Below are 288358 nucleotides of genomic sequence, written 5' to 3'. Positions count from 1 at the left end.
TTATAATATTGCATGGAAAACTGGCTGATACAAATGTCAGATGGCCTTTGTCTTCAGCCCCCACGACCACTTGACAAGATATCAGCTCGGAGATGGTTGTCTGGAGGATGTAGCCAAGCACAAAGACATGGGACCTTAGCATGGCTAAAAGCAGACGTACAGGGGAAATCCTAAATGAAACAAAGCACCGGAAATTGTAGCAACATTTTTTTTTTTTTTTTTACTGCAATTTTTGTTTTCAGAAAATGATGATAATGAACATTTCTATGCAAAAGAAAAAAAAAAAACAAACAACAAATTGAACACTTATTTCTAAATGGAAAAGAAGCATTTTGTTATGCTGGCCACTCTGAGGCCTGGTTCACATCTGCGTCAGTAACCCGTTGGGGACCCCCCGAATGGACTGCTGAACGCATTGGCAAGCGATGAGCAGTGAAAGCACACGGACCCCATAGACTATCATGGGGTCTGTGTGCTTTCCGCTCAGTCTCCGCACAAGCCATGCGGATAGGAAAGTAGATCATGAACTATTTTTCTGTCCGCATGTTCCATGCGGAGACTGCGATGAAAGCACACAGAACCCCTTTATAGTCTATGGGGTCCGTGTGCTTTCACTGCACACCGCTCGCCAGTGTGTATGGTAGTCTGTTCGGGGGCGGTCCCCATGCGGACTCCCCGAACAGATTACCGACGCAGATGAGAAGCAGGCCTAAGGGATTGAAAAGAAGAAGCACTCGGGTGATTTTGACTTTCACTCACTATGTACCTATTCCCCCAAAATAAACTGGTCAATGTTATTGAAGTGAACTAAAAAAAAAAAAAAAAACAACAACAAAACAAAACAAGGTTATATGACCTGATAAAAATACAAGCGCTAAAGCAAAGATCCTTGGCCTCCTGTATGATACACTGTACCACCCATCGGAAACAGAAACCTCTCTCACTACTGATGAGCAGACAGTTCGCGTCACACAGTTATAATGAAGGAGCTCACTCCTCAGCCTCCCTAACTATATATCTATAGTCTGTTAGATTATTTAGGAGAATATAGAAAGAATAACAAACCTCAGCAGGTACATATAGTACAGTCTCTAGCTGTCCACGTGATCATGGGATTGATCGCAGAACAGAGATAAGTATAAAAGCCAAGACTGTCTGATCAGAAACTGATGAGACGCTGGATTGTAGGGATGTGAATACAGTACATAAGAAATAAGCCTTGAGAGTGACTATCAAGTGACGGGTGAAGGGACAGGGAGAAAAAAGAAGTGTTTTGTGGGAGCGCTCCTTGAAAGGGCTGGAAGAAGATTACATAAAACGTTATTTTTTCCACAGAAACAGCGACACTCATCTATCTACTCTTATAAGTAAAAATGCTTCTCTCTCCAGATATTCCAGGAGTAATGTAAGAAATGCTGCCTGCTGTTTATATGAATAGCCATTAATAATAATAATACATTTTATTACTGTGGCCACCACAGTAAATGTACGGAGGTGGACAAACATCCTTAGCCTCTTGGCACCATTGAGTATGCAGCGGGATCCTTGGTGGGGCAAGTTGGCTACGGCTGAGGCATTGCTTCTGATTGTCAGAGAAGATGAGCGAGTGATAAGATGGTGTTACTGTAGCTGCACTTGCTTAGAATTTCCTCTGACAAGCAGAGAAGATGCTACAATTTCAGAGGCAGGCGGCTCACCTTGCCATGTATCCTTCTACATACTTGATGGAGCGGAAGCAAATATAAGCATGTGAACACAGCTAACATTTTCTGGTACAGAAAAATTTCACAAACGTCAAAGGAAACTGAAATTCTTAGCCAGTAGCAATTTCTTAGACTCAGTACTCCAGTCCAGAGGGAAGAACAAGATAGATATATCTGAGATGGGATGTTATAAACTGGGCACCGTCACATTCTGTGGTTCAGTGTGTCCACTACTGCATATTCAGAAGTCCTTTCCTCCTTTTGTTTTTTTTCCAGTTGACTCCACTCAACATTCAGAGCTGCGCTCCTTATAACAGGCTTTACAATCCAGGCTTTCCTAGATTACGCAGTATCACAACCACTTCCTTAACGTCTTTGTTAGGTGCCCGAGTCTTTCAAGTTTTCTCTCCTCCGAGCCCTAGCGCGTTGCAATCATTTGCGGGGCTAATTGTGGAGATTTATCTGCTTTTCTTATGCATAGAACACAGCTATTAAAGCTGAATGGAGATGGTGTGAAGTATAGGTTAAATTGGGTGAAATTAAAGCAAATTACTCTTGGGTGTGGAATTCTGAATATAGAAACCACAAATGATTTGCAATTCTCCTTGAAGATCTGTCTTATCAAGTGCCATGCAAAGGGGGGCCTTGCATGCCCCCAAATAAACTGAATTGCTAGATTCATTGTATACATTGGGGTAAATATAGCGAAATAAATACAGTAGAAAAACATTAATATACCCATAGAAACACATATTTAAGAGATGAAGATCTGATAAAAGGCCATACAGTTTTAATACATTCTTACATTTAAGAATTAGAACATGGCCTAGTATTTATTGTTTTATTTGCATCCACCTAAAAAGAGATGGGTGTAATCTAAAACCATCTCAATGGCATATGGTGCATGCGCAGTGATGTGAGGTATACAGGTCTCGTCCTCGAAACATATATGTAGTGAATGTTGTCAGAACTGGACTGTAAAGAGGTACGCTAACCTGTGGGACATCAGAACTTCATGATCCTCGAGAGTTTGGCACCACCCATATGACTCTCCAAGGATAAGTAACCTGAACAGGCATCTTTAGGACCCATTACCATTGGGTATATCATCATACATGTTCAGGGGTAGATAAGGTAGTGGCATATTCTCTTAGGACCAAGACAAGAGGAAGAATGGAAATGTATCAATTTAACCCTAGACCTGAATATTTGCAGGGGGTTTGTGCCCACTTTCTCGGAAGGAATGAGAAGAGATTCCATGATTCCCACGGGTCCTTTTTCCGGCGCAGACGGTCCCAATTGTTTGCATTCGCAGGTTTATGTGGCAAATGATACTGCGGCTGGATGCTAAATGGCCATGATGCCCTATGAAGATGGTAGATCTAAGATATATGTTCTGGTTTCATGTGAGAGTTGTCATACAAAGGGTGTTTGATGTGGCAACACGGTGGCTCAGTGGTTAGCCCTGCAGCCTTGCAGCACTGAAGTCCTGGATTCGAATCCCAACAGGAACACCATCTGCAAGGAGCTTGTATGTTCTCCCCGTGCTTGTGTGTATTTCCTCCCATTCTACAAAGACATACTGACAGGGGGAAAAAAGTACATTGAGATCCCTATATGGGGCCCACAATCTACCAAAAAAAACAAAACAAAAACAAAACAAAAACAAAAAAACAAAACAAAGGGTGTTTGATTTATTGGATCGTTGGGATCCAAAGATAGGATTCTTAGGTGTGAAATAGGGACTAGGAGGGAGTTCATAGGAGTTATTGGCAGTAGTTCAAGTCCTTTACCAGAGAATAAATGGCCAAGTAATGGCTCCAGGACCCCCCCATCTGAATTGGAGTTGGTTAAGGTGCTAAATGGAACCATATTGGTGGAAAAATGAATTTTTGAAGGAGAGACAATGGGGGACCAAAAGAAATGTAATACAATTTCCTCTGTCCTGATTTGTAGATATGCAATTGAACAATTCCTTTAAAAAAAAAAAAAGAAAAAAAAAGATATATATATATATATATATATATATATATATATATATATATACACATACATGCACACAGGGTACATATGCACCATATCTATCTATCTATCTATCTATCTATCTATCCCATATCTATCTATCTATATGTTTTTCCCCATGGATATTCATTTCCCACGCAGATAAGTGAGGCAGAAATCCATCCTGGTAAACATCATCAAGATGTAAGCGCACAGCTCCATAGCTCACATAATAAAGAGAGAAATCTATGGGGCAGTTGCTTGCCTTGCTCACAAACAATTTCTCGTAATTGTGCAATCTCTTCAGGGTCCAATATGAACCAAAGTGCAACAATTTCCCTGTGCTGATTGTCTAGTGCTATCTTACTGCCGGTAGACCTCAGCTCACCAGATACAAGTGTTCAGCGAGAAATTACGATCAGCCTATACACTGATGACACGGAGGATGAGAGAGGTCTCTTATTTCAGATAACAGCAAAATATATACTGTATATGTCATCAGTGTTGTGGACCCCCAGTTACTACAACCCCCGACAAACCATGAGAAACAGCTAAATGGTGATCGTAGGCCAATCCGTAGATCTATAGATGTATAATCTAGATTCTTGGTAAGGAGAGGTTGATCCAGGGTTTTATACTGATTTCCAGATGGGAATTTTTTTTTTTTTTTACCCTGACATGGGGCAATTGGCATCAACCTTAAGGGGTTTTTGCCTTCCTCTGGATCAACACTGTAGGGTTATAGGTTGGACTTGATGGATCTGGGTCTTCATCCAACCTCATCTACCTTTGTGGTAATCGTTGTGAGTCTGGAAATAAGGGATTGTTAGTACAATGCCTCGTCCACATATAGGTTGCACTTTCCTGGCACCACATCCCAGTATACATGAACCAATACGCTGCCAATGAATAGGAGCCGAGGAAGCACAGTCGCAAAATTGGACAAGAATAGGAAATGTTCATATTTTGCAGTCGGACAGTCGGCCTGCACACACAACCACAGAAATGAAAATCCACAGTGACCTAGCACACGGTGGTCTGCAAGGGGCTTCAGGCTGGGGAAAAGCTGCTCCTTTGGTTGCAAATTTTGCTGCTTGTGACATTGGCTCATAACCCCTGACTTTTCTGCCAAATGTGGCCTCAGTCTAAGGCCTCATAGGTACAAACATATAGACCATATTGTACACAATTACGAGTCCGCAATTGTCTATAATATATACGGGCCCATTCTTTTCTATGGCCTCGTAGACGCAGTCGTAGTTTTCAGGACAAAACATGGAGCAGGCCCTATACCTGTATGTTTTTGTGGCCCAACCTGTGTGCCATCTGTTCCATTTTCACTGACCTGTACACGGCAATGCGTATGGAGCCTAGTTGTGATTGTACATGTCCAACTCAAATAGGGATACAGACTTCGTACCGGTGTTGAAGCTAGGGTCCCACCCCGTATCAATTAGGAAAAAGGAGCTTCACACAAAGATGCGTGCCAACAAATCAGGTGTATTTTACTAGTAGAGCAAACGTTTTCGGTCTGGGCTCGACCTTCCTCAGGCTCTGTTCAGTATAATTGTCAGTCACAGATGTTGGTCAGGTAAATAAGGTAGAAGGTAAATGACCTCTGCCGCTGCTATTCCGAGGCCCGCTCACTCAGTGGAGGAATAATGTTGCGCATGAAGAAGAAGGCATAGCCTGCCAAGGCGCTTCCCTGTGGCAGACTATGCCTTCTTCTTCATGCGCAACATTATTTCTCCACTGAGTGAGCGGGCCTCGGAATAGCAGCGGCAGAGGTCATTTACCTTCTACCTTATTTACCTGACCAACATCTGTGACTGACAATTATACTGAACAGAGCCTGAGGAAGGTCGAGCCCAGACCGAAAACGTTTGCTCTACTAATAAAATACACCTGATTTGTTGGCACGCATCTTTGTGTACATGTCCAACCATACACATGGATCATATAAAATTACCGTAAGTCAGGAAAGGCATACATAGGTACAGTGTAGGGTCTCAGCAGTGTAAGGTTGATGTGTTATGGATCTCAAAAAAAAAAATGCAAATAGGATCTAAAAGTGATCAATAAATACCTGTATACAAATTGATTTAACAGGAAAAAAAATAAAAAATTCTTGGTCACGGAGAACGCAGCATACACTACGTAAAATGGATTTGTATCATCAGGTAGTCGTGTTAATGCAACATTATCAACTATGCACAAAATTTATTTTCGGAATCTGCCGGAGCAAATGATAAAGTGCAGAAGAACCTTGGACTCTCGTCAATCCTCTGAACGGACACAAATGTCAGAGAGAAAATGTGTAGCAGGAAATCTCTGACAAGACAATACAAATGAGAGATTTTCTAGTCCGGGAGCTGAACATGATCAATCCCGCACATTTTACTGGTTGCCGCTGATGCTTCTTAACTTCCACAAGCATGGTAGGTAGATGTCACCGAGATGTCCCTGACTCAGAGGTCTCTTCTGACACCTAGCCAGGAAAATCCCATGTCGTGGTTTGGCCCCACATTTTATAAAGGGTTTCAGACAAAAATTGCCTATAGGCAATAAATAAATAATGCAATACTCATCTAAGACTAGGTTCACACTTGTGACCATAATGATGGAGAGCCCATCCGCTGAGACAGCGACTATAACGGGGTCACTAGGTGTCCGCCATTTTTATACTGAATACAGCAGAGAGAATAAGTCCTCCCATACAGGACTTTTGTTTGTCTCCTACACATATGTGAACCTAGCCTCACCCGTTTCCCAAATGCTTAAAGGGGCTCTATCAGCAAAATCATGCTAATAGAGCCCCACATATGCGTGAATAGCCTTTAAAAAGGCTATTCAGGCACCGTAAATGTTATATTAACCCCCGGTCCCGTTTTTAAATAAAAGGATAAATACATATATGCAAAACTTACCTGAATGTGCACTATGGGCGGGGATAAACGATGCGACGTCAGCTTTGGGCACGCCTGCCTCTTCTGTCTTCTTGGAGCGACGCCCTCTGGTTCCGTGCCTTCCGGCTTCTTCTCTTCAAATCCCGCGCCCACGTAGTAGCGCTTCCCTCCGAAGCGCTACTGCGCAGGCTCACTCGCGAACTGCCATTAAGTAAAATGGCGAGGGTTTTGAAGAGGCACGGGATTTGAAGAGAAGAAGCCGGAAGACACGGAACCAGAGGGCGTTACTCCAAGAAGACAGAAGAGGCAGGCGTGCCCAAAGCTGACGTCGCATCGTTTATCCCCGCCCAGGGTGCACATTCAGGTAAGTTTTGCATATATGTATTTATCCTTTTATTTAAAAACGGGACCGGGGGTTAATATAAGATTTACGGTGCCTGAATAGCCTTTTTAAAAGCTATTCACGCATACGTGGGGCTCTATTAGCATGATTTTGCTGATAGAGTCCCTTTAAGATGCCTCATGGATCCCCAACTTGTTTGTATTTCTTGGTCTTTCTCAACGCACAAGAAATGATCACTCAGCCATTCATTGACTGCAATGGTCGCCAACCTTGGCTAGTGATTGGCTGGGCAGCATGTCCTGTATATCAAGAGGTAGACTGGCTAGTGGCCCATGCAGCATCGGAACAGGATCAGCGAGGTGTGGGTAAAGCCATTTTGGTGGTGCAGCTTATTAACCATATGGGGCCATATGGAGAAACTTACCAAGGAGGGTAGCAGGACTTAAGTGATTGATTTCTGATATAGAAAACTTTCTAAATCTCTCTCCAAAAAAAAAAAAAAAATTCTTGGTGGGTGGGATATATTAAGATTGGAGTTTCCTCCAGCAGTCTTATTCCACCCATTCCATAGGCAATAGACGTGCGAGAACCATTAAGAGGCTCTTGCCCGTTAATTGAGAAGTCCCTTATGACTGAATTAAATCTAAGTGAATCAAGGACTGGCATAGATTTCTGTTATAACTCACACCAATTCCAGTAAATCAGGCGAACCAAGGTGTCCCTGCCTAAGCCCGCCTAGCTTGCTGTCTTAAAAAGTGGCACGCAAGTTGGAGAAGATGACCATGATGCGTCAGAGATGGCCTCGTAGACGCAGTCGTAGTTTTCAGGACAAAACATTTAGCAGGCCATATACCTGTATGTTTTTGTGGCCCAACCCATGTGCCATCTGTTCCATTTTCACCAACTTAGGTGCCGCTTGCAAGCACTTCCGTATCTAGTACGGTTATGTTTTTTAACCCATTGTATGCCCGTTTGGGTTTTCCAGCTGGACAACCCCTTTAACAGCAACTTCGAGAAGAGTAAACCCATCCCTTTCAACCATGTTGGTGTAAAAAATTTGCTGAAAAAGACATCCTTTATAGATGGATTCCATTTTTTTCCATCGTGACGTTGGGTAACGTACTGTGTACACAGATTTTTTTTGTTTAAGTAGCAGACTAAGCAAACCAAGCTGGCGAGGAGACATCTTCGGCACATCGCTGTTGTCCCACATCATTCCGCACAAACCTTTTTAGATCGTTAACTACCACAGGAGTGCTGATTACATAGGCACTAGCAATTTCCTAACCAATGACCACCTGAACAATGATGTGTTCAGCATCTCAGACCCCGAAGCCTTTCAAAGGTGAGTCATTTCACAGTTTGGAACTCCATCTCCATAGCAACATCCCTTTGAGGGTTTTAGAATCACCATCTAGTAATTCTATGATCATCAAGCTCAACCATTCCCAATGGTTCTTTTCACAGCAGATGGAAAAGGAAGCCTTGAAATTTTACAGTCTATTTCAAGCAATTCATCTGGCAGCCTATTAGAATTCAAAATATTTCGACCTTCAATCACAAAGCATGTTATCTGAAGCTGTGGCGATCTCAAGTCAAGACAAGCAGACGTTTTAGTCTAATCATCCATGATGAGAAGAGACTGACAAAAACTCTTAATTCAGCCGCCATCAAAATGCTTATTTTAACGGCATGAAAGTCTTTCAACAAGCAATGAAAACACACCATGTACCATTTTAGCACTAAATTCTTCTCCGGGAACAAAAAAAATATGAAATCCGCATATTGCGATCTCCGGTTTTACCACTCTGCATACATACGCACCAGAAAAAGGAAATCTCTCGGGTTTTTTTTTTTCCTTTCCAAGTCTTGTTTAATGAGAAGTTCTCTTGTTACTATGTTACCAGACTACCAAGCGGGATTAACCTGTTCCAATCTGGTCTGTAGAAACGCTTCCCGGTTTGAGACCTATTCAGGAAACAATCAAAATCTGCCCCCCAAAAAAAAAAAAAAAAAAATACTCTCGTTGACGGAAATGCAGAAGCACCAAAAATGAACAAAAAGGGTATTGAAAAAAAAAAAAAAAGTCATACGTTATATTCTTAACTCATAAGGTTCCACAGATTACTTCCACACAATTTAATTCCCAATGGGACCCGGGGCTTTTGTTACTGAAATTATTCTTTTCTTTGTTTCTTTTCTTTTTCTTTTTTTTTTTAATTCTTCGTACAACTGCGGGATTAATCGCTCTGTTTCATTTTGTTTGAAAGACTCAACTCTGAAATCTATTAAAGCATCAGGCTCCTTTACACTCCATCTTTAAGACAATCTGTCCTTGTTTTGACCTTGATTACACATTTAAAGATTCAATTAATATTGATATAGTAAAATATCACAATTTTCAAAATGGGGGGGGGGGGGGAGTTGTAAGGTTTTGTTTAACAAAGATATCAAAATTAGAGACAGTTACTGTTCACAGATTTTTCTCTCTTTGTGCAAATTGAAAAATTGAGTATTTGCACTTTCCAATTTGGTATACCTGGGTGTAAGCCAGTGGAGAACATCGAAAAGTCAGCCAACCATTGTCAGTCAAAATAGTCAAATCGGCCATTTTGGATGGATGGCTTTGCACAAGTTTTCCAACAATTATATAATAGAAACCAATTAAAGGGGTATTTAGGTTAAAACAAGTTAACCCCTAAAAAAGAACTTCAGGGACCCCAAACGTTCTTGAGAACTGGGGTGTTTTGCACCCCAGTTATGACTAGGGTGCCTAGTCGTACAGCATAAGCCAATCCAGTCATTGGAATGGGGACTTCCAGAGATAGAGTATGAATTCGGCTATTTCCAACAGTCTCCATTCAAAGGTTCAAGGGACAGAACATTTACACACACACACATAAACTGAGGAGCTCTCTATGGGATATTTCAAAAGGATAAGGGGAAGGGATTAAATCTAGACTATCTTGGGCTGGATTTACACCTACGTAGGAGACTCTACCGCATAATCTGCAGATAGAGGAGTCCTGCGAAGAGGACTTCTCTCTCCACTGGTTTCAGTATAAAACTGGTGGAAAGTGAGCAGAAACCCAGCAGACCCCTTTATAGACTATGGGGTCCACAGGTTTCAGTTGCCTGTTAAGTGGATATGGTCTGTCTTTCAGGTCCCCATGTGGAACCAAACGACAGAGACTAGAGATGAGCGAACAGTGTTCTATCGAACACATGTTCGATCGGATATCAGGGTGTTCGCCATGTTTGAATCGAATCGAACACCGCGTGGTAAAGTGCGCCAAAATTCGATTCCCCTCCCACCTTCCTTGGTGCCTTTTTTGCACCAATAACAGCGCAGGGGAGGTGGGACAGGAACTACGACACCGGGGGCATTGAAAAAAATTGGAAAAAGTCATTGGCTGCCGAAATCAGGTGACCTCCATTTTAGACGAATAGTGGATTTCAAATCCGGGTCATATGAGAATGTGAACTTTGTGACTATGAGACAGGGATAGCTGTACAGGCAGGGATAGCTAGGGATAACCTTTATTTAGGGGGGAATGTTATTAAAAATAACTTTTTGGGGCTCTATCGGGTGTGTAATTATGATTTTTGTGAGATAAACTTTTTCCTATAGGGATGCATTGGCCAGCGCTGATTGGCCGAATTCCGTACTCTGGCCAATCAGTGCTGGCCAATGCATTCTATTAGCTTGATGAAGCAGAGTGTGCACAAGGGTTCAAGCGCACCCTCGGCTCTGATGTAGCAGAGCCGAGGCTGCACAAGGGTTCAAGCGCACCCTCGGCTCTGATGTAGGAGAGTCGAGGGTGCACTTGAACCCTTGTGCACCCTCGGCTCTGCTACATCAGAGCCGAGGGTGCGCTTGAACCCTTGTGCACACTCTGCTTCATCAAGCTAATAGAATGCATTGGCCAGCGCTGATTGGCCAGAGTACGGAATTCGGCCAATCAGCGCTGGCTCTGCTGGAGGAGGCGGAGTCTAAGATCGCTCCACACCAGTCTCCATTCAGGTCCGACCTTAGACTCCGCCTCCTCCAGCAGAGCCAGCGCTGATTGGCCGAATTCCGTACTCTGGCCAATCAGCACTGGCTAATGCATTGTATTGGCGTGATGAAGCAGTGCTGAATGTGTGTGCTTAGCACACACATTCAGCTCTACTTCATCGGGCTAATAGAATGCATTGGCCAATCAGCACTGGCCAATGTATTCTATTAGCGTGAACTGAGTTTGCACAGGGGTTCTAGTGCACCCTCGGCTCTGCTACATCAGATTGCTACATCTGATGTAGCAGTGCCGAGTGTGCATCAGATGTGTAGTTGAGCAAAACTGACTCAGCACTGCTAAGTCTCTGCATTCGCATAGGAATGCATTGGCCAGCCTTCGGCCAATCAGCGCTGGCTCTGCCGGAGGAGGCGGAGTCTAAGGTCGGACCTGAATGGAGACTGGTGTGGAGCGATCTTAGACTCCGCCTCCTCCAGAAAGAGCCAGCGCTGATTGGTCGAGTTCCGTACTCTGGCCTATCAGCACTGGCCAATGCATTTCTATGGGGAAAAGTTAGCTTGCGAAAATCGCAAACTGACAGGGATTTCCATGAAATAAAGTGACTTTTATGCCCCCAGACATGCTTCCCCTGCTGTCCCAGTGTCATTCCAGGGTGTTGGTATCATTTCCTGGGGTGTCATAGTGGACTTGGTGACCCTCCAGACACGAATTTGGGTTTCCCCCTTAACGAGTTTATGTTCCCCATAGACTATAATGGGGTTCGAAACCCATTCGAACACTCGAACAGTGAGCGGCTGTTCGAATCGAATTTCGAACCTCGAACATTTTAGTGTTCGCTCATCTCTAACAGAGACCCAAATGGTAGTGTGAACCTGGTGTCGCTCCAATGAAGTTCGGATTAAGACTACAGTATGAAACAATAGTTTTACAAGGGATACGCCATTGAAGAGTTTTTCCTGCTTTCCTCTGCACTTCTTGGTTTCAATGATAAGTTGGTTGAAAGGCTTAGCTTGAGTGATGTACAGCTTGTGTCAAGACTTGCTCTAAACTTCACACCATTATCAGGGCTCGGCACTTTACAGAGCTAATAGAAGGCTCTATTGGCAAATCACAGTGAAGAGAATACAGATGGCCGGGAAAAGGGACTGACACCACCAGCCCAGCCACTGCTGCTAGATAGCAGAGGTGGAGGGAAACCTAGACAATGAGCTGTCATAATTGAAGAGACAGAATACACAGTACATGGAGAACGCTTCAGTTAGGTTAAAGAGGTTTTCCCATGAACTTAACCATATTCAGAGCCTCTTGTTTTGATCAGTTGCCAATGCATACAACCATGCTTGCTATGGGTCTGGTGCTTGTTAGAGACAAGGTCAAGATTTACTTATTGGGGACAGGGTATTAGGCAGGGACAGTTCATGTACAAGAAGATAATCTGGGTACAATAAGGAAATCATAGCTGGATTTTTCGAATATAGAAAGTTCCTGCATTCATGGTCATATCCATTGGCAACTGATCAAAACAAGAAGCTGTCATCACTAACATGGTTAGGAAAAAATATCCTCAAAACTGCAAAATTTTTAATTATTTATAGTTACAAAAACATTTAGCTTTTAACCGTCAACAAATTTCCATATGGTTTTGTTTTTGGGAATATCCCTTTAAGCTACAATTGTAAACATGGAGATCCTGGAGATGGGAATACCCCTTTAACCAAAACTATACTGAGTAAGGCTAGGGTCATATGGAAACTTTGGTCATGACTCCCATCATGTGTCCTGCTGCGACTCCTTCACTGCAGCATACTGTGACTACAACTTCTAGTCTCAAAGAGATCAAGCACTGTTTTTGTAACTAGATGTTGCATTTACAGCACCCTCAGGGTCACAATGCGACTCTATTCGCTTACATTAGTGGAGGAAGCCAAAGGTGACCAAAGTCTGTGTGCAGCTCTAGCTTTAGAGGCACTGAATTCCAAAAAGGGTTCTCACTTCTTAAAGGGGCTCTATCAGCAAAATCCTGCAGATAAAGCCCTACATATGCGTGCATAGCCTTTAAAAAGGCTATTCAGGCACTGTAAAAGTTAAATTAAACTACCCCCCCGTTTTAAAATAATAACTTAAAAAAGAATGTTCTCTACTTACGGAACGTGCACCCTGGGCGGGCATTCAGGGTGTGTCTTCATCTTCTTCCCCGCCTCTTCTTCCTCTGACGTCTTCGGGTTGCCGTCCTCCTCCGGCGCTTGCTTGCGGACACTGATAAAAAAAAATAGCCCGGGCGCATGCGCAGTAGCCGTAGTAGAAGCCGCGTGCTACTGCGCATGCGCCCGGGCTATTTTTTTTTATCAGTGTCCGCGAGCAAGTGCCGGAGGAGGACGGGACCCGAAGACATCGGAGGAAGAAGAGGCGGGGAAGAAGATGAAGACACACCCTGAATGCCCGCCCAGGGTGCACGTTCCGTAAGTAGAGAACATTCTTTTTTAAGTTATTATTTTAAAACGGGGGGGTAGTTTAATTTAACTTTTACAGTGCCTGAATAGCCTTTTTAAAGGCTATGCACGCATATGTAGGGCTCTATCTGCAGGATTTTGCTGATAGAGCCCCTTTAAAAAACGTGGAGCATAGGGTTGAGCCGATCTTGACTTTTCAGGATCGATTTTAAAAATCCAATTTCCGATCATTTTTCATTCGAACCCGATCTCGATCCCAATGCAAGTCAACGGGATTTTTTTATTAATCGGAGATCGGATTTTAAAAGCAATCCTATTCACTATACAGCATGGAATCTAATAATTGAACGCTTTAATTGTTAGAATCCACGCTGTGTAGTGAATCACTAAGTAGCCAGAGGAATTTTTTTTTTTTTTAATCCTCTGGCTACTTAGGCCCCCCTGGTGTCCACTTACCTGCAAAGATGGCTGCTCTAGTCCCTGTGTTCTTCTTCGCCTCGCTGCCGCTCCACGCTGCTCTACTTGCCTCACTGCCCCCACCTCCCAGATTAGGAGAGTGTGGGCGGGTACTGGGAGGGGAGACGTCACATCTCCCCGCCCTGTAACCGCCCACACTCTCATAAGCCACAATCCCCGCCTTCCTAGCTCTTTAAACACTAACCTGGGAGGTGGTGGCAGCGAGGCGAAGAAGAGCAGCAGCGAGGCGAAGAAGGAGGAGAACACTGGGCACCGGAGCAGCCATCTCTGCAGGTAAGTAGCTACTAGAGATGTTAGTTTAGTCTCCCATTAGAATGAATGGAGGCAGCCGGCGCACAGGGGGTTAAGGCTGTGTGCCGGCTGCTTCCATTCATTCCTATGGAACTGCAGCGGAGCCTTCACACTGAGTATACACTCCACTCAGAATGAGCGGATCGTATACTCAATGTGAAGGCTAAGCAAAGCATTGGGGGAAATAGTACTGATCTCGATCCCACCTAAAAAGATCGTGTTCAGAATTCCGATCGCGATCGTGAAATTTTCTCGATCGCCGATCGGAATCCGATCTTTTCTGAAAACAATCGCTCAACCCTAGTGGAGCATCTTTGGCAGTCCATATACCCGAAAAGGAAACACATGCAAGCTGTGAACTTGCAGATTCCTTCCATATTTTACAACAGTTTCTCCCCAGTCTCCACAACTTTTTATTCTTTTTAAAGAAAGTGTTGAGAGTGGGGGCAAATCTAAAAAAGTTGCAAATTTTGTCCAAAAACACCAAAAGCATGCAACTTTTTTTTTCTAATGGATATAAAAATAAAGGATCTAGCCCATGAAACAAAACCAGAAGGACTATTGTTCCAAGGTTAAAGAAATGTAAAGCACAAAAGGCTGATGTGTAATTGTCCGGAGGAATGATCCATTATTACGTGCAGGATTTTTATGTAATGTCCTGGTAAATAACCTGCACATAATGCATTTGCTTCCATGCATGTGGTGGCGAGAACTGACATTTCTATTAACCAATTGTTGCGGCCTCTTCACCTTCGTGCTTTTAAACTGCTTGTCAGGAAGAGTAATGGCGCCCACACCCCTCCATCACGCCCCTGCCAGCAGGACAGCGATAAAGAGGTGTGGCTCTTAAATCAAATACCTGCCTTTTACAAGGGTGGTTAGATAATGTGCTATTATACCGGGCAACAAAAATCCTAAAGAAAACACTATTGATGATTTAGATTGTTCTCCTTTCTCTTATGGGTGAGAGGATTACATTTATCTGTATACGACAAGGGCCACAAGCACCCATTAAGGCCCATAATTTGCATGGGAGCAGAGTGGGGAGTTGATAACAGGTTGTGTTTGATGAATGTGATTTCTGCATACATGGACCAACTATAGATGCCTTATATGAAAAATAGGAAGCAATATTCCTGAGCGCCTAATGCATCCCTCGCAGAGCTATACATAAAACATGTCTATCACTATGGATGACTGAAGAGGACAACTGCACCTTCCAAGAACAGGATGAAGGGGACTTGGTCCTAGACCATTGTCTGCATGACATCCTGGGTGTTTTAAGCTTATTTGCATTACAGCGAGAAATGAGCGAACACTGTTCGGATCAGCCGATCCGAACAGCACGCACCCATAGAAATGAATGGAAGCACCTGTGACGCCGGCAAAGTCAGCGTCACAGGTGCTTTCATTGATTTCTATGGGTGCGTGCTGTTCGGATCGGCTGATCCGAACAGTGTTCGCTCATCTCTAATTATAGCAGATGAGATCTTAACATGTAACCCTAACCTTAAAGGGATTTTCCAGGAGAAACACTGATGATATACCCTTAAAATAGGTCATCAATATCAGATCGGTGAGGAACCGACACCCAGAACCCCCACGATCTATTGGGGGGCAGAGCACCATAAATTATATAATGGCTGGTCTTAGTAGTGCAGGTCGTCCCCATTGATTTAAATAAGACCGAGCTGCAAACAGGCCATGTGAAGGATGAACATGACGCCACTTGTGAGAATCTGCCATTTCAGAAGGCATGTGGGGGATGCTGGGTGTCAGACCCCTGACAATCTGTGGACCAAGTTAAAAGGGGTTATCCACTTTCTAATATCAATGGCCAATCCTTAGAATAGGCTCCTGGCATGTAAACATTACTGGCAACCACGGAGAAGCTGATCTGCGGGGGTCCCAGTTGTCGACCCCTGCAGCTGTAATACTGATGACCTATCCTAAGGATAGGTAATCATTAGAAAATGGGTAATCCCTTTATGTCCCAGAAAACCCCTTTAATTACAATATATTGTATACACAGAAGATATAATGGATTCACAAAAAACAAGATGGACAATTCTTAGACATAAGTTGAAAGGGGTATTCTTACCTTAGTCACAGAATTTCTAACGTGAAATTTGCTCGATTGCCGATCGGGATTCGATCTTTTCCAATCCCTCAACCCTAATTGTATATTATACACTCACCGGCCACTTTATTAGGTACACCATGCTAGTAACGGGTTGGACCCCCTTTTGCATTCAGAACTGCCTCAATTCTTCAAGGCATAGATTCAACAAGGTGCTGGAAGCATTCCTCAGAGATTTTGGTCCATATTGACATGATGGCATCACACAGTTGCCGCAGATTTGTCGGCTGCACATCCATGATGCGAATCTCCCGTTCCACCACATCCCAAAGATGCTCTATTGGATTGAGATCTGGTGACTGTGGAGGCCATTGGAGTACAGTGAACTCATTGTCATGTTCAAGAAACCAGTCTGAGATGATTCCAGCTTTATGACATGGCGCATTATCCTGCTGAAAGTAGCCATCAGATGTTGGGTACATTGTGGTCATAAAGGGATGGACATGGTCAGCAACAATACTCAGGTAGGCTTTGGCGTTGCAACGATGCTTAATTGGTACCAAGGGGCCCAAAGAGTGCCAAGAAAATATTCCCCACACCATGACACCACCACCACCAGCCTGAACCGTTGATACAAGGCAGGATGGATCCATGCTTTCATGTTGTTGACGCCAAATTCTGACCCTACCACCCGAATGTCGCAGCAGAAATCGAGACTCATCAGACCAGGCAACGTTTTTCCAATCTTCAATTGTCCAATTTCGATGAGCTTGTGCAAATTGTAGCTTCAGTTTCCTCCTCTTAGCTGAAAGGAGTGGCACCCGGTGTGGTCTTCTGCTGCTGTAGCCCATCTGCCTCAAAGTTCGACGTACTGTGCGTTCAGAGATGCTCTTCTGGCTACCTTGGTTGTAACGGGTGGCTATTTGAGTCACTGTTGCCTTTCTATCAGCTCGAACCAGTCTGGCCATTCTCCTCTGACCTCTGGCATCAACAACGCATTTCCGCCCACAGAACTGCCGCTCACTGGATGTTTTTTCTTTTTCGGACCATTCTCTGTAAACCCTAGAGATGGTTGTGCGTGAAAATCCCAGTAGATCAGCAGTTTCTGAAATACTCAGACCAGCCCTTCTGGCACCAACAACCATGCCACGTTCAAAGGCACTCAAATCACCTTTCTTCCCCATACTGATGCTCGGTTTGAACTGCAGGAGATTGTCTTGACCATGTCTACATGTCTAAATGCACTGAGTTGCCGCCATGTGATTGGCTGATTAGAAATTAAGTGTTAACGAGCAGTTGGACAGGTGTACCTAATAAAGTGGCCGGTGAGTGTATATACAGTAGGGTTCAGCCGATCTTGAGATTTCAGGATCGATTTTAAAATCCGATTTCCGATCATTTTCCAGCTGATCCCGATCGTGAAATTTGCTCGATCACCAATCGGGATCCGATCACTCAACCCTACCGTTAACTTTATCTGTTTGGAAAACCCCTTTAAATATTAACCTCTCCCGTAACATTTTCTGGAGCCCTGTTTTGCTTTCTCTACCTTTCTGGATTAAATGATATAATTTAGGTACATCCAGTAAAAAGTTGATCTGTAGACTCGGCCTGGATTTCTCTGATCGTAGTAAATGCTGTAACATTCCTCAGTTTCTTGGCACAAGTTAAAGGTTAACGCATGGCGTGTGGAGAAACCCTGAGCGTCAGCAGCCCCTTTTGGAAAACAGCAGTTTACGACCTGAGCAGTTTTTGGATTTTTATATGAAACATACGGGGAGATCTGAAGGGGAGAAAAGTATGTGCTCCTTACCACAACATGTAACCAGAGATTGCACACGCTTAATAGATACAATATAGCGGTCAAATCTGTGAACAGTTCCAGTGAGTCAGTATCAGATGCACAGCACATCGTCCAAGGAGATAAGCGCATAACAAAAAACAAACACTAAATAAAAGCCGCCCTTCACCTCCGCTAGCATGTTATTAGACTCCCAAGACAAAATTTATAACCGTTTTCAGCACACGTAAATTTTGTAGAAGATTAAAAGAGATATGAAACATGTTCTTTATTGCTTATGCCTGTTTAGAGGTTATTGTTCTGGAAGTTTTATGGGCTTACCAATAACCCTTCCAAAAATGTAAATGAGGGGGCCATTAGGAGGGCTGGCGTCTTCAATTGTCTATGAGATGCCACGATAAGATTTGCAGTCAATTTTTTTTTTTCTAATAATTTTCATTTCAGCATTTATTCATAAATTTTAAAGGGTTTTTCTCCTCCGTCCAAAAATGTAATTCTTTGTCATCGGGATCAGGAAGGTCTCTGATCGCTGGGAGGTTCAATGAGGAGAAGTCTGCCGATCAGGAGAACATATGTCATACATGATTTCTAGGGGATTGGAGAACAGAATCAACCATTGGCATGTGATAGGAAAAACGTGTTTGTGAATAAAAAGATCTAAGGCTAGGTTCACACCTGCGCCCGGTCTCTGTGTGGGTATTCTGTTCCTCATTCCACTTTTAGGCTGAGCTCAGACGAGGTTTTTTTGGTCCGGAATTTGACGCACAGGCCGCCTTAGAGACCGGACCAAAAAAAGGGTTGCCGCGACTGGATGCCGATGCAGTGCACTGGCATCCAGTTGCGGCACTCCGCTCCGGACTAGGCCAAAATGAATGGGCCTAGTTCGGAGGGAGTGTCTTCAGGCAGATGTCCGTGGCTGAATTAGCCACGGAATGCGCCTGAAGAAAAGGCATGTTGCTGCTTTTTGGTTTGTTCCAACTCGCAGAAAAAAGTAATGGGAGGCGGGTTTTTTTGGTCAGGATTTTGGCGCAGATTCTGCGTCAAAATCATGACCAAAAAAACCCCTTGTGAACTCAGCCTAAAAACGTGACGAGAAAAGCCATGCAAGCAGCGCTTTTCTTTTTGCATTTTTCACCTTTTTGGGTGGAAACCAGGCGGACTCCATCATAGTCTATGGAGTCCACGGGTTTCCGCAAGTAACTGGTTTTTTTTGTTTGTTTTTTTAAGCAGATAAGGTTTCCCTTAGGTGTGAACCTAGCGTAAGCTTGTTTAAGGTGGTTACTATGGTTTAGCATTTCTAAATAATCGTTTACAAAAAATTTGTCTACAAAATTATGCAGCCAACGGTAGGTTCACGCTAGCGCCCGGAGTCCATTCTGAGCTTTCTGTCTTCTGCATACAGACCGGGTCTGGCCGTGTGCGCCGGTGAGCGTTTTATGCTCTCCGCTGCGAAACTGTTTTTTTTAAAACCGGACACAGAGTACTGCATGTCCGACTCTGTGTCCGATTTAAAAAAAAAAAAACAGTTTGGTGGCAGAGAGCATAAAACGCTCACCGGCGCTCACGGCCGGACATCTTTCAAACCCATTCAAATGAATGGGTATGAAAGAGTCCTGCAGGTTTCCGTCTCCTGCTCAGTTTTGTGCAGGAAACGGAAACCTGCATGAACGGAGACCGGGCGCAGATGTGAACAAGCCCTTACAATGTTCCTATATCTTTTTCTAAATTATGTAAACTCAGATAGTACCACCTCCTGATCTCTGCTCTGTTCAGATCAGGGGTTCTCTTACATCTTTTTAACAGATGCAAAAAAACCGGACTAAAAAACAGATGGCCATCCAGTTACATATACATCAATATTAAAGAAAATCGCATCTGTTGCGGTCCCATTTTTTTGGATGGACACAAAAGTACGGCATACCATGTTTCTGGATAATAGTAACGGATCAATTCTTGTTTTTTTTTTAAAATAACGATGTCTAAGTAAACACTTAGCCAGCCGTTTGCATCTATTTTTTAATTTTATTTTTTTTTCATCCATTTAACGAATGTATATGTAAAAAAGTGATCTTAATAGAGCCTTATGTAGTTACAGGTACTGCTACCCCCTATCTGTATTTTACATTACCTTCAAGGTGGACGGGATTCTAGCTAAAAAAGAAAAGTTGCAATTTTTGGCAGATGACCACGTCAGCCAAAAATTGTGATTTTCTGATGTTCTGCCCTCCACACACCACTTGTGTGTAAAGTGAGCGTGCAGAAGTGTAGCCTCCCACAGATTGAACATAATTTAAGACAGATCTGGCGTAAATTTTGGCTCACTTTTACGCCAGCTAGTTTTTGGCCCATGGAGAGCTGGAGATGCACCCAATTTACTTAATAAATTAGCCAAGGCTCTACTCCAGCGAAAAGAAGCGTAGGAAACATGCGACTTAATAAATCCCCCTTCTGGTGTACAAAGTACTGCTTCTAGGGGAGAATTTCTCTGTACGCACAGAATTTGATGGTGCCTTTACAATGCACAACGTTTCGGATGTGTTTGCATGAGTTTTCTGGAATTCCGAGGAATTTCTGGAAAAATTTCCTTAAAATAAAAATCATTAAAACATTACTATACATGTCTACAATACTGTGAAGAAAGGAAAGACACAAATACTACAAAAGTAGAGCGCCAAGTCAAGTCAGTGCTCCTTCATCCGAGGATCTAAGCGTCCTCCTTGTGCCTCCGAAATGAGTGTCTAGTTTCCTCTTATATTTCATGTCACTCTCTGAATCCCGAGCCCGGATTCTTATTAGTCTGACGCTTCAATCTCACAAGGGGATGACGCTGGGTCTTGTCCTGTAAGTACAGACCACGTAAACAGCAGAGCAGTCTCGTAAATCAGAGAGCGCACGGTTTCAGAGAGTTTAAACCAACTTTCATTATTTCAAACGTTCTGGGATTTTCGTTTCGCCGGGCACCCAAATCTGACTTAATCTTCTGCTCCTCTAATAGGAGACCCTAAATTGCACTTTTAATGATGAAAGGCCATAAATGCTCCAACCTATCTAGCGGAGGCCGACCACAGATTTCATTTTTCAGGAACACACATCTGTGGGTAATTTAATGTCGGAGTACAACACCATGATTGCCTAATGCAAAGTTAATTAACATTCTTTCAGGATTTTCTTTTCCAATAATCAAGGGCATACATGTGAGAGGAAATAGAACGGCACATATAAAATGTGTAAGCGCAGGACGTAACGTTTCTGCATTGCTGATCATTTCCGGAATCGCTATCCAAACTTAGGGTGACGGTCACCGCAGGGGACGCAGCTAATGGCTCTGTCCGTTCCAAATGGCTTCATCGTCGAAAATGATGGCTTTTTTTCCAACAGATTATAAAGAGTTAAACGTGAACATGAAATGCAATGTAAGCGAGCCCCGATGAGAAGATTTCTTACAATAACTACATTGGTTTCATCCAGTTGCGCATTAGCACAAGGTGGTACACCGTAGCTAACGGATCTCTGAAGAGAGAAGGTCAAAGAAGACCTTAAATAATATAAACTTTCTATCAAAATATCTGAAGAGTCCGGTAAAAATTCAGCAATGTAAGAAGGTGAATCCTCATGTGGATAAGTCATCAGTATGAAAAATTCATCTGGGGTAAGAAAACCCCTGTTAAGGTATTCTGAATTAAATTAGAATTCTCATCTCATAAAGTGATAGCATATTACTGGGGTTATGGGGGTTGGTGCATGTCCAACCACTGGATTCACCATCGATCCTGAGAATGGTGTCCCAGGAAGGATGGCGTACCGCGCAAGGCAGCGCTCCTGGCGGTACAGGGGACTGCAGCCGACCTCAGTCACAAGAATGTAGCTGTGCTGCAGTTCACCATACAGCCAATGGCAAAGAACTGCTGTGCAGGAAACGGCTGCAAAGGTGGTGGACCCCATCAAAGTTATGGTATATCCTTTAAAAGGAGTCTACCACCAATGAACCCAAGCTTTAACATACCTATAAGCTGTTCTAAGGCTGCTTAGTGGTATGATAAATCTTGCTGCTGAGAATGTAAACTTTTATCCCATATGGAAATGAACTGTTCGGTGCACCTGCTGGAGCACCATCTTTTATGGTCACTGGTAATTACAGTCTATAGGACATGTCAGTCTTTTTGTTTTGAGAGTGGCGATCACAAAAGAAAATGGGCGCTCCAGCAGGTACGACCTGGTACTGAGTGCAACAAACCAATCATATGCATATGGAATAAAAGCTAAATATCTCAGCAGAAAAATCACACTTTGACACAAGATGTTCACTGTGCCACTAACCGCACCTACAACAAAAGGGGTTTAGAAGCAATTTTGGTCGTGGTAGACTGATAATAAATGTGACTGTGCAATGGTAATTTGTGTAATGCAACGATATTCCCTGTGAAAGTGATAGAAAAGATTGCACCTCATCACTAAAGGTCCTGGAGACATCACTGAGACCCTTCAAAGAAATCAGTCAGCAATAGCTTTAACATCCTGGTCTTGCTACCAGCAAGCCTTGCATTTTTTGCAGGAGCTATCAAGATGGATATTATGCATCATATCCTAAAGACCTACATAATGGTTTTGATAAGGTCAGAGTCGTGTTTATGACTAATTGACCAATAATTCTGGGTAACTGTCGTCATCCTAATTAATTAGTCTGAGTGCCAGACGGTGAAGATGTCACATCACTCTATGTGTTGGTATTCGTTCCTCTCTCAGCTAAGAAATGTGTGCCGATTCCCTTTTTATTAAATACACGGGGGTTAAATAGTAGCAGAGAAAGGAAATGATATAACAACAATGTAAGTTTTCATATTCATTCCTGGTTGGTATGATACATCTCAATCAAACAGAATAAGTTTAAGCAGTTCCATATATAGTCAGCTACTCCCGGTCCTGCGTGGTGACCTTGGGGAGATGTCTTCTAGCAGCAAGCCAAGCATTTGTTTTCCTTGCACCCATCCTGGATGCAGGCGCCATCTTATCATATAACATTATAGCAGTTTCAAGCATAAGCAACTATATCTAGCATTCAGCATTAAGGATAACAATGTTTTTCATATATTACATGATTATCACCTTCACAGTTTTACCAGGCTTCCCACTCTTTACTAGATAGATGGGCACTATTTCGGCCATCAATGAGCTATGACGTATTCGTAAAACCTCACCAATACCAGATACGGCCACCATAAAGAAAATTAACTGCAAACCAAATTTTGCAAAAATATGTTTTGGCGCAGCTAACGATTGTTCTATGTTAACCAGCACTGGAGGGGTGGGTGGGTGGGCAGTGACCTGTACATTTTGTGACAAAGCGGCTATTATCTATACAATCCAAAGTATTCCACCCAAGTTTTCGCACTATAGTAAGCTCCTATTATCTGATAATCAAGATGTGAAAGTTCTCATTAAAAAGCTTTCAGCAACAGGTAAAATAATACCGTACAGTCTGCCTTTCCCCCTTACGTCCTCCTATACGAAGGTTTTCCACTGCTTTGTCGAACAGTAGGTGCGATATTAGCAAAGCTATGGTACTCATCTAATAATGCAAAAACAATCGCTACGCTCCTTTCCTAGGAAATTACTCCCCCTGGACACTCACATTTTCCAAAGCAAGCCACGCAAGGTTACATTTTGACTACCAATTAACCTAATTTCACAACACGGGAGAATAATTGTCTCAGGTGGCAGAAAATGTTGGGCACCGGGGTCAAGACAAAGAAGGGGGGAAAAAGAAAGTTGCAACCCAAGTTTTAAAGGCAGCCCACATACATGGGCCAGGCACAAAACACTGCGGAGCGGACACATTGACAAGACGAGCTTATGGAAATTCACCACTGTTAAGAGAAGCTGGAGCGATGTAGCTAGTGGGTTTTTTTTTTTTTTTTCACTTGCGCTCCATTTTAATTCATGTTTTCAAGTACAGGATCCCTATAGAGTTTTCTGAATAATATACTTTACCGTTGGCGAATTTAATATGCCATGGAAGCGGGGCTGCCTTCTAAAACGTGCTCGATAGTGTACTTCAGCTTTTAGCTATTGTTACATTTTAAGAGCCCAACGGTGATCGTTAAAAAGCTTCTTGGGGGACAGAAATGGGGATATATTTGCATAAAAAAGAACAATTTGGTTCCATTAATACTCTCAATAGCCACGCACGCAGCACTCCCGCTCAAAATGAGGCTAAAATATGGATTATTGTAGTAAAGCGGGTTACGACAATCAGTAATAAATTTACACTAGTTCATGGTTAAAGTTGTGCAGTTAAGTTTCTTTTATATGGACATTCCTTGTTATTAGGCTGAACAAAGAGCACTTCAGCCGGAAAAATAAAAGTGCCACCAGTGCCGAAACCGCTCAGTAGCTTCTATCCTGCTTTGTGGCAAAGCTGGGTGCAATCACAGCAACCATCCATTCCAATCTGTAAGATGCATGTTATAGAGCAGGTGGGGCTGAGCAGACTGATATATGGTTTGGTGGGAAAAGTTTCAGTATAACCTGTGTCATCTATTTAGTTAAAACTCTGCTTATTATGGGCTTAGGAGTCCAGTGGGTGGTCCTATCAGAAACTACAAGCCACCCCAGTACAACCGTGCATGCACAAGAAGCTATCCCATAAGACCGCCCACTGGACTCCTAACTGGTGTGAAATACAGAGGCACTTAATAGTCCCATCTCAAGGATCCTATCTATACTGCTGGCTTATGTAAATTGAAGAGTTTTCCTAAATAAATTGCTTTAGCACTGCTGCTTTGTTTTCCTGTTATGTCAAATTATTCCTCCCATTGATTACACAGAGTTTCCATAGAGCTGGTCCTGTAAGATAAGACAGGACAGATGACATCACTCGCTGCTCTCACTGTTATCTACAGCTCTGCCATTCAGCTAACTGCAGTTGACTGATAAAGCTGGGTCTGTTATGTAAAGACACAGATAACACTCATGAGTCTCAAGAAGCATGTGCGTATTATCTGATCTGCAGTTATATCAGATTTCTAGTAATTGTAATAAGTATTGGGATACTTCCTGTTCAGCAAGCTGGGGGGAGGCGGCTTTGACTGGTTGAAAAGGAATACAGGAAGTGAAGAAGAGACAGCAGGCAAAGTTGCTAAAAATGGGAATTACCTTTTAAGCCTCATTTGCATCTTTCTTAAAACTGCTGGTACATCTATAGGGCTATATAAAGTATGATGGTGCCCAGAATACTCTCCCCCTACAATGCACTGTGGTTAGTTTGATACTGAGTTTCCGTGAAGACAGACTCACTTTAGGGGGTTTGTGCAAGTAGCACAATAAGCCACTAACTAAAATTATTACAGGTGTTTCTTCACATCTCCAGTCTCACATGACCAAGATGGGGTGGGAGACTAGTACATATGAAGTGCCGTGTGCAGTTTTATTCAATGGGAGCCACTGGTGCAGCAGAGTAGACCGTACTTAACAAGATGGTGGTGCAAGCTGGCATCACCACCATTCAGGCATCACCTCTCCTGCTTCATCTAGTCACTTGCCTGGCTGGAAGTACAGAGACGCAGATGACACCTGCAGCCAGTCATTGGCATTAGTGTTCAAATATTAGGGACTAGTGACGTCATTGCTGTTACATGACCAGTACCCAGCATGTGACCACTAAAGCCAGTATTTGGCCGCAGCAATTACATGAGCCTCTGCACTTCCACTATGGGGCCACTACCAGGCACCAGATGGAAAAGAAGGCATGACATTGAGGGAAGGGAAGTATCACTTTTATTCTTTATTTGATACCAATCTCTGCCTGCAGCCAGCAGGGGGCTGGGGTAAACCATTTGCGTTTCAAACCGCAACGTGGATACGCTACGATTTTGAAAATCGGTGCGGTTTTGGAAATCACAGCATGTCAATTATATCTACAGCAGGGGTGCTCACACTTTTTCAGCATGTGAGCTACTTTATTTACTTTTTTTAAGATCTACTACCCACTTCTTGTGGGCGGGGCCTGTGGGCGGTCCAGGGCGGGGCCTGTGGGTGGGACGGAGCGTGAGATCAGGAGACAGCTCTCCGGTGTCTGCTTGTTCACAGCGCAGGCTGAGAATCATCTCTGGACACTGGCAGGCCGGGGCCTTGCACTCGTTCGCAGTCAGGGCTGAGGCAGCCCCGCCTGCCAGTGTCCGGAGATGACTCTCAGCCTCCGCTGTGAACAAGCAGCACTCCGGCTCCCTTCATCCTAAGAGCGGGGAGCGTGTCATCCCCCAGAGCTGCTGCTTCCTGGCCTGCAAGTGTCCGGAGTGTTTGTTCACAGCGCAGGCTGAGAGTCATCTCCGGACACTTGCAGGCAGGGCCTGCAGACACCGGGAAAACCTGGCTGCATTCCGCGATTGACCCATACATCCTTCGTGATCGACCGGTAGATCGCGATCAACGTATTGGGCACCCCTGATCTACAGAAACGCCGGGAGCTTTCCCGTAGATATAATGGTAAAAGAAAACTCTGTGAACTTTCTGTTCGAAGCGCTGCGGGAAGAACCGCGATGCGTTCCTGCTGTGGTTTTTCCCACTGCATATCGTCCCACGGGGCCTTAAATTTAATGTTATGTCAACGATAACCGCCTGTCTTGGATTCCTGCGCCTAGTCTTGCGAAATCTTACACAATATTTAGATTATGTGCTGGAAATGCGCCAGATTATCAGACTTTGTGGATTACCAGATGGTGGGCAAAATATATTTATATTTTTTTATCTCATCCCACAAACGTATGTTTTTAGCGGCATCTTAAAAGAATACGTAAAAAGACACCTGCAGCAGAAAAAAACCCCTGAAAATATATATATATATATATATATATATATATATATATATATATATATATTAAAATGTTAAACAGCAAAAAGTCTCCTACAGTAAACACATTTTTGTCTTAGAAGAACAAAAAAAAAAGCCATCACGACTTAGCGGCTGCAATTTAATTTATTCTAGCGTGTAATACTTTAATTGTATAAAACAAAGCTAGTGTCACCGGCACAAAAGAATTTCTTGTAAAGCAAGTCTGGAAAGTAATTTTAATGCTTCTACTGATGACTGATGAGTGATGAGCATTTTGTTCCAATTTATGTACTCGCGCATCAGGAGCAACAGGTGGCTCGAAGGGAGGGAACGCGAATGAAAACGCTCTTTATTCTGCAATCTTCTTGTGAAATATAATAAGGAGCGAGAAGAAAAGGAAAATTCACCTCATTCTCTGGTGAGAAAATAAACATTTTTTAATAATAAAAAAGAAAAAAAAAAAAAAAAAACTCATAAACACAACCCGGGCTCGATAATTGTGTCGGCTGGAAATGAACACTGATAAGTTGATGAGTTAATTTCTTACCTTGTAAACAAGTCTGGTTCTGTAGACGAGTCATTGATGTAGGCCGGGCCCACACACACACACGCGGTAGTGCGAGGGCTGAGAGTCATAAAACAGTCTCTGTATGAGCATAGCCCTTCATGGGACTGCTGTGTGACACAATGTGAAGTAAGGGTGCCTATACGCAGAACCTTTCACCATCCCAAACCACAGATGTTAGGGATAAAAGATCAGGCCTACTGGATTTCAACATGTCTGATCCTTTGTTCTCACAAGACTCCCTTTTAAAGAACCAATCGATTCAACCAATTCATCTGAATCAAAAGGTGCTTTCCCCATCTGAATCGGTGTCTCCGTTGCTGACATATTGTAGTGTTTGCCATCATACAGCTTAGTTGTTTGGCTTGGCCTCTTTGGAGCAACAACAAGATCCTCATTGCTCCAAAGACCTGATCTGCATATTCACAAAAACAGGGAAATCTCGGCAATGGAGACACCAATTCACGAGAGGGTAACAATGTTACCTCCTGTAAATTGAGAACATATGCACACTTGACCAAGCCTAGCATGAATGTGTGTTGGGAAAGGGGGTGGGAGTATTGTTATCACATAGAGGTTTCCATATGTCATACCATTGTAAAACAATGGAACCTACAGAAGTCGATGTAAGCTGAAAAAATACATTAGTGTATATGGAGGCATGCAAAAACTTCTGTATGGGAACCATTTTTCTCCCTGCTAAGTACAACTGGTTCCAAACGAGGAAATACTTTTGGGCTCATATGGTATCTGTATTGAAGACAACATAAGGTCAGGATGATGACATCACAGGAGCAATGTGCCCATTCGGTTGCTTATATTGCTTTTTGACACCACTATATGCATAGGGCCTAAATCTTACTTTACATACGTTTTGTTTTTATTTTTTTATTTTATTTTTTTTTGGGGGGGGGGTTGTCACACAAAGGGTGCTACACTATCCTGTACATTTTTAAGTGCATTGATGCATATAATTAATAGGTCCAAATCAGAAGTGCCATTATACAATGGGATCTTTTCAGACTATAGACTATAATGAGGCATGCTGGATTTCCATTGTTTTTATATGGAAACCGGCAAAGAAAAAAAGCCCTATGTGCAGAGTCTCCTACGAAGTCTCACATATGTGAACCTAGTATTTGGTGCTTCTTCCTGACGTCAGGGACCACTGAGGCCTGTGATTGGTCCTCACTGGTCATATGGTTTCACGATGGTGGTGTGATGCTGAAGCCCAATAACAGGCCTCAGCAGCCCCTGATGTTGGAGACACAAAGACAACAAGGAGTCGTGCTGGAGCCCAGGAGAGGTGAGTAACATTATTTTTTAAGTTGGATCATTTTCCCTGGGCTTCCACTTATTATACTTTGGGGTGTGAAGAGACTCCACAGTATAATAGCAGTTTTGGGTTCGGCCGTGCTCCATCAGAACAAACTAGCCAGGTGAACCTTTAGAGGGGCTGTGGTTTTAAAGGGTCATGGCCTACATAATTGCCTTCATTAATCCCGATTTTGTTTTAGGTCATAATCGCCCAGCCCTACCTTCAACTTCAAAACAAGATGAAGCAGATATGAAAAAAAAAAATCAAGGAGTGGGAAGGGTATGGACAGAAACAAACGGATTCAAGCTAACAAAATGGCAACAAATACAATACATATCCATAGGTATCAACGTGTGACTAAATCTTAGGCAAAAGAAGAATTATTTAACGGTGCATTAGCTACCTGACACCTGGAATCCTTCAGCCCAGATGTAACCTGCCCCCCATTTATTTTCTGCTCATCAGTCTTTCCTCTTGTAATGGCCGCAAGATTTGCTGTGCACCCTGCAAATGGCCCACATAACAGAGCAATTCCATTTGCTCTGTCCACTGTCTACATAAGCCTTGCGCACCATTTCAAAGCAATTGACTTCGCTCCCTTGCAAAGTAATAAGCTTTGAAAATGTAAAAGGAATAAAAAAATAAAAAGACAAAATAAAAGAAAAAACAAAATTATAGGTTAAAAAAACCCCACAAAAACAAAAAAAAAAAACCCATCACATACACACAAAACATCCCTGGCTACACAAGTGGGGAATAATTCATGAAGGTTTTCAATAAGATTCTGACAAATGCATGTAAAATTGAGAAGATCTTGTTCCTGATATAGACAGAGAAATGACCACAGAGACAGATCTGAAATTATCCGCCGTAAATACATTTTTCATAAACTGCCCTAAAAGGCAAATGGGCCGAGTTATTTCTATTTGGGATGCAACAGAAGCAATTTACATAGGAAAAGAGCGAAAGTTGACAAATCAATTCTGCTCGGAGATGGTTCTCCGGACTTGTCATTCCGCGCGACTCATAAAACATTTCATACAAAAAAAAAAAACGGCTCGCCACTTTCTTGGAGAAAAAAAAAAATGAAAAAAAAACCGCAATGAAAAGAACAGAAGAGCTTCAGATTAATTTATAGTGCCATTACAGAGACTCTCTTCCTTAAAGTGCACTACAAACTTTATAAACCACCATAGTGGTGGATGGCACTCAGACAGCCAGAAGAATTACCCGATGCAAATGATTCACACGGATAAATGAACGGTTGTCTAAACATGGTAATGACTTTGCCTGAGCAGTTTAAAGTGTACAAAGCACTTGACAAAAGCACACATGGGCACGAGGGGGAGGGAGCACTCGCTTTGTCACCCTATGGTGATGAATAGGATGGCACACAAGAGACAGCAGATGAAAAGGCCGGTCTGGTGAAAGGAGATGCTTCTCGTCTGCCAAGTTCGCGACAAATCGAGAAAATATCAAGTAAGGCAGGAAGGGATGGAAGCGCAAGGCACTCGAATTAATAGTTGAGAAGGTGCTGCGATAAAGCAACATGCAAAGTGCGCTACGAGCACCATCAAGAATCCCGCAGGGCAGGCAACAAAACTGCAAAGGTTCCTGCGTTAGGCCTCATTGAGATGGCAGTACGAATACTGAAAGATTATTTATGTGTGTATTCACTTAGGCCTGGTTCACATCTGCGTTCGGTATTCCGTTAGGGGAGGCCGCTTGGGGACCCCCGAACAGAACACAGAACACATTGAGGAGCGGTGAGCTTATGAAAGAACATGGACCCTGTAGACTATAATGGGGTCTGTGTGTTTGCCGTGCGGTGTCCGCATGAGTCATGCAGACACCGGATAGCGTGCGGAAAACACAGGAACCCCATTATGGTCTTTGGGGTCCATGTGCTTTCATAAGCTCACCGCTTGTCAATACATTGGGGGGGGTCTCCAAGTGGACTCCCAGAAAGAAATACCAAACATAGATGTGAACCAGGACTTATATGCCCTTGGAAGAGATAGACCAGGAGGTCGTCCAACTGTAGTAGGAATGTTCCCCACACAGACCGTTGAACCCATTGTGTGAATTGCGGCATGCACTATGGGGGGGGGATCTACTAACCCTTCTACACAAGTTTTCTAATGTAGATGGGAGTAGATGTGGCGAATATCTGGCACACAGGCCCTTTTTACACCAAAGATATGACACTTTTCTCATTCCATACTCGCCCGTCACTTTTTTACAGACAAGGGCTGAACTGCTCCTGTCCATCAAACCTACTGGCACTCATGTCAGAAATCTGACCAGAGTTATACCCGAAATTTAGGCCAGTTGCTGATTTCAGTTCTAGCACGCAGGTTCTCCTGAAGAAGGAGGTCCTGTATTTTTCCACCTAAAAAAAAAACTGATGGTAGAAAAAGTCCTGCCTGGTGGACTGTTCCTGCGCTAGTTTCAGTTTTATGATGACGGATACCCAACAGACTACGTTATAGTCAATGGGGTCCATTTGACTCCATATGTTACCACCAATATAGCAGTCTGTCTCTTCATTGTTCAGGTTCCCTGATAGATCTGAGCAATGGATAGGCAATACTAGTGTGAACCTAGTCTGAGACTGCTGCAAAACAACTGTCGCACGCAAAAAAATATGGCCTTATTGTAACACTAAAATTGTAGATTACAAAGATTTAAGGGGAAAAAAAATCCTTTTTCCAATTCTAATCCTTAAAATGGGTTGCCTTAGATATGTTCCCAAAATAACTGGGGATCGATTAATATATGAAGCACAAATTGTGATTTGTTGGTATACTTGGCGCCCATTCTTTCAAGCTGGTAAGCTTATATACAAGCCAATATGAGTCCAGAAACCCAGACTTGTCAGAAACCCCAACAGGTCATCATTTTGTGACCGGCCTTCCACAGACCTCAATGTTGGAAAAGAAGGATACGATTCTGTCTGTTATGTATTCTTTATTTTTTGAAAGGAGCAAAAGTGCTACAAGTCCAACTCTTGTCTCCGTCCAAAAGAGTGGATACACGGCAAAAATTGTCTAAACGCACACTGGAAGATGGCAGACAACCCCTTCTCATCACATTTTATGATCTTGCGACAGTTTACAGAAACGGAGCAGGTGCGGAGACACCAACGCTGATGTGCGCCCACACTTCGATAATCCAGGCCACTAGCAGTAGAAGAATATGCTGGAGGTTTAGCGTCGTAAAATCTGGCGACAGCCCCTCTTCTAAGAGTAAAGGGTGTAACTCTACAATGTTCAGTTTTCTTTTCCCGTTACTCCTAGTAAACAAAACAAGGGGGATTTACTAAACTTCTCTCCATTCCATATGAGGATGATGACTTGCTACACCACAATGTACCCCCCTTCTTATATGTACACCCTGCTGGGAAAATATAGCTACTCCCATCTGCAAACAGCATGGTGCTGACTTCTTTCATTCTCCCAAAATGATGCCCTTTACAACATACCAATGATGCTGCAATACCCGTCAATCCCAGAAAAAATCCTTTACCCACAAACATTCTTTAGTTGGAAGGAAATTCTCAGAACCTTCCCAGAAGGATCGTGTATACTTCCACCAGCGTCACCGAACATGGTCAATTCGAATGACTACAATGGCCAATATGGACGGCTGCATCTGCAAAGTGATCGTTCACCAGATGATCCTTTCTTTGACAATGGATTACGATAGGCGGAGGCAAAACACCAGCCTTAAATCTGGCTTTGGCTTCAGGCAGGTCTTTGGAAGCAAACATTTCCAATAGGAGCCTCATGCCAGATCTCTCGAAGATCGGTGAATTTAGATAAAGAGTGTCCTAGAACATTTTAGAGAACAACAAGATACATGGGAAAGATTTCCAAGATACGCCACACAAAATGCGTTACTTGCTAACAACCCTATGATGACATTTAAAAAAAAAAAATCGCCGTTAGAAGGGTGACCGTATCTGCTATGTAATGACAGAGACAGAGCGATAAAATGAGGTGAGTTGAGCAAGGATAATTTAAGATCCAATTAGAAAACGAACGCTGAAAAAGGTTCAAAATCTTTCTCAAAAACTTAAATCATCAAATGGAAGAGTAAGTTTTTGTTTTATTTTTTTTTTTTTATTTTGTTGGACTCAATCTAAAAAAGGGCTTAAAACGACTATAGCTGTGATTAAAGCCGAGGAGGGCAAAGATACAATAAGACGGAGACCGTGTAAAATTGACTTTTAGACCAAAAGCAGTTTAAAATAAAAAAAAAATAAAAATCAAATACTCAAGGGACACACGGGCTGCAAAAACTAATAGCAAAAAGCAAACCTCTTCCGAGCCAGCAACGTCCTGTCGCTTTTTAGTGTTTAAACAAAAGCAGAGACACAAAGGAAGTTTTGAGAAAGCGCATCGTCAAGACCACCAAAAAGATCACTTAAACAATAGTGTCAATAGCCAAGAGGAGCGAGAAGATCAATGTAAGGCCAAAGAAATGTGCAAGGTAGCACTTCAAATGACTAAGCATAGCAAGACTCCTGTATTCCCGGTATCAAAGATACACCTAACAGTATAAAAGGTGAAGCAAACAATCGAGGCTCCGAGCGTACAAGCACGTCCTTATGTTTGGGCAGTAACAGAACACGCAAATCATCGCTTTGTTCCATAAAGAATTTGGTTAAATCGTGAATAGTTTCTGCAAATGAAGTCGTATAGGGATCGGTGGAACACAGAATAATACACTAACAAAATAGTAGGCAAAAAGAGAGAAAAAGTATAAAAGGAACACAGATACATCTTCTCTTTTCCCTTCTGCAAGAACTTGATGTGCATGCACGTGAATCCAGTCTTATAAGACACACAAGATCTGCTCCTAACCCTTACAACTCTCCATAAAGGCTCCCCAGATACACATTAGAAAATATTTTGTCACGTAGATTTTAAGTGGTGAAATCAAAAATTTCCATGTTTGATTTATGCCACTTTTACACGGTTTTCAGATCCATGTATAACGGTTTGCTTTTATATTAGGTTTCTACACTTCTCAGATCCCTGCCAATGTCTACTTTTCCGGATCCCTGCTGGTCTCCACTTTACTGGTACTTTAACAACACAACAGAAATGAGTGCTTGGCCAACCACTGACAGATACGGGTCACCGCTGAGGTAGGTGAATGGCTTAGGGTGGGTTCACACCAGCGTCCGACAGGTTTCCGTCGTCTGCCCCGAGAAACTGGACAGGGGACTGAAAACCGGCAGTCAGTTTTCAATCTCATTCACTTGAATGGGTTTGCAAAGTGACCGCCCGTGAGTGTCTTGTGCCTCTCCGTGGTGAACCGTTTTGTTTTTACCGGACATAAAGTCCAGCATGTCCGACTTTGTGTCCAGTTTAAAAAAAAACAGTTTTGCCGTGGAAAGACACAAGAGGCTCACGGGCGGACACTTTGCAAACCCATTCCAGTGAATGAGATTGAAAACTGCCTGCTGCGTTTCCGTCCCCTGTCCAGTTTCTCGGAGCAGAAGACGGAAACCCGCCAGATTGTCTAAAGAGCTGACCGGGCGCTGGTGTGAACCCGCCCTTACTGGTAATTTACTAAGTGAAGAAGAAGTTGCTCAGGTATAACTACAGCAGAACCTAAGCATAGTTAGACATTATTGAGGCCCTTACACATTAGTGTCAGTGGATCTGAAGCAACAATGTAATGTACATGAGGAAGGGTCTCTCCCATCTGTCCCTCAAAGGGCAAATGTTTGGCAAGACAAGGATTGGACTTGTGGGATCTCAATATGTCCAATCCTATTGTTCTGCATGGAGTTCTCACTGAAATTAATATGAACAAGTTTATAATCTAACCTTATGATTTACCTACTCTTTTAGGTATCTACTTCTGCCTGTCAGCAGCCACCTTAAGATGGACGTCAAGATGTCAAGTCTGGCATTTCATTGACCAGTCTTAAACCATTTGCCCACTGGCGTGAGTAAATCTGGTGGTTTAAGGCATTTTCCTGTACTAGGTAAACCACTGGCCAGTGTCGCAGAAAAAGTCAAAACTGGTGTACAAAACGTGATAAATTACCCTTTATGTCTGACACCATGGTCACAGCATTATCTCATATGTCCAGTCCTAAAGATCTCCAGAAACCTTAACATGCATACGTAACTGAGGATGATACTGGCAGCTCTTTAGATTAGATATTGGTTTTAGGTTCAGCGTTGCTTTTTTTTGCCTCTGTACGTCTGACTAGTACATGAATGGCCAGAGCGGTAACACAAGCGACTCCATTGACAAGCAGAATGGCCCGTGAGCTTTTACACATTTAGATACTAAATCATTTACAGGCTCCCATTCTGAGAACGTTTAGGCTCTACCGGTATCCTAATAAATGTCAACTATCCCACCAAGCAGAAATTAGGCAAATGACTGCACTACAGAGCAACGACTGGAGCGGAGGCCATACGTCATCAAGGTTCCCACTTTCAAGATATACAATGTGAGGAGAATAAATGCATAAGGTGTGACAGCACTAGAATAGCCAGATGTGTGTTACAACCTGGAATTGGAGCTATTAAAATACTCATTTTACTACGATATTTCCCAAAAAAATCTACCCCAAGGAACAAGGAGACTAAATAAAAAGGTCTTCTTTCCATCAATATACCAAAAACAAATTAGACCTATACTCAGAAGACTCACAGTCTAATATATGTAAAGCAGCAACAAACTGGAGGCCTTAAAATAGAAGGGTTTTCCAAGGAAATAGAAACATATCTGAAGCTACCAAAATGGGATCCTATTTAGCATAAAAAAGTAATACCTTCCACCAATCCCCACTGGTCTGTACTACTTGGTGCCTTGATCCCTAGAGATGCTAGCTCAGCCAATCAGTGGCCGCAGTGGTCACCCCTCTCCACCAGTGATTGGCTGAGAGAGCATTTCCTGTGTGTCATGAAACAACAGGAAGTAGAAAGTAGTGGAGGATCAGTGAGTATCTAATTTTTATTATATTAGGATAAGTATGTGTACGGGACATATACACTGTGAAATATCCACAGTAGCAAGTTGCAATGTATGTTCTGGGAATCCACAAGGGGGAAAAAACTGGTGTTTAATCAGAGGTGTGGGGTCGGACTAAGAGCCTTGGGGACTCACAGCCAGTTTTGGGTTGAGTCATAAGTGTAGACTGTGGTTTCAAAATAGTGATTATTTTTAACTATATTGTACAATAAATAAATATTTCGTATAGTTTGTTGTATATCTACTTTTAGTGGAATTCAATCACTAGTTTTTTCCGTGAACTAGAGGAGTTTTTCAGCTTCTGTTTGACCATGGGGCTGTGGATTTGCAGATTGCACACTATAGATTACAAAAAGTGAAATTCTCAGTATGAATTGACATTTTGACTTAGAACCTGCTGCAAACACAGACGTTTGATGCAATTTTTTTCACGGTATCTCGATAAGATTTGTTAAAATCTCATCGACTCTGCTGCTCCTGTAATCGCCGTGGATTTTCCACCTGCTGTTCCATGTGGATGTGCCCTAAGGCTGAGTTGAGACGGGTTTTTTGGTCAGGATTTTGACGGGAAATCCACGTTAAAATCCTGACCCAAAAAACACCTCCCATTGAAATCCATGGGAGCTGGTCATTTCTTTTTTTCCTTGAGCGGTTTGTTCCCACTCGCGGAAAAAGAAAGCGACATGCTCTTTCTTCAGGCAGATTCCGCGGCCGGACGTACGCCTAAAGACACCCTAATTTGGAGTGGAATGCCGCGACTGGATTCCAGTACACTGCACTGGCATTCAGTTGCGGCTACCCGTTTTCTGGTCTGGAATCTGAGGCGGCCTCTGCGCCAAATTCCAGACCAAAAACTGTCTGAACTCAGCCTAAAAGTTTTCTCATGACGATAACTGATTTTGTCTGTGAATGTTGGCTGAATATTGTTGGCTGCTGCAGAAGAAGCGGCGTATTATATGCAACCCATTCTAATGAATGACCGACCACAATTACGTGCCGACCATTACAATGAATGACTGCCCAGATAATCCACGGACAACCCATGTGCACCAGCACAACCACCCGTCTTTAATATCTCCATGCTCTGGGTTATAGAGGGGCTATAGAGCAGGAGACCCCCCTCTATGACATCCACATGTCCCTGTACTGCATACAGCCAAGGTTTGTCTTTCCGAGTCAACCACTTTTAATGTTTTTATCCATTGCTTTACAAATACAGTAATGGCCCATACAATAACTCACAGAGGAAATCTGTTTTCTATACATGGATTTAAAAAGCAAAAAAAAAAATCCCCTCCAACAGCTAAGAGTCACGCAATTCTTAATATAAAGGCTTTGATAAAGTAAGACACTATATTATAGTGAAGGAACTCGCACTGCATGGCAGCCCCTAGGGAGAAAATAGGATATAAAGAAAGCAACAATCATTTCATAACTGCCACTACTGTAAATCTCTTCCCGACAAACTAAATAAAGATAGCATTGAAATCATCTGAAAGAGAGGGAGCGCGGCTCGGCGCCTTACAGCAGCACACTAAAACATCGCTGCTACTAAATTGTATCTTCTTCACAGAAAATATCAATGGCTGTGGTTTAGTGCTCATCGCTAACGTGGACATCACTCACCCTAAAATGACTGCAACTATTTATTAATACCAGATGGGCTGTCAATAGGTCTTGTCTGAACAAGAAAAAAAAAAGAAGAAAAATAATTTTTGCCCTTTGAGGTATAGAATAGCGTCTTCAAAAAGAGTCACTTGTCACTATTTTCAGTTTCAATGCACCTAAAACATAAAAAGGTAATTTTGCAAAAAATCTTAACTAAGAAATAGCCTATTATTTTGGTTTATCCAGCTCACAGGTTAAAGTACTGTATGTGTTGCCATGGTCTCAGACTACAAGCAAAGGCTTTGTAGTCAGATCCTGCAGATTTGTGTCAAATTCTGTAGATTATAAAAAAAGAAAATATAGAGAGAATAGGGAAAAGTAAAGGTGGCCATAGATATTAGATGAATGCCAGTGGAACCAATCAATTTCAGCAGGACCAGTCATTCATCTAAGGTATATGAGGATGCCCCAATTCTTCCACTTACTGTATCTCTCGAGTAGCATACCAGCCAGGGACAGAAATAGACTTGACAGGTTGGTTAGAAGGGCCAGCTCTGTCCTGAGGAGACCCCTGGACCCAGTACAGGTGGTGGGTGACAGAAGGATACTGTCCATGGTGAGCTCCATGCGGGAGAAAAAATCCCACCCCATGTATGAGACTGGGACAGCACTGTCAGTGACCGACTGCTTCACCCCAAGTGTAGGAAGGAGCAGTATCGGAAATCCTTCCTCCCAACCACAGTCAGGCTGTATAATCAACATCAGGCCAAGTGAAGATCACTCCGCACAGAGAACTAAATGATCCGGAGTCTTTCTTTTCTCTTCCTAGTTGCTATGACTCCTAGTATCTTTTCTATCTGCTATGAGCTTGTATGTGTTCTTTCTTGAATTATATTACTGTATTATCATGCTGCTGTAATTTTCCTATGGGGGGACTATTAAAGGATTATCTTACTCAGTCCTTTGGAACTGTAATTGGAAATTTGCCCAGGGATCCCATCTTCAAAGGGGCCTCCATTGACAGATGCAAATGAACTCCCACTCATCTATACTGGTAAGGGGAACAAGACTACAGATCTACAGTATAGGAAAAGGTAAAGGTGTATTCACGTAGGGCAAGTCTTTTGCAAAAATTTCTGTGGCTGTCCCATTGATGAGAATTGCAGATCCCAGATGTACGGAATTGATTTTCAGACACAGGAATTTCTGCAAAAATTTGTCATGTATGAATATATCCTTAAGAATATATCCTTAGGGAGCGCCCTCTATTGGGCTGCATGACTGAGGCACTGTCTTCCTAATTACATCATGGAAGACGGATTTGCATATTCTTCCTATATCCTTAAGTGTCTTTTATCCTAAAGAGCCAATGACAATCTTGGCCCAGCATGGAATTCGTAGCATTATTGCATGGGAGGTCTCGCTGGCCTGTCTCCTGTCACCAGGCAGCAGATAAACTTGGCCTCTGACAGCTAAAATCAGAATGTCTCCATATATTTAGTAACTGATTGTTAAGTACCTTGTTCTTTCTAGAAATGACAGATTCATGGATGTCTAAAGACATTTTGCATAATCTGATCTTTAAAAGGTGAACATTAAGTCGTGTTACTCTGCGAGCCATGCCATGACGGCCAATCCATCTAGCTATTAATAGTGCGTATCATGTAACACGAACAGGCGTGTATCCGGAGAGTAGCATGTTCACCAGAGCTGGGACCAGTAGCTCGGATGCCAGCTGGGATCTCCATTCTGAAAAAGCTATGTAATTATTAGGGACAGCCTTAACATAGCGGCTCTATGGTGTAAATCACTTGTCCGGGACAGACCATAGCGATGGGTAGCAAGTAACAAAAGGATTAACATAACACTTGAGGACATGAAAACGGAAAACCCATAAGTGGATAAACACAGCTTACGTGGAAGATGTCGTGCAGATGTGCGCAGAGGTAGCGGCATCAGGCAAAGCTTCACATCGCTACCACAGTGTAAGCTGGCGGCTGGCATTATCGAACGGCGGGACGAAAAGGGTCTGATCGCCAGTTATCAATCCTCAGCCCCCCCCATTATCAAGTACAATATGGACACTATTATAGGGGTTATACACTTTGTACAATCCCATATATTTAGAAAGCTCCTCTGACGTCAAATTTTGAGGGATTTTTTTGTTATGAAGTCTAAGAAAGGGTTAAAAAAAAATTGAAAGCAGCAGTGAGTTGTCACGTCAAGGATTCTGCGTTCCTCCAGTGCTGAAGCTGCCGGGTTCTTCTAGACAAAATGACCGCTTGGCCACTGACTGAAGTGGGCCGATCCTGCGGTCAGTTATTAGCCAAGCAGCATTTTCTGTACGTTCACAGGGAGCGGGAAGTAGAAACCAGCAGGGGACGCAAACAGCACGGAAACAAGAATGGCAGGGGACTGGTGAGGTGAAAATTGCTGATTATTTTAACTCATTATGAGGCTTTGGCACAAAGTTTTACCTGTCAGACACCTTTAAGTTTCACCAAACATTTTGAGTTGTAATGAGAAGTTACTCAAATAATCCAAATATGCCTGGTCCAGAGATCTATAATGCTGGGAGAGTCACTACCTATCCACAGCTCTACTGTCCCATTCCGTATATGGGACAGTAGGCCCAGAGGAGTACGGGTCTCTGGACAGTACAGTGGTTCAGTTTTCCATTGTAGCACTGGTGGGATCATGGTTTAAAATTTGACCAATCATGGCGTTTGTACGCTTCCCTGGTCACTCTGGTTTCCTCCCACATGCCAAAAATATACATATAGGTAAATTGGCTTCCTGTAAACAAAACTGAATCTCCTGGGTGTTGAGGATGAGCACCTGTACGGCAGCCACTAACTCCCCTAACTCCACCACGCGCCCTGCGCCTCCAGTTACCATGAGAAATACTCATTACAAATGTTTGTCACCGAACTGAGTTAGAGTCAAGAAATGTATGGAGCAGCGCCGTACAATGTCAGAACTCTGCTTGGAGTCATTAAAGAGGACCTTTCATCAGATTGGGCATAGGCAGTTCCATATACATATATCGGCTTTCCCGATCTGTGAACCGGGTAAAGAGCTATCGGTCCCGGTACCGTAGCGCTTTACAGTCAGAAGGACGTTTCTGACAGTCAGCAGGAACATCCTTCTCCACAGCAGCGCCTATCGCGCTGTACTGTGTGAGCGGGGAGGAACGCCCCCTCCTTCCTGATAATACTCGTCTATGGTCGAGCACTGTGAGCAGAGGGAGGGGGCGTTCTTCCCTGGGTTTATCTACTACTTCTGCAGACGCTACATCCAAAGCTGGACGGGATTGTTTTGGGACACAACTACCGAATAAAATAATAAAACCACTCAGCACTGCGCCCACAAACAATAAAACTGAACACTTTGTTGATCCACTTAAAAGAATGTCGCGTACAGAAAGTCATTACATGGTAGATTATGTTGTGCGGATAGTGATTCAAATGGATCAATAAAGTCTCCAGTCTTACTGTATATGGACAGCGTCCTGGATTTTTCTATTTTTTTCCTTTGGACTTGTCTATTACTTCATCATACAATGTAGTTTCCCCGTAGTGGTGGCTACAAGTAGCCGATATGTTATCATTTAAAACACGCCTGTTGGCTCAAGTGACTTTTCAGGATAGACATCCATTGCGTTCAATAGACACGTGTTATCTAAGTATATGATCTGCAGTCCATCTCGAGATGGATACAGTAGCAGAAATGTTTAGAGTGAAAGTCAGTTGAGGGGGGGGGGGTGTCAAGAGAAAAGCCAGATGGGAAAAGAGTATTTTTGCTCTAATAAGATATATGACAAAGTTGCTTAGAATCATCTGTATCCTTATGTAGAAAATGTAAATTTTTAAACTTATTTGATGAAATTATTCCAATGAATAACAGATTTTTAAACCTATATCAATTAAAAAAACAAACAAAATGGTGCTAAAGTGTGAACCCAGAGTTAAAGCTGCAGGATTGCCTGGTTTCAGGCCTTTCTTCTTTGGGCATATGCTTCTTAATCAGATGCCAGTTTAGTACAATAGTGATCGGGCCCCTTTGGAGAGCTCTACATCATAACTGCCTATGACACAGTGGATTCCATGTACATGGCCATATTCAATTTGGGAAATAAAGCCCGCATATGGACTGTGTTTCCTGGCCGGAATACGGTCGTGTGGATGAGGCCCAATATATGCTGGTGGTGGGATCTGTATTCCCAAGATGCTACTGTCTTCACTAGCTCTCATGTATCAACACAATTTCATTCCTGGACCAATTTTTCCTTCAAAAACCATAAGGATTTTTTTCTCTATTGTGCTGACACTGATGCTGAGGAGAGTATAATCCTTCCCAAGCCGCAAACTTTGTCATGATTTTCTCCTTCACCTCTATACTGATACACAGCCTGTGTGATAACCTTCTCTCCTTGAAGATTGTGCTGTATCAGCTTTTCTTGCTGACTCCACTCTGATAAAGTACTGCCTGTGCACTACTCCTCCACACTTCTATATCCCCCCTCCTCCAAACTGACCCATGTTATTTGCCTTCCCTCAAAATTTGGATTATTCCTCCATTTCCTCACCATCCCTGCTGCTATCACTAATTTAGAAAAGGATGGCGAAAAGACAGCCCAAAGCAGTGTTCCTCTGGATCTATCCAAGATTTATCAGCACAGCCAGCTAGATGAAGGAGTTGGGCACATGTTGCAGAAGCAAAGTAGTATTTTGTTTTAGATGAAGCCTGATACAATTGTTGTGCTTCAAAAACAATAACAACAAAATGTAACCAATGTAAATGTGTCCACATCCATTATAGTGATACTGGTGCTTAGAATACTCATATCCAGGCTAAAAAAGACGTGTTACTTACGCATAAGATGAAATATTCCATCACAGGCACTGATGTGAGACAGAAACGCATTCCCCAAGCCTTGGCCTGCACTGGCCCCTTTCACAAGGCCGGCGATGTCAACCACATTCAGAAACGCTGGAACTTTGCTTTAGAGTAAACAAAAAGGATTATTATAGAAAGAAGTCAGAGCAAGAAATGTTACATCTTTAGGGTATGTTGATATGGCGGAACATGAAGAGAAATTCATTTTCCGGCGCCGCAGTCTAGCCACGACGAGATGCCAATGCAGTGCAACGGTATTCCATCGCAGCATCCTGGATGAACGGGCCTAATCATCAGAGAAACTCGAGTTGCAGAATCTGCGACAAGGTCGAGCACGGCGCTTCTTTTTTCTGACAATCATCCCTTATAAGGGTCGTTGTAGTACACCCACTTTTAAAGGGTTTGCCATAAAAATATTTCTGAATGTGAAATTGGTAATAACCCCACCAATCTTGAGAACTGGATGTGTTACTGTGCCTGCTTCCAAAACTGGGGTAAAATAACCCCCGTTCTTACGAAAGGTAGGAGGCTTAGTGGTCTAAAATCCTTTCCAGTCAATAATTTCTGCTTTATCTCATAAATAGAGGATAAACTTTTTACAAAGCAAAACCCCTTTAAAGGATTTATCCAGCCACCAAAAAAGTTTCTTTGTTTCTATGGACAGGATTGAAGCATAGATTTTGCATTTTGTATCGTTCCATCCCTGGTACCATGACAGACACTATCCAGTGCTTCCAATAAAGACATGATGTTCTTACAGACAATCTCACAGGCTACTACTGTCTGGGGTGCTCTGTCCCCTCACACGAAACCCTTGGTAGTAATTTCTTCAAGCACAAGCTGAATGTATCACTCGCATGATGACCAAATGGAGTGTGACTATAGGAAGGTTATCCTCGAAGAAGGTCTAGCTCATTCCGTCAGAGAGGGCAGGGCTATGGAATGGTCTAGGTAAGCAACAGAAGGACAAGCAAGGCTCTACAAGAAGTGCAAGACAGTACCCATCACGTGATAGTCGGATGAAGTTGTATAATTGTGCAAAATTTGCTATTTGTGAATTGTTGCAAATTTACCACAGAAATATAAAAACATCTTTTTTCCCCATTTCCAGTAACAGGTTAAAGGGATTCTATCATTAAAATCACATTTTTTTCTCGATCACACGTAGGAATAGTCTTAAGAAAAGCTATTCTTCTCCTACCTTTAGATGTCTTCTCCGCACCGCCGTTGGGAAGAAATCCCAGTTTTCGTCTATATGCAAATGGGATCTCTCACAGCACTGGGGGGCGGTCTCCAGCATTCAAACAGCATTGAGGGCGTCTCCAATGCTGCGAGAGAACTCTCCAGTGACGCCTCTATCTTCTTCAGGAACGGCCTCAATGCGCGTCTTCTTCCGGAGCTGGGTTCAAACTTCTAGGCCTTGGGCAGAGCAGACTTGTAAGCGGCCATTTTCTTGTGGCCTGTGGGCATACGCAGTCAGCTCTGCCCAAGGCCTAGAAGTTTTAACCCAGCTCCGGAAGAAGACGTGCAGAGAGGCCGTTCCTGAAGAAGATGGAGGTGGCGCTGGATAATTTTCTCGCAACATCGGGGACGCCCCAGTGCTGTTTGAGCCTTGGGGACCGCCCTCAGTGCTGCAACAGAACTCATTTGCATACAGACGAAAACTGGGAGAAGAATAGCCTTTCTTAAGGCTATTCCTACGTGTGATCAAGAAAAAAAGTGATTTTAATGATAGATTCCCTTTAAATGTCTGAATCCCTACACCGCAGATTGGAGGATAGTTATTTTTATAGGCAGCTTGATGATCATAATCGCACTTTTACTTTCTAGATTGGTATGCAAAAGGACTGGAAATTATTACTACATGGGCCAAGCATTGAAAGCGCAGATAAATGAATCCTTCAAGTGAAGGTTCCTGCAAACAATCATTGGACGTGTGTATTAGAAAGGAGAAGCTCATACCTTGCTGGCTTGTGATGCAGACACAAAAAGTCAAATCTCTCATCTGGGATGGGCACCCGACTCTCATTTGGGTTAATGGTGCAAAATGGAAAGTTTTCCGCCGCTGCCTGGCTCTTTGTCAACACATTAAAGAAAGTTGATTTCCTGTTAAAGTAAAGAGACGGCGTGAGGAATTCATTTTATGGGCTTTCTGGGAAATCCTGTACAACGTGAACTCATATTAAAATGGATTAACATCAAATAGCAATGAATGTGAAGTCTCTCCCCTACCAAAATTGGTGTAAAATTAAAGAAGTAAAAGTGGGCCATTGGTTCTGTTTATAACGAGTGTTAAAGGTGTCGTTCCACAATGAACTTTTATCAATACAGGATTGGTGATAAACATCTGATCACTGAGGTGTCTGCTGCTGGGACCCCTGCAGATCACTAAAATGGGGCCCTGGAAAAGCTTATTCCTCCTTCTGCAAGACCAAGAAGCTTGAACTCCATTTAGTGTCTATGGGGCTAATGGAAATAGCTGCCTGCTGCACTCCCACCTCCTAGGACTGTGAATGGAACAGCGGGGCACATGCTTAAAAGGGTATTCCCATCTCAAGGATCCTACCTATACTGCTAGCTTATATAAAGAGATTTCTTAAATGCTTTACTTTAGAAAGACCGTCATCTCCAGCAGCGCCCACAGCCCCACAGTAGTCAATGGAGCCCTGGTCATGCAAGCGCACTGGCACTCCTTTCACAAAGGGGCCTTAGGGGTACTCTTGGTCACACAGACTCCTGATCACTGGGGGACACCAGCATTCAGGCCCCCAGCGATCAGAAACGTATCCTCTGTGTCCATAAGAGGACAACCCCTTTAATGGGATCCTATCATTGGATACCCCTTTTTTTTTTGACTAACACGTAGGAATATCCTTGAGAAAGACTAATCTTCTCCTACCTTTAAGTGTCTTTTTGCGCCACCGTTTGATAGAAATCCGGGTTTACTTCGGTATGCAAATGAGTTCTCTTGCAGCACTGAGGGCGGTCCCCAGTGTTCAAACACCACTGGGGCGTCCCCAATGCTGTGAGAGAACTCTCCAGCGACGCCTCCATCTTCTTCTGGAACGGCCTCTTCACGCGTCTTCTTCCATCCTGGGTTTCAATCTTATAGCCATGTGCAGTCAGCTCTGCCATCGGGCCTTGGGCAGAGCCAGTTGCGAATGCCTGCTTACACAGTAAGCTGTTGTAAGTGTCCATTTTCTTGTGGCCACTTACATAGTAAGCTGGTGTAAGTGGCCATTTTTGCTTTGCTTGAGGCCCGACGGCAGACCCAACTGCGCACACCTAAAAGATTGAAACCCAGGATGGAAGACGACGCAGGGAGAGGGCGTTCCAGAAAAATACGGAGACGTCGCTGGAGATTTCTCTTGCACCATTGGGGACGCCCACAGTGCTGCAAGAGAACTAATTTGCATACCGAAGAAAACTGGGATTTCTACCGAACTGCGGCGCAGAGAAGACATCTAAAGGTAGGAGAAGAATAGTCTTTTCTTAAGGCTATTCCTACGTGTTAGTCAGAAAAAAGGGTATCCAATGATAGGATCCCTTTAAAGGGGTTGTCCCATGAAGTAAAGTCAGCAGGACCATTCTCATGCTCCACATTCAACCTATGCGCAACCAGGCTGAATGTAGGCGAGACTGGTGATGGTTTCATTCACTGCTGTAACTTGGCTACCTTTAGCGCTCACATTGAAGTAAATGGGAGCGCCGACCATCACCCTCAGCCTGGCTGCGCCTAGAGAAAGGTCCTGCTGACTTTCCTTCATTCCTCCAATTCCCAGGCCCCTTTCCATTTCTGTTAAATGGATATTGGCTACTCTAAGAAACTCGGGGAATGCTTCGGGCTACCAACACAGTGAGCATAGTGTAGTCTTAGAAGCTGGTTTGCATTTTATAGAAATGAAGAGGGAACGGGGAATCAGAGGAACGATTAAAAAGGAGGGCACCAGCTACTTTAACTATGCATTAAGCAGTTACAGGGAATTTATTCTTGCCAACCTGAGGATCGCTTTAATGACAATACACAACGTTAAATATACCCTCAATGTAAGCTGCTTATATGTCAACACTGGAATCGCCGCTGTGAAAACTATTACCATAATCAGCAGACGTAAGAATAAACTGTTACCAGATTACCAGCACCGCTCCGACTCACCTGAAGCTACGCTCGGTTTAATCGGCATCTGAATTAGAGATACTTCCATTATACAGGCCTTGGACCTACTACTACAATATTACCTCCAATTATGAAACTACAATGTGATGGAAATTCTCCTTGGCACAAGGCCCAGAATATTAATATAGCAGATGTATGAGCAGTAATCATACAAAGTCAAGGCGTAATTCTGCTCTTTACAGCATTTCACAGTGTAAATCTACATTAAAAGCCCAGCGACTCTGTGTGGTAGAGAACCACTCGAAAAAGGTCGCCACAGAGCGGCAAGTCAAAATGTGAGCTAAGAGCCTCATGGGAATTTTCTAAATATTTTCCTTAGGAGCAATAGATCAGTGTAAAAATGTGATGAGCGGACTGCGATTTGTTTTTTCACTAAACTATTGCCAACCCAGGCCCTTACTGAAGGATAGAAAATAAAATCTAGTTCTCCGATGGCCCATTGCTAGGTTAGGCCATCAATGCCTGATGGTGGGGGGCTTTATACATGGGCCCCATCACCAATCAGCCATTCAGGACTGCTGCTAGTCTCAGTACTACACAGTGTATGGAGCCAGAAGTAGGGGTCTCTGTACACTGTATAGTGGTACTGTCATTGCAGCTCTGCCCCCCATAAAGTGAATGGGAACTGAGCTGTAATGCTGTGGCTTCCCCACTATACAATGTACTAAGTCATCTCCTCCCTAGCGACCACTTGGGCCACTGAGTTGTTTCAGTGGTTGCGTAATCATCATGGTTTCTAGCGCTGCGTGTCTCTCCATGCAACAGAAAGGGGACAGGAAGCAGACAACGGAGCACTGTAGACAGGAGAGTCCAAATCCTGGAAAATCCCTTCAATACCCAAGTATAGTAAAGGCAACGCGATGGCTCAGTGGTTAGGACTTAGCCTGGTTTATTATACAGGCCTGTGATTATTTATAGAGGAATTTCACTGTATGTTGGGGGCATCAATGGGACATATTGAGGCCATTAATGGGGTATTATATTGTGTGTGGAGAACTAAAGGGGTATTTCATTGTGTGGGGGCGCCAATGGAGCATTATCCTTTGCGGAGGCTACTAAGGGGTCACTAAGGAGGCTTCATCACTTATTACTTTATGGGGATACAAAGGGACTGGTGGGGCTCAATGGAGACATAGGCAGGACTGGGTGTGTCTTAATATGTGTAACTTATGTAAATGTTCAGCCACTGTTAAGCTCAGACCTTGACCTAATGGTTGACCTTTACTAAAAGTAGTTGAGTACCCCGGCTTTAAAGCAACATCTTTATAGCAAACAGACTAGAAATCTGCACAACGTGGATTTAGAGAGGGGCACGACAACTTTTTATGTGCTACCTACTTGATTTTAACTCTTGAGCTACAGCTGTAATCCAGAGGAATACCTATAGTTGTGTGCAATCTCATGTAGTACAGCTGGCACCGAATAGTTAAAATCAATCTGTAGCCCCTAAACTTCCATCAGTCCACCAGATCTCAGCTGCCATTTGGCAAAGCCCCTTAAACTGCACCAGTCATTAAACAGAAACCAAGAACTAACAAGGTATCGGGGCGACCCCAGCTCCTGAAGTTAACCCTTTCACATTCCCATGAGGTTGCATTCATTTACATACCCTACATTTGGCAGTCCCACTATTCCGATCTTCAAAGAGGTCCCAAATCTTCCGATAATCGGGTGCTGTTTTGGTCCATCGTCCACTTTCTTGGGGGGCATCTAAAGTGTTAAAAAAGGGAAACCTTATCACTCTCTATGGCTATCAGTGATTACCAGCAAATGGAAATAATAAGCATGTACCTTTTTTGGAGCCATTATCGCATTGCTTTAAGAGATAACAAAGAACAGTGTATGGATTAGATACAGGAGTATTTCTTCCACAAATCTTACTTTAAAGTGGGTGAAGGTTTAAAATCCACACCATGCGCTACACAGGCAGACACCCACCAAGCTAATAATAGCAGAGCGGCAGAGGGAGCTGACCACTCACTTTCTAAGCATGACACCTGACGCCATCAATATGGGCAAGCGACAACGTCATCTCCGTCCTGAGCCTGAGAACCGCAGCAATGAATGGGGAATGACATGCCAGCCGAGTCAAAGGAGAAGATACAGCTCACATCTATATGCAAAGACGTTTGCTCCCACGTATGATATAGCATATGAGGAATTTCATAATGGTTTTTTTTTAGTTTGTTCTTAATTAAAATTATTTTTAATCTATCAACTGGACCTGAAAGATTCCGGATAATGAGAATCTTAAGGATTGCAGGATATGCGAAAAAGTGAAATGAAAATCTTTCATTCTGATTTTACTGACTGGTACGGGGGGGTGTCTTCGCAATTGGACCCCACCAATCTGCATGCCATCCCCTATCCTGCAGACAGAATCCTTAAATTGAGGGGTAAACATTGGTGAGCCGATAGAACATTGACTCTCAACAGGGGGGTCTTGAAAATCTGTCAAGGGGTCAAGAAGCTCTGGTTGTGAAGATGACCCCATGTCTTGGCACAATATTATCTGCACTAGAGATGAGCGAGTACTGTTCGGATCAGCCGATCCGAACAGCACGCTCCATAGAAATGAATGGATGCACCTGGTACTACCGCTTTGACGGCGCCCTGCCGCTTATCCCCCTGCGTGACGGCTATGTCCATTCATTTCTATGCGCTAAACTCTGATCTGCACCCTTAGAAAGTTTTTTGTTTTTTGGTAAAAATTATTTCGTAGTGGTACCCCAAAGAATTTTTTTTTTTCTTTTTCTTCAGGGAAGCCCATAGTCTGAAAAGGTTGGGAAATATTGAGCTAGAAATTAGCCAGTAGCGAAGCGGAGAAGATTTAAAGGATTATTCCTTTCCTGGCTGAGGTGGGAATAGCCTCGTCTCCGCCTTCCAGGGGTACTTGTAAGTTATGGAGACAAATATGGCTGTTCTATGGCATTTCCGTAATTTCTATAGAAGTAAATAGGAGATGGGGAAACAGCACAGCGAGGAAGGCTATGGAAGTTATGCAAAGCAAAGGCTGGAAGTTTTAGGTGGGGCCTGCAGCAATTCCCCCCATGAGGTGTTTTTGCCCTGATGGAAATTCTGCAGAGTGTTTGTACAGTGTATCCTAAGCCTCAAAGTAAATTCTCACAGAAAAGATTTTACCCTCAGATTGGCAGCAGATTACAGGACGAGGTAAGTGAGATGCTGATTTACAATTCCATAGTGTTTCTTCTGTTCGAGCAATGTTGTGCCCTGTATTTTCAATGTAGATTTTGGAACTTTCAATGTAACAGAGCTGAAGTTTTCCATATGTTGCAAAAAGAAAAATATCTGAAATAATCCCATTGTACAAGCGTGTGCCAGGTCTAGCGATGTGCCATCCTTCCCCATACTGGTACACAACTTTACAACTTGTCATTCTAGTTCCTGGAAAGGTCTATGACAATCCCTGTGAATGTACCTGGACTTTTAGGACATATCTGTGGGTATACTTTGTTTCACTGTGCATGTACCAGATGTCGCTTGTAACATATTACACAAAATCAGGGCACCCTGTTGATCAGCAGAATTCAGGAGGCCTCTTCAGAACATCTCTGATATTACATGGCCTGCATGCAGCAGAAATGTTCTGACTCAGCTCTCACTGCAAATCTGTATTGGGCTAAAGTCACATAGGGTTGGGTGCACTGTGCGTATCATCCCCAACAGACCCATCTGTGACAAAAATGGCTGTTTTTTTTATTTAGGTTTTACTCCCATGTCTGGGCATCAACATTTGCATTACAAAGTTTGAAAACCACGCCGGCACAGGTTTGGCACAAGGGCCTTTATCCAAGATATGAGCCTCGCCCTGTGGTAATAATTTCCAAAAACTCATGCCAGATTACTAATGTGAGTTAGAATGGAAATCTACGTCAGATCCTACCTGGCACAGATTTCCATTCTGACACTGGGATCTGCAACAGATTTATGAAGAGGCCGCGGCTTCTTCATGAATCTCTCGTTGCCTGCACCAGTCAGGCCAGTCTTAATAAATTTGCATCACTGCGTTGTTGGGTTTTCAGTAGGATGCGGAACGTGCAGGGGATTTAATTCTTATCTACTGCTGTGTACTTTATTTTGCAGCTTAGCCGGCAGCAATTTCACCTGCAACCACATGTGGCCCTCACCTCACATACAGGTCTAGCTGCAGAATGTGCTTCAGAAAAAACTCACGATTTCATTCCCACATTGGTGAAAAAATGCAGCAAAACCACTGCAGAATAAGCATGCTCATTTCTCCACACTGACAGTCTGCAGCATCTGTGCGAGATCCACTTATATTGGATCCTGCTGCAGATCTTATCCAAGCAAATCCTCCATATCTGAATTCACCCTAAGTCCTAGAGTACGAAGCCAGCTCTTTGCAGCAGATCTCCTTAGAGAGTATACAGTATGGACAGGGGATTATATGAGTTTTCCAGGACTTACATATTGATGGCTGATCCTTAGTTACTGCGGCGCTGTCCCATAGACTTCAATGGGACATTCCTTCAGTCATTGCTACAGTTAAGGAAAGTGAGCAGGACAACACGTAAACAATACAGAGAGCCACGCTGCCTTGGTACAGGTGATATGGGAGGTCCTGGGTGTTGGACCCTGCAGATCTAATACTGCACTTGGTTTCCAATACTGGTGACCTATCCTTAGGCCATCAATATTCAAAACCAGGTAGCCCCTTTAGGAATAGGTCATCAATATTAGAAGCTGAAACCCCATTTAGGTTGTTAATATGTGATCAGTATACAATCTGATGCCCAGGACTCCCACTGATCAGATGTTTGAGGACGTAGCTGTGCTCAGTAGCGCTATGGCCTTTTTCCTGTTCCAGTAACGTCACGTTCATTGGTCACATAGCACAACAGCAGCTCAGTCTCATTCAAGTGTATGGGACTGAGCTGCAATATCAAACACACCACCTATATGTACAGCGCTGGACTTGGGGGAGCTCTGCGGCCTCTGCAGTCACTTCAGCTGATCGGATGGGATCCTAGTTGTAGGACTCCCCCATATCCCATACGGTCATCAGTATAGAATCCCCCGAAAACCTCTTTAATAGGATTAATATAAGAAATACAGCAGCTTAAGGTTCCTGTATGCTGATAAAATTGATCACATATTTGTTTATATACAGCGACAAATGGGATCACAACTTCCTATATGGTCACTGAATTTGCAGGGCATACAGGCCTATATATCAAGAGATACTCCCAATGTTTGATACATTATAGGACAATTGTAACAGTCTATAGGAATACTCATTGTATCCATTGGAAGGATTTACCGGAATACTTACTATATATAAATTGGGTTTCGGTTCTATTTGCTACAATGTAACACAATGTATATTGGGGGGCCGCTGGACAGAACGGTTATCCGTTACCGAATGTCCTGGGGGCTGCCCACAATGCCCCATGCCAAGAGGATCTGAACTGGCACCGACCAGCCGTGTGACCAGGATACGCACAATACAATGTGGCTTCATAACCAATGTGTGAACAAGGCCTGAAGGATGTCCATGCAAATCATTCCAGTGATGGGACACATGCAGCACATGGGAGATCTACAGGACTGGCACTGCTAGTTCTCGCAGGTATCAGCCAGATTGACAGCTGACAGTCACTGCTCCAGGCACTATGACTGACACCTCCACTGCTAAGAGGTTCTGCAGCAGCTGGGACTATGTAATGCAATGACAAATAATAACCGCACTGATTATTTATTTCTTATGGCACAGCTGAGGGGTGAGTAAGCTCAATGTGCACGGCACACACGTGTAATGAGTGCTGCAGCCCGGCACTGACATGCTCCATGACGGGACACACAGGCATCCTGCACCGCCACCCGGCAGCTCACCTCCGCTCTACTACACGTGGCTCTCCCGGGAAGCTGTAGCTGAGGAACGGGTGCGGGGCCTCTCGGAAATCCCAGTCACGTTCGGCAGCAGCCGGCGTCCCAGAGACGGAAGGGGCGTGGTGACCGGAGTGACGACACACAACACTGGCTCCCTATTGGGTGCTAGGAAGGGAAAGGCGTCACGTGACCGAACATGCTTTTTCCTGACTTCCACACAGGCGTCGTGTGCTTCTGGCAATGCTAGTGCTGATATTATAGCTAGCATGGGGCAGCCTGTGTGCTCATAGCAGGCCTCATAGTCATGGCCTCATAGTCATAGCCAACTGCTGCTCCTAATAGGTCTCATAGTCATGGCCTCCTGCTGCTCCTTATACTCTGCTCCTAGCAGGCCTCATAGTCATGGCCTCCTAGTCATGGCCTCCTGCTGCTCCTCATATTCTGCTCCTAGCAGGCCTCCTAGTCATGGCCTCATGTTGCTCCTCATATTCTGCTCCTTCACACGTTAACCTCAATGTATCTCAACATGATATTCATTTCAATGCCTCTATTACTCTCTGTTATTAGTCTCAGGGAGAGGCTAGTGTCATTCAGGGGAATTTCTTTATTAGAAGTTATACCATGTTCATATTTTCACCCCTGTGTCTGTTCTTCTGCAATGGACAGACAGACCACTAAAATAATAGACAGCAACGTTGCCGGGCATACCCCATTGACTATATAGGGGTCCGTTCCTTTAAACTCTTCTGACAGTGGGGAGCTATAGGTGCCGAAATTAACGGCACTGATATCTCCAGCCCCGAGGCACATACTGGGATAGCCGACAGTGGACTATATTCAGCTCACTGTAGGCTTCTCAGCTGTATTAAAAACCGCATATTTATGAGGTCCTCTTTAAAATACACTTCCCAGGAAATACAAAGCTTGGGATGTGGCTGGGGAAGGTGAAACATAAAAGAAAATATCTGTTCACATCACTCCAGTGACCCCTGACACTATTCAAGTGACTTTACAGGTCCTTTCCTGTGACCACTGAGGTCAAATAATTCATCTCAGTGGTCATGTCTAGCAAGGACTGCCACCGGAACAATCCCGCGGGCGCTACTAGACCAGTCAGCTACGGGGAATACCGAAACCAGATCTGTATTTCCTGGGTAGCCCCTTTATCTAAATAGTAGCAATGCCCACCAATATCTAAAACAAGTTTCAGGTACCCCCAACCCACTATTTGGAGGTGTTTAAAGGGGCTCTATCAGCAAAATCATGCTGATAGAGCCCCACATATGCGTGAATAGCCTTTAAAAAGGCTATTCACGCACCGTAAATGTTATATTAAACTACCCCCCCCCCCCCCCCCCCGTTTTAAAATAAAACCCTAAAAAAGAATGTGATCTACTTACGGATCGTGCACGCTGGGCGGGCATTCAGGGTGTGTCTTCTTCTTCATCCACGCCTCTTCTTCCTCCGATGTCCTTGGGTCCCGTCTTCCTCCGGTGCTCGCGAACTGACATTGATATAAAAAAAATGGCCTGGGCGCATGCGCAGTAGCCGTAGTAGAAGCAGCATGCTACTGCGCATGCGCCCAGGCCATTTTTTTATATCAATGTCAGTTTGCGAGCGCCGGAGGAGGACGGGACCCGAGTACATCGGAGAAAGAAGAGGCGTGGATGAAGAAGAAGACACACCCTGAATACCCGCCCAGCGTGCACGATGCGTAAGTAGATAATATTCTTTTTTAGGGTTTTATTTTAAAACGGGGGGGGGGGGGAGTTTAATATAACATTTACGGTGCCTGAACAGCCTTTTTAAAGGCTATTCACGCATATATGGGGCTCTATCAGCATGATTTTGCTGATAGAGCCCCTTTAACCCCTGAAAGGCAGCCTGTTTTGGCATTAGGAGTGTTTTTGTGTGTCACCACTTTCAGCGAGCCATTATGTACCTGCATGAAGGCTTGCTGTTTTAGGGATAAGTTGTATTTTTAAAGGCCACTGTGTTGAGGTTACAGAACGTTGGCAGTGGATTGAGCAGCAGATAGCACAAATACTTCCTATATATTTGCCATTCTTTTTGCTGCTATTTTTGTTTTAACAAAATAACAAAGGTGTACATTTTTATTTGCCACTTTCCATAACTTTATTTTTCTACTTTCAGAGTCATACAAGGGCATACGTCGTACAGTACAAATTGTACTTCATAATATCAGCATTTAATACTCTGTATGATGTACTAGGAACCTAGAAAGAAACTCAGAACGCGACGACATTGTTAAAAACACTGTATTTAATATGTGTTCTTTCAAGATTCATTTTTACATTGTAATATCAAATGTATATAATTTTTTTCCTGTTTTAATGCTTTTAAAAAAATAAAAACTTTTTTTAAAAAAAAAACATTTCTTTGTGTCGGCTTGTTGTGACACCCACAACTTTTTAGGTTTCTGTATTATTATTTATTTTTCGAGCACCATTAACTCCATAATGCTGTACACGTGAAAAGGATTGATATACTTAATGCTCAAACAAGTACAATAACTAAGTTATCAACTAGCACAATAGGTGAAAGATCCCTGCCTATGAGGGCGTCCAATCTACAATGGAAGGGGACAGCAAGTGAGAGCAGTCTAAAGAGTGGATACGAGCAGAGTCAAGAAGGAAATCTTGAGAGGAGCTTAGGGGGTAGCATGAGATTAGGTCAGAGATGTGATGATGGGACAGGTTGTGAATGGCCTTCTCTTCTAGTATTAACATTTTGTTTTTGTAAATAACATTTTATTGAATTTTCAAAATGACATCAATGAACATATATCATTGAAAAGAAGAAGCGTGGTGGTACAGACACAGATAAAACATACAAAATTGCTCGTAAATAACCACAAATTAAGCAATGGGAAATGGAACGTGGGGGGGGAGAGGCCTTAAATGCTAGGGATAAGAGTCAAAGAGTCTCAAAGAATATCCTAATTAAGCAGGGGAATCCCACAGGTGTGCCCAGGTAGGGTCCTTTGAGAAGGTATACCATGGCGCCCACATAGAGCTGAACTTCTGGTGAGTGCAAAGTTCAAAATGGGAGAGTTCCACCATATGGGCTACTTGAGAGACTTTCTGTAGAAAGTGAGATACTGTGTGGGAAAAGATTTGGATGCCCAGTATAAGGGGAACAAAGACTTGCCGACAGAAGTTGAAGCCAGAGTTGCTTGGGAGACCTGAGGGGTGGGAGAGATGGACCACAAATTCAAAAATATACCTAACGGGATCCAAGGTTCGGGGATAGTATTAACATTATATTATAAACTCTGTTCACTTGGCACTTAGTTAGCCAGTGAAGGGGTTAACAAAGGGGTGAGGCCGATTAAAAAAAAAGAGAAGAGGTGAATTAACCTGGTAGGAGAATTAAAGGTGGATTAGAGGGAGATCACAGCATTTTCTGGGAGGTCACAGAGAAGGATGTTCCAGTATTAGGTAAGAATTAGGCCATGGTCTGGCTTTTTTCACATCTCGGGAGTCAGGAAAGAATGGATTTTACTAATGTGTTTGCAAATTATGGTGGAAAATAAGTATTTGGTCACCTACAAACAATCAAGATTTCTGTCTCTCACAGACCTGTAACTTCTTCTTTAAGAGTCTCCTCTTTCCTCCACTCATTACCTGTAGTAATGGCACCTGTTTAAACTTGTTATCAGTATAAAAAGACACCTGTGCACACCCTCAAACAGTCAGACTCCAAACTCCACTATGGTGAAGACCAAAGAGCTGTCAAAGGACACCAGAAACAAAATTGTAGCCCTGCACCAGGCTGGGAAGACTGAATCTGCAATAGGCAACCAGCTTGGATTGAAGAAATCAACTGTGGGAGCAATAATTAGAAAATGAAAGACATACAAGACCACTGATAATCTCCCTCGATCTGGGGCTCCACGCAAAATCTCACCCCGTGGGGTCAAAATGATCACAAGAACGGTGAGCAAAAATCTCAGAACCACGCGGGGGGACCTAGTGAATGAACTGCAGAGAGCTGGGACCAATGTAACAAAGCCTACCATCAGTAACACACTACGCCGCCAGGGACTCAGATCCTGCAGTGCCAGACGTGTCCCACTGCTTAAGCCAGTACATGTCCGGGCCCGTCTGAAGTGTGCTAGAGAGCATTTGGATGATCCAGAAGAGTATTGGGAGAATGTCCTATGGTCTGATGAAACCAAACTGGAACTGTTTGGTAGAAACACAACTTTTCGTGTTTGGAGGAAAAAGAATACTGAGTTGTATCCATCAAACACCATACCTACTGTAAAGCATGGGGGTGGAAACATCATGCTTTGGGGCTGTTTCTCTGCAAAGGGGCCAGGACGACTGATCCGGGTACATGAAAGAATGAATGGGGCCATGTATCGTGAGATTTTGAGTGCAAACCTCCTTCCATCAGCAAGGGCATTGAAGATGAAACGTGGCTGGGTCTTTCAACATGACAATGATCCAAAGCACACCGCCAGGGCAACGAAGGAGTGGCTTTGTAAGAAGCATTTCAAGGTCCTGGAGTGGCCTAGCCAGTCTCCAGATCTCAACCCTATAGAAAACCTTTGGAGGGAGTTGAAAGTCCGTGTTGCCAAGCAATAGCCCCAAAACATCACTGCTCTAGAGGAGATCTGCATGGAGGAATGGGCCAACATACCAACAACAGTGTGTGCCAACCTTGTGAAGACTTACAGAAAACGTTTGACTTCTGTCATTGCCAACAAAGGAGATAGAACAAAGTATTGAGATGAAATTTTGTTACTGACCAAATACTTATTTTCCACCATAATTTGCAAATAAATTCTTACAAAATCAGACAATGTGATTTTCTGGATTTGTTTTCTCATTTTGTCTCTCATAGTTGAGGTCTATCTATGATGTAAATTAGACGCCTCTCATCTTTTTAAGTGGTGGAACTTGCACTATTGGTGACTGACTAAATACTTTTTTACCCCACTGTATTTTTGTCTAGTTTTTGTAGAACTGTGTTGTTGCTCATCTGAGGGTATAATTGCCTAATTTTAACACCTTCTAAGGACCAATTTTTTCTGATGTCCTTTTACATAAAACATAGAATTCAAAGAAAGCGTACTTTATTTTTCTCATGACTGCCTGTGTAGTATGGCCAAGATGAAGAACCTGGAAGACCAAGAAAAAGGGGTTTTATGTCACTTCTTCTCAATATCGAAGGTATGTCTGGGCACATCCATGGGTAGGTTTCTAACCGTATAAGAAGATGACAGCCATTGTTATTTATCACAGGAATTAACCCACCAGACAAAACAAGCATCTTCTGCTAAATAAAGGCGTTATGAATTTATTTGTAATTTTATTTGTTACATTTGTACTTTTCCCAGAGAACTCCTTTAACTAGATTTTCTATAGGAAGTTACATGATGTTCCAAAATTAAATTGACCACTTATAATTTTTTTCCCCTTTTTTTTCCTCCTTCACCCTACATAAAAAAAATCTGCGCGGCTAGAATTATCACATTTTAAGAGTTCAGACTCTACCTCCCTTCTGCTTCAGTTCCTTTGTTGGCTTCCCATTAAATTCAGAGCAACCTACATAATTCACCTCCCCTTATTTGGCGTCTTACATCTTTGTCCCTCATTATATCATGCTCTCTTCTGTGTGCTTCCCAAGACTTTCCACCGTCTCTTCTTCTGTGTCCTAGCTGAACCCTTGGAACTTTTATTTCCTTCCTAATCCACCAAGCTTCCCCTAACTGTTCCTTCAAGTCACCTTTGCAGAGAAGGTTTGCCTATCAGTCAAACCTATATATTGGTGGCACAATTTGTATCCAACCACTTACTCTTTGACACTCGTTTTTCAAACGTAGTCTTTTAATCGGGGAAAGCAAAATTGGAAATTTTTATTTTTTTTATTTTTAAAATTTTACATTTTCTTTTTTTTAACATTGACATTGCCTTCTCCCAGTCCGTATTACGAACTGCGCGCCCCCTATGGTAAATCACATGAAGTTAAGATTTCTGTGAATATGTGAAACTTTAGTGCCATGATAAAGTTATATTTATACCAGAATTGGAAGATGAATTCCTTAAGCGTTACATGTAGGAAGTAATTTTTCCTATTATATAATGGAATACAAATGTTTTCCATATGAGCATCGAATAGCAAGAAGAATTATGTAATACCATAAAAATCTAGTAGCAACATACACAATTATTTCAGAAGCTGCTTATTTTAGTTCCAGTCACCAATATATGATAATAACTCCAGTATGGACATAACATTTTCTTTGGCATGTCCCATATTTCTGTTGTAATCTGGCCATAATCTAATTTACTGTTTGTCAATGAAAGATCTTGTCACTTGGTTTACCCAAAAGACAGCAGTACTAGTATAACTACTTCAATAGGCAGATGATGTCATGGTGGATCCAATCGCTTGCCGTAAGATACCAACATCATCCATCATCGGAAATTTGATTGAGATTACGATTTTGGAGCCAGGTAACTATAATGGGGCTAAATATAGTTTATTGTCTGGTCTGTGATCTTATAATAATAATTAGAATTAAGGGGTCTGGTATAAGATATTTCAATTATGGGGACTGATCTGGGATCTTTTATCTTAAGGAGTCTCGTGTGGGATCTAATAATGTAGCGTCGCTGAATTATCAAAGTCCTAAATTTATATTCTCATAGAAGATCCCTTTCCCCCACTGAAAATTTAGGGGCTAGGAATCTGATAATAAAGGGTTCCAGTCTGGGTTTTAAGGCCTGGTTCACATCTGCATTGAGTATTTCATTCGGGGAGTCCGCATGGGGACCCTTCGAATGTAATACCGAACACATTGACAAGCGGTGAGCGCTGAAAGCACACGTACCCCATAGACTATAATGGGGTCCGTGTGCTTTCCACGCTGAGTTCGCACGAGTCATGCGGACATAAAAGTAATTCATGAAGTACTTTTATGCAGACACCGAGCGGAAACCACATGGACCCCCATTATAATATATGGGGTCTGAGTGCTTTTATAAGCTCACCGCTCGTCAGTGCGTTTGGTTTTCCATTTGGAGGGTCTCCATGCGGACTCCCCGAACAGAATACCGAACGCAGATGTGAACCAGGCCTAATAGTTAAGATTTGGGGTCTATTAATTTAGGGGATTGGGGTGTCAGTTGAATTTAAGGGTCTTAACTTTTTTTTAGCTTTAACTTTCAGACTTAGCAGACATATGTTTTGGTTGAGGATTGGGGCATTCAAAACTTTGATATATTACACCACAGAATGTAAAACTTATTCCAGCAGTCAAAATTTTTTAGCCAGAATATAGAATTCTAGAATAATTTACCTACACTATGCTTCTTTGAAACAGAAATACATGTCCTGTGGGGAGAGAGAGCTATAACATCTACCGCAACTCCCTCGCCACTTTCATATTTTTTTAATGAAAGTGGTTTGGGAGGATCAAAAACACCAGACACAAAAATCTGAGGATTGCAATTTTTTTTATACCATATATCTTGTATAAAGTAAATAATAGATGTGCTCCAATTTGTTAACAGAAAATGACCTATTTCTAAAACATGTTTTTATTGTTGCACATATTATTTGTGATTTTTTTTTTGTTTTCTATGTGCATATTTGTAGATATAAAGATATCCTAAAATTCTACAGTTTTAACTCTAACCCCTAAGCATAATTATATTGTAGTCTGACACTTCCTGTTAAGTAGGGAATTTCTTTGCAACAGTCACTTTTATTATCAGTACAGGCAGCGTAACAATTACAGAAATAAGCCACCATATACAATAGGTAATGGATGCAGCATTATATACTCCCCCTCTCTGTACAATGACCTCTGCACAGGTCACAGAGCATGTCTAGAAAACTTTTCCGTAGATCTCAATGAATACCTCCAGACTATTATGTCTATGGTGTATGTAACTGCCATAAAGCACGTTTCTATATGTTGTTAACAACAGCTCAGGCCATATTCACATCTGCGTTTGGGGAGTCTGCTTGGGGATCCCCCGAACGAAAACCTATACGCAAAGCGGTTACCTGGGAAAAAGCGCTTACCTGGGAAACCCATGGACCCCATAGACTATAATGGGGTCTGTGTGGTTTCCGCACGAAACATGCAGAGAGAAAAGTCCTGCAAGCAGCACTTTTCTCTCCGCATGTTTCATGCGGAAACCACACAGACCCCATTATAGTCTATAGGGTCTGCAGGATTCCTAAAGGTAACCGCTTTTTAATGCGTATAGGTCTCCCTTCAGGGGGTCCCCAAGCGGACTCCTTGAACGTAAACCCGAACACAGACGTGAACCGGACCTCTGGCAAGATGGCTGTTTCCGTAAACCTGAAAAGAACATATAACACAAATCTACAGAAAGTAAAAACTGTTTACAAAAAAATGATACATTTTGCTCTATATTATGAATTTGGAAACAAAATATAGATGATAGATCCCTTTAAATCCAACATTTTTCAGCTGCGCAGACTGTTGCGCTTTTTTCCGTTTTCCAATATGGTCATTCACCTTGTAGGTCTAGAAAGATTGCTTTATTACACTGTTCCACCAATGTCCATCACCCCACTACATACGCAGTGAAACCCTTTGCAAAATATTGCAATGAAATGTCATTTTCTAGGGATTGGTCTTCCCAAAGAAGATGGACAATATGGTCAGATTGGATTCGGGAAGGATTTTTTTCCCCTGAAATGGGGCAATTGGCATGAGCCTCATGGGGTTTTTTGCTTTCCACTGTAGGGGACTGTAGGGTTATAGGTTGGACTTGATGGACTGATGTCTTCATCCAACCTCATCTACTATGTAACTATGTATAATATATGGTGGAACATCACTACTAGGAAATCTGGTCTGGATAAAGGATTGTTTTACTAGTGTATTCGTCGTATTTTGGATCTATTTTATTGGGTAATTTTTGGTTGGTTTCACAGTCTTTCATGATACCAAAAGGCAAAATACATTGCCATCAAAATGCAATATGCAAATTTTATATAAAAAAGTAATTGTGTTGTGTAAAATAATATAAAACGTCTTTTTTATGGGGGGGGGCAAAGTAAACAGAAGTGAAGCATGAAATAACCCCATTCAGCACCTATTTCATGTGCTTGGTTTGACTGTCCTCCCCCTTGTAGGGCTCCTGAGTGTCATGCCATTGATGGAATCCCTGTTTTGTCTCTGCCTTTCACTGTGATTTTCCATCATTATGGACCTCTTGAATTCCTTGAATAAAAATGCAGTCCTCTCTGACAGTCTCTTTCTTTGCTTTCCTTTCTGTGTGATTTTCCGTCATTATGGTTCTTGAATTTCTTGAATAATGATATATGCTATGAACAAATAGATGGAGGAGTAATGGTTTCATCAGTGTTTTCTGAAATTTGTATCCCAGCTTCATGAGTGTTCAGAGGGGCACAGCTCTGTTTGTAAAGCAATATTTTACATTCCCTTGTCTATCTCCTTCACACGTTTGTAATTCTCTTTTTGCTTAGTGCATATGCTTGATCCAATCCTGTCTTTGAAATGCAGAATCTGCTACGTACGCATCTCTAAAAATCTCTGAACGCCTTGGACCTTAGACCTTCATTATAAGAAGTTTCTCAAGAAAGTTTTGTGAAAGTGATTAAAATCTGCTGTATATAATACCCCAAACTCATGTCCTTGGTTTTTGTTTAAAAGGAGTGCAAAGTAAGAGAAGTGTGATTGTAACAAAAGCTTCAAAAAGATAAACTAGATGTATGTCAACTGGGGTTGAGCCGATCTTGACTTTTCAGGATCGATTTTGAAATCCGATTTCCGATCATTTTTCATTCGAACCCGATCTCAATCCCATGCAAGTCAATGGTATTTTTTTACTAATCAGAGATCGGATTTTAAAAACAATCCTATTCACTATACAGCATGGAATCTAACAATTGAATGCTTTAATTGTTAGAATCCACGCTGTGTAGTGATTTTTTAAATCACTAAGTAGCCAGAGGATTTTTTTTTAATCCTCTAGCTACTTAGTCCCCCCTGGTGTCCACTTACCTGCAGCAATGGCTGGTCTGGTGCCCGGTGTTCTCGTTCTTCTTTGCCTCGCTGCCCCCTGCCTCCCGGGTTAGGAGAGTGTGGGCGGGTTAGGAGAGTGTGGCCGGGTACTGGGAGGGGAGATGTCACGTCTCCCCACCCTGTACCCACCCACACTCTCCTAAGCCACAAGCCCCGCCTTCTTCCTAGCTCTTTAACACTAACCTGGGAGGCGGGGGCAGCGAGGCGAAGAAGAACGAGAACACCGGGCACTGGACCAGCCATCTCTGCAGGTAAGTAGCTACTAGAGATGTTAGCTAGTCACCCATTAGAATGAATGGATGCTTCCATTCATTCCTATGGAACCACAGTGGAGCCTTCACACTGAGTATACACTCCGCTCAGAATGTGGAAATAATCACCGATCTCGATCCCGCCTAAAAAGATCGCCGATCGGAATCCGATTTTTTCCGAACACGATCGCTCAACCCTGATGTCAACCTAAAGAACTGTAGAAACTGTGTACTGTATGTCTTGTGGTCAGGGCTGGACTTTCTTGGAGGCACTGCAGACCTATGCCTATACCCAGTTTGGATGCCTTATAAAGCACAACAGATAATTTAGGATTCCGCATAGGTGTCAGTAGAAGAGGAAAGGAGCATGGTAATATGGTTTTCATTATGAATTATAATGAATTATAATGAAGCCATTATAGTTAGCATAGGTTTTTGGGCAGTACCTCCGTGTTGAGCTTAGGAGTGAAGAACAAGGAGATCATTAGACTTTTCACCCTAGTCTAGCCAGTGTCAACCCGATTGTGATTTAGACAAACCGCATCTCCGGTGACGACAATAGAAAAGTCAAGATGTGTCTAAAGAGTCCAACATAGATATATAAATAGATAGCTAAGATTAGATAGATAGATAAATAGATAGATATGATCAATGTGGTAAATGAAGGCTGAAATTCCTACCGATCACTAGGACGCCGGATCTGTAGAGTTTGAGTGGAGTGGTGGTCACACATGCACTCTACCATGCCATTCACAGCCTACAGAGTGCTGAACCTGGCTATGGGGGCATGAATTTAGTAGAAATGGGAGACTCAGGACCCCATTTAGTAATTAATGGGTTTCCAATGATCATTGAATCACCCACTTTAAGATGCTTATATGCATTAGATCAAAGTCAGCTGAACACATTCGTATTGGGCAGTGGTGGGACAGTGTTTGGCTGTCCCAATGCTCCCCCAATTGCAGATCCCTGGGGAAAAAAGGACTGTCTATAGTAGATGTTGGGCTCTGAAGTCAGACTCTATTTTTCCACAGCCCGACTTCCAAACCACCAACTCTGGCTCCTTCATAAATGAAGGCCATTGTTAGACAAAAGCCTAGTGATTGGATACCAGTGAAACTAAATAAGCAACAAACTATATATATAATTAATGATAGCATACCAATTATTGTATAATATTATTTTAAATAATTAATCATTTTATTATAAAGCTGTAGCCGTAGTCAATGACTCCATCCAAAACTGGCCCCCGCTGCATGATTCCACAGCGCTGGAGACTTATTCCCTTCTTTCTACTGAAAACACATACACACCCTGCCAGTATAGAGGAAGTATAGATGAATAGCTCGGTGGATTAGCACTTTCAGTCATAGACGAGTGGCTATTCTCCGAGCAATGCAATCCATAGAATATGAACATTTATTATATGTTTGGGAAATGCATAGCGGTTTGTGAATCCAGTGTCCTCACATTCTTCATTACCCAATATAATCCTTCCAAATACACCCCTCCATCTGTATCCTATAACATTACTGGCTTTAATAATCTCTCCCTGCTATAATTTTGTGCATCCTTTATAATAAATTCACTTTAAAGGCGTTATCACCTAATACATTTCCAGAATAAAAGGAACCCGCTTCTTGCAAAAGAAATTGCAATTATAAAGCTTAAGACTCTACCTTTGAACATGGCAGCGCTGGATTTGGCCTCTATATAAAGCCCACCTATTCAATAAAACACCTAATTTAATTACATTGCCATTTACGGTGTATTTACTGTTGAAAGTTTTCATGGTTTTCGTTCCCTTCTTATATATTAAAAGTAAGGTCAATAGTTATTCTTTTGAGCTCTATATTAGAGACAGACTTTACGGGAATGTATGACCCCTTGATGGCTCCGATGTCGATAAATATTTGTAAAAGCAATAGCTGGTTTTATTTAGTGAGTTAAACATGTTAACTGTGATATTGTTTATGTGCTAAACACAACAGCCTACATACAATATGAAACATGTGTGTAAGGGGACGTAAGGCTGAAGCTAGCTTAAAGGGGTTTTTATAGGATTTTTTATTACCTATTTTTAGGATAGCCGATCGAAGGGACACCCGGCCCCTGCATCATCAGCTGTTAAGGGATTCTGCCAGACAAAGCCAGAAGCTCTGTATAGCGAGTGTAGAAACACCAATTGAGTCTCTTTTCTATCCCCTCCACTTTTCATACATTAATAAGTAGAAAGTCACTCTTTCTACTAACTCTTTTTATTTCTTTAATAAGATATATTACAAAGTTTCATATATTAAACTATAGTATTCATTTATGTAAAGTTGTTTAGAAATGGATGTATGCTTTAAAGGGGCTCTATCAGCAAAATTATACTAATAGAGCCCCACATATGCGTGAATAGCCTTTAAAAAGACCATTCAGGCATTGCTAATGTTATATTAAACTACCCCCCCGTTTTAAAATAACACCCTAAAAAAAAAAATATGATAATCATACCATATCGTGCACGCTGGGCGGGCATGCACAGTCCGACGTCATCTTTAGCCACACCCACATCTTCTTTCTTCTTGCAGCGATGTCCTCGGGTCCCGTCTTCCTCGTCTTCTTCTTTTGGCGTCATTGCTTGTAATCCCGCGCCGGCACAGTAGCAGGGGAATAGTAGCAGGGGAACTGAGCATACTGAGCATGCTCAGTTCCCCTGCTACTGTTCCCCTGCTACTCCTCGGGTTCCGTCTTCCTCGTCTTCAATCCCATGCTGGCGCAGTAACAGGGGAACTGAGCATACTCAATTCCCCTGCTACGGTGCCAGCGCGGGATTACAAGCAATGACGCCGGAAGAAGAAGATGAGGAAGACAGGACCCGAGGACATCACTGCAAGAAGAAAGAAGATGTAGGTGTGGCTAAAGATGACGTCAGACCATGCATGCCCGCCCAGCATGCACGATACGGTATGATTATCATATTCTTTTTAGGGTATTATTTTAAAAGGGGGGGAGGGGAGGTAGTTTAATATAACATTAGCAATGCCTGAATGGCCTATTCACGCATATGTGGGGCTATATCAGAATAATTTTGATGATAGAACCCCTTTAAGGAAAATCTCTAGATCTCTACCAAATGTAAAAATTTTTATATTTGCAAAAATCTCTACCTTTTAATTGTCTACAAATTTAAATATGGTTAAGTTTGTTGGAAAACCCCTTTTGCTCAACCTTTTGTTTAAAATAAGTACTTTGCAACACAAATTCGCTGTTAAGTAAATGGGTACACGTTCCTACAAAGACACTTTAAAAAGTCTTATGGAAAACCTTCCCAGAATAATGGAAGTTCTAAGTGCAACTTCGTATTAATGCCCATAGTTGTGTAATGGGATGTCCAACATGCTCATGTAGGTATGTTAGATGTTGGCTATACAATGTCTATTTCTTATCCCATATAAGTATTTTTTGTTGGAAATAGATTTTCCGCAATTGCCACAAATTATATCAGCGAGAGCCTCGTATACGTCGTTCAATAGAATGTAAATCTTATATTTTCTCAACAGTTTCTTGTGTATTGAAGGAACAGTTTGAGAAAGTTGCATCAATCAAGTCCAGAGGATACTTGGAAGATTTCTCTTTAAAGTGCTTAAATAGCTGCTGGCTTATAACTGGTTCCTTGTTATCCTTGTGATTGCATTCCGTATGCTCTCTGTAATTTCAATTTTCTTTCATAAGTTTTACCTGTGATCAGCGGTGAGCGGAGATACAGAGCACTCATTTACGCTACCAAAAAAGGCATATCATTAAGTAGCTCAAATTATTCTATTGTGCATTGGGAATGTTTTTCATCCTTAGGTATGCATTTGAGTTTGTGTTGTTTATTATTTCCCCTAGTAGGCAAGGTGGATAGGTTTTAAACACTTAAATGCACATTTTGATGGTGCCTGCCTTAAGACTGGCCACAGGGTGTTCTCTGAAAATATGTCAATTTGGCATTTTTAGAATTTTATTTCGTAACGTAGCTCAATACTTGGGCAAAATAAAATGTAGGGTTTGGGGGGGGGATAAGAATATTGATGACCTAACTTTATTATCAATGTCAGATCAGTACAGGTCCAACACCAGGCACTCCCAACTGTTCAGCTCATAGCGAGAAAACGGAACGGAAGTGGGAGAAGATGGCTTTGTTTTCTAGGTAGTGGTCAGCTAAGACTGCAACAGAGACTCCGTAGTAGTGTCCACCGAAAATCAGACAGATGACTTTTTCCTCTGCTGTTTTCAGTTTAAAAACTACGGACAACAGTGGACTCTATTATAGACATTATAGACTCTGTCTGATACCGATGTATTAGTGGTGGTCCTGTTGTTCAGGTCCCCCGAACCTAGAGTGTGAACCTCGCATAAGTTGATGGCCTAGCCTAAGGATAGGTCATCAGTATCTTCAGCTGAGAAAACCTCCTAAGGTTGAGACTCCCCATTGCGGAAACAAAACTTTTTTTGTTGCAGATTTTGATGCAGTTTTTGGAGCCAAAGCCAAGAATGGCTGGGGAAAATGAATGGGGAATGTAATGGAAGTTCTTACTCCTCTACCACTCCTGGCTTTGGCTTAAAAAGCTGCAGCAAAATCTGCAATAAAAAAAGCTGCATTTCCACAATGAGAGACCTACAACCTCAGCTAAACATAGAGCAAAAAAATTTACTGTGTTTCCACCTTAGCCTTAAAGAGGTTGTCCCACGTCGCATACTCACCAGTCTTCGTTGTTGTGAAATCTTCTTTCTTCCGGCTTTGTTGCGTCATTGGTGGGCGGGGTCACATATGCAAAGCCAAGTGGCGAGATGCCGCTGGCCCTGCGTGCGCGCTCATAGATCAGTCTAGCCTTCACAATGCGAATACAGACCCTACATCCGCCTCTCTCTATTACAGCGGATGCCGGGTCTATATTCGCATGGCAGGAGCATAGCGATGTTGCAGACATCTGTGCTGGCGTCTAACCCTCCCCGGCATCCGCCTCTCTATTACAGCGGATGCCGGTCTGTATTGGCGGCCCCCTCCCTCCTCCAGGCTCGCTCCTGTGCACTTAGCCCCTCCTCCCTCCCCTCTCAGAGCAGCAGATACATCACTTGACTTATGACCAGATAAGTCAAGGGATGTGTCCCAAAAAAATGAATAAAGTAATATAGTGGACAAACAAAGCAGTTTTGCTGAAGCAATGTATTTAGGAAAAGTCTTACATTCACATTAACAAGCAGTATAGATAGGATCCTTGTGATGGGACAACCCCTTTAAGGAGACATTTTATTTTCTTAAAGGAATACATTTTTAGGTAAATATAGGGGTGGTGGGCTAAAACTAAAATCTTAACTACCTTCAAGCTTAAGGACGTTTCTCGATTTTAATCTTGACTTTATAAAAAAAATTATTTAATTGAGCTGGCACAGGGTAAGGAGCCCAATATATCTAATGCAGGCTTCGTTGCCCTAACAGTGGAAGGAGAAATCTTGCATGGAATATATCAGACTCTGCTGGAGGAGTACCTACAGCTCTATTGCCCTATACTGTGAAGTCAAGGGTACTCTGGATGTCGATGTAGCATTCTCCTCCATGTATAAGAGACCTACGAACACATTCACATCTGTTGCAGTGTCTGCTGAAAATTGGCAGTGGAAAAAGTCCTGCATGGAAGAGTTTTTCCGTCGCCAGCTTGAGTTAAGAAACATCGGACCCCATTATAGTTCGGCTTCATATATAGAGGTCCACCTTTCTGCTGTTCAGAACCCCTGGACGGACACGAACTATGCAACGCTAGTGTGAACCTTGCAGAATTCGAACATTTGTAAACCATTCCTGGGTTCCATGATCCCCGCACCTGTACAGATGCTGGGCACAAAATCCTCAAGGGATTGTGTTTTTATTATTATTTTTTATTTCCTAAATCATGAAAGCCTTTAGGAAGTTGAGCTCGGATCCTATAAGTTTTTTTTCCTGTAGCAAAGAAGTCAGGGGAATTAGCTGTGAGTAAATTGCAGCCTTCTCTGTAATTATCCACATACTGAACTATTTACAGTTGACTTGAGTTACCTTAAGTGTGGATCAAAATGGATGGCGGTATTGATTAAACGCAGCATCTATTTACCTTCACAATAAAGTGTTGTGATTAGTAAAATTCACTTGAGGGTGGGGGTAAATGCCGAAATTATGTGTGCCAGTTAAATGGACTTGGACGTGAACGGCATTATACAAAAACAAGACCTCTATGAAACTTTACATACGTCAGCCATGAATGGTATGGAGGGTTTAAGTACAGTATATGGTGTAGGATATTCACTAGATATATACTGTATAGCTACTGGAGGTAAACTAGTTTTGCAACTTTTCTACATCTACAAGTTCCATCAGAATCCGACAAATCCATAGAAAAACCACAGACCATCTAAACCCGTTCTTCTGAAGCAATGAGCCTAAAGCTGGCCGTGCAAATAAAATCTGCTAAAATGGTTGGTTTGGGCCATTTTGGTGGATTCTTTAAAAAAATATTGTGAGTGACTCTTCTCAGCATTCAAAATCGGCTGTCAGTCAGTGATAAATATGTGTTTGGCTTGATTGGCTGAATTTGGTGATAATTTGCAAATTTTTGCAAATTTATTTAAAATTTTGATGGTGAGATTATTCATAGGATCATTCCCACCATCGATTGTCTGCATCAGACCCTATTTTATTAGGTGTATGGATAGCCTTAATGCCTTCTGAGGCTGCAGCCCTGGCTTGATTAAACATCTTTTGTCCAGGGCCCTCACATACCGTAAAAACACACCATTTTTTGGCAAAAACTGTGGCATTTAAAGGGGTATTCCCATAACTCTTGTTCTGAAGCCTGCAGGCTCTGTGCTTTCTTCACTTCCTGGATTTCTCAGCACATTGGTGGGTGGGGTTTCACTTGCTCTGCTATCTGCTATGTTTGCAATCAGTAAGGGGGGATTGGTTGTAAATGCATTACCACAGTATAAAGCTGATTTGGAAACTGATGTAGCAGAGCTGGATTTGAGTCAGCTTGCATTACATACTGTACAGAGGTAACGGACTCCTTATCTCAGCCCTTATCAGCCAAATTCAATTAAACCGGCTGATAAGTGGAAAAGCTGAGGATAGACAGCACAGTAATCCCAGAGCTCTCACTTCCCCCCTCCCCTATCTGAGGAGCTCCATTGCTTGTGAGCCCCTCCCACCCCCGAGAGCAGGCAGCTACGTCACTTGGGAAATGAGCAGATAAGCCCAGTGGCCATAGAAACGCAGTGTCAACAATGAAGTGAATAAATTAAGATAGCAGCCAAACAAAGCAGTTTTGATAAAGCAATGTATTTAGGAAAAGTCTTAAATCCACATAAACTAGCAGTATAGATAGGATGTTTTTCATGGGACAACCCCTTTAACAGTACCTGTAAAAAGCAGCATTTTTTGCTATGGTGTTTCCACAATATTGGGTACGGCCTAAAACTGACATGGAATAGGACTTAAGAATTTTAACTGACAGTAAGCTTAACTGCATCAGCCCGTGCCAGGCAGCTGCTGCCAAGTCAAATAAGATAATAGCGTACATGACCAGTCGCTACAGGTTATAGTTACTAATTTCTGGTGATGGGACTTTGATCCAAGGGATTTTTTTTGATTACCAGATTTGGAGTTGGGAAGAAGAAATTTTTTCTCATAAGATGAAGAAAATTGGCGACTACCTCATGGGATTTTTGCCTCCTTCTTGATCAACATTTTAGGATAATATGCTGAACTAGATAGAGGTAGAGATAGTCTCTTTGTCAGGTTTACTATGTTACTATATTCTTGGCTGTCTCCCACATTCCCATAGTAGTTGATGTTGCTGCTGCGCATGAGCAACTAGGTTCTCCTTTAATAGCAGGTACAAGGGATCCCTATAGTCCTTATCTGGGGATAGAGACAGGGATTTAACAAGTAACCATAGGGCTCCATAGCAAAAAATTAATGTGGTGACACTCTAACATCTTCAGCTGCAAATTCAGTGCTTGAAAAGTGTACAATTATTTTGGTCTCCCTTAAACACAGGGATAATGCACATAGTGATTTTACAGCAGGTAATATACCCAATGATGTCACAGTACAAGGATAATGGATACAGTGGTATTACAGTACAGATAATACACACAGTAGAGGGACAATGCATAGAGTGATATCACAGTACAGGGATAAGGGATACAATGGGTCCTGGGCTCATTGCTGGGCCATAACAGGGCTGCAGCGCCTGCACTTCAGGGCAGATACGGTTAGCGAGAGGAGGCGTCTGGGTCTGTCCTGCTATACTGAGAGTCTGATGAGACCGTACTGTGCTGTTTTGTTTGTACATGGGGTAGGTAGTAAGCCACACGTATAGCAAGATTTATACTGATCAGTTAGTGCTCGGACGAGCAGGGTTTTTGTTTGACATTTTTTTGCCTGAAGATAAGGCTGTATTTTATTTTGCTTATTTTGTACCTGATGTGAAGGTTTATTTATTTGGCTGTTTTTTTTTTCAAATAAACCTGTTTGCATGAGATATTGTGTTCCCCATCTCTGACTGGTTGAGTCTGCAACATTGCTGCTACCGAGCTACCTCACCCACACACAGTACAGGGCTAATCCACACAGTGATAGCATAGTAGAGAGACAATTATGTAATAGTACAGAGATAATGCAGACAAGTGATGTCACAATACAGGGATAATGGATATAATGATGTCACAATATAGTGATAATAAACACAGTGATGTCACAGTAGAGGGATAATGAACATGATATCACACTACAGGGATAATACACACTAGGTTATTGCAGCACATTGGTAATGCACATAGTGATGTCAGAGTACAGGGATAGTACACAGGGTGATGTCAGAGTACAGGGATAGTACACAAGGTGATGTCAGAGTACAGGGATAATGCACATAGTGATGTCACGGTACAGGGATAGTATACAAGGTGTTAGCACAGTAATGGGATAATCTACTCAGTGACATTACACGCACAAAGATAATGAACACACATAAATCATCACAGCATATGAAGCAAATAATTCTAAGATGTCACATGTAGGCTTTAGGATATCCTAATAAAGTAAGAGAGGCGCATTCGGATTTCCACATCTCCTTCCGTCACCCATATCACGGATTGCCCCTTAGATCTCAATGGAAATGGGCCCCCTTAGTTGTTAGATCCCATAGCAACTACTATGTCTGCTACCCCGGTACTTACACCCATGTAGGCATGCGCTTGTTAAAATACCCCTTTCATTGAGCCTTTTCTTGTACAGAACTCCTCGGACATTGTATTGGAACATTTTAATGAAAGTTTGGAGTAATTACTAGCCTTGGTTACATTGTCGTGTTTTCATGACGCACTTGTTTCTTTGTGTTTCCGGGCAGTTTAAGAAACTTGGATGATTAATCAGGATTTTGTGCTTACGTTAAATCTGATTTCGTGGAATGGCGATGACGCCCTATCTATGTCATACTAAGAGTCTGCTTTATCAGAGTTGTGCCATGTATAAGTAGGGGGGTCAAGTGGGGTCAGTGTCCTGCTATTTACTTACTGCTGTCCTATTCATTTGTACAATTGCAGTCATTTATACACATGTGAAATGCTCTTTAGTGATATTGGAAGTTTTCCAATTTTGACGTCAGTGTAGTGGAATAGTCTGATGATGTCTGTAGAGCGCTTCGGACTATGCTGGTGCTATTTATGTAGAGAGAGATCAATTCTCATAGTAGTAGAATTGATGAGGAGCTAAGAAAATTCATGAATGAATGTCATTAATATTTCAATACTGTGTAAGGTGGAGCTTTTTGGATATTTTTGTATTATATTGTGCTTATTATTTCTTTCCCTTACCCCTTGTTCACATCTGCGTTTGGTAATCTGTTCGGGGAGTCCACATGGGGACCTCCCCTCTCCCGAACGGATTACCAAGCGCACTGACAAGCGGTGTGCAATGAAAGCACACGGACACCATAGACTATAATGGGGTCCTAGTGCTCTCCACGTGGTGTCTGCACAGAACATGCGGACAGAAAAGTAGATTGTGATCTACTTTCTTGTCCGCATGCTGGTGAGGGGAATCCAGATTACGGCAGGTTCACACCTGCGCCTGGTGTCAGGTTTACGTAATCCGGCGGGTTTCCGCCTTTTCCCCCGAGAAACTGGACAGGAGACGGAAACCCAGCAGTCAGTTTTCAAACCCATTCACTTAAAGGGTTCGTAAAGGTGACTGCCCGTGTGCGTCTTCTGCCTGTCCACAGCTAAACGTTTGTTTTTTAGCCAGACACAAAGTCGGACATGCAGGACTTTGTGTCCGGTTAAAAAAAACGGTTTTGCCGTGAACAGGCAGAAAACGCACACGGGCGGTCACTTTGCAAACCCACTGAAGTGAATGGGTTTGAAAACTGACTGCCAGGTTTCCGTCTCCTGTCCAATTTCTCAAGGCAGAAGATGGAAACCCACAGAATTGGCTAAAGCGGACTGGGCACAGAGGTGAACCTGTCCTTACTGTTGCACCATAATATTGGGAGGGTCAGAATATGGAGATAGCGGTATGAATTGGAAAACCCTTCATGTCAAGTATCAATATTTCAGCGCCGTGGAGGGGGAATAATGGTGTGGGGCAGGGGTAGGCTACCTTCAGCACTCCGGCTGTACTTAAACTACAACTCCCAGCTCTGCTGTTCTTGGAACCCCCATGAAAGTGAATAGAGTATGTTAGGATTCACATCAGCTGGAGTGCCGAAGGTTGCTGACCCCTGGTGTAGGGAATGTCCTGGGTCCTCTGATACCCGTGGATGATGACGTGTATGCCACGATATACTGTTGTGCTTCTAAAGACCAAAGGAGGTCCAATGCACTGCTAAATGGCTATCTCTAATAAAGTGACCATTTGTTGCACAGTAAGCCAGTCTAATATGCCCCTAGATCTGTGTAATGACTAGTAATATTACTGCAAGAGGCTAGTACTTGTAATTACATGTGGATTGGTGGATACAATTCAGTCCTGTACCCAGTAATTGTCAATATTCTCCTGCTCGGTAGAAATTGAGAAGAATGGGTTGCAATGTATTAGTGGCTATTCTACGAGATGTAGTAGAAGCTAAGTAGATGTACATAGCACATAGTTACAGTATATACAATAGATAATTCATTTATTGATAGATTTTAATTTCCAAGCTATATAGATATTTGATCTATTCTCCCAGAATCTTGTTACAAACATGTTTACATCAATAAGGAAAATACATTTACTTCAAGCACCACCCTGAGGTATTGAGTCAATCAGACTGTATTTGAGCGCACCGGTAATTGCACCTAGTAGCAGAAGCGTTGGATTTCTTGAGGTGTTAATACAGGACTAGAAGTGAAGGAAACATGTCAAACAAACTTTTTGTAAATTATGCAGCAAGGTTGTTAAAAAAATCTTTCCAATAATTGCAGTCATTAAATTCATCAAAGACGGGAGGAGCATCATATACCTTTTAAATGACAGAGCAGAGAGGCAGAGATTACACTGGGGTGGAATGTAAAATCACATATACTGTAACTACTAGGTACGTATTATGCAGAGGGGTGGTTGAGATGTACTCTAGGTATCATGTATATGATACAGCCAAGTGTGTAAATATATATTATGCTGTATATATATATATATATATATATATATATATATATAGTATCCTGATCACGGTATATTTACAACAAAATAGGAGACCAGGGAGACATCAGCATGGAAGGGATAATGTGGTATAGAATTGGTAACCGTAATAAAACATAGTGGTAGTAAAGCACACTCTCTGTCCTCAGGATTAGTAGTAATAATAATGTGGTATAGAATTGATAACCGTAATAAATCATAGTAGTAATAAAACATACCCTGTGTCCTTAGAATTAGTAGTAGCAATGTGCTGTAGAATTGGTAACAGTAATAAAACATAGCAGTAGTGAAGAACACCAGGTGTCAATAGCATTAGTGGTAGTATTAATAACAGTAATGTGGTATAGAATTAGTAGCTGTAATAAACATGGTAGTAGTAAAGAACACCCAGTATCCACAGGATTAGTAGTAGTATTAATAATAGTAAGGTGGTATAGAATTGATAACTGTAATAAAACATAGTAGTAGAAAAGCACACCCTTTGTCCTTAGCATTAGTAGTAGTATTAATAATACTAATGTGATATAGATTTGGTAACAGTAATAAAACATAGCAGTTGTAGTAAAGTACACCCTGTGTCCTCAGGAGTAGTAGTAGTATTAATAGTAATGTGGTATAGAATTGGTAACCGTACTAAAACGTAGTAGTAGTAGTAGTAGTAGTACTAGTAAGATAAGATAAGATAATCCTTTAATAGTCCCACAATGGGGAAATTTTAGTAGTAGTAGTAGGAAAGCTCACCCTTTGTCCTCAGGATTAGTAGTACTATTAATAATAGTAATGTGGCATAGAATTGCTAACAGTAATAAAACATAGTAGTAATATCGCACACCCTGTGTCCTCAGGTTTAGTAATAGCATTAATAATGTAGTAATGCAGTATAGAATTAGTAACGGTAATAAAATGTAGTAGTGTTTGTAAAGCTCACCCTTTGTGCTTAGGATTAGTAGCACTATTAATAATAGTAATGTGGCATAGAATTGGTAACCGTAATAAAACATAGTAGTAGTAGTAGTAGTAGTAGTAGTAGTAGTAGGAAAGCTCACCCTTTGTCCTCAGGATTAGTAGTACTATTAATAATAGTAATGTGGCATAGAATTGGTAACCGTAATAAAACGTAGTAGTAGTAGTAGTAGTAGGAAAGCTCACCCTTTGTCCTCAGGATTAGTAGTACTATTAATAATAGTAATGTGGCATAGAATTGGTAACCGTAATAAAACATAGTAGTAGTAACGCACACCCTGTGTCCTCAGGATTAGTAATAGCATTAAAAATAGTAATGCAGTATAGAATTAGTAACCGTGATAAAATATAGTAGTATTTGTAAAACTCACTCTTTGTCCTTAGGATTAATAGTACTATTAATAATAGTAATGTGGTATAGAATCAGTAACCATAATAAAACATAGTAGTAGTAATGCACACCCTGTGTCCTCGGTAAAGGTTTTTACCTCCTTCAGTTACAAATTTGTTTATGCAGAATGGTCGTTTAATAGTGCTAATTGCAACGCCGTTACATTGGCCTGATTGCAGAAAAAGGAGGCAATTTGCGTGCTCTGCGTCTGGGCTGCGAAGAAATTGTTCCATATTCACCTCTTGATAAAGAAGTGGAGGTTTAAGGCTCAGAGTCTGCACCAATTACACTGGGCTGACTGCTAGCATTCAGCCTCTATAATAGGAGTATTATTTGGCCAGTATGAATAATGTGGAAAGCTGTTCTCTGGGAAATTGCATTTAACTTCTTTTTTTCTTTTATTTTTTGTTAGGAAAAGGTGATTTTATAAACTCCAGGCATTTGTTATGTGGGGGTAATACAATATATACAACATAGGATTTAGGTTATGTGTTAGTGACTGACATATAGACTTTTTATGGCAGTTGCATGGGAATAGCGCGGGGTCTTCTGCACTGAAGTGGTTGCCTTGCCATGCACTTACTCATAACACCCGTAATTGGGCCACCAATCCAAGGGGTTAGACTGTTTAGATTCTACACTCTAAATCATAAAAATGATCACAAAATGGCAGCAAAAAAAACATCAGGTCTTCCCACAAAAAATAAGCTCTCAAAATGGAAACAATAAAAACATTAGGTCTTCCCACAAAAAATAAGCTCTCATACAATTGTGCAACAATGGAACTTTTCTCAAACAGAGTGATATCTTGTGAAGCAGATAAGTAAATAGCACTGAGAAATTACAGTGCTAAATGCAAACAGCTAAGTAAAATCATAACAAAAAGTTGTCTCTCCGGCTTAGTTATTGGTTTAATTTTATAGGCATGCTCGGTTTATCTTCTGTAATGCTGGGATCTGTGTCCATATCATACTAGGTGTAAAGCTAGACATACAATGAACGGCCTGCAGTCAGTCTTGTAGATTCCATGAACCATTCCTTCTTGGCCAGCTGATGGCAGACTTAAAGGGGTTGCCCAAGCTAAAATTGTATTTTTTTAATTAAGCCAGGGAAGGTGAAAAAAAACAACATACTAAGGCTAGGTCCACACAATCGCTCAGTTTCCATTTGGGATTCCGTCCCCCATTCTGCTTGAAAAATGTGGAGTGAAAAATCTCTGAATTTTTTGAGTGGAAACCCGGCGAACCCCATTGTAGTCTATGGGTCTGCGGGTAAGCCCCTTTTTAAGCGGATTGGGTTTCTGTTTTTAGGGTTCCCAAGCTTAGGAATGGAAAACCAAGCGCTGGTGTGAACCAAGCGTCACCTGCCTCCCAGCACGGTCCAGGCCTGCAGCTCCGTTGTTTTCTTTTGGCAGAAGTCTCTACCACGCGTGACCATCGAGGTCTATCAGTGGCCTCAGAGAAGGACACGTTATGTCACTACCTGTGATGTCTCCGGATCCCTTCCTTAGGCCGCTGATTGACCTCAGTGGTCACATGAAGGCAGGGGGAGCAGATTTGTTATATTAGATGGGCTATTTCTGACCGCACTTCGCTCCTTCTGTTATTCCTATACTGATGGAAAGAGGAAGAAATGAGAAAGTGAACTTGTAAGAAAGAATTATTAAAATAAGATTGTCATTGGGTGTAGTTACATGATAACGCTGGATCCATTCTTCAGTATGGTGTTCTTATGCAGAGCTGCAGTGTGTCTCCGCACATCCTCTTCTCCATTCTCCATCAGACCTGTTGGATAAATTACAGAATTGATACAGCATTGATGTCAGCACCATTGGCCCATCCAAATGAAGCAAATAGTGTGATAATAATATGACCTATTCACAGGACTCCGACCACTCTATAGCAGAGGCTATAGCTCCATCCATTCTATAGTGGTCACACCACAGTACTGCATCTCCACTGCTATTACTTGAATAGGAACAAAGCTGCTTCCCCTCTCCATCCACTGGTGGAGCTTCCACAGCCTGGAGGTAGTCCCATCAGCAGATCTGTGTGGTTCCTCTACAAATCAGATGCTGATAACCTATACTATGAAAAATATATATTTGGGGCTGGAAGACCCCTTTAATGTATGAAAAAATGTAATTTTTGTCTTGAACGGGAGTCCCAGCATATCACTTGTTAGATCACTTACCTCTCATATGTGTCTGGATTCTGGATTGTGGCATATTCTTCCTCCATGCAGGGGATCAACAATTACAATTTCTGCAACAAGTATACCAGGAACCAGCTCTCTCCTTACACAGCTACGGGGATGTGTACCAAACGGCCAACAGTATTAGCTGGAGGGGATCTGTTCATAATGAATCATAGATTGTATCAAGATAGATAGATATATTAGATAATCGAATGTATGATAGATATAACGTATACTAGAGAGTGGGTATATAGGACATTGTTATTCTTGTGCACAACACTTCTTGGAAAATAGCTGCAACATCAAAACTATCCTACTAAGTGTGAGCTGTGTTCTTTTACCCTCTTCCCCACCAAATATTTTATCTCATGTTTAATCTGAATTTTTATTTTTAATGTTATGTGTAATTTTTGGGGGAATCACCAATAGAGTACAAGTGTAGTAGATAGGATTTAAACAAATCCCAACCATACACTGCAGAAGAAACGCAAAATATCTTACGCTGGAGGTTTTGAACCCGCAGTATGTCAATTATTGCTGCTTGTTCAGCCAGGATTTTAGACTTTTCTGACCCACGTAGAGACCTCTCACGCAGCCCACCAGTACCTTACTATACACTCATGACACTCAGATTCACACTAGTGTTGGACTCTCCATCGTTCGGGTCAGCATAGGACCCAAAAGACGTAAAGCTCGTCCGCCAAAAATGCAGTTACTATAATGGGGTCTGCTGGGTGTCCATCCGAGAGAACAGTCCTGCATGTAGGATCTTAGATAGAATCTGTGGCAGAGTCTCCTACGGAGACGTGAACCTAGGCTGCAAGGCAAAAACTTTGAAACAGCTGTCAGTAGATGGCACCTTCTTCCTTTTTGGAGGAGTTATATGGCTCGGCTATTATTCTCAGATTATGCCCTTAAAGGGATTCTACCACTAAAACACTTTTTTTTCTAGTTACCACGTTGGAATAGCCTTTAAAAAGGCTATTCGTCTCTTACCTGTAGAAGTGCTCTCCGCCGCGCCGTTCGTTCAAAATACCGGTTTGTACCGGTATGCTAATGAGTTCTCTCGCAGCGATGGGGGCGTCCCCATCGCAGGAGCAGCGATGGGGGCGTCCCCATTGCAGCTCGAAAACTCACCGCAGCGCCGCCTCTCCGGTCTTCGGTGTCCTCCCCTTGCCTCTTCAGCGTTTGTCGGACGCCTGCGCGAAAGTTCGGTGCCCGCACTATGGCTGGGATCGCAATTTCGTGCATGCGCAGTACGTTCGGCAATCTTCGTCGAACAGAGCGTACTGCGCAGGCGTCCGACAGTACGCTGAAGAAGCAAAGGGAGGACACCGAAGACCAGAGAGGCGGCGCTGCGGTCAGTTTTCGAGCTGCAATGGGGACGCCCCCATCGCTGCGAGAGAACTCATTAGCATACCGGTACAAACCGGTATTTTGAACGAACGGCGCGGCGGAGAGCACTTCCACAGGTAAGAGACGAATAGCCTTTTTAAAGGCTATTCCGACGTGGTAACTAGAAAAAAAAGTGTTTTAGTGGTAGAATCCCTTTAAGTTTATTTAGAAACCAGTTATTAATCTATAGGGAGCTACCTTCCAAAGTTCAGGTTCAGTCCGCAGCATAATATTGTGTACATGACATTGCTCCTTGTGCATGTGCAGCAGCATCCCGTACAGAGCTTAAAGACGGAAAGCAGGGCCAGGATACCAAACTGTGCATGGCTGACCACTTTTCTGAATTTCCACGGGTAGATGCTGCCACGTCTATTGAGGTGCTACCCCAGACACTTATCACTATGGCTGTGTCTATATGTCAGGTAAGTGAAGATTCTCCATTTTCTTTTTATTTGTAAAATAAATACTACAAAATTAAATCTAAAGTTTATCTTTCTCAACGAACAAACCGGGATTCATATCATCAAGATTTATTGGTCACATTGCCCATAGTTATTATATTTGCAGATCAGATGCCCCTTTACCCATTGCCTCTCATCTCCTCCGTGCCAAGAACACAGAAAGTTTCCTCTGTTTTATTTGTTCCCAACAATGCAGCCTGAACGATCTCATTTATCCTAATCCCCCAACCATTACTCCCCTGAATACAAGCAGCGGCAGCACTTAAGTGTTATTCCACTCTGCGGTTGTCTTGGGTTTCTTAAAGCCTCTGGCAATACAATCCTAAGGACCAGCAATAAATACAAGCCCTCAGTCATCAGCAGTAGCAGCCTCCAGAAGACCTGGCACCCTGTCTGCTATGTATTAACTCATATCCTTTGTCACTAATGTGTATATCTCTCTCAGATATATATATATATATATATATATATATATATATATATATATATATATATATATATATATATAGGTCCTAAGTTTGCTATTCGAGTCCTTACATTTCTGAAGGTGCTACCAAATAAAACAATAAACCATTGAAATAACCAATTTAGCTCTGCTTCATCTGTATGATACTGATTTATGCAGGGGATTTTATCAATACAATTTTTTGTACTAATAATATTAATTTATATTAATGATGATAATAAAACACATTTTACATTTTATTATTTTTATTTGCAACCAAAGTGGAAAAATTCATTAACCATAAAACCACCAGCAGGTAAACATTTTTACCAAAGACCCAGAATGGGTAAAAAAAAAGAAGAAGAAGAAGCAATACATAACTTAAAATATAATATATAATAATCATTAGATGGGCAGTAAATTGCTGGACTCCAAGAATAGAGGGTTTTGATACTGACCTGTAGATTAATTCCATGAGAATTAATAGAGACACCCAATATAAAACAACATTTCATCAATGAATAGCGCTGTTAGGGCGGGCGGGGGCCTCTGCTGTACTGCGGAGGCTGCTGGTCCGCTCCGTATCCAGTGCCAGAATGGGGCTTCCGTTCCCTCATGGAGGAGGGCCGGAACCTCTGCTGGAGTCTGTAGAGGTTGCGGTCTCCCTCTAGTGTCGGGACTAGTGTTTCCGGGGTCAGCGGGTTATTCACTATTCACGGGAATAAGCGTTTTTTTCTTGCCTCCAGTCCCTGAACTTCTTGACTGTCTCCTGTATGTGTATGATCCCGGCTTGCTTTACAGATGACCTCTTCTTGATCTCCTGATTCGGCATCTTCCCGACCTCCTGTGCATGTCCTTTGGCTTTCCCTGACCACTCCTGTCTGGCTCCTGTTTTGGCTACTCCGCAACCTCCTGTGTGTGACCCGGCGCTCTTGATTACGCTTCTGCTTCTCCCTCCTGCTATTACATGTCCTCCTGTGTACCGTCTCAGCTTGATCAACTACGTTTTGGCTATCCCTGGAACCTGCATTGACCTCTGGATTACTGACTTGGCCTGTACGACTTCCCTACGGTGCTTTTGCTACTGCCTGGCACACCTCAGACTACAGCTCTCTGTACTGACCAGCTCTCATGATTTTCATCCGCTGCGGTTAGTGTCTTTGGGTTTTCCAGGTCCTCTGTTTACTTTGGAGTTCACTGGGTCCCAATTTTACCAAGTCCAACGCCACCATCAGATGCTCTGGTGAAGAACTCCAGGGCCTGGTCCCGCTCCGGTTAGCAGAGCGTAGTACACTCAGGTCCTCGGTGCTTGGGGATTCTAGTTGCCCAGGACTGTGATTATTGTTCCATCAAGTTCCTAACAAGTGCAGATGAATATAAGAAGCTTTGTAATATATTTTATTAAAGACATCTGTTTCCTTCTCCACTTATTAGGCTGCTCCATATCTTCACTCAGACTGTTATCTCTGTCTTTATCCCTACATAGAAGTCTATGGAGAGGGACCTGGGAGGAGGCTGTTCAACAGCTCCAGTTATTTGTGTCTTTTACAGCAGCCTCTTCTTCCTTTCCTCCATGCATTTCTATAAATGGAGGAAACACATCTCTTTATATATATATATATATATATATATATATATATATATATATATATATCTATCAATGTTTCTTATATTCACCAAGTTCTTCTATACTTGAGGGTACACTTTAAGGGTAAGCCACCACAATGGCCATTCTACATTTTACTGTCCCAACTCTGGTCAGGACTCTTTCTTAGAAGGAGCTTTGCTGGACTTGAACAAGTTTACGGAGGTTGTCCCATTCCTGGTTGTAGATCTAACCATTGCTACAGACCCAAGCTTTAAATCCTATGGGGAATAAACCAGTCCTTTGGCCTTGGCCTTCTTCTGCAAGAGCCCTTTGAAGTCATCCGTTATGGAGGGTAAACTGGTGCAGGCTCCTAAGGAGTCACAAATAGGTAAAACAAAGGGACCTGGCATACTTTTGTAAAAATTCTTAAGATAATAATATTAGATCTTATATTATAGCTATAATACCTGTCCATGCCAGAATGACTAGTCATTACAATGCAAAATGGTGGACTGCAGGTTATTCTTCCAAACCCTTGGCACCAGACTTTCCCCATTTTTAACTCATATCTCATTACAATACAATTTTTCTCATACAATACAGTACAAATATAATGAATATAATGTTACTTTATATACCGTAATATACCGTAGTACATTAAAAACGCCACTCCATGTCCAACCCATCAAACTATTGTTTGCAAACCATACTAATATAAGACCTATGTCCGAAGGTACCAGCCTGTCGACATCCTTTTCCCACTTATCTATACTAGGTACAAACTCCAATTTCCAGCATTGTAACATCTTCCCTGTAACATACAGAGCTCATAATATGGCAATTCTAATGGCTCCATCAATGAATGACTCCAAACACACCCCAAATAAACATGCCAATTTTCCATATATCATATTTCAGGAGAATGTATCACTCCTGTCTAATATCTCCTCAAGGGCAGATCCACAGTAGGTGAATTAAATTCCAAGGGCAAATGATACATTTAGGATGTTGATCTGTATCACTCATATATAACTTATATGAAGTTCTAGGTATGTTATAACGCTGTGAAAATTTCTTTGCAGGATAAAGCATAGATAATGCCTTCAAAATTGTGTCTTCTGTAGCCCTGGATTCAAATCCAACCAAGGACAAAACCTACAAGGAGTTTGTATGTTCTCTGCATGTTTGCGTGGGTTTCCTCTGGGTGCTCCAGTTTCCTCCCAAACTCCAAAGACCTACTGATAGAGAATGTAGATTGTGAGCCCTATATCGTACCATGTTGAAAATATTTGCAAAGCACTGCGGAATATGTTCCTAGTATACAAGTAAGAGTCACTTTCTTTCTATATCCTCCTACAAAATCCTTGTATCAGACTTAAAGAAATTGCATATCTTAGATGGGGAATTCCTTTAACATAGTATACACGAGGGACAAGTGGGTTATATGTACACTTGTGATGCTCGGGACAGCTCCACCAGGATGGGTAACTTACTTTTTGGGAATCTCTACACGGTTTGCTACTGTGTTAAAACAGAAGCACAAACAATTCACATTCAGATGGTTTGGATGACTTTATATTTCTTCCAAGCTCCACATTCCCCAGCATTTAAGACACTGATGTGTATGATAACTAAATTCTTGTGGGCAGGTAAGTCACCCTGGAGAGCCCGAACCACTAGTTCCCCCTAAACATACCAGTGGCAATAACCTCCCAGAGAAAACAGAATGTCATCATGCCTTTCACCTAATAGTAGGATAGTGAAATTTGGGAGGTAAATATAGCAATTTTTTTGTATGAATGGACCAAAAATTCTTTCCACCTCACTTGGCAGTACTCTATTCCATTAGGGGGCTTACTTTGACGGTGCCCACCTCTATATTTCACAGTTGGATGTCCCCTTCTCTTCTTCTTACATATACCCCATATGGGTAACCCCTTGTTTCGGAGGACACAACCAATGGTAATTTTCGCATAGGTGGTAACAAATATTAGATCCAAAACACCTGGTTGTCAACTCAGATTGTGTCATTGATGAAGCCTCATCCTTTCACTCTGACAAGGCACTCACAACATTACTTGACGTCTTTGCCAGCCTTTGCTGCTTGCACATGCCTCAAAACCCTTTTTGAATGGCCTTGTGATGCGACCAGAGTGACATGTCATTCAGTTTCTATCACTTACTGAATCTTTATCATCCTGACTTCTGACATCACCTGACCATACATACAGCTGAAGCAGATTTCAATAGTTTCGGCCATCATCGAATGTGTACGGGTCCTCCCATCACTGCCATGTCCAGGTGTCGGGGTAGATAAGGATCTACAATGACTACCTGATCCTTTTGTTTTTGGGAAATTAAGTGGGTGACAGAAGATTTTGGCCTCAGCTTTCTCTCCTCTCCCTGTTTAGTGTATATGCATTGCATGGCCGAGCGGCGTGAGAGGGAACATGTAGCATAAGATAGCTGTTAGCAGAATAAGTGCTCGGTCGACAGCTATCAATACTGTATAAGTTGCTATATTTACTTTATTGAGACCATTGAGAGGGTCTGTCTGTATATTCTAACATATAAGGCTAGGTTCACACGTGTCCCAAACAAGAGAGCCCGCTGCTAAATCAACGGTTACCTGAGGACCCCATAGATTATAATGGGGTCTACCGGTTGTCTGTTGGGTTTCCACCATTATACTGAAATCGGTGGAGAGAAAAGTCCTTTCTTTAAGACAATATAGGAAGTAGGATTGAAGGCCTTCTCCATAGTGCTCTGTTATCTACCTATCACATTTGTTGATGCCTTCTATCTCCCTTTTTCTACTGGAGACGTAGAGAAGAAACTTGTATGCTCACTTCATATTTTATGGAAATATCTTGTACTGGTTGGTTCTGAGTAAGTTGTATAGTGTGTAACATCCACATTTACAGTTATACCTTCCTGAGGTCTTCCTCTTTATTCATCTCCATGATATATTTTGGCTTACAAACACCCTGACCGATGTAGTAAGGGTATATATCTGCTCTTTCACGAGACACCAACGTAGGAAGATGAAGGATCTTACAGCTTCAGTCCAAGTTGCTTAAAATAAGTTCTTTAAAATACGGTCACACTGGATTGATTTCCTAAACTAGGCCGAATCCAGGACCTACACGTTCTTCTCCTTATGTGCAATGTTAATTATGTGTCTTGTACGTCTTCATGTCTTATGAATTATCTAAGTTTTGTAGAGTCGTCTTTTTTTCCGGTCACGCCTTCGCAGCCTCTGTGCAATGTCAAGTGTATTCCCCCTCCCTTCTGAGACGATAGATCATATTCTATGGTGGTAGTGGGCTTGTCTCTCCCCCTGAGCCCCCTCTACCCTGGATCACATTCACATGAGCACAGATTATCAGTGCCAATGCATGGACGATACCGGGCTTATCACCTCTCCTTGGTCACGTCTGCTCCTAGGACATTGCCTGAGGTTAGAAGGAGCAGCGGAGGCAGTGAGGGGGAAAGGGACAGAGAATTGGAGGGACGGAGGTTTTGGCAGCAGGAGATGATGGGAAATGTAGTTTTGGGGATTGTTTCAAAGCTGTTTGCCCACCCTAGATCAGGAAGTGAGAAACGTCCACAAACAGGAAAGGAGGGAACATCAGACATTGGATTTCGAGATAAAATAGACTGAAAACAAGATGTTAATAAATACCACTGATTTTTGGGTATTTTTTATTTTACTCATCAGAAAACCCCTTTAACTTTTTTTTAGTATTAAAAGGGGGGACAATGGTGAATGTAAAGCATCTCAGACCAAACAGTTTTGGTGTTTTATTTAATATTGGTGTTGCTACCAGCATTATAGTTATTATTGTAAAACGGTATATTTTATTATGTTATAAGTGTCAATTCTGTTATAATTTATGCTATAATACTTTTCATTATATACTCAATTTTTTCATACTATATTTATTCTAAAATTGTATATATTATTATTTTTATTATTAGCCTGCAATACTTTAGCTTTGTTTCACTATAATTTAATAAATCACAGAACACAATATTGTCACTCTCTCGCTTGTCACATTGTCAGATGCTCTTGTCATTTTCCATGGGTGACAATATAATGCCGTCATATACATTGTAACCATAATCAGATGAACACGCGTGGAGAAGAGGAGACATATTTGCGGGATGACATGAGTGATTGTCCCAGCCATGGACACATTGACTTGTGAGGAATGTCACTCTCTTGCTGGGATCCTCATTTGCTTTTCAATGTCTTACACAGAAAAGCTGAGGAAATGAATCAGGGCCGCGTATGTGACTACAGGCTTAGGGTTCAGTGTTCAGCTCACTGATCAAGGACCGGTAGGGGTATTGCTTGTGCCCTCTTAGGTCAAACACATGTCCATCAACTGCGGCCTCCCCAGAAATGAGGCAGGGGTCTGGGCGGGCCGAGCAATCAATGGGTTCAATCATTACCAGTAACTTACTCTATAAAGCATTGTCTAGGAACACTAATACCTGTTACAGACTGGATCTAATCTGTTCAATCACTAGAGGACAAATAGAATAATCTATTATAGTAGTATAGAAAGAGAGGTGTATATAGATGGAAGGATGGATAGATAGATAGATAGATAGATAGAATTCTTATATAGATTTAGACCTAACTCCAATATTTCCATATCTATCTATCTAGTTTATCTATGCCTGTATATGCAATATTATCTATCTATCTATCTATCTATCTCCTATCTATCTATCTATCTATCTATCTATCTATCTTCCTATCTATCATCTATATGCCTATCTATCCATCTTTCTAACTATCACGCTTGAGGAAGATCCAGGATTGTAGGATTGAAATGTTGCATGGAGTCCACCACATTTTTTTACAAAGTCTGAACTGCTGATCATTTTCATGTTGTCTATTTTTCTATCAGCTATATCAGTGCATAGAAAGAAAAAGTTGTATATGTGCATTTTATGTATAGCTGGACGTATGTCTGTATTAATATGTGGGTAGATAAAGTTTCCAGTTTTTCTTCACTTTATCCATTTGGAGTTCTGCAAACACATACACACACACACACCATATATGTGTATATATATGTATATGTATATATATATATATATATATATATATATATATGTATATACGCACACGTACGCCCACACACACACACACACTCACACACACACACACCACATATATATATATATATATATATAGTACCTAACATACCTAACATGCAACTCAAAGTAAATCTAATGATCATATATAATAGTCCTCAGTCTATTAATGTAATGTAGATAGATATTGGATATTAATGATATCAGCTCATCACATGTTCTACAAGTTCTTCATCATCAGGAGTGATTGATGTCCTGTATGACAGATACAATGTATCCGCTTCTTCCTTTTACATCTTGGATTAAAAACACAAACTTTCCAGCATCTGCTGCACACAGACATTCCCCAAATGAGGGAAGGCGAGTGAATCACATGGGCTGAGGCTCCTCCACACTAAGGTGTTATTTTATCAGCATCACTTGATTTGATAATAACAAGTCGATTATATAAAATGTAAATGAAAGTATAATTATAACATATACTGGTGGGAGATGCCCTGCTGCTGACAAATGGCAGGATGCTATTATTTTTCACACACTTGTTCCTCTCTCTCTATTCACTGTGTTGTCTGTAATTGGAGATATTTTACATATCTTCCTACTGGACCTGTTTATTGATTAAACACATCAGGCACCTTGTATATTACTAGAAGATACGGTGCAGAGCATAGCTAGGGAAACCACACCGCTACAGCCCCCTATATAGGGGAATATTACAGCGTCAGCACTGCATCTAGCACAATACAATAGAGTGATCAAGGTCTGCGTTACAGTATTGCTGAGATATACATGTCCGCGTATTTTAGATTTCAGAATCTAATATATATATATATATATATATATATATATATATATATATATATATAGTGAGATATTACTGATAAATATAAATATTAGTCCTAGCAGCAACAGCAGTAGCTCTACTACTACTACTACTACTAGTACTATTATTCCTCCTGATAATCCATAGTGATACATATTATTCAGTGCTAGTAGCAGGAATAGTATCTATTAAAAATAATAGTTACCTTAATACTTATATTAATATCAATACCAATAATAAATATTGATGATGTGCTTTATAGTATTAGGAGTAGGAGTATTAATATCACTAATAATGGAATAAAAATTAATAATGGAATAAATAATGGAATAAAAATCAACGATTAATAGTGGAAGTAATATTTAAACTAAATACTAAAGAAATACATATAATATTAACTTAGAATAAATAAAATGCTAATAACATTTTGAGTTCTTTTTATAGTAAAATATCATGTTAGATATTAATTATAGATTTTAATATTATTAATCCAGTAATAATAGGCATAGCAATACTAGTGTGAGTAATACTCCTATTGAGAGTAATAATAAAAAATATTATTATATTTTTTTTAGTGTTAGTAACAATGTAAAGCATAGCTATTACACTATTTTACACTAATAATACCAATGATAGTAATAAATATTGCTAAATATTATTTTATCGTTGTAGTAGTTATGGCAAATATTAATATTATATATACACACATATATATATATATATATATATATATATATATACACACACACACACATATATATGTATTGATTATATATATTTATATATATTATTTATATATAAATATATTTATGTATATAAATATATACATACACTTTATATACGTGTGTCTGTATATATATATATATATATATATATATATATATAATGTTGATAATACAGTATTAGCGGCAGCAATAATATCAGTAATCATGTAATGAAAATATGATAATTATTATTATTAAAATTAAGAATAGAAACAATCCTGCTATTAATTTGATATATAATAGTGATAATAATACAGTCATATTAGTAATAAGAATGCTAATAAAATATTAATAAATTTTAAAAACCAAAATCAGTTTAAAATAAAAAAAAAAAAAAAAAAAACACACACCCTGTGTCCACAGTAAAAGATTTTTTTTCCTCCTTCAGTTAAAAATTTGTTTATGCAGAATGGTCGTTTAATAGTGCTAATTGCAACGCAGTTAAATTGGCCTGATTGCAGAAAAAGGAGGCAATTTGCGTGCTCTGCGTCTGGGCTGCGAAGAAATTGTTCCATATTCACCTCTTGATAAAGAAGTGGAGGTTTAAGGCTCAGAGTCTGCACCAATTACACTGGGCTGACTGCTAGCATTCAGCCTCTATAATAGGAGTATTATTTGGCCAGTATGAATAATGTGGAAAGCTGTTCTCTGGGAAATTGCTTTTAACTTCTTTTTTTTTTTTTTTTGTTAGGGAACGATGATTCTTTAAATTCCAGGCATTTGTTGTTTGGGGGGTTTGTTATCAATGTTACAATAGATATGTTCTGCATACACACAACATAGAAGAAGCCAATACTCCTGGGATCTATGTAAATCATAGACAGATGGGCAGATAGATAGATAGATAGATAGATAGATAGATAGATAGATAGATAGATAGATAGATAATAGGATATATTCTATCAACTCCAAATCTACAGCAACAAGAAATGATACAGGACATTATTTATAAGGGATACAATGGGGATGCACTTGGATTTAATGCAACATATTAAACCACTGAAGTTCAGTTAAAGGGGGGAATAATGAAGGCTTGAGCTGCCCCATGGGATGTCCAGGAACGCCTCACTGACACCTCTATTAGCACTTGGCATTAATATGTACACATTCACCTGTTAGATCACTCACCTCTCATATGTGTCTGGGCTGCAGCATATTCCTCCTCCACACAGATGATCACAGATGACAAATTCTGCATCAAAGCCACCAGGACCCAGCTCTCTCCTTAGGCTGACACTCCATATCTATCAGGGTGTGGAACAATCAGTCAATAGTATCTTATCATAATAATTTGTATCAGCCTGGGGGGTGTTTATAATAAATCAATGATTGTATCAAGTGATAGATATAATGTATACTAGAGTGAATAGGGTATTGTTATTCCTGTGCATAAAAGAAAATTAAAGTCCGGGTGTCCTGCTAGATGTGAGATGGGTTATATTACTAAGACTTTAAGTTGCACCCCAAAAGGTGGCAGAAAATAAAGGATGTAATTAAGCAGACATTGCTATTGCTCTCTATCACAATCTCTTGGCACTTGTACAATCTAATACTGTGGAATTCTTAGTTTTAGGTACAACAGTCTTAAAAAAAAAAAAAAAAAAGAAATTTAAGGGGTTGGTTAACCCCTTAGCAATCAGTCAAAACTGAACAGAGCCTGAAGGGTTAAATATATTTTTTTTGTAGGCATCCAGAGCTACGGAGCCTCCAATTCCTCCCCTCTGCTTTGAATGGCAGGGCTTGTGAGAACTCTGATTTCTTGCAAATCTCCTCTTCTCATTGGCCGCGACGCAGCTCCCAGTCGACGTCCCATGCAATCTGATTGGATGACACATGCAGCTAGTGGTACTTCAAAGCAGGCAGCTGCCAGCACTTACCCTGAGTCTAGTCCGCCTCACTCAGTGCAACTTGTGTAGGGAGAAGGTGGCACAGAGCTGGCAGCATCTACCCCTGGGCACTTATCAATCCTGTACAGCAGGGACAGGCTATGGCTACGTCTATTCTTGGGGTAAGTAATGATTTCCAGTTTTCTTCTTATTTCTAACATCATTGCAAAAAAAGTTAATGGAAGTTTATCTTTCTTATAGAATAATTTATGATTAATATTAAGGAATTGTGCCGCCAGTTCACATACCCCTCCGTGCCAGGCACAAGGAAAGTTTCTTCTTTTTATTTATTTGAGCCTGAACAATCTCATTTGTCCTAATCCCCAAACCATTACTCCCCTGAATACAAGCAGCGGCAGCACTTAAGTCTTATTCCACTCCGCAGTAGTCTTGGGCTTTCAATATAATCCTAAGGACCAGCAATAAATCCAGGTCTCCTTATTCATCTGCAGTGGCAACCTCCGTAGGACCTGGCACCCTGTCTGCTTTACATTATCTCATAGTCCTTGTCACTAATGTGTCCGTTTCTCCTGATTCCATGTCCTAGAACTTGTAAATATATACAGATGTAGCAGAGCTGAGTTTGTTTATTTGCCCATTACATGACAATGTCATGCTGTGGTTTTGTAAACCATTGAAATCCAGCGTGTTGTATAGAACAGAAATAACTAGCTGAGCTCTGCTACATCTGTATAATGTCAATATATTAGGAGAGTTGATTTTAACTATACTGATTATTGTCATAAAATTAATACTGATAATTATATATATATATATATATATATATATATATATATATTAATAATTTTATTTATAAATTAATAACCACAAGACTACTAGAATATCTTCAAATAAATACATATAGATTATTTGGCTTGATACAAATTATCGACTTACCTGATTTCATTCTCCTGAAAGTCTAAATTTTCTGTAAGGTCCAGATTAGAATATTCTGTAATTTCTAATAAATATATTAGATATTTTTCTACAGTGTCATAGTACGATGAGACATAAAATGATAGACTCATACTTGAAATATTGCTTTTTTGCCTATAATTTATATACTGTATAGCAGAAATAAACTAGAGTAAAATATCAGTATTCTTGGGTCAGTAAATTGAGTTAAGACGCAAAATCTTGCATTGAAATAAAGTTGTGATCAATGAGATCATTTAAATAATTAAAGGGTTAATTTATTACTGATAATAATAAGGTTAGTGTCACGTAAAAGGCATGGTAGGTAGGGTGGCTTTCGGTTCCTGGGCCCCCAGGTTTCTGACTAGGTAGCTGCACCTGTCGTCGGATGAGACAGGTATTGACACAGTTGTGTTTTGTATTCCTCCTTTAGGAAGAACCCAGATTTGGCACTACACCCTTGGCCATGCTGGCTGCCACTTGCAACAAGATTGGAAACACCAGCCCACTGAGCAGTCTCCCGGAATCCAGCGCCTTTGCAAAAGGAGGCTTTCACCCCTGGAAACGTTCCTCCTCCAGCTGCAGCCTGGGGTCCAGCCTTGGGGGCTTCACAGTGGCCACCAGCCGGGCATCAAGTGCCCTGACAGGGGGCAGTGCCACTGCTAACAGCGCCTTCTGTCTGGCCTCCACATCCCCAACCTCCTCAGCCTTCAGCAGTGACTACAGCGGCCTCTTCTCCAACTCCTCTGGGGTCTCCCCACAGGAAGCTGCAGGACAATCTGCCTTTATCTCCAAGGTGCATGGTGCAGCAGATGGGTTGTACCCGCGAGTAGGCATGGCTCATCCCTATGAGTCTTGGTATAAATCCGGTTTCCACTCAGAGGTGGCAAATGGGGCATCAGCCTGGTGGGACGTACATGCTGCCAGCCCCAGCACCTGGTTAGAGGTGCAGAACCCTCCAGCCGCAGCAGCTGCTCTACAGGGGGCCCTACACACAGGGGGACCCCATACCCAGCTTAGCGGGTATAGCCCGGACTTTAGCTCTTTGACGCACTCAGCTTTCAGCTCCACAGGGCTGGGCTCCAGCGCTGCTTCCCATCTCCTTTCCACTGGGCAGCACCTGCTCACCCAGGAGGGCTTCAAACCAGTCCTACCCTCCTACCCAGACTCTGGCACCTCTATGCTTACTGGGGCCTCTGGAGCAGCAACTGGCGCATCAGGGCGCTCTGCACGTAGATACTCTGGGAGAGCCACCTGCGATTGCCCCAATTGCCAGGAAGCAGAGCGCCTTGGGCCTGCAGGTGCTAGCCTTAGAAGAAAGGGGCTGCACAGCTGCCATATCCCTGGCTGTGGTAAGGTCTATGGCAAAACATCACACCTTAAAGCTCACCTGCGCTGGCACACCGGTGAAAGGCCTTTTGTCTGCAACTGGCTCTTTTGCGGCAAGAGGTTCACACGTAGTGACGAATTGCAGCGACATCTCCGCACTCACACCGGGGAGAAGAGATTCGCCTGTCCTGTATGCAACAAGCGCTTCATGCGCAGCGACCACCTCAGCAAACACATCAAGACGCACAATGGAGGAGGAGCAGGAGGGGGAAAGAAAGGCAGCGACAGCGACACAGATGCCAGCAACCTGGAGACACCTAGGTCAGAGTCCCCAGAGCTTATCTTGGAAGGTGTAAGGCCGGGGAAAGAATCAGCCAATGACTCATAGGGAGCAGCAGAGACTTTTAGGGTGCAGAAGGGACTTCTCCTTAAAAGCTGCAAAACACTTCTGGGGTGCAGGACTCCTTGGAAGCTTTAGGGGTGTAGGGGCTACTTGAACAGCAGGTGCATCTGGGGTGAAGTATTGAATACTTAGCAGCGACAGCCGCCTTGGATGGAGGAGACACCTCTGGGGTGCAAGGAGAGACTCCTCTTGACAAGCAGGAGGTGAAGCAGTAACTCATCCTTGGGAGCAGTAGCAGCTACTTCAAGGTGCAGGGACTCTTCCTTCATTGATCAGCCACTCTTGGTGGTGTAATGACTTCCCTTTGGAAGAAGCAGCAGATACTTTTAAGGTACAGCAATGACTTTTCCTTGGAAGCAACAGTCACTTCTGGGGTGCAGCAGGACTCCTTCCAGTAAGTGCAACCTCAATGGAATGACTTTTACTATACATGAGAGTGATGAGGGTGCAGTGACTCCTAGGGCATGGGGTGCAGCAGAGTGACCCATTCTGTCCAGCAGGTACAATCCCTCCCGACTGCACAATCCCATCCCATTACTGCAAACTTTCAGCAACCAGAGCAATATAACCAGATAGTGTGAGAAGAACTGAGAATCGACATTTATTTTTGTGTCCTGATTTTACCGGAGACGACATGGACCATGAATTCCTGCCTGGATTATATCCCGTCCTCTCAATCCCATCTAATCCCAATCAGATTTTTTATTGCAAATGAAAATACAAACCATCCTCTAAGGTGAGAAGTGACAGGAACTCGCGGGACAGTCTCTGTATACGCTGTATAAAGATTGTGTTCATTCCCATCCTCCCTGTAAATGTTTTCCCAATAGTTTATATTTGGTGAATTCCTGAAATTCAGGAGTCTTTTTTTCTTCTTTTTTTTTATTTTTATTTTATTTTATTTTAATTTCTGATGCACTTTGTGAAAGTCAATATATATATGTAAAAGATATTTAATATGTTGATTTAACATTTCACTCAGACACGTAAATTAAATTCAATGAAACAAATGAAATGCGTTTATCTGTATTATATAGAAAATAACCTTGATCATATTTTGATTTTTCGTATTATTAAAAGAATTATGATCACACCTATTTCTGGTATTCTCTGTCTGTCCTGCTCCTCAGAGGAATAGAAGCACTGGGAAATTGTACAAAGCTACAATAGTTAATGGGGCTTGAAAGACATTTGTGTCCTACTTATGTTTTAAAAAAATATATTAATTTTTTTATTTTGTATATTTTATTTTTATGTAATTTTAAAGAATTTATTTGAGAATAACTAACTTTCTTTATCTCATAAATATCAGTCTATTTATCTATTTATCCATCTTTTATATATTTGTCAATTACCTATACTGTATCTCCTATCTATCTATCTATCTGTTATGTAATTATCATATTTCTATCTATATATCTGTTATCAAGTATCTATCAATCATCTATATATTATTCCATCATTTTCCTATTTCTAATTTATCTTATCTGTCAATCTCAGATCTATCTGTATTTATAGAGGGGCTTGAAGAAAATGTGTTTGCCCTAAATTGTACTTCACTATATTTCTATATTTTTAATTCTATAATTATTTATTGAGAATAGTTACTTAGATAGATAGATAGATAGATAGATAGATAGATAGATATACTGATCAGTTATCGATCTTCTATTTCTCATGTTTGTCTCTTATTTACCTATTGACTATCTATCTATCTATCTATCTATCTATCTATCTATCTATCTATCTAATTTATCTCTGTATATATCAGTTCTATAAAGTATCTAACCACCTAATATCCATCTTCTATTTATTATCTATCCATTATTAAATTATCAATCTTACTATAATATTTTCATCCCAGATCTAGCTGTATGTAAGAAAGCTTCAAAGAAATTAGATTCCTAATTTTTCTTTTTCACAATATTTTTCTCTTTTAGGTTCTATAATTTTTTTTAAAGCAATTGTAAATCTTTTAGTTTTAATAGGTATCTCTTATAAATGTCTATTCTATCTATCTATCTATCTATCTATCTATCTATCTACCTATCTATCATCTATCTATCTATCATCTATCTATCTATCTATCTATCTATCTATCTATCTATCTATCTATCCATCCATCTGATCTCTATCATCAATCTTCTATTTTTAAATATTTTTCTATTATATTCCTATTGCCTTCCTATAGCTATTATCTGTCTCATGTATTAATCCATCTATTTATGTATAAATCTATCTGCAGTATATATTTATAATTTGTCTATCACCGTGCATGAATTATTTATCAATTATCAGTTTCTCATCTATCTATCTATCTATCTATCTATCTATCTATCTATCTATCTATCTATACATCGTTCTATCTATACATCGTTCTATCTATACATCGTTCTATCTATCTATCTCCTATCTATCTAATCTATCTATCATCTATCTATCTATCTATCTATCTATCTATCTATCTATCTATCCATCCATCCATCCATCCATCCAAATAGATATTTATATATATAAATCAATTACCTCCAAAGTCGGTTTACAGACTGTCCCCAGTGACTAAATGACTACAATAAATACTCTACAGCCTACATTTCATGCCTAAATGAAAATCGTGTTCAATGTTATTAATTTTGACTGTGAACAGGCAGTAGCCCCCTGTGTCTTGTACTCCCTCATTAGGGATTCATGTCTTATCAAATATCTAATTAATCTGCTAGACATCATTTGTTCTGGCCAACTTTATCTCAGATAGTCCAGGGGGAAAAGTGAGAATATTCAGTGGGACAAAAGCTCCCTTGAAGATCCCTTTTAATTGTCTAAATTAACTGCACAGAATTTGCATGTCAAACGGTATAAGGGGCAGGGGCACATGAAATGGAAAACGATTTGATCGCTCACACAACCAGCACTTGATTTGATAACTGCTCTGTTTAATGTTAGCAATGGCAACTGCTTCTTTCCCCTCTTTGATATATGCAAATAGAGGTTTTTGCAAATGCTGCTTATGTGTCCATGCAGTGCAATGGGCCTTGCTGGTTATTTGAATATCTCTGGCTCTGCTATTGAAAAGGTTCAAGGATACTGTGTTGCTTTTCTTTGTGATTACTCAGTGCTGCGTCTTATGCGCTGAAAAAAAGTCAGGAATAATTAAAGGCTGGGGGATCAGGCCTGGGAACACACTTGCAAGAGGAATCTCATTTCGACAGCTTCTTTCAAAATAAGGCCCAGTTAAATTGACCAGAAGGCAATTATTGAAATGAAAATTATTTTAACTGCTCTTTGTCTTGCGAAAGAAAAAAAAAGAAGGGGGGGAGCAGATTGTAAATGAAAATCATTTTCGGATTAAATAAAGTTGAATAGTGTGTTAAAGATTGGAAACTTGAAGCTAATTTTTATTTTTTTATTATAATTATTATTATTATTATTATAACATACTGTAATGTATTGTTTTATTAATATCAGGTGTATTGCTGTTTGTATTATTATTTTTATTTTTTTATATTGTAAGTTTATATATATATATATATATATATATATATATATAATATTTTTATATATTATATTATTATTTTTATATTAGAATATATTTATATATTATTTTATACTATATTTATTCTCTATTTTTTTTATATATTATAGCATTATATATATATATATATATATATATATATATATATAGTTATTATATTATTATATTTCTTTTTATATTTTAGCTTTACACTCCTGGCAGTACCTTTAACTTCCTTCCCCTGCATTTTAATACATACGCAGGACACAATATTGTCACTTTGTCAAACTGTCATGATTGTCACTTTCTATATGATGCCGTTGTATACAATATCGAACGGCGCAGGCAACATTGTAACCATAATCAGATGAACACGTGTGGAGAAGAGGAGACATATTTGCGGCATGACATGAGTGATTGTCCCAGCCATGGACACATTGACTTGTGAGGAATGTCACTCTCTTGCTGGGATCCTCATTTGCTTTTCAATGTCTTACACAGAAAAGCTGAGGAAATGAATCAGGGCCGCGTATGTGACTACAGGCTTAGGGTTCAGTGTTCAGCTCACTGATCAAGGACCGGTAGGGGTATTGCTTGTGCCCTCTTAGGTCAAACACATGTCCATCAACTGCGGCCTCCCCAGAAATGAGGCAGGGGTCTGGGCGGGCCGAGCAATCAATGGGTTCAATCATTACCAGTAACTTACTCTATAAAGCATTGTCTAGGAACACTAATACCTGTTACAGACTGGATGTAATCTAAATAATATCAATCAGTATTACTATACAATTCATAACATATATAATTATATTTATTCATAGGAATATTTTATATATATATATATATATATATATATATATATATATATATATATTCTTTACTTTTCATTTACTTAACTTTAATATACTACCAAAATTGCGTCAAAAGCCGTCTTCTTAGGCACGGTTCTCTGTATAATATATATTGGAACTGAAAACCTGACACAGAAAATCAGGTCTGAATAAGGCGTTGGCCTTCTCCCTATCCCCATAGACATCCCTTAGTGCTATCTATATCTATTATGATAGGAGTGACGCTTACACTCTTCTGCTTCACAGTTTACACTTTACGTCAAATGGCGGATTCTTTAAGTCAAATCAAATGGTAAATGGCTAAATATTCAATTTATTTCAATATTTGTATCCTATTTGTCAACTTATGATGTAATATACTTTTACAACGAAGCCTATGGAGAGGCCACGCATTGATACGCACATGAGTTAATACATTGGAAGTTGTCACTTGTTGGAAATGTTTTAGAACATAAATAAATTACAAAGGGGAAAAAATTGTTGAACAGCAGAAAAAAAATCACTGGTCATGGAGGAGGCTTGTCGTAACTTTAGCTCTTGAGCGCCACCTGTTGGCCATTTTGAGTATTGCATTCTTAGTTTATGGGGGAGATTGTTATGGATTAATTTCAATGTAACACTTTGTGATGCCACAGTAGTGCATGGTGACTATCTATCTTCTTTCTATCTATCTATCTATCTATCTATCTATCTATCTATCTATCTATCTATCTATCCATCTTTCCATCAAGCTATCTAAAGACTGGTTCTAAACCTACATATGATATATATTTCTTTATAAGAGCACCTTATCACTTCCACAGATCAGCCTTAAGGTGTTCACACTTCTCCCTGCTGATAAGATGTATTATTGGTGGAAAGTGACTATAATCAATACAATAGAAAAATATTACATATCATGTACACCCAAAATGGATCTATCAATACAGATAAACGTTACAGACCCGCATTTATCCACAAATTTGTTCCTTCTTTCTTGTGCATATGCTGTGGGGCCTTTTTAATAACCACTTGTCCTAGAAATTGCCATTTGCAGCAAGGACTTCAGCTTGTATAAGATTGGCATGGGCTTGCTGCTTGGCCTGGATTTACACACAATTTTTGAAATGTCACGAAATTTTGCACAATTTCACTCCAGTAGGTGGGTGGCACAAAAGATGGAGGCATATTTAAAGATGAACCAAATGTATTATTGCCTTGTGGCATTTGGATAAATTTTCCCCAACAACGACAACATTTCCTCCTGTAATAGATTAAAAAATTGAAAAATATCGCACATGGTAAATTCCATCCGTTATCTTCAGTCATAGCAGAGCTGAATGTCTACATTCCTATACAATACTAAAGAAACAACAGATTAGAAATCCTAAGAGGTTGTGTCCAGTGACAAATTCAACATTAGTATGGGGAGAAATTCTGTATTATGTATCTATGACATTCCAGTATCTGTAGGGAGATAGATAGATAGATAGATAGATAGATAGATAGATAGATAGATGAATTATAGATGGATAGGAGATAGATTATAAGTAGATGAATTATAGATATATAGATTTATAGATAGATATATAAATTATAGATAAATATACGTATATATTATAAGTAGCTAGACAGATGAACTATAGATAGATTATGGATAGATATATAGACACATGCATAGATTTATAGATGCATATATATAGAGAGATATATAGATACATGTATTCATTTATAGATAGATATATAGACACATGTATTCATTCATAGATAGATATATAAACACATGCATTCATTTATAGATAGATATATAGAGACATGCATTCATTTATAGATAGATATATAGAGACGTATTCATTTATGGATAGATATATAGAGACATGTATTCATTTATAGATAGATATATAGAGACATGCATTCATTTATAGATAGATATATAGAGACGTATTCATTTATGGATAGATATATAGAGACGTATTCATTTATGGATAGATATATAGAGACATGTATTCATTTATAGATAGATATATAGAGACATGCATTCATTTATAGATAGATATATAGAGACGTATTCATTTATGGATAGATATATAGACACGTATTCATTCATAGATAGATATATAAACACATGCATTCATTTATAGATAGATATATAGAGACATGCATTCATTTATAGATAGATATATAGAGACGTATTCATTTATGGATAGATATATAGAGACATGTATTCATTTATAGATAGATATATAGAGACATGCATTAATTTATAGATAGATATATTTATAGATAGATGAATTGTAGGCAGATAGATTTATACAGAGCTATACAGACGAACTATAGGTAGACAGCTTATAGATAGCTAAATAGATAAAAAGATAGATGAATTATGGATATATATATATATATATATATATATATATATATAGTCAGCAGATATATGAAACATAGATGGAGAGATGAACTATAGATAGATAGGAGATAGATAGATAAATAGAGAGATGAACTGTAGATAGATAATACAGTAGTTATGGTAGATTCATCCTTTCACAATGTATTGTTGGAATGTACAGTAATAATTTAGATATTCTATAGGCTACAAGGTAACTTTATCTTAACTCATTCAGTTATCCCATTGCATCAGCTCACTGACATCTTCATTTCTCCATCTGTGCCATTGTAATGTCTGTTCTTGGTGAATTGTCACCCATTGAGCGTGTGCTTATTAGTTTCTGGACTGTAATGACATTAATATTATAACACAGGGTGTCATTTGGTTTTACAGGTAATAAAAGGAAACAATAACAGAATAAGAGAAGTCACAATTCATCTGCAGTAAACGTCTTGCATTAATTTAGGATTTTTCCTTCTTCCTCCTTAAAATAACATAACCCTGAAGCCTCTGTGGGGTTGGCAGAGGTATAATTATTGCCAGAATATCAGCGGCAAAAAGTCCTTGTCCATTTCCCTAGGAAGAAGCTGACTAGAAACTGTAAAATTGCCTTACTGCCTAAAGCTGCCTTACCTGAATGTCATAATTACAGTAATTATGCACATTCAAATTATATGCTAATTCAATTAGAATCAAATCGCTCTAAATCGGAACCAAATGAGCTAGTGAGGAATTAATCAATGACAACATAAATAAAGACCTTAATAGATATTTATTTCCTGCCATCTCAAGGCGAATGGGAAGTTTTTTAAAGTCCCCATTCATTTCCTATAAACAAATATTAAATGATCACAGCTTTCCTGGTAATGTGCACTCATCAAGACGCCGAACAACTCCGATTGGGAGGAATGGAAATGGAAAATTGCAACTTATGTAATTAGATGTCAAAGCATAAAATATTAGGTGGAGGCGGTTATGTAATGTGAGGGTCAGGCGAGCCACGTCTATCCGTGGAAATATCTGACTGCTTGTGACTGGTATTCGATATCACAGAATATATATATTACATGTACAGTATATACAAGTTGCAGACAGACCGGATTGTTTTTTCTATTGCAAACCCTTTTGCCTGGAGAGGGGTTTCTGCCATGCAATTTGTGGGATGATCCTCAGATTTGCTGCTGCTGCAATTGTTTTTCTTTAAAATATCTGTCTATCTATTATCTATCTATCTATCTATCTATCTATCTATCTATCTATCTATCAATCATCTATCTATTATCTATCTATCTATCTATCTATCTATCTATCTGTCTTCTATCTATCTATCTATCTATCTATCTATCTATCTATCTGTCTGTCTGTCTGTCTGTCTATCTATCATCTATCTTCTATCTATCTATTATCTATCTATCCCATGTCACTATCTATCAACTCTATCTATCTATCTATCTATCTATCTATCTATCTATCTATCTATCTATTATCTATCATCTATCTATTATCTATCTATCTGTCTGTCTGTCTATCTATCATCTATCTATCTATCTATCTATCTATCTATCTATCTATCCATCTATCCCATGTCACTATCAACTATCTATCTCTATCTATCTATCTATCTATCTATCTATCTATCTATCTATCCATCTATCTATCCCTATAGATGGCTTTTGCTATCCCATATCAACCTGAATCATGTTACCTCTCGTGTATCTCGTATTTCCTGCTCTAATTTTTATCTATGTATAATTTTTCTAGATTTGTCTGTCTTAGACTGTGCTATTACGCCCCCTCCTCTTCTGCTCTCGTTCCTTAGAGACACGTCTTGAACCATGTGAGAACGGTTGACAGATATTTCCGGTCAGGATAGAATTTTGGCATATTGAAGTCTAATTCCAAATTTTAACATTTAGCTGAACACACACCTGCAAAAATAAACATTCTGGGAAGAAATTCTTTAAAATCATGTATACATTTCTTACATGGTGAAAGGAGATGAATTGTTTTCGGCCTGTCTGATGTGCGCTAAGTGTCCGCGAGTAGGGGGTGTTGTAAAGCGGTAGATATACGGTAATTATCTGGACTTAGAAACAATATCATACAGGGACATGGTGATACGGGGGACTCTGATAGATGGGTTTAAGCTTTGTCTCAGCAGGTGCCGGGGATTCCATTACATGACTATAGATATGTGATTGTAGCAGAAATTGAAGCTTATTAGGGCAAAAGGCAATATTACACTGATAGCACTGACCACAGTGAATACATGGTTAATAGCAAGACATGTACTAGAGATTCTTAAGAACGTGCTATCTATGATTCCCTGAGATTCAGGAACCATTAGAAATTCTATAGATACAATATCAGAATGGCAGCATACATGAATGTGGCTTATAGCTTCTTTACATCCTCAATAAACCATTCCGTCCTAATATTATCACACAATGGCTTGTTTGGAGCGATCACTGATTCTCAAAGGGGTTGTCTTCATTTAAAGGGTCTAACATACCTCTATAACCAATAATAGTGCCATGTAGGAGGCTTTATAGGAACAGAGACTTTTGTAGCAACAAACTGGTAAAGCAATGAAGAGATATCATTTTTGTATAGATATGCAAATGAGCCTGCAAGTGCACCGTGGGTAGAATCTGATTGGCCTACAGACAGCTGTGACTCAGACTGCAACTGTCTGTAGGAAAATCTGGTCAATCAGACCCCACCCTAAAAGCACTTGCAGACTGGCTTCGATATCCATAAGAAAGTGATTATCTTTGCATTGCTTCATTAGTTTGTGGCCACAAAGGTAGGATAGCTCCTAATAAAGACCCCTAATACGGCACTATTATTGGTTTGGGAGGTATTTTTCACCTGACAGACTCTTTTTAAAGTTGATAATCTCATGTATTGTTCAAGAAGAGATCAAGTACAGCCCCATAGCCATAGACCAAAGTGAAGCAGAAATCTACAGTACATACAGAGCATTAGATGCTGCTATTCGGTATTATTGACCTCCTGCAGTATCCTAAGGGGGTGTCCACATGTAGGAATTTGATGCTGATTTGAGGGCAGATTCCGATCCCAAATCAGCATCAGAGTCTACCAAGATTCTGCCAGCTATTGTTTTCAATGGGAGACAGAGATTGCAGCAGGACGCAAAAATAATAAGCATCCTGCTCAACCTTTCTGCGGATGCCACAGCTTATTTAGTGAAGAAAATGACGAATACTGGGTGGATGTCCGATTTTTTCATTTTCTGCTGTGTGAATGACCCGTAAAGATGACATTAATTGATAATAGAATGAACTGCCTGTCCCCGTCTACACAGCAAAGCCGAAAAGTGAGCTGCAGATAATTGGAAGTATTAATTTATTGTGTGTGATCTACTGGTGCTCTGTATCTGAGCTATGATTTATGATCAAAAGTTCAATGATTAGTAACAGGCAGATATGTATATTGATCATTCTGTTGTATATGGTATACATTAGCATAATGATTTATTACTACATTTCCCAATGAGGCCCACCGGTCATCCGAAAATATTTATATACTGACCTAGGAAACCTACACCCAGTATGGAAGGAGAACGTTATACTTATTCCCTATTAACTAGTGTAATAATAGTGTTTAATCCCTCTCATTTGTCCTGAATAGCGGAATTGGTGAAGGGCATATTTCCCTCCTTATGACTATATATATTAGACATCTAATTCAGCAATATTATGCCAAGTTCACACTTGTGTTGGTAGCCTGTTGGAGGACCAGGACAATAGACATAAAGCTAAAATATCAGGGCTCACAATGTACATTTTTCCCCATCAGTATGTCTTTGGAGTATGGGAAGAAATCCACGCAAACACGGGGAGAACATACAAACTCCGTGCAGATGTTTTGTCCTTGGCAGGATTCTAACCCTGGGCTCCAGTGCTGGTCACTAAGCCACCGTGTTGCCCCAGTCTGACATAATACTGAACATATCCTTAGGGCTAGTTCACATGGGCAAAGAGGGGGCGGATTATGGCGCTGAATCCACGTCATAATTCGCCCCCTCACAATAGAAGTCTAAGTAGACCGCCAGGCTACTTTTTTCCGTGAGCGGCATGTTGCGAGTAGCTTGCTGTCCTTTCTTGAGGCGGACTCTGCGGCTGATGCAGCCCTGGCGTCCACCTTGCAGCAGCACCCTCCGGAGTAGGCCAATTCATTTGAGCCTACTCTGGAGGAGGAAGCTGCGACAGTCGTGGCAGGCGCATTTTGGCCTGAGAGTGACGCAGCTTCCCACATTACTCTCGGGACCAAAATCTGCCCATCCACTCCCTGTGTGAATGGGGCCTTAGACTGTTTTTAAAATTCCAAAATGTAAATTAGACAGGGGTTTAGTTATCTATGGGCTACCCCGCACACACAGCTTTTCTGTGGTGTGCAAAGGTTTCTTAAGTTAGCCTCCCCATCACCACGCCATAGACGTACCTGGCCCGCACAAATTATAATGCCCCCTTACACAGTATAATGCCTCCTTAGTGCCCCATACTATATAAAGACTCTCAGTGACCCATCACACAGTTAAATGCCCCTGTAGTAAGCCCATCTAATGTAATGGTAATCACACAGTAACCTTTTCCCCACGATGGCCCCTCAGAAATTAACCTGTTCCCCCGAGTGACCCTTCTGACATTATACTATATTATAGTGTCCCCACCAGTTGACCTGACAGTATTATGTCTCCCTCAAGATGCCCCACTTTACAAAGTCCCGCTCTTGGTGCCCCACAGTTTCATGTCCCCCTCCAGTTGCCCCTACAGATTTATGTTCCCTCTTGGTGCAAGTTCCCTCCCCAGTGTCTTCAGGGAGCGGCAGGGGCGACATAAGTGACGTCATCACATATATGAGTAAATAGTAAGGAATAGACTTGAATGACCCTCATGTAACCCATTCTCTGATTGGTCAGATAATTGGGTCAGCGAACAAAATGGCTGCCGTCTGTATGCACAGCTCAATTACGATGAGATCAATGTTGCTTACATTTATTATTAGGAAGCATTTTGCCTCATACACGTGTTGTAACTGTGTCAGTGCTCCGTATGATATTTCTTATTATCTGAGTCTCATTGGAGGCCGAGGAAGCAGAATAATTGAATTTCTATCTGAAGGCAAACGCACAGCGACATCATTCATATGTTATGCAGAATTCCGGTTAATTCCCATTTGAGGCACTTATACAGAATAAGCCGCGGTTTGTTTACTCGCTGTTGCTGACCGGTTGCTCAGGGACAATATGTGATTTAAATGCGTGTGGAAAATCTGAAATTGGGCCTGTCACTCTCACGTAAAGTAGTGTTATTGTGGTTAAGGCATCAACATAAATGTTTTTCTAATTGACCGTGCTCCCATTTTCTTCAATGCTGTTGTGGCAAAGGCCGTCATATATTTATTTATATGTAAGTGACTGCTGAGTGATTTTTACTGGAATTGAAGTACAATCATCACCCACATGCAGTAGGTAGCCATTTTGTGTCCTGATGCAATATCTCCGAGACTAGAGTATATGTACTGGGAAAAAGTCACTTTTGAGGTTGACTAATGCACAGAGGCCAATGTAAAATACAAATGACTTGGTCCAGACATCCTCAGAAAAGGGCGCTTAGAGCAAAATCTGGCAAGTGATTTCTATGTGTTATAGAAAAAAATGGATGTGATAGAGGAGAGAAGCTGAGCTCTGTGATATATAGGGTTATATGATAGAGGAGAGAAGCTGAGCTCTGTGATATATAGGTTACTAGCTTTTACCCGCGACTTCGTCTGCGGTGAGTTGAGTATTGGGCGGACACAGACGTGTGAAACTGTAAAAGTGCTTTAAAAAGTTTGGTGGGCTAGCAAATATGATTTGATGTGTTATATTGTGTATGTTGTGATACAGACAATGTGATGTGTTATACAGCCTGTGTACAGGAGTATATATGTATCAGGCACTGTATATAGCAGTGATAGGAGATACATGTAATTATATAGTATATACAGCCTGTGTACAGGAGTATATATGTATCAGGTACTGTATATAGCAGTGATAGGAGATACATGTAATATATAGTATATACAGTCTGTGTACAGGAGTATATATGTATCAGGTACTGTATATAGCAGTGATAGGAGATACATGTAATTATATAGTATATACAGCCTGTGTACAGGAGTATATATGTATCAGGCACTGTATATAGCAGTGATAGGAGATACATGTAATTATATAGTATATACAGCCTGTGTACAGGAGTATATATGTATCAGGTACTGTATATAGCAGTGATAGGAGATACATGTAATATATAGTATATACAGTCTGTGTACAGGAGTATATATGTATCAGGTACTGTATATAGCAGTGATAGGAGATACATGTAATTATATAGTATATACAGCCTGTGTACAGGAGTATATATGTATCAGGCACTGTATATAGCAGTGATAGGAGATACATGTAATTATATAGTATATACAGCCTGTGTACAGGAGTATATATGTATCAGGTACTGTATATAGCAGTGATAGGAGATACATGTAATATATAGTATATACAGTCTGTGTACAGGAGTATATATGTATCAGGTACTGTATATAGCAGTGATAGGAGATACATGTAATTATATAGTATATACAGCCTGTGTACAGGAGTATATATGTATCAGGCACTGTATATAGCAGTGATAGGAGATACATGTAATTATATAGTATATACAGCCTGTGTACAGGAGTATATATGTATCAGGTACTGTATATAGCAGTGATAGGAGATACATGTAATTATATAGTATATACAGCCTGTGTACAGCAGTATATATGTATCAGGCACTGTATATAGCAGTGATAGGAGATACATGTAATTATATAGTATATACAGTCTGTGTACAGGAGTATATATGTATCAGGTACTGTATATAGCAGTGATAGGAGATACATGTAATTACAATGTGATGTGTTGTATTGTGTATGTAGTGATACAGACAATGTGATGTGTTATGTGAGTGAGTAGAGTGAGTGCTACTCCTGAGGAGACAGTAAGGAGTGTGCAGGCAGGTTGAGGCAGGAAATGCCAGGCAGTGTGCGTGTGAGTCTATAGCTGGGGCTAGGAGTCCTGCTTTTGTGAATCTCCTGCTAGGAAGCCATGTTGTTTAGTGGCACCAAAAGTAGCCTGTGACTCAATCCTAAGGGAAAACTATGTTTGTGGAAAATTGCACGCAAATCCGTCCAGGCGTTTTAGCGTGATTGAGGAACAAACATCCAAACTCACAAACATCCAAACACAAAAAATTTCAAATTTATAATATTAGTAGGATATGATAGAGGAGAAAAGCTGAGCTCTGTGATATATAGGGTTATATGATAGAGGAGAGAAGCTGAGCTCTGTGATATATAGGGTTATATGATAGAGGAGAGAAGCTGAGCTCTGTGATATATAGGGTTATATGATAGAGGAGAGAAGCTGAGCTCTGTGATATATAGGGTTATATGATAGAGGAGAGAAGCTGAGCTCTGTGATATATAGGGTTATATGGTAGAGGAGAGAAGCTGAGCTCTGTGATATATAGGGTTATATGGTAGAGGATAGAAGCTGAGCTATGTGATATATAGGTTATATGATAGAGGAGAGAAGCTGAGCTCTGTGATATATAGGGTTATATGATAGAGGAGAGAAGCTGAGCTCTGTGATATATAGGATTATATGGTAGAGGAGAGAAGCTGAGCTCTGTGATATATAGGGTTATATGGTAGAGGATAGAAGCTGAGCTATGTGATATATAGGTTATATGATAGAGGAGAGAAGCTGAGCTCTGTGATATATAGGGTTATATGATAGAGGAGAGAAGCTGAGCTCTGTGATATATAGGATTATATGGTAGAGGAGAGAAGCTGAGCTCTGTGATATATAGAGTTATATGATAGAGGAGAGAAGCTGAGCTATCTGATATATAGGGTTATATGATAGAGGAGAGAAGCTGAGCTCTGTGATATATAGGATTATATGATAGAGGAGAGAAGCTGAGCTGTGTGATATATAGGGTTATATGATAGAGGAGAGAAGCTGAGCTCTGTGATATATAAGATTATATGATAGAGGAGAGAAGCTGAGCTCTGTGATATATAGGGTTATATGATAGAGGAGAGAAGCTGAGCTCTGTGGTATATAGGGTTATATGACAGAGGAGAGAAGCTGAGCTCTGTGATATATAGGGTTATATGATAGAGGAGAGAAGCTGAGCTCTGTGATATATAGGATTATATGATAGAGGAGAGAAGCTGAGCTCTGTGATATATAGGATTATATGATAGAGAAGCTGAGCTCTGTGATATATAGGGTTATATGATAGAGGAGAGAAGCTGAGCTCTGTGATACATAGGGGTATATGATAGAGGAGAGAAGCTGAGCTGTGTGATTTATAGGGTTATATGATAGAGGGAGAGAAGCTGAACTCTGTGATATATAGGGTTATATGATAGAGGAGAGAAGCTGAGCTCTGTGATATATAGGGTTATATGATAGAGGAGAGAAGCTGAGCTGTTTGATATATAGGTTATATGATAGAGGAGAGAAGCTGAGCTCTGTGATATATGGGGTTATATGATAGAGGAGAGAAGCTGAGCTCAGTGATATATAGGGTTATATGATAGAGGAGAGAAGCTGAGCTCTGTGATATATAGGGTTATATGATAGAGGAGAGAAGCTGAGCTGTTTGATATATAGGTTATATGATAGAGGAGAGAAGCTGAGCTCTGTGATATATGGGGTTATATGATAGAGGAGAGAAGCTGAGCTCTGTGATATGTAGGGTTATATGATAGAGGAGAGAAGCTGAGCTCAGTGATATATAGGGTTATATGATAGAGGAGAGAAGCTGAGCTCTGTGATATATAGGGTTATATGATAGAGGAGATAAGCTGAGCTCTGTGATATATAGGGTTTTATGATAGAGGAGAGAAGCTGAGCTCTGTGGTATATAGGGTTATAGGATAAAGGAGAAAAGCTGAGCTCTGTGATATATAGGGTTATATGATACAGAGGCTGAGTTCTGCGATATATAGGGTTATATGATAGAGAGAAGCTGAGCTCTGTGATATATAGGGTTATATGATAGAGAAGAGAAGCTGAGCTCTGTGATATATAGGGTTATATGATAGGGGAGAGAAGCTGAGCTCTGTGGTATATAGGGTTATAGGATAGAGGAGAAAAGCTAAGCTCTGTGATATATAGGGTTATATGATAGTGGAGAGAAGCTGAGCTCTGTGATATATAGGGTTATATGATAGAGGAGAGAAGCTGAGCTCTATGATATATAGGGTTATATGATAGAGGAGAGAAGCTGAGCTCTGTGATATATAGGGTTATATGGTAGAGGAGAGAAGCTGAGCTCTGTGATATATAGGGTTATATGATAGAGGAGAGAAGCTGAGCTCTGTGATATATAGGGTTATATGGTAGAGGATAGAAGCTGAGCTATGTGATATATAGGTTATATGATAGAGGAGAGAAGCTGAGCTCTGTGATATATAGGGTTATATGATAGAGGAGAGAAGCTGAGCTCTGTGATATATAGGATTATATGGTAGAGGATAGAAGCTGAGCTATGTGATATATAGGTTATATGATAGAGGAGAGAAGCTGAGCTCTGTGATATATAGGGTTATATGATAGAGGAGAGAAGCTGAGCTCTGTGATATATAGGGTTATATGGTAGAGGAGAGAACCTGAGCTCTGTGATATATAGGGTTATAGGATAGAGGAGAGAAGCTGAGCTCTGTGGTATATAGGGTTATATGATAGAGGAGAGAAGCTGAGCTCTGTGATATATAGGGTTATATGGTAGAGGAGAGAACCTGAGCTCTGTGATATATAGGGTTATAGGATAGAGGAGAGAAGCTGAGCTCTGTGATATATAGGGTTATATGATAGAGGAGAGAAGCTGAGCTCTGTGATATATAGAGTTATATGATAGAGGAGAGAAGCTGAGCTATCTGATATATAGGGTTATATGATAGAGGAGAGAAGCTGAGCTCTGTGATATATAGGATTATATGATAGAGGAGAGAAGCTGAGCTCTGTGATATATAGGGTTATATGATAGAGGAGAGAAGCTGAGCTCTGTGATATATAAGATTATATGATAGAGGAGAGAAGCTGAGCTCTGTGATATATAGGATTATATGATAGAGAAGCTGAGCTCTGTGATATATAGGGTTATATGATAGAGGAGAGAAGCTGAGCTCTGTGATATATAGAGTTATATGATAGAGGAGAGAAGCTGAGCTATCTGATATATAGGGTTATATGATAGAGGAGAGAAGCTGAGCTCTGTGATATATAGGATTATATGATAGAGGAGAGAAGCTGAGCTCTGTGATATATAGGGTTATAGGATAGAGGAGAGAAGCTGAGCTCTGTGGTATATAGGGTTATATGATAGAGGAGAGAAGCTGAGCTCTGTGATATATAGGGTTATATGGTAGAGGAGAGAACCTGAGCTCTGTGATATATAGGGTTATAGGATAGAGGAGAGAAGCTGAGCTCTGTGATATATAGGGTTATATGATAGAGGAGAGAAGCTGAGCTCTGTGATATATAGAGTTATATGATAGAGGAGAGAAGCTGAGCTATCTGATATATAGGGTTATATGATAGAGGAGAGAAGCTGAGCTCTGTGATATATAGGATTATATGATAGAGGAGAGAAGCTGAGCTCTGTGATATATAGGGTTATATGATAGAGGAGAGAAGCTGAGCTCTGTGATATATAAGATTATATGATAGAGGAGAGAAGCTGAGCTCTGTGATATATAGGATTATATGATAGAGAAGCTGAGCTCTGTGATATATAGGGTTATATGATAGAGGAGAGAAGCTGAGCTCTGTGATATATAGAGTTATATGATAGAGGAGAGAAGCTGAGCTCTGTGATATATAGGGTTATATGGTAGAGGAGAGAACGTGAGCTCTGTGATATATAGGGTTATAGGATAGAGGAGAGAAGCTGACTTTGCCTCCAACTCCTGTTGTGTGACCAGATTGTTGCCAGGTCACCCTTTGCAATCCCTTTACTAATAATAGTGAATGGAGTTGCATTGCGACCCTAGTGTGCCACAACTTCAATTCCGAAAAAAATCAAGTTATCTTTTTGCGACTAGAAGTTGCGGTCACTGCACCCGAGGGGTTATAGTACAACTCCATTCATTAACATTAGTAAAGGAGTACAGGGCGACCTGTCGGGATTCATAGCCAAAGTCGCCATCAACTTACTGACAGACTCTTCTCCCCTTATCCACAGACTTTTGTGCAAAGATACAACTAGTACACTCCTGCCATAAGGTATGCTATATCCTATAGTCTCGCTGTGCAGGCTCTCAGACTTGTATAGACTTCGTTGTTGGTTCTTTGTCGCTTCCTGTCATATTTTAATTGCATTTATTGTTGCTTCTCAAACTTCCTAAAGTGGTCGCATAAAAGAAAGCCTTACATTATAGAGATGAGGCGGGCGCTGGATACATTTCACTAGATGCTGCATCTACCAGACAATTACAAGCACAACGTCCATAATATTTGCAAAAATAATGGTAAGATTGACAGAAAAAGTACCATAAAAAGTTCAGAATTTTGCAGCAATATCGTATTACACAATTATAGGGTTAGTATATCTTTGAAGAAACAGTAAACCTACAAATACTTGATATAAGTAAACAGGAGATGATCTCGCCCTCGCTATCAGTCTGCAGCAATTTCTGCAAAAGTGAAACAGTCTTGTGAAATCCTACAAAAGACAAAGGGGTTCATCTCCTGCTGATCTGATCCATCTTAGTGTTCATGCATACTCCTGAATGTGCCATCCAAGGGGGCGTCCAAGACTCTGTTATGTTCTGATGAAAACAGAGCAGGTCCTATCCTGCTCCTTTCATTGGAACAGAATAGATTGGAAGCGCCCCATAGAGTTGCAAGTCACTCCGAGTGTCATCCCAATGTATTCTGCTACAAACTTGGAATCAGGGCTTAGCCAAAGGGAGTGAGAAGTGACTATTGTGTTGTCAGTATTTCAGACCGCTCCTGCTGAAGACAGTTGTCTTTCAGCTAGACACAGGGCAGTGGAAAGGAAGGAAACATGGCTGCAACCCCAGGACACTTAGAGAAAATTTGCAGATAAATAGGACAATGTAATAGGAGGATATTAAGGGAGTTATGTCTGGAATCTTTCCCCCCACATTTTCTATTTTAGCATTCCTTTAAAGAAGGCATTTATGCTAAGACTTAAAAGTTTTTCCAACCCCAAATATATATTTTTTCATTAATGACCTATCCACAGTATGTGATTTGTGGGGGTCCGGCGCACAGACCCTTTACAGATCAGTTGTTCTGGCAGCCTCCAGGCTACTGCAGTGGACAAGGAGCATGTGGAGCACCGCTTCTATTCAAGTAATAGGAACAGTAGTGCAATTCACCCATACCACCAGAGGGGGGCTGCAGCACCACTCCAGCTAAATAAAGGGGTATCCTGAGTGGAGGATACCCCTTTATGATGTGCAATGCCCTAATAGGGTATGTCTACAAGGATTATATAAGGTGAAGTGGTAAGATCTGTAGTCTGATGTAAAATCAGAAATGATTTTGTATATGTACTTACTAGAGATGAGCGAGTACTGTTCGGATCAGCTGATCCGAACAGCACGCCCGCATAGAAATGAATGGACGTCACCGGCATGCGGGGGGTTAAGCGGCTGGCCGACGTCAAAGCGGAAGTACCAGGTGCATCCATTCATTTCTATGGAGCGTGCTCTTCGGATCGGCTGATCCGAACAGTACTCGCTCATCTCTACTTACCTCTCCTACACCTAACAGTCTCAGTATCACTACACCTATATATCAATGATTGCACTTCACAGATGTCAGAAATTCTGCATTACATTCAGAACCTCTAGGCCTTCACGTATTAACCCCTCCTTCACTTGGGTGCAATTCTAATGTGTATACATTATTATTATTATGGAGCGCGAGATGCAGATTTCTGAATTTGCGATTTTTTATTTATCAAGAAACGTAGAAGTTAACGTGTTTGAGATGTGATGAACGGTTCGGATTCTCCAAATGTTGCCAATCAAAGACTGAACAAAAACAATTCTGCATATAAATATATAACCATTATTGTTTATAATGAATCAAAGTAATCCACATCTGTGCACAATGGAGCCGAGGAAGCGACGTAATGAGTGCGGTTAACTTCATAAAAGGGGCGTCAGACAAATCCAAGGAAGCAGAATTCATTTTTTTTTATAAATCAGAATTTTTAGACTCTTGCATGTAGTCGGCTTCTGTCCTAGCTCAGTGACCTCATGAATGGCCACAAAGGGTCAGAGCATTTTTAGTTGCAGGTCCTTAGTGGTCTGTGCTGCAGCAATCGTTTAGATAAATGGGCACACAATCACTGCCGCAAAGACCAGCAGACACCACCGGAGCGGCAGTGCTGAAACGGGAGAGAATAGATTATATAGATTTTTTTTTATTCTAGCATAATTCTAGCCATTATGCAGATTTTTTTCTTGGAAACCCTTCATAGGGCTTGCACCCAGTTGACAACCTATCACCTATCCAAGGATAGATCCCTACAGAAAGGGGTTCCCAGGAATGTCTGAACCAGATTGTGACACTTCCTTGGCCTACCAGCTAACAAATTTTGTTTGATCGTGTGGCCACAAGTAAGCCACACATACAGTTATCCTTATTCTGTTTTAGTTAGAGCTCAGACGAGCAGGAGTTTTGTTTTGCTGTATTTTATTTTGCTTATTTTTGTACCTGATGTCAAGGTTTATTTATTTTGCTGATTTTCTCAATAAACCTGTTTGCACTACATTTGGTGTCCCTGTTTCTGACTGGTTGGGTCCACACCATTGCTGCTACTGAGTTACCTTCCCTACAGTGTATATATGTATGTATATCATTTCATAAAAGCCAATATTTGTGTATGGTTTTTCATTGCGGCTATAAATTGCATACTAACCACCTGATAAAGACAATGCAAAGTTGCTTTGCAGCTTTTTGGAAAATTTTGGGTAGTAATTCCTGTTACATATACAGTAAGACTGCTGGATGATTTCTGGCATAAAACATGCAGATTTATGATTACAGCTCTGGACACAAGGCTTCATACAATTGGCTCTATTAGGACACCCTTATCTCTATAGGCCTTCATTTTCATACAGAGGTTTTTTCATCATATTAGTTGCAAATAAAAATCATGTTGGCCATAGAGGACTGGGAACCCCCTCTACTACGCCCTGGAAACATCTGCACAGTTCATCATGGTTGCCAGTACATCACCTGCAGTTACAAGTTGTATTCTAGTTTGTTCCTTCCAGGCTGGGGAAAAGATGAGATTGCTGATTCCTAAATTGCGGCTGACACTCTCCTGGAATATATGTCTGCTGTGGATCCGAACAGATGTGGCGTCAGATACAAGGAATCATCAAAGACAACAAACCCACTTATGTCTAGTTCCTTCTAATCAGATGGATATCCCTGTCCTGGCAGAACTACAGTATGGTGGATGTGATTTATGAAGAAATATTAGCTATACGGTGAAATGAAAGTGATCATCACACGCACGCTGCAGCAGAATGTACAGATCACTAGGAAAGGTGAAGTCTACGTTTGTATAGTCGATAATGTAAATGAAAATAGGTTTGTGAAACCAGAGAACCCTTTTAGGGCACACTCTCACACCTGCAGTATGGATCTATTTTGTAGGGATCTTTAATATGTGCCTCTGGTTTTAGGAAGAGGTGCTTGCAGGTTATTTCTTAGACAAAGTGATTGTATAGTCTATTATATGCCACATTAAAGGGGTATTCTGCCCTACATTTATTGGGAAAGATATACTAAACTAAATGCATCAACATTTAGGCTTAAAGGGATTATCTGGTCCACTGGATAGGTCATCAGTATGTGATCTGTGGGAGACCGACACCTGGACCCCGCACAGATCAGCAAACTCTAGGTGGGCAGTGCTTCTCCTATACAAGTAATAGCAGTGGTGCAGCAGCTCCGTCCACTTCATAGAGTTGAACTGTAGCACTGCTCCTATTACTTGTGCTGCCCACCCACTACCAGCTTCACCCACTGCAACAGCTGATCTGCATGGGGTCCCAGAAATCACATATCGCAGACAAAACAGAAATCTGGTATATAGATAGAAAATATATATCTATACATAGCATTGACTTCTATGGGGAGAGCCATCATACTGTATCAGATGGAGCATGCTATGCTTTGCAAATATGTAATACAGCCAGAAACATCACCCATAGAAATAAATGTGTGTGAATAACTCCATAGAATAACACTGGCTTCATCTGGACCTAGTCTATATACAGATACAAATCCAAAACAGACAAGTGTGAATTGTCAATACTGTATAACACTGTTTTATATCACCATATTCTGTGTGCCATGCGACGTACACAGCCCAAAAGAACGGTTTCTGAAGGAATTCCTTCCTATTAGGGATTTATTGAGTTAGTACATTACAAGGATTTCACCATTAACTATTGATTACTGTCACTTACTGCAAACTGTCATCATCTGCTATATCTGCATTGGTAAAGCAACAGCACCCCCTTCTGGAAAATCGGAAGAACTATTTCAAAATATTAGAAGATTGTCAATTAAAGCATCGTCTCATTGTTAGATGCAAGAAAATGCCATCAGTAGAGGGAACCAATATATTAGGATTGATGCCATTTCTGTTTTTGCAGTTTTTTACGCATATTGTATTTTTTCAATATTCCAGCAGATCCCTGGTATTAGAAGTCAATGGGTTGAATTTAAAAACCACTTGTTCTGTATTTGTAAAGCTCAGATAGATGTGTATTTCTGCAATATTACAAAAAATAGCAACAAAAATAGTTGATTAACCAAAACGGAAGATTATTATTAAACAATAATAATAATTATTATTATTATTATTATTATATGAAACAATTACAGCTAAAATACAGATAACTGATAGGAAAATAAATACTACTAATAAATAATACTATATAGAAATAAAACTGGTATATACATCAGCTATATTGTGCATCTGTATATTCTTCATGTTTTCATATATGAGTGTGAACGGGACCTTAATTCAGGGGATTTTGTCCAATTCTGGTGCAAATTGGTATATGTGAAAGGGGTCGTCTACTTACTACAATTGGTGACCTATCCTTTAATATTAGATCTGTAGGAGTTCAATATCCAGGATCCCTATAGAACCCTGAAACTAAAACAAGACAGGAGAACCACGCTGCTCACCCGCCATACAAACCATAGACTTCAATGGGACCAGTGGCGTAACTAGGAATGGCGGGGCCCTGTGGCGAACTTTTGACATGGGCCCCCCCCCCCCAACCGACACCGAAGACCTCGACCGACCCCCTCCTCCGAACTGTATTATGTCCCTTAGTAAGCCCTGCACACAGTATTATCCCCCATAGTGTCCCCTGCACACAGTATTATCCCCCATAGTGTCCCCTGCACACAGTATTATAGCCCATAGTGGCCCCTGCACACAGTATTATGTCCATTAGTGGCCCCTGCACACACTATTATGTCCCTTAGTAAGCCCTGCACACAGTATTATCCCCCATAGTGTCCCCTGCACACAGTATTATAGCCCATAGTGGCCCCTGCACACAGTATTATGTCCATTAGTGGCCCCTGCACACAGTATTATGTCCATTAGTGGCCCCTGCACACACTATTATGTCCCTTAGTAAGCCCTGCACACAGTATTATCCCCCATAGTGTCCCCTGCACACAGTATTATAGCCCATAGTGGCCCCTGCACACAGTATTATGTCCATTAGTGGCCCCTGCACACAGTATTATGTCCCTTAGTAAGCCCTGCACACAGTATTATCCCCCATAGTGGCCCCTGCACACAGTATTATGTCCATTAGTGGCCCCTACACACAGTATTATGTCCATTAGTGGCCCCTGCACACAGTATTATGTCCCCTAGTAAGCCCTGCACACAGTATTATCCCCCATACTGGCCCCTGCACACAGTATTATCCCCCATAGTGGCCCCTGCACACAGTATTATGTCCATTAGTGGCCCCTGCACAAAGTATTATAGCCCATAGTGGACACCCATAAACAATTATTATACTCTGGGGTCTTTTCAGACCCCAGAGTATAATAATTGGAGACCCGGGAGAATAAAAACATTAAAAAAACCAGTTGCTTACCTGTTCCCTAGCTCCTATGCTGTCGGCCGCCGCTCTCGTGCTCCTTTTATGACGTCGGACGTCACATGACCCGGGAAGCAGGCCGGGTTCATGTGACATCAGAGACGTCAGACAAGTATGAAGAAGGCCTGGCAGGATCGTGGAGAGGTAAGTAACAGTATTTTTTACGTTCCCTTACCTCTTCTGGTCCGCCGATCATTATACTCGGGGGGGCCTGTGGGACAGTGCTGCAGTATATACCCTCCTCTGTGCTGCAGTGTGTACAGCGAGTGATCAGGGCGGATAGGCCATCTGGGGTGGTTGAAAGGGCCCCTACAACTATAGGGCCCGGGGTAACACATCGTGGTTCTTTATGCATCGCTTTGGACAGAAAGCTTGCAGAGGTTTTCTTATTATACGTATAGGGAAACCGCCGGTGTTGCTGTAAGTATGCTGCAACAGTTTTGGAAATTGCCATATATATGCAGTTATTATTTTACCGCAAAGTGAGGATGGAATTTTCTAGAAAGAAATATACTGTTTACCCCACGTGGGGGCCTAAAACTGTCTTTCTTCTCTTATCTCCTGTACTTCTCTCTCTCACATCTTTCCCTCCCCTCTCCATAGACTTCTACAGACATGTTTAATCTGACCCACAGTTCATCTTCATGCCACTATATGAGAGATTTTCAGAGTGAGAGTTATTTAAGCATAGGGATGGGGAACATTTCTCTCTGATAAAATACGTTCCGAAGTTTGGTATATTTGCCTGTACTATTCATTCATGCAATGTTTGTTGAAAATTTAATGGCCGTTAAAGAAATTCACAGGAGATGATAGCAAGTAAATTATTTATACAAAATGTATATTGGAAAATTGTATAGTGTTTCATTGTACAAAGAATAAGCTGTCATCCATACACAAGCAGTGTCAGTTTACAAGGAATTCTATGTAGACGGGGGGGGGGGGGGGGGAATCAGAAGGAGAGACACAGACATGAAATTAGTTATTTCTGTTATGAGAAGGCTAAATAGTAATCCCTGCCAACCCAGATGTGTTGTGAAAGAAAACGGTCTCTCTATAGTACAGATGTGTCTCTGCTTTCAGCTGATCTCTTCTTCCCCCTCCCTTCTCCATAGACTTCTATTGTATAGATTTCATCAGTAGCATAAAGAGGCAAATATTTAAAGAAACAGACACATTTCTATAACCCCTTCCTGCCTAGTGCTGTACTATTAGTCGCAATGAGCCTACAGTTCATGCTCACTACCGTAATAGTACAGCACTTTAAGTCCACAGGCACAGGAGCGGTGTCTGCGGCATGATGTCCAAGTCTCACCTGTATTAACCAGCCATGATCTGGGACTATCTGCTGTTGTCAGAAAATACTCTGACTCCGTGGTGTAAACTCTCAGCCAAGAGACCAATCAACAGCCTCCTGGATGCCTTTCCCTGTTGCACATAGGGAATCAAATTGTAGTATATTGCACTGAGGATCAGGAGATCTCAGGTTCAAGTCCCCTTGTGGGACAAGAGAAAAAAAAAGTTTAAAAAGTAGAAAAGAAAGTGTAAAAGTAAAATAAGTAGAAAAAAAGTTTAGAATTTTAAAAAACAAACATGTTAGGTATCCCCATGTGTGTAAGTCTACATTAGCCAAAAGTGATGGATTTATTCCATATGGTCAACACCATAAATATATATATATTATAAATGTGAAAGTTTGGATGTTTCTTCCTGCGCTGCAGGTGTGTCGCACAAGGGGAAGGGGGCCACGGACGAAGTCGCGGGTATTGCTAATATATATATATATATATATATATATATATATATATATATATATATATATATATCAGGTGTGCAATTTATTGTGTTTAGGTCACCTTGTCTCCCCCTAAAATAGCAATAAAAAGTGACCAAAAGGTCACACATACCAAATATAATATTGGTGGCAATAAAAACTACAACTTGCCCCACAAATAAAGAGCCATAACCTATGTCCATTAGCAAAACGGTAAAAAAAAAGTCAGAATAGGTGAACCCAGAAAAATTTTTTGAAAAATTACGTTTTATTTAACAAACACAGTAAAACATAATAAAGTCAGTATAAATCTGGTATTGCCGTAAACATATTAACCCGCCGGACACAGCTGCTGTGTCATTTCTAATGCAGAGTGAACGCCGTAGAAAAAAAAAATAATGGTCGGATTGTGGGGTTTATAATATGGACCTTCCAAAAATGTTAATGAAAATACTATACATACCCCCAAATGGTGCCGAATGGACGTACAACTTATTGGACACGGAATAAGCCCTCACATAGCTATGTCGGCAGAGTTTGTCCACTTGCGCTTCGGATTTTTGGAAAAAAAAAATCAAAGTTTCGTTACATTTTAAACAGTAAACGAAACCACGAAGACTCATTTCTACGTCTCGCTCATTTCAATGGCACCTGTGGGATAAATGTTGTTACACCAATATTTTCCAGAGCGGCTGCGTATTCCGAAACGCTTTCTATCCGGTCTGTAATTATAACACAAGACACAATATGTACAATAAAAATTACGTGAGACTATGCTGGACACCCAATCTCGCTGGTATTAAAACTAAGGAAATTGACATTAAAATCAGCGCATTAGGAGGTTTATTCAGACCACGGCAAATTATGACTGTATTGTTAACAATTGTTAATGGTATATTTTTGTAGCTTTTAATGAAAAGATCCCAAAGCTTCTCACTTAATACCCCCTCCTTTGTACGGATGTTGGAAACCAAATAGTTACATTGTTAATGAGTCCTGAAAATATTTTATATAATTTTTTTTTCTTCGACTGAAAAGAAGTGACAACCGGGGGCTTTGAACAAAGCTTGTGATCAGGATAAAAAGTAAAAGGCAATTTGTAAAATTATATATGTTTTCCAGACTGGGGAAAAGAAGGTTGAGGCTTTAAAACATGTTGCTATTTCTGCTTGGTGTTAATTGGCTCTATGACAACATAATGAACAGGTTTGCAGCTTTTCCTCCGATCAGTAAAGCCACTGGCGAATATTAAAGGAATGTGAATTGTAGCCGAGCGGATTATCATGTGAAGTTCTTCTACAAGGTCCGGTGATGCCGGTGCTAGATGTCAATGCTAAGCCAGGATTTGTGCAAGTGTCAAGCAGAAACGGCATGAAAAATGGAGAGTAATGGGCTATAAATAGAGGACTTGCTTAGGGGAAGGGGGAAAGGACTCCTGATGTAAGAAAAGGATTTAGCATATGTATTTATAGACCAATATGGGGAGTAGTTATGTGTTTAGTGTTACCGTGCAGGTTTTACGGACGTTGCATGGTGCGGTCTTGAGAAGAGCATTTGGTACAGTCTGATGAAAAGGTTACAAAACTGGCAATTTTTGCTTTTTTAAGGCTAATGCCCTGTTCACATCTGCTTTTGTATCCGCATGGAGACCCCCTGAAAGATATACAAACGCAATTGCAAGCGCTGTGCTGTAAAAGCACACGGACCCCATAGACTATAATGGGGTCTGTGTGCTTGCCGCGCAGTCCCCGCACGAATCATGCGGACAGGAAAGTAGATTGGGATCCCTGCGGAGATCTGGTGGCAAGCACACGTACCCCATTATAGTCTATGGGGTCTGTCTGCTTTTACTGGGACACCACTTGCAGTTGCATTCGGTATTCCGTCGGGGGGGGGGGTGTCCTCATGTGGACTCCCCCAGACAGAATCCAAACGTAGATGTGAACAGGGCATAAGACCCCGGATAGCAAACCTCAGCATGGTTGAACCACTTTTCCACAGTGTTTTTTTCCACACAGTATGTGGATAGGATTAGCCAGAATCTCTTTCCACTTTGCTGGTACTGTAAAATGCCGCGTTTTTCGTACTGCGCTTCTGCAACATGGAGCATTATGTTACCCACAGGTTCTTATGGACCTGTAGCAATGCCATCTGTGCCCGCATTAGACTCATCTCTTGTGTTCCTGACATTGGCACATGTGCACTGAAAAAAGAGGTGAACTTTAGTCTCACTGAAGAATTGCACTGGTACCAGGAATGCTATATTCACACGCATTTCCACATGTTTAAGTCTCAGTACGAGACTCCGTCCCCATTCCACTTACAATAGGAGAAGATTTCTACAAGGAGGACTTTTCTCTCTGCTGTTTTCAGCAGATACTGGGTAGACCCCATTATAGTCCATAGGGTCTGCAGTTTTCCATGTGTAATCACTTTTTAAGCAGATAGGGTTTCCATTTTTCGAGTTCCATAGATGAATTCCATTCTGCCAGTGAGTGTAGAGGGCAGGCCTTTTCTGTTCACACATGGAGAGGGGAGGGGATGAATCTGCTCATAGTATTTGTTTGCAATTGTACAGTTACTCCTGGCAATATGGTAGAACAACTAATGGATGAGAGACAAAAATAATCTCTTTTCAGCTATAATGTGATCATTAGCAGCAGAAAAGTCAATAGGACATCATGTATGAAGGGTCATACAGTCAGAACAGGCTGCTTAGCAAGACCCTGCACTTATTTCAACTTTTCATGAAAAATCAGGTGCCCTTTAAGAATGAATATTTGGTGTGGACATTCCCCTACAAGGCACCTTAGTAGGCAGATGGCATTATAAGTTAGTCCTGTGTCCTAATGACTTACTGCTGTACAGAACTAATCTCCATTCGGTCAACAGGGAGTGTGAAAGATAAAAATCACATGAACAAGGTAAAGCTAAATATAACATTGCACCCATATAGTGGAGCACAGCTATCTCATTCTGTAACCTTTACATGGGAACATAAGTCTTAAAGTGTAACTACATTTTTTGGCCGTATTTGTACCATTCATAAAATTTGTGATATACTTTATTAGAAAATGTTGTCTCCTTTCTGTGAAATCCTGCACATCTTTATTGATTCCCTTGCACCTTACCGCAATACGATGGAAGCCCCCGTACACATAACTGCATTCTAACTATATTTTTTTACGACTAGCACAGTGTCCAATTATTTTATTATGGCCCAATACACACATTCATGTATTATCACATGTTTGTAGAGAGTCCGCAAGCAAAACTCACTCCACTTTACGGCCCAGGCTCATTATAAGAAATGTAGGGGTCCGAGGAGGTCATGAACGGCACATGGAGATCATTCATGAAGACTCTTGTATAATACAAGGAAACAGAGACTGGGGGCTGGGGGGTCAATTATATCTCAGCCATTATAAAACTAGTCTTAATAAATCCCCCGCCCATAGTCGTTGTTGGCACAATTCTCCTAAAACTGCAAAGACACGGCTGAAAATCTGTGTCCCATTTTTCTTAGAATGAAAACCTTGAAAGCAATAACCAGTAAATAATTTAACCACAACTGTTTGCTCCAAAATGTGACAGGTTCATTTTAAAAATGACTAATAATTTATGTAATGACAAATGTCTTATGTGTCCGGCCTGTAATGCGACTGGAGAATTGGGACCGGAATAATGAGAATTGGTGAAATCACCTCTTTATAATGGGGGAGTTTTCTTACATAGTAAGCAGCGTGGGGAGGGGGGACCATAAAGTATGGTTACACACAGCGTCATGTTGGGAGAAACCAGAACTATAGTGTTTTTTAGCCAAAGTAAGACGTGGATGCAGTGGGAAGGAGAATGGCAAGATCTTCCTCTATTCCCCCATTACTTTCGATTCTCTTCTGGCCTTACCCACAGGCCAAGGCCACACATTGCGAAATTTCCACTTAGGGCGGGTTCACACCTGCACCCGGTCTCTGTTTTAACAATCCGCCGGGTTTCCGTCTTCTGCCCCGAGAAACTGGACAGGGGACGGAAACCTGGTGGTCAGCTTTCAAACCCATTCGCTTGAATGGGTTTGCAAAGTGAGAGTGTGTCTTCTGCTTCTCCGCGGCAAAACCGTTTTTTTTAACTGGACACAAAAATGAGACATGCGAGACTTTGTGTCCAGTTAAAAAAAACAAAAACGGATTAGCCATGGTGACCAGAAGATGCAAAGGGCGGTCACTTTGCAAACACATTAAAGTGAATGGGTTTCAAAACTGACCGCCAGGTTTCCTTCCCCAGTCCAGTTTCTTGGCGCAGAAGACGGAAACCCGCCGGATTGACTAAAGCGGAGACCGGGCGCAGATGTTAACCGACCTTAGACTGCAATGTTTTCCAGCAAAGGCAATAAAATTGTGTCTCTCATTCACAGTTTGTGGGGGAAAGGAACACTCCGGAAATATTATTTAAAAAATCCTGCGGGAACGCTGTGTTTTTCCCATAATTTATATTGGTGGAGCAGGGAAAAATTAAAAACGCAACCATTTTTGTTTTTTTTCATATTTGTTTTTCTGCCACGGTTTCACAATATTTAGCTTTAGCCATAAATAGAGATGTCTCGGGACTTTACAATAACTAAGGCTCCACGCTGCAGAAAAGCAGCTTTTTTTTTTTTTGTTGCAGAAGCTTCCCCCTCTGCATGCTACATGCGGTTGTATAATTCATAGTTTTCTCTAAATTGGTGGATGGAGACAGGCTGCCATACACTGCACACAGTGAGTACAGGAGAATCTGCTCCATAACAATTTCCCTATCACTCAGAAACAGCCCCAGGATCATGCAGAACATATACATAGAAGGGATCCTATATGGATAAAGTGCTTTGGTTGTGATAGGAAGCTTCATATTCAGCTCCAGCATCAAGCTAATCCTGGGTTGTTCTCTTTATCTCCTGCACTTCCTGTTCACACCTTCATTCCTTTCCATAGACTTCTATAGGCATAAGTCATTTGAGTCATGTGACCTGTGGGCTGTCTTGACACAGACTAGTGATGTTCAGAGTAAAAGATAGTTTAGTAGAAGAAGGGTAGGATGAAAACATTTCTCTCTGATGAGATATATTCCATATAATAATAATAAATCTGACTGGGCTGATGGCTTGGTGGTGTCAAACCACCCGTTGTAACTGGCATTTATAAAATATGGCTTTTTAGATCAGAAAACTGGTGCAGAAAGATTAATAAACCTTATCAAAGATGCATTGTCAGGTGAAGGGTTTGCGTGCTGGTCACATGACACAGCTGAGGACCAGAATGAAGTGAACTCATTTACGACCAATGGTAGGACAATGACTTCTACTACAATTTGCATCCTGTACCTTTCCAAAAGGGAATTTTTTTTGTGTGGAAGTTCTACGTCAATCTGCACTTACATGGCCAGAATACTTCTGAAAAATCAGTCCCGACCACAGATTTAATGACCTGAACTAGCACAATTGCAAGAAATTGTGCTGCTGTAAGCTCGAGTCATTAGACCAACAGCAATACGGACTGTATAATGCAGACATATAACAGCTGTGTGAACGCCGCCTTACTTTATTTATGCTGTTTTACAATCCTGATTTTGGGCAAAAATAAATAAGGGAGATGCTAACAACACGTATGGAAACATAAGCAAGCCCTATGGCATTGGGACCATTGGTAACATCTGCACGAGATCTGTAACTCTTCTCTCCAAGCACTTTGCTTTCTTATCACATTGACCTATCAATCTGGTTTTAAATGGCTTTACATGACAATAGGTAATAAATAAAATCACTAAGTAGGCGATAAAGGCATGCAGAGGCTCGGGTCAGATAAAAGGAGTCAGAAATGATTTTATTGCTCCTTTTTAAGTCCAAGGCGGGACATCAGTCTTTATAATAAAAAGCGTCATTCCACAAAAGCTGCTGAACAAGAAAATCTGAAAAATTGCAACATAAACATGGAGTCAGCAGAAGACAAGGGGCTATGGGGCGCCTGAAGGACAACTTACTCTAGGCTCTGAGATAATGGGAAACATATGTATAAACCACATGTGAAGACGCTGGCACTGAGATGATGTACACCTCGTCTATCTGCGTTTGTGATCTCTCTCGCAGCTCCTGCTTCTTCCCCTGTCTCTGCTTCGACTCCTTTGATCTCTGCTCTTCCCCTTGTCCTTCCCATTCTCATATTCTCTCCCATCCCTGTAGTTACTTCTGCTCGAGCTCTCGCTTCTATGCTGGTGGCTTCTAGATCGTTCATTGCTTGGACTTCTGTGAGATCTAGATTTTTCCGACCGATGGCTCTTCTCTGCTCTCTCATCCCGTTGATGGTCTCTGTTGTCTTCTGTTGTCCTTTGATGTTCCCGCTTTTGTTTCTGCTCATAGGACCTCTGGAGATCTTTACCCTTCCTACAATCGTCCGGTCCGGCCCCGCTTTTTCTGTGGCTCGAGGAAGGTTCTTCGGAATCTTTCCTTGACCTACATTTATCTTCATGGTCACTGCTGCTATCTTCAGAGTCTTTGGTAGACTTTCTATTCTTGGACTTCTTCTTGTGCTTCTTCTTCTCTTCCTCCTCGCTGGTCGATTCGCTGTCACTACTAGAAGAGGAGTCGCTGGAGGAACTGCTGCTGCTGCTTTTGTGTTTCTTGTGCTTGCTTTTGCCTTTTTTCTTCTGGGCCTTCTTTTTCTTTTCTTTTTTCTTCTTTTTCTTCTCAAGACGATCTAGCTTTCTAAAATATAAAATGGACAATACATCATAAGGTATACGATCATCGGTGGGGGTTAGGGACAGCCAAATAGTGAATGAGGAAGACGGGGAGGGGATTTCTAGGGTTAGAAAGGAATGACAGCAACAAACCTGGCTAGAGGTTGTATGTGTGTTTGCAATTCTGTCCCAGCTGAGGTGTAGTTCCACATATAACCTTTAGACAGGTGTGGCGCTGTTTTTTTGGAAGAAAGCTAATTTTATCTAATAAGATTTATAATAACCTGCATGTTTTTGTATGGTATTCACAAAAGAATCAGCGGCTCCCCATCAACATCTACAGTCCTTTCTTGCCCCAAAGATGTACTATACCCCTCTCTGCACATAATGTGAATGTGGGTGATATATTTATTATAACTCACATCACAAAGCCGGTGTTACATAGGAAATCTATGGCGTGGATTTCCATTCTGGGGCATGAGCCCGCTCCTGATTCACTAAGGGAATTTATTCCAGCACGTCTTACACTAGCGGGGTCTTTACTAAGACTGGTGTAAGATAAGGCAGTGTTTATGTTCCCTCTAATATTTTACACAGCATATGAACTGAGTTACCAATATCCCGTTCCCAAGTATTGGATGTGGACCCTTATCGCCTGGTCTCTATAAGCCTAAGGCCCAATGTAGCGAGCTGTGGGCGAAAAACGCTGCGGGATAAAAACGTGCTGCAGAGTTTTTCACAGAACGGCTGCAGAGTTCTCCTCTGCAAAATTTCTGCCTCGATTATACCTATATGGAAAACGCTGGCATTTCCGTAAGTATAATTGACATGTTGCGATTTACAAAAACGGGGGCGTTTTTTTGTGCAATGTCATTATCCAGGTACTGTAAAACGCAGCATTTTTGCGACATGGGGCACCAGCCATATTTTGCAAGCACAAAAATCAGTGTCAAATTCACAACATGTGAACAGACCGAAAAAGTCTGTAACTAATATATATTCTTGTGTCATCTACAATAGAAACGCTATACACCTTACAGCATCTCAAGAATACTTGTATGTGCCCACATCGCTGGAGAAAGCTCACTGCTTTACTTTTGTCCAAGACATAAAAAAAAGTGGCACAAAAACAATGTTGTGCGGTTTTCAATGGCTTTACATTCTATTAAATGTATATATGTGTAATTTATGCAACACCCACCATTGTTTTGTGCAATCCAGGCATCCCCGCTGTCAAAGCAACGTTAACCAAGAGACAGACTATTCAACAACGCCAGCTCTAAATCCTATAATTCTCTTGCTCTATGCACGGTTGAATTTTTTCTCTCAATGGACGAACCAATTACGGTATACATTGCCACTTTACAAACGCATGGATCCTGCTGATAAATCAGACTTTATATTTGTCTACCACAATAAAGAAGCGGGACATGAAACGACTTAATAAGGACACCCATGTAGAACAGGGTCAGATCTGATCGGATTCACATATAGTTTTATACAACAAAAGAATGAATGCATGGCGAGTTATATGGTGACAGAGCGAATGATGCGTGACAACAGCAAACCGTAAAATATTCGCCCTCCTCTGACTCGTACAGTTATTTCCCACAAGGGACCTATTATCATAGAAGTAAACACAGTCATCACCTACACAAATTATAAAATTAGGCAGATCAGACTCTTGGCGCGTTAGAATGAGATCTTCAAGTTGAAACACTCAGGAATGAAGAAGCAATGGCGCTATATCTTGTGCACCTTATGGCATTACTTGGCGACTTCTGAACCTATAAAGACTATGATGAGGTCAGTAAAAGCAAAGGAACTCCACCAATAAAAACGATTGTCTGGCTTAGGGCTAGTTCACACGGCACATTATGGCGCATAATCCACATTAAAATCCGCCCCCTCACATTGGTGGTCTATGAAGACCGCCAGGCAACATGCCGCTCACGGACAAAAGAAGCGGGCTGCCCTTTCTTCAGGTCTATTCCACAGCAATCTCCGGAATCACCCCATTCATTTGAGCCTACTCCGGAGGGGGAATCCGCGACTGTTGGAAGCTGCAACAGTCGTGGCAGGCGGGTTTTGGACAGAGAGTGACGCGGCTCCCTGCGTCACTCTTGGTGCCAAAATCCACCCTTACGCCCCCCGTGTGAACCCACTCTTGTAATTATAGACCGTTTTTACAGTTACACAGGAATAAATGTTAGATAGCACTTTAAGTTTCTATGTCCACCTCCGTACTATACAGAGAAGGACGCACATGCTCAGTCTTGCTTCTTACTCTGATTCATTGAGTATGCTGAAGGATCCTTGACGCCATGATCTGACTGCCTCTGCTTGCCAGATGAAATGCTCAGCCAGTGCTGAGAGTGAACTGTCTATTGATGCTATTGCACATGCTCAGAATCCCCTCTGACAAGCTAAGATGCTGAAGCTTCAGAACCACCAAGAAACCCTCTTCATACTCCGCTGAGCAGAAAGAAGCAAGACTAAGCATGTGCGTCCACCTCAGCACATTTACCGACACAGTGATGGCAATTATTGGAAATTGAACATATCTATGGTCAGAAACGCACAGGTACTGCAGCTCGCTCACAGTAAGCACATGTAGGGTAAACCACAATGAGTCTCCTTCCCATGTCTATACTTCAATACATGAACATGAGGCATTACCTAAGAAGCTTCTGCTTCTGTTTTGTAGATAAGGATTTTAGGAATTCCACCTCTGGGTCATCTTCCTCTGGTTCGCTTACAACATATCCCTAGAAGAAACAAAAGAATGAAAAAAAAGATCAGATTCTGCGTCATGTAAGCAGACTTAAAGAGTTTTCCCTTTGTAGGTTTTGTTATTTTCAGTTCTCCCTGAGCTGATGGGTAGAGAGCCGCAGCCATGTTGAGTTGGGGAAAAAGATGAAGAGTCCATTGTGTGGCTTCTTGCCACCCTAGTTTCCTTTCTATAGTTTCCATACACACCTATCATGCAGAGTTTGGTTTGGGAAAAGTTCCAGGGTTGACACTTCTCCCTGAGCTCCGGTCTCATTTTTTTCTGAAATGCTATGGCGTTAAAGAATAGATAATAACTTTCTGGCATTCATTTTGTGGCCTATCCTTAGGACAGGCCATAAATTTATTTTTAGTGGGGGGCCAACAAATGGTCCCCACATACATTTGCTGCTCAAGGCGTATCAGATCCCCATTCAATACAGCGTACTGAGTTGGAAGCAGACGGCACAGTTCACATAAAGGTTTGGGGGTATTACTGCATTTCAGTTCCTATTAACACCCTGTAAAAATTTTTTACCCTGCCGAAGTTTCAGGCTGGATACACCTCCCAATTGGGGGACAGATTTTTACAGCTCCCAGTGAACTAAAGAATAAGTCCGCCTTCAGTAAGCTCCCCTAGTAATGGCTACATGCAACCCAGAATTTTATCCCATAAAACAATGACATATAGGACATGCGATCACATTATGATTAGTGGAGGTCAGACCTCTGGACCCTCGCAATCTTAAAAATGAAGAGGGTCGCAGCAGTAATTCACCTCTGTTTAAAGGGGCTCTATCAGCAAAATCATGCTAATAGAGCCCCACATATGCGTGAATAGCCTTTAAAAAGGCTATTCAGGCACCGTAAATCTTATATTAACCCCCGGTCCAGTTTTTAAATAAAAGGATAAAAACATATATGCAAAACTTACTTGAACGTGCACCCTGGGCGGGGATAAACGATGCGACGTCATCTTCGGGCACGCCTGCCTCTTCTGTCTTCTTGGAGTAACGCCCTCTTCTCCGTGTCGTCTTCCGGCTTCTCCTAGAGGAAATCCTGCGTCTGCGTAGTAGCGCTTCCCTACGAATCACTACTGCGCAGGCTCACTTGCCATTTCACTTAATGGCAGTTCGCGATAGTACTGCACATGCGCAGTACTGTCGCTTACGTCTACGGGGACTGAGCCTGCGCAGTAGGGATTCGGAGGGAAGCGCTACTACGCAGGTGCAGGATTTCACGAGAAGAAGCCGGAAGAAGACACGGAGAAGAGGGCATTACTCCAAGAAGACAGAAGAGGCAGGCGTGCCCGAAGCTGACGTCGCATCGTTTATCCCCGCCCAGGGTGCACGTTCAAGTACGTTTTGCATATATGTTTTTATCCTTTTATTTAAAAACAGGACCGGGGGTTAATATAAGATTTACGGTGACTGAATAGCCTTTTTAAAGGCTATTCACGCATATGTGGGGCTCTATTAGCATGATTTTGCTGATAGAGCCCCTTTAACAGTTTTTCTATGCACATTGGTGCTTTTGGCCACCTGGCTATACAGGGAACTGCGGCAGACCCAATCCAATGAACGAGTTGTGTTGCAGTACCCCTAAAAAGGTAACTGGCTGGGCAACACAATACAGGCACAACAGTACGTTTGGGAAGGGGAAATCGGGGCCGAATGCCGAAAACTCTGTCTGAGTTTACCGTGAAGGCGCCCGGCCGCTAGACAAGGAAGCGGCTCCGTACGTATAATCGGATTAGGTGTTGGCCATATATTTATGGCGAATCCTGCAGGACAGGCCATGGTACTATTCCGTTATCGGGCCAGCAGCAGCGCAGTTCAGCAGCAGCTTTCGGGACAGCAGTTCAGCAGCGGGAATTACAATGACATCCGAGGACTGCTAGCCCGATGCTTGTGCCCAGTAACCAGTACATCGATGACCCCCCTCCCCCATCCTTCTCCTCCTGCCAGTGCTGCCCCCCAGCTCTCCTTACATCTTCCCCGTACCCTCTCCCCGCCACACGACTAGGCCTCACCTCAGCGCTAGTACCGAGACCGAAAGGAAAGACACCGGGGCTCAATCCAGGCCCTGACAAGAAACACGCCGACTATAGGAACGGTGAGCTACAGCGAGCCGGAGGGACAAACTTTCTGCAGCGTCCGGCGGCTATCTAGTAGCATTCATTGCTCAAGATTTACGGTGAGGCCTATTACAGGGAGAGGGTACGGGGCAGATGTAAGAAGAGCTGGGGGGCAGCACTGGAAGGAAGAGGAGGATGAGGGCATCGATCGATGTACTGCCTACTACACACAAGCACGGCCTCTATCATCGGGCCAGCATCGGCTTAGTCATGTGGCGGGGAGAGGGTACGGGGTAGATGTAAGGAGAGCTGGGGGGCAGCACTGGAAGGAGGAGGAGATGGAGGGGGGGTCATTGATGTACTGGCTACTGGGCACAAGCATCGGGCCAGCAGTCCTCGGATGTCATTGTAATTCCCGCTGCTGAACTGAACTGCTGTCCCGAAAGCTGGTGCTGAAATGCGCTGCTGCTGGCCCGATAACGGAATAGTACCCAGGCCATAAAAAATTAAGTTCGGCCAACCCCTTTAATATTGTACAATTGATTAGATGTAGAGTTTGTTTCATATTTACTTTCATGGTAAGTCAGCCACTAGCTTTGGCCTACCAACTCCACAGCTCTGGATCCTAATACGCCATCACTAAATGAGATACAATTTTAGAGCGGGGGGGGGGGGGGGGGATGGAATAACTTATATTGCAATGTGCCTGAATGTCATGTGCGTTTCTTTATTAAATGATTAAAATAAAATAAAATTAAAAATCGCTCATGTATATTCATTCAGATACTGTTATATTTTTGTCTATAAAAAACGTTTTAAACTAATAATTTGTCTCCAAAACTAAAACGTATATGAAGTTTATCGATGTCGTTGACAGTAACAATAGTATAGGACTTCCCACTACCATATAAACCACTACCGCTATACACATCACAAGCTGTCAGCTTTAGTAAAGTTGTAGCACTTTAGTGTCTATTCTAGGGCATGTAAAACATACTCTTTGTTTATGGGCCATTACCAACTCTAGCCTGTATTTGTGGGGACGGCTATAAGAGCAGTAGTATAGCGGCACAGACAATGTAACGTGCAGGGAGAGCACATACAATAAAAGGGACAAGGCGTGATTATAAGAGACAGTAACGTGCCGTGCCAAGTTTAATATCCATGTCCTTTACAAACTGTTCTAATGTCTTGCCGTTTGTCCCTATACGCGGCTTTGTCTGGATTCAAAAGCTCTTGACAAATCCATCACTAAAAGTGGCGGTGCACAGATTGCTCGCAGGAAAAGCTTTATGGAGTGGCCATCAGGCAGCGGCGGCGTTACACTTAGGTGTGTTGTTGCTGTGGAGATGTCTGCCTTTTATTATGAATATTCAATTACAGCAATCTCGGCGTGCCAGGATGATACAATCTAATGCACCCAGTTTTTATCCCAGCACTATCAAGTCAATGTGGAGTGCTGCCATCCGCCATTGTGTCCATCTAGAAACAAATTCCTTTCTATTCTTCCTTTTCAAAGCTCTTTGGGATCAGCCAGCAGGTAGCAGGGAACGAACAATGTGGTAGGAGATGATGGTTATTACTCAACTTCACACTCAGGGCTCCTGGGGGGGCTCGTGTTCAATTTATGCAAAACCCCACAAATGTAAAAAAATAAAAAAGTATATTAAAATTTCTGCTATCGTACAGGGGGGATGAAATAAAATCGTAACTGTAAATGCCATTATGAGCCACTTTAGCATTGTCATCCTCTAGATCCCATGGATATGCATATTGGGCGTACGACAAGTAGTCATTTCCAGGCAATCACGAGAAAATTTACAGATATTTTCAGCTTACTGATAAGGAGAAAAAAATAAAATAAAATAAAAAAAGATCATTACCTGCGATGGATCATTTACGGTCAGGTTTCTTCCCAGTACATTCTGTTTCAGTGCAAACCCACTGTTTCTCATCTCCGCCATTAACTCCGAGGGGTGCATTGATGGCCCTGAAAAGAGGAATTTTGGTTGAATGCATCATTGATATCTCCCTACTTTTATTCTGACTCCGCTGTAGGAACGCGTTTGAAGCTTTGTTAAGTAAAATCGGTGCTAAATCAACTCAATAATCTTCTGCTGGGAAAAGCATCGGATATGATTTTCTAAAACAGCGGCCAGGGGGATTGAGAATACAAAATAATTGCATTTGTGTTTAAGCGAGGAGCTGGATTCCCCCTCTTATGTAACTTCCTAATACTCCAAACAACACGCCGCGTGGATCGCTAGTTAGGGTGGTTCTCATTACGGGAGAATGCTACAAGGTATCCTGGTGTTACCTAGATTAAGCGGAAGACCTCTCGCAGCCCCGCCACCCCGTACAGAGCGACCATACGAGAAAAATATGTGAAACTGCCTGCCGGCTACGAGAAAAAAAAAAAACCAACTTTCATGTTCACAGCACAGTACAGTGGTGAAGTATTGCTTGTACTTAAAAATCCAGCTTATTCCAAGGATCATTATTCCACTTAAAGGCTGGCACCTTACAGCTTGCTTCACTTTTGCGGAGATGTAAATTCGTGCCGCACAAAAATGGCCTTTAAATGCTCATTTCATACTTGTTATTCCTGCGGAGACAGCCATTATGAGAGTACGGGAAACATTTTCTGCTTATTGAAATAATTACAATAGGTTTAAAAGGCACGGACCCTGGCAGCTTGGCTTCGGTATCCGACAGGAGGAGTTGTAAAATAACATACAGTATAAGAATAGTCAAACGCCGAGGCACAAATAGACCTCTGATTGATACATTAATGGGGACAGTCAACCTCTTATACCGATCGTTCTGTGGTTTTGCCTTTCAGTCATTAATGTGGCAGCGTTTCAAGATTAGGCTGCAAAAAAAAAAGGAATCTTAGCCCGTGTGTTTTATCACCGGTGGACAGGTAGACAATGCGGTTTAGAAAAGAACTGGAGGTGCAAATCTTCGGAAAAAATAATACAATGCCAATGGAAATGTCCCCCACCTATAGAGGTCACCCTATATGTGCTGGGAAGAAATGTCACCATTAAATCTACACATCGGTGCAGGCGTGCGCAGGTTGGGAGGATTAAACCTGGAATCCACCAAGGTTAATAGACAGGTTTTAAATTAAAGAGGGTCTCTAAGGTTAGGGTCACATGGTATTCTGTGCGGAGGAGTATAAGATAGTATTCTGCATGAGGCAGGGGCCCCAAGGAACGGAAAAGGCGTAGGAAAAATTGCGGCATTTTACAGTAGGATGTCCATGTCTACTTTGCGGTAAAAACCGCCATGCGGGCACGTCGGGATTTTCAAAACCGGCGTGGTTTTAGAAATCGCAGCATGTCAATTATACCTACAGAAACACCAGCAGTTTCCCCATAGGTATAATTATAACAGAAAGTCCATTGAGGAAAAAAAACTCTGCAAACTTTCTGTTTAAAGTGCAGCGGGAAGAACCACGAGGTCTTGCCACCACGGATTTCCCCGAAGTGCTTTATTGCTGCGGGACGTCCTGTGGGCCTTAGCCGTGTCAGGGTTTAAAGAGGACGGAACACTGAAAATCAGCACCGCACCCGTTTTGTAAGACCATCTCATTAAAGGGGCTTCCTGGAATTTTATTAATTGATGATCTCGCTTTAGGATAGGTCATCACCTGAAGATTCATGGGGGGCCACCCCGTGGATCAGCTGTCCAAGCGCCGGTCCCACTTCAGAGGTCATACCACATATCACATGTTTACCGGTCGCATTGCCCGACTGCAGCTCAGTTCCAATGGAGTGAAGGGCTGAGCAGTAATACCAAACTGTACAAATATACGTCATTGTGCTTGGTAAATACTGCAGTCTCTTAAGACAGCTGATGGGCGGCGATCCCCAGGTGCTGGACCCTTGCTGATCTTGAATTGATGACCTATCGTAAAGTATTATTGTTACTTTTTGTAAGCGGATAGCTTAGTCTACTTCACTGTTCCAGCCTCGATTTTAGGAGACCAGTCACATACTGTCAGGCTAATGTAACCCATGAATGAGTTTACAATGTATAGCGGGAGTTTCCCCATCATACACACTAAACTTACTGTACAATCATGATGTGAACTGTAACTAAAACACTGGGTAAAAAGCTGACTATGATGGGTTCGTGTCGGCATTAAATTTGTCATCTGCAATGACTCTACGATTATCATTAAGGCCTAAGGGATACCAATTATACTTATGGAGATGGCCAAGATGGTACAAGAGAGTCTTATAAGCCAAGTAATGGTCCCTGGGAAAAAAGTAAAACTGTCTCTCTACTGCCACCTGTTGGACAGCTGCCCTATAAACACTCTTGTTAATTCTCCCAGAATGTCCAGGAGGCTCCTGAAAATAGAGGCGAACTCCCTGACAAGCATATCTGTAACACTATGTAAAATGGGCACAGTATGTGCTGATCACGTAATAAAAGAGGGTGCTTAGGGCACATTTTTGTGCTCACATCACAAAAGAGGAAGTAACGTACCCAAAATGGGTGTGACCTCCCTGCAAGGGACATGGCCTTCCTAATACCCCAACTGGCTGTTCTCCCTGATGGCTGCCAGCAAATATTAGAAAGTAGGCCTATAAGTCAACGTCAAGCTCTTCAACAGGTCTTGTCTCTTGCTTGAAGTCAAACCATATGGAAGACTCAAGCTTTGTTAGGATGCTGCTGGATTCTAAGGGCAACCTATATATGAAGTTTGTATGTTCTTCCTCGGCCTATATGGTTTTCCTCCTACAATCTCAGTACTTTGTACTAAACCATTTATCGGCTTCCCATGTTGTCCTATGCTTAGTTTCTAGTTTACATTGGAGCTATAGAACAGAAGTTGTGAGGACAGTGACTGATATGGATGATGACAATCTCTGTACTGGGATGATATATAGAAAAGCATGGGGATAGAAGTTGCAACGCCCAAAATGGTTGGCTGGCACGGTGACACAGTCAAATACAACTTTATTCAGACAAAGCATTTGAGGTCTGTAGTAAGGCCCATGAACATCTGGGTTTGTGTTTCCGTTTGGGGACCCCCTGAACGGAAACCTATACGAATTAACAAGCAGTTACCTAAGGAAACCCGCAGACCCCATAGACTATAATGGGTTCTATGTGACTTCTACATGAAACATGCGGAGAGAAAAGTGCCGCTAGCAGTACTGTTTTGTGCGGAAACCACATGGACCTCAATCTAGTTTATGGGGTCAGTAAGTTTCCCAGGTAGCCACTTTTTAATGCGTATAGGTTTCTATTCGGGGACTCCTTAGATGTGCACCGGGCCTAAGACATCAGACACTGGAGCCGCTGTCACAGGACTCCTAAGCTTCACAACTTTTTCCTTGATCAGTCCTGAAGAAGGGAGGCGGTACACTCCTGAAACACGAAGTCTAAGTAAAGTTGTATTTAACTGTATCTTCATGGCAGTCATTTGGTTTTGGGCAACACAACTTATATACCCTTGTTTTTCTGTATATCATCCGGATTCGACCAGCCCCTCTACACATACTCAGCACTACTCAACCATTGAGCCCCTTCTTGTCATATCACCCGCCACACTACTCTACGGTGCACCGGATGCCTTTCTCTTTGTAATCTCAGAATATGTTAGTGCTGTATAACAGAAAATAAATATTCACCGAATAAATGCGGCTAAAAATATCTGTAGGACATGACAGTCTATATGAATACACTTCTACATATGCATACAAGCAGCAGGAAACAGGATAACACTGTAGCTTTTGGGACTCAGATATACTTAGAGAAAAAAAAAAAAGTCCAAGCGCTAAGATAGAAGTATAAAATATTAATATTCGATCCAGGTTGGTGTTTTTGACAGCGATTTCTGTTCTGCCGCAATGAATATCAAGTAGCTTTTAAAAATGGAGCTTGCCGTACACAGGGCGATAATTTCCTCAGGCAGATCCAGAACATTTTGTGAAAGTCAATACTTTAAGGCATGATGTATGTGAACGCTGCGCTGCTTTCGGCGGTACTATTGTGTCACCACACATAGGCTGAGAGAGACTTTATTATAGCTGCTACACCGCTCTGTTTTGCGGTTGATTGTCAGGTTTTTTGTGTCTTTCCGCAGAACGTCAATGCTGAGCACTACCCTGCCGCACACTTCACAGGTCTTCAAAATAAAAGAGTACAACTTATTTTCTTTTGTGCTTAGACTGGATTTCAAGAAGTCCCTGGGATGCCAAGAAGGCGGTTTAGACAGCAAATATTATACTACAACAAGTGGAGGAGAGAGGGGGAAATAAGCTGACGGGACAGGCACAGGTCTTCCAAATCTTTGTCAACTTAGAACGGGTGGTCTATTTTAAAGAACTCATTTCTATACACCCCATTAGCAGTTACAAGAAGGACCCCTCACTGGCCATGTATTACAAGGGCAAGCCAGTGATTTGATTGGGCACAGTGTAATGCTTAAATTCTCCAGTAGTGGCGCTGCTGACAAATACAACACCTTCGGCTCTCCAGCTGCTGTGAAACTAACAACTCCCAGCATGCTCCATTCACTTCCATGGGACTTCCAAGAACAGCAGAGCAAGTATGCATGCTGGGAGTTGTAGTTTTACAACAGCTGGAGTGCTGAAGGTTACCCAACTCTGACTTACTGCCTTCTTTTCTCACAGATACAGCTGATTGTTTGGGGTGCCAGTAGGGCGACATTTTGTGATCTGCTGCTTGTTAAGAAAGGGACGCTCCTAACAAGTAGGGCAAGGACCCCTTTAAGCCTGAAATTTGCAGAATTATATTTAATCCACTGTAATGAATACGCCAAATATCAGGACTTCAAACATGGCACCCACTTAGGAGCTGAGTCGGCGCCGTCACCGCCAGGTTTCCACTTTTCCATATATTGAAGACCTAGTGGTAATGTCCATAATCATAGTCTGCCTTAGTGAAATGTGACACAGGATGAGCCATAATGCCTGGGATCACCACCACCCAGAAGGCGTTAGGGTCAGTGCAGACAAAGTTTTTTGGCGCTGATTTTGACACTGAATCCGCCTCAGAATCAGCCTCCAAAAAAAGCCTCCCAATAGAAGTGAGGCTTTTTTTTGTAGGCTGATTTTGAGGCGGATTCACCGCCAAAAATTTCTCTGTGTGCACTGACCCTTATAGTGGTGGTTAGAGATGAGCAAGTAGCATTCGAATGAATACCTTGCCGCCATAGGAATGAGTGTAAGCGGCTGAACACCAAGGGGTTAAGCACATCGAATATTTGATGTGCTTAACCCCTTGGCGTTCGGCTGCTTACACGCATTCCTATGGCGTCGAGGTATTCAATCGATGAGCTTAACCCCTTGGAGTTCAGCCGCTTGCACGCATTCCTATGGCAGTGACTGCTTACTATGACAGTGGAAGGCTCCTAGGCCTGTTATTTGTACACCTCTATTACACAATGCTATATATTAGTACTGCAGTATATTGCATGGAGGCTTACACCTCCTTGGGTTCAAAAGTAAATAAATAAATAAATATAAAATAAAATTCTAAAAAAATTAAATATATTGAAAAAAAATAATTCACAGTTCAAGTCAAATCAAGATCCCGTATAAAAACAAACATTAGGCTAACTCATTTCCAAAAATATTCAAAACTAGAATATATAAAATGAATGCCATAGTGAAAAGTAAATTAAATTGACAAATTGCCATTTTTCACCATTTACCATCCCCCTTAATTTTTTTTTTTTTTTTAAATTAGCAAAATGTTGCATATTCCCCCAAATGGTATAAAAGAACCAATATAAGTTGACCCACGAAGAAAGAAGCCTTACATAGCTCTAAAAATTTAAAAACCATAAAATTTTTTAAAAATGTTAAGTAGCCATATTCTGGCATTTATATATTTTTTTTTTATATATTTAAATTTTCCAAAGTTTTGAATTTTTTTTTTTTTTTTTTTTTTTTTTTTTAAAACATACCTATATAAATGGTATTGTCATGATCATACCAACCCAATATAACTAAAAGGTGAATGCTGGAAAAACAAAGCTCATGACAAAATGGACCACATACAGATTTTTTTTTTTCCTAATTTCAGATTCCCAGTACATTACACGGCCTATGATATGGGAACACTGAAGTACAATTTGTCCTGCAGAAGTAAACCCTCATACAAAATGGTGAAAAAAAGAAAAAAGTGGTTTTTGAAAAACGGGAAGTGCAAAACCAAAAGAATGGCTGAAGCGGGAGAAGGTAGGTAAAGGGGTCATCTCTCAAAATATATTACATATTAAAGAGAACAGAGATGGACACGGGTTATCCTTGTATGACATAGTTTGCTATTCATCCTCCCTGCAGAGCCCTGGCCGCAGGTTCTCTCCGCGGTAAGGGCTGAACACTGGGGGTCTCTGGAGCCGGACCCCCTGATTTTCAGGTCATTCTAAATCTAAAAAATTATTTGCTTCATGGGCCAATCCCATTAAATTCTGGTTTCAAAATGGTTGCCCAAAAATCCCTAAAGGGTACAGAACCATTTTCACTTGGCCATGTACCACAGTAGCTACAGAGCCACCCCAATGAAATAAATAACACGATTTTGGTATGACTCTCAAAAAAGAAGCAACGACAAACCCTAGAGTATTTTCCATGGCAACAAGACAATTTTGCCCATTAGAAGGATCTGTGATGGGCAGAGAGCGCTCGTCAGGTGAAGGGCCAAGGCTTGTTTGATATGCCTTGAATGCGTCTTACCACTGTTGCCTGGAGATTGCCGCCGTCTCTTACCCTCTCTTTATAGCCATGTTGTGTCTATCTCAATAGGACCACCAGACATCTAACATGCATGGAGGAGAACAGAAGACCAATAAATGATCCTGGCCTTTCAGAAGATTGGAAGCCGGGCCTTTCTGATGTTTTTGAACTTTTCCAAGACCAAGCCACCATGTAGCGATGCCGCACACATCTTTTTCATCATTCGAAACCTGTGATTTCTGAGTCTTGTAGACCTCACGTTGGGTTTCATCAACAGGGACTCTCCTCTGACTTGTCATGCTGTTGGGTTGTGACCTTCACCATAACCAGGTATATTTTTAGACCTACCCTAGTGTTTTCTTAACTTTGCTTTCTGTCTTATCAAAAAGAACCATTCGAGAGAGTTGTAAAGTTTGAGATGGTCAGGGAGAAAAAAAAAAAAAAAAAATTCATATCCCACTCAAATATCTTTGAGTGTGAACAAAGGCTTCACATGGCAGGTACAAAAATTATTACCTAGCGGCTACAATTAAAAGAACAAAAATTTCACGCTAGGACATTAATTTGTGTGAATATCCGACTTTATCATACAATGGCTCTGACAAATAGGTTCAGCTGTGCTGAAAAGAAAGATGGCATTTCATCAAATAGAAAGCAGCAGGATAAGAAAAGGAAAGCATGTATTAAAGAGGGTTATTCCACCTGAAACACCCCCTCGCAACCTGCCCGGCAGCAAAGGGATTGCATATAGCTGCAAATGAGCTTACCTTCTAATGGCATGCAATGAAACCTCTTCAAGATAACCACCCAAATAGCGGTCTTCTACAAAGAAGATGGCCATCTGGAAATCTGTCCCAAATGTGTTATGGGTAAGGAGATGGTCTTCTCAAAGAGGTCTCACTGCACATGGTCACAAAAGCAACAGATTTCTGCTCTGGCTACAAGGGGCTTGTTCTGTGTCCTTGTGTTTATCATCTCGAGTACACGTTATGGATCTGGCATAAGACACCTATAGCTTGCCTGGACTGTCTCCATGTTAATATGAGGACATGTCTGTCCTTAAAGGTGTAGTCTTACATATATAACCATATTTAAATTTGTAGACAAATCAGTATCCCTGCGCTATGCTGAGGAGGTCCAAAAGACCGAAACAGCGCTGTCCATAGCTGGGAATCTGTTCCTTTTGGAATAGAAATACTAATTTGGCAATTAAATCCACATCATGTTAGTAGGCTTATTAACTGAGTCATGCATGATGTTAAGGGGGCTGCCCTCTAGAGGGCGGCGTACAGAGTGCACTGTTCTCCTAATTACAGCCTGGAGAATAGATTTGCATATTTTTTTAGACAATTAAAAACATTTTTGCAAATGTAAATAAATTTTAAAAAAAATTGCATCTTAGGGCTAGTTCACACGTGAGTATAAGGGGAGGTTTTTGACAGCGGATTTCGCGTCCAAAACCTCCCCTTATAATGGTGGTCTATGGAGACCGCCGGGCTTCTGTTCTCCGCTAGCGGCGAGCTGCTGCTAGCGGAGAAAAGAAAGGACATGTCCTTTCTTCAGGCGGAAGCCGCGCTGTCTCAGTCGCGCGGCTTCCGCCCCCCGCAGCTCCCTCCTATGTCGGCTCATTCATTTGAGCCGACAGCAGAGGGTTAAGCCGCGACAGCGATGGTCGCGGCGGGCGGGTTTTGACAAGAGAGAGACGCGGCTCGCCGCGTCTCTCTCTGTGTCAAAACCCGCGCGGGCAGTTCACGTGTGAACTAGCCCTTAGTGGTGATAGTCTGTTGATCACAAGCCAGTGGATATGACCATTAATGCATGGATTTTTTTTTTTTTATATTGTGGCCGGGTTCACTTCTTGGGCTGCATATGGAAATCATGGCTGGGGTTCTGACAAGACCTATCCCAGAGAAAGTTCCTGCATTCATATGCACTGCCAAGTGATCAAAACAATACTAAGATAGTTAGAGAAAATCTTTATAACTTGGGAAATTTTTTAATTCTTTAGATAGAAAAACAAACACTTTATTGTCTACAAATCAAAATATGGTTATAGTCATGGGGGAAACCCCTTTAACCAATAGGATAACTAATATTTTTCCCCTATATAGTACCTTCTTACCTCCTTGCAAGACGCCATGCTAAGGCAGAGGCTCTGCACCATTCCTGACAAACAAAAAGCCGGATCTGTTTGCAACTCTGCCATGAACAAAGCCATTTTAATTGTAGAATAATATACACAATGTCTACTTGTCAACGCTGGAATTAAGATGGTCATGCTGGTCTTTGCAACACTCTATTTATACATCAGACGGTGCCACTGACACCGGTGCCACTGGCAGACTCATGTCAATCTTACTCTTCCAAAGATTGCAGCCTTGGAAGTCATGGCCAAGCCTCGTGACTACATTCAGAAGGCAGTGGCACCCGGCATTTGTGGTACAACTGTCAAACCTCTTAGATGCTGCAGTCAGTGGCAACCAAAGTATCAAAGTGGATAACAATGGTGATTGCATCTCTAACCAGGCTCACTTCTTGCCTCCCATAGGTCTATACGTGCAGTGGGAAAGAAGGGGGAGCCCCGTCATCACCTTCCCAGGGAGGAGCAGCACTGAGTTTTCATGACATGATACTGAAGGACAATCAGTATATGTTGATAATGATTCGCACTGGGACTCCTAATAACAGTCTGCAAAGTATATTCTGTGTGTGACCATCTACACAAGACAGAAATTATTACCAAGCTACACAACCAAAGACAAATCTACTTATCTGGGAAATTCACTGCATGCAATTTTAATTCCCGGGGTTAAGACAAGTTTTATCAATATCCTTCATATAAGTAAAATGACAAAACAAGTGGACTAAGAATGAGACAAAATGAGAGTGATAGACACTATATCAAAGGATTTACCTGATCCGTCTGCAGTGACTGAACTTGCATTGATCCCAGACAGACCAAATAACGGACATTCCCTGTCTGTGTTCACGTGACCCCATTTGTGACATTTAATACATCTCACGTTGCGAACCTGTGAAAACGAATGCAGAAATAAAATATTTGAATGACATCATTCACGCCAAGTCATCAATATTTATATCCGGGAAACTCCAACCTACAAAGGCCCCAGTCTGCAAGTTCTAAATCAAACCTTCAGAATGGGAAAGGACACATAGAATTAGATGAATACATTATCTATCAAATCCAGGGAGTGCACAGAGAATTTATCATAGCAACCTGATACACCTGCACTAACAGGGGGCATGGGGATCAGGAGACATTTAAATAATTATATATATATATATATATATATATATATATATATATATATATATATATATATATATATATATATATATATATATATATTATATGTATGTACATGTGGAAAATACCTGAATACCAAAAGGTTGATCTCTGATGTTCATGTCATCCTTGGCATACCTGAAAGTAAAAACAAATTGTCAGATATTTTAAATGCCAACTAAGCCAGTGAATAAAGTGAACTATTCGGTCAGTATGCTCCACACCTCAGGCCTGGTACGCATCTGCGTTCAGGTTTCTGCTTGGGGAATTCGCTTGGGGACCCCCCTGAACATAAACCTATACGCACGCATTAAAAAGCGGTTACCTAAAGGAAACCCGTGGACCCCATAGATTATAATGGGGTCTGTGTGATTTCCGCAGGAAACATGCAGAGAGAAAAGTGCTGCTAGATGCGGTAATAGAACGGCATATAGGAACGCCATCGTATCCACAAAGGATGTTATTACCGCTATTTATGTAAATAAAAGGTCGTCACGCTGCAAACGACATGTATTACATGCTGAAAACGCTCAAGAAGCTTCCTTACTTTTCTCGAGGAGCCATCTTTTGCCACTCAAACTTGTATTCAGTATTCTCCCCCTCTGTCTAGAAGAAAAAATAAAATATTTAGGCAAATGAGTTTTTTTTTTTTTTTTTAAACATCAGAATGGCATTTAAGAAAATACAAAGAAATAAAGAAAACTACAAAAACAAAACAAAACCCCCAGAAGTATTGACACCTGCCCCACTGATACACTTAAAGGGATGGGAAAAAAAAATACAATTTTAGGACAATTATACAACAATAGAATTTAACCATTAACTACCACAAAGCCAAAAGAGGAAAACTCAGCGGGGCTTCTAGGTAAAAGGATCGTCCCAACAGAGTGACCCTCCATGTGTGACATCCGCATGCCCATAGTTTCAGCAAGTGAATGAGAGCTGAGCTGCAGCAGCCATTACACAGTGTACAGAGCCATCTGCTGGAGGTGCTGGGATCAGAAACTGAGGATCTGTCCTTAGAAGAGGTCATCCATCTTAAGGCTGCATAACCTCTTGTAAGACAACCCCTCTCCATATTGGGTGTGGAATTAAACTATATGATGTCCATATTTTATAATGGGGGGGGGGAATAGCATGCATTTTATAATTTGCACCACCTATTACCTCTTGAATGGGAGCTGAGCTGCAATAACCTACCACGGTCACTACGCAGTGTCTGCCATTATTACCTGTTCTATGCAGATGCCGGGTGTCCAGCGCCCACTGGTCTGGTATTGATGCCCTATCCTAAGAATAGTTCATCAATGTCTAAAGGCTGACTCACTTCTTGAAAGGGTCAATGCTACCCAGACAACCCCTCTCCATACCTGTTAGAGCATATGGGCACCACAATGGGTAATCTCGCACCCAAATCTTTTAGCCAGAGTGGACCTTGTACAAAGAGTGGCGCCTGCTCTGGAGAAAAATTGATACAACCACATAGTATACGGCTACCCATTCATCCAAATCGGGGTCAGCTCAGTGTCTGGGGTTTTAGGAGCAAAATGTGATACTATCCTATAGTATTGTATCTGATCTGGTAATAAAATAGAAATAATATGCAAGAATATCAGACTTCATTACTGAATAGAAGTGATATAATAATATAGCAGGGCAATAATGGGGAATTAAAAAAAGACTGCGCCCATCTATAGCCTACAGATCACAGCAGTCACCCCTCTCCTAAAAGTGAAAGATTCTGATAATACAAGTATATTAGGGATTCACGCACATATAGCGCCATAATATACATGCATATGTAGAAAGCCGTCACATTCTAAGGAAATAGACTTACACTAATGCATTCGGTAGGAACAGCTATGTCCTTGTCCAAGATGCAAGTACCTTCATGCGACCACTACGGTCATTGTCTTGCTCAGGATCCCAATGTGTATTGAAATGCAATGTAACTACATAAGATTTATTGCTATAGTACAGATTTCTCTCTATTACCTTAAAGAAGAAGCTACATAGACAGCAATACAACAGTGACATCAAGAGGTAACAAGTGGTAAAAGTGACTAAATCTATACTGCACTATACATGGACATGGCAATAAGAGGATACCAACTAAAATGCACAAGACATGTAATTTAGAGAAGGGTGAAAACTTCTATGAACAGCTTTGCATCAATGTTTTTTTTACAGTTCACAAATGAAGCAACTTTCTACATAATCATTAAAAATTCCTCACCATCCTGTTGTTGTAGACTCTGTGTAACTCCTGTACTTAGCCGGCTGTGCTGTAGCTTCTGACATATCCAATATACTACTCTTGGCTGTCAGCTCTTCCTCATTTCCCCCTTATATTAGCCCAGTGTTAGATATACCACTGGGGGTACAGCCAGATGACAATACCAATAGGAAAAAAAGCATCCAAGGCTTCGGGGAGGGCAGATCACACAATCTGTCACTGACTACATATATTTCTAAATTCAAGTTATATTGCACTTCAACAAAACAGTCAGATTTTATTTTTTTTTTTAAATTAAGATTTAGAAAGTTATTTTGCAGTTAACTCAATGTAACAAAATAAAAGTAAGATTTTTTTTTATGTAGGGGGCCGATGAAATTGTAAAAATGTTGCTCAAAGTATTCATCTGGGAATTACTACAGTTTACATGACTCTATGAAAGAGAATAGAGACAGAACATGCAGGTTTTTGTTTTTAATAGTACTTACCTCTTTTGTTTCTTGATTCACGAGTTTGGAGTGGAAAAAATAAAAAATAAAAATAATGTTGAATTAAATTTTTGTTTTACTCATTATAAATAACCTACAACACAAAATGTTAGCAAATGTTTGTATAAGGCAAAGCTTTACAGTAACCAAAACATTAGGCCAGGGCCACATAGGTAGGCTGAATGTTTGCATCAGAAAGTGCAAGTTTGTCTCTGCAATTAGATCTAACCCCAGTATATCTTATGGGAACAATTGTTGTTCGTTTTTTTTTGCAGGTTGTGAGCCCCATATAGGGTTCACAATGTACTTTTTTTTCCTATCAGTATGTCTTTGTAGAATGGGAGGAAATCCACGCAAACACAGGGAGAACATACAGACTCCTTGCAGATGTTGTTCCTGGCAGGATTCAAACCCAGGACTCCAGCACCGCAAGGCTGCAGTGATAACCACTGAGCCTCCATGTTGACCCCCTATGGAGACAATTTCACATGATAGTTGTGTTGTACAAAGCTGATGCCCAACACAACGGTTGCATCCATCTTCAATGTCTGCATATACCATCACAGGACCCATAGCACGGGGGCCCAAATGTTGAAGGTGAAGTCCCAATACATAGAGGTTGATAAACTGGTGAAACTAGTATTTCAGTACAGTTATTATGGATTAAAGTACAAACCAGGCAATGGCATGCTAGCTCAGTGGTTAGCACTGTTGCCTTACAGCGCATTGGTCCTGGGTTTGAATCCAGCCCGAGACAATGGCATGAAAGTTATGGAGTCTGCATGTTCTACCCTGGTTTCAACATCTGACAGAGACTGAATGGGGTTGTACAGGGTTAAGGTTTTTACAGCCTATCCTTAGCATAAATACCTGATCAATGGGGCCCCAACAGGTATACAGTATCTCTGTTTCCTCTATAGCAGCTGGGCACTGTCAATGGGAGCTGTTCACAGGCTAAGGAACTTTCTGCTTCCATCCCCGTATTGAGTATAGACAGGGTGCTGGAAGCGGCTCCATGCAGCTGATCATAAGAAACGTTATCCTGAGCACCAAGTTTTTCAGGTGACTCTCTAAGGGTGCGAATCTGTGCAAGTAAGTGGACTTGTCTATCGACTCTTCTGCTTCGTCCCTGCTTTATCGTATACTCAGCTCTGCTACATCTGAGATGTAGATCTCAGATGTAGCAGAGCTGATGAGTATACGGTAAAGCAGGGACGAAGAAGAGTAGACAGACAAGTCAATGTACAATAATGCAGATGTAGCAGAGTCGAGGATACGGCACAGCAGAGAAAAAACAAAAGAGTAGATACCATCTACTCTCTGGTTTCCTCCCTGCTATGCCGTAGGAATGAATGGACGCAGCCGGCATGCAGGGGGTTAAGCAGTCGGACGCCGGCACAGGCTGTGTGCCGGCAGCATCCATTCATTCCTAACATTGTTAGCTTTTCCCACACTGGCCAGTAGCAAAGCATTGTGGGAAATAACCTCCGACCTCGATCCTGCCTAAAAAGATCGGGATCGGAATTCCAATCGCGATCGTGAAATTTACTCGATCGCCAATCAGATCCCGATTGCTCAACCCTAATTGTGAACCCCATGTAGGGTTCACAATGTACACATTTCCCAATCAGTATGTCTTTAGAGTATGGGAGGAGATCCATGCATACACGAGGAGAACATGTAAGCTCCTTGCAGATGTTGCCCTTGGCAGGATTCAAACCCAGGACTCCAGCACTACAGTGCTAACCACTGAGCCACCATGTTGCCCCACAAAAAAGCAATTTGTACAAACGTGCAACTTTTTCACTCCTTGTATACCAGAAATCTGGTGTGCAAGGCATGATAAGTGTCCCCCACTGTGTAAATACAAGAATAAAGTAGTAACAAGAAAATGATGAACTGCGTACCTTTCTCAGCCCCTGGTGGGGCTTCATACATAAAATTTAGCCCATTTTTCACCTTTTCATCACCCAGTAGCAATCTGTTCAGGTTAAGAAAATAGAAAGAAAAGTTATGTTATATGCATTCATATTACAATATTCAGAAGACTAACTATTTCTCTATACAGTGATCAGATATGATTTTGCTGTTGATTCGTTGTGGAATTTGTATGGAAAGTATGCATGACATATCAGCAGCCCAAGGAAAGGAACCGGGACATCACGGGCGATATATGCGGGTGAAGTCCTGGGTACTTTCCTTAGGCTGCTGATTGGTGTCAGCGATCACATGCAGCGAGGATTTCTGGGTACCAGTGGACCGGACAGCGGCAGGGTACGCCAGAGAGCCGGAGACATGAGAGTATGGGTTTTTTTTTTTTTTTGTAGAGACGGAGTAACGAAACAGGTATATCCATTGAAAACCTTGCTCTTTCTATGAGGGGAGTCTGTCAATCACTGATACAACTGCCTCCTGGACTTGTCAGCATAGAAAAAGCAGAGATTTCAATGGATACCACACACGGTATACTGAATATTTTTCCATTATCTGTCTGCTCAGCTCCTCCTGCTTTATGATATGATGCCTTCAGATTGGATTGCATTTTTCTCTTTAACCAAATACAGCTTAGTTTTGGCATCTTTGTCCCATTAACCCTTTACACTTGCATTTATAACATGCTGTCCGTAACAAGACAAATATTAAGTTTATATAATGTGAGTACAAAATGCTACATAACGATTTTATAATTCAGTGTCAGTAGTCCAATAATAATGTAACAGGGCATGCCTATGAACAGACTACAGGTTGCCTGAGACTGGTTTATAGTCAGTGCTGCCCTCACAGAGGCAGAAACCTTTCCAAATCATTCAGCATGCAAAATACAGGTAGAGTATGTGAATTCCTGGCAGCCTAGCATTATACTGTATAGTGCAAGAATACGCTCAAGTCAAACGCAAAAGCAATATAGCAATATGTAATATTACAGTCTGCTTAACAAGTTTTATCACTTTATCGTTATTTGCTGATCAGCGGGGGTCCGACCATTGGGCCCTCACTGTTCATTCTAACTGGGGTGCAAGACACCCCACTATGAATCGAGTGTCTGGTTGGAAATGCACACCTCCTGCTCCATTCATCTCACTCGGAACCATTGCAGCACTTTGGCTATCTCCAATGGTTATGATGGAGGTATGCATTTCCAACCAGACACTCCACTCAAACTAAGGTACAAGACACCCCAATATTTGTAATTAGTGGGGGTCCTTGTGGTTGGAGCAAGTAATCCTCATGTAACTTGTGACTGGACAACACCTTTACATTTTTAGTAGCTCACCGGTTGTTGTAGGACTCCTGTTCTTTTAAGTATTGTTGCATTAAATCTTCCTGCTTTTTCTTATCGTATGAAATTTTCTGCTCTGCCATCCATACCTGCAGATAAAACATGAACATCACTGTGATACAGTCCCATGTTCCAGGTGTGTGCGAGGTATTAGGCTAAATCCTATTAACCTGAGAGCCCATGAGCCACAATTCCTCTAGTGCAGGTCATGTGTGTTCATATGTATGAAATATACACAGAGACACTAGGGGAGAACTGGTTTATACAGAGAACAAAACTAATGATGACAAAGCTTAAGGAGACTACAAAGACTTTTCGGTTTCTGACTTGTGTCTTATGTGTTATTTTGAGTTATAGTAAATAATAAAGCGTTCATGATTTACACAAACCAGAATCCGAGAAAAGCCGCTTTAACAGAAGAATCAATGATGGTAAATTGAATCTGATTAAGTCCAACAATCGACAGAATTTCCATGTTTCCTTGTGTTTGAATGAGGTTGTCCAAGACTATACTGATGGAAGATGAGTTGCAATAGCACGTCATATCCAGTACATAGTATATCATCAATATATCGCCTTGGTCATAGCTTTTCACTTAGGTTAACTGGCTATGGATAGGCGATAACATGATAAATTGGGAATATCCTTTAAGCAGAGGACCTGCCTTTTGAAGGCTCCCAGGCCTGTTATAGGAAAATAACTATTGAGGCTTGCCTGTGGCCGGTCTCACTAGTTATACAGCAATTCTCTCATCTCAACAATCTAAAGATCACAGGTTCAAGCCCTGTTAAAAAAAATAGCAATTAAAGTCACCCTGCCTTTCCATAGATTACAAATAAAAACAAATTAGTAATCTCCATGCACAATAATGCACTAATTATAAAACTACAAATATATTTATCCCATATGCAATCATTGTAGTGGTCGGGGTGCGTTCACATTACTGTTATTCAATATCCACTGCTCTTATATATCATAGGATGAAAGAGCGGACATTAGGAGATAGATGCAGATGGCGCCCCCTGGTGGGTGTTTATTTGCCTTCAATGACAAACATTTCCAAATGCACTCTGTCACCAAGAGACTCGGATTGTTGTGGAGTAGCGGAGTTAGAGGCTGCCGTGCGGGCGCTCATCCCCATCACCCACAAGTCATTGGACCTTCCCCAAAATGGGATAGATAGACGCTACAACTTGTGCCGCCATAAAAGGCCCCCGTACATAAAAACTGCCATTGTACAGCCAAAGGTCACCGCGTCATCCTGCGACTACGTCATCCATGTGAGTGAGAGGAGCCGCATTACAAAGCCGAGGGTCCTGCGGCTTCAAGTCACACAAACACCCGGCACTGCCTGAACTTTTGGCGCCCTCAGGGCAATGTGGCTGACTATTCTTACACTGATAAAGGAGTGGCAGGGGGGGGGCACAGAGATCTTTGGTTGCCATGACAAGTCACGGTCACAGTTTATTTGTAGCCTAAGCCTGACCACACAAGCACTGCTACAGCCCCTCTCCCAGAAATGCTAAAGTGGGGGTCACATGATCCCTCTCAGCCAGTCAGTCAGTCTACAATACTGTAGATCACATGATGCTTTTCAGAGCTGCTGACTGGCTGGGGGGGCGGAGGTCACGTGATGCCACAAACCAGGAAGTGCTTTATTTTCAGGCCCTGTTTGGGGGGAGTCAGAAGGATGCGATTACCATGACAACCACCTCACCCCCTTAGTGTCACAGTCACTGCTCACCTTCTTTATGTTGGATTTAGAGGCGGGATGGAAATCCTTCTTACACATGAAATTCGCGAATGACTTCCCCATGGTTGCTGTCTGTCCCCGGAGGAGGCCCGGTCCTCGGCACACTCTGATAGAATCTCTCTATACGTCCCACTAGCTGCACGAACAACACGCAAACTCCACTACAAGATGGAGCCTGCTATGCTGAAGGACCTTTGCGGATGTCACGGCCACGTGATCAGCTTTATGGGAGGAGCCAGATTCCGTGTTGTTGTTTATGGACATGGATACTGTCTAATGAGCTAAAGGACCTTTGATGATGTCACGATCATGTGATCAGTGACGTGGCTGGGAGGAGTCGAGCTCTGGGCTTTGCTTCATCATGTGAAGTGTCAGAACGTGAGCACTGAGGTCTTTACATCATGATGTATATGGAGGAGGCCGCTTTACGGCTGCCTGCAGGGGGGGAGGCCGGGGGCTGTGCGGGGGACTAGTGGTCTGCAACCTGTGGAGAGACAGCTGAGGGGAAACTACAAGTCCCAGCATGCAATGCTGCGGAGAGACAGAGGGCTGCCCACTGTGCTAGATAAACTGATCATGTTATATTGCTGCAGCAGAGCTCTATGTGCATTGTGTATAGAGGAGCTGAGGATGTAAGGTGCATATAGCAGAGATGTGTGTGTGTGTGTATATATATATATATATATATATATATATATAGTGCATATAGTCAGAGATATAGTAGAGCTGTATATATAGGGTGCATATAATCAGACATAGCAGAGATGTGTATATATAATGTGTATATAGTCAGACATAGCAGAGATGTGTATATATAATGTGTATATAGTCAGACATATAGCAGAGGTGTGTGTATATATATGGTGCATACAGTCAGAGATTTAGTAGAGCTGTATATATAGGGTGCATATAGTCAGACATATAGCAGAGATGTGTATATATAAGGTGCATAGTCATAGATACAGCAGAGCTATGTGTGTATTATGTACAGAAGAGCTGTATATGTAAGTTTTATATAGTCATACATATAGCAGAGCTCTATATGTAAGTTGTATATAGTTATACATATAGCAGAGCTGTATATATAAGGTGCATATACACATACATACAGCAGAGCTATGTGTGTATTATGTACAGAAGAGATGTATATGTAAGGTGTATATAGTCATACATATAGCAGAGATGTAACCTGTATAGCAGAGTTATGTATGTAGAAGAGCTGTGGATGTAAGTTGCATATAGTCCTGCACAGCAGAGCTGTGTACTGTGTATAGAAGAGCTATATAAGTTGAACATAGTTATATGTGCAGCAGAGCTATAACCTGTGTAGTAGAGCTGTATGTGTGCTATTTAAATGCAATATACAAGTAGCAAAGCTGTGTGTGTACAATCCGGTGATGTGTGTACAGCAGAGCTAGAACTTGCCTGTATATTGCGGTGCTGTCTGTGCACTTGATATACAGAAAGCTGTGCCATATATATGTAAGGCTCTATTCATAATCTTGTTGCTGTGCCCTACTAACGCCAGCTCCATTATACGATGTATACAAACACAGTCCAGCTATGACAGAGTCCATTGGGTTTCTTCTTCCATACAGCACGTCTCTTTAGACAGAATCTGCAACAGAGGCTCCTAATGCAGATGTGAACGCAGCCTAACGTGTGAATGGTGGGTGCTGTGGATGTTAGACTTGCAGTACATTGTGTTTATAGGAGACCGTTCTTAGCATATGTTAATAGCTGCTGCCCCTCTGGTTCTGGAACTGTTGGATTTTTTTCTCTAGCCCCCACCAATCCCAAACAATCAATGATGTGTCTAATGTGGGGAGGCCATTCTGAGCTCTGACACTGGCTGCAGCACTACCTGCCTTGTTGCGAGAAAATCAGTGGAGCTGAACCCTATTAGCGGATGCTAAGATTTGGAATTGCTGGATTTGGTGAAGGTGTTGCCCATTCCCTTTATGAAATCCCAATTCAGGAGAGTGACAGTGTTTTCCGGCATTGAGACTTCATTGAGGGAAGGGGCAACACCTTCACCAATTCCAGTTCTTAGTATCTGCTAATAGGTACCGCTCCACTGATTCTCTAGCAACAAGCTAGTCAGTAGGAGTGGTGGCTGAGATTGGGAAGGATAGGGGGGCTTCAGCAGTACCAGGGTGGGAGGTTGGGTCTAATGTATATGCATGGGGGTGATATTGATGATGCATATGTGTATCCTCCTCTGCAAAATGTTGGGTACACCCCTGATGCAATGTCCACTACTGCTCAGCTAGTAGACCAGTCTTCATATGTGTGCCCCTTTAAGGACTATTGATTCATTAAGCCTATAAGTGACATGCAGGGTCCCCCCTGCAGCTGGTATTGTGCGGGTGCCTAAGACCACCCAGAGTAAAATCTCACATGGGTGGTCATTAAAGAGACTCAAAGATCTCATGACAGCCATCGCTTTCGAACAAGAAGCTATTGATCATTGCAGTTCTGTCTTCTCTGACCCCAGCAAGCAGACATTATGGCCAGGAGAAGCCGCAGCCAGCCACACACCCTTCCCCAGGAGCAGCGGGTTTAGGTTTTATGTATGTGTGCATTGAGTAAAAAATTTGTACAAACAGCTCCTTTGTACAATGCAGTGTTGAAACTCGCCAGCAGGTGGCAGAAAAGAGCAATGTTCAATATAATTCCAAAACTTGCCAATGTACAATGCTGTGCAGATGTTATATACAGACATATGATCTAGTATACAGGGCTCATGGACAATTGTAATTAGGCTTGGAACCTTGCTTTATTAACACTAATGTATTTACGGAAAGTTCTAGATGAGCATTTATCAGCATTTTGGGGGAAAAGTTGTAAAAAACAGTACATAAGATCACGAATAAAGATTATGGGTAAAATTAGAGTCTATTTCCACTTTGGATCTGACCACAAATTCTGTGTTACTTGTGGATTTTGCTGCAAAATCTGCCACAAATCTTCTGCTAATTGCAGATGGTGTTTATAAAACCTCTTGGTGTATAATGTAATTTTCTGTAGATCTGGAATCTGCACAGAAAAACTGCATTGTTTAAAGAGGACCTTTCACCGATTTGGGCACAGGCAGTTCTATATACTGCTGGAAAGCAGACAGTGCGCTGAATTTAGTGCACTGTCGGCTTTCGTGATATGTGCCCCGGGTAAAAAGCTATCAGTCCCGGTAAAGTAGCTCTTTACAGTCAAAAGTCTGTCAGGTACGTCCTTCTCCACAGCAGCGCCTATCGCGCTGTACAGTGTGAGCGGGGAGGAACGCCCCCTCCCCTCCTGATAATACTCGCCTATGGATTGGGGCCACACGGTGGCTCAGTGGTTAGCACTGCAGCCTTGCAGCGCTGGAGTCCTGGTGTTCAAATCCCGCCAAGGGCATAAAACCATCTGCAAGGAGTTTGTATGTTCTCCCCGTGTTTGCATGGATTTCCATCCCATATTCCAAAAAAGACATACTGATAGGGAAAAAATGTACATTGTGAGCTCTATGGACGAGCACTGTGAGCAGAGGGAGGGGGGAGTTCCTCCCCGCTCACACTGTACGGCGCTATAGGCGCTGCTGCAGAGAAGGAGGTTCCTGACTGACTGTCAGGAACGCCCTTCTGACTGTGAAGAGCTACGGTACTGATAGCTCTTTACCCGCGGCACAAATCGGGAAAGCCGACAGTGCGCTGAATTCAGCGCACTGTCAGCTTTCCAGCAGCATATAGAACTGCCTGTGCCCAAATCAGTGAAAGGTCCTCTTTAAACTTGCCCTTAAAGGGATCTTATCATTGGATGCCCTTTTTTTTCCCTCCCTAACACGTAGGAATATCCTTAAGAAAGGCTATTCATCTCCTACCTTTAGATGTCTTCTCCGCGCTGCCGTTCAGTAGAAATCCAGTTCTCTCGCAGCACTGTGGGCGTCCCCAGTGCTGTGAGAGAACTCTCCAGCACCGCCTCTGTCTTATTCTGGAACGCCCTCTCCCTGTGTCTTCCTCCGTTTTGGGTTTCAATCTTCTAGGCCTTGGGCAGAGCCGACTGCAAGGCTCCCTTGAGGAAGATGCTGGTCCCACACTTATCTGACAATTATGGCATATGGGTATCTCATAAATGTCCCGGATGGAAACAAAAACCTCCATCATTTTTTCATTTTATGTGATAAACAATGATCCACACAGCAAACAGAGGAGAGCGTTCCCCAAATCTTGTACCTTGTACGTACTAGGGTTCAGGGAGTATAAATCTGTATATTTACTGATGTAACTCTGCTTATTATGTGTATACTGCAGACCATAGTGACAATATGGATCCCCGCTCCTGCGACACCTTCGTTGCTCTTCCACCTGCAACAGTCGGCGACAGAATTATTTTTGGAAAAAATTCTGACCGCCCAAGTGATGAAGTCCAGGAGATCGTATACTTCCCAGGACAGTCTTACCAACCAGGAGAGAAACTAGAGGTAGGCCAGGGGTCCAAATAATTTGCAGAGAGTAGTTTGAAATGTCGGTGGCCATATTGCAGAAATGAAGAGGGGACTGGGTATTAGAGGAAGTGCATGATGAAGATTAAAGGGGTTGTCCTATTATACACACTTATCCCTTACACAACATAGGGGTTAAGTGTCAGCTCACTGTAAATCCAACTGTATGGTCCCCCGGCGGTCAGGAGAATGGGGTCCACTGCCATCCTCCTTGTGCCCTTTGATGACAGACACTCCATTCTCTGCTATGGGGCTGCCAGGATTGCGGTATCCGGCAGCCCCATAAAAGTACATGGCGCGTTGGTCATGCTGTCACTCCAGTGCTTCCATCATAGGGAGGATACAGGGGTTCTCCTATTCACTTAGGGACCCGGCGATTGGACTCCTAACTCTGCGACACTTGTCCCCTATTGGATAGGTGTCAGTAATGGGCATACCCTTTAATAAGTGCTGCGCCAGGTACTTAGCATTTATTGAGAACTGAAGGGTAGCTGTTACATAGTGAACCATGTGCAGTGCTTTACTTTAATTATTTCTACCTGTTTATTGACTTTTATTAATATTTTTCCTATAGTGTACTTACATCAAAATAGAACAAGTGCAGAAGACTCACTCGGTGGTTTTAAGTCGACCATCTTGGCTATGGGGAGCTGAAATGGGAGCTAATGAATTTGGTGTGTGCATTGGCAATGAAGCTGTCTGGGGGAAAGAAGAGATAGATGATAAAGAGGCACTTCTGGGCATGGACCTGGTCAGGTCAGGAAAGTGGCTGCTATACTTCTAATAACAATCATGATGGAGGGTTTGGTGAAGAATCTGTGTTCCTTCTAGGTTAGGTCTGGAGAGGGCAGACACGGCTGAAGGAGCATTGGATGTGATCGTTGGCTTGTTAGAAAAATATGGCCAAGGGGGCAACTGCATGGAGAGTCCGATGTCCTTCACCTACCACAACAGCTTCCTCATAGCGGACAGGAAGGAGGCATGGATACTGGAGACGGCCGGCCAGTACTGGGCCGCTGAGAAAGTAGACGGTAACGTTATCTCTTCTACCTTTCAATAGGTGCACCTTAAAGGAGACTTACCATATCTTCATTAACAGGCCTTAAAGGGATTGTACCAAGTTATAAACTTATCACGTTAGCCATGCATATAATTTTTTTTTTTAGTGTAGATTGTGAGCCCCATATAGGGATCACAATGTAAATTTTCACCTATCAGTATGTCTTTGTAGAATGGGAGGAAATACACACAAACACAGGGAGAACATACAAACACCTTGCAGATGATGTTCCTGGTGGGATTCGAACCCAGGACTCCAACGCTGCAGTGCTAACCATTGAGCCACCATGTTGCCCCCGCCATCCATATAATGGAGTGGCAGCAGTGCATATGCTCAACCACCGTCCCATTTATGCAAGGAGTCATGTGCTCCCATTCTCACACTCATTGGCTAAATTGTGGATAGGAGTCCTGGGTTCAAATCTAACAAAGAACAACATCTGCAAGGAGTTTGTATGTTCTGCCCGTGTTTGCATGTTTTTTTCCAAACTCCAAAAGACATACTGATAAGCATTGTAGATTGTGAGCCCTATATGGAACAGTGATTGTCAATACGCTATGGAATATGTTGGTGCTAAGAGAATAAATGTCTGTCTTCTTTGCATTAATATGATTGGTTTGTTGCATTCACTTGGTGCAGCCTGAGGACTTGAGCACGTAACTTCAAATGATCCAGTCTCACCCTGAAATGACAAATCCCATTCCCATAAGCAAATTGTTCCATTGTCTCTAGTGGCCAGACCAGGTTACTGCAGATCACATTCACTTGGATCTGCATTAACTCAGCTCAGGCACCACACAGAGATCGGAACTGTCTGGTTTTGGTTTTTGTGTCTGCTCTTGCACCTGTTGGGCAGGGGTGCCAGATGTTCGAAATCCACCGGTCTGTTATTAATATCTTTAACCTGGGAAACCCCTTGAAACTTTATTGATCCCCAAAAGCCCCTTGGAATGAACGCAGATGTGATAATAAATAAAATATATATTTATATTTAACTTATTTTTTTTAACAGAAGGTATAAAGAATATATCCAACAATCTGTCCATCACCACCAAAATTGATCGAGAACACCCTGCAATGAGGGAATATGCCAAGACCAAGGGTTGGTGGGATGGAAGGAAAGACTTTAATTTTGCGGCAGTGTATTCATATTTTAACCCATCAAGATCGTCATCATCTGGGGATAGATTTTGTGAAGGATACAAACTACTCAGGAAGCATAAAGGCAAGTCCAGTGTTCTCTGATAATGCATTGCTTTATTATTGTGTTTTTGCTATTCTTTGTGCTAGGTCACTTACAGTTCTATATACTGCATTATATAACCCAGTATATTCATTCTCTCCCAGTCCTTGTAAAGCGGGTTGTAATATTAATGTGTGCTGCACCCACAGATGTAAATGGGGAACCTGCTGCCCCTGACACAATGTATACGTCTTTTAGGAAACCTGACGGCTGAAACCATGATGGAAATTCTATCAGACAAGCCAAGTGGTATTAACATGGTGGGGGGATTTATGACAACTGGAAGCATGGTATCAATTCTGCCCCAGGATCCAAACCAGCCATGCTGCCACTTCTTTACTGGAACTCCAGACCCTGCCAGGTAGGTGAACAGAACATATTAGTAGCCTGGGCTGTGGAGTCAGTCAGGACCAATTCTGGGTGAAGTCGGAGTCAATGGGGGAGGAATCTTGATTTAATAATATAAAATGATTAACTTTTAATTATATTAATCAATTATTAGTATTGTATCATTAATTAGATATACATTTTGTTACATGTTTACTAACATAAGAAGTCAATCACTTAAACGGATCCGATCAGTCAGACACAATTTTTTGTAGGTAACACGTCGGAATAGCCTTAAGAAAGGCTATTCGTCTCCTACCTTTCGTCATCTTCTCCGCGCCGCCGTTCGCCTACAATCCCGTTTTTTCTTGGTATGTAAATGAGTTCTCTCGCAGCACTAGGGCGGGCCCCAGCACTCAGACAGCACTGGGGCGTCCCCAATGCTATGAGAGAACTCTCTCCAGCAGCGTCATCTTCAGCCTCTTCTTCCGGCGGTGTCTTGTAACTTCTAGGCCTCGGCCCTTGGGTAGAGCAGACTGCGCATGCCCACAGGCCACGAGAAAATGGCCGCTTGCACAGTATTGTAAGCGCCCATTTTCTCGTGGTCTGTGGGGCATACGCAGTCTGCTCTGCCCAAGGCCTTAGAAGTTACTAGCCACCGCTGGAAGAAGAGGCTGAAGATGACGCTGCTGAAGAAGAGGAGGCGGTGCTGAAGAGTTCTCTCGCAGCATTGGGGCCCGCCCCCAGTGCTGCCAGAGAGCTAATTTACATACCGACAAAAACTGGGATTGTAGGCGAACGGCGGCATGGAGAAGATGGCTATTCAGATGTGGTACCTATAAAAAATTGTGTCTGACTGATAGGATCCCTTTAATTATTTAGAGGATCTTTACTGCTTCTTACTGACCATGGCTGTCAGCCATTTATGAAGGGGTCAGAGGAATCGGGAATTAAAGTTGACTTTGCAGTCTGTCTGTGGCTAGTGGAGTTGATGGTTTGGACTACGGACACCACAGCCGTGGAAGTAACTGTGACCAAATCATACTATGCAATAGCTGTGGCTGTGCAGCAGACTCACTACATGTGGCCTTAGCCGAGGGCTTATCCAGCAATATTATATTGATGAGCTATCCTTGCTAGCCCAAGCAATACTGCTGCTTGAAACCACTGATCGATGGAGGTGCCATGTTTTAGACTTCCACCAACCTGATACTGATGACTAGAGATGAGCGAACAGTGTTCTATCGAACTCATGTTCGATCGGATATTAGGCTGTTCGGCATGTTCGAATCGAATCGAACACCGCGTGGTAAAGTGCGCCATTACTCGATTCCCCTCCCACCTTCCCTGGCGCCTTTTTTGCTCCAATAACAGCGCTGGGTAGGTGGGACAGGAACTACGACACCGGTGACGTTGAAAAAAGTAGGCAAAACCCATTGGCTGCCGAAAACATGTGACCTCTAATTTAAAAGAACAGCGACGCCCAGCTTCGTGTCATTCTGAGCTTGCAATTCACCGAGGACGGAGGTTTCCGTCCAGCTAGCTAGGGCTTAGATTCTGGGTAGGCAGGGACAGGCTAGGATAGGAAGGAGAAGACAACCAACAGCTCTTGTAAGAGCTAAATTCCAGGGAGAAGCTTGTCAGTGTAACGTGGCACTGACGGGCTCAATCGCCGCAACCCAGCTTTCCCAGGATCCTGAATGGAATACACTGTCAGTGTATTCCCGTATACCCGATATATACCCCGATACCCGTTCCAACGGTGTGCCCCCCCACCTTCACCCCAGAAATACCCTGCAAGTCCCCTAGCAATAGAATTGGGGCTATATACACCCACAATTTTTACTACTGGTATACAGTGCCATTGTCTGACTGGGAATTCAAAGAATATATTGGGAATACAAATACCCTCATTTCTTGCTACTGCCATATAGTGCCAGTTTCTGACTGGTAATTCAAAGAATATATTGGGGTTACGTGCACCCACAATTTTTACTACTGGTATACAGTGCCATTGTCTGACTGGGAATTCAAAGAATATATTGGGAATACAAATACCCTCATTTCTTGCTACTGCCATATAGTGCCAGTGTCTGACTGGGAATTCAAAGAATATATTGGGGTTACGTGCACCCACAATTTTTACTACTGGTATACAGTGCCATTGTCTGACTGGGAATTCAAAGAGTATATTGGGAATACAAATACCCTCATTTCTTGCTACTGCCATATAGTGCCAGTTTCTGACTGGGAATTCAAAGAATATATTGGGGTTACGTGCACCCACAATTTTTACTACTGGTATACAGTGCCATTGTCTGACTGGGAATTCAAAGAGTATATTGGGAATACAAATACCCTCATTTCTTGCTACTGCCATATAGTGCCAGTGTCTGACTGGGAATTCAAAGAATATATTGGGGTTACGTGCACCCACAATTTTTACTACTGGTATACAGTGCCATTGTCTGACTGGGAATTCAAAGAGTATATTGGGAATACAAATACCCTCATTTCTTGCTACTGCCATATAGTGCCAGTTTCTGACTGGGAATTCAAAGAATATATTGGGGTTACGTGCACCCACAATTTTTACTACTGGTATACAGTGCCATTGTCTGACTGGGAATTCAAAGAATATATTGGGGTTATAAATACCCTCATTTCTTGCTACTGCCATATAGTGCCAGTTTCTGACTGGGAATTCAAAGAATATATTGGGGTTACGTGCACCCACAATTTTTACTACTGGTATACAGTGCCATTGTCTGACTGGGAATTCAAAGAATATATTGGGGTTATAAATACCCTCATTTCTTGCTACTGCCATATAGTGCCAGTTTCTGACTGGTAATTCAAAGAATATATTGGGGTTACGTGCACCCACAATTTTTACTACTGGTATACAGTGCCATTGTCTGACTGGGAATTCAAAGAGTATATTGGGAATACAAATACCCTCATTTCTTGCTACTGCCATATGGTGCCAGTGTCTGACTGGGAATTCAAAGAATATATTGGGGTTACGTGCACCCACAATTTTTACTACTGGTATACAGTGCCATTGTCTGACTGGGAATTCAAAGAGTATATTGGGAATACAAATACCCTCATTTCTTGCTACTGCCATATAGTGCCAGTTTCTGACTGGGAATTCAAAGAATATATTGGGGTTACGTGCACCCACAATTTTTACTACTGGTATACAGTGCCATTGTCTGACTGGGAATTCAAAGAATATATTGGGGTTATAAATACCCTCATTTCTTGCTACTGCCATATAGTGCCAGTTTCTGACTGGGAATTCAAAGAATATATTGGGGTTACGTGCACCCACAATTTTTACTACTGGTATACAGTGCCATTGTCTGACTGGGAATTCAAAGAATATATTGGGGTTATAAATACCCTCATTTCTTGCTACTGCCATATAGTGCCAGTTTCTGACTGGGAATTCAAAGAATATATTGGGGTTACGTGCACCCACAATTTTTACTACTGGTATACAGTGCCATTGTCTGACTGGGAATTCAAAGAGTATATTGGGAATACAAATACCCTCATTTCTTGCTACTGCCATATAGTGCCAGTGTCTGACTGGGAATTCAAAGAATATATTGGGGTTACGTGCACCCACAATTTTTACTACTGGTATACAGTGCCATTGTCTGACTGGGAATTCAAAGAGTATATTGGGAATACAAATACCCTCATTTCTTGCTACTGCCATATAGTGCCAGTTTCTGACTGGGAATTCAAAGAATATATTGGGGTTACGTGCACCCACAATTTTTACTACTGGTATACAGTGCCATTGTCTGACTGGGAATTCAAAGAATATATTGGGGTTATAAATACCCTCATTTCTTGCTACTGCCATATAGTGCCAGTTTCTGACTGGGAATTCAAAGAATATATTGGGGTTACGTGCACCCACAATTTTTACTACTGGTATACAGTGCCATTGTCTGACTGGGAATTCAAAGAATATATTGGGGTTATAAATACCCTCATTTCTTGCTACTGCCATATAGTGCCAGTTTCTGACTGGTAATTCAAAGAATATATTGGGGTTACGTGCACCCACAATTTTTACTACTGGTATACAGTGCCATTGTCTGACTGGGAATTCAAAGAGTATATTGGGAATACAAATACCCTCATTTCTTGCTACTGCCATATAGTGCCAGTGTCTGACTGGGAATTCAAAGAATATATTGGGGTTACGTGCACCCACAATTTTTACTACTGGTATACAGTGCCATTGTCTGACTGGGAATTCAAAGAGTATATTGGGAATACAAATACCCTCATTTCTTGCTACTGCCATATAGTGCCAGTGTCTGACTGGGAATTCAAAGAATATATTGGGGTTACGTGCACCCACAATTTTTACTACTGGTATACAGTGCCATTGTCTGACTGGGAATTCAAAGAGTATATTGGGAATACAAATACCCTCATTTCTTGCTACTGCCATATAGTGCCAGTTTCTGACTGGGAATTCAAAGAATATATTGGGGTTACGTGCACCCACAATTTTTACTACTGGTATACAGTGCCATTGTCTGACTGGGAATTCAAAGAGTATATTGGGAATACAAATACCCTCATTTCTTGCTACTGCCATATAGTGCCAGTGTCTGACTGGGAATTCAAAGAATATATTGGGGTTACGTGCACCCACAATTTTTACTACTGGTATACAGTGCCAATTTCTAACTAGGAATTCAAAATGCGCAAGGCTCCCGGAAAGGGACGTGGACGAGGCCGTGGGCGAGGTCGGGGGAATGGTTCTGGGGAGCAAGGTAGCAGTGAAGCCACAGGGCGTCCCGTGCCTACTCCTGTGGGGCAGCAAGCATTGCGCCACTCCACAGTGCCAGGGTTGCTTGCCACATTAACTAAACTGCAGGGTACAAACCTTAGTAGGCCCGAGAACCAGGAACAGGTCTTGCAATGGCTGTCAGAGAACGCTTACAGCACATTGTCCAGCAGCCAGTCAGACTCTGCCTCCTCTCCTCCTATTACCCAACAGTCTTGTCTTCCTTCCTCCCAAAATTCCGAAGCTTTACAGAACAATAACCCAAACTGTCCCTGCTCCCCAGAGCTGTTCTCCGCTCCTTTCATTGTCCCTCAACCTGCCTCTCCACGTCACGATTCCACGAACCTAACAGAGGAGCATCTGTATCCAGATGCTCAAACACTAGAGTCTCCTCCATCTCCGTTCGATTTGGTGGTGGATGACCAGCAACCCACCCTCATCGACGATGATGTGACGCAGTTGCCGTCAGGGCATCCAGTTGACCGGCGCATTGTGCGGGAGGAGGAGATGAGACAGGAGTTGGAAGAGGAAGTGGTGGATGATGAGGACACTGACCCGACCTGGACAGGGGGGATGTCAAGCGGGGAAAGTAGTGTGGATGTTGAGGCAGGTGCAGCACCAAAAAGGGTAGCTAGAGGCAGAGGCAGAGGTCAGCAGCTTAGGCGAAGCCAGGCCACACCCGGAATCTCCCAAGATGTTCCAGTTCGTACCCAGCCCCGAAAAACTCCCACCTCGAGGGCACGTTTCTCGAAGGTGTGGAGTTTTTTCAAGGAATGCGCCGAGGACAGATATAGTGTTGTCTGCACAATTTGCCTCTCGAAATTGATTAGGGGCTCTGAGAAGAGCAACCTGTCCACCACTTCAATGCGCCGTCATTTGGAATCCAAGCACTGGAATCAGTGGCAGGCAGCAACGGCAGGACAAAGGCCGACTGCCGTTCACGCCACTGCCACTGCCTCTGCCTCTGCCACTGCCACTGCTGACTGTGCTGGCGATGCACTCCAGAGGACGAGCCAGGACACCACTTCATCTGCCTCCGCCACTTTGTTGACTTCTACCTCATCCTCCCCTGGTCCTGTCTTATCTCCTTCTCCTGCACCATCAAAGGCACCATCAGGCGTTTCTTTACAACAACCCACCATCTCTCAGACATTGGAGCGGCGGCAGAAATACACTGCTAACCACCCACACGCGCAAGCCTTGAACGCCAACATCGCTAAACTGCTGGCCCAGGAGATGTTGGCGTTCCGGCTTGTTGAAACTCCCGCCTTCCTGGACCTGATGGCAACTGCGGCACCTCGCTATGCCGTCCCTAGCCGTCACTACTTCTCCCGGTGTGCCGTCCCCGCCTTGCACCAGCACGTGTCACTCAACATCAGGCGGGCCCTTAGTTCCGCGCTTTGCACAAAGGTCCACTTGACCACCGACGCGTGGACAAGTGCATGCGGACAGGGACGCTACATTTCACTGACGGCACACTGGGTGAATGTAGTTGAGGCTGGGACTGCTTCCCAAACTGGCCCGGTGTACCTCGTCTCCCCGCCTAACATTCCTGGCAGGGACACGAGAAGAACACCCCCCTCCTCCTCCTCCTCCTCTACCGCCTCCTCCTCCGCCACCGCCTCCTCCTCCGCCACCGCCTCCTCCTCCGCTGTTAGATTGACCCCAGCTACGAGTTGGAAACGTTGCAGCACTGGCGTTGGTAGACGTCAGCAGGCTGTGCTGAAGCTGATCAGCTTGGGGGACAGACAGCACACTGCCTCCGAGGTGAGGGATGCCCTCCTCGATGAGACGGCAATATGGTTTGAGCCGCTGCACCTGGGCCCAGGCATGGTCGTTTGTGATAACGGCCGGAACCTGGTAGCAGCTCTGGAGCTTGCCGGACTCCAACATGTTCCATGCCTGGCCCACGTCTTCAACCTAGTGGTGCAACGTTTCCTAAAGAGCTACCCCAATGTTCCAGAGCTACTGGTGAAAGTGCGGCGCATGTGCGCCCACTTTCGCAAGTCGACAGTAGCCGCTGCTAGCTTAAAATCTCTCCAGCAACGCCTGCATGTGCCACAACACCGGCTTTTGTGCGACGTCCCCACACGCTGGAACTCAACGTTTCAGATGTTGAATAGAGTGGTTGAGCAGCAGAGACCTTTGATGGAATACCAGCTACAAAACCCTAGGGTGCCACAAAGTCAGCTGCCTCAGTTTCACATCCATGAGTGGCCATGGATGAGAGACCTTTGTGACATCCTACGGGTCTTTGAGGAGTCCACAAGGAGGGTGAGCTCTGAGGATGCGATGGTGAGCCTTACAATCCCGCTCTTGTGTGTTCTGAGAGAATCCCTGATTGACATCAGGGATAACTCAGATCACACAGAGGAGTTAGGGATAGCATCCGATCCGTCACAGCTGGAGAGTAGGTCCACACATCTGTCCGCTTCACTGCGTTTAATGGAGGAGGAGGAGGAGGAGGAGGAGGAAGAAGAGTTGTCCGATGATGTGATGGTGATACAGGAGGCTTCCGGGCAACTTCGAATCGTCCCATTGTTGCAGCGCGGATGGGTAGACATGGAGGATGAGGAGGAAATGGAGATTGAACTTTCCGGTGGGGCCAGAGGAGTCATGCCAACTAACACTGTGGCAGACATGGCTGAGTTCATGTTGGGGTGCTTTACAACCGACAAGCGTATTGTCAAAATCATGGAGGACAACCAGTACTGGATCTTTGCTATCCTTGACCCCCGGTATAAAAACAACATCTCGTCTTTTATTCCGGTAGAGGGGAGGGCCAATCGCATCAATGCTTGCCACAGGCAATTGGTGCAGAATATGATGGAGATGTTTCCAGCATGTGACGTTGGCGGCAGGGAGGGCAGTTCCTCCAGTAGGCAACCAAGTTCTCACCGGTCCACACAAACGAGGGGCACACTGTCTAAGGTCTGGGACACCTTGATGGCACCCCCTCGCCAAAGTGCCGCCACGGAGGGTCCTAGTGTCACCAGGCGTGAGAAGTATAGGCGCATGTTGCGGGAATACCTTTCCGACCACAGCCCTGTCCTCTCCGACCCCTCTGCGCCCTACACGTATTGGGTGTCGAAGTTGGACCTGTGGCTTGAACTTGCCCTATATGCCTTGGAGGTGCTGTCCTGTCCTGCCGCCAGCGTCCTATCTGAGAGGGTGTTCAGTGCAGCCGGTGGCATCATCACTGACAAGCGCACCCGTCTGTCAGCTGAGAGTGCCGACCGGCTCACTTTGATAAAAATGAACCACCACTGGGTAGAGCCGTCATTTTTGTGCCCACCTGTGTAAAGCACCCCAACATGAAACTCCATGTCTGTACTCAACCTCTCCAATTCCTCCGCATCCTCATACTCATCCACCATAAGCGTTGCACAATTCTGCTAATACTAGGCTCCCTCCACCCTGATTTCCCCCAACTCTGCTGGTTAGAGGCTCCCTCCACCATGAATTTGCCCAAACTGGGCTGTTTAGAGGCTCCCTCCACCATGAATTGGTCCAAACTGGGTTTTTTAGAGGCTCCCTCCACCATGAATTTGCCCAAACTGGGCTGTTTAGAGGCTCCCTCCACCATGAATTGGTCCAAACTGGGCTGGTTAGAGGCTCCCTCCACCATGAATTTCCCAAAACTTGGCTGTTTAGAGGCTCCCTCCACCATGAATTTGCCCAAACTGGGCTGTTTAGAGGCTCCCTCCACCATTAATTGGTCCAAACTGGGCTGGTTAGAGGCTCCCTCCACCATGAATTTGCCCAAACTGGGGTGGTTAGAGGCTCCCTCCACCATTAATTGGTCCAAACTGGGCTGGTTAGAGGCTCCCTCCACCATGAATTTCCCAAAACTTGGCTGTTTAGAGGCTCCCTCCACCATTAATTGGTCCAAACTGGGCTGGTTAGAGGCTCCCTCCACCATGAATTTGCCCAAACTGGGCTGTTTAGAGGCTCCCTCCACCATTAATTGGTCCAAACTGGGCTGGTTAGAGGCTCCCTCCACCATGAATTTGCCCAAACTGGGCTGTTTAGAGGCTCCCTCCACCATGAATTGGTCCAAACTGGGGTGGTTAGAGGCTCCCTCCACCATGAATTGGTCCAAACTGGGGTGGTTAGAGGCTCCCTCCACCATTAATTGGTCCAAACTGGGCTGGTTAGAGGCTCCCTCCACCATGAATTTGCCCAAACTGGGCTGTTTAGAGGCTCCCTCCACCATTAATTGGTCCAAACTGGGCTGGTTAGAGGCTCCCTCCACCATGAATTTGCCCAAACTGGGCTGTTTAGAGGCTCCCTCCACCATGAATTGGTCCAAACTGGGGTGGTTAGAGGCTCCCTCCACCATGAATTGGTCCAAACTGGGGTGGTTAGAGGCTCCCTCCACCATTAATTGGTCCAAACTGGGCTGGTTAGAGGCTCCCTCCACCATTAATTGGTCCAAACTGGGCTGGTTAGAGGCTCCCTCCACCATGAATTTGCCCAAACTGGGGTGGTTAGAGGCTCCCTCCACCATTAATTGGTCCAAACTGGGCTGGTTAGAGGCTCCCTCCACAATTAATTGGTCCAAACTGGGCTAATTAGAGGCTCCCTCCACCATGAATTGGTCCAAACTGGGTTTTTTAGAGGCTCCCTCCACCATGAATTTGCCCAAACTGGGCTGTTTAGAGGCTCCCTCCACCATGAATTGGTCCAAACTGGGCTGGTTAGAGGCTCCCTCCACCATGAATTGGTCCAAACTGGGGTGGTTAGAGGCTCCCTCCACCATTAATTGGTCCAAACTGGGCTGGTTAGAGGCTCCCTCCACCATTAATTGGTCCAAACTGGGCTGGTTAGAGGCTCCCTCCACCATGAATTTGCCCAAACTGGGGTGGTTAGAGGCTCCCTCCACCATTAATTGGTCCAAACTGGGCTGGTTAGAGGCTCCCTCCACAATTAATTGGTCCAAACTGGGCTAATTAGAGGCTCCCTCCACCATGAATTGGTCCAAACTGGGTTTTTTAGAGGCTCCCTCCACCATGAATTTGCCCAAACTGGGCTGTTTAGAGGCTCCCTCCACCATGAATTGGTCCAAACTGGGCTGGTTAGAGGCTCCCTCCACCATGAATTGGTCCAAACTGGGGTGGTTAGAGGCTCCCTCCACCATTAATTGGTCCAAACTGGGCTGGTTAGAGGCTCCCTCCACAATTAATTGGTCCAAACTGGGCTAATTAGAGGCTCCCTCCACCATGAATTGGTCCAAACTGGGTTTTTTAGAGGCTCCCTCCACCATGAATTTGCCCAAACTGGGCTGTTTAGAGGCTCCCTCCACCATGAATTGGTCCAAACTGGGCTGGTTAGAGGCTCCCTCCACCATGAATTTCCCAAAACTTGGCTGTTTAGAGGCTCCCTCCACCATTAATTGGTCCAAACTGGGCTGGTTAGAGGCTCCCTCCACCATTAATTGGTCCAAACTGGGCTGGTTAGAGGCTCCCTCCACCATGAATTTCCCAAAACTTGGCTGTTTAGAGGCTCCCTCCACCATTAATTGGTCCAAACTGGGCTGGTTAGAGGCTCCCTCCACCATGAATTTGCCCAAACTGGGCTGTTTAGAGGCTCCCTCCACCATGAATTGGTCCAAACTGGGTTTTTTAGAGGCTCCCTCCACCATTAATTGGTCCAAACTGGGCTGGTTAGAGGCTCCCTCCACAATTAATTGGTCCAAACTGGGCTAATTAGAGGCTCCCTCCACCATGAATTGGTCCAAACTGGGTTTTTTAGAGGCTCCCTCCACCATGAATTTGCCCAAACTGGGCTGTTTAGAGGCTCCCTCCACCATGAATTGGTCCAAACTGGGCTGGTTAGAGGCTCCCTCCACCATGAATTGGTCCAAACTGGGGTGGTTAGAGGCTCCCTCCACCATTAATTGGTCCAAACTGGGCTGGTTAGAGGCTCCCTCCACCATTAATTGGTCCAAACTGGGCTGGTTAGAGGCTCCCTCCACCATGAATTTGCCCAAACTGGGGTGGTTAGAGGCTCCCTCCACCATTAATTGGTCCAAACTGGGCTGGTTAGAGGCTCCCTCCACAATTAATTGGTCCAAACTGGGCTAATTAGAGGCTCCCTCCACCATGAATTGGTCCAAACTGGGTTTTTTAGAGGCTCCCTCCACCATGAATTTGCCCAAACTGGGCTGTTTAGAGGCTCCCTCCACCATGAATTGGTCCAAACTGGGCTGGTTAGAGGCTCCCTCCACCATGAATTTCCCAAAACTTGGCTGTTTAGAGGCTCCCTCCACCATGAATTTGCCCAAACTGGGCTGTTTAGAGGCTCCCTCCACCATTAATTGGTCCAAACTGGGCTGGTTAGAGGCTCCCTCCACCATGAATTTGCCCAAACTGGGGTGGTTAGAGGCTCCCTCCACCATTAATTGGTCCAAACTGGGCTGGTTAGAGGCTCCCTCCACCATGAATTTCCCAAAACTTGGCTGTTTAGAGGCTCCCTCCACCATTAATTGGTCCAAACTGGGCTGGTTAGAGGCTCCCTCCACCATGAATTTGCCCAAACTGGGCTGTTTAGAGGCTCCCTCCACCATTAATTGGTCCAAACTGGGCTGGTTAGAGGCTCCCTCCACCATGAATTTGCCCAAACTGGGCTGTTTAGAGGCTCCCTCCACCATGAATTGGTCCAAACTGGGGTGGTTAGAGGCTCCCTCCACCATGAATTGGTCCAAACTGGGGTGGTTAGAGGCTGCCTCCACCATTAATTGGTCCAAACTGGGCTGGTTAGAGGCTCCCTCCACAATTAATTGGTCCAAACTGGGCTAATTAGAGGCTCCCTCCACCATGAATTGGTCCAAACTGGGTTTTTTAGAGGCTCCCTCCACCATTAATTGGTCCAAACTGGGCTGGTTAGAGGCTCCCTCCACAATTAATTGGTCCAAACTGGGCTAATTAGAGGCTCCCTCCACCATGAATTGGTCCAAACTGGGTTTTTTAGAGGCTCCCTCCACCATGAATTTGCCCAAACTGGGCTGTTTAGAGGCTCCCTCCACCATTAATTGGTCCAAACTTGGCTGTTTAGAGGCTCCCTCCACCATGAATTTGCCCAAACTGGGCTGTTTAGAGGCTCCCTCCACCATTAATTGGTCCAAACTGGGCTGGTTAGAGGCTCCCTCCACCATGAATTTGCCCAAACTGGGCTGTTTAGAGGCTCCCTCCACCATTAATTGGTCCAAACTGGGCTGGTTAGAGGCTCCCTCCACCATGAATTTGCCCAAACTGGGCTGTTTAGAGGCTCCCTCCACCATGAATTGGTCCAAACTGGGGTGGTTAGAGGCTCCCTCCACCATGAATTGGTCCAAACTGGGGTGGTTAGAGGCTCCCTCCACCATTAATTGGTCCAAACTGGGCTGGTTAGAGGCTCCCTCCACAATTAATTGGTCCAAACTGGGCTAATTAGAGGCTCCCTCCACCATGAATTGGTCCAAACTGGGTTTTTTAGAGGCTCCCTCCACCATTAATTGGTCCAAACTGGGCTGGTTAGAGGCTCCCTCCACAATTAATTGGTCCAAACTGGGCTAATTAGAGGCTCCCTCCACCATGAATTGGTCCAAACTGGGTTTTTTAGAGGCTCCCTCCACCATGAATTTGCCCAAACTGGGCTGTTTAGAGGCTCCCTCCACCATTAATTGGTCCAAACTTGGCTGTTTAGAGGCTCCCTCCACCATGAATTTGCCCAAACTGGGCTGTTTAGAGGCTCCCTCCACCATTAATTGGTCCAAACTGGGCTGGTTAGAGGCTCCCTCCACCATGAATTTGCCCAAACTGGGGTGGTTAGAGGCTCCCTCCACCATTAATTGGTCCAAACTGGGCTGGTTAGAGGCTCCCTCCACCATTAATTGGTCCAAACTGGGCTGGTTAGAGGCTCCCTCCACCATGAATTTGCCCAAACTGGGCTGTTTAGAGGCTCCCTCCACCATGAATTGGTCCAAACTGGGCTGGTTAGAGGCTCCCTCCACCATGAATTTCCCAAAACTTGGCTGTTTAGAGGCTCCCTCCACCATTAATTGGTCCAAACTGGGCTGGTTAGAGGCTCCCTCCACCATGAATTGGTCCAAACTGGGGTTTTTAGAGGCTCCCTCCACCATGAATTGGTCCAAACTGGGGTTTTTAGAGTCTCCCTCCACCATGAATTGGTCCAAACTGGGGTTTTTAGAGTCTCCCTCCACCATGAATTGGTCCAAACTGGGGTTTTTAGAGGCTCCCTCCACCATGAATTTGCCCAAACTCTGCTGGTTAGAGGCTCAATCCACCCTGATTTTCAAAACAAATGTTGGTGCCAACCTCAACTTACTACAAGGGCCAAATTCACTGCTGGTGACAAGCTCTACTCACTGCAAGTGCCAAATACACATGTTTCAAGGTGTTTTCCTACTGTCAGAGAGGTGGTATTGAGTGTGTAAAGTGTGTAGTTGTTAGGCTGTGATGTTGGGGTAATAGAGGGTCTTTGGTGTGTTAGATGCCCCCAGACATGCTTCCCCTGCTGTCCCAGTGTCATTCCAGAGGTGTTGGCATCATTTCCTGGGGTGTCATAGTGGACTTGGTGACCCTCCAGACACGGATTTGGGTTTCCCCCTTAACGAGTATCTGTTCCCCATAGACTATAATGGGGTTCGAAACCCGTTCGAACACACGAACATTGAGCGGCTGTTCGAATCGAATTTCGAACCTCGAACATTTTAGTGTTCGCTCATCTCTACTGATGACCTTTCCTAAGGGTATGCAATGAGTCATTTTTATCATTTATAACCAAACCAATTCAATATAACAGTGTTGGCGAACCTATATCGCTTACTAACGGGAAATCCGGTACAGGACTCCCAGTTAGTGAGCAAGCGTTTCTTTCAGCTGTATGTGCATGAAAATTTGAATGGGTTTGAAAAATGTTCAGCCGTGAGCGCCGGTGAGCGTTTTATGCTCTCCGCGGCAAAAGTTTTTTTTTTTTTTAACCAGACACGCAGGACATTGTCTGGTTTGAAAAAACAAAACACACATTTAGCCACGGAGAGCATAAAACGCTCACGGCTGGACTCGGTCTGACAGCTTTCAGTATACTGCATGCAGAAGACAGAAACCTCAGAACGGAGACCCGAACGCTGGTGTGAACCTAGTGTCACCTATAAAGCAACAATAGGTAACCATAGTTTTCTTGGTGTATACTTACTATATATTTTTTTTTCCTCCTAGATCAGTTTTCAAGCCATTCATCTTTGCTCCTCAGATTGAACCCTTTGTAAGAACAGCTTCACCTGTATTTGGCGCGGAGGATCCCGTTAAACTACGGCCAAGATTCCAAACGAAGCCTGACAGGAGACATGAGCTATATAAGAAACACGAAGATGTCCTCATGTCCATGGAGACCTCACAGGTACAAAAGATGGGTAAAAGCTCAGGGGTCTGTGTAAGTGTAAAACCATGACCAGGTTAACTTCTAAGGTGTTCAGCATGGGGACCTAAGGGGAAGAAGTGAGTGGCTGAGAGTCTGTGCCCAGGTACTAATGTGGGACGTCACTCGCGTACGCCACCTGTGATGTCTTGTGTTTTTTCCATAGGCCGCTGCGGTCACGTGCTGCGGTCACTTGTGAAATATCAGGTTTTCAATCTCTAGTGCAATTTCTTTTCTACAGAATGAGCTGCTGAAGAAGATGAAAAATTTGGAAAAAAAGAGACTGGAAGAAGTAGAACGTTATTTACAAGGTGGCGCTAGTGACGGTGCAGGATTGGCCGCGCTGTTTGCCAGCTGTGTAGAAGAGGAAATGCACCTGTATGAGTAAACTGTTACCGTAACGTGACCATTCACATTCAGCCATCGTCCACCTTCCAGTTTCTGCTTTGGCGTCACTATCGTTTCAATAATGAACTCGCTTTATAGACGTCGTTGTTGACCCTTAGTCCAGTTTTGTCAGATTATTACATGCTGTGACTGTATTGAAGCAAATCTTCTAGTAAATTCTAAGGAATGGCTGTGATTAAAAGACTTCCAATCTATATTCTGGTAAATAGAGTGCAGTCTTTTAGAAGTCTAGGTTATATAGCACAGGACTATGGGCCAAATACATTGGGGGAAACCTATGTCTTGTATGGCAGCTTTCTGGCATAATAAAGTTACACATTTTTGCATAATACTTTTTGGCTAGGTGAGAGGGCATGGGGGTACTGACCTCATCAACCATCTATAAGGGCCAATGCACAATACTTGTGCACAATTCCAGTGCTGTGGTTTATTGCTGGTAATATGCATGAACTTTCCTAAAATTGAAGGGAGGACATTATGCCAACAGGTACTTTGGTTTAGTCTTAGGGCCTGTTCAGACAGTGGAATCTGCCTTCCACTGTTTTCAATTGGAGAAGAAAGATTGATGCTCGGTTTCGACATTCTGCCAGGAAGGTGGAAAAGGAATCAGAGGCAATGTCCACCTCAAATTCATCCTTATGAAAGTACTTATGGTGGTTACACACGTGGCATATTTGGCCACTGCCACACCAGGACTGGATCCTGGAAGGAAAAGGATTAGAGAACTTTGTAACTACCTTTGTATTTCCCATTTCTTTCAAATCCTTTTCTTGGTTTGGCATGGAAAACTGCTGCAGTTTCTGTCTCTTTTTGTGTTGCAGATTTTGCTGCATTTTTTTTGAGCCAAAGCCAAGAATGTCTACAGAAGGAATGGGAAACATATAGGAAGTTCTTATACTTCTACCTTGTGCTCAATCCACCTTAGCAGCAGCAAAATCTTCAACAAAAAAAAAAAAAAAAGCTGTGCTTCTGCAGCACAGCTGCTTTTGGGTATGTTCACCTAAGCCATGGATTTGTAAGCTCAAAATCTGCAGCATCTTACGATATGAACAAAGTGGTTGAGATTTTACTAATAGGACGTGGTCAAGATCCTGAACCCAAAGCACATGTGTTAATGGTGCAGAATTTTACCAATGCATTTCTGGTATAAAAAGGAACAATAAGGCGACATTCACACCTGTGCATCCATACCAAATAGGAGAATCCACACCAGCCAGAACTGGGCAACACATTCATTTTATTTTGTACAAAATGCAAATAAAATCCATTAAATTATTTCTTTTGTACTTTACAACATGACCCACAAGCTGGATGAATGAATATGTAGTTGTCAGATATTATTGTGTTGTTAGCTATGCAAACAGCAAAATCATTACCGTGCTGGCTGTGTCCTAGTCATACAGTTTATGCTACACAACCTACTTGGATTGTGCCTACTATTGCATATTTAAAGATTCAGCAAAGTTAGGTTTCCTGCTAGGGAAATCCAGTTAAAACATGACCTACAGCATGGAGGCAAGCGTCTGTATGTAGGAGGCAAACTTTCTCAGCAAGACGCCTTGACAAATTGCTGAAATTTGTGCGTTTTTTTCGTCAGCATTTGTCCACATTGCAGACACTGTACATTGGGTTTTTGCAACGATCACCGAATTTATGTCCCCAGCCAGAAAACCTAGAGAGCTTTCCCATATTGTATATTTTATATGTAAATCTGATGTGCGATACCCAAAAAGCAGAGTTGAAAGAACACAATATAGAACTGCTACATATAATCCTAACATGGAAAATCTGCAGGAAAAGAAAAAAAACAAAAAAAAAAAATCACAGATCAGTTAAATGAATTTCCAAGATTTGGAAAGAAGGTGCAGCACCACTTTTGCTCAATGGGTTGTATTTCTTCCCAAACCTCAGATAATCCCTTTAATATAGCATAAATTCCCAGTGTAATAACTATATGAATATTCAAGCATAGTCTATACTTCCCTTTAAGGACTTGCACTAGAATATATATATATATATATATATATATATATATATATATATATATAGTTCTGTTGCTGGTGTCTATCCAGATGTATATACATTAACAGTAAAACACAGACAACTAACATTGTATGTGGAGTCACCGCTTTCCATGAGTTAAAGGGATTTTCCAGGATTTATATATTGATAGAATGAGGTCACCAATATAGGAGCCGTATCAGCTGATAGCAGGGGCCATAGCGCTGGGAATACATGTCTGTGTCCACTATTGAGTGTACTGCAAGCTTACTGTAGCTCAGATCCCCTTCAAGTGAATGAGAGCCGACCTGCAGTAACTGTATACAGTGGATACATCTCTGTATACTGTGCTATGCCAGGCACCAAGGCTCCTGCTAGCAGCTGAAACCTGATATTAAGGTTCTATCCTAAGGGGGAGTCCAGTAATATCTAAAACGTGGGAAACAGTAATAGGTCAGAGTAGTGCAGCGCCCTACAGGTTCTGTTACCCTTAAGAAACATTAAGAGGACATCTGAAGACCAAACCAGGACACTTTAAGAACATCTAGTGACTATAAAAATTAATGATGGCACTGACGAACACATTGGACGCCTACTGGTGAATATAAATAGATAGGTCATCTTTTGGAGCGGTTTTATTGTACAACGATTTAAAACAAATGCAACCAATCCTATGAACAAAAAAAAAAACAAAAAAAAAAAACTAAAAATAAACCTTCCGGCCCAGCTGGGCACTGACACCAACACTTGATTACATTGGATGTGCTATAAGGTTTATTAGGGTCTTGTATCAACAGTTTTCTTGATAAGACATTTTTATATCCATATATCTACTGAATGAACAGCTCTATCCTAATAGTAGGGCCAAAAAACAAAACAAAAAAACTTTTCTTATGGAGGAGCCGACGATGGATCATTTCACACATGTTGATATGTTCTCTAGCTTCCCCCTCCCCAAAAGAACTCTCTGGCAAGATTTTTTGGGGTTGGCAGTATTCTCTTATAGAGGGACCTTTCATGGATTTGGGCACCAGCAGTTCCATATACTGAGTTCAGCGCACTGTCGGCTTTCCCAATCTGTGCCCTGGGTAAAGAGCTATCGTCCTGGTACCGTAGCTCTTTACAGTCAGAAGGGCGTTCCTGACAGTCTGTACGCTGTACAGTGTGAGCGGGGAGGAACGCCCCCTCCCTCTGCTCACACAGCTCGCCCATAGACAAGTATCAGAAGAGGGAGGGGGGAGTTCCTCCCCGGTCACACTGTACAGTGCGATAGGCGCTACTGGGCAGAAGGGCGTCCCTGGCTAAGTGTCAGGAACGCCCTTCTGACTGTAAAGCGCTACGGTACCGGGACCGATAGCTCCTCACCCGGGGCACAGATTGGGAAAGCCGACAGTGCGCTGAATTCAGTATATAGAACTGCCTGTGCCCAAAGTCATGAAAGGTCCTCTAATTGTAGAGTTTTATCCATTTTATTCCCAGTAGGGCTTATAAAACTCCACATTCACAAAGTCATAAATTTACCAAAAATATTACGAAAAATTAAAAAGGCAGCATTTATTTTAATGAACTGCTAAGAATAAAAATAATATGTGATGGAAACCTACTTGGTACCCCTTAAAACAAAATGAAACAAAAATTAAAAAATTACATTTTAGCCTCTTTCACCAGGGGGAGGACAAAAGTACAGAAATTGAGTAATTGGGGCTAAAACAGATACTCTGGGGACCATGGTGCTGGAAATGTGGCAAAACTGTAACTGCACAATGCCACTAATAAGTAAGACAGGCTAATATATATATAAAAAAAAAAAAATACGAGAGGCCGCAGTGCTAAGATGCACACCACGGCTCCTTCACCCCGCTGATCTGTGGGGGTGCCAAGAGTTAGACTCCAGCGATCTGACATCCTAGCAATAGTCAATCCATAACATAAATTCATAAAACCCCTTTAAAAATTAAAAAGAAAACCAGCAAGCCATTCCTAAATATGGCACATGTGACTCCACATGATGTAACATGGTAATTCATACAGGAGCCCAGTAGAGTATAGTCACACTTGGTATATTGGTTGCAGAAATTTCTTTGACTGAAAAATCAGTTCCCTAGATCTAAATGGGGCGTTTCTGCAGCATGTGCATGGAGGCTGAAAACCCCATTCAGATAAAAGGGACATTAACAGAAATATCTGCAATAAACCTACTGCCACTGGATTCACCCTTAGGCCATGTTCAGACGGCTTTAATACATCAGTGTTATACTGTGGCTGCAAATTCTGTCCCAACTGTGAATAAAATAATCCCAAAAAGCTGCAACATAGGGATACAGGACACAGCTCAGATGGGTCAGAGCTGAATTTGTGGCCGTTATACAGAGGTGTATTATGGCCGTCTAAGCCCTTACATTGCACTTTTCCTTTTCTGTACAAACAGGTCTAGTAGACAAATCCTGTGACAATATAAGGACTTGTTACAATAAAATGTACCTCCTATTCTAAAACAACTGTTCAGACATGAATAGTACAGATCAATATAAAAGTGGCTGCTGCTAAACTCTTCTGGCACTGCTGTATCTTCAGCTCGGCACAGAATCAGGCAATAAATCCATTAACAGCCTCCATAGACTTCTGTATGTGGCTAAAAACAACACATTTGCTTGGAGATAACAGTCAGAGAACATAAGGAGAATGAGAGAAGCCTAAAAAGTGGAGAAGGAACAAGATCTTCTTAAAGGGATCCTATCACTGGATACCCTTTTTTTCTCCCTAACACGTAGGAATAGCCTTAAGAAATGCTGTTCTTCTCCTACCTTTAGATGTCTTTTCTGAGTTGCCGTTCGGTAGAAATCCCGGTTTTATTCGGTATGCAAATAAGTTCTCTCGCAGCACTGGGGCGTCCCCAATGCTGCGAGAGAACTCTCCAGTGACGTCTTCATCTTCTTCAGGAACGCCCTCTCCCTGCGTCTTCTTCTGTCCTGGGTTTCAATCTACTAATCCTTGGGCAGAGCCGACTGCACATGCCCGGGCCACAAGAAAATGGCCGCTTTCTCAGTAAGCTGGTGTAAGCGGCCATTTTCTTGTGGCCCGGGAATGCGCAGTCAGCTCTGCCCAAGGCCCGAGGCCTAGAAGATTGAAACCCAGGACGGAAGACAACACAAGGAGAGGATGTTCCTGAAGAAGATAGAGGCGGTGCTGGAGAGTTCTCTCGCAGCATTGGGGACCGCCCCCAGTGCTGTGAGAGAACTCATTTGCATACTGAAGAAAACCGGGATTTCTACCAAACGGCGGCGCAGAGAAGACATCTAAAGGTAGGAGAAGAACATCATTTCTTAAGGCTATTCCTACATGTTAGAATGAAAAAAAAGGAGAATCCAATGATAGGATCCCTTTAAGCTATATCACAAAGTTTCTTACAAAAGTGGTTTTATAACCAGAGGTCTGCTCTTAGTATCATAAACTCTGCAATAAATCACCTATGTATTAAATTAGTGTGCAAAATGTCAGCGGCTAGAAAATAAAATATATAAATTATGCTAAAATGTCAGAATTATTCCTGAGCAAAACAAAAAAAACCTCGAGATGACGTCTGTGACAGGATTGTTGCACAGCAGATCATCTCCGTGTCAATGTAACGTCTACTAGTTGGCACATGAAGCGTATATGGCGTATTAGAACCAATAGTAACATAATAAATAATAGCTTGTCACTGAGCGACGGCAGAAACTCACTGACGTGACGCAAGGTAATGGGATTCCTTTCCTTGCAGCTTTCACTAGGAATAGCCCACCTGGGTATTGCATATTAGTAGGATCCACTCTGTTACACATATATGGCTTTATAGATGCAAATGGTGGTGGGGTCATCTGCGGTCAGCAGGACCTCGCTTGGTCTTCAACATGCGGTAGTAAAGGTTTTCATCCCGAAATTCAAATTCATCTGTGATGTGTTGGATGACCCCTCCCTTCAGCAGTCTCTCGCCATATTTCACCGCTTCCCCGCGGTCGGAGGACAATCCAACCTCAACAAGCCAGCTCACCAAATCTGAGCCCCAGAAGATTCCTCCAGACGTCCTGGGACCACACCTGTATGTCAAAGGAATGATTCACCCAAATGTTCTGTAACTCTTGTACCAGCGCTGTGTATTCAGCAGGTAAAGAAAAACAGGAGAGGAAACAGGACAGCGTGATATAAGTGTGTTAGGAGAGTTCATCATAGGGTTAAAGAATATTAATCGGGGGGCAAAGGGGGGTCATCAGGTTAGAATGCTATACTGCCCAATTAGACCGGGAAGATTAAAGGGGTTGTCTGTTCATTGGGAATTTTAGAAATGCCGCATTGTACTGTGTAATGGCTACTCACTTTAGGTCTTACCGTACCCCTCGAAAAGAAGCCCCCCTCCCCCGGTACCACCCTTCCATAGCTGCTTCAAGATGATGTTCAGTACTGCACATGTGCATTAAGATGGAGAATACCTCCTCTACTACAACCGCCATTTTGGCGCGTCTATGGACACACGGACTGTGGTACCCACAACTACTGACTGGGGCTTCTCAGCAAGGGCCAAGGTCAACCCTAAAATGAAAATCATTATCTAGAATTTAGGGGCTGATTTATCATGGCTTCTGTGTGAAAAGGTTACAATTTTGTTTTGTGAAGGTGAGAATTTTTGCTCAAAAATTGAGCTTTGTTCCTCACGTGCCACTTCCCTCAAGCAGGGTGTGACCATCGGCCCCATAAGATTTAGGCTAAGGCCCCGCATTGCGGAAAAGCTGCTTTTCTGTTGCAGATTTTGCTGCAGTTTTTACCCAATGCCAGGAGTGGACTGAGCAAAAGAGAAAAGTATTGGAACATTTACATTTTGCATTTCTTCTGTAGCCACTTCAACTACTGGATACAATTGCACCACAATTAAAGGGATTATCCAGCTTCCAAAAATGATCTGCAAATACATCCACAGCAGTGCTAAATCCTCACCGTTCCCTTGTGCACCCTTTGCATGGCTTTATTTTACTTGCTCCTCCCTGTATCACTGTTATTTACATACACTGAATATATGGACAAACTACATTTCCCATGATTCATCTGCCTGCTCTCACTCTCTGTGTTTGCTGCTCACAGGGTGAAAGGTGACATGATCTTCCAAACAAAACATCACAGCATCATGTGACCTCAGATGTGGGAGTGATTTACTTGCAGGGGAGAGTAGAGAAGTGAGCATTACAGAGACAGAGTGCAGGCAGATGAATCATGGGAACTGTAGTTTGTCCATAGATTCACTGCATGTATATAACAGTGATACAGGGAGCAGCAAGTAAAATAAAGCCAAGTAAAGGAGGCACAGGGGAACAGTGAAGATTTAGCACTGCTGTAGATAGCCCCTTTAAATATTATAATTAGATACTAGAGATGAGCAAATAGTATTTGAAACGGCCGTTTCGAATACCTCGCTCCATAGGAATGAATGGATGCAGGCAGGCACGCAGCTGGAGCCGGCGTCCGGCCGCTTAACCCCCTGCACGCCGGCCGGTTTCATTCATTCCTATGGGAGCGTGGTATTCGAAACTGCCGTTTCGAATAGTATTCGCTCATCTCTATTAGATACTGTTATATATTAGTTACAGAGCCTTTTTTTTGTGATTCGCTCAGAATGTCCATGTAATGTGTTCAGTGCTGGTGGTCACAAATCAGGAACTCCTTCCCATCGCTCGTATCCTCACGTGGAGGGATTCCTGCTATTACACAGGCCAGCCTATCAGATCTGACACTAGATACAGAGTCACACAGGTACTAAGCACATTTGGGGACCTTCTAAAATTGAATCAAAAGAACACCAGTGGTAGGAAATCTCCTTTAGGTGAAGGCCCTATGTTGCGGAACGCAGCAGAAAAAAAACGCAGCGGAAATATATTGCGTTTCTTTTTCTGCCGCTTTTATTAAATCCATAGGGAAAATGCGAGCGATCCACAGGTAAAATGGAGATGCTGTGTTTTTTTTCCCTGTCTGGGTGGGATAAGCCAGGATCTCATTCACTTTGCTGGTGCTGGAAAATGCTGTGGTTTTTTTCTGCTGCATGTCCGCAATGTGGGGCACACATTGGCACATCCATAGCCGCCCCCCATCTACTAAGCTACATCCCTTGTCCAGCAAGGCACAAAGCACCTGTACAACATGTAATAGCTGAAGGAGCATTCTGGAGCATTTAGTGTTACAATTCCTATCTGTACATCTGTGGCTGGTGTCATGGATCACTTTATTGGCGATTGGATCACTTTCTCATTAACCCTTAAATCCTTGCACTCTTGATTCGCATGATTGTGAAGACAAGACAGGACAAGACAGGCGTCTGAGGACAATACAGGTGAAGTCATGCACTGTTACAAGGTGACAGAAAGGAAAGGGATGAAGCAAGAGTAGCGTGAAAGACAGAAGAAGAGACGAGATGCTTTTCATGCTCAAAACACACTGGCAAAATCTGTGCAGCAAGCAAATACATCCACAAGAGGGCGCCATCTGTGTTGGCTGAACATCAATTAGACTAATAAGAACATGGAAACCCTGCCAACGAAATTGATTGTAATCATCTAAAAGGCATCAATGTAGTAGAAGATCTAGTAATACATGTAGGTGTAATGATTTATAGCTAGGGCATAAATATTCAAGGGATTTACCAAGTTACAGATATTGATGAGTGCACTAACCCGGCCTGGCCACTACACAGAGGATGTAGCTAGCTTCTGGCTTTGTTCCTTGTGTCTGTACAGGTGCAGTGGCTGCTTTGAGGAGCTGATCGGTGACAATTCTTCATACCCACTAATCTAATATGGATAACCTAGCACAAGGATAGATCAATATCTGTAACCTGAAATACCCCTTTAATTTATCCATTCCTAAAACGCGTTAGGTGAACTAGAATACATTCTTATGAAAGCCACCGAAATGTAGAGAATTCCTCGACATCACTTGTGACCAGAGCCTGTAACCCTAAATGTAAGAGAAGTCTACCAGTCCATAGCCAAGGACAGACTGTTCCTAAAAAAATATTCCCTTGTCTAACACTTAATACATATTTGCCCAAAAATAATATTGGATGAATTTTTCTGCAGATCACCACTCAGCCTTTTTCTGTAGCTCTTGGGTCAGGGTGAGTCTGTCAATGTCAGTGCACAGACAGACTCACCCGCTAACATGCCAACAAATCAGTCATGGAGTTAGAAGTTGCCGGATATGTTAGCTCGGTTATCTATAAGGTTATAATGTCTATGGCCAGCCCGAGTGTCTACAAGACGATGCTGTCATGTGTAAGTAGCGTGAACGAATGAAGACCAGGCCTATTAGCTGCTTGTCGGACCTCCTTCATTTAAAGGAATTGTCCAAAGACTGAAACTTGTCACCTATCCACAAGTGTCTGATCAGTGGTAGTATGAAATCTGGAACCCCTAAAGATCATGAAAACAGGGCTCTCATGTCCCCCATTTGAGAAGAGTGGTGGTCAAGCATGTACAGCTCTCCGCCATCTCGGACATTCCCATGTAGATGGAACGGAGCGGCAATACACATGCTCCATCACTGCTGTACATAAACAAGTAACATGGGATCCCCCTATTTGTGATCAGTGGGGTCCTTGCAGTTAGACGCTCAGATTCTGATCACCTACCCTGTGGACAGGTAAAACGTTTCAATTGTGGATGGATTTATTTATAGAGCGATCCTCACTATGGCAGCAGTACAATACATCTCTTAATGTATTGGCCATGGACAGTGCTTGCAGTCAGTATGTGCAGATTATTTTGTGTGTGTACCTGCAATGTGTTGCAGCCTAAAGCAAATCCGTACACTTAATTACAAAGTATAACACTTACACAAGTGAACACAGACAAAGAGGATGAATAATATGGTGCAAACACGGGCTGAGATGGCTTCCCACACATTCCCACTATAGGGATGGGGAGTAGCTATGTATTCCTGGAGCATCCTACACCTAAGAACTAAGGCCTAAGACTTTACCTTTGCTTTATTACCCACTCAGTAAATGTGAAACACAAAGTTTTTCTTGAATACCACATCAATCTCTTCCCCACATATTAGTTAGTGTAACATGGTGATACCTTCTCTCCCTGACAATATTCTTGATGCACAGGTCTTTGTGGTAGTGTACAAATTGGTGGCAGGTCATTCGGATTTCCTCGGGAAGCCTGGTCTCCTCAGCCACGACATTTGGTTCTCTACCATTCCACAGGAACTGAAGTCTGAAAAATACATGAGCAAGCTGAAGAAAAGGATTTACTGCAGAGCACGCTGTATCTTGTATGCAATGCTATACAGCAGACATAACTACAGATTATATCCTATGAGGAGGCCATTCAGTGGTAGTGCGGTGGTTCCTAGGGTCTGGGAATACCATCACATTGGAGTACAGATGATCCTTCATATATACATTAGCACTTTGTAAAATGAGGCTCTTTGTCTTCCGGTACTCAAGAAAAGATCTTTACAGAGGCAATATGGTGCTTAACTGCAATTTTCCTATTTAAAAGGTACCGAGTTATGAGGACAACCTTCTTTCCATGGACACTCTGGTGGACTTCAAAGGATTGTGCCATTAAAGAGCTATTCTCATCTGGGACCCAAATTCCTGAGCTAAGTACAGTCCCAGAGGTGCGATCTGCATCTATCAGATATTTATGGCATAAACTGCTTGGCTACAGCCACCACTAGAACATGTGCAGGGAATAAACGCCTACTGGTATGTACTCAACCTAGTAATAAGACGTAGTAAGCTCCTGTGCCCCTCCTCATGGCTGGTGCATATACCCAGCATGTTATATTTGAAACCTAGGTCTATGCAGGGGATTTGGATCTCTGATATTCGCCAGTGCAGATTTCCAGACCTAAAAACAACATGACGATAAAAAGTGAGCTAAGATATTAGAATTAGAAATGTACATACCTTTTCTTGCATGGCAGTATAATCAAGTGTTTATCTAATCCAAAAATGGCAAATGACAGGAAACCCTGAAGAAAGTGCGATAACCACAAGTTAACAATATATACAGAAGAGCCCTACTATATAGTTCTAAAGCTCAAAGAAAGACGAGAATAGTAAAGTACATAGTACAGAATACTTAGGTGGCTCCTGAATTTTCTCTATTCTTGTCCCATTTCAGTTTACTTACAGGATAAGCCATAAATGTCTAGTAAATTTGTCTCCAAATTTTATCCTATGTGGAAATGATGCCCAGAACTGTGGACAAAACCAAGTTTGCTTGCATACACTGTTTCCGTAACTTGTACAGAATTGAATAGGGTAGCATATGGAACCCCCCCCCCCCCTTTTTAGAGGTAGTTGCTGGTCCTATAGGAGGACCCACATATATCACCCTGGAATATATAGATATTTACTGATCCCAAATGCATAGATTCCCAAGTGGTCCTACTATAGGTAAATAATATATATTAAGATGAACCTACCTGACCAAAGTTAAACACAGCGCAAAAAAACTGAAGCTCCACATAAAGTCTCCCGGGTTCTGGATTAAAAAGCCACCAGAAGCAACTGGACACATTCTGCCAAAGGAAACGACACACGTGTTAATGATGGGCCGGCGCATCTTCACACTGAAGGGCTTGAATATTTATAGCAGATTTGTGATGGTTTTGCCTTTCTCATATGTTCAGATCAGATGTAAAACCATTTGTGAATATTTTCTATAGATCCACTTACTGCAAAGAGTCCAACGACAAGAAGCAGGCAGAGCAGGACATGTCTGGCGATCTGCTTGTCTGCGCTGTGCAGCTGATGTTTTTCTTCCTGGGACAGGGGACATCTCTGGGAGTTGCAGCGACTTAGACATTCATGTGCTTTTAGAGGGAAGGAAATAGAAATAGAACATGAGACCCAACAGAGCACCCCTACGGACACAGTTAGGACCTGTTCACATTTAGCCTATTGCTTCTGAGGTATATATTGGGGGAATTTCTCAACATATGGGATTGTATTGGTATACCATAGCCTTGGCTCCCACTGAAAACAAAAATTGTATACTAGCACGTTTGGTGTGTGCCCCAGGAGCTTTAGTGCATAGACGAAATGTAATGTCAAGTATAAAATAAATGTGAACAGACCCTTAGGGCTAGTTCAAATGGGGGAAGTTGGCAGCAGATTTTGACGCGGAATCCGCCTCAAAATGCGCTGCCAAAAATGGCTCCTATTGACTTCAATGGGAGCCGCTCACTTCTTTTTTCCGCTAGCTAGAAGTGGAAAAAAGAAGCGAGCTTCCCCATCTTGCCGCGGATTCCATGGCTGAATCAGCCACGGTGTCTGCGGCGCGAGGCTCCGGCCCATTCATTTGGGCCTAATCCATCGCAGAATGCCAGTGTACTGGACCGGCATCCCGTCGCGGCTACACGCGGAGTTCATTTAACTCTGTGTGAATTAGCCCTTACCTTATTTAATAATAAAATGAATTAGAAGAAATATTAACTAAAAATAATAGTGGCTGCAGGTAGACGGTATCTAACCAAAGTTCTCAAGAAGGCTTTGGCACAGCTTTTGTGTCCGCTGCTTTCAGTTTTAGAACAATGGACGTTTTGTATGTAACCGCTATCATAGTGCTCCACCTATCTGTTGTTTTGTATCTCTGACAGACCAGGGAGAGCCGATGCTAATGTGAACTTAGCATAAGACATTTATGGCATGTCCTGAGAATATGTTATAAATGTCTCAGATGGGAAAACTCCTTTATAAAAAAAAAAAAAAAAAAAAAAATCAGACTATAAACCAACCCTAAGTGTATTCTGATCCTACAGTCACAAGTTACTCCATCTGCCCCTTCTTCTGCTGTCCGTAGATTGACATACATTCCCCACATACTGTATGTGTGCAGGAACAATTCATCATATAAAGTATATCAGGTCTGTTACTTGTCATTGGTCTGATACAGTAGAATAAAGTCAAACTAAACACAGAGCAGTAGAAGTCTCCCTGTACGTCAGCAACGCATCACAGCTCCAGGATTTTTCCACAGAGCTCGCAGTATAATGCTAACAATCTGCATACTGTACCGTCCTCGATGCTGGGAGCCTCATTTATATTCAGTGTATTTGGAGATCCCACAGGCTGACACACATCTCCGTTTTCCTGTCCACACGCACAGGTCTCTGTGTGTTGGAAACACCACAATGTTATTGCTGCACTGTAGCCAATGTACTAGAATGACAGGCCATTTATTTTCTGCCTTTCAGAGATTTATTTTCAAGGGCATTGCAAGTTTCATTTCTATTCCTTCTTTGCAATGTTATCTTGGATTTTGCAAGAATAATTTACCATAATAAGAGCCTTAATGCAATGTAAACATCAGTGTAGAATTAGGTCACCTGCTCTGAGGGTTTGTTACACTGCATCCGCCAGGAGTCCAGGCTGTACACTTTTAGTAGGGCTCATTTAAAGGCTTCGAATTCATGTTATTTTTACATCAGCCCACACATGATAGCCCACTGGGGGATATCCTGCAGCAGACTGGCCCGCAGAAAAAGCATTGCATTGCAAAGATTGAAAACCGTTGCAGAATCCGCAGCAATAATTGACTTGCTGCAAGTTCCAAACAGCAATGTGTGGATCGGATTTGTTGAAATTCACAGTGGGATACCCACCCGCAGCTAACCTGCTGTGAACTTGCTATGTGTGGCCCTAGCCTTTAGAGTTTACCACCAGGAAAATCTCTTCTAAACCCTTTGTATGCAGTTGTAGGGGCTGTATCATTTTTGCATTGAAGTGTGCAAATTTAAGTGTGGCTGAACCTGCAAAAGCTCCCATTTGTCGCTACACCCCATGATAAAGATTCACAGGTTTAATATGTAAAAAACAGGAGCTCCAGCAGATGTGGCCGCGCCCCAGGTGCACCATACAGCGTCATAGACTCCCTTTAAGACATACTGAAGCTCACATTTACCTGTTGAAAGGATTGATGGTGTACTAGCCCTGAGGGGACTGTCAGGCTTGGACTCGGTGATAGTATCTGCGGTCCGGCTACTACTGCTCTGGGATGACTGGTTTAGCACTTGGTAGTTTCCATCTTGTCCGCTGCGACTCATGCACATAAGAGAAATGCCAGAAAGCATGATGGTGACACACAGGACCACTGCCGTGCTGATAATCTACATGAGACAAGTGCGATATAGACATTCAGATTCATGTACGTAATGTCACGCCGCTTTTGGGTGTATTTATATGTTGCAGTCATATTGTGGTTTTTACAAAATCACATTGTTCTATATAAATCACTGCAAACAAGATTAATGACTGCACTGACATAAATGACTGGTCTGAATACAGCTTTAGGCCAATGACTCAACTCCTTCCATTTCACTGTGTATCAGTGGAGTTCATATTACAATTTTGTCAGGCCTCAACAAATACAGTGACTGGGTGGGCAGAAACCTAAACCTGATATTAACAGTAGTCTACGTGATCACCACAATATATAAGTATATGGAATTTTCTGCCAACCGACTCCCTTATGGTGAAACTAGAAAAAGATTCCCATCAGTGATGTGTCTATTAAATAATACAGAGAGTTGGAGTTGGTGGAGGTAGTGAGTGGTCCTCTTGGAGTGCTGCATTTTGTTCGCATTTATTCGTATGGAGAGCGCCGCTTACTGTTCTTGTTCAATGTGAATATTCACATGCATCCTAAAGCGTTTTGAGAGTCGAAATCTGTCTATTTCTCATTAGGTTACTGATTTATTTCCCTAGTCATACCTGAGCCTTTCCGTAAAAGAAGGCAGAGTCAATATTGTCCACATCACGTTCTCCGACACTTATAAGGACGCATACTATTATCACAGGTATACTAGAGGGGTGAAAAAACAACAACAGGTAAGCATTAGGATTTACACAGATGATAAAAGACGTATATGTCTCATACATTTCTATCCTGAAGGCACTTACCCCCACCCGGCCAAGGCTATTATAACAATCGGGATATTCCCAACTTCTCTCTTTGTTAGTAAAAACAAGCAAAGAGATATCAAGCCTAGAAGGAGAGAATAGTCCACATTACTAGAGAACACACACAGTTCACATACTATGCAACTATTACATGGAATATACTTTAGTAAGAGATTTGATCTCTGTTCTGTGAAATCCTGCATCTCTTTATTCTTTCCCTTGTTTCTCTATGGAGAGCTATACATTGCTTTTCACCATGTATGGTGTACAGGCTTGTAATGAAGGTAAAATAAGGGTGGGCAAGGATCACTTGAAACAGTTAGATTTTGGACATTATAAAATGTACAAACTTGCTTCTGGTGTTGTAGTTCTACCTGTATTATTTCCTGCAATATCACTGGTAGAAACACAGTCAGGATACAGAGCATCTGCATATAAATATCCTATTTAAACTGAGAACATAGGACCCCCATTTTTTCGACTGGTGGGGCTCTCATGATCTGGAACTCATCACATACCCTGGGGATAGGAGATAAGTTTTTATTCTATTACAACCTCTAAGTGTCCATCTAAGCAGCTGAAATGAACTATAGATATATTGATAATCCTTCCGATCATGTACAGGAGGATGTGTTTGATTTAACCGTCAATATTATAATACCTGTCCACAAGTAAGTACTGTAGAGGGCGCTATATAGGATCACGAACACCAGGATCTGCCCCACGATGTTCCTCTCTTTAATGATGAAGTTCCACAACACCATTCCAATGCAGACGATGAGCTGAAGGGGGAGAGAAACATTGAGGATGTACTACAGAAAATATTTAAGAATGTCTTAGGCTGGAGACACTGCTTAACCTTCTACATATAAGGAAGCTATTTCATCAGACATCTTCTATATCTAGATAGATAGATAGATGGATAGATGGATAGATTAGAAGATAGACCACCAGGATGAAATTTTTAAGCAACATCTTTTACCCTAGCTATTAGAAAATAGAAAATTGATATTACTTATGGATTCCTTGCAAGACTATAAGATATGAAATGTGATCTGTAGTGAAATCTCACTGTTAACCTTTACTTCACCATAGTGCTCCCCAGTAACATTAATATCTAGGTGCAGGTCTCAGATCTATCTCAAGAATGATGGTCCCCCAACCCCTATCTTGCTGCCAGTATAGGTGGATAGGTAGGTGCACATGTGCAGCTCTCTCCAATCACTATACAAAAGTGAACAGACAGTCACGCACATATGGCCTCCACTCACAGTGGAAAGTTGAGCAACCCCAACCGCAGTTGTTAAAAATATCCCTTTAAAGAGCAAAGCAAAATTCAGACCATACATCACAGACACTAACCTGAGCAAGAAACAGATTTGCAGTCAGCATATGAGGAAGTTGCTTATATTTTTTGCTCAGAAGCAAAACAGCCAGAGACCAGACCTGTAAAAACAAGAATAAGCATTTTATTTATAAAGCACCAACATGTCTGCAGTAGTGTACAATAGGTTACAGGGTATAGGGACACATGGTATAGGACCTGGTCTGGTAGTTTACAATCTGTTGGCATAGCCCCGCTAATCCAAAAAAAATTGCAAGAACAAATTGCCATTTCAATCCCCCACTGGCACAATTTGTCAAACCCTGCACTCCAGAATTCTGGAATTGAAAAGTTGCAAAATAGGGGTTTGATCTAAAGCAACTTTTCAACAAGTTGCAAAAACTGCTGCAATCTCACTCCAGTGAGTTGGAGGCGTAGAAAGGACAGGACACAATACCATAGAATTATAAGTGCACCAAATGTATCAAACATTGTGCAACACTTGATAAATGTGATGCAAATTCCAGCGACACTGACTTCAGAAATTAGAAACAATCCCTCCATTATGTAAACTTACCAAGGAGAAGATGCTGACAATGCTAATGTCAAAGCTGACATTTTGCAGAGCAGAAACTAGAGGCTTTGGATCCATTGAAGGAATAGTCAACAGCCAGGCCGAGACGTACATGATCGGAGCAGACACAAAGGTGCTGATCACCATTCCTGATGTGATCTGGAGGCAAAAAAAACAGATTAAGGATGAACATGACTGCAGGATAACACAGGCCGTCACTACTTTGTTCCCAGTATAAAGATTTTAAAAATCGTCTAATAGCATTAGATATAATCATTAACATATCCTAGAGTTAAAGGACGTCTGTCACCAGAACCCAGCCCTACAGATAGCTTAGGGTCATTTTAAATGAACATCTTGTGAATCGCTGCCCCCATTGCAGAGATATCCCTGTTTTTGTCAATATGAAAATGAGATCTCTGGAGTAATGAGGGTGTTGTCATTGCTTCATCGTTGTCCCAAATAACTCATTTACATAATGACCAAAACAGCAATATCTTGATAACAGAGGCAGAAGATCACACATTTGGATTCAGGTGACCCTATCCTATATATCAGGGAGTTGGATATGATAGGTTTTGGTGATATGCTATACATAGTACATATGCTATGTACGGTATGTATGGTAGCGACTGCTGCACCTCCTATAGCTACGCCTCTGGCAGCCATAACAGACACACTGTGGGCATAAAACTGCACAAGTACAAGTCACTATGACAGCTGAAGAGTGATCACGGCATAATAGGAAGTGTCACAACAATGTGATACGTACTGGTCAGAGTGAGAACTGGAGGATTGCACTACCATTTTTAAAAGGTAGTCCATCCTCACCAAAACCACTTCTATAGTATGTTATTGGCTACTAATGGCCTAGTGAACATACTGGTTTTCTGCCAAAATGCAATCGTGCTGCTGCTGAAATCAATACTGTGTGTAAATGCACGGTTCAGTGCGTCCGCAGTATGACTGCGCCTGCTTTCACCTGAGGTCACCACACATTGGGATCGATCAATCCTTATGATAATATATATGATGGCAGCGTTGCTAGGTGGTTAAGTACAGGAGAAACCATGTCCACACCCTGGGTGCATACAGATTAAGAAGATGGTTATGTTGATGGGTCAAAATAGCTATTTCCATTACACTCAAAAAAAAACAAAACCAAAAAAACGTGGCCCGCACATCCCAATCTTATACATTGATCTAGTGCTTCTCAGCAATTTCTACAATACTGAACATGAGGTTCTTCGTATACAGATTGATCAATGTGTATAAGCCCACTAGCCACATCACGGCAACCGCTTTATAGTGGGCCCATATTTTACTGAGAGCGACCGCCACAACACAGCGCCCACAAGGAGAGCAGCGCAGCAACCCCCGGCTGTCTGGCTGTGGGCCACATTGCCCCACAGGCACTACACCACGCAGCACCGCACCAAGAGAACAGGTCTGAAGAAAAAATTCACCTTACCATATGGTGTCAGTCAAATGACTGCAACATGTGACCAGATCTCCAAGAATTCACCTTACCATATGGTGTCAGTCATAGGAATGAGTTAGTACAAGGATCCCTTAATTAAAAAACACCAGGGCCATATGGGAGGAGAGACGGTACCAAGGCAAAACAACAAGATGGAAACGTACAAGAACCTCTGGTATATTTTTCATTCCCTTTCAAGACATTTTTGACTTTGGCTCAAAAAAAACAAACAAAAATAACTGGGTTTTTTTTGCTACATGGTACCTTAAAGGGGTTATTTGGTCCTATCGTATTGTTAGAATAGGCCAGAAATATTAGATCTCCGGGGTTCGAACACCCAAGACCCCCATAGGTCAGCAGTAACAAAACTTTGCGGTATTGTTTAGAGATGAGCGAGTACTGTTCGGATCAGCCGATCCGAAGAGCACGCTCCATAGAAATGAATGGATGCACCTGGTACTTCCGCTTTGACGGCGGCCGGCCGCTTAACCCCCCACGTGCCGGCTACGTCCATTCATTTCTACGCGAGCGTGCTGTTCGGATCGGCTGATCCCAACAGTACTCACTCATCTCTAGTATTGTTTATATACCGCGAACCTTGCTGCTCTTTCACCGTACAAACTGTAGAGGCGAGTGTAGGTGGGTATGACTAGAAAACATAGCTGATTTCCTCTTCTCAGTAAGTGAATTCATGTCAATTGCTCGCATGGCAATGCCACGTCTCCGTCCCCTTAAAAAAAAATGAGACGGCACTCCAGGGTGGACATGTGACCAACGGACATGATGTCATTTACTGAGGAGAAGAAGAAAGCAGCCATATTTTTTAAGTCCTGCACAGGAACAATGTGGGAGAACAATTAGGTCAGGGGCAAACAGATTGACTGGACGTAGTGCACCCTCTTTCCCCCTCACACAAAGTTAGGACAGGAGAGGTGGTGGGGGACACACTATTTAGCCAGATATATTCCATAATTGTATCCACACCCCAAAACATCACAATTCCAGCTCTCTAATAACCGGTAAAGTCTTGATACATACAATCTCGACTTCCATGTTGAACTGGTTTGCAAATATAGCAACTCCTGGGGCCACTGGGAAGACTCCATACAGAAATGCATAGTTTGATAAACTGGTGTGGTTGATCGCAGCGTTACCCCGATCCAGCAGCTCCACCATTTCCCTGCAGATAAGCGGCAAGACAAGCCTGCAAAAAAAAATAAAAAAAAAAAAAGGAAAAAAAAGATTTAAAAGGAGATTTAGTAAGACTGGATAGTGAAATATATAGCTTTTTTCTAATCTGTGTTTCTTTTCGGAACGTAGATTTTTTTTTTTTTTTTTTTTTAATTCTATTTTCTGTGCATAATTTTGGGTGGCCATCTTGCCTGAGCTTTTCATCTGCTCTGTTAACTGCATTTAGTGAAATGCATGGCCATAGGCAACAACAGTCAACTCATGAAGGTCTATGGGAGAATTTTTTTAGACTTGCACTGGTAATGGATGGGGGTAGATAAGCATCATCTATTGTCAGCAGGGGATACAATGGTGTGTCACTATCAGTGTTATCTATAGAGGTGTTATCTTGTATTATAAAACCTACAGAAGTGTTAGATTAGGATAGATCATCAATTACAAACGTGTTTGGAGCTGCAGCCTTACCAAGAACATCACTATAGATTTGTACAGCGGCTGTGCTTGGTATAACAGCTCAGCCCGTTCACTGGAATGGGACTGAGCTGTGATCAGGCCTTGTGACCAATGAAAAGGACATCACATGATCTGTGAAGTTGAAGCAACACTCAAGTTGCAGTGCTGCTGTTTCAAAGTGGTCGATATGTGGGGCTTGTAGGGAAAATCTCCCCCTCTATACACTTACCGTACATCTCTGTGAGTACCCCCAGAATGTCCCCAACCTAAAGATATATTCCAGTGTGGAAATGTGTTGCAGTAATTTCTGCACCTGTAAACCAGTTCCATTCATCTGAATGTTATATATTACTGTAGCAAGCATATGGATTTCTGCAACCTCCAATCAGATGAATGGGACACTCGCAGAAATTTTTGCAACGAATCCTAACAAGGGATTTGAAAATAAGTTGCACAAATCTTACAGGTTGTATTTAAGGTCTGCTGCGATTCTATAAGAATGGAAACTACGGGGTTCAGCAGCAACTCTGCTCGTACTGAAGAACATAAGGAGGAACAAGCCACAGAGGATATGAAACTGGGCAAACACTAATGGGTTTTGTACAACATGAGGCACGGATTTCTCCAGCAGAGCCATGTGCTTAATAATAACATTACTAAAATAAGAAATCAGATTTTGCGTAAGCACTGGCACTGAGTGACGCAGGACTCTTTATTTTTACCCTCCACCCATCTATAATTTGTTAACAGAATATAATTTAAAGAACATCTGTCAGCAGATCCTGATTCTGAGGACACGGGTAAGGCCACACGTACACAGCCGTGTGCTTGGCAAAGTGCTAGTGTGGTTATTGGAAAACCAAACAAAGCAATCTTTTGTTCTGGCACCATGCAGAAAATCATGTATTAACCCCTTCCCGCCGATGGCATTTTTTGATTTTCGTTTTTCGTTTTTGACTCCCCTCCTTCTAAACCCCATAACTTTTTTATTTCTCCGCTCCCAGAGTCATATGAGGTCTTAATTTTTGCGGGACAATTTTTTCTTCATGATGCCACCATTAATTATTCTATATAATGTACTGGGAAGCAGGAAAAAAATTCAGAATGGGGTGGATATGAAGAAAAAATGCATTTCTGCGACTTTCTTACGGGCTTTGGTTTTACGGCGTTCACTGTGCAGCCAAAATGACATGTCCCCTGTATTCTGTGTTTCGGTACGGTTCCAGGGATACCAAATTTATATGGTTTTATTTACATTTTGACCCCTAAAAAAAATTCCAAAACGGTGTTAAAAATTTTTTTTTCTAAAAGTCGCCATATTCCGACGGCCGTAACTTTTTTATACATAGGTGTACGGGGATGCATAGGGCGTCTTTTTTTGCGGGGCCGGGTGTACTTTTTAGTTCTACCATTTTCGGGAAATGTTATTGCTTTGATCACTTTTTATTCAAATTTTTATCAGAATCAAAGGGGGCCTGAAAGACAGAGAGCCTACCTGCTTAAAAATGGTTACCACAGACCCAAAAACTACAATGAGGTCTGTTGGGTTTCCACCAGTTTTATACTGAAACTAGTGGAAAGAAAAGTAATCCTTGCAGGCCTTAATTCTTTGCCAATATTAGGCGGAATCTCCTATGGAGACGCCAACGAATATGTGAACATAGCCTTAGTTTTGATGCCTGATGTGCTATTTAAGCTGTGTATGTCAGGTGGGCGGTGTCAGGCAGGGGGTGTGATTCAGAGCTCCAATCAGAGGCAGCCAGTGTCAGAGCTCGGAGTCACACCCCTTGTCTGCTGCTGCCTGACACCGCTCTCCTGACAGTACAGAGACTATATAGTATATCAGGTACCAAAACGAACAGCAATGATTGAACACTGTATTAAACCGTAATTACTCACATACCCCTATAAGCTGGCCATACACATTAATTGAATGTTGTCCAAGCTATCTGGCTAATAGACGGGACAGGCTGACTACCTAATGTGTATGTACATTAAGTGTCCGGGTTAAAAAGGATAGTCATGTAGAATTTCAACGTGCCAGACCTTATGTTCTCATAGAAGATAAAGTGACATCAGAGATATCTAGCAGGGGCTTATTCCCCTTTTCTATTGGGGGAGGGGGATGGTGTCTGAAGGAACACCTACCTAAGGTGTATGGCCACCTTTCGCCTCAATCTAATCTAATGTAACATGATGGCCCATTTAATATATTTGCTTAGCATGTACAGTAAATGTGAAGGAATGTGCTGAGGTTTCCATCAGCAGAAAGCCTAGGTAACATGACTATCACCTTGTAAAACAGAAATTATCATCATACAATACAGTCATAAAAACTCACCCATAAATCATACTTACAGCTTTGCAGTGATAAGCAGCAGCAAGGCGACAAAAGACGATTTCTTCAGCTTACCGGTCTGTCCGACCATCGTAAGACCCAGATAAAATAAAGCAGAGCCAGAGAAAGAACTGGCCAGACCGTCCAGAAAATTCTCCATGTAAATAGGAATCTTCTGACCAAGTGCAAAGTTAAAGGCGATGCCTATAAATACCATAAATACTATAGGGTTCTGGAAGACACGGAGGAGGGCAAGTCCCAAGATCTTCATTTTGCCTTGTGAAGTGTTCGGATTTTCTCTCCATTTCTGGATCTCGCAGAAAACAAACCCCAAAGGGTTTAACATCATCAGCGATACCGGAGCCACCAAGTATATGTACTGGAGGTATCTGGGATACGTGGATTGGTACAGGGCGTCCACTGGAAAAGGGAAAACATTAGTTATTAGTCACAATATAGGCAGCACATCCACACACTGAGGCATAAGGAAGGCGTGAAGGACCATTACAGAGGTTGTCCAGGTTGTGAAGAAATTGAAAAACAAAAGTGTGTTATCCTTGGCAATCTAGCGCTGCCTCTCCAGCAGTCTACCAGTCTCTGTTTCCATGTAGCCATTAGATACTGCGCTCATGTGCCCGTCTACTAGCTTCTAAGGCCTGGTCCCCCCCCCCCGAATGGAAACCTATATGCATTAAAAAGTGGTTACCTAATGAAACCACACGGACCTCAGACTATAATGGGGTCCGCATGGTTTCCGCTCAATATCCACATGAATCATGTGGAGAGAAAACTGCTGCTTGCAGGACTTTTCTCTCCGCATGTTTCATGCAGAAACCACACAGACCTCATTATAATCTACGGGGTCCGCAGGTTTCCCAGGTATTGCTTTTTAATGTGTATAGGTTTCCGTTCCCCAAACGGAGACCCGAACGCAGATGTGACTAAGGCCTAAGCTACAGAGCCTGTAATACGGCAGGTGGCCACCAATTGACAGTCTCCCTTTAATACATAAGGAGATACTGTCTATAACTCTCCTAATTTTCACTGATGGCTACCATTGTCACACTTATACAGAATTAGAATATTAGAAGGTCAATGCTGATTTTCACTGGATTTAGGGAGACATTAACTTGGAAAAAAACAAAAAAACATTTTCCTGCTTCCAATAAACATAAACAGCTGCAAAACTGAGTTCATGAATGGGTAGAAAGCAAGGAAAAAAACAAAACAAAAAAAAAAAACATTCTGCAATAATATGTTCAGTTATACTTGTATGTCTGGGGCTTTTGGTAAACCCCCACCACCACCACCACTTCCTCACAGACTCACCAGAACTACAGGGGTAATCCCATGAATCATTATCATACTAAAGACCTATGAATAGTTGCTAATAGTTGTTGATAAATATAGCGTATTTTTTGCTTCCACATTAATAGCATTTGAGAACATCAGCTTCTTATTTTTCGGTGTCACGGTTTTCTCTCGGTGCTGCTGCTGTGCGTTTGTGTGAATTGTCGCTGTATAATGCAGATGGCGGCTCTTATTGCACTGCTATCTCTCTGCTTACGCTCTAATGGACAGGGCCTGGTCATAGACAGGACTTTCTGTGATTTTCCAGACAAGCACCAATAGCTACAATCTCATGTTTCAAGATGACTCATTTTAGGAAACAATATTTTTTTTCTCCCTTCCTACGTTGTCCCCCTGTATAAGTTTGATATGTTCCTTACCATTGCTTCAGATCAACCGTCTCCACCGGTTCCTGTTTGCACACACATAAGCTTTTGTTCTCATTGTGACTTTGGTTTGGTTTGTATATAGATACCCCCTATACTTTTAGCAATGAATCTTTAAAGGGGACTCACTGACAAATTGTAAAAACCAGGAGACAATTAAAAGCAAAGAGATACTCACCTATTCCAGTCCCCCATTTTGATGTTATGTCCCCAATGCAGGCACTGGCCGGGCCACAAGTGAAGGGGCTCAGGGCTAATCATTGGTGTCAGTGGTCACAGTTTGGGTATTGACAGGAACCACTGAGGATGGCGATAGGCCAAAGTGGTCACAAGTTGGGTTCTGGTGATGTCATTGCTAGTACCCAACATGTGACCTCAGAGGTCAGTGACTGACCTGCATGGGATGGGACAGGAGGCTCACAATGGAGGACCAGAGGTAGTCAAGTCCAGTACTACTCTTTTTCTCATTATACCCCATCCTGGCCCCCCTGGCAAACCCTTTAAACCCAGTGACCACAACAGAATTAAGACTTCTTTTATGGTTTTCTTTAAATTCTGAAGATAATTGGGTTCCAAACACGAGTCCAATACATGAACCCATCGCTTGCCAAACAACGGTTACAAGATGCCTTACCTATGGGATAGCCAAGTGCAAAGTCATTGCTTTGAGTTGCAAATATAGGGAATAGTCCTGCTTTGCTAAAACGACTTTGAGGATTTGCCACTAACAGAGTCAGCACGCAGACCACGATGAACACGGAGGCTTTGGCTATAAGTATGCTGTACAGAAACGACCAGTTGACATCAGAGAAATCCAAGATGACCATGTTTTTGAACAAAAGTGCAGGGAGTGCAAATCGGGACACGTAGTTGCCAAGTCCTTTTGCCTGGTTAGCGGTTATCATATTGGCTCTGCCCGCGATGTAACCACACATTATGATACCAAAACACTCTAATAGAGCGGGGAACAGTCTGTTTATAGACATGGAGGGGCTGCCATTGGTGGTGTTCGCGAGGTCGGCCAGTGACTCCGTCATATTGACAGCAGCAGACAGCTGCTCGGAGGCACTGTCCATGTTCGTTTTTTCTAGATATTTGACTCTATGCAAGTTTCGACTCTAGGCCAGTTTCTCCAGGGAGAGTCATGGTGACCTAATAGAAAACAAGAGACAAAAATTAGAGTTAATGTTTTACAGTAGTATCTATGAAAACTGCACAAAACTTATACTTCCGTGCTGCAGACCTCTCCGTCCTCCCCATTCGCTAATAGGAAGCTATTATCATTGTCTTCCATGTTGGAGATACACTGGAGATGTTGCCCAGTCATTGTCACTATTATACAAGTCTATCTACATATTCATCTCCGTTTCCAAAGTTGACAGCAGGGAGGAAGTAAAGGGCTGCAGTAAGCCAGGGCTCCTCCTGCTCAGCCCTGTATTGTAGTGAACGGTGGGTTATGCTAAGACATCTGCATTTACACAGACAGATGCAAGTCCTAAGAGGTGCCAGTGCATGGGGGTGACTACCAAAGAAGCAGGCAGAGCAGCCAATATGGGGACCATTTATACTCATTATTAACATGCAGATAGTGATCACTATGGTCCCATTCTAAGTTAAACAACAGAACAGGGTTTGGCAACTTTTGGCACTCCAATTACAACTCCCAGCATGCACACTTGCTCTTCTGTTCTTAAAACTTCCATAGAAGTGAATGGAGCATGTTGGGGGTTGTAGTTTCACAGCAGCTGGAGTGCTGGAGGTTGGTGACCCCTGCTATAGAACTACATGAAACCCCCGTTGTATGCAATACTCATCTTCTGCTTCATTACATTTTGCATTATACAGTAACTTCATGCAACACCTTATGTGCACTATTATTATATTGTAGTCTGCATATTATCCCTGTACTGTGACATCACTGTGTGTATTATCTCTGTACTGTGACATCACTGTGTGTATTATCCCTGTACTGTGACATCACTGTGTGTATTATCCCTGTACTGTGACATCACTGTGTGTATTATCTCTGTACTGTGACATCACTGTGTGTATTATCCCTGTACTGTGACATCACTGTGTGTATTATCTCTGTACTGTGACATCACTGTTTGTATTATCTCTGTACTGTGACATCACTGTGTGTATTATCCCTGCACTGTGACGTCACAGAGTCCATTATCCCTGTACTGTGACATCACAGTGTATATTATCCCTGCACTGTGACATCCCAGTGTATATTATCCCTGCACTGTGACATCACAGAGTCCATTATCCCTGTATTGTGGCCTAATCCCCTTTTTTCCACTACTGTGACATTACTATCTGCATCTTTGTGTGTATTATCCCTATACTGTGACATCACTGTTTATCGTTCCTGTACTCTGACATCAATGTGATCACCATTTCAATACTGTGACATCACCGTGTTCATCATCCCTACATATTAGATGATTAGAGAGCCCGAAGCAGTGTTTCATGTGACGAAAAGAAGGTGGTCACGATGGAGTGGGGTTCTATTGCAGGTGTTGCTATGGGGCCCTATAACCTCTGCCCATGTGGATCATTGGAGGTTTACCTTTAACTGTCACAGACAATAGTATAAGAACAGGTCAACTTTCCTAAAATATTTTGCTGTGTGGCTAGTAGCAGCGAATAAAGAGTACGTCACCCTCCTTAAAGAGGACCTTTCATGACTTTGAGCACAGACAGTTCTATATACTGCTGGAAAGCTGACAGTGCACTGAATTCAGCGCACTATCGGCTTTCCCAATCTGTGCCCCGGGTAAAGAGCTATCGGTCCCGTTACCGTAGCTCTTCACAGTCAGAAGGACGTTCCTGACAGTCAGTCAGGTACGTCCTTCTCCACAGCAGCGCCTATCGCACTGTACAGTGTGAGCTGGGAGGAACGCCCCCTCCCTCTGCTTACAGTGCTCGTCCATAGACAAGTATTATCAGGAGGGGAGGGAAGCGTTCCTCCCCGCTCACACTGTACAGCGCTATTGGCGCTGCTGTGAAGGAGGACGTTCCTGACTGACTGTCAGGAACGCCCTTCTGACTGTAAAGAGCTACGGTACCGGGACCGATAGCTCTTTACCCGGGGCACAGATCGGGAAAGCCGACAGTGCACTGAATTCAGCACTGTCAGCTTTCCAGCAGTATATAGAACTGCCTTTGCCCAAATCGGTGAAAGGTCCTCTTTAACCCTTTCGCTGCCAGGCACGTACACTGTACGTGCTCCCAAGGTGGCACTTCAGTAGCGGAGGACGTAGTTAGTACGTCCTCCCTACTAATGCCGATATCTCTGGACTGCATCAACATATCTTGATGCTTTAAAATGCATTTTAAAGAAGAGACTCTCATCTTTAAAATGATACCAGGGACTTGATGATTTTACTTACAGTCTTGAAGCCATTCACTGTTGAAAACACTATTTGGCATTGAGATCCAACTGCAGATCTCAATTCCCGACAGCGTTTCAACAGTGAATTGCTCCAAAACTGTAAATCCAATCATCGAGTTCTTGATATCATTTTAAAGATTAGATTCTCCTCTTTAAAATGCAATTGAAAGCATCAAGATATGTTGATGCAGTCCAAAGATATAGAGCTCCAAAGTGTCCCCCCCCCTCCTGTCTAAGCAAGCAATTTGCGATCTAACAAGAAAGGGAGAGGGACACGGAGCAGTGCAGCAGAGAGAGAGAGACAGAGAAACGATCTGACTCTCTGCATAACTTGTATGTGACAGCAGGAGGGGGTGGCAGGGACTCTATTGTCCCTATTAACCCTTCTCCTGCCAATCAGAGCGTATACTATACATTTGTCTCTGATTGTCACATACAGTTATAATTTAATTCCCCCCTGAGCTTTACTAGTGGGGTATTCTTATGTTATACCTCCTGAACATAACCAGGAAGTTTATTGGCGCTGTGACCCAGGCATTTACCATTGTCCAGGTCACAGAGCCAAAAAAAAAAAAAAAAAGTCGCACCAAACACTTACACAACATATACATAAAGTCGCAAATAAAGTTTACATTTCACCCAATCCCTGTCCTGTCTGTACCTGAGCTTTCTACAGTAAAATACGTCTCTAGTGATGTCCGTTACACACTAAAATAATAGTAATAACGATTATCACTAGAGATGAACATATAGATTGCTAAAATTATTATAGGGGGATGGAAAATAACATTTTTATGTAAAGTCCTATTTAATTTGCATGCACAAAATGGGATGGCGCATTTCTGCGATTTTGGCGATTCTTTAACACCCGCCCCTGTAAATATATACATGTGTGGTATGTATGAACTCCTCACATATTGCAGTTTTATGGACAGTACATTATGTTTGCAGAAAGGGATTGCTTGAGCCGCACTTTAGTGGCAAATTTGAATTTTTCCGCAATTTTTGCTAGCAATCTCTGTTTGCGGCAAAGTTGAATGAAGGTGGTTGTATATATAAACTATTAAATTGTGTTTTTATATACGGTATGCTGTGTACTCTGAAAAAAGTTAGATTTTGGTATCACAGTCACAGTTTGGTAGGTGCAGTATAGCTTATTAGTGAACAACAGCAAAATCCTGCTTGTCTTCTGTATTCGTGTTTTTGGGAGTCCGAGCTCTTGTTGTAGTTGATGTTTGCGGTACATATAGTATATATACACATTGTATATACCATAAGCTATTATTTTAAAAGTATTTTGTATATGAATGTGAGATTGAACATGAGTTTAAGGCGCAAATATGTGTTTTAGCGTATCTTTTAAAAAAATTATTTGTGTTGGTCGCAAAGTTGCATGAAGGTGGATGTGGCTATCGATGACCCATTAAGACATTTGTAATCTTCAGGTTGTCTACTTTCAAAAAATATATAGGGTTTAGGGGTTCACTTACTTTTCATGGTGTGTAATCCCTACATTTTATAGCATGATACTTTTTTGACATTTCCAGCTTCAAAGCAGAATTTTGTTCCTTCCAGTTCAAGCGATTTTCTGAAGACACGTGCATGCGGGTGCAGGACATAGTGATATGTATGAACTCTGCACATGTTGAACTCTTATTTTTAGGAGGTTTGGTGCATTTAATGTTTTGTTTGGTTTCTGCTTTTAACAACTAAGGGTGCATGCACACTACGTAACGCCGGGCGTGTATGAGAGCCGTACACGCCGGCGTTACAGCAGGGCTGCCGAACACTTCCCATTCACTTCAATGGGAGCGCTCGTAAACGCCGCTGTTACGAGCGCTCCCATTGAAGTGAATGGGAAGTGTTCGGCAGTCTGCTGTAATGCCGGCGTGTACGGCTCTCATACACGCCCGGCGTTACGTAGTGTGTATGCACCCTAATATACATTTATTTGCATTTTTTCATAAAACATTCACTTTAAATCAAAATTGCATGAAGGTGCCTGTTTGTATACAGTACCAAGTGGCATTGAGACAATGCTGCAGGTGTCTACTTTAAGAAAATATATAGGTATGGGGGGGTTGGATGCTTTTTTAATGTTGCAATTTAGGTTTGATTTGTCCATCTCAAAACTGTGAAAATTGCTCTGGCTACTGGGGGTGCAAAATTTCCAGAGACCCTTGGCAGCGAAAAGGTTAAAGTGATTGATGGGCTGCTGTGTATCCAATAACAGCCGTGGACAGAAGTAGGGGAACTTTTTGTTCCTGAATACAGGAGGCTTATAACGTTATTTTTCAGTAAAATGAGAGCCTACCTGTTCCCATACTATGTTGGTGCAATATAAGCAAGCAAATAAAATAAATAAATACTATGTAATGCTTCCATAGGGAAGAATAGTCAGAGTACAGATCTGCTTTATTGCTATAGATAAGGAACTAACAACCCCTAAGCAGTCCCTCACCGTTTAGTCACCAGCCTTAAAATGTCAATGTCTACAAAAACTGGACAGTAATTCTGGAGAGTTCTCAAACTAAAAGTGCTGTACTGGCAGGCTGGTCCCCAATTCCAAAAACACTTTACCTTTACCGCCCACAACTTGAGTGCTCAGTGTCATACACGCTGGAAAAACGTTATTTCACCGCAATTAAAACAAGTGTGGACTAAGGCCGGGCTCCTCATTTGTGAGTGTGGCTTTGGCTGCACATTGCACTCTTATTATCACCGGTAATGTATACATGTGCCCCTGTCCTGTACTGGTGACCCATCCTTAGTACAGGTTACCAATATCAGACTGGTGGGGACTGACACCCTGCAGATCTGACAAGCACTGTGGGCTCCTCACCGGGTACCAAGCACAGGGCCATATGTGGTTGTGCATGGTATCGCAGCTCAATCCATCGCATGTGACCAAAACTGAGCTGCAAACAGGCCACACGACGTCACAGACTGTGCAAAGGGGTGTCAGATGTGGGAACCTACCAACGTGATACTGATGACCTACCCTAACCATAGGTCATCAACAGTAAACTCCTAGAAAACTGCTTTAGGCTAGAGCCACACGTAGAGGGCCACAGCAAAAAAGTGCTGCCAAAAAAAGCATGGTGGAAATGCATTACAGTTTTCCCCGCAGCACTTCTCACTCTAAGGCTGAGTTCATACAGGGTATTTTGCTCGATTTTTTTTTTTTTACTGTAGATTGAGCCCCCTATAGGGATCACAATGTACATTTTTCCCTATCAGTATGTTTTTGTAGAATGGGATGAAATCCACGCAAACACGGGGAGAACATACAAACTCCTTACAGATGTTGTTCCTGGCGGGATTTGAATCCAGGACTCCAGCGCTGCAAGGCTGCAGTGCTAACCACTGAGCCACCGTGTTGCCCCCCACACGGGTATTTTGGTCAGGATTTTGAGGTGGTATCCGCCTCAAAATCCTGACCAAAAAGATGGCACCCATTGAAATCAATGGGAGCCAGTCGGTTCTTTTCTCTGTGAGCCATCTGTTCCAGCTCCCGGAAAAAAGAAGCGACCTGCTCATTCATCAGGTGGATTCTCCTCACGAATCTGCCTGAAGGCACTCCCTCCTCCAAACTAGGCCGCCTCAGTTTCCAGACCAGAAAACCCCATGTGAACCCGGCCTAAGCCTGCAGAGGTTTCCTCAGCAGACTTTCTGCTTCCATTATACGTATATTGAAACTGGTGGCGTTTGTGAAGGTATAATGGACATGCTGTCATTTCCAAAACCACGTTTTTGGACATCGTAGCGTGTCTGCTGTGCGTACATTTTCGCAATATGTCAATGGGATTTGCTAGAATCCCATCCACTTTGCAGAGCCTGTAAAAGGCTACATTTTTTTCTGCAGCCTTTATGCCACGTATGAGTCATTGCCTTAAGGGGAGTCTGAGTACACTCTGGAGTTTTCGGGCACCGTACATAGGGGTTCTGGGCTGGTTCTGCCCCTGGGTTGTGTTATCAGAACCAGTAACCAGCCCTCGAGGCGCTCCACATCCCCCCTGTTTAGTGACCTGTGCTATGGGGTCTAGCAGACTATAATACAGATAACTAACTAGCTGGGAACATAGGAGGGGGCAGAGCAACTCGGACCCAGTATCACAATGAGTCCAGAAGGTACAGCACTTGTCAGGTGCCCAAAGTTTTAATAGGAAATCCAATGCTGTAGGTTGTTACACAAGTCCAATAATCGCCTGTTTGTTCTGAATGAGTGATTCTATTATTCAATTACGAGACAAATAAGAAACGTTCCAAACTGGGCTCGGGCCAAAAACCACAAGACAGCCAATAAATATGGGACTGACAATATAATGATCTGCAGGGAGAGCAGAAGTTTTGTGGCAAGGCTATGAAGCTATCTCTGTCTAACAGAGGACACGGAGATCCAGAGACCAGATACAAGCAGGCATGTACAAAGTGACAGAACTGCAAGACAACAAAAAGGACATGAGCTCTAGAGAGGAAACCTTCAGTTTCTTAAAAGGGATTCATTTTTTTTTAGGCTAAGTGCAGATGCGTACGCTGGAGACCCCTCCGCAGAAACCACCAGACACCCAGAGGACCCCATTATAGTCTTTGGACCCCACAGATCACACATTGATCTATTCTAAGGATAATCAATATAAAGGTCCCAGAAAGCCCCTTTGGGTTTTCAACAATATAGACTGAGCCTCTGTCCACAAGATACTTGTCTGATTGACGGGACCACCAGGGATCAGAACAACAGACTTGCAAGTTCTCTGTGTTAATAAAGTGATGGTGCATGCTCGGTCAGTGCTCCATTTACTTCTATGGTCACCTGTTATAGTCCCATAGAAGTGTATGGAGTGCTGGCTGAGCATGCACCATCTCTTTATGTACACAGAGGATTTGGGGGGGGGGGGGGGGGGGATCTTTCACCTCCCCGCTGCCCTCATTGCCCCCCTGCGGTCAGTTATTTGTTACAACCCCTTTAGGACTTACAATGGCTCAGCAGGTAGACCACAGACATAGATATAAACAATGGGAGGTAGAACTGAGCTGGTTCCAATGCAGAAATCACATTAGAATGCAAAAAGCACAGTGTGAACATCCCCCAACAGGGCTCAGGTAAGAGAGGAGCGTTAGGGCTAGTTCACACGTGGGCAAAGGGGAGTTTTTTGACAGCGGATTTCGCTTCAAAATCAGCCCCTTTACAATGGAGCCCTATGTGAACAGCTAGCTTTTTTTTCCGCTAGCTTTTTTTTTCTGCTAGTTATTTTTCAGCTAGCAGAAAAAAGAAGCGACATGACCTTTCTTCAGGCGTTTTCCGCCTGAAGAAAGCAATAGAAGTGAATGGGAGGCAAAAACAGCGCAGGTTTTTGTCAGCGCGGTTTTTTGCAAAAAACCGCTAGCTGTTTTTTTGGAAAAAACCGCTAGCTGTTTTTTGGAAAAAACCGCTAGCTGTTTTTGGAAAAAACCGCTAGCGGTTTTTTTTTTAGCCCATTCACTTCTATGGGAGGGGAAAACAGCTTGGCTTTTTTTGGAAGCGGTTTTTACAAAAAAAAAGCTCCAAAAAAAGCCTGGCAATGTCAAAAAAAAGCTTCCTAATTAGGAAGCGGTTTTTTTCAGGACCAAAATAAGCCAGGAGGTTTTTACGTGTGCGCTAGTCTGCAGAATTTGGTGCAGTTTGGAGTATTTCTGTAAAGCTGTGACGCTACAGTCTACTTCACTTGTATACAAGTCCCTCAGCGTCTTCTCATGGGCTGCAGTGCAACAATTCACACACTGCGATCACTGTAGTCACTAACGCATCTCCAGCATAGCTGTGACCGCGCACAATATCCGTCAGGTTTGCACAGGAGCTGACAGAACATAACACATCCCCCCACACACACACAGCACCGTGACGCACTTCTCCTCAGCAGACGCCACACACACACTGCACCGGAGCCCCAGCTGTGAGCCCGACCCCCTCACCTGACTAGCAGCAGCGGATACCACGGAGGCTCCGTCACCTTCTCCATGTCTGACACACTGAGCTCCAGCCACAGGCCACAGCACAGGCTGCGGGATACTAGCAGGCAGGAGGACCTCAGTGACGTCACCGACCACGTGAGCAGTCACATGGAGGGGCGGGGCCTAGACAAGTACTGCGCTATAGCCTGGAGTGTTTGTCTGGGAAAAGCAAAACAGACCAGCAAGGGCAGAAAGGAGGGGACTAGTGCATGGAGCAGAGCTGTGTGTGCAGGGGGCAAATAGCAGAGCTGTGTGTGCAGGGGGCAAGTAGCAGAGCTGAGTGTGCAGGGGGCATGGGGCAGAGCTGTGTGTGCAGGGGGCAAATAACAGAGCTGTGTGTGTGCAGGGGGCAAATAGCAGAGCTGTGTGTGTGCAGGGGGCATGGGGCAGAGCTGTGTGTGCAGGGGGCATGGGGCAGAGCTGTGTGTGTGCAGGAGGTATGGAGCAGAGCTGTGTCTGCAGGGGGCATGGGGCAGAGCTGTGTGTGCAGGGGGCATTGGGCAGAGCTGTGTGTGCAGGGGGCATGGGGCAGAGCTGTGTGTGCAGGGGGCATGGGGCAGAGCTGTGTGTGTACAGGGGGCAAATTGCAGAGCTGTGTGTGCAGGGGGCAAATAGCAGAGTTGTATAGTCACATAATCATATGCAGTAGAGCTGTGTGTGCAGGGGGCATGGAGCAGAGCTATGTAGTTATATAATCCTATGCAGCAGAGCTATAAAGTTATATAATACTATGTAGTGGAGCTGTGTGTGTAGTGTGCATGCATAGCAGTTATATAATAGTATGTTCCAGAACTGTGTGTGTAGTGTGCATGTAGCAGAGCTATATAGTTATACAATACTATGTAGTAGAGCTGTGTGTGTAGTGTGCATGTAGCAGAGCTATATAGTTATATAATACTATGTAGTAGAGCTGTGTGTGTAGTGTGCATGTAGCAGAGCTACAGTATATAGTTATATAATACCATGCAGTAGAGCTGTGTGTGCAGGGGGCATGTAGCAGAGCTATGTAGTTATACAATCCTATGCAGCAGAGCTATGAAGTTATATAATACTATGTAGTGGAGTTGTGTGTGTAGTGTGCATGCATGGCAGTTATATAATAGTATGTTCCAGAACTGTGTGTGTAGTGTGCATGTAGCAGAGCTATATAGTTATATAATACTATGTAGTAGAGCTGTGTGTGTAGTGTGCATGTAGCAGAGCTATATAGTTATACAATACTATGTAGTAAAGCTGTGTGTGTGTGTAGTGTGCATGCATGGCAGTTATATAATACTATGTAGTAGAGCTGTGTGTGTAGTGTGCATGCATGGCAGTTATATAATACTATGTAGCAGAGCTGTGTGTGTAGTGTTTAAGTAGTAGAGCTGTGCCTGTAGTCTAATGTAGCAGAGCTCCATAGTTAGATAATAGTACTGTATGTTTTAGAGCTGTGTGTGTTGGGTGCATGTAACCGAGCTCTATAGTTACATAATAGTATGTAGTAAGTTGTGTGTAGTGTGCATGCAGCAAAGCTGTATAGTTAAATATTATCTTGTGGTAGAGTTGTGTATGTAACGTGAATGCAGCTAAGCCATGTATTTAAATAATAGGATGTAGAAGAGTTGTGTATGTAGTGTGCATGCAACAGAGCTATATAGTTAAACTAGAAGTACCCGCGACTTCGTCCGCGGAACCCTGGCCCCCTGCGCGATCCACCTGTAGCGCCGCACAGGCTTCTTCCTTTGCCTTGTGTCCACAGCGGCTCCCTTTTCCTCATCTCCCCCCTGGCGCGGCCAACCCCCTTTTTTCCTACCCACTCCCTCATGTGCTCGCTTCTTTCTCCTACCCTGTGCCCCTTTTCCCCCCTAGCCCCGTGTCCCCTCCCCCCAACCCCATGCCCCCTTCTCCCGTGTTACCTACCCCGTGCCCCCTTGTTCCCACCACCCCATACCCCAGGCCTCACCAAACCCCTGGCTCTCCGTGCACCAATGTTACAGGGGTGCCTATGAGGGCCCCCCTCCCACGGCAAGCCATGTGCCCCCATGCCATCTGTGGCGGCCCTGCCACGAAAAGTAGCCTATCGTTCAATCCTGCCTAGGAACTATGTTTGTTGAAAATTTGAGCCAAATCGGTTGAGCAGTTTTTGCGTGATTGAGGAACAAACATCCAAACACACAAACATCCAAACACACATTAGTAGGATAATAGTATGTAGTAGATCTGTGTGTGTAGTGTGAGACTGCTTCTTATGTACATGCAAAAGAGCTGTCTGAGTAATGTAGTATGTATGAAGCAGGCTGTGTGTGTAGTGTTCATACAAAAGGCTGGTCTTACATGACCGTAATGCTTTTACGGTCCGCATGTTGCTGATCAGCAACACTAGTTGCTGATCATCAACTTACACTCTGCAGATGCCCGTAAACTGCCGCACTCACCCATAGAGTTCTACATGAATGCAGCGGCTCCTCTGCTGGGCCGTGCACCTGGGCTGGAATTTCAGTGATCAGTAAATTATAGAAATTTACCACAAGTTCCATGCAACTTTCCCTTTCATGAAATTGGTGTGGCAGGTGGAAAAACACCAGCTGAGACTATTATTGTTGCAGATGGCATTTAAAAAGTAACAAACTGTAACTTTTTTTTACACCACTTGACATAAAGTAAAGTAAATATGTTCCATTGGGTTCAAGAGGTTGCCCAAAGGTCCAATGGAGCACAAATAAAGCTGACCATGACAAAATATTTTAGACTTAACATTAACTTTTATTGGGGATAGAGAACCAATTTGGCCTAGACCAGGGTGAAATGAATATATATATATATATATATATATATATATATATATATATATATATATGTTTATTAATTATGCCCTGGTCTAGGCCAAATTGGTTCCCTATCCTCAGGATAAGTCATCAGTGTGTTAGGGCAGTCTGTAAAGTGCTTCTGATATATCACTGTTATATCCTGAAAAACTGTGTTGTTCTAGTTTTTCCAGTTTCTATGTAAGATTGTGTGTTTATAACATATCTCCAGTTACAAACAACATTTCATAACTGAATAGTACAGATGAGAATAAGAAACTTTATCATATATCTTATTAAGGAGATCTGTTTCCTTCTGCACTTAATAAGCTGTTCTCCTCCTCCTTATCTTTAGTCTTACGACTGGTTTACATGATATCCCTATTGAGCCTCACACATGGAGGGGGGAGGATGAAGTGAGATTCTGCTGCCGGCTGATTTTGGCACCAAAATAATAAATTTGGTTCTTATTCTGTATTCATGCAGTGGAGGTGGACCCAGACAATTTCCCTGTATGGGATTCTTAAAATCCTGATGACGGCCCTGGGTGAGCCGTGTATGGGCAGACTATGGGAGACATGATAACAGCTAGACTAAACCAACCAGCTCAGGGTGTATGCAAAATTAGATGGAGACCCTGACGATGGGAAAAGTGCTGAAACCTGGCAAGTACAAGCCATATAATGGCCAGATATAGAGTTACATGTCCTTGGCAGCTTCAGCTAAAAGTCACCTGAAATGATAAGTACACTTCAACCTTCTTCATTCCAAAATAAATATCTTGTGCATTTTATAGGATTACTTAACTCATTGGAGATAGTTATCAAGTAGATTCTTTAGCAAGGTAAGTACATTGATGGTAATGTGCATAAATACTTTCTTTTGGTATTGGCACTGGACTGTTATGTGAAAAGTCAGTCTCCAAAGCCTAGAAATGGGGAGGGGGGGGGAGAAGAATAGATAGGTAAATGTAAGCCCAATGAGAATGTAGGGACAGAGTGCATAGGGTACAAGAGGGATAATGGTGGAGATTTAGGCTAAGGTCCCACAGGCGGGAACGCATTGAGGTTCCTCCCGCAGTACTTTGAACAGAAAGTTTGCAGAGTTTTCCTCCGTGGACTTTGTGTTACAATTATATATAGAAGAAGCCATGCAGAATTCCCCTGGACGGAAGACCAATGCAGATGTGAGTGAGGGGTAGTAATTATGTAGTTTGGTAATGGACTGGAGAAATGTAATCAGGTGACTTTTTTAAGCTGTTTTTGGGGCGTGACATCAGTAAATCCTCACAACCAGTCTGAATTAAGTTATTTTAGGTCTCTAAGTGTTGTAATGGTGTATATATAGAGAAATATCACCAGTATATACCCTAGAACATTCACATGGTGTAAAAAAAACCTGCATAGTATTTTATATGCTAAAGAGAATCTTTCACCACCTCCACCGTCTCTAACACTTTGTTTCCTTCAATAGCTTCTGCTCCACTGATTCCAGCACAGTTGGAATTTTTTTATGTAGCATCAACCATTCCCAAGCAATTGTTACTGTTACTTTCAACACAAATATGCTCTACCGTTGGGTGGTGGGTCCTAGGCTGGAGCAGAAAGATAGACACCACCCACCTAGAAGCAGAGAGCATACTTGTACTGAAAACTGCAAGGATTGCTCAGGAACGGTGGGAGCTAGAGAAAAAAAATCCAACTGTGCTGGAATTAGTGGAACAGCCGCTATTGAAGGTGGAGTTGGTGGAGCTGTTAAAAGAACAGGGTAGGAGGCTCCATATAACAAGATGCTGACCTTACTTTTTTTTCAAATGCCCATTGAGCCAGTGCCACATATTCCCATCATCGAGTGGTCCCACATTTGACCAACTTTTATGTGTATGGGGCAAGTATATTCTTAATGGGTTGTTAACAGCACCCAGTTGTAGCAGATGCTGTGAGGAACATTATGAGAGTATCTTCTTCGCGCAAGAACATTCTAAGGAAATCAGTATGACCGTAATGAACATTTCTTTATTTTTTTTTTCAATTTTTCGTACAACAGTTTACATATCACTATCATGATCCAAATATAAATATCCAAACGAACATACGTATGAACATTGGTTGATGCAAGTCCCTTTCATTTGGTTACTAAAGATAATCATACATTTTACTGATTCTTAACACTTCAGACAAATGGTTAAATGCATTACAATTTACTTATATTCGATATTCATTCTGAACACAGTGATGGCGCCAGCGCTATCAAACATATATATATGTGATTATCTATCCGCGGTGAACGAATTCTGGAGACTGCGACTGTAATCCAACCAAGAACCTGTAACGGTTGGGTCATTGATGAAGAAGGAAGAATACTGGTTTGTACAAAAAGGAAATCAACTGTACCTGGAGGATACTGGTATAAACAAATAGTACAAGGTGTAAGTTACATTGAAGCAAGTCTATGCTTCCATTATTGGTACACCCACTATATATCGATAGCTTCATTCTTCATGTCAAGCTAAAGCCAGGCCGACCATGATGTTTGGCAACAGGATTCATGTCTACAAACTGGACTGATAGGGCAAAGTGGTAAGCTATAAAATGTATGGAGCCAGGATTACGGTAATTGCAGTTTTGTTGACCAAAATATACAGCACCATAGTGGTCTATGTTGCTGTTACTCCTTCCCCCTTGCTTGATCCATGTAACGGACACATTTTCTATCCTAAATTTAGTTTATATGAACTGAACTCAATTCACTTCAACGGAGGTGCGTTCGGGCTGATAAACCCATTTAATACATGACCCAGGGTCCCAGCTTGAACTCAGCCACATGAAACTGCCCTTATCCACAATACAATACTGTATGTGACCTCACTGTGATCCTGACTGCCTTTGTGATTTGCTGTTTGAAGTTATAATGTAGAGGTACAAAAAAAACTAATGTCTAAACATTTAGTAATAATTATTTTTTCCGCATGTTTTGTATCTTAACGTGTACATCCAATTATCAACAATTTTCATAAATTAATAGTTCAGGTGAATATAAAAGTTGCGGATAAGAGGCTAGCAGTGCACAGAATGAGACAATAAATCAATTACGGTAACGTCCTTCTCCACCCCTCCCTTCTCCGCAGAGCTCTAAGTGTGAAGCTGGATATGGAGACAGAATCTTATTGATGTTACAAAGGTGAACAAAAGCTTTGTAACTAGAGAAGAAAACATATTTCCTTAATAACATATATTATAAAATTTCTTATTTTCACTTGTACTATTCATATATGAAGCGTTGTTTATAATTGGAGGTACACTTTAAGCTGATGATACATATAGAATAATCCTGGGCTCTATAGATCCTCCACCGACATAAGACGGAGACATAACCTTATCCAAGAAATGCAGGGGTAAAAAAACACACCAAACTGAGGAATTTGATAAACATGACTATGCCACTATTCAGAAATTCAAGTAAACTAGAGAAATCATGTGGCAATGTCTTAAGACTCATTTACACAAGTAAATAATTGGTAAGATGCGAATGCTAACAAGCCTTTGTGCCTGATAGTCATGTCATGTAAATAGCTGTTTTTGTGCATGGAGGCTCAGTGGTTAGCTGTGGTCCTGGGTTCAAATCCAACTAAGGGCAACATCTCGAAGTTCCCTGCGCTTTCAGTCTCCATGAGAAAACTGCATTACAAATGTTTGCCATTGCCATTAGGGTTCTTTAATAATTTTCGAAGAAAATGTATTTCTTATGAATAGATGCCGTGGCTATTATGTGATCAAAATATAAAGTGGCTCCTTAGGTAAGCCAGAAACAACATACCGTATATACTCGAGTATAAGCCGACCCGAATATAAGCCGAGGCCCCTAATTTTACCACAAAAAACTGGGAAAACTTATTGACTCGAGTATAAGCCTAGGGGGGAAATGCAGCAACTACTGGAAAATTTCAAAAATTTCAATATTTTTTTTTTGCTTGACTCGAGTATAAGCCGAGGGGGGCTTTTTCAGCACAAAAATTGTGTTAAAAAATTCAGCTTATACTGAAGTATATACGGTACTACAAGTATGGATTAGGTGGAGGTTACATATAAAAGTACAATACAGTATAGTCAAGCTGCTTCTATTCTCCAACCTGGTCTCTCTTAGATGCAACCCTCATAGAACTTAAAGTAACACCTAACACAAAGCAACAGATAAGAGCTACTATATCCAAAGGGAGAAGGTTGTATTTTGGGCATAAGTGGCTTTAAGTTTTGAATACCATATGGCACCATATAGAACTACATGGAGTGCCTATTGCTCCGTAGTATAGAACAGTACAACTGTACATGGTTTGTGCAGACGGCTCTGCCACGTGTATAGCCCTACCAATATACCACATGAAATCCATATATCCATTACAATCCAAATACGTGGGATTGAGGTACCACATGTAACCTGTGTTTGAATGCAGCTCAGTAAGAACATATATATATGTATATCACAAATACGGTGTACAACACATGACGTGTATAACTAATATTGGTGTAAAATGTTCTGTAATCGGTTGTTGAAATGTACAATTGTAGCGCACCTATAACAGCACTATTAAATAAAAAAATAAAAAAAATGATTTGCACAGTATTTTAGCCGAGAGTAAATATCGCTATAAAATTGTTATTGTACAAGGCTGTGAAAAAAAAGCAGATAATACCTTTATAAAAATCCATTGTTCCAAAAACTCACAAAAAATATCTAGAAACGTAAACTGCAAATGTAAACTAATATAATGTGAATATATATTCAGCCTATTTGTGCTTTTTATCACCCAAAACGCAAATTCTTTGGTAATAAAGCCATTGAACGGACACATTGACGCTGAATGTGTACGTTGCGTGTGCATTGTATGTCCTGGTAGAAAAGCAGAAGGAACAACTTTTACAAATTCTCTAAATATAAGGATATAACGTGAAGTCCAGCAATTTACTCGCCATTATTACATTCCACACTAGAGTAATGCCGACACTCACATTATGTACATACTCACATGGTATCAAACCTGTATATTGCAGTAATACTAACTATCCAGACACTTGGTTTAACGTACCTTGCATTCAACTGTATATATACATGTTCCATTTCGGAAACATTCATAGTTCATTACCCATGACCCCCTATATTTCACATGGCTTTATATTCAATACCTATGGGGAAGGAAGAGAGATGGTATATGTGACTGCCAAGCTTGGCCAATCCATTGTTCGACCAAATCCCCGCGCATATTAGATTTTCTATAGATCTCAGTAATGCTGGCCGGACACATCACCTTAGTGTTGTCCAAACCATCCGATTCAGTGGCCGATCATATAATGTATATAGGGGATTTCCGATTCTACCCTAATGCCGGATGTTGAGGACATAAGGATTGGGAAGTTGGATGTCAACTTCCCAATCCTTTTGCTCTTACAGATATACAGTAAGTAAGCTGCCCCTAGAGGTGTCCGTCAACAGCTTACTTCACTTATCCTATTCAGAACATATGCATGCTTATCCAAATTAGAAGGGTCTAGGGTAGTCTAAAGTCTATGGCCCATCCTATAGCAATGCATCTCAAATTGTGAGGTGTGCCTCATTGGTAGTATCCCCAATACATTAGTAAGGTGCAACATAGAAGGTAGCCTTGACCCCAGTGATCATGTGCTGTAAAGGCCGTTCTCTGGCTGCACCAGTCTCTAATTTAGAAACTTAACCGAATCCTTTTATCCTTCCTTGAATGTTATATTGAGTTCACGAGACAAATGAATTAGAGATAGAATTTTTGGTATCCAGTTTCACCAATGGTACTACCATACATTTCCATATACTGGCTGGAGAAGCCCCCAGTAGAGAACCGTTGAGAAATCACAATCTAAAATTCTGAAATTTGGAACATTGCGGACCCTGATCATGATCACCATCTATGTACCTTAGGCCTCAGCCATTATGTATTACGTTGCCCATATATTTATCCAGTCTACTGAACTTGCTGATGGACTGACCTGTTTTACCGCATTGTACAAGCACAGCACTATGTTAGGTAACTCCCGCAACATTGTAAGTGTTGTACATTGCTACAATATCCAGCAGTAATGGGAAAAACTATGGGTCTATGGAAGAAGACAGTTATCACTATTCACTGGGTGTTGCAAAATCTTGTACCTAAGTTGTTTCAAGAACGGTATGTGCAGAGATAATATTTATAACAATGGGTCAAAGCAGAAGCTTTTACTTTAAGAATATATTTTTTATATCCCATAATAAAGCAGATTATCGTCTCTTGGCCAGAGCATAGGCTGGCTATAAAGAGTGTCTCACTCGGACAACTATTGGATTTCAATGAGAAATGAGTCTCTTACACAGCTGTTGGATTTAACTGGACACTGTGCAATGCTTAATCTCCCCTGTGGTGGCGCTGCAGGGAAATTGAATGCTTGCTACCAGATTTCCTCATAGATTACAGCTGGTCACTTGAGGTCTCAGCAGGGTGACAATTTGTGATCAGTTTATGTTAAAGTCACCATCTCAATGAGAAGGGATTTTCCAAATTGGACAACCCAATTAAGTCGAAAGCAACCTCATCACTTTGTTTGCTAATAGATCCTTATTGATAGGTGGTCCTATTGTAAGTATTGAGTACATTAGGGTCATATAGGTGCTGACCATTTCTAGACAAGACACATAAAATCTTATAGCTTTAGCCCGTAATAAATTGGTACCATCTTGTTAAGTACAGATAACTCGGCAACGAACGCTCTTGCTTTAAGGCTACTATAATTCATGGGAAAGTGAAGAAGTTCATGTAGGGAATAATAGCACCTAAAGCCTACTCTGATAGCTGGTGTGTTACATATAATGAGCATAATGTCTTCATATATACAGTACAGACCAAAAGTTTGGACACACCTTCTCATTCAAAGAGTTTTCTGTATTTTCATGACTATGAAAATTGTAGATTCACACTGAAGGCAACAAAACTATGAATTATCACATGTGGAATTATATACTTAACCAAAAATGTGAAACAACTGAAAATCTGTCTTATATTCTAGGTTCTTCAAAGTAGCCACCTTTTGCTTTGATTCCTGCTTTACATACTCTTGGCATTCTCTTGATGAGCTTCAAGAGGTAGTCACCAGAAATGGTTTTCACTTCACAGGTGTGCCCTGTCAGGTTTAATAAGTGGGATTTCTTGCCTTATAAATGGGGTTGGGACCATCAGTTGTGTTCTGCAGAAGTCAGGTGGATACACAGATGATAGTCCTACTGAATAGACTGTTAGAATTTGTATTATGGCAAGAAAAAAGCAACTAAGTAAAGAAAAACGAGTGGCCATCATTACTAAAAGAAGGTCAGCCAGTCTGAAAAATTAGGGAAACTTTGAAAGTGTCCCCAAGTGCAGTTGCAAAAACCATTAAGCGCTACAAAGAAGCTGACTCACATGAGGATCGCCCCAGGAAAGGAAGACCAAGAGTCACCTCTGCTGCGGAGGATAAGTTCATCCGAGTCACCAGCCTCAGAAATCGCAGGTTAACAGCAGCTCAGATTAGAGACCAGGTCAATGCCACACAGAGTTCTAGCAGCAGACACATCTCTACAACAACTGTTAAGAGGAGACTTTGTGCAACAGGCCTTTGCTGGTGACACTGTTGGGGATTTATTCACAACTGAAGACATACTGAACCAGCATGGCTACCACAGCATATTGCAGCGGCATGATATTCCATCCGGTTTGCGTTCAGTTGGACCATCATTTATTTTTCAACAGGACAATGACCCCCAACACACCTCCAGGCTGTGTAAGGGCTATTTGACCAAGAAGGAGAGTGATGGGGTGCTACACCAGATGACTTGGCCTCCACAGTCACCAGACCTGAACCCAATCAAGATGGTTTGGGGTGAGCTGGACCGCAGAGTGAAGGCAAAAGGGCCAACAAGTGCTAAGCATCTCTGGGAACTCCTTCAAGACTGTTGGAAGACCATTTCAGGTGACTACCTCTTGAAGCTCATCAAGAGAATGCCAAGAGTGTGCAAAGCAGGAATCAAAGCAAAAGGTGGCTACTTTGAAGAACCTAGAATAAAAGACATATTTGCAGTTGTTTCACACTTTTTTTGTTAAGTATATAATTCCACATGTGATAATTCATAGTTTTGATGCCTTCAGTGTGAATCTACAATCTACAATCATAGTCATGAAAATACAGAAAACTCTTTGAATGAGAAGGTGTGTCCAAACTTTTGGTCTGTACTGTAATGCACATAGTGCAAAATAAGATCTACACCCATGTGAAAGATAACAGACTTATTACATACACTATTGTGTACTCTATGTATGTACACATGTAGGGGTACATTCACACAGCAGTTCGCAGTATAAGATAGAGGTATAGGGTTGGAAGATTTTTCAGAAGATTCCTCCCAATGTTTGCCATAGGCTACCATGTCACAAAAAACATTCTGCACAGTATACATTCTTGTTGTATAGAATAGTATATAACGAAATACACAAGTTAGACAGGACACTTATTTGGTCTCCATTGGGTGCATGGGCACCTATGGACACATTTTACGTATACAGTTGAAGCTTTCTCAGAGCATATGCTAAACATATCCCGAAAATGCAGAGGAAAAGCACCCTAATATAGGACAACATACTAAGTCACGTACTGCTTACCCTCACAATTAAAATTATTGTGGCCAAACTAATAAAAAATTCCCGATTACCCAACAAAATGGGTTTACTACAGCTGAATGTCTACGAATGTGAACGGCTTTCCTAAAGTTTGTAAGACTTCACCTTAAGATCTTAGTGAAGCCCAAACCAATTCAACTTTCCATCCTAGAGAGATGTCTCCTAGGGAGACAATGTTTTTTTGGCTTTTCTTTTTGAGTAAGTTTTCCACAATGGCTTTTTCTTAGGATACCAGCCCGGTTAGCATGGTAGGTAATGACTAACTCATTTCACCCAATAGTACAATGCATCGGTATTCTGTAACGTCCATACACAGTCACCCACATGGTCCCATGTGGTCTTCTTATGGCAAAATTCCAACAAGAACATCAAATAAAAGTCAGATGGTTCTCCTCTGATCTGTACAGGCATCTTTGGCAATTGAACATCTTGTTCACCTGGGTATTGGAGGCAAAGGAGGAGCGCCCCTCTCTTTTCTGGTAGAGCTGCCTAGGGTAGTAAAAAAACACATAGGTTATATATACAGTTTATCTAAATATGCAAGTGCCAAGTGAAATGACCTACGAAACTGAAGGCACTCCAGGCTTAGGCCCATAGGTGCTGTTAGTCTATGGTAGCATTGTGAGGCTACCAGGACGTCCACCAGGGTTCCTATATAACATTGGGGCACGGTAAAAATCAATAGAACAATTTCCTTATCTCATAGTACATTTTTGGAAACATTCCTTCAAAAACGTCCATGGCTTATCCTGTTTCAGGACAATTAAACCAAGAGACGACCACCCAAAATGACATTAAAAAGCAGTCTAGGGGAATGCATGGTCTACTCGAAGAAGATGGACGGTATGCATAATAGGTAGTAAATTTCATTACAGGACATGTGGTCTAGTTAAGGGGACGGTCATCTCAAAGTGTTCATGTTTGGGATAGGTTTTACTGTAGACCATAGACTAGTCAATGCGTCCTAAATCAATACAGTACTGATGCACTAGTAATACTTCGTGCAGGGCCTGAGGGGGCGGTATATCATTGGGCCCTGCACTAGGCATAACATAGTTGGGCTTTGGGTTTCCTTTTAAGACCAAACATCCCCTTTTAGGTTCTATATCTTACATAAATTATTCAGCATAGATGAGAGATCCATCATGTAAGGCCGGGTCACACGGGGTTTTTTAACCGGATTTTGTGTCAGAGGCCGCCACAGATTCTGGTCCAAAAAACAGCTAGCCGCAACTAGTGAACAGGGAGTGTTCGCGCCACGGACTCTGCTGCGTATTTTGCCAGAGTCCTTTAAAACGCCGCTATTTTTCCTGCGGCGTTTCCACTGTGGGAAAATTGCGGCATTCCGGCCCGTGGGACCCCGGCCTAAATCCGGCTGTACAGGAAAAATTCTGCTTCCCTCTGCCCAATTTCACAAAAATTTCCAAGCAAGTAGGTACAAAAAGTTGCTTGCAGCAGTTTGCGGTCCTGTTAGGTAAGCTATTACAAGAGAACAGTTTTATACTCACTTCGACTTTCATTTCTCATAAGTTTACTGGGGTAGGTTTTATTTGATGGTACGTAGGGCTCTGGGGGTGGCAGATCAGAAAATGGATGAAATGAAAACCTTCTCTCCCATTCATCTTAAAAGAAAAAAAAGTTACATTAGTAGTCACCAACACTGAAAATGCACACAAAAATGAGGCCCAAAAATTACTATAACTTGGAATGAGAATGTGAGATGCAGGAACGAGGAAATCCGGCCAGGTGATAGGTTTCCTTCTTCCTACATGTTACTTATTGACACAGTTGAGCAACAACTAGATGGTTTATCTATATAAAGAAGACTCTTTCTGGCTAAGGATCTATATAATTTCCCACAGCAAAAAACGCTACGGGAAAAAGAGCGATGGCAACGTATCGCTGTTTTTCCCTCAGCACTTTTCACAGAAAGTCCACAGAGGTTTCCTGTGGACTTTCCACTACTGAACAGACTACCGAACGCATTTGCAAGCAGTGTGCAGTGAAAGCACACAGACCCCATAGACTATAATGGGGTCCGTGTGCTTGCCGCAAGCTCTCCACACTGTCATACAGACAGAGAAGTAGCTTGTGAAGTACTTTCCTGTCCGCATGTTCCCTGCGGAGATCTCGCGGTAAGCACACGGACCCCATTATAGTCTATGGGGTCCATGTGTGTTCACTGCACACCACTTGCAAATGCGTTTGGTATTCCGTTGGGGGGGGGGATCCCCATGACTATAGCATTTGTAGAAAGATAAATGTGGGAATAAAGACCATCATGTTTTATGCACAGTCCTTGTCATAAATCAGACACATCCTCCATTGGGCCATATACCTACAATGAAATCTCTGCCAGCTTGTAGCCTCCCCAGGCACCCTTTTCGTAAATTTGCGAGGATGGCATAAAAATGCCACTTATAATTTTTTACTCCAGAGCAGTATTAAATCTGCCCCAATAAATACTTAGTTCACACTAAGATTAGGGCCCCACAGTGCGGAGACGCAGTATTTATTTTTTTTGCAGTTTTTGATACAGTTTTTTAAGACAAAGTGGATTTGACAGAAAAGGAACTCATAAGAGCTTCCTTTATATTTTCCATTCCTTTTCAAGCCACTCCTGACTTTGGCTTAAAAACAGCACTAAAATCAGCAACAAAAATTGATGCGTTTCCACAATGTGGGGCCTAAGAGTTTTACTTACCTTCACCAGATGAATCTTGGAAACCATTTCTCATTGATGACGATGGTGGAGGGGGAGGCAGAGGTCCTAAGCCAGGTCTTTCTGGAGGTGGTGGAGGTCTAGCTATACCTCTAGGGGATTCTATTCCAGGCCTAGAAGGAGGCTGCGGGCCTATTGAACCTCGATGACCATATCCATTTCTGTTGGTTGGAGGAGGTGGAGGAGGAAGTTGTCCTAGTGAGAGACAAACATATGGAGTCAGCAGGGGCCACACGGTGGCTCAGTGGTTAGCACTGCAGCCTTGCAGCGCTGGAGTACTTGGTTCGAATCCCGCCAAGGGCAAAAAACCATCTGCAAGGAGTTTGTATGTTCTCCCCATGTTTGCGTGGATTTCCATCCCATACTCCAAAGACATACTGATAGGGAAAAATGTACATTGTGAGCTCTATGTGGGCTCACAATCTACATTTAAAAAGAACAAAAAAAAAAACATATGGAGTCAGCTGCTATAGGTCTGCTTACCATTCTTATACTATTCATTTTTGTACTGCCACCAGGTGACTACCTATGGCAATGGAAAATATTTGCGGCTGTATGCTCAAATGTATTGACTATATTGTAATACAATAACTTGCTGGGTGAGATGAAAATTTGCAGTACCATTCCAATTCAAGTAATATGAGATGCACAACAGCCCCATCCACTGCATAGCGTTGGTTCCGGAATAGGAGAGGTGCTGCCCACACCATCAGTTTACAGTACCTGGAAACTTCTTGAACAGATGATCTATGCAGGGTCCAGTTATCGAACCCCACAGATCACATACTGATGAACTATATTGTGGATAGGACATCAGTAAGAAAATTCTATTTGTGACCAGAAAACCCCTGTAATAGTTTATTTTTGTCAATTAACTTAATTAAGTGAATGTACTAAAGAGAAATCTAAACCCTATCAATATTTGGTTTGAGTGACCTTTTGGAGGAGGTGCACTAGAAGAGATGATATGGCCTTCCAAGAGTCCTGATCAATAGATCCTATACAGTGGCGGAACTACTAAATTGGCAGTAGCAGTAGCCGGGGGCCTGCGTCATAATGGATCCCCCCCCCCTTTTTTTTTTTTTAAAGGCAAGGGATACACTGGCATCATGAGACATAATAACACAGGTGTAACCCACGTTACTGCTGAGATCCACTTACTGGCCTCAGGAGTCTCTGATGTCAGATAGAAGTGTCACAGAGAACAGGAAGGAGAGCTGGAGCCCAGGAGAGGTGAGTAACATTGTTTTTTATGTTTTTTTTTTTCACCTCCTCTGGGCCTCCAATCATTATACTCTGGGGTCTGAAGCATAGTAATAGTTTGTGGGTGGTGAAACCCCAAAAATTTGGGTTATGCTAAACCTGAAAATGTAGCAATATTTGCAACAAACACTGTAGAGGCCATTATGGGACAATATCCTGTATGAAGGGGCCACAATAGGGCATTATACTGAATGGAGGCCACTTTGGGACATTTTACTGTGTAGAGGGTTCACAGTTGGGACATTATGCTTATGTACAAATATCCATATTTTTAGCATTTACCTGATCTTCCAGATGGCTCTCTTATTGGTGGTGGTGGCCTGTCCATTGAAGGTGGTGGTGGTGGCCCAGACCGTGCAGGTGGTGGGAGAGGTGGTGATGCAGCAGACAGGGATGCCAAAGATGAATTTCTTTGAGGAAGTCTTGGCATATCATCAAAGTTAGAAGGAGAAGGTGGTACAGGAGGTGGCCCAGGCCTTCCTGGAGGGAGAGGGGGTGCTTGGGAATTTGGACTTGGTCTAGGCGTGCTGGGGACAAGTGGCTTATTGTTTTGAGGAGGGGGTGGTGGGGGTAAATCCCTGGAAAGTGGTGGCCTGTTCCCTGTAGGAGGAGGAGGTGGCCTGTCATCCATGGGTCTACTAGGTGTGTGCTGCAAGGGTGGTCTATTCATGGATGGAAGTGGTGGAGGTATCGATGGAGACTGTCTGCTGTTTCCTCCAAATCCATGCCCTTTATGAGATGACGCAGATGGAACAGATGGCGGTGAGTTAACTTGCCTATTTGGAGCTGGTACTGGTGGGGGCCCTCTGTTGTGAAGATTTGAGTTGATTGGTCTAGGGGTGGTAGGTACTGCTGGTGGAGCATTTTCTGACCTAGAATTAAAATCATTCCTTGGAGGTGGAGGCAATCGGTTTCTTTGAGGTTCAGGAGCAGGACCCCTTATTCCTATTGAAGGTGGAGGTCCTCTTGGAGAGGTGCTTGATGGAGTGAAAGGTCTTGGAGACATCATTCTACCACCTGGTGGAAGCATTGGTGGTCGGCTTACTGGTGATTCTAAAAGAAAAAGGATCAGAATGTTAACAACACAAATGGAAAAAAAAATAAAATAATGAAATAAACCAAAGGACATTGACAAGTATTCACTAAATGACAGCTAAGTGTATAAAAGAATACATAGTAAATAATCTTAACGTTACTCTTTCAAAGATAATTAACCAATATATGGCAGCATACAAGTAGACGGTAACGCTCAGCCCACTAAATAATTGTCCAAAAGTAAAGAAAAAACTGTAGAAAAAACTAGTCACTTACAGTTCTTGGTGAATAACAGAGAAAACTGGTGTGTGAACGGAATCCTGTATGGAGTGCATGGATAGAAGTTCCTCCGGCCGGGATCGCAGCAATGCATATGATAATAGCAGAAAATCCAGCACCCAGGAGACCAGTGTAATTTTTAAATTAAAACTTCACTTTTATTTCAATGGAGTCATACTCCAAAGTGTGAGTCCGAGTGCAGAGGTGGATTACCGCATACCTAACGCGTTTCGGTGTTTATAGCACCTTATTCATGGCATGAAGATTCACGGATAGTGTTGAACTTATATACTAAAAAACAGCCTAAGAGCAAAAGAGCTGCCTCCCCTCTGCACTCGGAGCGGAAGTGATCATTAATTGAAGGTTTGAACATCACATGAAAAAAAGATATATATCCATCATTCCCACACGTATCACATTGAAACCAATAGGGAAAAAAGCAGCCCATTCATTTCTATGGGGAGCGCTCGTATGCCGGCTCCCATTGAAATGAATGGGATCTGCTTTGTACACGCTGATTCTGAACGTGCTTTATGTTCAGAATCAGCTCAGCGTATACTTAGTGTGAATGCACCCTTAGGGTGCATTCACACTGAGTAAACGCTAGCTTATTTTGTAGAGTAAAATTACACTTGTAAATTTTGCTATCCCATTGACTTCAATGACATTTTACAGGCGTATTTTTACAGGCGTATTTTTTACAGGCGTATTTTTTACAGGCGTATTTTTACACTTGTAAAAAAATATCATTGAAGTCAATGAGATAGCAAAATTTACAAGTGTAATTTTACTCTACAAAATAAGCTAGCGTTTACTCAGTGTGAATGCACCCTTAGGCTGTTTTTTAGTATATAAGTTCAACACTATCTGTGAATCTTCATGCCATGAATAAGGTGCTATATGCACCGAAACGCATTGGCTATGCGGTAATCCACCTCTGTACTCGGACTCACACTTGAATGTTTTCATTCACTCCATTGAAATAAAAGTGAAGTTTTAATTTAAAAATTACACCAAACTCCTGGGTGCTGGATTTTCTGCTATTATCATATGCATATGGCAGCATACTTTACCCCCCCAAAAAACCCTTGGGCCAAAAAATTGGATATTTGCAGGAAAGAGTTAACATAAAGGTAGTATATAAAATAACGTTCAACAATACATATTTAACATAAAATGACAAGTATAGTATAAATCATTAAAACCATGGTATGCCTTACCACTTTCTCGGCTTCCTGAAGGCCGTAGCTTTGGCATACCTCCTTGGAATAAGCCACCTAATCCTGGAGGTCCTCCAAAGCCCCCACCTCCACCACCGCCTCCACCTCCTCCCATACCTCCACCACCTCCGCCTCCAGGAGATGTTTTTGGTTCTATTGGAAAGAATGGTAAAGTCAATATATAACATTACATTTACAAACCATTGCGCAGATTTATACAAGAATACTTCTCTATTCATGTATTCTTAGCTGATACTAGACTCACTAGGCCCTGAGACACACCTGACTGTATGTCAGCACTCATAGAGATTATGAGATTGGATACTGGATTTATGGACCTACGGTTGACGATTGATTCCACTCCTAATTATGGACATGTGTGGTGCTGGCTGTCTGCAGAAAGCAGCTATGTTTTTCTATTTCTAGTTAATCCTTTTAAATTTGACATTATAGGCATAGGAATTATAATATAGTTTGATTATTTAATTTTATTTACATCACTATTAATGGACGTGACTGCCCACACATCAATGGTAGGTGCCAAGACGTGACACTGTCACTGTACTCTTTGTTGTATATCTACATACCTTTTGTGTATTAAAAGGGGTTTTCTGGGAGTCTTTCATTCTCTGATTGGTGGGGTATAACACCCGGGACCCACACTGATCAGCTGATTAAAGAGAGTGCAGCATTCTAGTGAGTGCTGCAGCCTATTCACCAAGCACATAACCCACCATACATTGTATAGTGTCTGTGCTTGGTATTGCAGCTCAGTCCCATTCACTTGAATAGGACTGAGCTGCAAAAAGACAACATGATGAATGAATGCTATATTACTAGTCTGTGAAGTGGAAACAGCGCTCATCTGAGCTTCACTGCCGCTGAGAGCAACTGGTCTGTGGGGTGTTGGACCTCCACCAAATATTGATGACCAATCCAAAGGGAAACCCCTTTACTATAAACTAGACACATAATTTACAATTCTTGATAAATTGTATAGCAATAATCACAATCTTTTGATAGTTACTATGGGCAACTAAGATTGTTTTGCTTTTAGACCATTTTAATAAGTCTTCTCCATAATCTCTGCCTTTTAGGTGTTGGGACAAATTTATGAAAACTGTCTTAGGGAGCCTTCACACAATGTAACGCTGCGCTCATTGTTATCGTAAAAACATGTTCAGAATGAGCGCGTAAAAAATAGCTCCCATTGACTTGAATGGGAGCCGGCGTACGTGCGCTCCCCATTGAAATCAATGGGAGGCTTTTTCCCTATGCTTTCAATGTATTACGCGCGTATCCCATTGAAAGCATAGGGAAAAAAGCCTCCCATTGATTTCAATGGGGAGCGCACGTACGCCGGCTCCCATTCAAGTCAATGGGAGCTACTTTTTACGCGCTCATTCTGATCGTGTTTTTACTGTCAGAATGAGCGCAGCGTTAGGGCCCTTAGGGCTAGTTCACACAGAGTTGTTTGGCAGCAGATTTTGAGGCGGATTCCAGCTAGTAGAGGAAAAAAGAAACAACATGCCCCTTCTTCCTGCGGATTCCGCAGCTGACTCAGCCACGGCGTCTGCGACGTGAGACTCCTTCCAGATTAGGCCCATGCATTCAGGCTTAATCTGGAGTGGATGCTGGTGCACGGCATCGACATTCCATCGCGGGTAGCCGCGCGGTACGTTCACATGCGGAATCCATTTTCCGCCGTGTAATCATACCCTTAGGCTTAGGCCCCACATTGCAAGAACGCATGAATGGATTGAGCAGAAGGGAGAAGAAGACTTCATATATATTTCCCATTCCTTTTGTAACCATTCTTGACTTTGGCTCAAAAAATAGCAGAAAAATCTGCAACAAAAAAGCTGCATTTCTGAAACGTAGGGCCTTAGTTTTAGAGTATTCATTTCAGTGGGGTCTTCTAATGGAATTTAGCTAAAGATCGAGCATGACGCTTATTTTTTCTGCTAACTGGAAAACATCAGCTAGAAAAAAATCAGCATCTGCGTTTCATTGAAATGAATGGAGGCTGATATCAGGCTGAATTTGGAATTGATTTTGAAGTGGAATCCATCTTAAAGTCGGCTCCAACTCTTTTAGCAAAGGCAGTTTTATAAATCTTCGCCATTCAGTTGAATTAAAAAAATGTAAACTCCAACTTACTGTCCAGGACCGGTCCGCTCCGGTCATTGGTGACCGCCTTCTTAAGTTTTCTACCTTTGTGGATATCAGACAGCAGAGCATTTCGTCCAGATTGCTCACTTTTGTTGAGCGCAGGCCTCTCTGTATTTGCCTGCAGAACACAATGAGAAGTGTATCCAATAAAATACATTCTAGCTATAGTGATCATGTCCATAAGTCCTCCTGTATATAAATTATATTCCACCCTCCGACTTACCACATCAATATACATTGATGTCCTTCTCTTATAAACCTTTGTTTTTCATTTAAAGGGGGTTTTGTAGCTACAAAGTAACCCTTGTCCTTTGGTTAGGGTTTAGCTTCATGATCGGCGGGTATCCCAGTTGGATGAGAATGAGGATATTTCGTATCTCAATCTGAAGAGAACAGCAAGTGAGAAATACGCACCCTGCTCCGTTTATTTCAATGGGACCACCGAAGTACAGCACTCAGCTATCTCTGACGGTTCCCATTGAAATGAAAGGAATGATGGTGAACATTTCCAACCTGCTACTCCATTCAAAGTAGGGTGCAAAACACCCCCATTCTCATGATACTGAACGTCATGACATCATGAAGATTGGCAAACCCATCTGACAGTGATTGGGCCATAGGGGTGACCCCAGGTGCAAGATGTCATAGGGAGAGCACTGGATGCCATGAGGAGGCCCAAAAGAGGTGAGGGAAGGTGAGAATATATGTTTTCTATTCTTTCCACCTCTCCTGGGCCTCCACCTATTATACTTTGTGGTCTGGTATAATAATTTACAGCAATGCATGTTGTGGTGGCCATTTAAGTTCACTAATTGCTCGGTTTTGTTAAAAACGGATCAAATTGGAAAATTCAGGTAGAACCCAGCTCGTGACAAAACGATGCACCCATCTCCACTGGTAACCTAAGGACCACACAAGTCTGAATTCATGAGTGTGGATGGATCAATGGCACATAGCTAAAATGACTGTTTTTTAGTGCGCGACATGCAATCTATGCATTATCATTTATGCCTTTTTATTTTACTTGCATTTATCTAAGCCACCAGCAGGGGTCTACAGATCAAATACCAAGGAGTAAGGGCCCGTTCAGACAAACAATTTTTGTGTCTGAGTGCTGCTTTCACCTGAATGATCCATTTTGCATTGTATACAAAATGCACATTGTACAAACTGGTGTATTTCCATGTTTGATCTGTGTTTGATCCGTGTGCTTTCTCTTTGTGTCTTGGTTAGGGTTGAGCGATCGGGATTGGAAATGTTTGGATTCCGATCGGCCATTGAGTAAATTTCACGATCGCAATCGGAATTCCGATCCCGATCTTTTCGGGCGGGATCGATATCAGAGGTTATTTCCCACAATGCTTGGCTACTGGCCAATCATTGTGGGAAAAGCTTAGCACCCATAGGAATGAATGGAAGCGGCCGGCCGCTTAACCCCCTGCGTACTGGCTGTGTCCATTCATTCCTATGGATTTACTGCAGCCTTCCACTCTTCTGCTTCGTCCCTGTTTTACTGTACACTCAGCTGAATATACGGTAAAACAGGGACGAAGCAGAAGAGTGGCAGGCTGCGGTAAATCACTGTGTGCTGCGCTGCTGTGAGGACGACGAGGCAAGTTTGCGAGTAGATAGATACTACTCTACTAGACAAGTCAATGTACAGAAGCATCTATCTACTCGCAAACTTTGACTCAATCTTACTGCAAACTTTTTATTAACTTCTTGAACTTAAAAGACAATAAGTAACAGAGATCATTCTAAATTATTAATAAAATTATGTCTACTATACATGGCGGACAATAGTGTCACAAAATTCAAGAGTAAGCTCGTACTTCTATGGGTCTCGAGAGCAGGAAAGGGTGTTGGAGAGGCGATAACAAGCACTAGGCCATACATGTGCCCTTAAACCACATGACGCTGATGGGTATCAGAGTTCCAATGTGACAATCTGACTTGCTCAGGCTAGAAGGGGCACGCTCTCACAAAACTTCATGGTACCGTATAGCAAGACCATAACAATACATACTATATTAGTGAATGTATTCATATGTAAACTTACCAATGCAAGTGTAGGTGGAGGAGGCGGCGGGGGAGGAGGAGGGACAGGCATCTTCAGGAGGTTTCACTGTACCGTCTCCAGGACCTGCAAATAATGAGAATATACAGTTACTACCCATTCAACAATATGATATTAATATTATTATTTAATAAATCTCTCATTGTGTTTTTAGTATTAGTTTTCAAAAAATTTATCAAATTTTTTTTAAATTTTAAATTTAAAAAAAAAATTGAAAATTCAGAGTGCACAGGGAGACGTAGTATATATTAGAAATGTAGGTATCGATATGCAATTACCACTTAGCTGAATGGCTGTCAGTCTTCTATAGACACTGCAGACTATAGGGCTGTATATAGGAAAGGCCCATCAGCCCACTACAGTCTATGACATAACTACTCTATGTAAACACCCCATCACTACACGCAGTTAGCTCCATATATGCTTATGTATGTGGAAATAGTTGCTAACATAAGGTGGAAAGTGCAGGCCATCAGTAACGCTACATGTGATGTAGAAATGATTCATCGCATTGAGGCACAAGTATAAGGTCATGTTCACATAATGTTTTTATTATCCACTTGGTAGTTCCATTATATAAATATACTAAAAGCGGATGGATATGGAATAGCATTTGTTTTACCTAGTACCTAGTGCCATAACTAAACCGCTACAAAAACAAAACAATGGGAGTAAATTCACACGTTGGTTTTTTGGATGGACAGAAAAAAAACAGTCAGTTGACAGATTAAAGGGGTCAGCTGCGAACGATGTTCACGGCACCTATAGGTCAGATAACCAGCCTTTTTGGCCAACAAAAATCAGACATTGCTTGTACAAAAAAAAAACAAAAAAAAAACAAACAAGAATTATAATTTCCCTAAAAAATGTGGATAAAATGAAATCTTATTCTCCTCTCTTGAACGGTAAAATGTTTTTTTCCATAGCAGCCAAAAACATTTGTTTGTGCAACGTGGGGTCTTGGCCTTAAAGGGTTTTTCCAGGATATCTTTATTGACAGCCTGCCATTAGGAGAACTAGCTCCTTCCAACTGTCTCTACAGCTTACTCCATTGCGTTCTTACTATTTATCTGACTCTTGACTGCCACAATCCGATTTCTGATGAAGGCCAATATGACCAAAACATCAAATTTTGTCTGGATTGTTAATAAATTGGAGTTTATTACACATTTCATATATTGACATCAGTATTCAATTAGTGGGGACCGACACGTTGATCGAGACTGCTGCCGGACCAGGTACTATAGAGCGTATGTATTTTGTACATTGTATAGTGGTTTTATACTATACTTTTTAAATTTCGGCACCTATTAACTTTAGATATTGATGGTCTATCCTAATGTTAACCATCAAAAAAATATTGGAAAACCCTTTAAGGCTAAGGCTCCACGTGGCGTCCCACAACAAAATAGCTGTGACTGAAAAACGTCAAGGTTTTTTATTTATCCACAGCTTTTTAGCCACGGGCAAATTGCGGCGTTTACGCCACGTGGGCTCTTGACCTTAGGCTAAAGCCCCAAATTGTGAAGACACAGTGACGACTATGGCAAAAACCACAGCTTTTTACAGTACCTGCAAAGTGAATGGGATTCTGGCTAATCCCATCCAGACATTGCAGAAAAATTTGCAGCAAAATAAGCTGCTTTTTCAAAAACTCCTGCATTCTTGAAAATCGCAGCACGTCATTTATACCTGTGGAAATGCTGGCATTGTCCGTTTTGGTAAAATATGGGCAAAAAGTCTGCAGAGGAATACTTTGTGAAAATGCAATGAAAAACTCTGCATTTTTTCAGGTTTTTTATTTACATGGGGCCTTGGCCTTTATGTACCCCTTTGGACTGTAGCTGTAACTCAATAGTTAAAATCAAGTAGTAATGGTATAAAACATCTTAGTGTAGCACTAGCTTAAGGGTACGATTACACGGTGTGGTCATGTTGCGGCTTAAATGTGGCCATGATGTCACCATTCATAACTTCATTACAAACTGATTGTCTATTGAATGTGCTTAGCTAATGGCTGTGTGGTAACCTGCAAAAATATGCCACAATTAAAGGAGCATGTCACAAAAATGATTTATCCTGTATGCATAATTTTCATGGCACAACCCCTTTAACTTGAAGCAATAAATAAGCTACAGGTTGTAGTGACTTTTAATGGTATATTGTAGCGGATGGCATGGCTGCCCAGTTTTTGACCGCACCATATCATGATCGTACCATAAACAGCTCCCAACTGAGGATGGAGGACATACTCTGTAGTGTGCCCCCCTTTATTTCTAATAGAGTTTTTCCCCAGTTTTGCTTTTCTCATTTGAGAATATTTTTTTTACCCCGTCATAGTTCCTGAATCCTACAACGTGTATTCTCCAATGTTACAAAAAATGAGTTAAAAAGTTCAAAATGGAGATGCATTAGATAAATGTATGTGTAATTCTTCCCGTCACAGATACCAGCTTCCTGTGAAAATAAAAAAAGCGCTATGACAGGAAGGTTAGTGTTCATTGCAAAACCCACAGCCATCCTGTTTCTCTGATGCATACTCATTTCATCTACAGGAACTGACTGAGGTGACGCAGCTCGGGCCTACACGAGACAGGGCACAAGTCCCTGGCACATAGCACTAAGCTGTGTCCTCGCTTACACCATGTACGTGTTAAAACTATATGGCCACGTTCACACCATCGAGATGCTAAACAGCTGTGAAAAACGCTAATTTTTAAGACCCGATTGGCATTCGGGCAGCACCAGTTTTCAGGGATCCCCCATACATTTAAGTGTATGTAAAGATCTGTGAAAACAGACAAAAATAGGACATGACCTATATTCTATACTGTTATATATGTTCAACTTGCCCTAGGCCCGAGGCCTAGAAGTTACAAACCGCCACCGGAAGAAGACGCGGTGAAGATCTCGCTGCAGAAGAAGAGGAGGTGACGCTGGAGAGAGTTCTGTTGCAGCACTGGGGATGCTCCCAGTGCTGTCTGAGTGCTGGGGCCCGCCCCCAGTGCTGCGAGAGAACTCATTTTTATACCAAGAAAAACGGGATTCTAAAATCGAATGGCAGCGCGGAGAAGACAATGAAAGGTAGGAGACGAATAGCCTTTCTTAAGGCTATTCTGACGTGTTAGAAAAAAAGGTGATTGAATGATAGGATCCCTTTAATGTTTACTTTCAGCTGATGTCTATATACTATACTCTCTTCTCTGATCCCACTGATGCGAGACAGTAGGAGAGAGATTTATAAACTGTAGGGTGATCCCATGATTGAAGCTGCCTAAGGGTAGGTTCACACAGAGTTTTTTTGGATTGGATTTTGACGCGGAATCCGCCTCAAAATCCACCTCCAAAAACAGCTCCCTTTGACTTCAATGGGAGCTGTTCGATTCTTTTTTCCGCTAGTAGCGGAAAAAAGAAGAAAGCTGCCCTGTCTTGTCGTGGATTCCGCAGCTGACTAAGCCGCAGCGCAAGGCTCCCTCCTGATTAAGACCATTAGCTGCGCGGGAGTGTTCACATGTGGAATGCAAATTCCGCCACCGTGTGTACATACCCTAAGGTCTCCTTCACATGGCTGTAGTGCTTTTTACTGTTTACAAATATTGAATCATTCGCAATCACGTATTCGCAAAAAGACTTTTATTATCCCCGACAGTTGTTTGTGCTGCAATAATATGGCACGGCCGCAACAACTATAGCTGTGTATATGGGCTCATAGAAATGTATGGCTTCATACAATTGTGGATAAAATCTACTGTCGCGTGTAGGAGACATAAATGATATTAACAGGACCAACGCCTGTCGGGATGTCTCCACTCGTCATGGACCTACCTAGGGATCTGCATCAGTAAGCCGAGGCGGACAGTCGGACGTTCTACTATGGGTATGCATTGGATGTGCCAATGGATCAACATGAGAATTTGATGCATTCAATGCTGGACTTTGAGTGACGGGGGTGGGAAAAAAATCAACCTGGACCAGAGTTCTTAGATACACGACTACTGTAGTAAACAGCCTTTGCTCCAGGTCAAGGAAGGTCTAACTGCAGCTCTGAATTGTGGTTTGAGATGTGTTCTTGGGGACTTTCTGAGATGCATATTTAAAGTATATAAGTCATATTTTGCCCCAAATGAAACAAATGGAAGTATAATTCCTTTAATAGAGGCTCATTGTCTGTGCGGCAGTGTTTGTGAATATAGTCAGAAAGAGGAATGCAGAGATTAATAGCCCTCTTCAAGTTCAGCCATTCTCCACTAACAATCCTACCATTCAGCAGTGCTCAGCAGAAGTTACAGACGGACTGAAAAAAATATGGCACAACCATACTCTGACCCAATGCAGCATCTGTCAGAGCCTATCCACACAAGACACTGGGACTCTGGTTTTCCATACAACATGGGCCAACAGATAAAGCTGCTTTTGTTGAAATGTATGTGATTTTTTTTTTATTAGTATATTCCACAACTGTTCGGTTCTTGTGTGATGGGAATTAGAAGAAGAAAATATTTCATTTCTAGAAAGTAGAGAAAACGTGTTCACTTATGTTTAATGGATTTGTCTAGAAATAAAAAGTAAGGTCCTGCTCCCCTCCATGAAGTCTTTATGCTCAAGCTCAGGCTAGATTCACACCTGCGCCTTGTTTCTGTCCCTGAATCCACTTAAGGGCCCCTTCACACGGCATAAGCGCTCGGCTCATTCCGAGCCGTACACGCAAGCGCTTCTAAACACTTCCCATTCATTTCAACGGGAGCGCTAGTAAAGCCGGCTTTACATGCGCTCCCATTGAAGTGAATGGGAAGTGTTTAGAAGCACTCGCATGTACGGCTCGGAATGAGCCGAGCGCTTACGCCGTGTGAAGGGGGACAACTAAGGCCACAAGTTGTGTCCCGCAGCAAACAAGCACTGCGGGGATAGCTGCAGCGCATCGCGGTTCTTCCGGCAGCGTTTTGCACAGAAAGTTTCCTCTGCTGACTCTCTGCTTTGATTATATATATAAGGAAACTGCCAGCAATTTTGCAAATATAATTGACATGCTGCGATTTCCAAAACCACGATGGTTTTAGAAATCCCCGCATGTCCGCACAGCAGATATACCGCAAAGTGGGTATGGGAGTCTCTAGAATCCCATTCATTTTGCTGTGACTATAAAATGCCGCGTTTTTTCAGGCATCTTCCGTAGTACCTGGTCTGAAAAATCCTATATTTTTTCACCTGGCAGACCCCATTATAAGTCTATGGGGCCAGCGGGTTTCCAGGGTTAAGCAATTAGGATTACGTTCTTCGGATCCGCTTGGAAGAACAGAATCCTGAATGCAGGTGTGAACCTAGCGTAAATCGCATTTACTTGCACAAAGACAAGCTGCAATACCAGACGCATCCTTTGGAGAAGAGTGGCATTGCTTCTGCTATAAAAAATGGAACTTGTGTTCTTATCCTGCACAACCCCTTTAAGGCTAAAGCCCCACGTAGCTAATACTTTCACTTTGCTAATACTGTAAAAATGCAGCAATGTTTTCTGCGGTGCTTAGCCTTAACATGGACATTTTATGTCCTCGGAGATGGGCGGTATTATATACCACTAGAAAGCTGACAGTGCCGTGAATTCAAGCAAATCAGGCTCCGCCTCCAATGCACTTTTGCACTGATTTGTATATCAATAAAAAGATAAATCTCTGCATTGCTTTATTGGTTTCTGCTCCTATTAAAAGACCTAAGCAGCAATATAATTGTTTTGGAAATTTTTTGAACTGACAGACTCCCTTTCGATCCCATCCACAGTGTTACTGTGGGTCAAACACGACATCTTATTTACCAATATGTGCCCAGGACTTTGTGTTACCATATGTTACAACATCTCAGTTACTCTATTGCAATACATTGCTCCAGGGTCTTTTAGTACACTTCGCACACTATAGTCACACATATTTTACATGCTTTGACTGTGGAAACAAAGCAAATAAATGCCACAAAGCTAAAGTAATAACCTAAATTCTGGATATCGCTCCCTGCCTTACAGTCATTCATCCTGTAATCTACAGTCAGACATTCCAGCAGTGTCAGAAGATATATGGTCTGTACTTTATACACGGTATAAACTGAAAAATTCCCATCAGACAGACGATACCATGCACATATATCTATACTGTCATATAGAATTCACTCATCACTTAAAGGGAACCTGACACCAGGAAAACTCAAGGGAGTTCACACTACCGTTACTAATGTCCGTTGCTGTCTTCCATCATAGGATGACAGCAACGGACATTAAACTGTCACAGAGAAACGGTCACAGACTGATTCTGTGTCCAATCCCTTTGACACTAATGTAAACAACATGGCGGACACTCTCTTCCGTCATGTTTGTTTGCTTTTTTAGCAGAAGATAAAGTCCTACATGTATTAATCAGTTTGTGACAGTTTAATGTCCGTTGCTGTCACCCTATGACAGAAGACAGCAACGGACATTAGTTATGGTAGTGAGAACTCCCCCTTAGGAGTGGTATAGTGATGGACTAATCCTGCTGTACTGGCGGTAGGTTCTGGTTGTATGATTTGGACCCAGGAGCCAAGTGTCAGTGATACAATAACTGTCCTTCATATTGCCAATGATACATTTCTTAGCCTGTTGTCAAGTTGCAGCAATACTATAACATATCTGGTATCCAATCCAAAAAAAGAAGAGATCCACACCTGGTTTTGGTTTCAAAAACTGCATGCAAAAACGTATCTGTGCAAATGTACCTTAAAGGGGATGTGTCTGCTGTGCCGTTTCTATTACTTGAATAGGAGTAGTGCTACACATGTAGCCTATCCATTAGCATCTGGCGCCCAGACGCTGCTGTAATATCTGATCTGTGATGGATCTACTTGTTGGGCCCCAACACATCATATACTGATGACCTATCCCATGAACAGGTCATGAGTATGAAAACTCAATTCAGGGTTCGAAACCGCCTTTAAGACATTTACATATATGTATGTCTAGCAATTCCTCAATATACTTTTATTTTTGGAATCAGCAGGTCCCATGGCATCCTGTGCCTGCTTTGCTATGGGCAGCCTGTAGCGACAGTCCTGATTTTTATTTCTGTGTTTCTTCTCATTGTCACATTGCATCCTCTCATATGTACATATTACTGATTATACATAGAAATGGATGTGTAAGAGTTAACATTTTTTCTAAGGAAAGAACACATATGAAAATATTATCCAACGGATCGTAAAATACGTTGCAAGCAATTTTGTGTCTCATGGGTATTAGTAGGTAACGGTCAGCACATCTGTCCTGAAGTTCACGTCGGGTTACTCAGCCGGTTCTGCGTAAGGCCTGTAGATATAAAACATCCAGCTTTCCTTCTGTGCGGAGAGCGTGTTACTTAATCCAGTGAGTGAGCAGCGAGCCTGCAGCTGGCATTAATCTGTACTGACTCCGGGCACCCAAGGATGAATTTCTGTATTCTGGAGATTTAAAGGCATACAACCTTCTAAAGGAAAATGCTGCGTGTTCATTCTTTCGGGGTGTCCCTCCATTGCCCTTCTGTTTTTGTCATCAAAATGTCCCATAATGCAATGCAGCGTAGAGAATTGATTTATAGGGTTTGTAAAGGGGATTTCTGGCCCTAGATGTATGTTTGATACAGATGATATAGGTCAGTGATGGCGAACCTATGGCACGCGTGCCAGAGAGGGCACGCAGAGCCCTCCATGCTGGCACGCGTGCGGTCGCCCGGATCGCTCACCAACAGGGAATCCGGTACAGGATTCCCCGTTGATGAGCGATCACTGCCTTCAGTTGTATGTGCAAATGCACATACAGCTGAAAGCTGTCAGGGTAGGCCGCGGATCGCGCGACCGCGGCCTACACTGGCTGCAGAGTTTGACCTCTGCCCCGACGCGGGCGCGATGACGTCATCAGCGCCGCCAGTGACAAGAAGGTGGATGCCGGCGGCTCTTCAGGGGTGAGTATGAGAGTGGCTCACTGTGTATATGATGTTGGGGGGAGCGCTTATAATACTTGGTGGGGTGTATAATACTGGGGGGGCTTATAATACTGGGTGGGGTGTATAATACTGGGGGGAGTGTATAATACTGGGGGGAGTGTATAATACTGAGGGGGCTTATAATACTGGGGGGAGTGTATAATACTGGGGGGGCTTATAATACTGAGGTGGCTTATAATACTGGGGGGTGTACTAAAGAGCATATAATACTGGGGGGGGGCTATTTATAAGCACACAATACTGTGTGTGGATGCCACTGTGGAGCATATAATCCTGTGGGGGGGGGGGGGACACCTACTGCGGAGCATATAACACTGGGGGGCTACTGTGGTACTGTGGAGAATATAATATTGTGTGGTGGGCCCACTGCAGAGCATATAATACTGTCTGGGGTCCCCTCACTATTTATATCACACAGTATCTGTTTTATAGCAGACGTGATATTAGTACAGGATGTAAGAATATTACACGGTAACTATAAAACAGATCCTGTGCGATGTAAATAGTGAAAATTAATTGTTCAAAGTACCAAATGCCGAGACCTTTACATTTCAGTACAACGTTGTTTGTATTATTGAAAGCTCTGTAAAGCCCCACATGACTGTAATTTTTGGTCAGTAACTGTCCGCAATTGTGGATCCGCATAGTATTAAGTCTATATTGTCGTGTTGGCACTCCGCGAAAATTTTGTGGGTTTTGGGTTGCAGTTTGGGCACTCGGTCTCTAAAAGGTTCGCCATCACTGATATAGGTCAATCAATATCTGATTTCTAGGGGTCTGAAAACCCAGACCCCGCACAGATCTGCTGATCCTAGACAATGTAACAGGAGAAGAGCTATACAGCTTAAAGTGGTTGTCCCATCTCAAGGATCCTATCTATACTGTTAGTTTATGTGGATTTAAGACTTTTCCTAAATACATTGCTTCAGCAAAACTGCTTTGTTTGGCTGCTGAGATTATTCACTTCATTGTTTACACTGCGTTTCCATAACCACGGACCTGGGGAAGGTCTTATCTCTCCTCCCAGGACAAGCGACGTGCTCGGGACTCGGCATTGAAGTCAATGGGAGGTTTTTTCTTCAGCGCTGAAATTACACACCAAATTCCTCACCATTTTCCTCCGTGTGAATGGACCCTACAGTCTGCGATAACCAAGCGAGCACCAGAACCATAGCTGTGTCCAGGTAGTTTTATAGTTCGCTGCACATACCAGAAACTAATTTTTTTCTAGGGAAGAGGAAGCCTGTAAAAGCAGAACCTCAGCCTAGTAATTATTTGACCTTGTCATTTCTGGTGTAAAGTCCAAAAGATACTTCTACTTTTTAGGCAAGTTGTACTTCATGTGAAATCCACCAAAGGAAGTAGAGTGCCATAAACATCTATTCTACATTATTCTATGACCAAATCAGTTTTTAGAAGAATTGGCCATATAAGACTATATTCAGACACAGCAGATTTATTACAGAAAATTCTGTGACTTTCACATTCATCAGATGTTCATGTCATTACTGAAATAACATTATAGAAATGAGTTAGAGAAGTGAGGCAGATTCATCTACTCCTAATTTCCTCCATATTGTCCTATCAGAATGACTGGAGTGCGGCTCAGCTAAGAGAAAAGGTGGGTTTCTGCTGCTGCAAGCTTCCCCCCAACCATAGATACAGCACCCTGAAATCCTCATCAATCCTAAATGTATTATTCCATATGCTGTAGTTCTGAAAGAGTAGAGAGTACCCACAATATGATCACAGCATCATATGTAGTAGGTTTTCTGCTGCAAATTCACTGGCTATATACAGTAGTGGCACCATGGATGAGAGGTAGACATAGCTCATTCACATCCTGCAACTAAAAGGCTCCAGTGCAAAGTGACTTATACCAAAGACATGCATTCTTAGGATAGGTCATCAGGGGTCTGACAGCTGGGCCACCCTGCTGATCAACTATTTGAAGAGGCTGTTTGGTGAGCACTGCAACCTCTTCAATACTGACGCTAGGTTCACACTAGCGCCAGGCTCTCCATCTTTCAGGTCCATCGGATATCCAGTTATCCAGAGATAACTATGTTTACACCAAGCAGGAGCTCTGTGCTGGAATGAGCTGAAAACCTGAAAGTGGAGGAGAGAGGAGACAGGAGGACAGCTGAAATCCTGAGATGTGAAAACTCCTTTAACATATTACATTTTCTACAGGGTTTATCTTGCACAATGTGGGGATGAGATTAAATAAAATCTCATTCCCTTTTCTGGGTCTGTAAAACACAGAATTTTTTTCCACTGTTTGTCTGCAAAGGCTAAAATAGCAGCTTTTATGCAATGTGTAGTTTCAGCCTTAAACCTGCACCATATCAATTATGGCCATAGGGTCTGCGGAGACACCTGCAGCTGAGCAGGAAAAACACCCAATTTGCTTCTGGAAGATGTTGAAATATTTTGACCCTATGTGGCCTTATACTTGGACAGAGCTAGAGGCAAAATGAACCCCTCCTTAGATGCAAATTGTGACGCAAAACGTGAAACAAAGTTCTTTCATCGGTTACAAAATGCTGTAACAGGACAGGTCAGGCAAAAAGAAGCTACAGAAAGAAGGAACTGGTATTTCTTAACATTAGAGCTTCTTTGTGTCCACATGACTCAGAGGCTCCTGTTCTGGTAACAGTCTGTATCACAAGAATGGCCTATCCTTATTAGATCTGCAGGGGTCTGACACCCAGGACCCTGCAGATCAGCTGTACCAAGACAGGTCTTCAAATGATGTTCACATATTACAACTCGCTGTACAAACGGTAGGCATACCTCCCAACTTTTGAAGAGTAGAAAGAGGGACAAAATGTGCGGCACGCGCAAGTTTGGCTCCGCCCACTTTTATGTTGACTCCGCCCATTCTCATTCATTTTTCATGTGCTCCCACACAGTATAATGCTCCTACAGTCACCCGTAAATTATATGTCCCCCTCCATCTCTCCCCCAGTTTCATATACACACTTCATCTGCCCCTAGTTTCATGTCCCCCTCCTCCATCTCTGTCCCCAGTTTCATGTCCCCCCAGTTTCATGTCCACCCGTCTCTGCCCAGTTTCATGCCATTCTCCCCCCTTCATTTGCCCCAGTGTCATGCCATTCTCCCCCTCTTCATCTGCCCCAGTGTCATGCCGTTCTCCCCCTCTTCATCTGCCCCAGTGTCATGCCGTTCTCCCTCCCTTCATCTGCCCCAGTGTCATGCCGTTCTCCCCCCTTCATCTGCCCCAGTGTCATGCCATTCTCCCCCCTTCATTTGCCCCAGTGTCATGCCATTCTCCCCCTCTTCATCTGCCCCAGTGTCATGCCGTTCTCCCTCCCTTCATCTGCCCCAGTGTCATGCCGTTCTCCCCCCTTCATCTGCCCCAGTGTCATACTGTTCTCCCCCCTTCATCTGCCCCAGTGTCATGCCGTTCTCCCCCCCTTCATCTGCCCTAGTGTCATGGCATTCTCCCCCCCTCATCTGCTCCAGTGTCATGCCGTTTTCTCCCCTCTTCATCTGCCCCCAGTTTCATGGGCCCCCTACATTATGTTCCACCTTAATGTTTAACACACAAAAAACCACTTACACTCTCCTTCCAACGCTCCCCCGCCGCTCTCTCACTCATACACATAGTTGTAGGCGCGATGTGACGTCCTCACATCGCGGCTACAAATGCCGGAGCGCAGTGTTAAAGCAGGAGCTGAGCTGTGACAGTCCTGCTTTAAACGCCTATGTATTCAGCTCATCGGCGTCGGGACAGGACACTGAAATCGTGAATGTCCCGTGGAAATCGGGACGGTTGGGAGGTATGGGTAGGTAGTGCCTGCACTGCCACATTGGAGCCTATGGGACAGCGCTGCAGTGCCTATACCTGTTGCTACAGTTTGTACAGCAAGTGAGCAGCGCAATATTTAAACATTATCAAGTACCACGCTGTCTCGGTATAGCTGATCTGCATCGGTCCCGGGTATCAGATCCCTCCTCGAGATCTAATATTGTTGGCCTATCCTAAGGATAGTAAAAATTAGATAACACCTTTAACTGAATAGGTTTCTAATACTTTACAATCCAATGTATATTTTAGGGAATTGGTGTCCCCCTAAATTCTGATCAATAAATTGGGACAGTCAATGTCTAAGGTCACACAGAAGCTATACCAACATAAACTAATAAACCTAAAGCTTTATCTCACCAGACTGCAGAGACACTTCCCATTTTCACATCTGCTATAAGTGTGCAACTATTGTGGCAGGAAAGCACATAACGTAACTTCTGCAGAATTAGTAAGCAAACCGCTTGCATCATTGTTAATGTTAATTGTTAATTGTCTAATGGCTGCAAATGGAAATCACTGACTATTTTCTTCACGCAAACATGAGACATTATAGCAGTAATATAGGGATCCTGTTTAGTCACATACACACAGTGCAGTTTTTGATCTTTTTTTAGGCTACAAAAAGTGGATATAAAAATTAAATGCTGTGGGAAAAACCACAGAGGCAAGGCGTAGCGTTTTTTTCCACAGCGCAGCACTGCAAACTTTCTGCTTCCATTATACCTATAGGGAAATCACCGGAGTTTCCATAGGTATAATTGACATGCTGTGATTCCCAAACCCGCGCCGGTTTTGGAAACTGCAGCTTGTCTGCAACATCTATTTTCTCGCAATGCAGGGATGGGATTCTCTAGAATTCCACCCACTACATGGTGATGGGAAAACGTCACTTTTTTTTCCACGGTGTTTCCACCGTGGCCAAACCACAGCGTTTATGCCACGTGGAGGCCCGGCCTTAAGAATTTTTGACAATTTGTTTGCTGTGTTTGGGCCTAGCTTTACAGATTAGTATTGTATCGCTCTCTAATACGGCACCTATAGAATATACAAAATAGCCACCATATGGCAGCATGTAGAGGGCCACACATGTTAGATTAATGTTGGCTGATTTTGGCAGAACCCTCTGATGTATATGAGGATGTCTTGACTTTCCCCTGACTACAGCTTTCTACCTTCTCCCTAACAGAACAATGTGAAAGGGAATCATTGTAGCAAGACAAACAATTTTTACAGAACGTTCTTTGCGTCTGTATTTCTTTACATGTATAGTAGACATATTGTATTACATTTCTTACATATGAGATAAGACACTGAATTCATGAAGCTGTGCTGTTGTATCTGATTCTACTTTCAGATTCATCCAAAATTAGTCTTTCCCACCGTCAAAGTGTCTACGATATATTTAGAAATATGGATTAATAGATTGACTTATTATTGACCCAGACTACTACAACTTCCTTTATTATTTATGGGATATACCACAAAAATGGCTCGACCATAATTAGAGGGTAACTATAATACTCACCAATGTACTCCATGTACTCTAACAAAAAAGATGAAAGCAATGCGGATATCACAAAGTGGGGGGAATATATTAAGACTGGTGTCCTATACATCAGTCTTAATCTACTCACCCGCTGGCGCTTTCTGTGCTTGAATTATTAAAGGGGTTGTCCCATCACAAGGATCCTATCTATACTGTTAGTTTATATGGATTTAAGACTTTTCCTAAATGCATTGCTTAAACTGCTTTGTTTGGTCGATATCTTAATTTATTCACTTCATTGTTTACACTCAGTTTCTATGGCCCTTGGGATTATCTGCTCATTTGTCAAGTGATGTAGCTGCCTGCTCTCAGGGGGGAGGGAGGGGCTGGGAGCAGCTCTGAGCTGTTTGTGTCTGATAAGTAGCGGAGCTTCTCAGATAGGGGAGGTGAGAGCTCCGGGATTTCTGAGCTCTTATCAGTTGGTTTAATTGAATTTGGCTGATAAGGGCTGAGATAGGGAGTCCGTTACTTCTGTATGTAATGCAAACTGACTCAAATCCAGCTCTGCTACATCAGCTTCACACTGTGGTAATTCATTTACAACCAATCCCGTGCAAATGAAACCCCGCCCACCTATGTGCCAAGAAAAGCAGGAAGTGAAGAGAGCACAACAGCCTGCAGGTTAGTGAACAAGCGTCATGGGAATACTCCTTTAAGAGGTTCTGGCCTCTTAAAAACAACATTTCACCATCTGCACCAACTTTCAATAAGTACTGCACCATTGATTCCAGCACAGTTGGAATTTTTTCACTAATCCTCACCATTCCTGAGCAATCATGTCTATTAGTATCAGCACAGTTATGTTCTCTACTGTCAGGTGGGCGGGTCCCAGGCTAGAGCAAAAAGACAAGGATCACCCATCTGACAGTGCTGAGACTAATGTCAACCATTGCTCAGGAACAGTGAGGGCTAAAGAGAAGGTAGCAAGTGCATCAGTGGGGCTGCACCTATTGCACGATGCTAAGGGTTGGAGTTGGTGAAAGGTCCTCTTTAAGGATTCAAAATCTGAATCAAAATCTGTGCCAGTTAGTTGCTGGTTTAGATTTCAGGTATAAGTCATAGCAGCTTTCAATGGGACTGAGGGCCCTGCTGAGAAGAGCTTACAATCTATCAGGTAGAGGGGGTGACACAAAAGGTAGCAGGGGCGGCATCGGAGGTAGAAGTTAATTCACAATAGAAACTACAATGTCTCTATATGACTTTAGAGAAGAACACTAACAGCCATGGACGTAACTACCAGGATATCAGACATTGCAGCTGCTATGGGGCCCAACAACTATGGGCGCCCATTTCCACTTAGACTTAGGGTACACTTAATGGTAACTATGGATGATGGAAGCGGATGTGTAACACTGAATGTTCCTCCATTACTTCACTCAGACATCACAATGTGACATCATTAATTACTTTACAATTACTTCTTATCCTTTGATGTCCTGATCTTGACATCCACAGTGTTATGACGTCATAGTGGTAATTATCCCTGTACTGTGACATCACCGTGTGTATTATCTGCCTACTGTATCATTACTGTGTGCAATATACCCTGTACTGTGACATCACTGTGTGTATTATACCCTGTACCCTGATATGACTGTGTATATTATTTCTGTACTGTGACATCACTGTGTGTATTATCTCTGTATTGTGACATATTTGTGTTCATTGTCCTTCTACTATGTCATCACTGCATGCATTATCCCTGTATTATGACATCACTGCATGCTTCACTATGTGCATTATCCAAAATAACTCGCTACTTAAGGTATCCTGGTAGAGTGGGGCTCCATCACAAGTGTTACTATGGAACCATATGGTCACCTGTTAGGCCCCTGACTATAAGCAATTCCATATTTTATTATATAGTAACCCAACTCATTACCTTCATAAATGGGAGCGAGTTGGATGATACAAGAAAGCGATAGTGGGCATTTGTAATCTAAACACGTAAACATATAAAGCTTAGAAAAAGAATTTCACCAAATATTCCGAAAATAAAATATCTATCTCTCTATCTATCTATCTATCTATCTATCTATCTATCTATCTATCTATCCATCTACCTATGTAATACCAGGTATTGTTATACGTATACATCAGTTATCAGCAGTTACATTTAGATACGAACGCCATCTATATGTAAGGCGTCACTACCCCCTCCTTGCCTAAGAAAGTATCAGCCATCTTAGAGTATAAGATAGTTCCGATACAGTATCATGTTCTCAGCATCTTCACAAGAAAATCAATCACTTAGAACCAAATAGTAACATTAGCAGTCCCAGAGACGTCTTACCTTACAGCAAGTAAAAGGTGATTTATATTTTCTACAAAATCATTTGTATGCACATCCCAGCGGCCTGAGTTTTGGCTGTTAGTCTGTCAGAGCCCAGATGTAAGTTCCTCTAAAATCATGTAAGTAGTTCATTTCCTGTTAAAACTGCACATGACGACAAACTTCCTCTTCGCCACACTGTAAAGTTATACTGTGGGTGTCAGGGGCTGCCGAATAGTCCAGATGTGATCTTTTACTCACCTAATACATAGGCTTCAGCACTGCGCAGAGCCGAGAAGGAGATTAAATTACAGAATTTTTTGTCCAATAAACAAATCTTTTTATACGAAAAATAATTCTACTTAAAGGGTTGTCTCGTAGAGGATATTGTGTTATATATGGATTCTTCTCTATGAGCTAGAATGGAGAGCAGCGCAGCTCCTCTGCTGAGGGACTAGAGCCATCCATGTATTACATGGACAGTCACTTATCTGGACACCATGTAATACTACAACTGACCTGTAGTGGCCACTAGAATGGAGTTGACCATGATTCACTTGTGCGCCAATGTTGATGTGGCAGAATATAATAGGGCACTTTTTGGTATATGCCCGAGGCTTGCAGGGGACTAATGGCCACCCATATCTCTCACTAACTTGAACAACATGGCTGGCAGTGGCAGTAGAATTTTTGGCTCATTTGTTACACGTGTAAAAAATGTCATTGAAGTCAGTGGGAGTCTTATTTTTACACGTGTATTCTTTACACGTGTATTGTGCAAAAATGAGCGCGCGTTTACTCCGTGTGAATGGACCCTAAGGCTAGTTTATTGTTTGCATTCTTTTGTTGCTATAAATTACAGGGCACCTATGTTGAGTAATTCTATATCTTGTCTTGTTCGAGGCCCTGTGTATGCCACATCTAACCCTATAAAATACGTAAACATGGCTCATTATTTGGCCAAGGCCATTTTGCACCACTTTGTCATTTTACTGACCTCAGTGCCACTGTGGGGGAGCTAGTGGGGATCAGGTGGGGACATCTCAGCTCTGTTTGGAGACTCTGTCGCAGTATCAAATGAAAAAATGTCCTGCAAGTAAAACTTCTTTGTCCGGCGGTTTCAGTTTTAAAGAATGGACACCTGACGGATCCCATTATAGTTAGTGGGGTCCATCAAACTCTTTAGGTGACTACTGTTGTATCAGTCTACCTATCCACTGCGTGAGTTAGACCTGAAGTCCATGCCAAGTTCTGGCTGTCGTAGACTTTATTTCTGGCATACTGAGTCTCTCGTGCTATGCCAGATTTATTATGACGCTATCGCCAATGCACATCTTCCCGCAGCGCTTTGTACAGAAAGTTCTCAGAGGTTTCTGTTTCAATTATACCTATATGAAAACCGCTGTCGTTTCCATAGATATAATTGACACGCTATGACTTCCAAAACCGCAATGATGTCCGCAGAGCGTACTTTACCGCAAAGTGGGGGAGGGATTCGCTAGAATCCCATCCACTTTGCTGTGACTTTAAATCGCCACGTGGGGCCCTGGCCTTATTGTGTGATCCATGTTGAGGTTGCCCGGCCTTAATATAGGCCTGTAGCCAGGTACACTGAATATAATCTCCGACTTCCCAGACATAAATGTGAACTTTATAAATCCTCTATTCAGTTTACCGCACGAGAGGAAGAAATCTTTGTAAAAACAGACATCATGTGAGGAGGTCAACTCCTGAGCAGTCTCTGGGGAAAACATGGCATTAATACACTTATACAAGGAAGGAAATAGGGTTGTGGGAAAGACTGCAAATCAGCAGAAACAGTAAGAAATGATCAATTGTTAGAGGGAAGAAGAAGAGAGAATGGCCTCATTATTATACACTACAAGCAGGAAAACCTGCGACTACAGAGTCAAATATGACACTGGGAGTTGTAGTCCAACGTGAGATAGAATACGTTGTAGGATACCTATAAGGGTGAAATCTGTCTGATTCCATCTGTGACTGGGTGATGTGGGCAACTCCTCCATCTTTCCTCTGTATTCACTTTAATACCTCTTCCTCAATGAGTCTGGTATGTAAATGTGCAGACAGCAAAGGGTTAAAGGGATTAATACCAACAGCATAGGATCTGATCAATGTCTGATCGGCGGGGTCAACCTTTGACCTCTCTGATCACTGGAGTGAACTGAGAGTACAGATAGGAAATCGCAATGCCGATTCATCACCTATTTGTTCGACTCAATGTCTATGGAAGCCGCGCGATTGACCATAATGGCCAAACCATGTGGCCATCGGGCTTCATAGCCATCATAAAGTTTCCTGGCACTTTTTTAGCTCTAGTGTTCACCAAGGTTTAGAGCTAACAGACCCCAATTGATGGGACCCTAAGGATGTGCTATAACATGTAGTTGGCTATGTATTATAGCTCTGTTTTGGAGAAAGAGGGGTATATGAAGGGTCCTATAGAGGTGTATGGGCCCTCAGTTGTACCTCTGTATGCTTCCAATTAATGCAGATTTCTGTTTAATTCCATATGAATTCATGGCAAACCTCTATCTGTCTCCATGTTTGGAAGTGTTTATCTGGTATAGTAGTGCATTTAGGGTGTACACCCCACTGTACACTTTCCTTCCTGCTATACAGGTTCGATGTGGAGGGCTGCACTGTGTGTATGAGCTCTTAGCACATGTTTACACCTATTAGTTTTTCTCTTTCCAAATTCTTAATTTTATAGCAGATTCCATATTTGATTCCAAATGCCTCTGTTGTCCATCCTGGAGACAGATGTTTTTTGCAATAGGCAATGGCATGGAATGGCATTTTGTCCATCAGTTATGCCTTTTGTCCTCCACAGATGGCAATGCTAAAATGTTGAATGTTGCCTACTGGCCCTCCAAGTTTCTTGTTGCCAGCTGTTGCTGGCATCGCTGCCAGCCCATAATATAGAAAAACGTATTGTTTGTAAATCCGGTCAAATGGTTTCTAGTTAAAACTTGTGTCTGGATCTATCAAGTGAAAGACGCCAATGGCACCAAGCTGAACCCATTGACTTATAATAGGGTCTGTTGCGTCAAGTCTTGGTATTCGTCTTTTTACCAAAATAATAGCGCTGCTGTTGTTAAAGTCTATGATTTTGGCCCACCAATTCCCAAACAAAAAGTCCACACAAAGTATTCACACCCCTTTGGCTCAGAGATTTCTGTTACTGGAAATCTGATACAACATAAATAAAGGCCCATTCACGTCAATGGTATCTTGCTTACAGTGGTATTTCAGATTTGCACGCTATATAACGCTATTATACTCTGGCGATCTGTGCGGGTTCCCAGATCACAACAATGCAATCTTTTGACATGGATCTAAGATATACTAGTTGACTATTTCCACCGAACGTCTCCTGTAATATTTATTATATGGAGCACAAAATATTAAAGGGGATAACCAGCTTAAAAGATGCTCTGACATGTCGTGATGCATGGTACAAGATCACATTATTGAAATTTGTGATCTTAGACCAGACCAGACATTTGTCACTGGGTTTGACTTGACCTTCTAAGCAAAGGGCTATTCCCATCACTAGCAATCAGTATACTGTACCTAGAAAGTTTACCCAGATGGCAAGTAAGACTAGGTTCACACTTGTGCCAGACTCTCCATGGTTCAGGTCTGCCGGGGACCCAAACAACAGAGAGCCCATCCGCTAAAACAGTGGTTACCCGCAAACACCTGCGAAGATGGGCAGGGGTACAACACCCACGACCCTGCTTATAAGCTCTCTGAAGAAGCCACAGGATTCGGGTGAGATCTGAGACTTCTTCACTACTCACCACACACAGCACTGTATATTTTGGTATTGCGCTGAATCCATTCACTTGAATGGGACTGAGCTGTGACCCATGAACATGATGTTACATTGCCTTTGCAGCGCAAGCAGCACTTAGAGAATGCTTCTGCTACTTCATATAGTTGATTTACATGGATATAAGGTGTCAGATCCTGCTGATCTTCAACTGATGACCTATCTTAAGGATAGGACATCAATTAATATGTCCAAGTTCAAACCTGTATTTGAGGCTCTGCAAGACGTCTACATTGCAGACTGTGAGATATTTGAAAAAAAAATAGCACCAGGACCCACATAGACTTTATAATAAGTCCATTGTTGATGTCTGTTGGAGTCCATTGCGAAAGATTCATTGTAATTTCCAAACACCACAACACAGATGTGACCTGAGAGGCAGCTAATGATACATTGTATCACTTATTGATACGTTTATTAATTTCGACTGGTTAACATTACAAAACAATCCTAAAGTTTTACATTATCAGTAAACGTTATCCATCTGATGTCACATATTCAGTCCTATTATATAATACAGAGCCCACAGCTTTTAGAACTGTGCAGAACATGCGTCCGCAGATGGTAATTTACTAGGAAAGTTTATGGTAAAACTGCCCTGTGGGTTATCAAGGAAATGGTGACATCATCAGATGTACGATCCTTAACCATGGCCATATTGTTTACATACTACTCCACGCTGGGAAAGATACGTGTCTTTTCATCTATCAGTTAGGCCTTTTCTATTCCTCAGATATGACCTGCTCATATAAAAACCCCATCCAAGATCAGGAGCACTGGGAAATGATATCCAAGGATCTCAGACCTCAAGAAAATTCTCAAGTGTACCATGAATACTGATAAATTATCTTCATCCATAACCCAGGACAATTTAGGTCTAAGCAAGTTGAAGTTCAAAGAAGAACTTTTTCCCACGACCTAGCAACTATAATTTTGGCAACTAAAAATATAGAAGATATCAAACATTTATGATCCTTGGAAGAATTACAGTCACACATGTGTGGCAGGGCTTACTCTGGAGATTTCCTAATATTCCCTGATGTTACCGAATCCTACATTCTGTAGGCGTTGGTGAGCTAACATGGCGTCTACCCTAACTTATATAAGTCCACTACACTATATATGGTGCAAACACAGATTACTGTAGGTTAACATTCACAGTACTGTACCGAAGCACAGACTTGACAAGATTTTATGCTGGAACTGTGTCACAATTTCTGGTGGAAATATCGACTTCCATTAGGCATAGGAGGTCCATGCCAATGGTCGAACTCACAGAGGGGCATGCCAAGCTTTCAGGGACATGACTGGAAATAGTTCACAGAAACATGAAGCTTCTGGGTTCCATTGCAAAATCTGGACCAAGCTCCCCGCTATAATGTATTGGTTATTATACTGGTCTCCTGAAAAGAGACACCTTATGGGCCCCTAAAACTTCTGTTCCTGGGAGCAACCGCACCCTCAAGTTATAACCATGAAAGAGAGTGTGTGCTGGATTATCCATACAAGACTTTATATACACACTGTAGCTCTATGCTGCATGTACTAATAGAGGAATACTTAGTTGTCTTATATCTGGCCATCTTAGGGATCCTTACCTTGCTGCACTGCCGTCCTTGCTGGAGAACAATGTATAGGAACAAGACATATAAATCCTCTACTGCCTGTGACTATGGCTGGAGGACATACAGTAAGTCATTGGCAGCCATCACAGTTTTAAGCCATATAATGCCCTCTAAGTTATAGATTTAGCTTCTCCGACTCATTACTACTTGTTTCCTATGTTCGGGTTATTCCTTTTTGTTTTCTCGAGTCTTCTGCTCCAGGCATGACTCATAACTTTTATTCTGCTATGCATATAAGCATAGTTTCCAACAATAGAAATAGCAGAAAACAAAGTCTAAGGCCAAGCTAAAAGCAAACATCTGATAAATTGTATGAATATTCCAGCATATTTTTTTTTCTAATTTTTTTCTTTTTTGACCTACACAGAAGCTAACATCGTACAGTGGAACCATGTAATTCCTAGAACATAAAGTCACATTCACATACTCACATTATAGTTATGGAGTGGTCAAGACTGCGGGACCATGCAACAATTCCCAGGATGTAAAGCTGTCTCAGGTGAGACGGATAAAAGGGATATTATGGTAGAAGTAATACGTTTCTGATCAGAGGGGTGGGGATCACTAGAATAGGGCAGCCCTGAATGAATAGTGAGGCAATCGAACATGGCTGCCACTCCATTTATCTCTATAGGGCTGCCAAAGATATATGTAGCTGAGTGTTGTACTTGGCTTCTTTCCAGTATTCCCATAGAGATAAATGGAGCGTGCATGGTCAACCACTGCTCTATTTATACAGCCACGGACCTCCATTCTTGTCATCATGGGGTACCAGTTGTCAAGCCCCTATCGATCAAACAGAAAGGCGTAACATGAAGTTCCTGGGTCCCACTCCCAGTGCAAAATCTGTACTGGACTCCCAACTATATTGTATCATAATGTATAATACTGGTCTTTGCAGATTGGGCGTCTTAAGGCTCCAGAGTCCAGGTGTGACCGCATCCTCTGCACCCCACAAGTTACACCCCTGCTCAGACACTTATCACCTAAACTTTGTACAGTGTATCGAAAGAAATCAAGGACCCCTCCATCCATGGAGCAATTTTTTTTTTTTCTTTAAGTTGGTCACCTTATATTGGTCATTCTTTCCTTTGAAGGGGCCCCAAAAAGTTTCCTGCAACAAACTATACCATCATCACAAATGGTACAAGTAGGTAGGGGCCTATTTACAGATATTTCATTGAGGCCCAGGAGCTTCTATACTGATGCTTTTATTACTTTGTACCTATACCATGATATTGCGCAGTAAGAGGCAACACGTTACCCCTTGTTCACATCTGCGTTTGGTAATCCGTTCTGGGAGTCCACATGGGGAACCCCCAAATGGAATACCAAGCACATTGCCAAGGGGAGTGCAGTGAAAGCACATGGACCCCATAGACTATAATATGGTCCGTGTGCTCTCTGCACGGAACATACGGACCGAAAAGTACTTTGTGACCTAATTTCATGTCCGCATGATTTGTTCAGGCAGCGTGCGGCAAGCACACGGACCCCATTATAGTCTATGTGGTCCGTGTGTTTTCACTGCACACCACTTGCCAGTGTGTTCGGTAGTCCATTCGGGGGGTCCCCATGCGGACTCCCTGAATGGATTACCAAACGCAGATGTGAGCGAGGGATAACTTTGAGTAGTTCCAACAATGAAATTGACAATTCAACATTCAAAAGGGTTGTATGAAGATTGCCTTCCTCCAGAAACAGCACCACTTTCATCAATAGGTTCAGTCTGGTATTGCAGCTCAGTTCCATTGAAATATTTGTCTGCTTTCACCAGACAATGATAGGAATCTTTGAGGCATATTTGACATATTTAGGCCAAATTGCTTGTTTTTCTGCCCCACTTCAGGATAATAGAGACTAAGTAATGCATCCTGTGAAATCAATGGTTCTTCAAGGCAGATATGACACTGCTTTAGATAATGGAGGAGGTCACGTGTGTCGGACTTCTCTCTGTTACATTAGCACGCCTTAATAGGGTTGTATAAAGGAGGCAAGAGCCTTGTAAGAACATAACTGCATCTTGTCACAGTCTGCCAGACACCCAGATAATATTATACTGAGACTGGGGTTAAAATTTGAAAGCCAAAATTTAAAAAACAATTTTTACATTTCAGATCATATATTTGAGATTCTTGACCCTTTACGGGGATGAGTATTACAATGACTTATACAAAAACATCCACAGCTGCCGAAGAAATGGCAGCTGTCAATTTCCACACAGCTGCCTTGGCACTATCCGAACCATTGTGGGGTGTTCCTCTATGGGATGATGAGGCCCATCTAGTGACATCCGTCAGCAGCTGTCCTGCTTTTCTGTCTCACCATGACCCACCAGATCCAATGTTCCTTCTGAAGCTTCTACTAAGCATTGACTTGTTACTGTTACCAGCAATTCTAACTTGGCCAACACATCTAGCACAACTTGTAGACACAGCAGGAGGCCTATCATATCCTCCTACTATCAAATGATTGCTAAAAATTGGCTACAGAATAAGTCACATGTCATGTAAAAGTGGTATTGGAATTGATAGAGGGAACCTGTCAGGCTCTTTGAGACAACTAAATCGCAGTGAATTGGGGTTTACTGACCTCGGCTTTACAGTATTCAATGTGCATGTGCCTCAGTAGACTCATGAGAAAACACCTTTAATCCAAATTGTCAGTTTGTCAATTTTAAACATGCTGGGAAAAAGGAAATTGAATTTGTCACAAACAGCGAGAGTTATGAAGGTAACCAAAAGTCAACAGAGTTCTCCTCAAGAGGAGCTGAGGAGGATTGAGCAAGCTAGGCATCAAGCGGTTCTTAAAGCAGCCGAAACATGGCAGCAGGTGGATCATCAACGGCAATAACGCACTCATTATATGGCGTCCAACCCAGCTGTTGAGATGCCGGAACAATCACAGGCATGGCGCGAAGAACGAGTTCAGCAGCAGGACAGCTTGAGAGCTGCCGAAAACGCCAGAGCAGGTAAACCATGGACGGCAGCAATTTGCTGGATATAGGTGGATCATCGACGCCAACAACACGCCGACAAAGTCGCGGCAGAGGCTAGTCTTATATAAGCCAAAACCAGGGACACCCATCTGTGCACAAATCTGTTTTAGTCTGATGCCCCACATTGAAGAAATGCAGCTTTTTTTGTTGAAGATTTTGCTGTGTTTTTTTTGAGCCCAAGTCAGTAGTGACTACAAAAGGAATGGGAAACATATAGGAAGGTTAATGGATGGCTTCATGAGACGCCTTCCAATAAGGATGAAGGACAAGACCTCGGAAACCGTACTGTCTTCAGATGGGCAGCCAAAGCCCTGCCTAACCGTAGCACACTATGGTGTCTGGATGAGTGGGTGTTATTACTGGACTGTCTGTCCATACCCTGAAAAATAAGTACTATGTATCGCTGTGTCTCTTCAGTTACAACAATACCCTCCCTCCAAGCTACTTATGTAACATTTATTTTGCCACTAGCCTAAAATTAAAAAAAAAAAAAATTCACTTACAAAAAGCAACAAAAATTAAAAAAAAAAAAAAAGGGAAGTATAACAGCTAATAATAGAAGTAAGTAAATAATCTCCAAGGATACATGCTAAAAAGAAACTGCACCCATTGGGGCTCATTTAGGGGCCTTGCACACGATCAAGTACACTGTCCAAAAGGGCTTATCATGCTTGGCCTGCAAGCTCAGCAGTGTGCATGAGGCCCAACATGTACCAACCAGCCAGCGACCGAAACTCCCTATGTTTCCTAACACTGTCACTAACTCCGAAGCAGCAGAGAATACAATATATAGCCATGCTGAATAGTATTGATGTGATTAAAACACATATGATGTTAGATAGAAGGATCAGCATGTTGTGTGTGAGTCTCTGTTTCTCTCTTACTTCTCCCCTTCCCTGTCTATAGACTTCTATGGGAAGTTGTAAGCTGATCCCTCTATGAGTCTGTCTCGTCTCCCAAGATGGATTTAGCAGAGAATTCATAGTGAGTGCACATTTTAGAAGTGAGGGAGGAAGAGGACGGGAGCCTGATATGTGGAGAAAGAAGTGTTTTTTCTCTAATAAGATATTCTCTCCAGAGTATTGTGAACATTTCAGCTATATTTGGATACAACTGTCAAACCTCTAAATTATCGCTCCGTGTTGGTCCAAATGAACATGTTGCGAGGTTAAAAAAAACTTTAATGAATGATATCAGGATGGCTGTTGTATCTAAATCCTGAAAGAAATGACTCTAGGTTTGACATGACTGGGACGGTTTCCAGTAATGATGTGTAGGTGGACCATGAACTTGATGATTTGACTCATTTATAGCCAAACAGATTTGCAAAATATGTAACATAATGTACCCTATTCTTAGAGAAATTAAAAAAGTGGTCATCTGACGTGTTCCTGGGCCTACGGAAAAAACAAGCAAATGCTTACTCTTTACTTGTGTCTGTGAAGGCCATTGCTGGAGACGGACCATCATCTTGTCCTTCATTGGTGCCATAGTGGAGGTGTTAGCTATGAATATATAAGACCACATCCTGGACTTCTCAGCAGAGAAAGCGCAGATATAATAATGGATAAATGACAAGTTGTACCAAATCGTTTGCTACAAATCAGGGCTGTATTAACCATAGGGCAAATGGTGCATCTGCACCCAACCCTAAAGTAGTGTGCATCCTAGATCCAGCAGGACAGTCTTGCATTTTGGGTACTGTTCTGCTTTTCCAGACGTGGGTTCTGATTTCAAGATCTGTATCCTCATTCTGCAGACAGAGTTGAATACAAGAGCCATATATTCCGGGCTCCACCATTCATGCTGCAGGTGATGCTGTTTGCAGCAGGGAGACATGATGGGCGCTGAGACTTAGACATCTTGCAAAACGGACAAGGTGAATATACTTTTTTTTTTGTTTCTTAGAGGACATTATACTATGTAAGGGCTTGTATAATAAATGGGGTCACTTAGGGAACATCAGAATGTGTGAGGGCCATTATAATATCTAGGACCATTATACAATGTGGGGCTATTTAGGGGACATTATACTGTGTGGAGTTCACTTGGAGACATTACCATGTGTGGCAGGAACCAAGGAGGCCACAATCACTATTACAGGCAATAATAGAAATTGGCAGGATCAAAGGGGACATAGATGGGGTTAGAAGCATGGGTTGACACAAAGAATTTGCTTGGGTGCACAGTATATGCTGCCATGCTTGTCCGTCTTTGTATCCTTTGAAAGTTGGGAAGTATTTTTTAAGTGATGGTAAGGGGGACAAACTTATTAAACTTTTGCACTGGGCTCACAATGGTAGGCTCCCATTAACAGGAACAATCAATCTCCGTAAAACGTAAAGGTCGCTTACAATATCAAGGACCATCTTTCCAGATAGAAATCTCTGATGTATACACTGCATATAGTCATGTATACTATGTTATATACAGTTCTGTTCATGTAGCTATCGTAGACCATGAGCCCTGTTTCGCAGCTTCGTCTAGCTCTGCTGAATACAATTCGAGCAAAGCCACAAGCGTCTTGTAAATATTTAAACTTGCAGCAAATTTCCACTTCTGCTTCTTACACTATAAAACCAAGAAAACAAGTGAGCAGAGATCCAGCACAGCATCGCTGCAAACGCTGCAGCCCGGACAATAGGGATGCAGATTTGTCAGGCTTTGGCACTGGATGGACATTGGCAAACATAAAACAAAAATAGGAACAAAAATTCAATATAAAGATTAATATAAACAGGAATGGGAAATGTTCCTATTTGCAGTGTCTGATAACCCTGCCTACTGTTCTCCAATAGAGGGTCTGCAATATAATTCTAAAAATGATAGGCCCCAGCATAGCATAGATCAGAACAAGAAGACTTGAGATCCATAGGGTTCCTAGTAATATAAACAATTACATCAATGCCTATGTATTTTAGGAAACGTTAGTATAAATGGTAACAGAAAGAACAAATAGAACGTATAATATCACACATAAAAGTATAATCCAATATAATGTATAACCCATATTCACACAACAGCAGAATTCATTTGACTGTTGGTTAATGGGGATATTCATAGGATCAATATATTGTCACGGATCATAAAATACAGATTATGTTCTATCACGGATCCGTCGATACATTGTACAGTATAAGGGATCCTTGAAAACGGCCAAGTGATCACCGATGAATCAAATGAATGGAGATCATCTAATACATGGATGGTTCACATGGGATCCCCCGGTGATGACTATATACCCTACACTCTCTTGCATATAGGAAGGGGATTTTAGGGCGACGTTCTCTATGCTATCTTGCAATGAGAAAATTTTTGCCATCATTGCCAAAGTCATGACCTTATATCACCCTGCGCTGCAATTCTCTAAGGCTTGCTGAACATACTATATACTATACTGTAAGTGTTAATAACTAACTACAAAAAAGTTTGAGGCCAGTTTAATAAGCGTCTCAACCAATGGGCAGAAATGATCACCTGTGACATAGCAATGGTAGTCAATAATCGCAGCTAAATCAGGCAAAAAAATCATAACTAGGATAAAACACAAATCACAACCATTAAAAAACACCTTCAATCACAAAGTGTATCGTGCAAAAGACAGAAATCTCAATAGGATGCAAATCAGCAGAAAGGGAAGCGAATGCAAGCGGCAGACAACTGAGAAGAGTGCGCTGAATGGGTCAATGAGAAGGAGTAAGGAGTTAACTACTGCAAACCCAGTGGTAAAAAGTTAGTGACTCAATCTGCACGTACCTAGTGATATACAGAGGATTGTCGGAGTGTGGCCTGAGGCATCTGCAATAGTTACTCTGCATTAGATGACATGGCAGTGCAAGTCAAGTAGCATAAAAGAGGGGATTAATGCCAGGGATCTGACAGCCTGGCTGTGTGTATTAACATCCCAACACCACACCCAGCCCCGCACAGTATATATACAGCGGCATAGCCACTGCCTTGTTGTCACTTACTGGCAAGGAGGGAAGATGGTGAGGACTCTTTCCAGATGTTGCTCTGCTCTCTCCTCGATTGTCCCAGTCACCGGCAGTTGTGTCTTGTTTTCCAGACTTCTCCTAGAGTTCTGCAAAAAAAAAAAAAAAAAAAAATTCTGACTTCCCCTCAGTCCGGAAACATTGAAGTGATGCAACAGTTCCCACATGTGGCTGCTGCTGATCAAGGCTCTTCTGTGAGCCTGAGCTATTGTAGGGGAGCTATAAAAACTGCATGGAGATCAATACAGGATGAATACTCATGTTTTATGCCTCATATTACTGATGTTCCTACTTTGCTAAGACATTACATTACACGTCACACTATTTGTTCTGATATCTGACCCTCCGCGAGTTATTTAAAGAAGTACAAGAAGTACGAAAAGTACAAACACAAGAACTCCATAGCATACAGAAAGAGCTGTATATGCACAAAAGGCCAGCTGTATACTCAGGCTTTCTGCTTCATATCTTACAAAGACATCACTATTACACTTTGCACTATTTGTTCTGATCCTGACTCTCTGCGAGGTATTTAAAGAAGTACAAAAAGGAGTACTAACAGTATATAGTATACAAAAAGAGCTGTATATGCTCGTAAGGCCATCTGTATACTCAGGTTTTCTGCTTCATATCAGGATGAGACCGATATTACTACTTTACTAAGACATCACTATTACACTTTGCACTATTTGTGCTGATCCCCCGACTCTCTGCAAGGTATTTAAAGTACAAAAAGAGTACTCTAGGTCTGTTCACATGGAGGAATTTGCCCTGGATTCGGGGGCAGATTTTGCCCCTGAATCCGGAGCAGATTCCTTCCAGAATCCACCTCCCTTTGTTTTCAATGGGAGGCAGAGAAAAAAGAATCCTCCTGCTCTATCTTGCTGCGGGGTCCATGACTTCAGATTCCCTCCTGATTAGGCCCATTCATCCGGGCCTAATCAGAAGCGGGATGCCGCAACGGAATGCTGATGCACTGTATCGGCAACAATGCCGGCGGTGGAAAATGAAGAGAAATTCCTCTTTATTTTCCGCGGTACGAAAACATCCTAAGGCTGAGGCCCCTCGTTGCGGAAATGCAGCTTTTTATATTGCAGATTTTGCTGTGTTTTTTTGAGCCAAAGCCAAGGATGGCTACAAAAGTAATGGGAAACATATAGGAAGTTCTTATACGTTTACCTTTTGCTCAATCCACTCCTGGCTTTGGCTCAAAAAACCGCAGAAAAATCTGCAACAAAAAAAAAAGCTCAGTTTCTGCAACGTGAGGCCTCAGCCTAAGGCTGAGTTCACATGGAGTTTTTTGGTCTGGAATTTGACGCGGAGGCCACCTCAGATTCCGGACCAAAAAAACGGGTAGCTGCGGCTGGATGCTGGTGCAGTGTACCAGCATCCAGTTTCGGCATTCCGCTCTGGATTAGGCCCAAATGAATGGACCTAGTCGGGATGGAGTGTCTTCAGGCGGACGTCCATGGCTGAATCGGCTGAAGAAAGGGCATGTTGCTTCTTCTTTGTTCCTGTTCACGGAAAATGGAAATGACTGGCACCCTTTGATTTCAATGGAAGGCAGTTCCATCTGAACTCAGCCTAACAATACATAGTATACAAAAAGAGCTGTATATGCATGTAAGGCTGGCTTCATATTCATGCTTTCTGCTTCATATCAGGATGGGACTTTGCAACGACATCACTATTGTACTTCGCATTCTTTGTTCTCATCACTGACCCTCTTCGAGTTATTTAGAGAAGTACAAAAAGAAGTACTAAAAGTGCAAAACACAAAAACTACATGGCATACAAAAAGAACTGTATGTAAGGTTATGTTCGCACGACTGAGGGTCAAAATGGCTTTTTTACACCCAAGGGACGCACGTTTTCACAGATCCCTCATACGTTTGATTGTATTGATGGATCTATGAAAACGGACAAAAATAGGATATGTTCTATTGCTATGACCATCACAAAAACAGTTATGTAGATAGCTCACATTCACATGCATTGCATTTCATGTAATTGAACGGGAGCTAAAAAAACGGATGTCACATGGCCAGTATTCACTGTTGTGTGACTATAGTTATAGGCATGTTTTCTACTTCATACCAGGATGGGGGGGGGGGGGGTGTTACTACTTTGCAAAGACATTACTATTACACTTTGCACTATTTGTTCTCATATCTGACTCATCTGCGAGTTATTTAAAGAAATACAAAAAAAATGTACTAAAACAGTGGAATGCAGTGTGAACGGGGCCTTATAGGGTTTGACCAAGTAGGCAAAGATTGGGAATAGTAGGATAGCTTGTTCCCGACCAATGCATGTAAATTGATCAGGTCATTGCTACTGTCTGTGCATGAATGAATTGTTTGCTCATTTATCAGGTTATCTTTTGCAAATTTACATGGACCAATAACCTGGCATGTAAGTGCCTGCGTCAAGTGGCCTTCACGGACTTTGTTTTGGCCAAGGGCCTCAATAGATCTTGATCCAGCCTTGGTTAAAACGACTGGACTCCCAAAAATAGGGATTAGTACATAGTCCATGGTCAAGCAGCTGTGGCAAGTCTTACAGTGTCAGATGTAGTGGTGCAAAGCAAGTCGCCACTGGACTATGGAGCAACGGAAACGTGTTCTATACAGTGAAGAATCCCACTTCTCTACTTGGCAGCCTGATGGACAAGTCTGGGTTTGGTGACTACACCGAGAACATTACCTACCTGACTTCATTGTGCCAGCTGTAAAGTTAGGAGGGATAATGTCATGGGGTCATCAAGACTTGGTCTAAGACTCTTAGTTCCAGGACGTCTTAATGCTGCATACCAAGACATTTTGGACAATTGTATGCTTCCAACTTTGTTGCAACAGTTTGGGGAAGACCCTTTTCCTTTCCAATAAGACGGTGCCCAGTGAACAAAACAAGGTCTATAAAGTGGGTGAGTTTGGTGTGAAAGAACTTGACTCGCCCACACAGAGCCCTGACCTCAACCCCATCAAATACCTTTGGGATGAATTAGAACAGCGATTGCGAGCCAGATATTCTGGCCCAACATCAGTGTCTGACCTCACAAACGCTCCTCTGGGATGAATGGGCAAAAATTCCCACAAACACACTCCAAATCTTGTAGAAATCCTTCACAGAAGAGTGGGAGCTGTTTTAGATGCAAAGGAGGGGACCGATTCCATATTAATGCCTATGGATTTCGAATGGGATGTCTTAAAGCTCATGTAGGTGTAATGTGTGGAGGGTCCTATACTTTTTCCACATACTGTATGTTGGTGGTCTATGTGGGCAATGGTGACAGGAAGAAAAGTTTCATTTCAATGTTGTTCTGGGCCCTGAATTTTGTAACTACCTAAAACGCCTCTGCCTTGGAATGTATATTTATGTTCGTCCTTTGGATTATGAAGTCGTTTATTTGCTTTTATTTTGCACGTACAAACGTTTCTTTCAGCAGTTTCTATAACCAAGCACCATAAAGATAACAGGAAACCAGAGAACAGAAAAAGGAAATGGTTTTACAGCTACTGTGAAAAGTAAAATTAGAAAACCGATGCTCGCACAACACAAGGCGGATCTCTGCCAATGCAACTCATCGCACTGGTGTGACATGGCTTCTAGTTGGGTTGTAAAGGCTTCTTTTGACTAACAGGTTGACCTGTACAGTATATAAAGTATAATGTACGCCTGGAGGTAACACAAGAGCAATGTGATAAATGAGGAAACAAATAGAAAGAGAAATACTGATATAATAAATATGACATATCTTCACTGGGCCACTTGCACTGGACCCTCTGGTATTGGGAACTTTAGGGCAGCAGGACAGTCCTGTATTAGTTTCAACACTGATATGCCTCCACTGTCAGGAGAGTCTTACTATTCAGGATCATGGCTTGATTGTAAGGAACACCCTCTCTGACAGTACTAGGCTATGGAAGTGTACTGTCATGATGCTAGGCCCTTTTTACAGTGGTGGTGGTGGTGGGGGGGGGGATATTAGTGCCAAAACTAATGGCACCGATATCTCCTGCACCTAGGCATATACCAGCAAATTCAATAGTGTAGGAATTCAGCGCATTGTCAGCTTTCTAGCCATATATAATACCGCTGATCTGCAAGTACATGAAAGGTCCTTTTCAAACCAGGAAATTATGGCAGAAATCTACACTGACAAGGAGCAAGCATAGATTTCTCTTTAGGTGCACTGACCCCAAAGGATGTGTACCTTCTCATAAATTAGGGGCAAACTCCGACTGGATAGGGATTATCCAGACTGGCATGGGAATAGTGGTTCAGTAATATCACTTTATCAGTGATATCAATACAAGGCTAATAAATGCAATGATGTCACAATACAGAGATAATGTATACAGTGATGTCACAGTACAGGGATAATGCATACGGTGATGTCACAGTACAGGGATAATACACACAATGATGTCACAGTACAGGGATAATACACACAGTGATGTCACAGTATAGAGATAATACACACCGTGATGTCACAGTACAGAGATAATACACACAGTGATGTCACAGTATAGAGATAATACACACAGTGATGTCACAGTATAGAGATAATATACACAGTGATGTCACAGTACAGGGATAATACACACAGTGATGTCACAGTACAGGGATAATACACACAGTGATGTCACAGTATAGAGATAATACACACAGTGATGTCACAGTACAGGGATAATACACACAGTGATGTCACAGTATAGAGATAATACACACAGTGATGTCACAGTATAGAGATAACACACACAGTGATGTCACAGTACAGAGATAATACACACAGTGATGTCACAGTATAGAGATAATACACACAGTGATGTCACAGTACAGGGATAATACACACAGTGATGTCACAGTACAGGATAATACACACAGTGATGTCACAGTACAGGGATAATACACACAGTGATGTCACACTACAGAGATAATACACACAGTGATGTCACAGTACAGAGATAATACACACAGTGATGTCACAGTCCAGAGATAATACACACAGTGATGTCACAGTACAGAGATAATACACACAGTGATGTCACAGTACAGAGATAATACACACAGTGATGTCACAGTACAGGGATAATACACACAGTGATGTCACAGTACAGGGATAATACACACAGTGATGTCACAGTACAGAGATAATACACACAGTGATGTCACAGTATAGAGATAATACACACAGTGATGTCACAGTACAGAGATAATACACACAGTGATGTCACAGTACAGAGATAATACACACAGTGATGTCACAGTACAGGGATAATACACACAGTGATGTCACAGTACAGGATAATACACACAGTGATGTCACAGTACAGGGATAATACACACAGTGATGTCACAGTACAGAGATAATACACACAGTGATGTCACAGTACAGAGATAATACACACAGTGATGTCACAGTCCAGAGATAATACACACAGTGATGTCACAGTACAGAGATAATACACACAGTGATGTCACAGTACAGGGATAATACACACAGTGATGTCACAGTACAGGGATAATACACACAGTGATGTCACAGTACAGAGATAATACACACAGTGATGTCACAGTATAGAGATAATACACACAGTGATGTCACAGTACAGAGATAATACACACAGTGATGTCACAGTACAGAGATAATACACACAGTGATGTCACAGTACAGGGATAATACACACAGTGATGTCACAGTACAGGGATAATACACACAGTGATGTCACAGTACAGAGATAATACACACAGTGATGTCACAGTACAGAGATAATACACACAGTGATGTCACAGTACAGAGATAATACACACAGTGATGTCACAGTACAGGGATAATACACACAGTGATGTCACAGTACAGGGATAATACACACAGTGATGTCACAGTACAGAGATAATACACACAGTGATGTCACAGTATAGAGATAATACACACAGTGATGTCACAGTACAGAGATAATACACACAGTGATGTCACAGTACAGAGATAATACACACAGTGATGTCACAGTACAGGGATAATACACACAGTGATGTCACAGTACAGGGATAATACACACAGTGATGTCACAGTACAGAGATAATACACACAGTGATGTCACAGTATAGAGATAATGCACATAGTGATGTCACAGTACAGGGATAATACACACAGTGATGTCACAGTACTGGGATAATAACACAGTTGTACTGCAATACAGCGATAATACATACACTGATATCAAAGTAGAGCTAATGGCCACTATGACATCACAGTAAAGGGATAATACATACATAAAAAGATCATTGTGTACTCTGTGATATCACTGCATATGAGTAATTATAATGTGGCCACATTATGATGTCTCAGTACAATTAATGGTGGTTTCCTCACCCTCTTCTATTCTCCATAGTTATCACTAATTACCCCTAGGGCTCAGTGGAAATGGGCCCCCCATGTTGTTGGGCCCCATAGTCACTGCTGTGTGCCACCTTGGTAGTTACATCCATGATTGCTTGTTTGTGTCCTGTTGCATATTTGACAACCTAAGAACTGGAAACCGTTTTTTGTCAATATCTAAGAGTGTGGTCTGATACAGTGATAGGTTCTACAAAAGAATTAGATAATATAGTGATAGGTTCCCCCACCAGCAGCTTCTTCTTACCAAATATATTTGCAAGGGGTTTTTTGTGTTTTTTTTTTAATAAAATGAACTGAACTTTTACACAATCTAGACCTTCACACTTCCTCTTTTGCAGGAAACAACACTTTTTGTGCAAAATGATCTGCATACAAGGGTTCAGTGGAGCATCAGTCACCCCGGTACAGAAATAGGTCTGATCGTGTATTATATTATACTGAACAGACAACGGCGTAACATAGACTATAGGCCACAATGCAAAGTCTGTAACAAGAGCCCCAAGATTCAAGTTATACCTACGAGGGCAAACATTGCTCATTCTCATATGATCTGTCCAATAAATATGGTATTTAATAGTAGCACATACCTTGACAATAGGCAGTGGCGTAGCTAAAGTCTTGTGGGCCCCGATGCAATTTTTTGTCTGGGGCCCCCTACCTCATCTTAATAGTGATGGTTACGGGAGCAAAGAGTTTAATCCACCTTAGTGTGGTTAGGGGTAATCTGTGGGTCTCCTTGGTTTATGGGCCAGATGGAAGCTGTAATCTCACTGATGCCAGTGCTTATGGGCCCCCTAAGGCTCCTAGGCCCCGGTGCAACTGCACCCTCTGCACCCCCTCAAGTTATGCCCCTAATAATCAGCATGATGTAACCACTCTATGAGACTTGTCAGTTTCCATTGGCAAATATTTATAGCGTAGTTGTCACTCAAGTCAATAAAGTGAAGACAGCATTCTAAAATAAGAGACTCCACAACAGGATCCGAAACATCACTCAGCGTTCTTCTTATCTTGGAGTACTGTCTTCCTTTGCACAATGTGACTGCAACATAATGGGACACTACGCTTCATTGCTTCTTGGTATTGTATGTGGGTCAAGTAAAGTCAAGCAGCAGTCTGTCCCATTGCATAATGCATATGCTACAGCGGAGAAGCTGCCAGTAACACGCAGGCAACACGCATCTCTATTTAGCCCAAAGCAATTGTGCTGGTGCTAATACAGATGTAGCAGAGATAACCCGAACGTCTGCAATTGGTTAAAGTGCTGCAGCGTGATCTCTTATGATAGAAGACAACAAAAAAACAATGAAACGTCATTGGAAAATGTTTTTCCCAGCCCACATAGAGCTCACAATGTACATTTTTCCCCCCTATCAGTATGTCTTTTTTGGAATATGGGATGGAAATCCATGCAAACATGGGAAGAACGTGCAAACTCCTTGCAGATGGTTTTTTACCCTTGGTGGGATTTGAACACCAGGACCCAGCGCTGCAATGCTAACCACTGAGCCACCGTGTGGCCCCTTTACATTGGTTTTAGTTGCATTCTGTCATAAGATATCACCCTGCAGCAATATAACCAATTGCAGAAGTTCGGGTTATCTCTGCTACATCTGTATATCAAGGTCCATGTCGTACATTTGCCCATGTTAGAAATACAATCAGTATGTCTCATACAGAAACACTATTTATATTTCTAGACCTCACCCCATTCCAAAGAGTGTCCTTTCCTCATTGGTCAGTTCCCTTTTTGTAAATTTTAGCAGGCACGCTCCCTCTAGTGGACGGAAAGGTTTGATTATTGCAGAAGGTGCAAGGATTTATTTTTTTGGGGTGGGGGGAGATTACAAATAAGAGGGAACTAAAAATATGTTTAATTTCTAGAAATAGTGCCACTGGTGTCCACAGGCGGCGCCTGGTATTGCAACCTGTTCCTGTTCCATAAGTATCTATCCAACAGAATTCATCCTATACGAGTCAAAGATCTTTTGATTTTAAGTTTTGATCTATAATTTACAAAAATTAGTTTATTTTTCTTATTTTAGATCCGTCATTTGAAACCTATAAACGACATAAAACTGTATTTATTGGAAAGTCAGTAGTGCTGGTACAGCCCAGGAAATTCTCCAGAGATGAGACTGAAGACTGGAAGACAGAGACTTTCTGCAGATCAAAGCACTTCCAGATGTTGGTTATATACTAGAAGGCTGTACACGCTAGGGATATGGAGGGTTATTATGTGGCCATGTTTCCTTAACATTAAAAAAACAATTAAAGGACACCCAAAAAGGACTGAAATATGTTATAAATAGCAAATACATTAGCACATAACTCTCTATGCTTAGAAGCAGTCGCCTTGTCATGGGGCTGATCATTCGGTGATGGACCGCTCTCCGTCTACGACTGTCCATACAGATATAGCCGTCAATCAATCAGCAGATTATACTGCATTTAGACTGGTTCCCGTTAATAACAGATCACAGCCTATGGACACACAAATACACTAGTGTGATATTAGTACGATCCAGCAAAACCTATAAACAGCATATACATTAGTGAAAACCAAGGATAGGTCATGAGGGCCTGACAATTGTAACTCCCACTGAGCAGCTGTCTGTTTTTTTAATGTAGATTGTGAGCCCCATATAGGGATCACAATGTATATTTTTTTCCTATCAGTATGTCTTTGTAGAATGGGAGGAAACCCACACAAACACGGGGAGAACATACAGACTCCTTGCAGATGTTGTTTCTGGCACAATTCGAACCCAGGACTCCAGCGCTGCAAGGCTGCAGTAATAACCACTTAGTCACCGTGTTGCCCTGAACAGCTGCTTGTAAAGACTACAGAGTTCGTGTGAGCACTGCGGCCTCTTCACAGCGCCATACATTGTAAAGTGGTTGTGCTTGGTATTGCAGCTCACTCCGATTCACTTGAATGGGACTGAGCTGTCACAAGGGGCCTTGTGACAATTGAACGTTACATCACGACAATGCAGGGGTGCAGCTATAGGTGATGGCAATTGTTACTGGGCCAAGAGGCCTGAAGGGGCCCATAGGTGTCTACTATATAAAAGGTTGTTAGTATTATAGACTGCATATGGTGTGTGGGGCCTTCTTCCAGACTTTGTGCAGGGGTCCAGACGCCAATGCAGGTAGGTGACGCGGCAGTCTCATGTTGGCTCCACACTGATCAGATATTTATTAATTTTATTTTATCCCAGAAAACCCCTTTAACTGCAATAAAAAAATTACTTGAAATGAATACAGAAATGAAATACGTACAACAATGTACAACAGCAAAGTGCATGTTTTTCAAGTTTCCCCTGTATTGTTTGAGGGTTTTTTATACAATCCTGCTCACTCTTATAGCACATCTGGCCTCTACTGTAATTTTCCCAAGTGGCAAAAATGGGAATAAATAGTACATGTGACCAAACCCTCAGAGTGATGCGATCATTGACTTCTACAGGCCAAGGCATTGTTAGGACAGACATAATACAAAGAAAATTCAGGACATAGTGAAAATAGAAAGAGTTTTTATTAGTATGGAAGATACAAACACACTCTTGTAGGATGTATGTACATTTAAAGGGTACCTCCGATTATGAATGAATAGTACATGTGAATATAAAAAAACCTTTACATTATATCTTATTTAAGAAATATGTTTCCTTCTCAAGTTACTTTTTCCATATTAGTCTATATAAAGAGGAGGATGAAGGAGGAGGCATCTGGAAAAGGCACAGTAAGGGTTGGTTCACATCTGCGTTGGTATTCCGTCCAGGAGAGTCTGCAGGGGGAATACGAAACGCAATTGAAAGCGCTGTGCAGTAAAAGCACAAAGACCCCATCGACTATAATGGGGGTCCGTGTGCTTGCCGCCAGATCTCCGCACAGAACATGCGGACAGGAATCAGTTCACAATCTACTTTCCTGTCCGCATGATTCATGCGGGCAGCGCGCGGCAAGCACATGGACCCCATTATAGCCTATGGGAGGTGCTTTCACTGCACAGCGCTTGCAATTGTGTTTGGTATTCCGTTTGGGGGTCCCCATGCAGACTCCCCCGGACAGAATACAAATGCAGATGTGAACGAGGGGTAAGACCTATAGCTGTAACACCACTGCAGAGAAGGAGGCAATAACTTAGTTACTAGCCACCTCCTCCCCCTCTCCTCTCCATAGAGTTCTGTGTGTGAGCTGAAAACACCGTCAGACTCTATGTAACCAAAGAGTCTAAGTGAAGATAAGGAGGAGGAAAGCAGTAGGTGGAGAAGGGAAAATATTTCCTTAATAAAATATTTGATAAAGTGTCTTATATCCACCTGTACTATTCATTTATAATTGGAGGCAAACTTTAAGGCCTATGTTCAACAAAGCAATTCCCTAATATACGTCTATCATTGGAATTTCTCAAGATCATCAAGTAATAGAGCAGCAAAACTTTAAGGGCATTCAAAGACAACCAACCAATTCCTTTATAGAAGAGGTAATACTCTGTCCTGATGCCTACATACACAAGCTCTATTTAAGCAATCTCATAATGCCACTGGGAGTAGTCCGTCATCCAAAATGAGAGTAGTTGTAACATCATCATCGATGTGCGGAACTTGTGGAACAATAGACCGTCGTCTGCATCATCTTCAGTACGTGGCAGAATTAGGCTACAGCATCACCATATACGTATTGGTTGCGTCGCTGCATCATCACTAATAATTTTGCAGTACAAAAATGAAACACAACTCAACCCTGTGAATTTAGTTCAATCAGGCGGCCTGCAAAAACAGCCGACGTCCCGATGACACACACCAGCATGAACAATGCAAGCAGAATGTGATCCAGCACCATCGCAACAAACTTCCATTCTTCTGAAGCCTGCAGAAATCAAAGGAGAAACATAGGAAATGTTACAATATCATTAGAAGATTTCTCCACCATTACCTTTTGGCAATTTTGTTTGGGAATCAAATTTCTTACGATCCAAATTCAATATTTTATCGACATACCCTCTACAGTCTGCAACTCACATCATAATCCCTGGGAGGCCATATATAGAGACACTGTATAAGCATCTCCTGGCAGAGTATCACAAAATCATGTGTCAAAACCTGTGGTCATGGAAAAACATTTCTACAGGGCTTTTCCAAGCAAATTATATTGATGATCTATCTTTAGGGTAGGTCACCAATATCAGATCAGAGAAGATCCCACATCTCGGACCCCCACCGATCAGGTGTTCTCAACCGTACAACACGGAGAACAAAGCAGTGGCGTAACTACCAGGGTAGCAACAGAAGCGGCTGCCACAGGGCCTGGGAAATTAGGGGGCCTAGCGACAGCCGCTATTGCTGCGTTTTTGTTTGTTTTTAAATAGGCTGTTACCGGCAGGGAACGGACCCCATTTACTTACCTCTCCTGGCTCCGGACAAGCTTCGGGCCTACTAGTGTGACATCCCTGATGTCACATGACTGGAGATTGCATCCTTATATGTCGCGACACAGGCCCGGGTCATGTGATGTCCTGTACGTTATTGAAGATGGCCGACGTCAGCGGGGAGTGCAGCGGAGCCTGGGATAGGGAAGTAACAGTGTTTTTCTATGTTCGCATCTCCCCCTGGGTCTCCGATTGTCCATTGGTGTCCACAATGGGGCATCATACTGTGTGTGTAGGGGCCACTATGGGGCATAATACTGTGTGTAGGGGCCACTATGGGGCATAATAGTGCGTGCTGGGGTGATGTCGGTCAGTCGGGGTCTTTGGCGTTGGTCGGGGAGGGGTCCCATGTCAAAAGTTCACCATGGGGCTCTGCCATTCTTAGCTACGCCACTGCAACAAAGCCAGAAGTGGATAACTCTGTTCTCCATTGAGTAACTGTGCTGAGTTCCTGCAGCTCAGTTCCCATTCGCTTTTATAGGAGATGAGCAGCAGTAACTCAGCATGACCACTACTCTGAGAACATAGCTATCTGCTTCCAGCTCCGTTCTCCATATACTATTGGTGAGAACCACTGACTTAAGGATAAGTTATCAATATCCATTGAAAACCATTTAAAAGCACTGCAGACTCCAAATGAAGCTTAGCTTCTAGTGGAGAGTATCATACAAAGTACATATTTTGGGAAAATACCTCTGTATCCCATTTCAAAATGTAGAAATCCTTTTTTTACCTTGTTAGACTCTTGGTCTGACTTCATAGTCTCTGCGATATATTTAACTCCTTCGATGGCGCTCTTCACATCAGGGTTCTTTAAGATCGGAGACTGGTAAATCACCGCAGCAGGACCCAGTTTCCCAGATATCTCCGAAATGTCAATGTCTTCTGCAAAGATCTTCTGTTGCTTTTCTTGTGAAGGCCGTTTCATTGTAGAGAAAAACATCATGTTCGGGACTGTTTCAATAAAAATCTGTATAACAAGGTAGAGTAAAGACTATCATAAGTACCGTATATACTCGAGTATAAGCCGACCCGAACATAAGCCGAGGCCCCTAATTTTACCACAAAAGACAGGGAAAACTTATTGACTCGAGTATAAGCCGAGGGGGGAAATGCAGCAGCTACTGGAAAATTTCAAAAATTAAAATGGTTGGCGTTTTTGGGTGCAGTAGTTGCTGGGGAAGGGGAGGGGGTGTTTTGGTTGTCTGTCTGCCCCTTCCCTGAGCTTGAGGACTGGGATTTTTTTCCCCCCACTTGGAACTCAGCCTGGCTGAATATAGAGTATCTGCAGTGCTCCTATTAACCCCTTCCCGACGGAACAGGAGCACTGCAGATCCCCTATATTCAGTAGACCGGGCACTGTCAGACACAGGGATACCTAATGTGTATGTGTTTCACAGTCATTCTCTACTTTTATATGTATTCTAGGGAAAGGAGGGATTTACAACTTTTATTTAATTTATTTTTTTATTATATTTTTTTAAAGCTTTTTTTTTTTCCACTATTTTATGGGAGATTCTATACATTACTATTGCGACTCGAGTATAAGACGAGGGGGGGGCTTTTTCAGCACAAAAACTGTGCTGAAAAACTCGGCTTATGCTCGAGTCTATATGGTAGTTTACTGTACGTAAAATCCAGATTATATGGATGAGACAATGCCATGTTAACCTCTGCACCTCATCCTACTATAGTAATTATATATATATATATATATATATATATATATATATATTATATATATATATATTTATATATACTTTTGCACAAGCCGAGATCGATTTAGATATCCCAGATTGTCCATTTTTTTTAACGAAATCGAACAATTTGCCACTTACCTTAGATGAACTACCATCTCGCTTCTTTTTTCTGCTACTAGCTAGCGGAAAAAAAAAGTGAGCGGGTCCCATTGAAGTCAATGGAAGCCGTTTTTGCAGGCGGATTTTGAGACGGATTCCGCATCAAAATCTGCCTGCAAAAAACTCTGTGTGAACATACCCTTAGTATGTTTTTTATTTTTTACCCCTCCCCTGGGTGTCCACTATTATACACTGGAGACTGAAACGACCCCAGTGTGTAATAATTTCACTTCCAGTTGTATCCAAGCAAGTTTGGACCAAATAAACCCCCAAAAATCTTCAAATGTTTGTCCATCACTACAAAGGGCTCTACCACTTCCCCAAGCATATTCATCACCACCATATTACAGAGCACATTATAGGGATAACCAACAAACTCATGATATGTGTGTTACTTTTGTAGATTTGGTGCAAACAAGTTTGAAGTCTTATGCAAATCAGCCACTTGGTGCATTGGGGGCGGGCCTTTGACTCACTGGAGCACTGTGATGAAGACTCCTAACAGAAGTGAACACAACATAATACCTTAAATTTTAGGAAAGGTCAACATAACTTACCTTCCTCACCCAAGGGGGCATAGTGTGAGTACTTGGGGAGCGATGATGAGTATTAATTACGATGACGGTAATAATAATTGATGCTATAACCAACACCATGGTAAATAACATGTATTTTCCAATGAGCGGCACTGCGCTAGAAGTGGACGGGATCAGCTCAACAATAACCAGAAGAAACACAGTCAGGGACAGCAGGACAGAAATACTGAGAGTCATTTTCTCCCCTGTAAAATGCACAGACGAGAAATAAAGATAGTAAGATATTAAAGTTATCAAAAACATGACTGGTGGGCAACAACAGATGATGACAAGTAGGGGGATACCCCTCTGCATAACTAAAGCACCCCAAAACTTGATTATCTCATAAATCAATAGTGCAGGAGATAAAAAGAAAAATTCCCAATTCCTCTCTTATTGCCCTCCGTCTTCTATCAAATCCATACAAAGTAGTCTGTGCAGTTTTAAAGAGAACCTTTCACCACCTTCAATTCATTGCATCTTTTTAATCGCTGCTTCTCCATTGATTCTGATGGAGTTGGAACTTTCTCTCTAGCCCCCACCATTCCCAAGTAATCATGGTTGCTAGTGTCAGCACAATTATGGTCTATACTGTCAGGTGGGCAGGCCTTGGGCTGGAGTAGAAAGACAGTGACCGCCCACCTGACATTATAGTCTATGGGGTCCGCGGGTAATCGCTCTTTGGGTCCCTCAATAGACCCAAACAACAGAGATCCAAGAGCAAATGTGAACCTAGTCTAAGCTTGCCATAACATCAAACCTCTTACCTGAATCGGTGGGCAAATAGAAAACTAAGCCGGTTAAAAAGGAGAAAAGCAAACAAGGAATGATGACATTCACAATGAAGTAAAGGGGAAGCCGTTGTAAGACGAAGTGGTAGGTGATATCCAAGTATGGGACATCAGGGCAGCATGTGTATGTCACCCAGTGTTTCCAGCAGCGGTAATCCTTCATCATCCACTCTCCACTCTCCATGAAGTTACTTAGATCTGGACGATCACTTTCCTTAAGAAAGCAGAAACGGATGTTTAGTCAGTTTATTATGTATTCCCATTATGTATCACCAGGTCATTATATTCCTTTCAATATAGATGACCCATAGCTATAACTATACAAGCCTAATATACAGGCCCTAAGGTGGCCATACACATTAGATATTGGCTGAGCTAGTCGATTTCAGTGGAGCTGACAACCATAATGTATATTGTATATATATGTATATAAAAGCCACTACCAGAACTGTCTAGCAGTGGCTTATTCCATGCATTGCTGGGTCAAGTGCATAGATAAGGGTAGGTTGGGAGGAGTAGCTGCCTTATATACCCGCAGTGGCTATGACTATATAAAACAAAGCATGCATGTACTATAAATGCAGACTATGTGTCTTCTATGGGGCTCTTGGACAGAAGTGCCCAGACTTGGTTGGATCCGACCCCTCAGATACTGGGTGGCAAAGACTTGTACATTACCCTACCAAATATGTGGGCGGGGAATTGCCCCAAGGAACATGACACTGGGAATCAAGATATCAGACTCTTCTCTTCTGGTAGTCAAACATATGTACAGTAATGGAGGAGTTCTCTTTATGTTTTCCATGGGGACTTCTTTCTTCTGCGTATATCACTGGATATTACAGTGCTCTAGCAATGTCAATTCCATTGTCCCAGCAGGGGCACAACCATAGGGGTACAGTGGTAGACGTTCCGGACCCTAAGGGGGCCCCATAACATAAAATATACCACTATTCTAAATAGGACAAGCTAAGTAGATGTTGCATTGGAGTCCAGGAGCTTCAAGTGACACTTCTGGTCACTTAAGTGACATTACTGTACTGTGGCTTGGATTTATAATAGACATTATAGTGTTGTCTTGGATCCATTGCACAATGGTCAAAAGTAGAACTGATGGGCTGAGCTTATAATACAGTCTGGAAAGTCGTGCTGGGGTGTAATATGGATAGATACAATATACAGTAACAAGATATGTTGTGAACACAGATTGTAAAAGATGGAAAAAGAAATTTTGCAAGAAATTCAGCAAAAATTCCTTACCGGGTTTATAACTACCAATGTGCCATCATAGGTCCACGTTCCGAGTTTCATGCTGCAATTCTGCTGGTCAAATGGAAAGTAGGCGACTATAATTTCACAGTAACTTTTAAAAATGGCTGGAGGCTTCCATGTAATTTTTCCTGTATATTCCAACAAGACCTTTGTGTACTTTACAATTGCAAAATCCCCATCTGCACTGCAATGAAATAAAATAGATGTTTATTCACACGAGTTCTTCCAAATGTTCCTGTCTGTGACTATTTACAAAAAGCACCATTACAGAATATAATATAAACTATATATACAGTATAAAAACAGGAGGCACCACTTTATTTTGTCTGATTTAGCAGCATTTAGCGTTCGCTTACACAAGAATGGCGCTTGCACCGGTCGTACTGTAATGGCCAATGGTAATGAAAAATTTTACATTCGGACATCTTAGTTGGAGCACCATGGCCGCAGTTTTCTTGACTCTACACCCTAGAACTATTCTTGACATCCTTCACTGATCCTTTTCATTCCTTACATCCAAGGACTCTCCTTTCTCTTATGCTGCACTCCAGGGTCTTTATGTCCAATCTCCATACAAGGAATCTCCAATCATGAAAGGGCTGGTGTCTCTAATAAAGTGGCCATTCATTTTATCCGAAAAGGTGTCCTCAGAATGAATAGATAAAGAGATCTTACTTGTTGTAAAGAACAAAATCAGGACGCCAAATATCGCTGGAAGGAATTCGGACTTTCTGTATCCCGCCGTAATCTGCTGGGTTCCATCTTAAATTTACATCCACCCATTGCTAAAGAAAGAAAACATCACAACAAAGAAACATTGTAATATTATGAAAACATTTCAGAGTTGTTTTGACTAATATGTAATTATATATTTTATTATGGTATATTTCTTAATGAGACTAAGCCTTTAATTTAATAATATATTTGTATAGGGTAGCTATGTTTCCTGACTTCATAAATGATAGAGAATGCATGAAGCAACCACAAGGAGGCGCTAACAACATATGAATTTATAGAGCTAGTGTTGAACTCTATGTGGCTGCAGCAAGATCCCCCTAGTGGTGGCTGCAGGTAGCATCTATGACAATGCAACATGTAGGTAATGCAGTCAGTGAGATGGGCTAATAGTGGTCATGTCCACTGCTTTACTGGGAAATCAGCGTAGATGTTTGGTGAAGTATTATGTCATCCTATGAATAATAGATAGAGTCCATTGCATACTACGGGATAACATATGGACACCTTAAAAAATGTAATATAATATATAACCCTACAAATTGAACAGCGCTGCAGAATATGTTGGCGCTATATAAATAAAATGTATTATTATTATTATAATATATATATATATATATGTGTTTGTGTGTATATATATATATATATATATATATATATATATATACACACACACACCCACACTGCACCCACACTTTATTAATAGTTTGACCTCCCATGTATATATTTGTTACTGCCATTTTACTGGCTTTGACCCCCGCCACTCTTCGTCCACCCAGATATCAGTTGAGGCATAGTGATGTGTGCGTGACTCCGTCCGTGTCTAATCTGCTGTTATGATCTGAGCAGACAAGAATTAGTCGCCGCCACAAGGCTGGTTACAAAGCTGCGCATTCATCGTGGGTGAACTGAGGGTAATTATATAGGAATGGCTGCCGCGGGATGTCACAGTTATGGGGACACCCGAGTCTCATGTTTCATTGTACCCAAAAATACATGATTACAGCTTATTCCCAATCAGTGATTTTCCTGTATGACATCATTTGTGAATTCTGGAACATCCTCTGAATGTAGCGTTATAAGCAAAGATGCTCCAGAATTGTTATTATTCATGGAAATAGAAATATTCACTAAGGTTAAGGGCCCCATGTAGCGGGCTGCAGCAAAAAAGCGCTGCGGGAAAAAACGTGGCGGTAACTCATTGCAGTTTTTCCTGCAGCACTTGTCACAGAAAGGCTGCAGAGTTTTCCTCTGCGGACTTTCTGCTTCCATTATACCTATAGGGAAACCGATGGCGTTTCTGTAGGTGTAATTGACGTACTGTGATTTCCAAAAACGCAACAGCTTTTCTGCTGCGCATATTTTTCTGCAATGTGTGGATGGGATTCGCTAGATGGAGGATATTTTCTTTCCTATTTTCTGTGTATGATTATGGGGCAGCCATCTTGCTATCTTCTCCTCTGCTCTGTTAACAGCATTTAGTGATATGCTTTACAGCATTGTCATGGTTTGGAGACAATTCATAGAGATCTATGGGAGAGTTTTCTATAAATGTTCTGCGCAAGAAGGGAGAGTAGATAACCTTTGTCATCATCTGTTGTTGGTAGTGGATGCAATGATGGGTCAATAGTGTTATTGTCTATTGTAATCCTATCTGTAATGTAAATTAAGTGACTACTGCAACAAAAACCTTACAAAATTTGCAAGTATCAATCTATTATTAGGCTTAGTGGTCAGGGTAAAAAAAAACATGATTTTGTACTTGTTAATATAAATAGTGACATGGAAAATTTAAAAGAAATCCATATGTATAAAAAAATTCATATAAAATATGTTTAATATAAAGACTTTATGTTAAAGGGAATGTTTCTGCTCACACAATCCCTTTACCAAAAAGAAGATAACATAAAAAGTGCAACCACAAACCTGTTTGAGACGAACATTCGTTGCTACAATCTGATTGACTTCATCCTGGATAGACAAAGTGCAAAAGAATTAGATGATACAAATAGACACAAAAAATATAAAATATTCTAAAAAAAAAATATCATCTACCATACCACATTAATGAGCTGGATGAGCTGCAAGCCAACCGTGACCACAACTTTATCATTGAAGGACTCCACCGGACGCACAACCTTGTTGTAGTTTTCAAAGAGGTCCTTGATAAGACGAGTTTCATGTTCATGGGAGGGAATGGCTCCAACTGTAGAGACTGAGACAACACATTATAGGATGGAGCCCCCATAGGAGTCAGGAAGCTGAGATATGGGGAGATGTTTGCAGGGAAGCTGGGGCCAGTAGTCACTTTTTCCTTCAATATATAAATAGTGACTGTGTGCTCAGGAGATAAGCCTTGTTAAAGGGAAGGTCTCATATATAAATAAGCACTCTCACATATGTTAATTCTCTGGCCTGTTATAAAGTGAGATGGATTAATCTCTCAGGATTCGTTTTGTCTGGTTTTTGGGTGGCTCGGGTCCAAGATTCGTTTCAGGTCAAACAAGTTTGGTACGAATCAAATCTTAAGGCCTCCTTCACAAAACTGTACTTTTGACCCGCAATTGCGGATCAAAGTACAGACACATGCATTTCTATGGGCCCCATTTTTTGCGGCGGTGTAGGGCATCATACAAGTCTTTTTGCGGATCCCTGTGTGCAGATGACATATTGAAATAGGTTTTTTTTGCAGATTATGGATCAGTATTTTGCAGACAGTAAAAATCAATTATGGTCATGGGTAGGAGGCACAAAACATAGTGTAGAATATGCTCTCAATTTTTTTCACTTCCCCTCGGCTTCCACCTATTATACTCTAATATAATGCATTTTGGTTTACCCTAGACAAATCTCCATAAGGCCGGGGCCCCACGGACCGGAAACGCCGCGATTTGCCTGCAGTGGAGATGCTGCGGGAAAAATTGCGGCATTGTACAGTGCAGGCAAAGTGGATGGGTTTCATGCGAATCCCATCCCCACTTTGTGGAAAAGATCGCAGCGTGGACCCGTTGCGACTTTGCAAATCGCAGCATGTCAATTATATCTACGGAAACGCCGGCGACTTTCCCGTAGATATAATGTTAAGAGAAAGTTCGCAGAGGAAAACTCTGTGAACTTTCTCTTAGAAGCGCTGCAGAAAGAACCGCAATGTGTTCACGCAGCGGTTCTTCTCGCAGCGCTTTAGTGCTACGGATACGGCCCGTGGGGCCTTAGCCTAAACCAGTTTCACCGCGGAGAGGCTGCCTATGGACACTGGCGGTTTGCTTTAAAAACCCATTTAAAAGAATAGTTTTTAAAACTGACTGCCGGCAAGCCGTCCCTATGCAGTTTTCGGGGGATTAGGATGGAAACCCAAAGGATGGACAGGGGTGGTAGTGTGAACACAACATTAAGTGCCAAATGCCTCTTAGCAATTACCATTCATGGCCATGGATGGATCCATTTAATAAAGTTAACATATTATATAACAATTGCAAAAAACAACAAAGAAATAGATTATTTTTCCCATGAGATGTGATATTATTTTGCAAAAGTAGCGAAACAAAATCTATACGTACACTGAATACAATGTGCATGCTAGCTATAAAGCATGGGAAACAATGCAACATATAAATTGAAACATCAATGGTGGAGACAGTACTGGTATGTAAGGGGTTAAATCCTCAGCCGCCTATGTCACCATGGTAACTGCATCCACTTACAACCAATAGGATCGCTGGATTTGATTTTGAAAATCCGTTGGCCTGGGTCAGTTACTAGTCAGTGATGATGGAGCCGGACGTGCTCGGCTCTGCAGCACTGGTCACCTTATGGTAAGAGATCTGATCCTAATACTGAGGATGTGAGGACAGGACCGGTCATTAGACACAACATATTACATGGAGGGTGGGGGATGGTAATACATGTCCAGTATTAGTCTCTGTTCACATGAGTTTCTCTGTACATTACTCTGCTCCATCATTGATACAACAAGTATATTTCCATTAACGTCTCCTCATCTCAATAAGATTATTCCATATAGCCAGTGGTGTCAGTTGTCATCTGTTATCTCCGCTCAGTCAGGTTTGGGGTGTTATAGGGGAAGTAACACAGTCAGCTCTGCTATTCCATATAGTTATACCACCCAACATGATGGAGGTCACTGGTCGGAAAGATCTTCTGGTTAATCCCTATGTAATATAGTGCAGGATCAAATTGGGGTCCCTGTTATTGTGACTACTCCCCCTCCATCTATACAGGACATATGTATGGCCGCTGTAGCTTCTATTCTATACTTTGTTGGTGTGTCACTTATGTGATTATATACTTGTCTATACACAGGAGAAAGTGGAATGAAATTGTCATGGGGTTGTAAGGTACCATGTATGTAATGTCCGATGATGTATGTAGTATCTGTGTGTGATGTACATATATATGTTCTTCAATGTCCTTGTCTGCCGTATGTATATATTTGTAATGCACTATATATATTTCTATGTTCAGAAATATATCTCTATATACTGTGTATATCCATATCCATTATATATATATATATATATATATATACCTTTCTATATCTTTATGTACTGTATAATAAATTTAATAACTTATGTAAATAGTCTACACTTATGTAATATTTTATGTAATATTTCTATATATAGTATTTGTAAGGGGACTTTCACACTGCCATTATGAACATTTGTCCATCATAGGATGAGAGCAACGGACATTAGCAGTAGTAGAGTGACAGTTGCAGGTGGAGCCCCCTTCTGTCTACATTCGTTCCCATTGACTCTAATGTAAAAAACATAACAAGATTTCTTTTGACACGTTTGTTAACTTTTGTAGTAGAGGAAAAAGTCCTGCAGGACAACTTTTTCTTCAGAAAATGTTATTATTCCTTAATGTTATTATTCCTTAATGTTATTATTACTTATTCATCAGAAATGTAAAACATATGATAGTGAATGCACATGGACACCATATGGAGGGCGGGGGGGCTCCATCTGCATCAGTCACTTAATGTACCTTGTGGTCTCATCCTTTATTAACGCATGTCTGTAAGTTGTGACTCTTAGGTAATAGGTATTTCCATATTCAGTGTGTGCATATATATATGTGGGTAGTTATAATTTGTGTATATTGTATGTATAAAATAAGTGCCATTTATAGAGATTACGTATCGCACATAACATACTTACCGTAATGGTCTGGGAGGCTCCTGAAAAGAGGGGTGATCTCCCAGACTGCCAGAGGAGTGGGGACATGTCCTGGGCCCAGCAGAATGCCCACACACCCACTAATAATTGTACATGAGACATGGGAACTTTATGTGCCAGTCATGTCAAATGTAATGCCCACATCCTTATTATACAGTATCTGTAAGATGTCTGAGATAGATAGATAGATAGATAGATAGATAGATAGATAGATAGATAGATGTAGGTAGGTAGATAGATAGATAGATAGATAGATAGATAGATAGATAGATAGATAGATTTAGGTAGGTAGGTAGATAGATAGATAGATAGATAGATAGATAGATAGATAGATAGATAGATGTAGGTAGATAGATAGATAGATAGATAGATAGATAGATAGATAGATAGATAGTTGTGATGGGGAAGGATTATACTAGGGAATATAATGTGCTACAACAAAGGATGAGAGATACTGTGGATGAGAGAGATGAGATGTGCTGCAGGAGAGGAGAGATACTGTGGATGAGACGTGCTTGCAAGGGGAGGAGAAGATACTGTGGATACAAGAGATGAGATGTGCAGAGATGGAGAGATACTGTAAATAAGACATTAGATTTGCTGCAGAGGAGGAGAAATATTGTGGATTAGAGGGATGAGATGTGATGAAGGTGAAAAGAGATACTGTGGATGATAGGGATGAGATGTGCTGCAGTGGATGAGAGATACTGCGGATGATAGGGATGAGATGTGCTGCAGTGGATGAGAGATACTGCGGATGAGAGGGATGAGATGTGCTGCAGTGAAGGAGCGATACTATGGATGAGAAGTTCTCCAGAAAAGGAGGCATACTGTGTATGAGAGGGATCTGATGTGTTGCAGATGAACAGAGATACTGTGGATGATAGGATCAGTATTCGGACTGAGGAGAAATCCAATGGAGATTGCCAAAGATTGCGCTCGCAGAGATAGATTGTATAAATCCAATTCTTTATTTAGGTCTAAACACGACGTACGTTTCGGGGAGAGCCCCTTTGTCAAGTGTTCAAAAAGACAAGCGCTTACACAACCACTGTGGATGATAGGAATGAGATATGCTGCAGAGGAAGGGAGATACTGTGAACGAGAGGAATTAGAAGTTCTGCAACGGAGGAGCGATACTATGGATGAGAAGTGCTGCAGGAGAGGAGGCATACTGTGTATGAGAGGGATGAGATATGCTGCAGGAGAGGAGAGATATATAGATGTATATAGATCCCATCGATCACTTAATGGCCTTATTACGATGGGTCCCTAAGCTAACACTTCACATATAGGGCAGGAGATGAGGAGCTTTCTTATATACTGACTATTATTGTACAGTGTGGGGTTTGGGGTCTTGTCTATAGGGGGTACAGCATTTATTATATGAGTAAAGTCTTAGATGTACTGTGGTTGAGCCATAAGATTTTCTACCGGAGAGGAAAAATATTGTTGATGAGAGGGATGAGATGTGCTGCAGTGGTGAAGAGATACTGCGGATGAGATGTGCTGCAGAGGAAGATAAATATTGTGGATGAGAGGGATGAGATGTTCTGGAGTGGAAGAGAAACCCTATGGATGTGAGACATGGGATTTACTGTAGTGGAGGAGAAAAACCATGGATGAGAAGGATGAGATGTGCTGCAGGGGAGGAGAAATGTAGAGATGTGCTGCAGGGGGGAGAGATACTGTAGATGAAAGGGATGAGATATTCTGCAGGAGAAGAGAGAAACTGTGTAAGATATGGGTGACGTACTGCAGGGGAGGAAAGATATTGTGGATGATAGGGATGAGATGTTCTGCAGGTGAGGGGAGATACTGTGGAGATGAGGTGCAGTAGAGGAGAGATTCTGTGGTTGAGAGGGATGAGATGTGCTGCAGAAGATTACAGATACTGTAGTGTGGATGAGATGTTCTGTAGTGAAGAAGAGATACTGTGGATGAGAGGCATGAGATATGCTGCAGGGGAGGAGAGATGTGCTGCAGTAGAGGAGAGATACTGTGCATGAGGGGGATGAGATATGCTGCAGTGGAAGAGATATACTGTGGAGCCATGAGATTTGGTACAGGAGAGGAGAACTATTGTAGATAAAAGGGATGAGATGTGCTGCAGTGGAGAAGAGATACAGTACTGTGGATGAGAGCAATGAGATGTAGGGAGGGATACTGTGAATGAGATGTGCTTCAGAGGAGGAGAAATACTGTGCATAAGAGGGATGAGATGTGCTGCAGTGGAGAAGAGATACAGTACTGTGGATGAGAGCAATGAGATGTAGGGATGGGTTGTGCTTCAGAGGAGGAGAAATACTGTGCATAAGAGGGATGAGATGTTCTGCAGTGGAAGAGAAACACTATGGATTAGAGGCATGAGATTTGTTGTAATGGAGGAGATATACCATTGATGAGAGGGATGAGATGTGCTGCAGGGGAGGAGAGATATTCTAGATGAGAATTGCTGCAGGAAAGGAGAAATACTGTGGATGAGATGTGCTGCAGAGAAGGATGAGATGTTCTGCAGAGAGGAGAGATACTATGGTTTAGGTATAAGATATGCTGCAGGAGAGAGGAGATATTGTGGATGAGATAATCTGCAGGGAGGGAGAGATGTCATCCTTTATCTGTATTAAGGCATCTCTGTAAGTTGTGACACTTAGATAATAGATATTTCCATATTCAGTGTGTGCATATATATGTGGGTAGCTATAATTTGTGTGTGTATATATGGCATTTATAGGAATGATGTATCGCACATAACATACCCTAATGGTCTGGGAGGCTCCTGAAAAGAAGGGTGATCTCCCAGACTGCCAGAGGAGTGGGGACATGTCCTGGGCCCAGCAGAATGCCCACACACCCACTGGGATAATTTTACATGAGACATGGGAACTTTATGTGCCAGTCATATCCCATCAAGACTGTGGCATCATCCAAAAAATGTTATGCCCACATCCTTATACAGTATCTGTAAGATGTCTGATAAAGATAGATAGATAGATAGATAGATAGATAGATAGATAGATAGATAGATAGAGGTAGATAGATAGATAGATAGATAGATAGATAGATAGATAGAGGTAGGTAGATAGATAGATAGATAGATAGATAGATAGATAGATAGATAAATAGATAGATAGATAGGAGATAGATAGATAGAGATAGATAGATAGATAGATAGATAGGAGATAGATAGATAGATAGATAGATAGATAGATAGATAGATAGATAGATAGATAGATGTAGATAGATAGATAGATAGATAGATAGATAGATAGATAGATGTAGGTAGATAGATAGATAGATAGATAGATAGATAGATAGATAGATAGATAAATAGAGAGATAGATAGAGATAGATAGATAGATAGATAGATAGGAGATAGAGATAGATAGATAGATAGATAGATAGATAGGAGATAGATAGATAGATAGATAGATAGATAGATGTAGGTAGATAGATAGATAGATAGATAGATAGATAGATAGTTTTTGTGGTGGGGAAGGATTTTACTAGGGAATATAATGTGCTACAACAAAGGATGAGATATGCTGCAGTAGAGGAGAGATATTGTAGATGAGATGTTCTGCAGGGGAGGAGAAATACTGTGGATGAGATGTGCTGCAGAGAAGGATGAGGTGTTCTGCAGAGAGGAAAGATACTATGGTTTAGAGGGGTGAGATGTGCTGCAGTAGAGAAGAGATATTGTGGATGAGATGTTCTGCAGGGGGGAGAGAAACTGAAGATGAGAGGGATGAGATATGCTGCAGGAGACGAGAGCAACTGTGCATGAGATATGCTGCAATAGAGGAGAGATATTGTAGATGAGATGTTCTGCAGAGGAGAAGAAATACTGTGGCCAAGGTTTGAGAAGTTATGCAGGGGATTTGTGGTACTGTGGATGAGAATGGCTGCAGGAGAGAAGAGATACTATGGATTAGATGGTTGAAGATGTGCTGCAGAGAAGGATGAGATGTGCTGCAGAACAGGAGGGATACTGTGGATCAGAGGGATGAGATGTGCTGTAGAGGAGGAGAGATACTGTGGACGAGATGTGCTGCAGCGGAGGAGCGATTCTATGGATGAGAAGTGCTGCAGGAAAGGAGAGAGACTGTAGATGAGTGGGATGAGATGTGCTGCAGAGAAGGATTTGATGTGCTGCAGGAGAAAAGGTATACTGTGGATGAGATATGCTGCAGAGGAGGAAAATATTGTGGATGAGATGTTCTGCAGTGGAAGAGGAACACTATGGATGAGAAGGATGAGATGTGCTGCAGCAGAGGAGAGATGCGCTGCAGGGGGGAGAGATACTGTAGATGAAAGGCATGCGATGTGCTGCAGGGAAAGAGATACTGTGGATGATAGGGATGAGATATTCTGCAGGAAAAAGAGAAACTGTGGATGATAGAGATGCGATATGCTGCAGGAGACAAGAGATATCGTGGATGAGATATGCTGCAGTAGAGGAGTGATATTGTAGATGAAATGTTCTGCAGGGGAGGAGAGATACTGTGGATGAGAGGGATGAGGTATGCTGCAGGAGACGAGAGATACCGTGGATGAGATATTCTGCAACCAATTGTAGATGAAATATTCTGCAGGGAGAAGAGATACTGTGGATTAGAGGGTTGAGATGTTCTGCAGAGGAGGAGAGATGCTGTGGATGATAGGGATGAGATGTGATGTAGGGGAGGAGAGATATTGTAGATGAGAATTGCTGCAGGAGAAGAAATACTGTGGATGAGATGTGCTGCAGAGAAGGATGAGATATTCTGCAGAGAGGAGAGATACTATGGTTTAGAGGGATGAGATGTACTGCAGAGGAGAAGAAATACTGTGGACAAGGGTTGAGGAGTTATGCAGGGGATTTGCAATACTGTGGATGAGAATAGCTGCAGGAGAGAAGAGATAGTATGGATGAGAGGGTTGAGATGTGCTGCAGAGAAGGATGAGATGTGCTGCAGGAGAGGAGGGATACTGTGGATGAGAGGGATAAGATCTGCTGAAGAAGGGGAGAGATACTGTGGATGAGATGTGCTGCAGCAGAGGAGTGATACTACAGATAAGAAGTGTAGCAGGAAAGGGAGAATAACTGGATGAGAGGCATGAGATGTGCTGCAGAGAAGGATGAAATGTGCTGCAGAGGAGGATAAATATTGTGGATGAGATGTTCTGCAGTGGAAGAGAAACACTATGGATGAGAGGCATGAGATTTGCTGTAGTGGAGGAGAAAATCCATGGATGAGAAGGATGAGATGTGCTGCAGCAGAGGAGAGATGCGCTGCAGGGGGGAGAGATACTGTAGATGAAAGGCAAGCGATGTGCTGCAGGGAAAGAGATACTGTGGATGATAGGGATGAGATGTGCTGCAGCAAAGTAGAGATACTGTGGACCAGAGTGATGAGATATTCTGCAGGGGAGGAGCGACACTGTGGATGATAGGGATGAGATGTTCTGCAGCGGAGGAGCAATACAATGGATGAGAAGTACTGCAGGAAAGGAGGCATACTGTGCATGAGAGGGATGAGATGTGCTGCAGGGGAGGAGGGATACTGTGGATGAGAGGGATGAGATGTGCTGGAGGAGAGGAGAGATATATAGATATGTATATAGATGTATATAGATATATATAGATCCCATCAATGTATATATAGACGTATATAGATCCCATCGATCACTTAATGGTCTTATTACGATGGGTCCCTACACTAACACTTCACATATAGGGCAGGAGATGAGATCGCTTTCTTATATACTGACTATTACCGTACAGTCTATAAGAACTCGATCTCTGGGGTCTTGTCTATAGGGGGTACAGAATGTATTATATGAGTAAAGTCTTAGGGTAGGGACCCGTCTGAATGAGGTCGCCTTGACGTGGCAGATGGGCTCGCACAATTGACCAAATTGTGCGCTAAGAACCTCAGATTAATACCTGTAGTCAGAGATTATTATCATGTAAAGCTCCACCAGAAGTATCAGCTCACTTGTCAGCACCGAATAACTATTGTGGGTGCATCAGATCCACCTGCGCTACCTCTTAGCCTCACTTAAAGGGGTATTCCAGCAAGAAACATTTATGAAGTATTTATGGCAAATATTAGATTGGTCGGGGTCCAAGCCTAGAGGTCAGTGCCAATAGCTGTTGTTTATTGTGTGTCTATTTAAGCAGCCTCCTCCTCTCCCCTTCCCTCTCCATGAGACCACTAAGGGGGGATTGTGCTTGTCAAAGACATTAATGGGTCATCATACTATGGGTCCATGGAAGGCGCAGAATACCACGCTTTTGTATCCTAGACCCATGCATGTAGCCTTATACTGTTTGGGGGCCAATAAGTAAATATGACATTGTCTGTTGGGCACTTAGGGGTATTATTACACTGTAAGGGGGGCACTAATGGGGCATCATACTGTGATAGAAGAGGAAATCTTAAGGACTTCTCATCACAGACCTTGCTCTCAGTTTCTTCCAGGTATACTTCTGCTGTTAAGCTGGCCATACACATTTTTTGGCCTATGTAGGTATGTAAATAAACCACTTTCAATATTCAGACCCTCTGCGCCTCTTTAGAACTTGCAACACATTTATAAATCCGCCCTGCGTTCTACATAAGACATGTCAGCGCCACCTGTTGGCACTATTCAGTACTGTAACAGCTGTGGACAGTGGCAATAGCCCATTTAACTCTATGCAAACTCAGATCTGTAGAAAAAATGGAAATGAATCTTAAAAGAAACACCAAACAGAAAATAAAATTCCTTACAGTGTTTCAGAATAGCTGCAGCCATACACAGGATTGTGAAGAGAAAGAGGGAAATGGCTGATCAGGAAACATGGTGAACATTTTTTTTATATGTTCTTTATATATTTCATTGCAAAGGTGAAGATTAAGAAAAGACGTGCTAGGATATTATTAGGTTTTATTTATTTTTGTATATTTATTGTCTCTTTAAAACATTCATTAATACCCTTTTCAAGGTTTTTTTTATTTTATATTTTTAAATAAATTCGCTTTTCAAATAATTTTTACTCTGGTTTTTATTGTAAGTAGGGCTCTCACTTCAAATGGGTGAATTGATTTATAAGGGGACGTTCACACTACTGTTGGTGTCCAACAGCTAGTGTCCAGTGCTGATGTCCGCGCAAACTCTTGCGCGGACACTAGCTGTGTCCGTTACATTTTGCATTGATTTAAATGGACATCGGGTGCGTTCTTTTACAGTCCGTGTCTGTCCTTAAGTGTCCGTTCCCAAAGATGTCCGATTTTTCAAGCGGACAGCAAAACCCTACATGTAGGTTTTTGCTGTTCGCTTGAAAAATTGGACATCTTTGTGAATGGACATTTAAAGGGGCTCTATCAGCAAAATCATGCTGATAGAGCCCCACATATGCGTGAAGCCTTTAAAAAGGCTATTCAGACACCGTAAATGTTATATTAAACTACCCCCCAGTTTTAAAATAAAACCCTAAAAAAGAATGTGCTCTACTTACGCATCGTGCACGCTGGGCGGGCATTCAGGGTGTATCTTCTTCTTCATCCACGCCTCCACTTCCTCCGATGTCCTCCGGTCCCGTCCTCCTCCGGCGCTCGCGAACTGACATTAATATAAAAAAATGGCCTGGGCGCTTGCGCAGTAGCATGCGGCTTCTACTACAGCTACTGCGCATGCGCCCAGGCCATTTGTTTTTATCAATGTCAGTTCGCGAGTGCCGGAGGAGGACGGGACCGGAGGACATCGGAGGAAGTGGAGGCGTGGATGAAGAAGAAGATACACTCTGAATGCCCGCCCAGCGTGCACGATGTGTAAGTAGATCACATTCTTTTTTAGGGTTTTATTTTAAAACTGGGGGGTAGTTTAATATAACTTTAGCGGTGCCTGAATAGCCTTTTTAAAGGCTTCACGCATATGTGGGGCTCTATCAGCATGATTTTGCTGATAGAGTCCCTTTAAGGACAGACACGGACTGTAAAAGAACGCAATTGATCTCCATTTAAATCAATGCAAAATGTAAAGGACATAGCTAGTGTCCGATGCTAATGTCCGCGCAAGATTTTGTGCGGACATTAGCAGTCGGACACCGATGGTAGTGTGAACGCCTCCTTAGGGAGGGTTCACACGGTGTAACGTGCCACGTGATGTGGCACGTCTACGCCGCGGGACCCTTTGCGGGCTGTACACGCTCCCATTGATTACAATGGGAGCGGGGATCATATGCGCCGCGCTAGTTTGCGGCCGTGATGTTGCGGCCCGCAACATCACGGCCGCAAACTAGCGCGGCGCATATGATCCTCGCTCCCATTGAAATCAATGGGGGCATGTACGGCCCGCAAAGGGTCCCGCTGCGTAGACGTGCCACATCACGCGGCACGTTACACCGTGTGAACCCTCCCTTACAATGGAATGTCTGATTGTGTCTGATTTATAAACTGCTGCAGAATATGTTGGTGCTATCAAAATAAAAAAACAAACAAAACAAAACAAACAAACAAAAAAAAAATATATTTATTTATTTATTTAATATGTGAGCATTTCTTCCAAATTAACCTCATGTGCGGTATCCTAGTCTTGGGGTCACATTTAGTAATACGTCTATGTATAGACCTACTAGGTAAACAGTAGGGACAACAAGTCATTCACCATTACTTTTGTTTACCTGTGACTGAGGGTTTCCAATGAATGGTACAATGGAGGAAAAGGCATTATTTGTCATTTTGGTAAATTTCTCCATAGCATGAAACATGACATATACATTTATATTTGTAAATGATACTCTGCTAAAGATAATGTACTTTTAATATATTGGGGGAAGGACTTTTGCTTGTGAATATCAAAAATTATGAAAATACTTTTGGGCCAATGAATTTATAGACAATATAAATCACATCAAACTAAACATATCCCATTGTATATTGAGATGTAAATACAGTTTAATAACCACTGAATTAATGGTAATAATACACTACAATACCTATTAGTGTGAAATGTCTATATATACGGTATATATATATTGAGCCTAGAGAATGTCATTGTGACAATTTGTTACATTTCTGCACCCGCCTCTTATGACAAAGCTAAGCAAATGTTTCTGTGCTCCAAATTTCTGCCTGAAAAAAGTCTGAGACCTTTTCCACATGAGATACAACTTCTCAGGCCAGACCTTCTCCAGAAAAGTGTTGGACAATAAAAAAAAACCTCCTCTAGAATGTAAAACCACATATTATAAATACATAAAAAGATGAACTTCTACGATTGTTAATCATATAAATGAACTGCAGCAAGTTCTAACCATCGTAGTAGATAGAACAGAGATTTCAGCCTCATTGGCAATGGACAGGGATAAATAACAGAACTGACGTTACTATTAGCTGCCTGGACAATGCGAGCGCAACACATTTATTCTAAAATGTAATAAGAAAATACACATAAAATAAAAATGAGTCAATGTACCTGATAATATGAAGAAAATAAGGTGTCCAATAATAAAATCCATTTCCTTCCTTTTCTCCCAGCTCTCTTACACTTTGGTTTGATGCCGGGAATGATGAAACTTTAGACTGTTGAAACTTGTCTGGTGTGTAGGACACTGCGGCTTCCGGTGCCCAGGACTGGAATGAAACTTCTGGGCTATTATTGCTCTCCACCTGTTCTCGGGGACAGCTGAGACTCTGGAGCTTGGAGAAATGATAAGACAGACATGTCTCTTACAACTTAGGGGTTCAGGAAGTGTTACTAACGTTTCATCCCCTCTCGTTTATATCCCACCATTAATAAATGTATACATACGTGTGTTCACGTGATTCAGACCACAACCCACTTGCTAACTTTAGGCTACATGCACATGACCGTGTGCAGTCTATGGGTTAGTAAAATGGCATGGATTGGTATCTGTGTGTTATCCATGGCTTTCACTGACTCATATATTGGAATTGAATTAACAAGTCACGAGTACAGACAGAGAGGTATAGACTGTGCTCCATATTTTGCGGCTCTTTGATTCAATCTGGTTCGGGTACCCGAACTTGACCCCAATCTGAACCCATTTGAAATTGATGGAGACTTCAATTTGATGATCCCAAAATCACTGTAAAATGGGGACAGTAAGGGGTAGAGGGCTGCAAAAATGTGGAGTAATAACAGGGCAAGTGCCCTGCAAAACATGGGGTAGAGAAAGTACTTAAAATAATAACGTGAAATATAAAGAAATAAATAATTAAAACTAAATAAAATAACATAATTTTGAAACAGGTGGTAGAGGTCCAGAGGGAGGAGGGGGAGGTGTAAGTGGAGGAGGTAACCAAAACCTTAGCCACACTCATGCAATGGCACAGCCAAGTCCTGTGAGATCCAAGTCTGGTTTTTCTTATTAAACATAAGTATGTCCATGTTGGCTGTGGATAGACGGATCCTCTTC

General features: G+C 42.1%; 7 protein-coding genes across 15 annotated transcripts in view; 2 read left to right on the top strand and 5 right to left on the bottom strand.

Annotated features, from left to right (window-relative positions):
* OLA1 (Obg like ATPase 1) overlaps nucleotides 1–52452 on the bottom strand; it is a 132134-nt gene extending 79682 nt beyond the window's left edge. Inside the window, exons 1-5 of one of the 3 annotated variants that reach the window (XM_075284149.1) lie at nucleotides 52342–52452; nucleotides 48259–48283; nucleotides 48077–48177; nucleotides 44253–44396; nucleotides 42267–42394 (exon numbers count right to left, since the gene is read on the bottom strand). In XM_075284149.1, the coding sequence (XP_075140250.1) occupies nucleotides 42267–42394; nucleotides 44253–44396; nucleotides 48077–48177; nucleotides 48259–48273 (388 nt within the window). In that variant the 5' untranslated portion in view covers nucleotides 48274–48283; nucleotides 52342–52452. The remainder of the gene's footprint in view (nucleotides 1–42266; nucleotides 42395–44252; nucleotides 44397–48076; nucleotides 48178–48258; nucleotides 48284–52341) is intronic. The other 2 variants (XM_075284150.1, XM_075284151.1) reach the window with 2 other exon arrangements.
* A 37914-nt stretch (nucleotides 52453–90366) lies between these two features.
* Nucleotides 90367–93978, top strand: SP9 (Sp9 transcription factor). The gene is made up of 2 exons (XM_075284039.1): nucleotides 90367–90481; nucleotides 91708–93978. Exons 1-2 carry the CDS (start codon nucleotides 90461–90463, stop codon nucleotides 92989–92991), a joined length of 1305 nt encoding a protein of 434 aa, XP_075140140.1. The 5' UTR covers nucleotides 90367–90460; the 3' UTR covers nucleotides 92992–93978.
* A 30617-nt stretch (nucleotides 93979–124595) lies between these two features.
* CIRSR (corepressor of RBPJ and splicing regulator) lies at nucleotides 124596–150336 on the bottom strand. Its single transcript, XM_075284138.1, has 10 exons — nucleotides 150102–150336; nucleotides 148352–148446; nucleotides 146985–147058; nucleotides 145078–145088; nucleotides 142901–142959; nucleotides 142443–142491; nucleotides 141961–142078; nucleotides 132204–132310; nucleotides 128154–128242; nucleotides 124596–125499 (listed from the first exon to the last, which is right to left on the bottom strand). Exons 1-10 carry the CDS (start codon nucleotides 150171–150173, stop codon nucleotides 124857–124859), a joined length of 1317 nt encoding a protein of 438 aa, XP_075140239.1. The 5' UTR covers nucleotides 150174–150336; the 3' UTR covers nucleotides 124596–124856.
* Nucleotides 150337–150406: 70 nt separating this feature from the next.
* Nucleotides 150407–172064, top strand: SCRN3 (secernin 3). Of its 3 annotated transcripts, XM_075284140.1 has the most exons (9): nucleotides 150472–150488; nucleotides 151709–151779; nucleotides 154400–154569; nucleotides 155165–155346; nucleotides 155422–155621; nucleotides 156663–156875; nucleotides 157092–157254; nucleotides 171264–171444; nucleotides 171704–172064. In XM_075284140.1, exons 3-9 carry the CDS (start codon nucleotides 154414–154416, stop codon nucleotides 171848–171850), a joined length of 1242 nt encoding a protein of 413 aa, XP_075140241.1. In that variant the 5' UTR covers nucleotides 150472–150488; nucleotides 151709–151779; nucleotides 154400–154413; the 3' UTR covers nucleotides 171851–172064. The 3 variants fall into 3 exon arrangements, with proteins under 3 accessions (XP_075140243.1, XP_075140242.1, XP_075140241.1); XM_075284142.1 differs by lacking the exon at nucleotides 151709–151779 and having other exon boundaries at nucleotides 150407–150488; XM_075284141.1 differs by lacking the exon at nucleotides 151709–151779 and having other exon boundaries at nucleotides 150412–150500.
* A 4891-nt stretch (nucleotides 172065–176955) lies between these two features.
* Nucleotides 176956–205383, bottom strand: GPR155 (G protein-coupled receptor 155). Of its 2 annotated transcripts, none has more exons than XM_075284123.1 (16): nucleotides 205260–205383; nucleotides 196542–197059; nucleotides 194192–194591; nucleotides 191228–191393; nucleotides 188713–188868; nucleotides 188174–188257; nucleotides 187473–187593; nucleotides 186812–186896; nucleotides 186623–186713; nucleotides 185814–186018; nucleotides 184927–185022; nucleotides 183587–183723; nucleotides 183334–183429; nucleotides 182813–182877; nucleotides 181971–182111; nucleotides 176956–177947 (listed from the first exon to the last, which is right to left on the bottom strand). In XM_075284123.1, exons 2-16 carry the CDS (start codon nucleotides 196981–196983, stop codon nucleotides 177725–177727), a joined length of 2508 nt encoding a protein of 835 aa, XP_075140224.1. In that variant the 5' UTR covers nucleotides 196984–197059; nucleotides 205260–205383; the 3' UTR covers nucleotides 176956–177724. The 2 variants fall into 2 exon arrangements, with proteins under 2 accessions (XP_075140224.1, XP_075140225.1); XM_075284124.1 differs by having other exon boundaries at nucleotides 177810–178000.
* A 10949-nt stretch (nucleotides 205384–216332) lies between these two features.
* On the bottom strand, nucleotides 216333–255767 carry WIPF1 (WAS/WASL interacting protein family member 1). Of its 4 annotated transcripts, none has more exons than XM_075284134.1 (8): nucleotides 255657–255767; nucleotides 227539–227622; nucleotides 225468–225597; nucleotides 223308–223460; nucleotides 221056–221826; nucleotides 219493–219705; nucleotides 218293–218410; nucleotides 216333–217273 (listed from the first exon to the last, which is right to left on the bottom strand). In XM_075284134.1, the coding sequence occupies exons 2-8, from the start codon at nucleotides 227587–227589 to the stop codon at nucleotides 217222–217224; spliced, it is 1488 nt and encodes a 495-aa protein (XP_075140235.1). In that variant the 5' UTR covers nucleotides 227590–227622; nucleotides 255657–255767; the 3' UTR covers nucleotides 216333–217221. The 4 variants fall into 4 exon arrangements, with proteins under 4 accessions (XP_075140235.1, XP_075140232.1, XP_075140233.1 ...); XM_075284131.1 differs by having other exon boundaries at nucleotides 216333–217277; nucleotides 218297–218410; XM_075284132.1 differs by lacking the exon at nucleotides 255657–255767 and adding an exon at nucleotides 255442–255616 and having other exon boundaries at nucleotides 216333–217277; nucleotides 218297–218410.
* A 9903-nt stretch (nucleotides 255768–265670) lies between these two features.
* Nucleotides 265671–287656, bottom strand: LOC142216358 (acetylcholine receptor subunit alpha-1-B). Its single transcript, XM_075284136.1, has 9 exons — nucleotides 287395–287656; nucleotides 274813–274967; nucleotides 274679–274723; nucleotides 272693–272802; nucleotides 272006–272201; nucleotides 270722–270959; nucleotides 269937–270160; nucleotides 268254–268490; nucleotides 265671–266961 (listed from the first exon to the last, which is right to left on the bottom strand). The coding sequence occupies exons 1-9, from the start codon at nucleotides 287435–287437 to the stop codon at nucleotides 266830–266832; spliced, it is 1380 nt and encodes a 459-aa protein (XP_075140237.1). The 5' UTR covers nucleotides 287438–287656; the 3' UTR covers nucleotides 265671–266829.
* Between the last annotated feature and the right edge of the window lie 702 nt (nucleotides 287657–288358).

Source organism: Leptodactylus fuscus, chromosome 8 (genome assembly GCF_031893055.1).
Source record: "Leptodactylus fuscus isolate aLepFus1 chromosome 8, aLepFus1.hap2, whole genome shotgun sequence".
In the NCBI taxonomy this organism is placed as follows: domain Eukaryota; kingdom Metazoa; phylum Chordata; class Amphibia; order Anura; family Leptodactylidae; genus Leptodactylus; species Leptodactylus fuscus.
The sequence above is the reverse complement of the archived record's forward strand: the minus strand, read 5'-3'. Positions and strand labels throughout refer to the sequence as shown.

What these genes read in the sequence shown, in the direction of transcription:
- WIPF1 (XM_075284134.1), bottom strand. Translation starts at nt 227,589, where the DNA reads ATGCCTGTCCCTCCTCCTCCCCCGCCGCCTCCTCCACCTACACTTGCA. An exon ending in AGAGCCATCTGGAAGATCAG is followed by an intron (nt 219,706 to 221,055) that starts GTAAATGCTAAA and finishes GTCTCTCACTAG; the next exon opens with GACAACTTCCTCCTCCACCT. An exon ending in AGAAATGAAAGTCGAAGTGA is followed by an intron (nt 217,274 to 218,292) that starts GTATAAAACTGT and finishes TACCCTAGGCAG; the next exon opens with CTCTACCAGAAAAGAGAGGG.
- CIRSR (XM_075284138.1), bottom strand. Translation starts at nt 150,173, where the DNA reads ATGGGGAAGTCATTCGCGAATTTCATGTGTAAGAAGGATTTCCATCCC. An exon ending in ATCAACCTTTTGGTATTCAG is followed by an intron (nt 142,079 to 142,442) that starts GTATTTTCCACA and finishes TCGTTTTCACAG; the next exon opens with GTTCGCAACGTGAGATGTAT. An exon ending in CCGTAAATGATCCATCGCAG is followed by an intron (nt 128,243 to 132,203) that starts GTAATGATCTTT and finishes TGTTTCTTCTAG; the next exon opens with GGATATGTTGTAAGCGAACC.
- LOC142216358 (XM_075284136.1), bottom strand. Translation starts at nt 287,437, where the DNA reads ATGGATTTTATTATTGGACACCTTATTTTCTTCATATTATCAG. An exon ending in TCATCCAGCTCATTAATGTG is followed by an intron (nt 274,724 to 274,812) that starts GTATGGTAGATG and finishes TTGTCTATCCAG; the next exon opens with GATGAAGTCAATCAGATTGT. An exon ending in CTATTTGCCCACCGATTCAG is followed by an intron (nt 270,161 to 270,721) that starts GTAAGAGGTTTG and finishes TGCATTTTACAG; the next exon opens with GGGAGAAAATGACTCTCAGT.
- GPR155 (XM_075284123.1), bottom strand. Translation starts at nt 196,983, where the DNA reads ATGGACAGTGCCTCCGAGCAGCTGTCTGCTGCTGTCAATATGACGGAG. An exon ending in TGCACTTGGCTATCCCATAG is followed by an intron (nt 194,592 to 196,541) that starts GTAAGGCATCTT and finishes TCCCTTTTCCAG; the next exon opens with TGGACGCCCTGTACCAATCC. An exon ending in TCAACATGGAAGTCGAGATT is followed by an intron (nt 188,869 to 191,227) that starts GTATGTATCAAG and finishes TTTTGCCTCCAG; the next exon opens with ATCACATCAGGAATGGTGAT.
- SCRN3 (XM_075284142.1), top strand. Translation starts at nt 154,414, where the DNA reads ATGGATCCCCGCTCCTGCGACACCTTCGTTGCTCTTCCACCTGCAACA. An exon ending in AACCAGGAGAGAAACTAGAG is followed by an intron (nt 154,570 to 155,164) that starts GTAGGCCAGGGG and finishes TTTTTCCTATAG; the next exon opens with TGTACTTACATCAAAATAGA. An exon ending in GGAACTCCAGACCCTGCCAG is followed by an intron (nt 157,255 to 171,263) that starts GTAGGTGAACAG and finishes TTTTCCTCCTAG; the next exon opens with ATCAGTTTTCAAGCCATTCA.
- SP9 (XM_075284039.1), top strand. Translation starts at nt 90,461, where the DNA reads ATGGCTACGTCTATTCTTGGG. An exon ending in TGGCTACGTCTATTCTTGGG is followed by an intron (nt 90,482 to 91,707) that starts GTAAGTAATGAT and finishes TTCCTCCTTTAG; the next exon opens with GAAGAACCCAGATTTGGCAC.